Source organism: Macaca fascicularis, chromosome 13 (assembly GCF_037993035.2).
Source record: "Macaca fascicularis isolate 582-1 chromosome 13, T2T-MFA8v1.1".
Classification (NCBI taxonomy): domain Eukaryota; kingdom Metazoa; phylum Chordata; class Mammalia; order Primates; family Cercopithecidae; genus Macaca; species Macaca fascicularis.
The window spans coordinates 12,947,775-13,216,029 of NC_088387.1; the positions used below are offsets into that span (position 1 = coordinate 12,947,775).

General features: G+C 47.9%; 1 protein-coding gene and 1 long non-coding RNA gene across 4 annotated transcripts; both read left to right on the top strand.

The window, feature by feature from the left end:
• The first annotated feature begins 28,486 nt into the window (after positions 1-28,486).
• Positions 28,487-181,192, top strand: LOC135966764 (uncharacterized). Of its 3 annotated transcripts, XR_012421737.1 has the most exons (4): positions 116,849-117,417; positions 154,116-154,185; positions 154,405-155,260; positions 180,989-181,192. It is a non-coding gene; the product is annotated as an uncharacterized lncRNA (long non-coding RNA). The 3 variants fall into 3 exon arrangements; XR_010580356.2 differs by lacking the exons at positions 116,849-117,417; positions 180,989-181,192 and adding an exon at positions 28,487-28,646 and having other exon boundaries at positions 154,405-158,314; XR_010580355.2 differs by lacking the exon at positions 180,989-181,192 and having other exon boundaries at positions 116,853-117,417; positions 154,405-158,314.
• Positions 181,193-191,798: 10,606 nt separating this feature from the next.
• Positions 191,799-196,511, top strand: LOC135966938 (disco-interacting protein 2 homolog C-like). Its single transcript, XM_065527697.2, has 2 exons — positions 191,799-192,164; positions 194,584-196,511. The coding sequence occupies exons 1-2, from the start codon at positions 191,882-191,884 to the stop codon at positions 194,727-194,729; spliced, it is 429 nt and encodes a 142-aa protein (XP_065383769.1). The 5' UTR covers positions 191,799-191,881; the 3' UTR covers positions 194,730-196,511.
• Positions 196,512-268,255: the final 71,744 nt, after the last annotated feature.

Sequence of the window (268,255 nt, forward strand, 5' to 3'; positions counted from 1 at the left end):
TGGTCCCCGCCTCGCGGGGGGTGGCTCACCCCCCTGCGAGGTGGCTCCCAATAGCCAAGGGGGGGAGAGGGGGTGGCTATTGGTCCCCGCCTCGCGGGGGGTGGCTCACCCCCCTGCGAGGTGGCTCCCAATAGCCAAGGGGGGGAGAGGGGGTGGCTATTGGTCCCCGCCTCGCGGGGGGTGGCTCACCCCCCTGCGAGGTGGCTCCCAATAGCCAAGGGGGGGAGAGGGGGTGGCTATTGGTCCCCGCCTCGCGGGGGGTGGCTCACCCCCCTGCGAGGTGGCTCCCAATAGCCAAGGGGGGGAGAGGGGGTGGCTATTGGTCCCCGCCTCGCGGGGGGTGGCTCACCCCCCTGCGAGGTGGCTCCCAATAGCCAAGGGGGGGAGAGGGGGTGGCTATTGGTCCCCGCCTCGCGGGGGGTGGCTCACCCCCCTGCGAGGTGGCTCCCAATAGCCAAGGGGGGGAGAGGGGGTGGCTATTGGTCCCCGCCTCGCGGGGGGTGGCTCACCCCCCTGCGAGGTGGCTCCCAATAGCCAAGGGGGGGAGAGGGGGTGGCTATTGGTCCCCGCCTCGCGGGGGGTGGCTCACCCCCCTGCGAGGTGGCTCCCAATAGCCAAGGGGGGGAGAGGGGGTGGCTATTGGTCCCCGCCTCGCGGGGGGTGGCTCACCCCCCTGCGAGGTGGCTCCCAATAGCCAAGGGGGGGAGAGGGGGTGGCTATTGGTCCCCGCCTCGCGGGGGGTGGCTCACCCCCCTGCGAGGTGGCTCCCAATAGCCAAGGGGGGGAGAGGGGGTGGCTATTGGTCCCCGCCTCGCGGGGGGTGGCTCACCCCCCTGCGAGGTGGCTCCCAATAGCCAAGGGGGGGAGAGGGGGTGGCTATTGGTCCCCGCCTCGCGGGGGGTGGCTCACCCCCCTGCGAGGTGGCTCCCAATAGCCAAGGGGGGGAGAGGGGGTGGCTATTGGTCCCCGCCTCGCGGGGGGTGGCTCACCCCCCTGCGAGGTGGCTCCCAATAGCCAAGGGGGGGAGAGGGGGTGGCTATTGGTCCCCGCCTCGCGGGGGGTGGCTCACCCCCCTGCGAGGTGGCTCCCAATAGCCAAGGGGGGGAGAGGGGGTGGCTATTGGTCCCCGCCTCGCGGGGGGTGGCTCACCCCCCTGCGAGGTGGCTCCCAATAGCCAAGGGGGGGAGAGGGGGTGGCTATTGGTCCCCGCCTCGCGGGGGGTGGCTCACCCCCCTGCGAGGTGGCTCCCAATAGCCAAGGGGGGGAGAGGGGGTGGCTATTGGTCCCCGCCTCGCGGGGGGTGGCTCACCCCCCTGCGAGGTGGCTCCCAATAGCCAAGGGGGGGAGAGGGGGTGGCTATTGGTCCCCGCCTCGCGGGGGGTGGCTCACCCCCCTGCGAGGTGGCTCCCAATAGCCAAGGGGGGGAGAGGGGGTGGCTATTGGTCCCCGCCTCGCGGGGGGTGGCTCACCCCCCTGCGAGGTGGCTCCCAATAGCCAAGGGGGGGAGAGGGGGTGGCTATTGGTCCCCGCCTCGCGGGGGGTGGCTCACCCCCCTGCGAGGTGGCTCCCAATAGCCAAGGGGGGGAGAGGGGGTGGCTATTGGTCCCCGCCTCGCGGGGGGTGGCTCACCCCCCTGCGAGGTGGCTCCCAATAGCCAAGGGGGGGAGAGGGGGTGGCTATTGGTCCCCGCCTCGCGGGGGGTGGCTCACCCCCCTGCGAGGTGGCTCCCAATAGCCAAGGGGGGGAGAGGGGGTGGCTATTGGTCCCCGCCTCGCGGGGGGTGGCTCACCCCCCTGCGAGGTGGCTCCCAATAGCCAAGGGGGGGAGAGGGGGTGGCTATTGGTCCCCGCCTCGCGGGGGGTGGCTCACCCCCCTGCGAGGTGGCTCCCAATAGCCAAGGGGGGGAGAGGGGGTGGCTATTGGTCCCCGCCTCGCGGGGGGTGGCTCACCCCCCTGCGAGGTGGCTCCCAATAGCCAAGGGGGGGAGAGGGGGTGGCTATTGGTCCCCGCCTCGCGGGGGGTGGCTCACCCCCCTGCGAGGTGGCTCCCAATAGCCAAGGGGGGGAGAGGGGGTGGCTATTGGTCCCCGCCTCGCGGGGGGTGGCTCACCCCCCTGCGAGGTGGCTCCCAATAGCCAAGGGGGGGAGAGGGGGTGGCTATTGGTCCCCGCCTCGCGGGGGGTGGCTCACCCCCCTGCGAGGTGGCTCCCAATAGCCAAGGGGGGGAGAGGGGGTGGCTATTGGTCCCCGCCTCGCGGGGGGTGGCTCACCCCCCTGCGAGGTGGCTCCCAATAGCCAAGGGGGGGAGAGGGGGTGGCTATTGGTCCCCGCCTCGCGGGGGGTGGCTCACCCCCCTGCGAGGTGGCTCCCAATAGCCAAGGGGGGGAGAGGGGGTGGCTATTGGTCCCCGCCTCGCGGGGGGTGGCTCACCCCCCTGCGAGGTGGCTCCCAATAGCCAAGGGGGGGAGAGGGGGTGGCTATTGGTCCCCGCCTCGCGGGGGGTGGCTCACCCCCCTGCGAGGTGGCTCCCAATAGCCAAGGGGGGGAGAGGGGGTGGCTATTGGTCCCCGCCTCGCGGGGGGTGGCTCACCCCCCTGCGAGGTGGCTCCCAATAGCCAAGGGGGGGAGAGGGGGTGGCTATTGGTCCCCGCCTCGCGGGGGGTGGCTCACCCCCCTGCGAGGTGGCTCCCAATAGCCAAGGGGGGGAGAGGGGGTGGCTATTGGTCCCCGCCTCGCGGGGGGTGGCTCACCCCCCTGCGAGGTGGCTCCCAATAGCCAAGGGGGGGAGAGGGGGTGGCTATTGGTCCCCGCCTCGCGGGGGGTGGCTCACCCCCCTGCGAGGTGGCTCCCAATAGCCAAGGGGGGGAGAGGGGGTGGCTATTGGTCCCCGCCTCGCGGGGGGTGGCTCACCCCCCTGCGAGGTGGCTCCCAATAGCCAAGGGGGGGAGAGGGGGTGGCTATTGGTCCCCGCCTCGCGGGGGGTGGTTCACCCCCCTGCCATACTTGGAGTAATGTCAGCCTCTCCTCTCCATGAATATTAGGAACACTCCTCCAGGCTGGGTGTACGCCTCCTGGTCTATCCAGGGTCATATCATCCTCTCTCTCCCAGGGTATTAATAACAATATCACAGGTCGGGTGTACACAGTCTGTGACACTGGAATTATTATCATCCTCTCTCCCTCCGGGTACTAGGAACCATTTCACAGAAGAGTTGTACTCTCCCTGGGCTATTTTGAGCAATATCATACGCTTCTTCCGTTATTATTAGGATGAATATCAGGTGGCTGTTGTTCGTTGTTATGTTTGGTGTCATGTCATACTCTTTCCCCATAGATATTTGCATTATTATCACAGCTTTAGTGTACACCTACTGCGATATTAAAACTAATATCATAATCTCCTTCCCTTGATATTGGGAACGACATCACAGGTAGGTGTACACCCCTTGTGGTATTAGGAGTAATAATATGGTTAATTATTAAACATCAATGATCGATTTTAATAATTATCAATGACACTATTAATTAATAAGATACCATTATTAATTTTGGATAACTATTTTATGTATATGATTATACACGCTTAGAATTAATTATTAATATTAATGTCATTTAACAATATTATTAATTGTTAATAAGAATCATTATTTTATTACCAACATCTCTTGGTAATGATTTCAGTGACATTAATTGATGATATCATTATTTTATTAATAATGATATTAGTATTAATTATTATTATTAATAATTAATGTTTGTAACGAGTATTAATTTTTACTATCGTTATTATGATTATTAATATTCATAATTATTATTAATTTTTATATTTATTAATATTAATAATTAATAAACTTGTTCCTGATATACGTCGGGAAGAAGATGATATCACTCCCAACATTGAAGAAAGTGTACACCCCTCTATGATGTTATTCCCAATAGCCAGGAGGTATAGGATAACATTTTTCAAACTATCACAGTGCGTGTCTATCCCCTCAGTGGTCTTGTTTCTTATATTCTGGGTGGGAGAGGATGATATGACTCCCAATATCCCAGTGGGTGTAGACCTCCCCCGTGATCTTCTCCCTAACATCCAAAGGTGGAGAGGATGATATTTCTTCCCATTTCGCAGTGGGTGTACACCACCCCTGTGATATGATTCCTAACATCCAGCGAGAGAAATAGTCTCAATATTGCAGGAGGTGTACACTGCCGGGTGATATTGTTCATAATATTCAGGGATGGAGAGGATATCACCTCCTATAGAGCAGGGGGTGTTCACTCCTTCTGTGACATTGTTCCTGATAGCCAGCGGGGGAGAGGAAGACATTACTCCCAATATTGTAGGGGGTGTACACCACCTTGTGATATTGTTTCCTATATCCTGGGAGGGAGACGATGATGCCAGTGGTAATATCGCAGGGGGTGTACACACCCACTGTGATATTGTTCCGAATATCCAGAGGGAAAGAAATTGATATGACTCCAAATATCACAGGGGGTGTACATCTTCCTGTGATATTGTTTCTTACAATCAGGGGGAGAGGATGATATGACTGCCAATATGGCAGGGGTTGCACACACCTCCTGCGATATTGTTCCTAATATCCCGAAGGGGAGAGCATAATATTTCTCTCAATATCGTAGGGGGTGTACACCTACTTTGTAATATTGTTCTTAATATCCACGATGGGAGAGGATGATATGACTCCCAATATCGCAAGAAGTGTACAGCCACCTGTGATATAGTTCCTAACATCTGGGTGGGGAGAGGATGATATTACTGCTCATACCGCTCGAGTTGTAAAACCCCTTTGATATTTTGCCTGTAATCCTGAGGGGAGAAGATGATATTGCTCCCAATATCGAAGAAGGCATACACCCCCCATGACACTATGCCAAATATCCACTTTGGGAGACGATGGCACTACGCCCAATATCTCAGGGGATGTACACCCACACTGGGATATTGTTCCTTATATAGAGAGGGGGAGAAGATGCTATTGCTCCCAATAGCGCAGAGACTGTGGCTGTACACCCCTCCTGTGATACTGTTCTTAATATGCTAGGGACGAGAGGATGATACTACACCCAATATTGCAGGGGGAGTACACCCACCCAGTGATATTGTTCTTAATGTACTCCACCTCCCACCACCAGGTATATCGTTCCTAATATCCAGAGGAAGAGAGGATAACATTATGCCCAATACCGCGGGGCAGTGTCGCACCCTCTGTGATGTTGTTCCTAGTATCCAAAGGTAGAGACGATGATGTTACTGGCCATATTGCAGGGGGTGAACACCCTTCTGTGATATCGTTTTTGACATTCAGTTGGGGAGAGGATAACCTGAATCCCAATATCACTGAAGGTGTACAGACCCCTGTGATGTAGTTCCTAATGTACAGGAGAAAGAGAAGAATATTGCTCTCAATATCGGAGGGGGTGTAACCACCCTACCCCCTGTATGTTGTTCCTCATATGCAGCGGGGTAGAGGCTGATAGTACTCCCAATATCCCAGAAGGTGCACACACACCTGTGATATAGTTCCTAATATCCAGCGGGAAAGAGGCTGATTTTACTTTCGATATCGCAGTGGGTGTACACCGCCCCCAACCCCGGGGTATCGTTCCTAATATCCAAGCGGGAAGAAGATGACATGGCTGACAATATCGAAGGGGGTGGACACTTCTTCCGTGATATGGTTCCTGATATCCAGGGGGTGAATGGATATTACTCTCAAAAAAGTAGGAACCGTACAACCACCCTGGGATTTTGTCCTTAATAACCACAGGGGAGAGGTGATATTACTACCAACATGGCAAGGGGTGTACACCCCTCCTGTGATATTGTTTTTTATATCCAGGAGAGGAGAAGATGGTATTACTACCAATATTGAAGGGATGGACAGCCCCCAAGGGATATTGTTCTAAAGATACAGGTTGAAGGAGGATGAGATTCCATCCAATATAACAAGGGGTGTACACCCCGCCTGTGATATGAATCGTAAAACCTAGAAGAAGAGAGAATGACATTGCTTCTAAACACTCACGGGGTGTACACCCACCTTGTGATATTGTTCCTGTCATCTAAAGGAAGAGATGATGATACTACTCCCACTACCGGAGGAGGTACATACCCCCCTGTAATATTGTTCCTCATAACCTGTGGAGGAGAGCATGATATTACTTCCAGTATGACAGTGGCTTGACGCCCAGTCTGTGATATTGCTCCTAATTTCCAGTAGGTAAAGTACAATGTTCCTGCCAAGAGAGTAGTGGGTGTACAGCCGCCCTGTGATATGTCTCCGAATATTCAGGGAAACACAGGAGGACATATACCCCAAATCTCCCAAAAAGCGTACACCCATTGTGTGATATGGTTGCTAATATCCGGAGGTGCAGAGGATGGTATTCGTTCTCCTGTCGCAGGCTGTGTACACACAACCTGTGAAATTCTTCCTAATATCCTGAACAAAAGAAACTGCTAGTAATGGACACACATTGCAGGGGGGAGTAATTGGCTATTATGATCCACATCGCAAGGGGTGAGGAACTCCCCACTATATGGGGAGTAATATCAACCCCCTCTCCCCACTGGCTCTTACGATCCACATCGCAGGGCAATTCAGGACACCAGCCCTGCCCCAAACTTGACCCAGACAGTGGGTGTCAGGGGACCACCTCAGGGTGGGTGGCAGCTCAGCTCAAAGGTATCCTTGCTGCCAAAGACCAACTGCTCCTGCTAGTTTGAATCTGGATACAGGGTCTCTGTTGGTGAGACAGATGACCATGAGGCAGACACCCTGAAATCTAGCACGACAGAGCTCAACGCCCCATGAGAGGCACCATAGCACGCAGACTTTGCAGACATACTAGCAAAGGCCACAGCAGGCCCTGAGAGAGGAACAATCTGACCAAGATCCTGGGGTCCTGCCACACAGCCCTTAAACCAGGGACTGGAAACTGTTTCCCTAAAGAGCCAGGAGTCAGTATTTTCAGCTTTGCCAACTGATCTTTGCCTCCAGGATGCAACTCTGCAATAGCTGCACGACAGCTGCCTTCTGCAGGTGGCCTGTGAAGAGATGGGCATGACTGCACCCCCATCAAACTTTACTTATGGACATGGAAATTTCTCAGTGTCATGAAGTGTTAGTTTTTTATTTGTTCAACCATTTGGAAATGTAAAATCTGTTCTTGATTCACGGGCCACAAGAACAGGCAGGGACAGGCTGCCCCTTGCCGACCTCTGGAATGAGCTTAGAGAAGGAACGGACAGGCTGGGCCAGCGCAGCCTCCTCACAGGGGATTCGCTGCAGGAGGGTCCTTCGTAGCAACCACTTCTCATCCTTCGTCTTGGCTTCAAGTGCAGTTCAGGTGGAGAAAGAGAACAGAACCGGCCTCAGCAACAAGAAGGAAGGAGATGCAGGGTCAAGCAGCCGTGTGGATCCATCACACTCAACATTCACACCAAGCGGAGCACAGGCAGGACCAGCCCGGGGGACCGAAGTGGAAGCTCTCTGGTGGGGGACCTCTGGGTGGGCAAGATTCTCTACCTAAAAGTCAAATAGAAGATCTACACAGCAGTAGTTCCAGAAAACGCACGCTAAGAAAAAGGCCAAAATAAAAATAGGACACCAAGTTTGGCCAACCGGGTCTCACAAGCCAGTAGGTAAGAAAGCCCAGGAGGGCCCACCAGAGGCGCTGGGGGTGGGTTCCTGCCTGCAGGGGGCCTGGGACACCCCATTCCCACAGAGGAGGACCCAAGCTTTGGGGAGGAAGCTGTCAGAGTCACCCAGTGAGCTGCTCAGAGCTGGAGCCACAGAGCAGGGGAGGAGCCCTGGCTACGTCCCCGTGTGCGCTGAGAAGCTGGGGTGGGGGCACACCCCCAGGGGCCAATGCAAACAGTGGACCGCTGGCCCTCCTCCTGCCCAGAGGATATTCAGCTCCCAAGGGACCACCAAAGCCTGGAACCCAGGGACACACCACCTGACCCTTATGCCCAGGCCTCCTGGACCAGGCAATGTCCAGTACAGGCAGGCAGTCTGGGCTTGGGGCAAGGATAGGGGTGGGTGGTCCTGCTAGCCAGGCCTCCTTCTCCCTACCAGCTGGGCTGGTGGCACTGTAGTTTTGGTTCTGGCAACATATTGCTGCCCTCTTTGGCCACACCAGTCCCCGGCTCCCTGGATAGACCCAGTGCTGTCCAACCCACCTACACAGGTCCCACACAGCCAGTGCCCAGCAGGCTCCTGTCAGCCAGGAGGACCCGTGCTCATCCCCTGAACTATCTGTGGGAGCCTGCATCCCACAGGGACCCACAGCTCGGGGCCAACCTCCATGGGGTTTTCTTGGTTGTGGTGGCAGGGGTGGGGGGGTGTTGACCTCCAGCCCTCCCATCCTGGCCACTGTGTTTTATGGGAATCATTCAGTCCTGGGAGCCTCCTGGGGACCCCAAAAGGAAGAGAACAGGGTGGCCATGGCAGCCTCAGCCCCAGGCTCTGCGCCCAAGCGCAACAGAAGGAAGAGAGCAGAGTGGTCATGGCAGTCTCAGCCCCAGACTCTGGGCCCAAGTGCAACAGTCTTCCGGTTCTGGTTTGATCTGGGCGGTAAGAACAGGTGAAGTCATTCACACAAGGATTGGCTTCAATATAATGCATCAAGGGACTGTGGAGGACACAGATCAGCCTCCAGACCAGTTATACCTGGTGACTTACCCAGTGCAGGCTGGGGAGTGGAAAAGCTGACCCCCGACCTCCCAACCTATCCTACCCACCAGATGCCAGTAGCGGCCAGGGATCCCTGACGTCAGGCGGAGGCAAACAACACAGTTGCTGCCTTCTTTGATCCCATCCCAGGGCCCACAGGGCCTGGAGAAACCTGGCAGGGGCTGAGTTGGGAGAATCAGGCAGGGAGATGCCAAGTGAAGAATGTGAGGGACTGGCTATGAGGGGCACTAGGGCACAGGGTCTGCTTCCCCTGGGGAGGTGGCAGTGAGACATATAGTAGCCAAACCTCCACAGGCACCACCCTGCTGCCAGGCACACGAGGTTCCCATAACAACCCCAACGGCTGCAGGAAGGTTCTTCATCAACAAAAGGAGAGGAAGCGCCCACATCCACATAGGCATTGGTGCCCACACACATCAGAGAAGAAAATTGCTGCTGTGCCCAAGGTGTGGGGAAAGGGGCAATGTCCCCTTCCTTCCCTTGGTGGGTCCAAAATTACCTGTTCCTGCCAGCACCCCCACCCCCAACTCCACAAGCTGCTGACCTCCACCACAGTGCCATGCCACATGCCAGGAACAGCTCAGCGGTACATCCCAAAGGGTGCTATCCTGGAGTGGCTGTGCTGGGCAAGGGACACATTTCCTAGTCACAGAGGTTTTCTTTCTTTACCGCTCACCGGCCCTGTGTCTCGGTTTCCCCCACTGTGGCACAATGTAAAAATCCCATCTTGAAGGCTAGGAACCCAGAAACGTCACCACACCTGGTGAAATGGGGGGTGAAACTCCCTGTCTTGGACCTCTTGCTCCAGGACTGATGTCCATTGGGACATGGCCAGGCCAGCATCCTGGGGAGGGCTGCATTCCCTGCCTGGGGAACCTTGCTCCCAGTTAGGGATCACTGGAGTTGAGGCCCCTAATGGATTGGGGGAGGCACAGGGGTAGAATGGAGGTAGCCCCATCATACAGGCCTGTGTAGACCCCAGAAAACAAGCATTGAGTTCAGACTCTTCTCTGAAGTTGGCCACCTGAAAGTATTTGGGCTTTGGGGTGTGATGAGGGCCTGGGGTCAGGGAACAAAGTGTTCTGGTTTGGACACGCAGGAGGTTCTCTGTAAGTCTCTCAGGTATAGCGTATGTTGCTAAGTATATGCTTTTAAAAACCCTAGGAGGAGGGGGCACCTAGAAGGGGCCCTGAAGTCAAGGGCATGGTCCAGTCTTTCCACCTCCCCAGCTGAAGACAGGCTGCCGGACAGTTCTCCAGAGTTTCCTAACAAAGAAGAGAAAAAAGAAATCAAAAAGACCTGGAGGATAGGCAAGCTGCTGAGGACTGACTGGGATTACCCTGCCTAATCCTCAAAACAAGCCTTCCCTATCTGTCCTCTGGGCCAGGTGAGGAAAGAGGTCATAGTAGGACATTCAGACCCTGGGCAGACAGCTGGCAGCCTGGAGCCCAAGAGGTGCAAACACATTTTCACTAAGGCACGTCCTGCAGAGCCCTAAATCCATTCAACCTTGAGTCAATACAGCACATGCTTCTGTGAGCACAGGGTTGGGTCTAGGGTTACAGATTAACAGCATCTCAAGGCAGAAGAATTTTTCTCAGTACAGATCAAAATGGACTTTCTTATGTCTTCGTCTTTCTCCATAGACACAATAACAGTCTGATCTCTCTTTCTTTCCCCCACACAGAGAGTGTCACCACTGTATGTCAGCCACCGGGGGACAGGCTTCAGTTTACACCCACCTTCCAAATTCCACCCTCTCACCTTGGCAGAAGCTGGCCAGGAATTGGGGCCAATGGATGGGTGGGGTCTGCAACGACACCGGGTTCAGGTCCCCATGACGGCTTCATACATGGTTGGTGGCCCTGCAGTTCCAGGTGCCACACACACGCCAGCCCCTACTCGGGTCCTGATCTTTGAGGAGGGGGAGCAGCAGAACCCGGGCACTGACCCCACAGTACCACTCACATCCACAGTTGATTCTGCAGACAGGCTTCAGGTCTCGGTCCTGGCCACCACCCCCTGCAGGGCCTCAGCTCTCTCCCAGGACTCACGTGGTCCTTCCTCACATGCAGCTCTGGTAGGATGCATTGATCTGTACACTGGGGCTCTGAGGTGACAATGGCCACGGTCATGCAGAGTGCAAGGGCACAGGCTGGGTGCCCATTGTGGGGACCCTGACTGCAGCACTCCCAGACTATCATTGGGCATGTTGGCCCCCAGGCTTAGCTAGGGCACCAGCAGTAGGAGTGCACTGCTCTGGACTCTGCAGGAGGAGGACAACTGTCACCGCATCTTCATGTTCTCCTGCTGGTGTCACTCTGTGCTTCTCATCTCCTGGTTGTAAGGGCAGACTCTCTGAACACCTTGTGAGGAACAGCAGAGTCCAGCAGAGAAGAGGAGAAAAGCCCCAGTTGCAATGATAAAAAATTGGCATGTGTGACATGGGCCCCCATTCAGATTCTGTATTTAGATGAGGTCTTCCAGAACACCTGCTCTCATTGGATAATACTTCAAATAAGAAAGTATACATAAATATACATATACACATACATATATATATATATATTTTAGACAGAGTCTCACTCTGTATCTCACGTTGGAGTGCAGTGGCATGATCTCAGCTCACTACAACCTCCGCCTGCCGGGTCCTGGTTCAAGCAATTGTCCTTCCTCAGCCTCCCGAATAGCTGAGATTACAGACATGCACCCCCATGCCGGGCTAATTTTGTGTACTTTTAGTAGAGACGGACTTTCACCATGTGGGCGAGGTTGGCCTTGAACTCCTGGCCTCGGGTGATTCACCCACCTTGCCCTCCTAAAGTGCTAAGATTACAGGCATGAGCTACAGTACCCGGCCCATTGTGGCAGCTTAATCACAGAGGAAAAGAAGGCCTGGACCCAGCACGAAGATGACGAAAAGGGGTAAGAGCAGCTCTCTCACCTATGGTGTTGCCAGGTGCTTCCAACTTTCAACATAAGGGACACTAAATAGCTTTCCCAATGAAAACAACTGAGATGTTGGGTAAAACCTACCAAAATGCATCTTTGTAAGTGCATTACTGAGCTGGCATTGAAGGATGGAATCCACAGCAGTCAATAAAGAATTGGCAGGAACCAAAGTGGCATTCTTTTTTCTGTTTAGACAGTTGCACAGAGGATGGGGCATCAGAAACAAAACTGTATGTCTCTCCAAAATGAGGTCAGAAATCTGACATCTTAGACTTAAAATGAAAGCCCACCTCAGAGCAGGAGCAGCGAGGAGAGCAGCTGTCCCTGCATTGGTGCTGGGTGGAGGGAAAACCCTGACCCTGAGAACCGACGAGAAACAGTCCTCCAGGAGTTCATGCTGGAAGACCTGGAGAGCATGGGTCAAATCGACGTGGCACCAGGCGGCTGCTCACTTCACCTCTACCCCATGTGAGTGAACATCTTTGCTGAAACAATGCAACCGTGTCCTCAAAATATCTCCCCACATAAAATTCCAAGGAAGATAAGTCCGCGTGCAAAAAGTTACAAAACTTAAGTCAACAAAGTACTGTGGATACATCCAATAATTCAAGAAACAAATTCAGCAGAGTCACAAAAATCCAAAAGGTGGAAAAGATCAACTGGTGGCAAAGGATCCGCTGCTGTTGCTCCTGTTAAGAGACTGTATTTCATAAAAAGCTAGACACGCCCCTCTGTGGCTTCACACTTGCCTTGTCAGGCATTTCTGCCTCAGAAATGCCCTTGCACTATCTTCTCCAAGAGAAACGTATGGGACAAGAATATTTAGGCAGTGATTGTAGAAATAGAAAACACCTGAAAGCCATCCAAACACACCTCTATCAAGGAAAAAAGCTGGCATAGTCACATTGTGGAATATGATACGGCTGTGAAAATGAACTGCCGTTAGAAGCATCAACAATGAAAAATTACAGGGAACAAAGGAAATTACTGAAAAATACACTGCTATTCCATATACAGTTCACAAACTATAACATATGACATGGCTTCATAATATACAGAGAAATGATAAACCTTATGAAAAGCAAGACAAACATTAACACATTAGTCCTATCTCTGGGTGAAGAAGGGAGACCCAGGTAATCAAGGAAGGGCATATTGTAGCCTTTCAAGACAGTTGATGCTAATGGATGATGGCATCAGTGCAATTATTAATCTTTGGTATTCCGCATTCAGTTTTGTTTGTTGGTTGGTTTTTGAGGCAGAGTTTTGCTCATGTTGCCCAGGCTAGAGTGTAATGGTGTGACCTCAGCTCACTGCAACTCCTCTTTCCCGGGTTCAAACAATTCTCCCACCTCAGCCTCCTGAGTAGCTGGGATCACAGGTGCCTGCCATGATGCTCAGCCAACTTTTTGTATTTTTTTAGTAGAGACGGGTTTCACCATGTTGGCCAGGCTGGTCTTGAACACTTGACCTCAAATGATCCACCTGCCTCAGCCTCCGAAGGTGTTGGGGTTACAGGCATGAGCCACCGTGCCCAGCCAAATTTTATAGACTCTTACGTGTCATATATTTCAAAATTAAACATAAAAAATAAAATATTTACTGTAGTTTGTAAATGAAAGAGCAATAAAAAATGTTGCAAACTTTTAAACATCAAACCTGTCGTATAGCTCATAGTGACCCTCGTATTAAGCTGTGGTAAGTTCCAAGCTGCATTTCACTGTAATTTTCTAAAAACTAGGTGAACAGATGAAAAACAGAATTCAGTTTTAAAACAAGATATTAAGATAATGTTACTGGTTGAAGGTTTCCAGGTTCTTGGTGCCTTGAACCAAGACTCAGACACAACGCAAAAATGGAGCAAGGAAAGAATGAAGCAGCAAAGCAGAGATTGACGGAAAATGAAAGCACACTCCACAGGGTGGGAGCGCCTGAGCACAGGGAGCCCGTTGCTGAAGTTTCTGGAGTTTGAATCCCCTCTAGAGGTGTCCTTTGGTTACTTGGTGTGCACCCTATGTAAATGAAAAGGAGGAAGTACAATTACAATGTCATGTACTCGGTGTATGCCCTGTGTAAATGGAGAGGATATTTCCTGTCATAGCCCAAGAGTTTCCATTTGATTTCGTTCTCCGAAGTCAGGGTGAATCAGCCTTATGTTCCTGCCTGCAGATCCTTTTCTCCTGCCTCCGTGGAATGGATGGCAGCACATGGAAAAGTGTTCTGTCCAAATGACATGCCCCAGAGCACTGGCAGCTGAGGACGAGCGAGAACCAGTTGGCACCACTGAGGAACGCTCGCCCGTGTCTCCACACCGCACAGAACAAAGTGAGTGTCCTTGTCCTGAACCCTCTGAAGTGGGTATTTCGTCTCAGGGCTTTCATGAAACCCTTTTTAGTAGAGGCTCCTTCTCTCTCCTTCTGCAGCCACAAGGCAGCAGGGATAGCCCTTCTCTCGCTGAAGTTCTTCTAAAAAAAACAAAGAGAATAAAAGAATAGAATTAATGTAATGAATAATAAAATAATGAAAATGAAACTTTTTTTACAGAAGCAGCTCTGGAATTTCATGTATTGGTGGCATTAAAAGCAGAAAATGGGCCTATAGGCGTGGTGGAGTGGCTCATGCCTGTAATCCCAGCACTTTGGGAGGCTGAAGCGGGAGGATCACGGGGTCAGGAGATTGAGACCATCCTGGCTAACACGGTGAAACCCCGTCTCTACTAAAAATACAAAAAATTAGCCAGGCATGGTGGCGGACGCCTGTACTTCCAGCTACTCAGGAGGCTGAGGCAGGAGAATGGCGTGAACCGGGGAGGCGGAGCTTGCAGTGAGCTGAGATCGCCTCACTGCCCTCCAGCCTGGGCAACAGAGCAAGACTCTGTCTAAAAAAAAAAAGAAAGAAAAGAGAAGAAAATGGGCCTATTATAGAGCTCAATTTAATGGCAAAATTTAAAGAAAGAATAAAAAGACTCTGCTAATAATGACGACATGAGGTGCTCATATTGTCATTTTCTCTGGGAACCAATATTGGGGAGGAGGTGGGACCACCTGCCACCAGGCTCCAGGTGATTTTCAGGCTGTTCCCCAAAATCACTGCAGCCTCTTCCCTGCTCGTCCCTTGATGCTGCTGCCGTGCCGGGCGTCCTGTGTGGCAGGACACACCTCGGCAGCTTCCAGTGGGATAGGCTTGTGGCATTCTGAACCTGAATGCCGTGATCACTAGGAAGTGAGGAGACACAAGCAGGAAGAGTTCAGGGATGGAGCGGCCGCTTCTCAGGGATCAGTCTCAGGCCTGAGCTGGGAAGAATCCCCTTTCAGGACAATGGCTCCAGGCTGAGGTCAACGCTGTTTCTTTGCATTATGATGACTGACCTGCATCCACAGGGAAGCGTATCTGGGCTCCTTTTTTCCAGGCGATGTTGGGAACACCTTGAAATGGGCACTGGTGGATTTCAATTCCAGCCTTCCAGAAGCCACTCCAAATGGAAATTGAGCTAAGGGATGTAGCTGGAGTAAGTAAACAACTTGAGATCCTGAACAACAATTTTCACATACAATATAGTATGCAGGGAAAAATGAAGCCTCAGGACCCTAATTCACAGCCAAAAAGAAAACAACATTAAGCTGGAAGCTGAATCATGCAAGAAACTGCCTTTCCTTTTGTTCCTAAGCGGATAGCTACAGATAAAGGGTTACATATCTCCACAGGAAGCTGGTCTATGTTCACCTTATCTTATGTAAAGGACTGATTTACCGCATGTGAGATGAAGACATAACTGACCATTCCCCACCTGCTCTCTTTCTCTTGCAACCTGAGGACGACCACAGGCTCCCTCTTTCCCCTCCAGCCCGCCCTTCCCTCCAGCCCACCCTTTTCCTCCAGCCCACCCTTCCCTCCAGCCCACCCTTCCCTCCAGCCCACCTTTCCCTCCAGCCCACCCTTCCCTCCAGCCCACCCTTCCCCTCCAGCCCACCCTTCCCTCCAGCCCACCCTTTTCCTCCAGCCCACCCTTCCCTCCAGCCCACCCTTCCCCTTTAACTGCTAAAGCCCTCAAAATCATCTTGGGAGGAAGGCAGAGACCACAGATTGTTTCTGTGATTCCATGTTTTTTTCTTCCAAGCATGTCCTTAACCTTGGCAGAATTATCTTTTAAATGGATTGAGATTGGTCTCAGGTACCTTTTGGTTTACAATCACATGCCTCAGCCATCACCGAGCTCCCTGGCTTTTGTCCTCTTTTACCAAAGGAGGAGGGTGAATTCCATGATCCTAAAACCCCTTCAGCTCTCCATAGGTTTCTGGGGGGACACAATTACCTAAGAGATTAGAGAGAGCATCCTAAAATATGAGTAGACGGTGTGTGGCACTTAGGGTTAAGTTTGGCTGCATAAAACAGAAGACACAAGCTAACAGAGGCTCACACATAGAAAGGTCTGTCTTTTCACATGAAAGGAATCTGAAGGCAGGCAGTCCTCCCCTGTGCACTGGATCTGTGATGTTATCAGAGAGCCCAGCTTCTCCTATCATTCCCTCAGGCACTTTGACTGAAGGTGGTTGTATCTTCTAGATCACCTCACACTCCAAGAGAGCAGCTTTGTTCCTGCAATCACAGCTGCATTCAAAGCAGCAGGAAAAAGAAAAAATAAAACAATGTCATACTCAGTAGTTTGGCTTCTTTTAAGTCCTTTTGGATGTCCTACTCAACAATTCCACTTATATCACATGGGCCAGAATGCACCAACATGGCCACATGGGTGCACAAAGACAGCTGGGAAACGAAGCATTTAGTGCAGAGCCTTGGTCAGAAGAGGAGGAAGAAATGGATGTTGAACCAACTGTTTCTGTCACATGGCGTTTTAGTTGAGCTTGGAAGGATGAATGGGTTATTCACAGACAGGCTTGGAGAGAGACACAAGCAAGGATCGTGTGTGGAAGAAGCACGCTGGGAATTCGGAGGATAAAAAGAGTCTCCCCCTCACTGCAGATTCTTCTTGCTAAAAACTCAAGGGCTTCTGAATTATTTCCATACTTTTTCTTTCTGAATTTAGAAGATTTACAATTCAATTATATGTAACGCTGAGACGTCGTCTTCTTGGGGATTGTTTAAACACTAGTCCGTTTGGGTTGGGAAAGAGAAACCTAAGACCCAAGTGCAGGGGGAGGGAGTTTCAAGGTTCCTGGAACAAAATGCTGGAAGGAATTCAGGCAAAATATTCCATGGTCTTCTGATTGCTCTCTGGTGCCTGTTGTGAAGTCTAAAAGCTGTGATGCTCCCCAGGAATGGCTGTGTTCTGAAAGCTTTTCCAGGAAACTGTCTTGAGCTGGGCTACATTGTTAGCTCTCTGCTTCACAGAAAGAGCCTTCTGGAAGTCCAGAGGGCACTTAGATAAGACGGATTACATGGCACTCAAGGTTTCCTCAGTGGTTTTCTTCCAGACATAAGGGTCAACAACTCAGTGTCATAGAAATTTTAAAATGAATAAAATATTTGGATGGAAGGAGAAACCTTCAAAATTATGCCTATTATTTAGCATTTTATCTTCCACAAAGCAAAACAAAGCTATAAACTTCTCACTGCAACTGTGAGGGAAGAGAATCCTAAAACATTTTGTCTTAGCCTGTTTTCTGCTTCTCTTAGCAGAGTGCCTGAGACTGGGTAATTTACAAAAACAGAGATTCACTTCTCACAGTCCTGGAAGTAGGAAGTACAAGGTGAAGGGGTGGTGGGCATCTGGCAAGGACCTTTGTGCTGTGTCATCCCACAGGAAGGTGGAAGGGCAAGAGAGCATGAAGGAGTAAGAGGGGTCAAACTCACTTTTGTAGCAGACCAATTCTTGTGATAAGGAACCCGCTCCCCCAATAACAACATTAGTCCACTCACCAGGGCGAAACCCTCATGACCTGATCACCCCTTAAACATCCCTCCCCTCAGCACTACTGCATGGGGGATTCAGTTTCCAACACTTGAAATTTGGGGGACACTTTCAAGCCATAGTAAGAAAGAAATGGCAAAAATAAATTACTTAGACAGCGTTTATCACTAATAATAAGGTATGCACAAAACATCATTTATAGTCTATATTCACTATAATATGTTGTGCTCTATTTTCATGTTACTTTATGCAAAGAAATAAAAAACAAAGAGAAAGATTTTTGAGAGAAGTATTAAGAAATAGCACCATAACTTTAGTTAAACTGAGAAACTGGTGGAAGTAATTGTTTTAAAAACCTTTTTTATTTGTTGGTTGTTTGGAAGTCAGTGGTGACATTTCAAGGAGGAGTTGTCATTGGGAAGGCAGATTTCAGGAGGCTTTCGTAAGAGTGCGTGAGGAAGATGGGCAAGGAAGGAGGACAGGTGACTTAGAAAGATTCTTGATGGCAACTGGAAGTGCAGAAATAGAATGGTGACTTCAGGGAGAAGCAATTCAAGGAATGTTGTGCTTTTGCTTCCCTCTTTCTGTCCCTCTCCCCATCTCTCTTTCCATCTCTCTCTGCCTCTCACTTTGTCTGTCTCTGTTTCTCCCTCTCTGTGCCTCTCTCCTGGTTGCTCTGTCTCTCTTTGTCTCTTTTCAAGAGTCTGTGTGTGTCTCTGTCTCTCTCTTCCCCTCATTTCTTTCTCCATCTTTCCATGTCTCTCTGTGTCTCTGCTTCTCTGACTTTTTCTGTCTCTCTCTCTCTCTGTCTCTCTCACTTTCTTTCTTTCTTTCTTTCTTTCTTTCTTTCTTTCTTTCTTTCTTTCTTTCTTTCTTTCTTTTTCTTTCTTTTTCTTTCTTTCTTTCTTTCTCTCTCTGCGTGTGTGTGTGTCTCACTCTCTTGGTTTCTCACTCTCACTCTCCATCTCGCAGCTCTCTTTGGTTTCACTATGCAAGCTGACTTTCCCCACCTGATGATCCAGTAGTATTAGCAGGAACCGGGTGGACTACCCCCACCACCCGCATCCTGTGCCCATCCATGAACTGGGGCAGAGGAGAGGACTGATCTCGCTACTTGGCCTGGCTGGACATGTTGACCCTCAGGATCACAGGCAGTGGAAGGAGCAGCTCCTGGAAGGTCAGAGTGGGTTCTGTGATGGATGGAAATGACAAGTATGTTGAGCAACAAAAATGACCAGCACTTGGTCTATGGCAGCAGGAGCTCAGAAGTGAGGAATTCTAGGGCCTTAAATGAGTGGCTCATTGTGGCAAAAACTTTTTTAACAAAAAAAAAGCCCCTTGGGCCCCGCGTGGTGGCTCAGGCCTGTAATCCCAGCACTTTGGGAGGCCGAGACGGGCAGATCACGAGGTCAGGAGATCGAGACCATCCTGGCTAACACGGTGAAATCCCGTCTCTACTAAAAAAAATACAAAAAACTAGCCGGGCGAGGTGGCAGGCGCCTGTAGTCCCTGCTACTCGGGAGGCTGAGGCAGGAGAATGGTGTAAACCCAGGAGCGGAGCTTGCAGTGCGCTGAGATCCGGCCACTGCACTCCAGCCTGGGCGACAAAGCGAGACTCCGTCTCAAAAAAAAAAAAAAAAAATAGCCCCTAAGGAGTGTTCCAATGACCACCTCTTAAGCAATACAATTGACCCGTGAACAATGCAGAGATTCGGGCACCAAGCCGCCACACAGTTGAAATTTCTACAATAACTTTTGGCTATACCAAAAGGAATTTACTAATAGCCTATTCTTGGGTGGAAGCCTCAGTGATCACGCAGAGAGTCGGTTAACGCACATTTTGTGTGTTGTATGTATTGTATAGTGTATTCTTACAGTAAAGTAAGCTAGAGGAAATCATAGGAAAAATGTGTTTACTATTCATTAAGTGGCTCATCATAGAGTTTCTTCTCCTCATTTTTGCATTGAGTAGGCTGAGGAGGAGGAGGTGGGAGGAGAGCAGGAAGGATTGGTCTTGCTGTCTAAGGGGTGACAGAAGTGAAAGAAAGTCCAAGTGTAAGTAAGTGACCCACACGGTTTAAACCCTGTTGTTCAAGGGTCAACTGTTTGAACAGGGAAGTTTTGAAGTGACCTCTTTTTTTTTCTTGAGACAGAGTCTCACTCTGTTGCCCAGGTTGGACTGCAGCGGCTTGATCTTGGATCACTGAAATGGAAGTGACTTCTTTTCAAATAGGGCATGGCAGGGAAAGGGGGCGGAAAATGGCAAAAGTCTGCCCCACAAACTCAGGACCAAGATCCCCAATTTCTTCACTTGGTGAGTGGGGCTCTCATCCCCTAGACCACAAAGTCTATTTGGGTTCAAAGATCACCTAGGCTCTGGGCTTGGCCTTCCAAGAGAAGAGGTATCTGGGTCCTCCCAAGAATGCAGAGCTGTCCATTCCTGGATGAGTGACCGCAGCTCTGACCCTGTCCCTGGTCTGGGCTTCACTCCTCCTCCTGTAGGCGGCCGCGGCCACAGGCTCAGGAGTTCTCTAACCCAGGCAACACGTGGTTGTGGGTGGGCGTGCTTGCAGGCAGAGGAAGAGGTCTGGGGCTTACTTGAGAATCTCAATGCTGACACACAAAAAAAGGTAAAAGCTCCTGCAGGATGCTGGCATATACAGCTAACAAGATAACACTGTGGGTGTACATCCTGGCACACAGGAAGAGCATTCTTGTTCATGGCGGTGGTTTCAAATATTTCAGTGAGTTCTCCCTTGAATGCCTCTGTCGGGAGCCACTTCGGTTCAGCGTGGGCAGCAAGGGAGCGTCAAGGACTGGTAGTTACGAATTCAAGCTTGTACACAGCGACAGGTCACAGGTCTCTGGAAGATGCCTGTCAATCAATATTCAGAGGTAGCATTCCATAACTGAAGCATAGGGCATATCTGACCTCATCTGACATGGCTAAAGTCATGATTGTTTTTCTAACTGGGAAATTTATGTAACTGATTTGCCAATAAAGAACCATCTCTCTCCCCCTTTTTCTGACATAATGCTAGTCATTAGGGAAATGTTCTGATGATGTTCGTGAAAGAACAAACCAATGTCTTCCGCTGTAATACCACCCATTTCACACATATGACTCTTGCTGCTTCCATGTGACACTAAAAGTTTCAGGAGTGCCAGGAAGTCTCTTTAATCATCGCTCTCCAAGGTGCTCAGGAGATGAAGTCATTCTGTGAAGTGGACTCCAGTTAACACCACTGAGAAATTGTCCTAGAGAAAGTAAAACTTGTAATGGCCTCATACTTTACAGAAATAATGCAACTTTCTTCTTTCGTTTCTTTCCAGTTTTTAGATATTAATATTAATTGGTTCAGGGCAACCTGTTTCTGCATCAAAGTCTTGGGAAGCTTCCACCTGTTTTTATTTTATTTTATTTTATTTATTTATTTAGAAATAGAGTCTCACTGTCACCCAGGCCAAAGTGTAGTGGTGTGATCACAGCTCACTGCAGTCTCAACCTCCCAGGCTCAAGCCAATCCTCAGGCCTCCACCACCTGAGCACCTGGGACTGCAGATGTGCCACCATGTCCTGCTAATGTTTTATTTTTATTGTTTTATTTTGTGTAGAGTCAGGATCTTGTTATGTGGCCAAAGCCGGTCTCAAACTCCTGGTCTCAAACAATACTTATGTCAGCCTCCTAATGCGCTGAGATTATAGACATGAGCCACGGCACACAGCTGATTTATTTATTTATTTTCTCAGAACTATGCGACCTGATTCTTAATACATAAGGAAATAGAAGCCAGACAAAGGTGGAAGTAGTTACACACGATGTGAGTGTCATTTGGCACTTAGACAAGAGAGGCGGATTATAAAAATAAAAGATCCACATGTCGCAATGTCGCAATTGACTGTGGGCTTGGATATGAACTCCAGCACTTTTTATTTTTATTTTCTAAGAGATAGTGTCTCACTCTCTTACTCAAGCTGGAGTGCAGTGATATAAGCATAACTCCCTGTAATCTCAAACTCCTGAGTTCAAGTGATCCTCCTGCCTCAGCCTCCCAAGTAGCTGGGACTACAGATGTGCCATCGCTCCAGGCTATTTTTTTTTTTTTTTTAATTTTGTAGAGACGAGGTCTCCCTGTGTTGCCCAGGCTAGTCTCAAACATGTGACCTCAAGCAATCGTTCCGCCTTGGCCTCCAAATCGGTGGGATTATAGGTGTGAGCCACTGTACCTGGCCAAGAAATCAGCTCCACCTGTTTTCTGTATAAAGTTTAGCATCTAGATACAAAGCAAAATAACGTTTAAAGATCAAGGAATCTGAAGGGAAGCTTGTGGGAGGGGAATGGGCTGAAGGCAGCGTTTTTTGGTCTACGGTTTTGCTTATTCTTGGACTTTCCAAAGTCCCGAATGAAGCAGAAGGCAAGTGAGAAGGGAGGAAGAGGCGGGAGGAAAGGAGGAGGGCTGCGCCTCTGAGGTTGCAGATTAGCCCAAGGCGGCTCAGTGGCTGGGAAGGAAGGAAGGAAATTCCCAAGCCCGAAGGTAGAGACAGAGTCCTGGGTCCAGCAGAGACTGGAGGGGAGGAGGGTGCCGGGAGCCAAAGACCTTCCTGCTAGCATTGCAGCCTCTTAAACTGCTTAGGCTTTTATCCAAATTTGGTATGTCCGCATTTTGTAGACCTCCAAACCAAGTCACTCAGGGTTACCCAAGCAGGAAGGAGAGGATGATAGGAGAAGGTGCCCCATCTGATGATGCCCTTCTGGCTTTTATCCATTTCTGGGAATGACTCTTTCTCCAACTCGGGGGATGCCCCTCTGGGAGAATACAGTGGCATGGACCAGCAGTGGAGAATTCCAAGTCCAAAAAACGATTGGCATTTTAAGGAAAGTAAGAAATCATCCTGCATATATGAAACATTGGGAAAAAAGGTTATTACTAATAATTCTCAAGAGACCACTCTGGTGAGATTGGGTTTCTTGGGGATGTGTGGAGCAGGGTATATGTACTGAGTGGGCACATCCCACCATTCAGACTCCTCCCTCACCTCCTGTCTACTCTAGCAGTCAGAGGGCAGCTCCGGTCCTCATCTCCGCTGAGCGACCAACTCACTCATTCACTCACTCCTTAACTCATTCACTCACTCACTCACTCATTCACTGCTTCACTCGCTCACTCACTCATTCACTCACTCAGTCCTTTATTCATTCACTCACCGTTTTACTCACTCGCTCATTCATTTACTCATTCAATCACCCATTCACTAACCCATTCACTTACTCACTCACCCATTCACTCACTCACCCATTCACTCACTCACCCATTCACTCACTCACCCATTCACTCGCTCATTAACTAACCCATTCACTCACTCATTCACTTATTCACTAACCCATTCACTCACTCATTCACTCATTCACTAAGCCATTCACTCACTCATTCACTCACCCATTCACTCACTCATTCATTCCCTCATTCACTCACTCAGCCATTCACTCATTCGCTCACTCATTCACTTACTCACTCATTTCCTCATTCATTCACTCAATCATTCACTCACTCAATCATTCACTCACTCATTCACCTCTTCATTCATTCACTCACTCACTCATTCACTCACCCTTTACTCACACACTCACTCACTTATTGACTCATTCACTCACTCATTCGTTCATTCACTCACTCACTTCTTCACTCACTCATTCACTTGTTCACTCACTGACTCATTCACTCACTCTTTCCCTCACCCATTCACTCACTCACCCACTCATTTGTTCACTCACTCATTCACCCACTCACCCATTCACTCACTCATTCATTCACTCACTCACTCATTCATTCACTCACTCACTCTCTCATCACTCATTCCCTCAGTCACTCACTCATTCACTAAGTCGCTCATTCATTCACTTACTTATTCACTCACCCATTCACTCACTCACTCTTTCACTCATTCACTCACTTAGCAATTCACTCACTCACTCACGTTCACTCATTCACTCATTTACCCACTCACTTACTCATTTACTCCTTCCCTCATCCACTCACTCACTCATTCACTGACTGACTCACTCACTCACCCATTCACTCATTTACTCACTCATTTACTCCTTCACTCACTCACTCACTCCTTCATTCATTCATTCATCAGCATCCATGACAGGTTCACTCTGTCGTGGGCTCTGCTGTTGCCCTGGGCCTGCAGCAGGGAATAGTCAAAGATCTCTGAATCCATGGCATTCAGAGTTCAGCAGGGGGACCTCTGGAGAAGCCCAGTAGATAGGTGAAATGCCCCATGTGTGACACTGATGAGGATGTTTTAAGAGAAGCAGGGAGGGAACAGGAGTGTGCATGGAGCCCAGAATTTCTAAGAGGGTGATCTGGGGACGCCTCAGCACTGCAGAAGACCTTGCAGGACAGACTTGAGGAAGGTGGGCAGAGTGGGTAGGGAGAGGAGGGCCTGGGCTGAGGAAAGAGCGGGCTGGGCCTGAGGTTGTCGGGTGCCTGCATCGGCCTCTGGGCATCACCAGGATCTGAAGGGACCAGAGGACAGGCCAGTGTACCATGTGTGGGGCCTGTGACTCCAAGTCAGCAGAGAAGATGCCTGAATTACCTCCTGATAGGTGCACCCTGACTTTGAAGTTGAGCATACTCGAGGCATGGAGGTGGGGTGGATGTGGGGGCAGATCAGGGGATGGGGAGGGAGCCTGTTCCGGTCCAGATCAGAGGAAATGACTTGGCCCCAGTGGCTCCAGATTCAATGAAGAGCCAAGAGGGACTTTCCTGAGGGACTTTCCTGAGGGACTTAGATGCCAGGGCGGAGGAGCACTGCAAGGCTTCAGCCTGAGTCCCTGGGAGGATGGAGTCACCATGAGCTGAGGTGAGGAATACTGAGCGGTGGGGGGTTGTGCGGGGATGCAGAGGCCTGAGCTCGTGTGGCCCCTGCAGATTTGAGATGCCCACTCCATGCACAGGCAGAGACGGCAGGGAAGGGGAAGAGGCTGCAGCTCAGGTAGCCCTGGAACGTGCAGCCCGACATGCTGGGGCACTGGGTCATGGTGCCCTCATGGCTGGGAGCTGCTTCCCTCCTGGGATGCCACAACTCCTTTAGAGCACATCGGCAACTCCTGCGCTCACCACAGAGGGGAAGCGGGAAGGACATCTGTCCCTATGCATGTTCTCCTTCACCTGGTCCTAGGCAGGTCCCAGGCAGCACCTCCCCTCCCAAGTGGCTCACCTTGGCCCCTGCCCCTAGTGTTCACAGCCAGACCCTCGAAGAGGGCTGGACTCAGCGGCTCCCTTCTAATGAATAGAAGCAGGCAAAAGAGATGGCGGTCTCTCCTGAGATTGGATTGGGAGGGCTGCAGGTTCCGTCCATTGGAACTCTCCCCCTGGGTCTTCATAGGTGCTAGTTCTGGCATAGCCAGTCACCTGCCCAGGGCAGAGGGCGGCCTGAAGCTGATGCCACGGAGAGTCTGGGGCCTTCAGTCCAACAGCCTGCAAGCAATAGAATCCTGCCAGCAACACAGAAGCGAGCGTGGAAGCAGCTCCTTCCCTGATGAGCCTGAGCTTTCGGAAGACACAGCAGCCCTGGGCAGACATCTGCTGCAGCCGCGGAGAGCGCCTGGGGCAGAGGGCCCAGTGAAGCCTGAACTCCCGGCCCAAGGAGTAATCATTCCTGGGGTATAACTGTGTGCTGGTGTGGGCCACAGTTTGGAGTAACCTGTCAAGGGACAATGAAGAACAAACACACACCTCAGGTCCTACTGGGTGGAAGCTGTACGGTCAGCATGGCATGTAATATCTGTCAGGCCTCTGAGCCCAAGCCAAGCCATGGCATCCCCTGTGACTTGCAGGTGTAGGCCCAGATGGCCTGAAGTAACTGAAGAATCACAAAAGAAGTGCAAATGGCCTGCCTCGCCTTAACCGATGACATTCCACCACAAAAGAAGTGAAAATGGCTGGTCCTTGCCTTAAGCCATGATATTATCTTGTGAAATTCCTTTTCCTGGCTCATCCTGGTTCAAAAAGCTTCCCCACTGAGCACCTTGTGACCCCCACTCCTGCCCGCCAGAGAACAACCCCCCTTTGACTGTAATTTTCCTTTACTTACCCAAATCCTATAAAACGGTCCCACCCTTATCTCCCTTTGCTGACTCTCTTTTCGGACTCAGCCCACCTGCGCCCTGGTGAAATAAACAGCCATGTTGCTCACACAAAACCTCTTTGGTGGTCTCTTCGCAGGGACACGCATGACAATATCTTCCAGGTGAATTAGAAGATTCATTGCTAAGGCCAAAGATTTAAAAAAAAAGAGAACCTCTAATTGTAGCACCATTAAAATACATGACATGCAAAAAAAAAAAAAAAAAAAGAGCCATAGCCATTCTTTTCCATCTTAGCTACAGGTATATATTAATATATGTTAATTCTCTGACTGACTGAGCAATGCGCCAAACTCATAAGAACAGATGTGTGAGGACCGTCAGTGACCACCCTGACCTCAGCCCTTATATACAGACAAACTTTTGAACATAATCTGTAGCCTTGGGGGTCTTGACACTCTAAATTTTATTATTTTTAATTAACTATTTCTATTCCCTAAGCAATACCTGTTCATCAGAGAGAAAAAATGGCATTACCTATACTAAGCAAAAGAAAGGAAATAAAATGCTCAGAAACATTTACATATATATGCACACACACACACACACTCGCACGCACAGGCTCGCACTGTGTCTAGGCCTGCCTTTTCACTTATTTGTATGTCCTGAACTTATTTCCATGTCAGTAGACACTTATCTTCGTAGCGGTAACAGCAACTAAATATTATTGCAGCGTCTATTTTTACCATCATTTATTTAACTCATCATGTTTGAACTGTTAGGTTGTGTCTATGGTTTTCTGTGTTATAGACAATTTGATGACAAATGACCCATCCCCTAATGTTCAACATAAAAGTATCAATTGTATAAGGAGATAAGGGGTATTTGGCTGAAATAAAATTCAGTTTGCCCTACCTTCTCCACATGTAATATGCTCTAAAAAGGCATGAATAATTAAATTAGCCCTTCTATTCTCCAGCACAGATCCTGAGTCCAGCGGTGGGTGCAGGTGCTCAGAGCCTCGGTCTGCTCTTCTGCCTGCCAGAAGGCAAAGGCCAGTCAACTGCCACCTTAAGACACCCAGGATTCTCCTCTCCTTTTTTATTAATAGAATAATGCTCAGGCTCAGTGCATGAGAGCAGCGCTCTCTGACTTTGCATTCATCAGAGTAACCTAGGTGGTTTGTCTAAAAATATACATTCCCTGGCTGCGCTGGCAGAAACTGGACTTCAGTGGTTTCGTGGGCGTGTGCATAGGACAGGTGATTCTGAGGACCACGAGGGGTTAGGAATTTCCCCGTTCATTCTGGCCAAGGGAGAGATCAGACCATCCAGCATTGTCCGCAGCATATTTTTTTTTTTCCTCTTTTGCAATGAATATTTGATGCTCAGCGGGATGAGCCCCAGGATAAGACACACATCCAAGAAAAATCCATGCCTCTCCATCTTTTCCCCAGGATTGCCCTCCTTTGCGATTGCTTCGTATTCCCCGGTTCATAGAACAAACCTCTTCTTAGTCTCTTTTGTTGTCTCTTATCTGTTCAACAAACACTCACTGCGCAGGACCATCCTCCGGTAAGCCCTCGAGTGGGGCCGTTTGGCAGCCCTACTTCGTGGGGTGAGCACTGAAGGAACCGGGGCCCCATAAGCCCGTGCTTTTGTGGGGGCTGCCCCCTCTCCCGTCGCAGGGTAACCGGCACCAGGCTGTTAAGCTGTGGATGGATTTCAGTACGTGGAGTTGGCCAGTGAAGTCAGCCGAGGTCAGCACAGCGTACAGCAGCGCGCGTGTCCGTGGGGAGGAAGGGTCGTCCCGCCTCCCCTTCAGGCCAGTCCTGTTGCGCCTCCTCCTGCCCCACTCTGACTTCCGCGCCCCCAGGCGTCTCTGAGGGTCGCGCCCCGATACCCTCCTCCACCCCAAGGCATCTTCTCCCAAAGGGCCGGGCTGGTGGCTCAGGAGCGCCACAGCCCCCTTGGGCCCGGGAAATCGTAGCTTCGTCATAGCTAAGCCCGCCGCGCTCAGCTTTTCTCGCCACCTGAATGATCCACTCTCCGTGCGTCCTTCCCGACCTCAGGCTGCAGAGAAAACTTGGGGGCGGGGGTCGAGGAAGCCGCGCCCCGGGGCTCCCAGTGCAGCCCCCAGAGGAATCCTGCGGGCAACAACAAGCTGTGCGAGCGGCGGGGCTAGGCGCCGACAACAGCACGAGCGGCCGGGCCTGCTGCGAGCCTCCGCGTCCAGGTAGGGTCTCCGCGCCCCAATTCCATCCCGCCCCGCCATCGGCGCTCCCAGCAAGTGCGGGGTTTCCACCCGCCCCGGCGTTCGCGCCCACTCACGGTCTCCCTTGCCCCCCGGGAGATGCTCCCCGCGTTCTATTCCGCCCCGCCTTGGCGCGCCCAGCAAACGTTGTGACCTCACCCCCCTGCGGTCTCCCCCTCCCCTGACGCTGCCCCTGCCCCCACCTGTGGCGCTCCGGGCATCTCTAAAGCCCCCAACCAGAGTCCTCCAACCCACCCGCGAGGCTCGCGCACCAGCAACGCGACCCCACCCACAGGGACCCCGCCCACCTGTGGCGGTACCCCCGCATCTGCGACCTCCCCCATCGCTAGCGCGGCCCCTACCTACGACGACCCCCGCGTAGGTGCTCCTGCCTACACACGCCCCCTCCCCGCCAGCCCCTGCCCTTTCCCTGCCCCTTTCCCTGCTCCTGCCCCTAGCCGCGCCCCCGCCCCCGCCCCCGCAGGCCCTCAGGTGCGCTCGGGCCCCGCCCGTCACTGCCCATTTGCGCTGGCGCCAGGCGGGGGCGCGGGCGGGGCAGCAGTTCCGAGTCCGGCGCGCACGGGCAGGGTCCCCATTGCCTGCCGCGCACCCGGACTAGCGACTACCCTCGGCCTCCTCGCCATGGACGCGGACGACTCCCGGTCCCCCAAGGGCTCTTTGCGGAAGTTCCTGGAGCACCTCTCCGGGGCCGGCAAGGCCATCGGCGTGCTGACCAGTGGCGGGGATGCTCAAGGTGCGCGCCCCCCTCCAGGCGGCGAGGTCGGGACGGATGGAGAGAGGGAGAACAGGGCGAAGGGGATGGGGGGATAGGGCAGAAGAGGGGGGGAGCGATGGGAGGACCCGGGGAAAGATGGGGAAGCGATGGGAAGAACCGGGGAGAAGAGCGGGGAAGCGATCGGGAGAACTGGGTCGAAGCCTGTGCCCGGGAGCGGCAGGGCAGGGGTACCTGCGGGGCAGCGTGAACCGTCAAGGCAGCCCCGGGGTCCTTGCCGGGTGGGGCGGAGGAGGAAGGGACATGGCGGTAGGAACCTCCATCCGAAAGAGAGTGAGCTTTCCATCCCGTCCGGTTTATGTTTTAAATTGAACCTGGCAGAGGGGTCGCCTGGAGCGCCCTCGGGGGTCGTTCTGCCTCTGAGCTGTAGGACTGGGCCGGGCTTCCCCTCCGAAGCGAGGGTACAGCGCGATCACTTCCTAAGTGGCCCCCCGACCCCCAACTCCGCCCCACGCCACCACCCAGCTTGTCGAGGAAGAAACGGCCGGGTCCCCGCACACCTCCTGTAGCCTCGTGCCCCGCGCGGTGTGGGCGGGGTCCCGGCTGCTGCAATGCAGGACGCGGCGGGGGTGCTCTGGGTTCCCGCCTGGCGTCTCCGAGGCGGTCCGGCAGCCCCTCGCGTTTCCGCTGGAAGATTTACAAAAAGGGTTTCTTGTGCTCGCATGTGCTGTCGCCTTCCGGCTCGTGACAAAACTGAAAACTAAAGTGGCTCTCAGGCCCTCCCCGCCAGCCTCCGCGGACCGGAAGGACCAGGAAGCGGGGACTCCGGGACGTCAGCGGCGCCGCGGCGCGGGTTCTGGGCTTCCCCTGCCCTGCAATGTGGAAGCGGCTCTCCAGGAGGGGCCCGAGCCTGGGCCCACGACGCGGGCGCGCCGGGAGGACATTTAACATTGAAGAGCGGGAGGTGATGGACAGTGCGCTCCCCAGGCCCCGGGTGCACCTAGGGGCGCCTGTGCCCGGGATCGGGAGGGTGAGGCCTTCTCCGTCAGGTAGACTTGTTAAATCTATCTGAAAGTCACAGATAACTATGTGTCAAGTCGTCACAGATATTTATGTATCCTGAATGAGATGGCTACGGAAAACATGAAAACATCGTTACTGGTTACGTGCATGATGCATCCAAAACATTGTTACCTGCACAGTGGCAGCACTGATATTTGTGGGCTTTTGAACGTGTGGACTGGAGTGTTAAGAGTCCTTCAGAGTCATGACAGTAGTTTGATTTGAATGTTCTTTTCTTGGCGAATAAATGCTGTACATTGAATTTACCCAGGAAACTAGGAAGGTGAACCCACACGAAGGACACAGGCCTGTGGGCTGCTCCAGGCACCATTAGGGCGTTGCGGGGCCTGAGCCATGTGCTTCCCGTTCAGCCTCTTGAGAGCCGTGACGGCGTCTCTGTTCTGCCTCACACTGGACCGGCTAGTTTCATATTCTTGTTATGGTTCCGAAGCTACAAGCGGTTGGATTCTGCGAGTCGCTCTCTGTCTTCCTCCTCCAGCTGCTTTCAAATGGGTCGTCTCTTTTTTTAGAACTGCTTTTTTAAGCAGTGATTGATGGGGTGAGTTGTAGTGCTGTCCTGAACTGCAGAGGGAGCGCACTGAGGAACCTGGGTTTTGATGCTGTGCACATCAGCTGAGTCAGCAGCCCAGGGCCCTGTCAGTCCCATTATTAAGCTTATTTCTTGCTCTTCGACGCCTTAAAAAAAAAAAAAGCAAACTCCTGCTTGCTGTCACTGGCTGTTTGGCAAATGGGTGTTTACCCTGGAAAGAGGGACATTTTGTCCTCTGGACCGTCTAAGGCGCCCTTTAGTGACATGGTCCGTTTCTGACCACTCTATTCTGTGGGCGTCCTTCCTGCTTCCACCTTCCCTTTCCAAACGCCTCCGCCTCCAGGGCTTTAATTTTCCTTCTGTGTGTGTGTCACGCAGAGGTTACGACTATTGCGCCAGTGCCCTTATTTTATTTTATTTTTTTCCTGCGGAGGTCCCAGAATTTGCTACATCTCAAAAGAAGCAATTGCATCCATTTGTTCGCGATGATCATAAACAGTGCCCTCTAAGGGAGACTAATTGGTCAACCCGTCTGCTGTGGGTAGAAAGACAGGAGTGGCCGCGGAACCAGGGCTCTGCCTCTTCAGAGCCTGCACAACCATCCTGCTTTCTTTCTTCAATATCCAGTAGGGGGGTTAATTTGAATAAGCCCTTGAAACCAACAAAGCAGGAAAGTGCAAAGACATTGAGTTGCGAGATTTAAAATGACAACCAGCAGCCTCTCATTCTTCCTTCACTGGGGGTTGCCGCTTCGTTTTGGGGCCGCAGGGTATGTTTGGCAGCGACATCGGACCTTTGTACTGTGCGACTCATGAATTGAGATAGTTCCTTACTAAGTGCTTTGTGCTGTAGGTATGAAAATGGGGAAAGAGGGAGCACTGTCCCGGGTGGAGAGGCGTGGAGAGACGCTGTGATACATAGCAGGTCCTTTTCTTCTGGGCTCCTGGTTATAAATCTTTTTTTTTTTTTTTTTTCTAATAGCCTGACAGATGGTTTTTGTGTCTTTTTTTTTTTTTTTTTAGAGGGAGCTGGCTCTGCCGCCCAGGCTGGAGTGCAGTGGCCAGATCTCAGCTCACTGCAAGCTCCGCCTCCCGGGTTTATGCCTTTCTCTTGCCTCAGTCTCCCGAGTAGCTGGGACTACAGGCGCCCGCCACCTCGCCCGGCTATTTTTTTTGTATTTTTTAGTAGAGACGGGGTTTCACTGTGTTAGCCAGGATGGTCTTGATCTCCTGACCTCGTGATCCGCCCATCTCGGCCTCCCAAAGTGCTGGGATTACAGGCTTGAGCCACCGCACTCGGCCCTGGTTTTTGTGTCTTAATTAAAAGATTGAAGACTGTGGGCCAGACCCAAACTAATTCCATTGGCATCAGAGAGAAGGATTCTGTGCATATTTATCTATAGGCATAATTGATTTTTTTTTTGGTCCAATTATCTGGTTAGTCAAATCATACATTACAGAAGTAATATTTAAAATTAAAAAACTAAAAATAAAAAATGTATCTGTAAACCTATCCCCCTTCCATTCCAGTCTTTGTCTCTGTGTAATTTTAGAACCGTGAACCACGATGTACACAGAGTTTATACTCTTTTAATATCTTGCTACTTCATTGTTTTAATGTTTAATCTTTAGGTTGATGTATCACAGGTTGCTTGATCATTTCTTACAGGTGTTTGGTTTAGTTTTTTTTTTTTTTTTCCCCTTTAACTCTAATGTAAATTTGAGTATTTGGCTGATAGTTTTAGCAGGATTTAAGGCAGAGCCTCAGTTAGGGCCGCGGATCGATTTATGGTCCCTAGTTTGAGGAGGGAGGCGGCAATCTGCCCTTTCTTCTATAATTGATATGTTGAATCACAATGGACATTTACTTGATTTTGAGCACTTGGAACTCCCCTGGGGTTCACTGATATTGCAAGGTCAGGACTGGGGATCTCCTGCTGGAGAGGCCCCCAGCGTGCCCAGCGCAGGGTCCTGAGCGCGTTGCTGCAGGACAGAAGCCCTGGGCTTTGTCCTCCAGCAGCCATCACTCTGGGAAGGACTGGCTGCTCCAGGAATGAGGTCTATGCTCTGAAACCCACAGTCAGCAGACCAGCAAAGGTCAGCACAGACGACCTTCTATGAATCATTCATTTAGCAAGCATTCATGGAATACACACTCCGTGCAGTTGGAACTTAGAGTGGAAGGCCATCAGCTCACTGTTGTCTGAGCAGAGCTTGATCTCTGGCTCCCTGTTGTAGCCTCCGCTCCTAGGAGGTGCACAGTGAGTGTTGGGGAACCCTCCACAGGCACAGTTGCCGAACAAGGACCCCTCCCAAGGGCGTCAGCCCTGGGCCCTGAGCTCTGAAGAGGAGGAAGGCATTCCTAGGGCCGACTTCCCTTCTGGACACTGAGCTCTGCACAGAGAGAAACTCTTCCACATTCACTGCGGTGAAGTTCCTAAAACAAATAACACTTTAGAGACTGGGGCCTGCATTCCCCAGAATTTCATGGCCACAGGTGGTGGCTGTACCGTGCGACTGGAGTCTGCGTTCCCCGGAATTTCTGTGGCTGCAGGTGGTGTCTGCACCATGCAACTGGTGTCCCTGGAATTTCCGTGGCCAAAGGTGGTGACTGTACCATGTGAATGAGGGTCTGTGTTCCCTGGAATTTCCATGGCTATAGATGGTGGCTGTACCATGTGTCTGAGGGTCTGCCTTCCCTGGAATTTCTGTGGCTGCGGATGGTAACTGTACCATGTGACTGAGGGTCTGCATTCCCTGGTATTTCTGTGGTCGCAGATGGTGGCTGTACCATGCAACTGGGGCCTGCATTCCCTGGAATTTCCATGGCCACAGGCGGTGGCTGCACCACCTGTCTCAGGAGTTGGTGTCATTCTCTCTGTTACTCCCTCACCTGACCCAGAGCGGCAGTTCCTGACCTTATCACTCCCAGGAAACACACAGGCATCTGTTTTGGATCCTTGTTTTATTTCCCCATTACCTTTGTCATCAAAGGGAAATTCACATCCCTATGAAGCCGAAAATGGTGTGGGGCCCCCTGGTGGTCTTTCCAAGGCATTATCAGCAGGTAAACTAGACCGTATGGGCCAGTGTACCTGAAATGAAAACAGAAAGGTAAGTCGTGTCACTAAGCTTTGCTGGGAGATTCAGGGTCTTTGTCAGTGACAGAGTCATCCAAAGTAAGTTGTTTGTTCACTGCAGATCGACACAGTTAGCTGTGTCAGGATTAAACCTACCCAGTGTCGACAGAGTGTAGCTTAATCCTCACGGAGGGGTGTCAAGTACATTGAAGAATAGCTGCCGAGCCTGCTATTGTCAGGAGAGGGGCAGGTGCCTCTCTCGCTTAGCCCAATGCTGAAGGAGGCCGGGCTCACGTCAGGCCGTGCGTGTGAGCGAGCTGGATGTTTAGCACGCTGGGACGATAGAGCACAAACATCTATCTTTAACTTGTGGGTGACCTTCTTCTGTGCTGCTTGAGTCTCTGTGGACCTTTCTCTGTTTCCTTCTTGAGGAGTCTATGCCAGGGTCCCAGGCGTTCTCTGCACTGCACCTCGGCGCCTGCCCACTCAGGAGCCTCCTCCTGGTGGCTGTGGGACTGGGCTGGGCCCACACTGTCAGCATCGTCCGGGGTAAGCAAGCCCGTCCCTCCACACCTCAGTGTCCCCAGCTGTTGAACAGGGCTAATCAACTGACCGTCAGGATTAATGGGGATCAGATGCACTCATCTCATAGCCCTGCTTGGTAAACAGCCACTTCCACTCTGTCCTCCAATGTGCTACTCTAGACTTTTTCTTTACCTCCATTTAGCCAGGTGATTCGAGGTGACAGTGACTATCAAGAGGGACGTACAGAGGAAATCAGTGGAAGAGAGCTCGAGGAGCAGACATGGGTGCAGGGAACACAGTGCGAGGAGCACGGGTGCAGGGAACATAGGCATGGGGAGCACAGATAGGTGTGGGGAGGTGAGGATGGGTGCGGGGAGCACGTGTGTGGGCAGCACGGGTGCCGGGAGCACAGGTGTGGGGAGCACGGGTGCGGGGGGCATGGGAGCAGGGAGCACGGGGACCCGGAGCACAGGATATGGAGAGCATGTGTGTACTTGCTCTGCTTTGACAGATGCTGCTGAGCACGTACTCAGTGATCAGATGGGTCAGAGCCTCAGTGCCTCTTTTTTAGAAAAATTACTTCTTTTTTTAAAGATAGGACTTCCCTCTTCCTGGTGGCCCCTTTTAGTCGATACTCTTTTAAGCCTGCTTTTCCAGAGGAAAGCTAGGAAGGATGGCCTGTATAGGTTCCAGTCTGGGCATATCTGGAAGAATGATCTGTTTTAGGTTTGAGTCTAGTGTATCTGCGGACAACTTTGAACCTCCATTCAGAGTCCCCCAGCCACCTGTAGAGGCTCCCCAAATGTCTGCTGGGACTTTCCCCTCTGCTCGGGGATGATGAAGAGCAGAACCTCATCCTGCCACGACCTCTGGGGTCCTCCTTCCTGGAAGGCAGTGCCTTGGTGGCCAGTGTGTGTAGGAGGCTGGGCTGGCACCTTCGGGCTATGCTCTGCAGCGGGGGCTCGTGACATGGGGCATTCTTGTGCTCTGCACCGGGACTGTTGACGTGGGGCATCCTCGTGCACTGTGGACCACAAGCGGTGCACAGGAGCCAGACAGCTCCTGGAATTCGGAGCCTGATTCTACCTCAGGCCATCCACCTGTCTGTGGCACTTCTGGGGGATTGTGGGGACCATATGAGTCTCTGTCCCCACCCTCACTGGCTGGACACCTGTGCCAGGCTGGAGCTTTATGTGTCACCATGCCCTGTTCTGAGTTGTGTGAATATTTATTTTCATTACCTACTCTCATAAGCTTTCCTTTTTTAAAAAAAAATTCAGAGACAGACTTTGAAGTCCCCCGGCCCCACCCTTTGTGGACCTAATGGTATTGCAGAAATTATAGCTTCAATTATGTGTAATAACTGGGGCTACTTTAAAAGTCAGGTAAAGGAACAAAGTGGAGTGGCCATTTCAAGCAGTACATCATGCTGGATTCTTCAGTGAACATTATCAGGCTTTCAACACATTTTCTCTTTTTATTTGCTTTGGAGAATATAATGGGTGCTCGGAAACTGTTGGAATTTAGTAACAGGAAATCATCCTTAAGGAGCTATTTAAGCAAGGGGACAGTTGGAGTAAATGTAAGTTATGAACACACACTTATTCCAAACCAGAGAAATAAAAGCATCAACTGTACTGGGGTTGAAAGTTGGTTGCTAGTGTGTCTTTCCTGCCCACAGTGACTGTGGCAGTGCTGTGGCCAGTAAATTCTGGAAAGAAGACTCGGTGCCAGAGGTAGTTTTTGTGACGATTCATTTGCTTTCAGCTCAAGTGACTATAGTCTAACTTGCAAATGGCTAGGTCTCCACCAATGGACCACGACATTGACATAGGACAAATGAGAAATGGCCCTTGGGTTTTTAACAATTATTATTTTTAATGGACAGATTATGGTACATATCCATGGGATACAGTGTGATATTTCAATACATGTTTATCATGTGTAATTAGCAAATCAGGATAATTAGCATGTCCGTCTTCTCAAACATTTGTCATTTCTTAATGCTGGGAATATTTAAAATCCTCCCTTCTAGCTGCTTGAAAATATACAATAAATTATAAACTACAGTCACCGTACAAGGCTATAGCATGCTAAACCTCATTTTTACTATCTAGATGTAATTTTGTATCCATTAGCCAACCTCTCCCTTTCTGCCTTCCCGCCGCCCTTTCCTGTCTCTAGGTTCCACTGTTCTACCTTCAGAGGGTAGAATATCATTTTCCTCATAGAGATCTTTAACCCTCTTGGTTAGACTTCTTCTGAGGTATTTTTATTTTTATTTTATATTTTTGTAGCTAAATTGGATTGCTTTGTTGATTTCTTTTTCCACTGGCTCATTGTTAGTCTATAGAAATGCTACTGACTTTTATATGTTTATTTTGTATTCTGTAACTTTACTGAATTTATTTATCGGTTCAAAGAGATTTTTGCTGGAGCCTTTTTTTTTTTTTTTTTAATATATAAGAGCATATTGTCTGCAAACAGACAATTAGAGTTTCTCCTTTCCACTTTGGGTGCCCTTGATTTCTTTCTCTTGCCTAACTGCTCTTGACTAGGACGTTCAGTGCTGTGTTGGATAGGAGTGGCACAAGTGGGCGTCCTTGTCTTGTTACAGGTGTCAGAGAAAAAGCTCTTAGTATTTCCCCATTCACCATTATGTTAGCTGTGGGTTTGTCACATATGGCCTTTATCGTGTTGAGATATGTTTCTTTCAGTGCCTCGTTTGTTGAAACTTTTTATCATGAAGCAGCGTTGAATTTTATCAAATGCTTTTTCTGTATCTGTCGAAATGATATGGTTTTTGTCCTTAATTCTGTTGATGTGATGTAGCGTGTTTATTGATCTGTGTTTGTTGAGCAATCCTTGCATCCTGGGATAAATCCCACTTGATCATGGTGTATAATCTTTTTGATTTACTGTTGGATTCAGTTTGTTAGTATTTTGCTGAGGATTTTTGCATCTGTGTTCATCAGGGGTATTGACCTATAGTTTTCTCTTTTTATTGTGTCCTTGTCTTATTTTGGTATCAGGGTAATGCTTGGCTTGAAGAATGAACTTGACAGAATTCCCTCGTCTTCAATATTTTTGGAATAGTTTGCGAAGAATTGAAATAAAAATTTGTAGAATTCAGCTGTGAAGCCGCCTAGTTCTGGGGTTTTCTTTGTTGGGAGACATTTTATTATTATATAGTCATACGTGTTACTCATTATTGGTCTGTTTAGGATTTCCGTTTCTTCTTGGTTCCATCTAGGTAGGTTGTACATGTCCAGGAATTTATCCATTTCCTCTAGGTTTTCCAATCTGTTGACATAACAGTTGTTAAAAATAGTTTCTCATGATCCCTTGTATTTCTGTGGTATCAAATGTAATTCTCCTTTTTGGTTTCTAATTTTATTTATTTGGGATTTCTTTTTCTTTCTTAGTGTAGCGAATGGCTTGTCTATTTTATTTATCTTTTCAAAAAACCAACACTCTTTTCTTCATCTTTTATATTTGTTAGTTTCCATATTATTTACTTCCTCTTTGATCTTTGTTATTTCTTTTCTGCTACCACTTCTGGATTTGATTTGTTCTTGCTCTTTTAGCTCATTGCAGTTCATTGTTAGGTTGTTTATTTTAAATCTGTTTTTTAAATGTAGGAGTTTATTGTTCTAAACTTTCCTCTTAATACTGCTTTTGCTGTATGCCATAGGCTTTGATATGTCGTGTTTCTGTTTTCAATTATTTCAAGAAATTTTTAAATTTCCTTCTTAGTTTCTTCATTGACCCATTGGCTATTCAAGGGCATATTGTTTAATTTCTATGTATTTATACAGTTTTGAAAGTTCTCCTTGTTGTTGATTTGTTTTTTGTTTGATTGTTTATTAAACTTTATGTTCCAGGGTACATGTCCACAATGTGCAGGTTTGTTACATATGTATATATGTGCCAAGCTGGTGTGCTGCCGCCATTAACTTGTCATTTAAATTAGGTATATCTCGTAATGCTATCCTTCCCCCCTTCCCTCACCCCACAACAGGCCCCGGTGTGTGATGTTCCCCTTCCTGTGTCCAAGTGATCTCACTGTTCATTTCCCACCTGTGAGTGAGAACATGCGGTGTTTGGTTTTCTGTCCTCGCGATAGTTTGCTGAGAATGATGGTTTCCAGCTGCATCCGTGTCCCTACAAAGGACATGAACTCATCCTTTTTTATGGCTGCATAGTATGCCATGGTGTAAATGTGCCATATTCTCTTAATCCAGTCTGTCATTGATGGACATTTGGGTTGCTTCCAAGTCTTTGCTATTGTGAATAGGGCCGCAATAAACATACGTGTGCATGTGTCTTTATGGAAGCATGATTTATAATCCTTTGGGTATATACCCAGTAATGGGATTGCTGGGTCAAATGGTATTTCCAGTTCTAGATCCTTGAGGAATCGCCACACTGTTTTCCACAATGATTGAACTAGTTCACAGTCCCACCAACAGTGTAAAAGTGTTCCTATTTCTCCACATCCTCTCCAGCACCTGTTGTTTCCTGACTTTTCTTTCTTTCTTTCTTTCTTTCTTTCTTTCTTTCTTTCTTTCTTTCTTTCTTTCTTTCTTTCTTTCTTTCTTATTATTATTATACTTTAAGTTCTAGGGTACATGTGCATAACGTGCAGGTTTGTTACGTATGTATACTTGTGCCATGTTGCTGTGCTGCACCCATCAACTCGTCAGCACCCATCAACTCGTCATTTACATCAGGTATAACTCCCAGTGCAATCCCTCCCCTCTCCCCGCTCCCCATGATAGGCCCTGGTGTGTGATATTCCCTTTCCCGAGACCAAGTGATCTCATTTTTCAGTTCCCACCTATGAGTGAGAACATGCAGTGTTTGGTTTTCTGTTCTTGTGATAGTTTGCTAAGAATGATGGTTTCCAGCTGCATCCGTGTCCCTACAAAGGACACAAACTCATCCTTTTTGATGGCTGCATAGTATTCCATGGTGTATATGTGCCACATTTTCTTAATCCAGTCTGTCACTGATGGACATTTGGGTTGATTCCAAGTCTTTGCTATTGTGAATAGGGCCGCAATAAACATATGTGTGCATGTGTCTTCATAGCAACATGATTTATAATCCTTTGGGTATATACCCAATAATGGGATGGCTGGGTCATATGGTACATCTAGTTCTAGATCCTTGAGGAATCGCCATACTGTTTTCCATAATGGTTGAACTAGTTTACAATCCCACCAACAGTGTAAAAGTGTTCCTATTTCTCCACATCCTCTCCAGCACCTGTCGTTTCCTGACTTTTTAATGATTGCCATTCTAACTGGTGTGAGATGGTATCTCATTGTGGTTTTGATTTGCATTTCTCTGATGGCGAGTGATTATGAGCATTTTTTCATGTGTCTATTGGCTGCATAAATGTCTTCTTTTGAGAAGTATCTGTTCCTTGTTGTTGATTTATAGCTTTATTCTGTTACAGTCTGAGAATATCCTAGATGTTATTTCAATTTTTAAAAAATGTATTGAGACTTCTTTTGCAGCCTAGCATGTGGTTGATTCTAGTGAATGTTCCATGTGCCGATGAGAAAAATGTGCATTTGTATCTGTTGGATGAAATGTTCTGTAAATGTCTGTTAGGTCCATTTGGTCTACACTGTACTTTCAACTTGATAATTTGTTGTTATTTTCTGTCTAGATGATCTCCAGTGCTGACAGTGGGGTTTTGAGGCCCCTACTATTGATGTGTTGGTGTCTCTCTCTCTCTCTCTCTCTCTCTCTCTCTCTCTCTCTCTCTCTATATATATATATATATATATATATGTGTGTGTGTGTGTGTGTGTGTGTGTGTGTGTATATATATATATATATATATTTGAGACGGAGTTTTGCTCTTGTCGCCTAGACTAGAGTGCAGAGGTGCAATCTCAACTCATTGCAACCTCCACCTCCCGAGTTCAAATGATTCTCCGGCCTCAGCCTCCCAAGTAGCTGGGATTACAGGCGTGTGCCACCATCCTGGGCTAATTTTTTGTATTAGTAGAGACAGGGTTTCACCATGTTGGCCAGGCTGGTCTTGATCTCCTGACCTCAGGTGATCCACCTGCCTCCACCCCCCAAAGTGCTGGGATTACATGCATGAGGCACCGTGCCCAACCTCTCTCTCTAGATCTACTAATATTTGCTTTATGTATCTGGGTGCTTTGTTGTTGGGTGCCCATATACTCGTAATTGTTATATCCTCTTGCTATGTTGATCTCTTTATTATATAATTACCTTTTTACAGTTTTTGACTTAACTTGTGATTGGTCTGAAATAAATATAGCTACTCTTGCTCACTTTTGAGTTCCATTAATGTGGAACATGTTTTTCCATCCCTTCACATTTAGTCTATGTGTGTCTTTACGGCTGAAGTGAGTTTTTTGTAGGCAGCATATAGTTGGTTTTTCTTCTTTAAATCCACTCAGCCCGTCTATATCCTTTAATTGGGAAGCTTGGGGTTATTTTGCTATTGATATCACAGTCCAGACATTAAGATTTCCTCACTTAAGTTATTTGTACACAAATTAATATGAAGAGGAAATAGAGTTTTTCTTTTGTCTTTTAAAGATAGCGATGGATTATTATTTTGATTTCATGCAAGTGAGGGACTCACCATGCCTGTTGGAATTTTAGAATTTCTTTCCTGTTATTAGGAACAGCAATGATCTGTAATGGGTTCCTGGAATCATCCAGTGGTGTTCTGAATATCTTAAAAGTTTGCTTTCGTGTCTCATTTTCTATTTCTCCCCTAGTAGCCATGCACCCTGGGCAGGAGATGACCTTACATTTCCTTGGTTTTTAATGATTTCTTAGGTTTAGTGTTTGACACAGTTCGGATTCTGGATAAAATCAGCCCTTCTGGGAAGTGTGTAAATCAAACAAGGACTTTCTGGTGGTGTTATACAGGTTTCCCATGCCCCCTGAGTACAGGAATAGCTCCCTGGGGAAGGAATATGGGCACATGATGGCAGGGAGCCATTCTTGGATGGTCCCATCGATCTGCAGGAATTCTCATGCAGGGAGAAGAAGCACACGGTGACTGAGCTGGTAGGGATTCTGCTGATACTTTTGATCGTTATGATTTGATCCTGAAAGGTGATGTGGGATGAAGTGCAATATTTAGAATGCTGACATTCTTTGAAACAAAGATATGGAAAAAATCTTATAATTGCAGGGTGCTTTGTAGTTTTCAGCTGCTCTCATGTGGATCCTTTTTCATCCTTCTGAAATGCTTTCTCAGGAGAGAGCATTGTTCTCTTTATATAGATGAGGAGCCTGGGTTTCAAATGGTTAGGAATTCATCACAGGCATTGGAATCTTTGGTTTCCTGGAACATTTTCTATTCAAGTATAGACCACATGGCCTCTAAAGGCTGGCTCACTCTTTTTGTTTGTTTGTTTTGTTTTTTGAGATGGAGTCTCACTCTGTCGCCCAGGCTGGAGTGCGGTGGCCAGATCTCAGCTCACTGCAAGCTCCACCTCCCACGTTTATGCCACTCTCCTGCATCAGCCTCCAGAGTAGCTGGGACTACAGGCGCCTGCCACCTCCCCCAGCTAGTTTTTTGTATTTTTTTTTTTTTAGCAGAGACGGAGTTTCACCGTGTTAGCCAGGATGATCTCGATCTCTTGCCTTCGTAATCCACCCATCTTGGCCTTCCAAAGTGCTGGGATTGTAGGCTTGAGACACCGCGCCCAGCTGGCTCACTCTTAACACCTCGATTGGGGATCCAGCCTCACCTCTGGGATGGATGGCAGGAACTCCACAGCCATCCTGGGTGCTCTGGTGTGGGGTGGCGGAGCTGTGGCAGCCCCTCCCAGCTGAGTAGCAAGGCCGGGGAAAGCTCATTCCATTCCCCTTGGTTCTAACCAGGTAGAGGCTTACACTGCACATTTCCTTAGCTGGGAACCTTTAGAACTTTACATTTAAAATCTAATCTGTGATCCAGGGAGTAGATACATTGGTACTCACTGTACAAATCCTACATTTTTTGTATATTTAAAATTTTTTTCATGTGTGTCATGAACGACAAAAGAAATGCAAGCCCTTTGAGTTAGCTTTTCTGTATAGCATCTTCTAGAATCAGGAGGCTTGCCAGGGTTTTGTTTCATCACAAATCTTAATCTTTCTGCTCAAGAGATGGCATTATTAAACTCTTGGTTGTGTGGTTTCCGGGAAAGAAATATTCTGAGTTCCAGGAATCACCTCTGTGGCGTTTCTACAGGAAAAATGACCACTCTTGAAGCTTCACTGTCACTAGCAAGAATGATTGTGATGGTTTCTAAGCGGTCTCCGGCCAATCTTTAGTCTTTTATGCAGAGTGCTTTTATTCCAAGTGAAGTGCCCTTCTGTTTAATGGTGACCTCCTGTTATTACAGGGATTGCAGCCGCATTTGATGGACGTGAACCTGCTCATCTCTGGCTCCCCAGCTTCACCTCTGGGGTGGGTGGCAGGAGCTCCACAGGCATCCTGAGTGCTCTGGGGTGGGAAGTCCCTAGTGGGAGTGGAAGGTGCATGGCCGGGACGTTCCTGTCCCATGTTCCACACTGGTGTGTGCGCGTCTCTGCCTTGTTTCTTCCGTCCGTGCGTCTGTGGCGTTTTCTCCCTTCGTGCGTCTGTGGCCTGTTTTCTCCATGCGTGCCGCAGTGGCGCGTTTCCTCCATCCATGCGTCTGCAGCATTTCTTCTGTCCGTGCGTCAGTGGCGTTTCTTTCGTCTGTGCGTCTGTGGCGTTTTCTCCATGTGTGCGTCTGTGGCGCTTTTCCTCCCTCCGTGCGTCTGTGGTGCTTTTCTTCGCTCCGTGCGTCTGTGGTCTGTTTCCTCCGTCCATGCATCTGTGGTGTTTTCTGCGTCTGTGGATCTGCGGCGTTTCCTCTGTGAGTCTGTGACCTGTTTACTCCGTCCACGCTGAAGGCCGTCGCTTCTCTCTAGTCACCACTTACTGATCGCTCCCTGTGTGCTGAGCCTGTGTCAGGCGTGTGGCGTGTGTCACCTGTGTGGCAGGGGTTTGCGTGACACACAGGGACACACGCTTGGGGAGCCGCAGTGATGGGGTCATGGCCACGCAGCTCAGCCCTCGGTCTGAGGGGCTTGGTGCCCACCCAGCTCTTCCCGAAGCAGCCTCGGGGCAGATCCCAGCTCTGCTTTCTCTCCTCAAGGCACCTCATGAAGTAAATTAAGCAAATCTAAAGTAGGAAACAGTTGTGAAATGAGACCTGGTTTCAGGTGTGTGTGGTCATTTCTCTTTACATGCTTACTTCATATACCCCAAATGATATACTTTTCCACCTGGTGTAACAATTAATTACCAGCCACTACTGGTACAAAATTCCATGAAGGGTATTTGAGGAGGGCATAGTCTCAAAGCCATGCTTTATTTTCACAGCTGTGATTTGCATGATAAAACTGTCAGGACTGTGACTTTGTTATCTTATTTTTATTTTTAGACCCTTGAAAGGAAGTTATTTAGTGATTACTTATAATTATGAAAATAATCTAATGATTAGAGAACCTCATTAGAACAAGTATTATATTTTCTGTTCCTTATGTAAATGAAATCTTCTTAATCCAGGCTGATGTTGGCAGGAATGGTCACGTTTAAAATGGGTAAGATGTTTATGTGATGTGCAGACCTCCCTCATATCGTCTCTGGAACATTCCAGGACTTCCATCTCAATTCTCACTTGTTGACACCCTACCTTGTTTTGTGATTATTCTTGTTTGCATCAGAATTTTGAATCCACATACCTGAGATGATACTTACGTATGCATGTGCACATGCATGTGTGTGCACGTGTGTATGCATGTGTATGTGCGTGTATGCGTGTCCATGTGCACGTGTATATGCATGCATGTATGTACATGTGTACGTGTGTATATGTATGTGTGTGCGTATATGCGTGTGTATGCATGTATGTGCGTATGTGTGCGTGCATATGTATGTACGCACACATGTGTACATGTGTGTGCACGTGCATACACGTGTACGTGTGTTCGTGTACATGTGTAGGTATGTGTATGCATGTGTATGCATGTGTGTGCACGCAGGTGTAGCTTTCCCTTTCATACATGCTGTGTTGAGTATTGCTGTTAGGCAGTGACAACTTTCCATTTCCTCAGTCAGAAAATGGGTAGCTCATCATTAATAAAGATGAGCATTCAATATCAGGAATCCCTAAAGACAATTGAAATTGTCATATTAAATAAATAAATTCCAAAACAAAGATAGTGTTCTGTACTATGTGTTCACATTGAACTTTCCTTTAAAAATTGGTGTGGATGTTTCCCACTTATTGGAAATCACATGACTAGTTTAAGCCAAAACGTGGAATATTAATTCTGTCTTCAGATCACCTTTGCATATTTATGATTGATCTGTTCTGTTGTTCTGGAAGCTCTGAAAGCCACTCTGTCTTACCCTAGCTGGTGCCACGGTTGTGAGAATTCAGGGAAATGAGGTGTCTGCCAGTTTCAGTATTTTAGATCTCAAGCTGCCTCTTTTCTGCATCATAGACCAGTCTTAAAGAAAGACACAGTGTGACTTGTAGTGGATTATATCAGTTTTATTTTCTGTGGCTGAATTGTCACTCTACCTTGTGAATTAATGTTATTTTTCAGATCGTCTTCATAACACAGGGAGGTTCTCCAGTGTTGAGTGCAGGTTCAGTGAAAGCACTAACACTGTTACTACGGACTTCAACAGACTTGTTTTCCGAGGTGATAACCCTGGAGTCAGGCATTCAGTGTCCGCCCATCACTTCACTTGGTTCCGAGTACTCGGTCCCCTCCTGCTCTCCTTCCCCTGCACCCTTACTTCTGTCTTACCTTCTTTTTGACTCATAGGCCCTCGGCAGATGGTGTGTTGGGGGCAGGTGTCTGCTGTGAATCTTCGATAACCTTGAGAGAGAACTTTTTCTTTGGAGCAAGACCCCTCTCAATAAACTTTCAGTAGCCCGAGTATCATCTGTCGTGTGAACTATTTGTGGAAAATATTCAGCATTTTTCCTTGGATTTTGACCGATCTTTCTCCACCTGCCAGTTTCTTCTCAGTTTGCCGTGTCTGTACCCTCAGCAACCCCGTTCCAGCCCTGGTTACGTGTGAAGTAATTGAAGAAGAGCTCTGCAGATGAGAGAGTGTGTGTCGCCCCCCGAGTTCCCTTCCTGGCCTCTGAGTGTGGGTTGTGTTTTGTTCTGAGGGACGACTCTGAGGCTCCTGGCCCCTGTTTTGGAGCACCCCACGCCAAAGTGGGTGTAAAATGAAAACTGGGTTTATGCTGTATTATTATAATTCATAGAGCGGATGATAAAAATGCTTGAATCTGAGCAGCAGCTGAAAATGAGGCCATGGTACCAGTTTGGATGTTGGACGACCTTCTTGAAAACACTTTCATCATACTTTAGAAACCGTGCGTGTGCTGTTTTCTATTTCATACTTAGAATCTGTACAGTGTGTGTTGTATGAATGTGTTGCATGAGTGTGTTGTGTTGTATGTGAGTTGCATGGGTTGTATGTGTGTTGTATGTGCATATTGTGTTGAGTTGCATTTATTGTATGTTTGAGTGTTGTGTGTTGTATGAGTGTGTTGTACGTGTATTTGTGAGTTGTATGTTTTGTATGTTGTATGTGTGTTGTATGAGTGTGTTGTACGTGTATTTGTGAGTTGTATGTTTTGTATGTTGTATGTGCGTTGTGTGTTATATGAGTGTTGTGCATTGTACGTGTGTATGTGTATGTTGTATATGAGTTGCATGTATTGTGTGTATGTTGTGTGAGTGTTGTGTGTTGTATGAGTGTGTTGTACGTGTGTTTGTGAGTTGCATGTGTTGTGTGTTGTGTAAGTGTTGTGTGTTGTGAGTGCATTGTACATGTATTTGTGTTGAGTTGCATGTATTGTGTATGTTGTATGTGTTGAATGTTGTGTAGTGTGTTGTATGTGCATGTTGTGTTGTGCGTGAGTTACATTTCTTGTATGTGTTGTTTGAGTGTATTGTATGTGTATGTTGTGAGTATGTGAATGTTGCGTTGATTTGCGTGTGTCATGTATGTTGTATGTGCATGTTGTGTTGAACGTGAGTTGCATGTTTTGTACATGAGCTGTATGAGTATGTTGTATGTGTATGTTGTGAGTTGTATGTATTGTGTGCATGTTGTGTGAGTGTTGTGTGTGCATGTTGTGTTGTGAGTTGTGTGTGTTCTGTTATATGAGTGTTGTGTGTCATATGAGTGTGTTGCATGTGCATGTTGTGTGTGAGTTGTGTGTTGTGTGTGCTGTATGAGTGCATTGTACGTGCGTGTTGTGTTGTATGTGAGTTACGTGTGCTGTATGTGTGTATGAGTGTGTTGTACGTACATGTTGTGTTGTGCGTTGCATGTATTGGTTATGTGTTGCCTGAGTGTTAAAAATGCATATTGTGTTGTGAGTTGCATGTATTGGGTATGTGTTGTATAGGTTGTGTGTGTTTGTGTGCATTGTGTGTTGTCAGTGTTGTATAAGCGCATTGTACATGCGTGTTGTGTTGTTTGTTAGTTGCATGTTTTCAGTGTGTGCCGTGTGAGAGGCGGGGCATCCACATGACTGCTCCTCAGCGAGTCCTGCCTTGCAGCCCCTTCCGAGCTTGTATCCTCCGGAGCAGCCTAGAAGCAGCAGCATGTTTGCCTCTGCCCCTCCCCAGGAGGCCTCCGCCAGGTCCTGCGCTCAGCGCGTCGCTAGGCAGCCTCTCTTTTCTCTTTTGTCTCTCTCATCGTCCTCCTGCGTCTCCCCCTTCTCGGGACCTGCATCCTTCCTCTGTGCTCCCAGGCAAGCCACACCTGGGACGTGGGAGTTCAGGCTCTCCCCTAAGCCGTTTGCTCCTCTCTGAAGAGCGCCCCCCTTGACTGGCCGTGAGCAGCTGGAGTGGATTGCAGGGAAGGGAGGTGGGTGTTCCTGTAGAGACGCCAGGGTCTTACCTGGGGAGAATGGAGCCTGTGCTGGGCAGGCCGCCCTCCTGAGGAAGGGGATGGGGTGGGAGGAGCCTCTCGTGGATAAGGGGCCCCCCTCCTGCCCTCCTTCCCTCTACCCCAGTCTGTTGTGAGGGAGGGCGGGGCCCTAGGTGATTTCTATACAGATCTTCAATTATCCAGGCTGTGAATCAAATACTTCTGTTTTTAAGATCAGAGGAAATCTCCTTTTGTTTGTCTGCATTTTATTTTATTTTATTTTATTTTATTTTACTTTTTTTGAGAAAGTGTTGCCCAGGCTGGACTGCGGTGGCGCGATCTCGGCTCACTGCAACCTCCAACTCCCGGGTTCAAGCGATTCTCCTGCCTCAGTCTCCTAAGTAGCTGGGATTACAGGTGCCCGCCACCACATCAGGGTAATTTTTGCATTTTTAGTAGAGATGGAGTTTCACCATGTTGGCCAGGCTGGTCTCGAACTCCTGACCTCAAGTGATCCACCCACCACGGCCTTCCAAGGGGTTGGGATTACAGGCATGAGCCACCGCCCCCGGTCCGTCTGCCTCTTAGTTAGAACCTGTATATTTAATGTTTTAAATTTCACTTTTCCGGGTCAGAACAGTCGTGTTTCTTTTTCGTAGTGTTGCTATGAATGTCCTTTACGATTAGGAGACTGGGCTGGGTGCCCAATGGAGAGTGGTATCACTGGGTCAAGGTCACCATCTGCCCCAGCAGGGTCCAGAGTGTTTAGAGTCTTTCCTGGGCGTAGACACCCTTTTGTCTGACGTTCAGATAAAACCAATCACCATATTCAGTTAATCAAAGAGGTCAGAGCTGGGAACGGTTAGTGCACATCCACCTCTCCCGAGAGTGTTCACGCCCCTTCCACGCGGGGCTAGGCTGCTGCTGAGCGTGGTTCTACTGGCTGTGGGTGTGGCCTCTTTCCTCAACCACAGCCATCGCAGGCCTGTCACAGTTTTGATTCTTCTAGAAGAGAATAGGCAACACAAGAGAAACAAGATATGTTACATTTGAAACCTTTAAAAATTATTTCCTCAAACATTGTGTATATGTTTTGCCCATACCTAATATGATAGCAATGTAGAAAAGATTAAAATGAAAAAAAAATTTCCCCCATATTAAGTCTTTGAAAGGCATCCAACTTAGTTTTCATACAATTATTCTCTCCTTGGAGTCATACTTTATTGGTTTCAGTAATGTGTGACAAGTGCACCGGCATACACAGATTTAGGAGCAAACAGCTGCTTCATGATTATAGTTCAGCTCGCGGGGCCCAGCTGTGGGAGTGCAGCCTGCGCCTGCCTGTGCGCCAATAGGGCTGGTCACCTTGAGCATCTGGGAGTGTCTGGGTAAGTGAGGTCTGGGCAAGGCAGCATCCACACACCTGCGTAGTTCTCACTTTGTCCACGTTATCCAGCAATGCCACAAAATTATCAAGTAAATGTTCTCCAAGCGCATATTCAATTAGTGTTTGGAAAGTGCATAGGTAGCTCATACAGCACCTTCAGGAGGAGCTAGGAGCCCAGGAATGAGAGCAGGTGTGAGGCCTGTACTCTCCTTTCATAGATAAAATATGCATGTGCATATCTGAGGCCAGAAAGTTAGATTGGGGCCAGAATGTGGAAGTCCTTACCTGTCGGATAGGAGGGAGCCACTGAGGGTTTCGGAGAGAATCGCCTCTGATGTGCGGCACGCCGTGGAGCCGGAGGGACAGAGCAGGCTCATGCAGGGCACTCGCCGTGGCGAGAGGAGGACAGAAGGCAGCCAGTGAGCTGAGCGATTCGGTGCCTGGGTCAGGAGGGGAAGAGGGAGTGCAGGAAGGCGGAAGAAGCTGCGAGTCTGCACCCTGAGGTCGGCGTTGCGCTTTGCTGAAAATCAGAAGCAAGTGTGGATCTGACTCGGAGATACTTACAGACACCACTGCAAGCTGCGAGTCTGGAAATACAGGAGGAGGCTTGGGGAAAATCTGGAGCAAGGTGCATTTGGGAGCCTCTTAGGTAGAAGGGCAGGTCAAGTAGCCAGAGTGTGAGGCGTGCATGTCTGGAGAGAGGAGGCCAAAGGAAAGCCCACATTTGGAAATGGAGGCAGGGTTGGAAGACCCAGAAAAAGCCCTGCTTAGAGTCCAGAGAAGAGCTGGATAGCGCAGTTCACTAAAGTCCAGAGCCGAGAGTTTCCAGGAGAAAGTCCCAAGTGTTGTTGAAAACCAGGGGGCAGGACTCCAGTTGGAGCCTGTGAGGGGAGTCTGGCGGCCCTGATCCCTGAGAGCAGCCAGAGCCTGGGAGTCTCGCGGAAGTGGGTGGGAAGTGCAGGGAGCAGGTGGAGATGGTCCTTCAAGGCCTGGTGCTTCACACGGGCAGCCAGCCGTGGACCAAGACACAGCTGGAGAGGGGCCTGAACCCAGAGCGTCGCCAGGTGAAGCAGGGAGCCGGGAAGGGCAAAGGTATCCGGAAGAAAGCGGGCAGGCATGGAGCCAGGTCCCCAGGGAGGCTGCAGTCTTCTTTCTCTGTTCATGGACTGGTTGTTGGTTATTTTGAGTTCTCAAAGTCATCCACTCGGTGCGGTCCAGAGAAAGTTCCCAGGGGTCTCAAGGCCGGAGCAGGCCTTGTGCTTTTCCGAACACGGTGCGTGTTGACTCAGGGTTACCGTCAATGGCTAATTCTAGCGTGTCTTTTGTTGAAGTCTGCAGAAGAGCCTCAACCAGCACCAGCTTTTGAAGAACTTAGAAAACTTGTGTTCTTCTGATTCTGGATTCTTGCCTGAAATGCCTCGTATATTTTTGGCTTAGGTGTTCTTAGCACTTGTGTTACGGCATTTGGAGCTCTGTATTTTTGTGATGTGCTAGCTGTGAGGATGTTTAAAATTAGATTCCTAGAAATCAGGTTATAGGAGCTCTCGGCCACGCTTCATGGGTTATGTTTTGACCCCTCATAGTGGATCCCGTTGCGGTGGCTCTTCTTAGTATTTGTGGAACACCTGACTCGTGATGCTAGGAGAATGTGATTTGTTTTCTTTGTAAGTCTAAAGTCTAATGACCTTGTAGAGTCTTTATACCCATCTCTTATAAATCAGCTTTAATATACTTGAAAATATCCTCATTGTGCCCTTGAAAAGCAGGTGCACATTTTAAAAGTCATCCTTTTAAAATCCTTTTCTGCAGCCTGTGCCCTTTGTCTGTTTTGTTTCCTTCACTGCAACATCATGAAACAGGGACAAGGACTAGAATCTCTGTTTCATACACAGAGCTGAACTGTGCTGAGTGACCTGCTATGCTGACGTCTGTTTCTGTCGTGAGAGGGAACGCAGGCCTCTTGACTTTTCCTTTTGTACATTTTCAAAAAGAATATTTTTTCCTCTCTTGAGTCCATTCCATTGTGGGATTCACTCCTAAGACTGTTTCTTTGCCTTCCATTTTGACAAGTATGATTTAGTTTCTGAGATTGAGGAAAGGGCAGTGAAAAGGCCTGGGAAAGAGAAAGCAGGAAGAGAAGGAATTATCTCATGATTTTAGTCAGAAGGAAATCACTCAGACAGAAACCCTATTACAAGTGGGTCAGATCCCAGCAAGTGGGATTGAATAAGTGACATGGTATCACACAACTCTGTTTTACATTCTTGCTGTTGCCAGGGGTAACGAAAAGAACGAGTATAATCATTCCGAGGTCAAATATATATCTTTGCTGACTCTGACTATAATGAGCAGAATTGGTTCAGTTCAAGTTTGAGAATACCTTTACAGAAGAGGGCCTTCGTGCCCGTGTGCCTATTCCTATTTATATGTTCACACGTATTGGAGTATAAGTGTGTGTGTGCTGTGTGTGAGACCTCATTATTTGAAACAAGAAATGTGCAGTAGAGCTTATTAATTATGAGAAGGTACATTTGGGGGATAAACCACTTTGTTTAGAATTGAATAATGGGGTCTTTGAGGGGTGTATATATGTATGTGTGTTTGCATTTATGTGTATGAAAGTTTGTATTGCATGTATATGTGTTGTGCATGTATGTGTGCCTTTGTGTGTGATGTATATGTGCATGCATGTGTATATGTGTGCATGTGTATTTGTGTTGCATGTATGTGTGTGCATGTGTTACATGTTTAGGCACGACTGCACACATGTGCAAGTAGGCATGCATGGATGCTCGTGTGTGTATAGTTATACATGTATATTTGTGCATGTTATGTCTACGCATTTACATATGTATGTGTGTCAGAATGTGTATGTATATGCATGTGTGTTTGAGTGTTGTGCATATGCTTGTGCCTGTTTGAGTGTTGTGTGTATGTTTGTGCGTGTGTGTTTGAGTGTTGTGTGTATGTGTATGCATGTGTTTTGTGTTGGTATTATGTGATTATGTGAATGTGTGTGCATGTGTGAATGTATGTATTACATGTAGGTGTGCGTTTTCACGTGTATGTGTGTGTGTGATATGTGTCTGTGCATGCATGCATGTGCACATTTGATTTGTGAATCCTCTCTGGGAGGGGCATGTTCCTGGAGACAGTGCATGGGATCCTCCGCTGTCCTCTCAGGGAGAGAGACATTGTGAAATTCGAGCCATTAGGTAAACATGCCTGATGTTCTATAAAATATATATTTATACCCCTGGGGTTAAATATATGTTAAATGGGTGCAAAGGTGTTATATTGCATTAAAAGTCATCTTAGTACTTCCTGGTTAAAGGGTTTGTGAATGATTTCCTGTACATGGGACATAATACACCACACAGAATTACAGCGGGTCAATGGTATTTGCCAGGAGGTCTGGCTTACGATTGGTATTTCTAGTTGCAGACATGCAGGTTGAGCTTTGCTGGACTTAGAGGAGGGTCATTGACTCTGCCCACTGAATGATGCCAGCCTCTCTGCTGCTTCCTTGTTCTGCCGGCTTCATCCAAAGCTGGGAGCGCTGCTCTCAGACGCATTGTACTTTTCTCTCCATAAAAATCTGCAGCATTTGTTAGCAGTCCAGTAGCAGACTGAGTGGCAGGTCCAGGGGCAGGTCCAGCGGCAGGTCCAGGGGCAGGTCCAGCGGCAGGTCCAGTGTCAGGTCCAGTGTCAGGTCCAGCGGCAGGTCCAGCCAACTTTCCACCTGGCCCATGTGAAAATGTACCCTCTCCCTTCCATTTTTTAAAGCAGTAGTTATTAGTAGAGCCTACTGCCATTTCTCCTTGAGCTCCTCATAGTGGATGGTAAGCATTTGCTTTATTAAAGCAAAGTTCCATGCTCTTTGTGCTAAGTCTCCTCTGCCTTTCTGTGAGAGGCTAGAATTGGGATCGACCCTCAGCTGTGCCAGAGCCTTGGTTCCTGTCTCAGTTCTGGAATCTACTCTGTGCTTGTTGCCTTCCATCCACCGACAGCCGTCTGTCTTCCTGTCCCTCCTTCAACACGGAGTCCAGCAGTGTGCACACAAGTGAGCCTGTGTGGATGCTGGTTTTGTAGGATCTTATCGGGACCTTAGTCATCTTTTCACTAGGAAACCAGACACTGCAAAGGACTTACAGAAAAGCCCAAAGAAGCCGTATCAATAGAATCATAGAGACAGAATTCTATAACCATAGGAAATGGCATTGATTATCATGAAATGTGCATTTATGTGAGGCATAGTAAAACATCACATTTCTTACTGGGTAAGAGCTTGGAAAAAAGATTATGAAAGTATAACTGACTCTACTCTTGTATCGTGGAACATGGTAAAATGATGCAAGGTATTGTATAGAATGGAACAAACAGATTAGAATTATATAGAGTAGCGCAGAATAGAACAAATAGTATAATGTTATATAGGGTAGCATAGAATAGAAGAAACATTGTAACATTATGTAGTATAGTATACAATAGGACAAATAGTATGACATGGTCTAGAATAGAACAAGTGGGATAGTATTGTAGAGTATACAGTTGAACTAATGACATAGTATTGCATAGCATAATGCAGTCTAGATTAGAACACACAGCCTAGTATTAATATTAAGTAGTATGGTGTGGAATAGTAGAGTCGCATGGCACAGAACAGAGAGGATAGTGTTCTGTAGCACTGACGCAGGAGTTTTGCTCTTTAGCTCAGCTGGGTCCAGGTTCTTGTCTCATGACCAGGAAGAAACAGGCACGGGGGCATCGAAGAGTGAGTGCAGAGGAACTTATTAAGCTAAAAGTTAAGCTCTCGGCGAAAAGAGGGGTCCTGAGAGCAGGTTGCTGGTTGCCCCCTTCCCAGTTGACTACAAGGGCTTTTATATAGAAGCTGATGGGGCTGGGCTCCCTGTCTAAGGAGCAAATTTCTGGTGGTTCCACCCCATTCCCCCGTGTGCATGGGGACCCTTAGTCTGCTGTGAGCATGTTTAGACGAGACCCCCGTGCAAGTCCCCCTGTCTGCACAAAACATGGGCTGGAGGCTCTCTGGGACCCTTCCCTTACTATCTGCCTAAAGGAAGCTGGCTAACTGCTTTCCGTATAGAAGAAAATAGAATAGAATAGAACAGATAGTACAGTATTTTATAGTATAGAATGAAGCTGTAGTATTCTATCGTAGAGAATGGAATAGTATAGAATAGAACAAACAGATCGTACTAGTGTAGTATAGAATAGTAGCCTCAGGCAGCACGGAGCAGTGTTGTGCTCCCTATGTACAGAGTGTAACCACCAGGAGAGCGTTCTTCAGTGGGGCGCCACTGGCCCTTCATATTTCTTTGGTTCTGCGGAAATGAGGAGAGGGAATTAAGAGAGGGGGAGGAGGTTGGCTTTCTTACTTTTAAGGCGCTCATTACTTCTTGGGGATCATTTGATGCTCCCCTTTGGTAGTATTCTGTGAAGCAGTCTCTGTACTCTGTGTGGGGTGAAATGTGGGGCAGTGTGTGGACTCTGTAGGGTGAAATGTGGAGAAGTCTGTGGACGCTGTAGGGTGAAATGTGGGGCAGTCTGTGGACTCTGTAGGGTGAAATGTGGGGCAGTCTGTGGACTCTGTTGGGTGAAATGTGGGGCAGTCTGTGGACTCTGTAGGGTGAAATGTGGGGCAGTCTGTGGACTCTGTGTAGGGTGAAATGTGGGGCAGTCTGTGGACTCTGTAGGGTGAAATGTGAAGCAGTCTGTGGACTCTGTAGGGTGAAATGTGAAGCAGTCTGTGGACTCTGTAGGGTGAAATGTGGAGCAGTCTGTGGACTCTGTAGGGTGAAATGTGGAGCAGTCTGTGGACTCTGTGTAAGGTGAAACATGAAGCAGTTGAGAAAGGATGAAGTCAGAAGTAGCTCAGCAGAGATGCACCAACTCTTACCTGGGAGACTGTGGAGCAGTCTGTGGACTCTGTGTAGGGTGAAATGAGGTGTTTTATGTAAATAGTTGTCTCATACCTGGCACATGGCAGAGCCTCCGTGGATCTTGCCATCATGAACCCTCTGATAACTTCTCTACAGTGCCCTCCACACTATGAATACCATACATTGTGGGAAGTCCAGGCCTTTTCAAAGGCTGGGTTTCATTTTAACAAAATTGGAATGCCCTGCATATTTGGAATGGCCAGATCATCCTGCACTTTTGACTTCCCCTGTCCAGCTGGGTACACCTCCCTGCGTGCAGCCAACGTTTACGGTGGAATTCCCTGATGCCACTATCCTCACTGCCTGCACCTGAATCTGCTATGGGGTCATTTCCTTATTGGACTTGTCTGGGGACCTCTTGAGGGGTGGATGGGTCAGGACTGGGTTATCTGGGGAAGGTGTTCACAGCATTCCTGTTTGCAGTCTGTGTCCCTGTTGGAAGAGATGCTTTTAGCACATCGGTTAATCCAGACGTGATTAGCAAGGGGTGTCTCTCCCAGGTAAGAGTTGGTGCATCTCTGCTGAGCTACTTCTGACTTCATCCTTTTTCAAGTCTGTTACAAAGAGAACTTTGGTTTCTCAAGGTTTAAGAATTAATGTCAAAGAGCAATTTAGTGTTCTTTTCGAGTCGCCAGCCTTGCTGTGGATGATTCGTGAGTCCTTGGTGGTCAGGGCCACAGCACAATTGGTGGGCCGTCTGTTCCCCACCCTGGTGGATACTTTCTCACCCAAAAAAATGTATTCTGTTAACATGTCTCAATTAGAATATTTTAGTAGGAGACAGACTTATGGCTCTTGTTTTAATTTGTAATAGATGATGACTGTAGCAGGGTCAAGGTTGAGACTTGCAGTGTAGCTCAAGGAAAACATTGATTAGGAACACCCAAAATATATCACCAGCTTTGTTGTTGCAGCTCCAAGGGACTAGGAATGCATATATACATTTTTCTTTTGTTATTATTTATTACTTTTATTTTTGAGACAGAGTCTTGCTCTGTCACCCAGGCTGGATTGCAGTGGCATAATCTCATTTCACTGTAACCTCTGCTTCCAGGGTTCAAGAGAATCTTGTGTCTCAGCCTCCCGAGTAGCTGGGATTACAGGTGCCTGCCACCATGCCCAGCTAATTTTTGTATTTTTAGTAGAGACAGGGGTCTCACCGTGTTGGCCAGGCTGGTCTTGAACTCCTGACCTCAAGTGATCTGCCAACCTTGGCCTCCCAAAGTGCTGGCATTACAGGCATGAGCCACTGTGCCTGGCCGCCATGACCATTTGAAATGTGGCACTGAATATCTGCCTTTTTTTTTTTTTAAGAAGTGCAGATGTTACACCTCACACCTCTATTCTGGGGCTGGCCTGGGCTGGCCAGCAGGGTTCCCAGGCTCGAGGCCATGTCTGAAGTGTTGTTGGACAATGTGGATCTGTGACCCTTGGTCTTTGGGGACGTGGGGCACCCCGAGACACCCACAGTCTTGCGAGGGTTTACGGCTCTGTGTGTGGCTGCTGTGAGGCAGCTTTGGGCGGGGAGGAAGGAGAGCAGAACCCATCTGTCCTGGTGCGGAAAATGCCCAAGAAAGTAAAGAAATGATACAAAAAAGTCATCATCTGCCCTGGTGCCATTTCTGTTAAAAAAAAAAAAAAAGAAAGAAAAATTCACTCTGAATGTGGTTCTGTGCTTGAGGAGGATAGAAAATACCTGGAAAGACGCACAAAGTGTTCTTATGGGGCCAGCGCCGGGAAGTGGGATGGGAGGCTTGGGAGTGTGTGGAAAGGTGGACGCGGCGTATTTTATTCTAGTCTATTTGGTAGAGCGAGTGACGAAAGTGAAGCTTGAGTGATCGGAGCAGCTCGGCCTGGCCATGGGTAGATCCCAGCGTGTCCCGCCTCCCGCCTCCAGCTGCAGCTCTATTTCTCAGTCACAGATGAGACAGGTGGCCTGAGGCTGTGGGCGGAGGAGGGGCAGCGCTGTGTCCCCAGCACGTGACTGTCCAGGCTGCTCTTGGGCCAGCCTGAGAGAAGGGGCGGAGGAGAGCTGGGAGGGTGCAGAGTGCGTCCCCCTTCCCCGCCCTGGGACTGAGGTGAGCCCAGGCTGCTGTCAGGATGGAGGAAGATGCCCTCAGGACGGAGGAAGAGGCCGGTGGAGTTTGGTCAGCAGCCAGTGTGGTCTTTCCCACAGGGGATAGGCAGTGCGCCAACTCGCAGGAAAAAACTCTGCTTTAGTTTTTAAATTTTGCTCATTCTGTTTATCGTGCTGGTCATGGTAAGATTTGGATATTGTTGGTAGGAATCAGTGTCAATTGCATACAGTTGACTCTTGTCCAACACAAGCTCGAGCTTTGCGGGTCAACTTATAGGTGGATTTTTTCAACCAAACTCAGGGAGAAAATACAGTGTTCTGCTACGTGAAACGCATGTCGGAGGGCTGATTCTTTGTACACGCAGAAAATACAGTGTTCCTGCCATGTGAAACGCGTGTCGGAGGGCCGACTCTTTGTACACGCAGGTTCGGCAGGTCCACCTGTGCGGCTTGAATGTGCCTGGATTTGGTGTCCATGGGGTCCTGGAACCCACTTTCTGAGTCCAGCGAGGCTGGCCCCGGGATCAACTCCTTGAGGACAGCGAGGCTGGCCCCGGGACCGGCTCCCTGAGGACAGCGAGGCTGTTTCTAGTAGCAGGTGGTTTATTTTGTGTTTTCCCCCTGGCTCTACACCCCGTTCTCAGAGACACGGCTGTCACAGGGGGACCAGCTGGGGCAGGGGAAGAGTGGAGGGCAACTGGTAGAAGTGGCCATGGACTCTCTTAGGAACGATAACCATGGCACCTACCGTAGATGAAGGTGTTGTTGGTCTGCACTCTTCTCGTGTTGGTCTGGGGCATACAGTGGCCGTGGGTTGGTGTGGTCCACAGCCCCGGTCTGGGGCATGCAGTGGCTTTGGGCTGGTGTGGTCCACAGCCCCGGGCTCTGTGGTCCCTGACCCTGAAATCTCATCCGGTGATGTGTCACCTTGGGCCAGCTGTCTCCTGAGGGGAAGGGAACAGGGAACAGCCCTCCCCGCATGGCCTCCCCAGCACCACCCACCCCCAGGACCTCCAGTGTTGACCCTGCTGGGGGTTCCTCTCTGCTGGGGGGGACCTTGTCCCAACAAGAGGACTCCATGAGCTGCAGGAGGTGTCGAGCTATTTTCTCTCCTGGAACTGGGTTGCTGGCAGCTCCCAGATGCAGGAGGAAAGGCTCAGAAGTGCCTTCATAATAAGGAGTTGTTGACTTGAACTTTGGACAGCAAACACTGCTTACATTTCCTTTTCCGTTTTGATGCGTTAATGGTGTGTGGCAACACTGTGACACACGGGGATGCGGGTGATGGGTGACCCCCCCGCAAGGGGGCCATGCACCTGTTTGAGAATAAGAAGGCATGCTTCTCTTACTGCAAATAAAACTTTTAATGGTTTTCTCTCAGAAAGACCCTGTCCTTTATGTAGGATACATAGAGGGTCATTTGGCAAAGGATTAGGGATTTGGGGTTAAACTAAAAATAAATTAATTTCATTTTATAGCACTCTGAACCCATTTGAGTTAATTATTCATTGAGAAGTTGAATAGCACACACTGTTCTGACTTCCAATTTCCCCCTAATGAACGGCATTTGCTGTAACATGACAAAACCCTGAGTCTTAGAATTACTGGGTAATGTGGAAAAAGTCAAAGTTGGTTCTTTGTTGTTTTGCTTTAAGGAAATTATATTATTTTGCAGCCACTTAGTTTTCTCCTTTCCAATACGAAAAATTGCTTTCTTACTACCTGACAATTCGTGAAGGTCAAGGGGACACAGGCTGCAGTGCATTAAAAGCCACCATCAAATGTGGACGTGGACAGAGTTTTCCCCTGTTCTCTCCCACCATCAAATGTGGATGTGGACTCAGTTTCCCCCGGTCTCACCCATCATCAAATGTGGACGTTGACCCAGTTTCCCCGTGTTCTCGCCCATCATCAAATGTGGACGTGGACCCAGTTTCCCCCGTTCTCTCCCACCATCAAATGTGAATGTGGACCCAGCTTCCCCCTGTTCTTGCTAACCATCAAATGTGGACTTGGACACACTTTCCCTCTGTTCTTGCCCACCATCAAATGTGGACACGGATTCAGTTTCCCTCTGTTCTTGCCCACCATCAAATATAGATGTGGACCTAGTTACCTTCTGTTCTCACCCACCATCAAATGTGGATGTGGACCCAATTTCCTTCTGTTCTCGCCCACCATCAAATGTGGACATGGACTCAGTTTCCCTCTGTTCGTGCCTACCTTGCCACCATGGCTCATTTCATAATCACTCAGGAAAGGAAGAAACATTATTTTTAATAGGCATGAAGGCAGTTTTTTTTTTTTTTTTTTTTTTTTTTTTTGAGACAGAGTCTCGCTTAGTCGCCCAGGCTGGAGTGCAGTGGCGCGATCTCGGCTGACTGCAAGCTCCGCCTCCCGGGTTCACGCCATTCTCCTGCCTCAGCCTCCTGAGTAGCTGGGACTACAGGCGCCCGCCGCCTCGCCCGGCTAATTTTTTGCATTTTTAGTAGAGACGGGGTTTCACAGTGTTAGCCAGGATGGTCTCGATCTCCTGACCTTGTGATCCGCCCGCCTCGGCCTCCCAAAGTGCTGGGATTACAGGCGTGAGCCACCGCGCCCGGCCAGAAGGCAGTTATTTTTAACCTAAGAAACAGGACATAATTCCAGCAATGGAAATTACCAGCTGAGTGGGTCTGTGTGAGGTTTGGAAGAAAAAAAGGATTTTACCTTCCCTCCTCTGTGTGTGCCCACCTGCCCCAGTTGAGAGTCACAGATTTAGTTACTTTAATTTTGAGCTTAAAATTATTTGACAGCCTAACAAAAACTACTACAGTCCTATAAAATTCTGCTGTGTGTTTGGTTTTTCAGTTGCTTGGCTTAATATGGTAAATGAATACATTATGAGTTGTTATTTTAGTAATTCCTGTAAAAATTAATGTATGTTATAACCAAGTGTTATAAAGTTAATTTAGCACCAAAGTAAAGCTAAAGCTGCATTGATTTCCCATTGTACTTGTGCATAACAATGGCTCCATGAGGCAGGCGCTGTGACCCTGTAGTCTGGTGGGAGAAGGTGCCACCTGGCTGGTGCGGTCGCTGCCCGTCCCCTCTTGCTGCCAGGCAGCTTTGTAGTTTCCAGGCTATGCGGGAGTTGAGGCGGGTGGTCAGTAAGTGACGGTGGGGAGTTGGGTGGTGCAGTTTGGAGTGGGGTGGAAGGAGACGTGGAGAGCCTGGGGAAGGCTGGACAGCAGCTCCGGTACCTGCACATGGGGGCAGGGTGCGGCGGCACCGGGAAGTGAGTAGCTCCTGGATACAACCCTTGAGGTTTTTACAGACGAGTCTGTCTTCAGCTCTGCACCCCTTTCCTGCTGAGTCCGGGTGGAGGGTGGAGGCGTCGAGCGCTTGTTTCTCCAGGTGAGGGCCCATCGGACACAACCAGTGTTTCCTGGGGTCCCCTCACCTGGGAACGTGCCCCTGCTCTTTTCAGAACAAAACAAATCTTAGTTAAACTTGACACATAACCTTTCCAGAAGGTGTTTAAGTCTGTATGCCTCTTAAGTCACCTAACTTTAAAGAGTAATGATACAATATGCTTCTTTTTAGGGGAGAAAACCTAGCTGATTTAAAAGATAAAATCAGAGGTTGGGGTCGCAGCATTTTGGAGGAGACTTGGTTTATGTCCTAGTGGGCAGCAGTGTTTCCTCAACTGTTGTGTTTGCTCTATTATTACATTACAGAGGTGACACTTCAAACATGGGGAAATGGAAGACAAAACAGCCCCCCCACCCCATTGAGAGATAAACGTTATCAACGTATTCATGCACTTCCTTCTGCTGTTTTTGCTCTTCACTTTTTATTTTAAGACCGCGTTCATAGGATGGATATATAATTGTTTATGGTGACTTTAAAAGCACCTTTCTTGCTAAAAAGAGTATTTTTTTCAGTCTGGAAAATTTAGACAACATGTTTTGTTTAAAAATTAATTATAATACCACCGTGAAGTCATCAATGTTTTTATACATTTTCTTGGTCTCTTTATGGACTTAATATATACAATTTAACAAATTGGAAATAACGTAATTTTATGCATAAAATGTTTCTTGGCTTTAGAGATGGAGCAGAAAGGAGGCACAGGGCTTCCCGCTGGCTGAGGTCCTCCCAGGGTGTGACCAGCAGCCTCCCAAGTTTAGGGTCTGCACGGAGTAAGATTTCTAAATCGCCTTACACCACAAGCCCTGCAGCCATGCACCCCTTTGATAAGGGAGTGTACTCTGATAGATTTTTCAAGACAAGAGTTTGCTGGATCTGAGGCTGTTTCAGCTGCTTCTGGAGACGGCAGCTCTGGGACGTTTGTGCCAGCTCTCCCTCAAGACCCCACAGATGCCACATCCTCGTCTTTTGGAATCCAGTGTTGTAGAGGAGAAGTCTGAAGCCAGTTTGATTTTTGCTTCCTGGTAGGAAACTGATGTTTTCAGGCTTTTTCCCTTTATTTCCATAATGAAGATGATGTCCCACCTCATCCAGAGGTGTTTTTGTTACCTTGTCGGGAATGTCCAGCCCTTATGTGCCCCTTCAGGTCCTCAGTCCCTTTCTCAACTTCCTCACAATCCTCCCCATCTCATCCATCTTCACTGTAATTCTGTTATTTTTTTCATTTTTGTGCTCACTTTCCCAAGCGACTTTTGTTCTTGTTTCACAGATGCCCGTGCCAAACTTTATGTCTGAGGCTCGGGGGTCGTGTTTTATTCTGTCTGCCTCTGCATGTACTTTTGAGAAGTGGGGTTGGATGTTGCCCCCCAGGTGCTGTTTCAGCAGGACCTGCCCAGACTCTGTGAATTAGGGGCGTCGGGCAGAGCCCATGTGGCTCTATGGTGGGCCGTGTTGCTGAACCGTACCTCTGAGGTTTGGGGGCCATGTTTCATTCTGTCTGCCTCTGCATGTACTTTTGAGAAGTGGAGGTAGGGGTTGCCCCCTGAGTGTTTCAGCTCCACCTGCCCAGACTCCCTGAAGTGGGAACATCGGGTAGAACCCGTGTGGCTCTACGGTGGGCTCTGGTGCTGACAGAGCAAGAAGCCGCACTCCCAGGACGTGCTTGCAGCTGTTGGCAGGTCTGGGATTGTGACAGGATGATTTCCTTCTCTAAAATATATCTCAACTGTTATCCAGAGGGTTGGCTGTAGGCTTTCAACAGCTTCACTCTTCTTAGTGACCAGGAGACAATTCCCTAAACAGAGTTGCGGTCAGGGTTTAATTAGGAATTTCTGCGAGACGCTGGCGGGACAGCTCCCTCTGCAAGCCTCCTGCAGCCTCCCTGTCCCCACTCTTGGGCCCAGCCACCTGCGTTGGTCTGTGGAGGCTGCACATTCCCTGTTCTCCTAAGGGGCTTCTGGACTTCGGGACAGCCTTGGTAAGCTGATGTGTAACTCCCAGTCTCTTCTCTCTTTAAGTAAGTAGGTTCATGGAATCCTGATCTTCTATATTGTTTCATCTTTGTAAAACAGCCACAGTTTCCTAAGCCACCTTGTGTCTGAATGTGAATCACTTGTTATTTTTTCACTGCAGAATGAACAGAACTGGAATCATAAGATTTAGAGGGTGATGAAAAGACAGAGCTTAGCATATTCCATTTTCTCACCTTTTCCTTACACTTTTTCCTTAAATGCACCCCTCGTATGTCTGTGAAGTTCTTCCCAATTCCGTAGCGTCGCTCCATCCTCAAGTGGAACATTTGTGAACAGTAACAAGCATTGATGTGTACACCTCTGCAACCCAGCAGGAATTAATGCTTTTTATTTATGAATGGATGGTCATCGGATGGCCAGAGGGATTACCTGTGAATTGCGGGGGTCCTCATGCCTGCTTGTGAGTGACATGCACATGGCGAGGGCTAGGGAATCTCAGTCTCTCTGATTCGAGTAGTGACATCGTTTACGCAAGGCAGGTGGACGACTGTTTGAGCTTGGCATGCTCCTGGGTGGCACAGCACAGCTGACATGGAGTGGGGCAAGGGCTTGTTCCACGAGTTTCTGTGTTTTTTGTTGTTGTTGTTGTTATTTTTTTTGAGATGGAGTCTTTCTCTGTCACACAGGCTGGAGTGCAGTGGTGCGATCCAGGCTCACTGAAAGCTCCGCCTCCCGGGTTCACGCCATTCTCCTGCCTCAGCCTCCCGAGTAGCTGGGACTACAGGTGCCCGCACCACGCCCTGCTAATTTTTTTGTATTTTTAGTAGAGACGGGGTTTCACAGTGTTAACCAGGATGGTCTCGATCTCCTGACATTGTGATCCACCCGCCTTGGCCTCCTGAAGTGCTGGGATTGCAGGCATGAGCCACCGTGCCTGGCTTGTTTTTATTTTTTTGAGACGGAGTCTTGCTCTGTTGTCCAGATTGAAGTGCAGTGTCATGATCTTGGCTCACTGCAACCTCCACTCACTGCAACCTGTGCCTTTCAGTTCAAGCAATTCTCTTGCCTCAGCCCCCCTAGTAGCTGGGATTACAGGCATGTGCCACCATGCCTGGCTGATTTTTGTATTTTTAGTAGAGACAGGATTTTGCTATGCTGGTCGGCTGGTCTTAAACTGTTGGCCCCATGTGATCCGCCTGCCTTGGCCTCCCAAAGTACTGAGATTACAGGCATGGGCCACTGCACCCGGCCCTGTGTTTGACTCTTAAATCTTCTTTTTCTTTTTAATATTTCTCTTTCTGGAGGGCCACTCAGAGGATATGGAGGAAGAGTTCACAGACGTCCGTATTACATTTGTTTCTTAAATTAGCCTCCCTTGAACACTGCTGTAGGGTACAGACGCATGAAGGGCTGAAAGGGTGGTTGCGTCCCAGTAAGTGTGAGCGTGGAGCTGGTCTGTGAGACCCTGGTGCCGGTGAAGGCACCCGTGTGAGATGGCCTGGGACGGGGGTGTGCAGAGCCCTGACCGTGGCACACACCCTTCAGCTTTGATGTTTCCGGCCATTGCTGTGGTCATCAGTGAGCAGAAGGTCTAACAGCAGTGATATTTATCACTAGCTGTGTTGACCAATGTGTTAGGAGGGTGAACCTGTTTGACTTAAGCTGTTTGATGGGTTTGTATTTAAATAGACAACTGGTGACCTGGTGCCTGGACCCTTGCTCTGTGACCTGCCCCACGTGGCTTCTCCCTCTGCTATGCATTAGATGAGATGGGCGTGTTTAGGGTGGCGTGGCCCTCGACTGGAATGCATTAGAAGTGCAAACCCTGCCTCACCCCAGACCTGCCCCACCCCAGTGTGACTTTTGGAGGTGGAGGCCCAGCATCCCTCACCTGCCCTCCAGGTGGACCTGAGGATGCTGAGGTTTCAGAGCGCTGCTTTGCTGGCGCACCAGCAAGTCCTGCTTAAAGAGACCAGGATCTGAAATGGCAGGTTACCAAATTGTGTAGCAGAAAAATAGAAATGTTTGCTTAGAATGGATGTAGGAAGAAAAATGATTTCTTTCACCGTATCTGGAAAAGATTTTAAGTTAGCAGGCACTATTTTAAATTATTAGTGGTCTCTTGTACTTCTTATCTTTTTTTTTTTTTTTTTTTTTTTTTGATATAGGGTCTCACCCTGTTGCCCAGACTGGAGTGCAGTGGTGCAATCTTGGCTCCCTGCAACCTCCGCCTCCTGGACTCAGGTGATCCTCTCACCTCAGGCCCCTGAGTATCTATCTGGGAATACAGGCATGATACCACACCTGGCTAATTTTTGTATTTTTTTTTTTTTTTTTTGTAGAGATGGGGTCTTGCTATGTTGCCCAGGCTGGTCTCAAATTCAAGCATTTGTCCTGCCTCAGTCTTCCAAAATGCTTCTGTACCCCTGACCCAACGAGGAAGGACAAGAGATGTGAGCCACACTCCCGGCCTCTTGTCTTTCCTTGTTAGAGCAGGAATGGAGAAGCACTTGCCGCAGCTGACTTGAGTATATCCCGTTTTGCTTTGTTTACCTCACGGGTAACCTGGCAGTGCTGTGCACCAGTGCTGCTGGCCAGCTGTTTTTTCGATGGACTGGCAGAAAATCAAACTGAGACCCGGGTTCCTTTCTCCCTGGGTACTGACCAGGTGGGAGAGGAGGGACATTATCTGAGTATCATCTTCATGAGGGCTGGTGGGGAAACGTCAACTTGAAGGTGCCTGGGATCTAAGGCATGAAACCCAGCAGTGCAGCGGAACATAGGGGATGTAGCCTTGGGAGCAGAGACGTGTGGGCCGGTGCCCTCGTTCCTGGTGGGTTCTGAGTGCAGGGAAAGGTTAGTGAACCAGCCGAGGTCACGGAGCAACCTGCCAAGACCTGCCTGGATGTATGGCTAGCTGCCATGCTGGCCCCAAAACTGCCCATTTAGGGATTCCTTGCAGTTGCAGACCCACCTAGGAGTCCGGAGAGCGTCCCAACCATGACCTCAAAGAACGAGGTGTTGCCTTGAGATCCTCCAAGGTGAGGTTAGGATTCTTTTTTTTTTCAATTAACAATAATTTGTTGTGAGTGATCTTGGACCTATTTTCCACTTCTTTGTATAGGAAGAGAGACAGAATAAAAAGTCTCAATGTGCCAGATGCAACATCAATGGATAATGCTGCGATTTGGTTTCCTCCCGTGGTCCAAAACACGTTCTAGAGATGCCGCTGCTTTGTGTGTACTTGAGACAAGGGTCTAAATGTATTAGGGCCTTGATGTAATCTATAAGACAGACACAACATGCCTATTTCAAAGAGGCACTAGACAAGAAAGCATGCTCTACTCAGTACAATAAGAATGCTTCATTGTCATAAGCAAAGTAAAATGCCTTCAAGGCGAGCTTACCATGCGTTTAATGACCTTGGACACGAGCTTCCTAAACCTGCCAGAAAGTGCTTCCAGCGTGGCTTCATGCAGTGGTTTCATGCAGTGGCTTCAGTGGAGAATGTGCATATGCGGCTTATACTGAGAGCTGCGCAGCACCCTCCTGACCTGACGGGTGCCCATGTGTGAACCGTGAGCCGGGCATCCTGACTTGACGGGTCCCCATATGTGGACCGTGAGCCGGGCAGCACCCTCCTGACCTGACGGGTCCCCTTGTGCCCATTGTGGGACCTCCGTCACTCAAGCAAGTGACACGCGTCAAACTGAATGCAGGGAGGAGGGTCCAGGATTGCACGCAGGCTCCGTGTCTCGTCCTTCTGAGGCCTTCTGGGAAGCCAGGAGGGCAGTGGGGTCTTTTGTGTGTTTCCTCCTGGTGGCTGTGAATTTGTAGCAATGGCTTTTTGTCAAAGGGCCCGGAGGCGGAATCAGAGCCTGTCTTGGAACGGATGACATCTTCACGGACACCTCTTTCCGCCACTCCAGTGCTCCTGTGATTTTCAATATGTGCACCCTGCAGACTTCAGCCTGCTAGTGTCTTGGGGGACTAGATACCAGGATTGCTCCAATGCCTGCAAACCTGAAACAGGAATTTCTCTGCATGAAGTTGGTCACCAAAATGGGAGGTAAGGGGAGAGGGGAAGGAACTTCTTGGCCTCGTCAGCCCTTTTCTTGAAACTCACAGTCAAACTTTGTCAAATTCTAGGTGATGGTGCTTCAGGCGATGCACTTGTGTATGTTATGTCTTGTTTTCTGACTATGGTGCTTCGAGAATTTAAATATTAAGGTGAAATTGCCATGCACAGTTGAATTGGCACCATAATTAGACTCTCTGTAAAGCCTTTTGGTTTCCTGTTAGAGTGACTTACCATTTTTTGAGTTAACTGAAGCAAACTCACTCTGCTGTCAGCACGAAGGAACCACTGTATAGTTAGGACATCCAATTTAATAGAATTATCCTAAATAAAGTGTGCTCTTTTCATAAATTTTAAAAATTCATTTATTCATCAAACACATATTGAGTACTTATCACCCTGGTTGCTAGTCACTGTTCATATATATTTTTAAGGAATTACTTCCACCTAGCTCTGAAATAACATTACATTTAGAATTTAGCCCAGAGGTGATTAAGCATGAACTTTTCTCAGCAGTCTTGTTTTCATTTTTACTTGACAACATGTTCTCAGACTCGGTGCCCAGCTGACATTACCGTGTGTTGCCCGAGGCACACACCTGCCCGGGGCTGTGTCTCTGGGGCTTTAGAGCAGGAAGGAAGGGCTGCCAGGTGTCTGGCCCTTCCATGTTTCCCTGGGGTAGGAATTAGGCCTTGGGCAGGAGTCTTGGCTTGTCTTACTGGATTAGCTGGTGTCATTCAGTCAGCTCTGCCTTGGTGTTAAGCTCTGGACTGACACTGACCTCTGAGTGGCAGAGGAGAGGATGGCGATTTAGAATCAGTCATGCAGACCGGGAGACCCAGCGGGTCTCGGATAAAAAGTGGTAGCAATTGATCACTTGCCTTTTTGGGAGAACTGTGTGGATTGACTCAGACCTCTTTCTTTTGATTTTATCTTGAGACTTTGTAGAAGCAAAAATGCCTTTAGAAAAAATTAAATGATGGGCTTTTGTAATGTTTGTGTCTCCCCAAGATTCACAAGTTGGAATCCCCACCCGCGAGGAGATAGTGCTAGGAAGGGGAGCTTTGGGCGGTGAGGAGGTCGTGAGGGTCTCATAAATGGGATCTGTGCCCGCAAAAAGGGACTACAGAGAGCTCCCTCCCTCCTTCCACGGTGTGCGGACCCAGTGAGAAGGCGCCGTCTATGAACCAGGAAGCCCTCACCAGGCAAACCTGTCAGGCCTTGACTATGGATTTATCAGCCTGAGACTGAGACTGGGAGCTGTGAGAAATGAACTTGTGTCGTTCGCCAGCCCCCACCCAGCCTGTGATATGTTGTTAGAGCAGCCTGGGTGAACGAAGGCAGGTTGTGAATTTTCTGTCATACTTTCTGGCTTCAGATACTTGCTAAGGAGATGTCACCATCTTACCCAGGTGGCACTGTCTGGAATCAGACGTTTCGTTATGATTCGAGCCTGTTCTTGCCCCACGCCTGTGCCGTTCACACCTCCAGGTGTCTCGGCTGCCCGCGGCCCCTCCAGACGTTTCTGATTCGGGGTGTGGTGCTTGTCGCGTCCGCACCGTCAGTGACCAGGAGTAGGAGCTCGCGCCCCTCGTGAACCAGCAGCCTCACCCGGAAGCTGCCGAGAAGCGTTTGACAGAAGGTGATCGCGCCTCAAGACTGAAACTTCCTGTTTACAGGGAATGGAGGTGCATAGTAGGGAATTTAATGATGGCCCTAGAAACAGATGCCTCTGGGGTAGGGGATATTCAGCAGGATAACGGCCCCTGACTCTCGAAAATTGAAGATCACAAATAAAAGGGTGCGAGGCTGTCCCTGACGAAGACGGGGAAGGAGAATCAGTCGGCGCAGTGTGTGGCCCGGATAGAAAAGACGTTTTCGGTACGATTGTGCTACCTGAACATAACCTGGACAGCGATGCTCTGAAATCGTTCTTGTCTGCTGATGATGGCACTGCGGCTGCAGAGGGGCCTTTATTCCTAGGGAATGTGTGCCTGAGGACTCGGTGAGGCAGCAGGAGCCTCTCACCTTCAAGTGGCTCCAGAGGAGAAACAAATCTGTCTCTGTGTCTGATCTACAGAGAGAGTGAGAAAGCAAATCTAGCGACACATTAGCAGTTGTTGGAGCTCCACGTGGAGAAAACTTGACCACTCATTGTACTGTTCTTCCACTTTTTAAATATGTTAGAACATTTTCATAATGAAAATGTGGGGAAGTAAAAATAAATCTGGAAATTAGAACGGAAGTGAGCCCAGCCAAGTGCTCTTGGGTTCAGCCGTGAAGAGCCAATGGTCCGCTGGTGTTCTCTTGACTCGTCGTGGGGATTTCCTCCTCCTGGGTTCACCACCTAGTTTTCCTGGTGATCGTTATTTTATACATAGCTATGAACATAGGTGATGCTGAAAACACACGTTTAGTGTGGTTTGTCATTAAGAATTTGGAGAACTGGCTAAAGAAACCACTTGTACAGAGTTGAGATGAGCACTGCCTGCCTCGGCGTCTGTGGTAACAGCTTCATTTGGGTGCAGAGCTTGGCAGAGGTTTGAGTGACTCTGTCTCGATGGTCCTCTGTCAGAGGACAAGGTTAAGCGTCACCACCAAGGGCCCTGTTGAGCCTCTGGGCTGGAAGTAACCTCCCCCGGGCTGGTGAGGCAGCCTCTGGGGGCCTTTCCTGACAAAGCCCTTCACTGAGCTGCAGTCTGGCCACCTCTGCCCTCGCCTCCCCGACTGCAGGGCCTCGAGGTCTCACCACCTCCAGCCTGAGCGCCCAGTGCCCAGGGGCAATTTCCCGCCTTCTCTGGGGGCTCAGGATGCCGGCTCCCGGGGCAGTGCCCGCAGCTGGGCCCCTCCTCCTGGGCTGGGGGTAAGGCTGGGCACGGCCTCCTGCTATGTCCCACTGGCCACTTCACGACAGCTGCAGCCCACACTGCGTGGCCGCTCCTGCTTCTGTTGGATGAGGAGATGCAGGCCTTCACCGAGGCTTCCCAGCCTCGCCCCTGCTGGCCCCAAGGCTGTGCCCCTTCCCCCTGCCCAGCCCCTGGTCTCTGTACTGTGTCTGTCCAGGATGTCTGTCCATCCGTCTTTGACCTTCTATCCAGACGCGGCCACTCTCATCCTAGTCTGTGAGGGGTGAGCAGAGCCCAGGTGCGGTCGATGTGGAGACGTTGATGGACTTCAGTGTGCAGGGAAGTGAGTTCCTTCATATCTACAGCCTCTGCACAGACAGCTGGGAGCTCACCCCATTGACTGGTGGATGTGCCTTGTTTTTTAGCCCAATCGCCTACATTAAGTCAGACAAGTCGCAGTTCCCTGCTTTTCCGGCTTTCGTGACCGTCCGCCTCCCTCCTCTGCCTGGGGCTGAATGGTGGGGTCTGTCGTGGGTTCGTGGGAGCCTCTGTTCTCGTGAGGCCACCAGGGACTGTTATCCAGGCTGATTCCACAGGAGGAGTTTGGGGTGAGATCCTGAGCGAGAGTTGGGAAGACTGACGTCTGCGTAAACCTTGCTTGTTCGTGGTTATTCCTCTCAGTCTTCTTAAATTCTGAAAAACTGGGGCCAGTTTGAAATAAGGATTTAGGTATGGATCGGTGAGGAAAGAACGTTGATCTGATTGAGTTTACGTTGTGTGTGACAATTTTATGCTACCTTCGGGAAGAACTGAAGATGTTGACAGTGCCGTGAGAATCCTTCCTTCCTTTCTTTCTTTCTTTCTTTCTTTCTTTCTTTCTTTCTTTCTTTCTTTCTTTCTTTCTTTCTTTCTTTCTTTCTTTCTTTCTTTCTTTCTTTCTTTTTCTTTCTTTCTTTCTTTCTTTCTTTTTTCTTTCTTTCTTTTCTTTTTTTCTTTTCTCTTCTCTTCTCCCTTCCTTCCTTCCTTCCTTTCTTCCTTCCTTTCTTTCTTTCTTTCTTTCTTTCTTTCTTTCTTTCTTTCTTTCTTTCTTTCTTTCTTTCTTTCTTTCTTTCCTTCTTTCTTTCTTTCTTTCTTTCCTTCTTTCTTTTCTTTCTTTTTTTTTTTGATGGAGTCTCACTCTTGTTGCCCAGGCTGGAGTGCCATGGTGCAATCTCAGCTCACTGCAATCTCTGCCTCCTGGGTTCAAACAATTCTCCTGCCTCAGTCCCCCAGTAGCTGAGATTATAGGCGCTCACCACTATGCCCAGCTACTTTTTTGTGTTTTTGGTAGAGATGGGGTTTCGCTTTTAAGGAGATTGTTCATTAAGTATTAATTGGTGGCCTGCCGTTGAACTAATGTTAGTGTAGTATTGACATCATCAGCCACGGCAGAAACTTACTTGGCACCCCTGGAAAAGAGGGCAGGGAAGCATAGTGCCCTGAAACCACCTAGTTCTCCAGTGCTACTTCCAACTCTGAGCTGATGGTCATTATGAGTGGATCTGCACTGGACAAGTAGTTTAGTGCAGCTGTCTTGGACAGGCAGGTTAAAAATAACAAACCGCCACAAAACTCAGCTAATAAAATGTGAGGAGAGACATGGGGCTCCAGGAAGGGGTGAGGCCTGTCTCCCTGTGTGCCATCTGTGTGGAGCCTTAGTACCTAGGGGACAGCGTTTACGCAGAGCCCCAGGTTTTTATTAGCGTTTCCCTGAATAAAATGTCACTTGTGAGCTGCGGACTGGGAAGCTTTTTCTGATGATTAGGTTTTGTAATGTGGGATCATCAGTAGGCAAGGTGGACCTGAGGGCTGTAGGATCTGGAGACTGTCCAGGGCGGCTTTCTGGGGATGACAGGCTTGTCCTGTCAGCAGTCAAGACACCAAAGAGAGTCTTTCTGAGAATAAAAGACAGAAGCTTTTAAGGAAAAAAGTAGTTTCTCTCTCTGTTTGGGAGTTGAGTGCATTTTCCTACATTTATTCAGAGATGTTCCTTGGTTCCCACCATGTGCTATTGCCCCGCTATGGGGTAGGGTCACCCCACCGCGTACCTAACCCAGGAAAACTCCTCTGCAGTGATTTCAGAGGCTGTGTGCATTTCTCTTGCCTCAATGGGTGGAGTGAGTTTTTCTTCCTACTGTTTTTAGTCAGTTTTCTTAATCTAGCGTACCTTGCGTAGAGAGCAGTCCACCTGTAACCAGTTTGTTCCTGGAGGTGCTGCAGTGACCTTGGTTATGCGAGGGCCCCGTGGCCCAGGATGGGCTGAGGAAGGAGTGTGTGTGTGAGCTGTGGGCACTGGCCAGAGGCAGGGGAGGTGTGGCCACTTGTAGCTTAAACTCCCCCCATGCGCTCTACTGCACCGCTGGGACGTGAACACTCTCACCCTGGACGTTTTTTCTGAATGCTCAGGGCCCAGGCTCTTGGGTACACAGGCGGCCCCGGGGTTTATTTGAAAAAGGTGTCATGAACAGTGAAGTAACCCACGTGCCTAAGCTTTGATTGACATGAAGGAATGTAGAGGCTGCTGAAATCCTGGTCATTTTAGAACAAAGTATTTTATTAACAGTTTTCTGACAGAAAGAAATCGTTAAAAAATTGATCCCTGTTGAGGTAGAAGGATCTCGTCCTCATGCTCCTCAGTTCTTTCCAGAATCAGCTTCCAGTTCAGCTGCACAACAGGTTCTGCTGGTGGCTGGAGCAGCCCAGGCAGGTGCTGTTGGGTCTGAGTTCACACTGGTGCCTGTGTGGTCTCCAGTTATGGTGTGGGCTGTGGGGTCTGAGTTCACAGCATTGCCCATGTGGTCTCCAGTTACGATGCTGGCCGTGGAGTCTGAGTTCACACTGGTGTCTGCGTTTAGAACGTGAGGTTGACGTTACTGTGGTAAGGGGTATCCTACACGTCATAATTCCTAGTCAATATCGGGTATTTAGTTAAAATAGAGTCAAGTATAGAGAGGCATTGGCCCCTCTGGCGAAAGGGCAAGGCACGGTGCTTTAGGTCCAGGTCCCCAATATCAACTATGAAAATAAAACGTTGTCAACTCCAATTGCAGCCCTGTCCTCAGCGGGTCATTGTTTATGCTAACAATTATAAACAGCGTGAACTTGCTGTCCTGAGAGGCAACACACCCTCCATTCTCTCTGCAGTGCAGCTGCCTTGGTGGATGAAACATGCCCCTCCTCCCTCCCTCCACCCTCCTCTCTCCTTCCCTCCCTCCTCCTCTCTCCCTCCCTCCCCCCTCTCCTCTCCCTCCCTCCCCCCTCTCCTCTCCCTCTCTCCTTTCCTCTCCCTCCCTCCTGCCTCCTCTCTCCCTCCCTCGCCCTCCTCTCTCCCTCTCTCCCCCCTCCTCTCTCCCTCCTTCTTCCTGTTTTCTCTCACCATTCTCCCTCCACCTTCTCTCCTGGGTGAAGGGCAGAAGAGAAGAGACCTCCGGAATCTTGTGCTTCATCCAAGCAGCTTGGGGGCAGCATCAACAGCTGCAATTTGGCTGCCCCAGCAGCTGCCTCAGGGCAGCCTTTCTAATGGGAGTCCTGGAATCATGTCTTTCCTTAATGTGCCCTAAAGGCTGGAGGACATGAAGTGAAACAATGCTCCATGCTCAGTCCTGTGATTTTGTGTATTTATTGGACTTACTTTGAAATTAAACTAAATGATACTCAAAGTACAGCATGAGAAAAACGAAAAAACAGGCTATGGTGTTTGAAAAACAAACAAAAGCGTTTGGTTTTATTGGGGTCCGTGAGGGGGGTGGTGGAGAATGAAAGAACACACAAAAGACAAAGACACACAGAGAACATGGCGGACGCGCTCAGAGCCTCCGCCTCACTTTATTTATACTCCATAAACCCCACCTCAGCAGAAAGAATGCAATGCAAAACAAACTTTCTTTTCCCAGATGTAACCTTCTACTCAGTTCTTTGTTTCTATGCTCTTCCTTATCTGCCCGCCTTCTTGGCGCCTACGGGAGTTCATTAAAAGTTCAATTGGAGATACTGTCCTTGAGCCCTATCTATTCTCAGCATACTGTTTTCAAAGGCCCCTGCATTCCCCCCCCCCTTTTTTTTGTTTTGCCTCAATCCTAAAAAGGTAGCCCATATTTGTTCTTGCGTTTTCTTTTGTTTTTGGAGGCGACGGAGGGAGCATCAATCACCAAAAGAAGTAGACCCAATCCAAGTGCCCAAAGCAATATACTTCCAGAGATTGTAGAAATCCATGTCTTCTTCTGGGTCCATGGGTTAAAGGCAGCAAGGCACTGACCCAGCTCCTGAAGGGTTACAGTTCCGGACAACACATGTAATTGTTGTTGAAATGCTTCGGAAATGTTCTGAGTGAGCTCTTGGATGTCCAAACTAATATTTTTATGGCCTATTAATAATTTTTGGATTACGGTCCAATTTTGAGAGATGTTAAAAAGCACAGGCGTTACACAAAATTGAGTGGAGTTCCAATCACATTGTAATGTTATCCGAGTACTGAGGACAGTGAGCTGATCTCCAAGCCATGTCAAGGCTTGTTCTGTTATGCCCAGACTGTTTGTTCCCCAAAGAAGACCACCAGAGTCCAGAGTCAAAGCCAAGCGGCAAGGATCTTTACTACAAGTTCGAACCTGGTCCCTCCTTTACACAGTATACAAGAGGGCCCCGAACAATGCGAGCGTTTGCTTTTTATAGCCCGAAAGTTGTAGGGGAACAAAGAAATTCCTGCGCTTTCAGTAACCTTGAACGGCTGTCTCCTTATCGGAGACTTTCCAGGTGGTGTTTGTACTGAGCTCAGGGAGTTTGAGAGATATATGGTGGTGGGATGGGAGGATGGGATGTGTTTGTGCTAGGCTCAGGGAGTTTTGAGCCCGGGGCTGAGGAATGTGCCCAGCTCCTTTCATTCCCCCCTTCTTTTCAGGTATCTTTAGAGCCAATCTTGGGTCTTATAAGTCTGATTCTGTTTCAGCGTTTATAGGTTGGTATTGGGCTCTGAGGACCATGAGTTGTACGGTGTCAAATCTCTCCCTAACAAATTGTAAAATTCTGTTAACAACACAAGGTCCTACGGTAAGCAGAAATAGTAGACTTAGCAGGGGTCCAAGGAAGGGGGCTAACAGAGAAAACATAGAGGAATTCCACCATTGGTCTGCAGCTGAAGCAAACTGCCGTGTTTTTACTTCAGTGCTTAACTTGCGTAACTGTTGGACCCGGTCCTCTACAAGTCCTGATTCATTTATGTAGAAACAACAGTCTTCTTTTAGAAATATACATGTACCACCTTTTTCTGCAGTGAGTAGGTCTAGGGCCCTCCGGTTTTGCAAGGTTACCTGAGCTAGGGACGTGAGCTGCCGCTGAAGGGAGGCAAGGGACTCAGCCGACTCCTCCATAGCAACGGCAAATTGTTGGTATAACTTGTTACTTTCTATGAGGGTGTGACCTAGGGTTCCCCCCGCCAGTCCGGCCGCAATGAAGGATGCGGTGAGGGAGATTCCTGCAATGAGGGGGAGAAATATGGCTCGTGCAGGTCTTGGTCTAGGGTCTGGGTGAATAACAGCACTAGTCCAGTTACCGGTATACCCTAGGAACTCGCCAGCAGTTAGTAGAGTCAACCGGGGAACTAATGTGACAGGGAGACATAGTAGGTTATTAACAGAAGGACTAGGTAGGTTCTTAGATAAGGTTCCATTACACCAGAAGAATATGCCTGATGGAGCCCTTAAGGTAATATTAGGGGGCGTTGCAGTGATGCTGCAGAGGCTGGAATTGGTTCCTGAGAAACAGTAGGGAAACTTCTCTTGACTGGGGTTTAGGTATAGGGGCACGTTCAGGATAGGAGCATACGAGTGGTTTCGGAGGTTGTTAGCTTGGGCAAAGGTAGAGGGTCCCCATGGCAGAGGGACAGCTGTTAGCGGTGGACGCCCTAGAGTGGCGCACAGGAAGCAGCCAGACAGGCTATGAAGTCCTGTAAGGTTAGCAAGTTCTAGTCCTTCTTGTAATAATTTTAACCAGGAGAAAGGACGTAAGTCTTGTGTTAGTCTGTTTTCCTGTCGTTGGATATTCCCGTGGACCAGGGGCAGTACTTGCACTAGGTCTCGCCACAGATAGAGGTGACTGCTAGGCCATGTGGAGGAGGGGGAGTAGTATACAGCCCCATGTTGAGGTGTGGTCCAGCGGGAGTTCCAGGGGTCTCTAACTATCTATGTATATGGAAAGTCTTTATCCCGTCTACGATAGAAGGGCCATCTAGGGTCTAACTGTTTTCTTTCTCCCCAATAACGGGGCCTGTGGATGTTACAATAGTTATAAGGACAGCCAGCATTTTGGTGCCACCAATAGTGTTTACAATTGTATTTAGTCTGATCAAACTCAAAGCATATTATTGGTGTCATAGGTTTGGCTATTTGAAAACCGGTAAAATTTAGTAGAATTGGGCTGTTGCACCCTGAGGAAGGGCAATCAGCACTGGCCAATAATTTTCCGGGCTTATGAGGTTGCCCAGGGTGGGTTCGGTTTTCATAAAGCCAGAATCTCCAGACAAAGGGATTATGAGCTGGTTTTGTGATTTCTCCGGCGGCCACTAGGGCGACTAACATTAGGGTTAGACTACCTAACTGCATGTTTGCAGTGAGCTATGCTGTCGGCGCAGGGTGAGTTTCAAGGGGTTGTTCTTAGCTCTGTCTACAGTCCACGTGTCCGGTGTTTCAGCCGCCGCCGTGATTGGTCCCAGAAGATCAGAGGTTGGGTCCACTGGCTTGACGTGGGTGTAGTGGATCCACGATGCGATGCCTTCTACCTTCAGGGCGGTGGGTGTGGTTAGGAGTACCTGGAGTGGTCCTTTCCACCTGGGTTCTAGGGTCTCTTGTCGGTGTCGCTTGACCAGGACCCAGTCTCCCGGCTGGTACGGATGGGGTGTCGGCGGGGGACCAGTCTCATATAGTTCTTTCAGCTTGGGCCAGATTTCTTGATGAATTTTCTGCAAGGCTTGTAGGGAAAACAAGAGTTCAGAGACATTTTCTGTTTCGGACTTGAGCAGATCATTTTTTAGGCCGGGAACTAAGGGTGGGGGTCTGCCATACATAATTTCATAAGGAGTAAGGCCTAGTCTGTAAGGGGTGTTACGGGCCCGGAACAGAGCGTAGGGGAGAAGGACCACCCAATTAGCGCCAGTCTCTATAGTCAATTTAGTTAAGGTCTCTTTTAAGGTCCGATTCATTCTCTCTACCTGTCCTGAACTCTGGGGCCTGTAAGCGCAATGTAGTTTCCAATTTGCCCCAAGGATGGAAGCCAAATCCTGACTTACCTTAGCGACGAAGGCCGGCCCATTATCTGACCCTATCTGGACGGGGAAGCCATACCTGGGGAGGATATCTTCCAGGATTTTCTTTGCTACAACCTGAGCAGTCTCTTTCTTGGTGGGGAATGCTTCAGTCCACCCTGAAAAAGTGTCTACAAAGACAAGTAAGTACCGATACCCGTATTTTCCTGGCTTTATTTCAGTAAAATCTACTTCCCAGTAGATACCGGGCCTGGTTCCCCTGAGCCTTGTTCCCGTTGCAGCCTGGGATTGGGGGTAGGCGTTGTTAAGCTGGCAGACTTTGCAACTTGTCACGATGTTGCTGGCCATCTCGGTTGTATGTCTGAATTTGAGCTTAGAGTGTCTGATCAGATCTATTATCCGCCGAGCACCCAGGTGGGTGGTTCGGTGGATGTGTTCTAACACTTGTTGTCCTAATTTTTCTGGTAGGATGGTTTGGTCATTAGTATCAGTCCACCACCCATTCTGGATCTGTTTCAGGGGAAGCTTGTCAATCCACTGGAGATCTTGTTCTGAATAATCAGGGAAATATGGCAAGTCCCGGGGGCCCGGGTCAGGGAGCTGGAGTGCAAGGAGTTGGCTGGGAGCCTTCGCCACCTTTCTTGCAGTTTGGTCCGCTAGAAAGTTGCCTTGAGCAGTTGGAGTAGTTAGTTTCTGATGTCCTGGGCAATGCACAATGGCTAACTTTTCTGGCCTCCATAGGGCTGTTAGCAGGGCTAGGATTTCTTGCTTGTTTTTTATTTCTTTTCCTTCAGCCGTTAGTAACCCCCGCTCCCTGTAAATGGCCCCATGTATATGCGCTGTTGCAAAAGCATATCGGCTGTCTGTATATACCGTCAGCTTTTTCCCCGCCCCTAAGGTAAGAGCTTGGGTGAGCGCTATTAATTCGGCCTTCTGGGCCGATGTCCCCGGGGGCAGGGGTTCCGCCCAGATTACCTTAGTCTCTGAAGTCACTGCCGCTCCAGCGTACCTCTGGCCCTGATGCATGAAGCTGCTCCCATCAGTGAACCAGACGAGGTCGGCGTCAGGAAGTGGGCGATCCTGCAGGTCTTCTCGAACTCCGTGCACCTGAGCTAGTATCTCGGTGCAGTCATGGAGTGGGGCGTCCAGGTCCGGGTTGGGCAGCAGCGAGGCAGGGTTTAAGGTCGTTGGGGGCAGGAAAGTTATCCTGAGAGGATTTAGTAGTAATCCTTGGTAGTGGGTGAGTCGGGCGTTACTTATCCATCGATTGGGTGGCTGTTTGAGTACACCTTCGATGGCATGTGGGGTAACGACCCGCAATTCTTGCCCCATGACAAGCTTATCAGCATCCTGCACCATCAGAGCCGTGGCTGCAATCATTCGGAGACAAGGGGGCCACCCGGCAGCCACTGGGTCTAACTTCTTTGACAGGTAGGCAACTGGCCTCCGCCAGGGGCCTAAGTTTTGAGTTATTACTGCCTTAGCGATACCCTTATTTTCATCTATGTATAAGTGGAAGGGCTTGGTGACGTCAGGTAGTCCCAGTGCAGGCGCGGAGAGTAGGGCAGTTTTAATCTGTTGGAAAGCCGACTCGGCTTCGTCTGTCCACTTAAATGGCTGCTGCCCCCGTGTTGCCTGATATAGGGGTTTAGCCAGTTCTGCGAACCCAAGTATCCATAGTCTGCAAAACCCCGCTGACCCCAGGAATTCCCTCACTTGTCGGGTGGATTGCGGCCTGGGGATCTGCAGAACAGTTTGTTTTCGGGCGTCTGTTAACCAGCGCTGCCCTTCTTTAAGCAGGTATCCTAGGTATGTTACCTCTGATTTACAGATTTGAGCTTTCTTTGCTGAGGCTCGGTATCCTAGATTTCCCAGAGCTTGTAAGAGACCTTTGGTCCCTTGGATGCAAGCTTCTTGGGTCTCAGCAGCAATCAGGAGGTCATCAACATACTGTAGTAAGGTTATTTCAGGGTGTTTGCGTCGGTACTCACCCAGGTCTTCATGGAGGGCCTCATCGAACAGGGTAGGAGAGTTTTTGAATCCTTGCGGCAGTCTGGTCCATGTCAGTTGGCCACTTATGCCTCTATCAGGGTCATTCCACTCGAAGGCGAAGAGCTTTTGGCTCTGAGGGGCTAAAGGCAAACTGAAGAAAGCATCTTTTAAATCTAAAACAGTGTACCATTGATGTTTAGGGTTTAGGGTGCTTAGGAGGGTATATGGGTTAGGCACAGTTGGATGTATGTCCACAACTCTCTTATTGATTTCTCTTAAGTCTTGTACAGGTCTGTATTCTCCACTATTAGGTTTTCGTACCGGCAACAATGGAGTATTCCAGGGTGAGTGACATGAGCAGAGGATTCCTTGGTCAAGGAGCCGGCGGATATGCGGGGCAATTCCTTTCTTGGCCTCTAGGGGCATCGGGTATTGGCGTACCCGCACGGGGTCTGCCCCAGGTTTAAGTTCAACAAATAAAGCAGGACGGTGTTTTGCTAGTCCTAAGCCCCCCGTTTCCGCCCAAGCTTCTGGATATTGCTGGAGCCAGGTTGCTATGTCCTGGTCAGGGGCCGGTTGCTCCTGGTGGAGCCGGTACTCATCTTCTAGGGTTATAGTTAGGACGGACACGGGTTGATTGTGGGAGTTGGTCACGATGGGCCCCTCAGGGAGGAAATGGATCTGTGCTCCCATTTTAGTTAGCAGGTCTCTCCCTAATAGGGGACAGGGGCTCTCAGGGATAACCAGGAAAGAATGGGTTACATTCTTGGCTCCGAGGTTTACTGTTCTTTGTGTTGTCCATGGGTATTTCTTAACTCCTGTGGCCCCTTGTACCCACGAGGACTTGGAGGATAATTTTCCATTAGTTTTAACTAAGACTGAGTGCTGTGCTCCCGTATCGACCAAGAACTGGACTGGGGACCCCTCCACTTGCAAAGTTACCCTAGGTTCGGGGAGGGGATCCGAACCCCGTCTTCCCTAGTCTTCATCTTGAGTGACTAGTACGGGTGTAGACCTAGGGGGTCCCTGTCCTCGTTGTTTTCTTTTGGGGCAGTCTCTTACCCAGTGGCCAGCCTCCTTGCAGTAGGCACATTGGTCTTTTTTCAGATTATCATGCCTGGGGGGCCGCCTGGGTTGGGTGTACTCTGGCTGTAGATGCTCTTTCTGTACTACTGCTGCCAGGACCTTGGTCATTTTTTCAGTGGCCTTAAATTGCCTTTCTTCTGGAGTATCTCTGTTATTGTAAACCCGCTGGGCTATCTGAAGGAGGTCCTGAATCCGCTTTCCTTCCAAGTCTTCTAATTTCTGGAGTTTTCTTTTAATATCTGGGGCTGCCTGATTTACGAATGACATTACAATAGCTGCCTGACTTCCTGGAGCCTCTGGATCTATGGGGGTGTACTGTCTAAAAGCTTCCATTAATCTTTCTAAGTAGGTGGCTGGGCTCTCTGTCTTTTCTTGCAGAATAGAATATACTTTAGCCAAATTAGTGGGCTTGCGAGCAGCTGCCCGGAGACCTGCCATTAGAGTCTGGCGATAAAGGCGTAGCCGTCCCCTACCTTCTGCCGTATTGTAGTCCCATGCCGGCCTGGTCAGAGGAAAGGTCGCGTTTATGAGGTCGGGGTTGGCAGTCGGTTGACCGTCGTCCCCCGGGACCAGCTTTCTAGCTTCTACCTGTATTTTCTCTCGCTCTTCCGTGGTAAACAAGATTCGGAGGAGCTGCTGACAATCGTCCCAAGTGGGCTGGTGGGTGAACATGACACTATCCAGTAAAGACAGTAAATCTTTGGGGTTGTCTGAAAACCGAGCACTCTGAGTCTTCCAGTTATACAGATCACTGGTGGAGAATGGCCAGTACTGGAGCCTGGGGATTCCTGTGTCATCTGGGGGTCCTATTTCCCGGAGGGGTAAAGCCACCGTGGAGTTAGGCGGCTGGGGGGGGCTAGTCCGCAAAGTGCGCCCTCGCGTCCGCCCCGCCGGCCCCTCAAAGTTACTTCCTCTTTCAGCAGGTCTGTGAGTGGCGGCCGCCTCCTCTCCGCCTGCTCTCTCCTGCGACTCAGCCCGAGGGGCCGGAACCTGGGGCCCGGAGGGGTACGGAGGGGGTTCTGTGAACAGTGGGTCCCCGCTATCAGGTAGAACAGGATGGGAGGGGGCAGTTGGTTGCTTGGTTTTTAGTGGTCGAGCAACCAGTGCCTTAGAGGGTTCAGAGGCTAATTGGAAAGGGGACAGCCAAGGAGGCGGGTTTTCAACAAGGTCCTGCCATATGAGGATGTATGGGATTTGGTCTAAGTGGCCCGCATGTCCAGGTAGGAAAATCTTGGATTTTACCCTAGTGATGACAGCAAGTCGGAAGGTCCCTTCGGGTGGCCACCCCACATCAAAGGCAGGCCACTCGGAGCGACACAGAGTAATTAGCTTTCCTTTCCTGATTTCCATACCAAGATCATGGCCCCTTGCTCTAACTTCTTTGAAATTATTTGTAAGAAGAGATAGAGGAGTACTCTGGGTATTGCCCATCCTGTAACGATTTGTAGTCCTTTCCTGTAAAGGAATGTGGGTTAGAATCCCAATAGAGGAAATCTGATCTGACTTATTACTGATAGCTAGCCGGGAGTGCGGCGCCGGAAGCCGGGAGCCCGGGGACCGGGGCCGGAAGTGTGGCGCCGGAAGCCGGGGACCGGAAGTGTGGCACCGGAAGCCGGAAGTGTGGCGCCGGAAGCCGGGAGCCCGGGGACCGGGGCCGGAAGTGTGGCACCGGAAGCCGGGAGCCCGGGGACCGGGCCGGGAGCGCGCCGGAAGCCGGGCACCCGGGGGACCGGGGCCGGGAGCCCGGGGACCGGGCCGGGAGCGCGCCGGAAGCCGGGAACCCGGGGGACCGGGGCCGGGAGCCCGGGGACCAGGCCGGGAGCGCGCCGGAAGCTGGAAGTGTGGCGCCGGAAGCCGGGAGCCCGGGGACCGGGGCCGGAAGTGTGGCACCGGAAGCCGGGAGCCCGGGGACCGGGCCGGGAGCGCGCCGGAAGCCGGGCACCCGGGGGACCGGGGCCGGGAGCCCGGGGACCGGGCCGGGAGCGCGCCGGAAGCCGGGCACCCGGGGGACCGGGGCCGGGAGCCCGGGGACCGGGCCGGGAGCGCGCCGGAAGCCGGGCACCCGGGGGACCGGGGCCGGGAGCCCGGGGACCGGGCCGGGAGCGTGCCGGAAGCCGGGAACCCGGGGGACCGGGGCCGGGAGCCCGGGGACCGGGCCGGGAGCGCGCCGGAAGCCGGGAACCCGGGGGACCGGGGTCGGGAGCCCCGGGACCGGGGTCAGATTCCGACAGCGAGCACGCACCCGGGGACCGGGGTCAGATTCCGACAGCGAGCGCGCACCCGGGGACCGGGGTCAGATTCCGACAGCGAGCGCGCACCCGGGGACCGGGGTCAGATTCCGACAGCGAGCGCGCACCCGGGGACCGGGGTCAGATTCCGACAGCGAGCGCGCACCCGGGGACCGGGGTCAGATTCCGACTGTTGCCCGGATCGCGAACCCGCTCCGGCAACCCAGATCGCAATTTAAATCAGAAGAGAGCCAGGGGACGTCTCCCACCGGTCTCCACTGGCCGTCCTATAGCGCGTCCGCCAGGACTGTGCCAGCCTCAGTTTTAGACCTCGCGAGTCAGAGATTCAGATTCAGAACAGACACACAGATACAGACAGACAAACAGAGACGAGCCAGCTCACCTATCAGTAGATCGATCCTAGCAGATCCGTTGACCAGGGGTCTGGTGGGCTTGGGGAATCCCGGACGAGCCCCCAGATGTTATGCCCAGACTGTTTGTTCCCCAAAGAAGACCACCAGAGTCCAGAGTCAAAGCCAAGCGGCAAGGATCTTTACTACAAGTTCGAACCTGGTCCCTCCTTTACACAGTATACAAGAGGGCCCCGAACAATGCGAGCGTTTGCTTTTTATAGCCCGAAAGTTGTAGGGGAACAAAGAAATTCCTGCGCTTTCAGTAACCTTGAACGGCTGTCTCCTTATCGGAGACTTTCCAGGTGGTGTTTGTACTGAGCTCAGGGAGTTTGAGAGATATATGGTGGTGGGATGGGAGGATGGGATGTGTTTGTGCTAGGCTCAGGGAGTTTTGAGCCCGGGGCTGAGGAATGTGCCCAGCTCCTTTCAGTTCCATGTTGTCCAATCTTTCAGCAAGTTGAGAATCAATGTTTCGTTGTTGAAGCCATAACCAGTGAGATTGTTCATGCCATTGCTGCACAAATTCAGCATTTTGTATGCTTTGATGAAGAGCGAGCCCTGCTATGGCCGCAGTGGAGACAATGGCGACAAGGCTCATCACCGAGGCAATTATAAGTCCAAGGGCATGGAGGGTTCGCTGGAGAGAAGTCCAAATATAAGTCTCAAGAGGTGATGCCCCCCACGGTCACGTAAGGTTAACAGGTAGCCAAATTTCCTTACGATCCCTGAGGATATAAATATCCTCAGTAAAGTTGTGCCACGAGGAATGATTGAGGCAAGACAAAATTGTACACGTATCTGTACAATTAACAATCCCCGTATCATTATCCCATGTCAAATTCCCTGCTAATAATAGGTAGGGCTTACGGACACAAGCAATAATATATCAGGAGGTATTTCAGTATAACTGAATATGAAAGGAGTTATTCGGGTTAGAAAGATTAAGGGGCATATTCCCCACAAAAGTGCTAATGGCATCGCCTGCAGCTAACAACTTCCAAAAATAACTCTGTACTTCAGGCCTCCTTCATGCCATACCAAGGTTTCATTACTGTTAGCAGCAATACTTTTATTTACCCAGTGTCATTTCAAAGGTATGTGACTAAATTTTGTTTGAAAATCACCGTGCACACTTCAATCAGTTATTTGCATCCCATTGTATTCTAATAAAATCCGGGGTTTAGTTCCCCGACATTGTTGTCACTCAAGCACCTCAATATTAGGAGAAACCTCTAGAATAGGACAAAAAAGTAAAGAACTAGGAATAGTTTCATTACTATATACAGTATGATTATATTAAAAACTTCTAGTTACAATAATAACAGTATTAGCAGCCACATGACTATGATTATAACCAACAGCCCAGGCTTCATGCGATCTTCGGAGACAATGAGAACTATTTCCCATACATATTGGAACTCCTTCCACTCCAAATTGATATGTGTTGTTCATAATTCCCGTTTCCCGTTCTATATTGTCTTTGTCTATATAGGGAGACGGCATCCAAGTAGTGTCATTGGTGAAAACCTTAATTTCCGCCTCTCCCCAGGCGACTCCCTGATACAAGGGTGGAAAGGGAATATAAGTCCAATATTCATACAAAGCCTCACTAAGAGAAATAAGTCCCCTGCCGAGGCACATCCAACAAAGGAAGAAATGCTTGCTGAATCCAGTTTTCTTTTCAACAGGATTTCAATCATCTTGTAGGAAACCACTCAGGTCCGCTCCCTGTAAGGACAAGAGCATAGCCCCGTCCCTGTTTTAGAACTTGCCCTTGAACATACTTACCTTCTTCATTAGGATACCAAACCTTTAAACTGTCAGCGGGGACTATCACCGAGGGAGGTGAGGAAAGATGGGTTACGGCAGCAGAATCTTGCAATTGTCTCCATTGATTCAAAAAAATTAAGGTAAAAAGAACCTTCAAAATCTGGTTTCAAAATCTGGTTTCTGGGGGGCTCATTTCCCCCTTTTTGTTTAGTTTTAATAGTTAAGTTTTTAAAGTTAAATTTGCGCGCTCATTGATGGCTTGACCTTGACTGTTGCCCGGGATACCGGTGATATGTTGAATATTGTATTGCTGTAAGAAAACTTGTAATTTATGAGAGACGTAAGCAGGGGCATTATCAGTTTTAAGTATAAGAGGAATGCCCATGATGGCGAAACAAACTAAGAGATGAGTAATAACAGAAATGAGAAAAGGTATCAATGGTATGATGAACATTTTAATCGTCCAAAAGAAGGGACATCTCGTGGATTAACCCCAGGATGGAAGGATGGAATGCTCAAAGGAGCACAGGAAGGACAAGCTCGAATAAGAGAAAGAGCTTGTTTATGAGTTAAATGAAACCATCGTTGAAGGCCAGAACTATTAGTGTGATGTAGAGTATATTTTTGTTCTGCAGCATGTAGGTGGCCGATTAAAAGCAAATCAATCTGAGTATTACCATGAACTAATGGTCCAGAAAGTTGAGAATGAGAACGAAGATGAGTGATGAATAAAGGAGCTCGACGTTGGCTCAAAGTAAAGGATAACATAGAAAAGAATTTCTGAAGAGAAGAAGTAGCACAAAGAGGTAAAGTGGCCTGAGAAATATAAGAAGTAACATAAACGGCGTATTGAGAATCACTAACAATGTTACAACCAGTAGTAGGGAAATCAAGTAAGACCATGAGAATAGCAAACAATTCTCCCTATTGCACCGAGGGATAAGGATAAACTGTAACTCAAGATTGATGAAGCTTCTTGCCAAGAATCAGAAGTTGCAAGAAGATAAGTGATCTGACTATGAGTGAATTGAGAGATAATTAAGGAAGGATCTCCTCCCCAAAGTTGTCGACAGTGATGCCGTCCTTTGATGATCAGTTCAGCTAAACGATCGATATAAGTAGCCAAGCATTTAGATATTTTATTGGACAAAAAGATCCATTTTAGTGGTCGACAAGTTTGATGAATCATTCCTGTGGGAGAAGGTAAAGTATGAAATAAACAAAAGGAAGGGCCTTTTGAAGTTGCTCTTTAACAAGCTGGAGTTCCTGTAAAGCCAAAGGAGTTAAATGGCGTGAGTTGTCCAAGTGACTGTCTCCTTCTAGAATAGAAAAAAGATGTTATAACTGATATGTTGGTATTCCTAAAACAGGACGCATCCAATTAATGTCTCCTAGAAGCTTTTGAAAATCATTTAATGTTTTTAAATGATCACGTCGAATTTGAATTTTTTGGGGTCGAATATTTTGTGCCCCCAAGGTATAACCTAAATATTGAATAAGAAAATCCAGTTAAATTTTTTCTGTGTCAATATTAAGTGAGTAGAAAGAAAGCTGAGTTTGTAATGATACAAAAGCATCTTGCTGCTTTTCTCTGGTTTTAACTTTGTGGGATAAGGGCAGGATTAGGAAGACCAGGCTGTAAACTTTCCCTAGGTTTAATGTAAACATTTATAATTTTAAGACAAGACAAAGACGGGAATTCCATGCAGAAATACGTGGCTTTATATTCCTCTCGGCCATTTGTTTTTTGACTTACTCTTTTAGAGTCCTAAGTATTTCTTTAAATAATGGTCACTGTTTCACCTAAATAGGAGTGGTGGCTATGAGTTTAAAGGATTGTAGCCCATTTTGAACATCATATTTTTGGCAGCTGTGGAAATATGAGGAATGTTTAAAAAAGCAGCAAATTGTTGTGAAAGATCTTGTTCCCAAAAATTAATATTGATAGGAACAATATAAAAATAAAAAAAAACACTTGACCTTGTTGACCTTTAGGACCGACACAGGTTAAAGGTTCTACGTCTTGATAAATCACAGAAGCAGCACCCAAGCCAGTGAGTATAACTGAAATTTGTCTTTTTTCCCATTGTATAGGCCGCTAATTTAAACAAATAATAGACATATTCACCCCCGTATCAATTAACTCTTTTAAAACTATCCCATTAATGTGCAATGAACATAAGGGCTTTTGATTAGAAACTAAAGTTTCCCAAAAAACAGTTTTTTCTGTGCTACCAAACCCTCCCTATTGAGAATACGTTCCCCTGCCTCTAGGCGTATAAATTGTGAAACTTGTACCAAAATAAAAATTTTATTAGTAATATCACGTCCTTTTGGCAAAGGGCCACACACTCTAATAGCTAATTTATATACTCCTCTATTAGGAGACAAAGTATAAGGCTGAGTAATAGCTAAGTCAGCAGCAGCGCTCTGCTTAGTTGCCGCATAAAGCTGAGAAACTGGGGTAAGGTGTGGGATCCTTAAGGAGGACTTGAATTTATTCCTTAATGTTGTAGGCCATTGCTCACTGAATATTGTAGTAGACTTGTATTGTAATTGTTGGGGCCCCAAGCCTGTGGGCCCCGGCTCCCGTTTCCCAGGAGAGGAGATAGTAAATTTCCACTTTTATCAGTTTTGGAATGACATTTATTTGTCCAATGTCGACCTTTACCCCAATATTTGTACACCTCTGAAGGCAGCTTTCTGCCTTGAGGGATAAAAGTGTTCAATTTTTATGACATTCTTTTTTGAAATGTCTAGGTTTACCACACTGAAAGCAAACACCTTGTTTGTTATTTCCTTTTAAGGCTTTAGACAAAGCTCCAGCAAATAATTGAGCATTATAAATAGCCCCTCCAACACTAACACAAGTTTTAATATATTTATCTAAATTGGCCCCTTTGGCCTTTAACGATTTTAACAATTTTTAACAGTCAGCATAAGCATTTTTAAAAGACAATGTTTGTAACAAAATTTTTGAAGCAAGGCCAGCACCCACAATTTTGAAGACAGCATCCTGGAGACGGGCTACGAAATCTGGATATAGTTCATTTGTGCCCTGTAAAATCTTCACAGAGGAAAGGGAACATTTTCCTGTTATCTCTACCTTATTTCAGGCCCTTAAAAACAAAGTCTTGATTTGAGTAAGGGCAACATCATCTAGACCAGCCTGAGCATTAAGAGTAGCATATTGGCCCGTGCCTGTGAGTTGTTCCTCAGCGGGTCCAGGGGGATCACACATAATATTTTTCCTAGCCTGTACATGTGCCTTGTTCATTTACCAGCTGTGCAATTGTAACCACTGAGAACGATCAAGAAAAGCCTTCCCCAAAGTCTTCCAGTCTATAGGAATTATCAAATTTTCTGATGAAAAATATCAAGAAGACCAAGGATAAAAGGAGGTTGAGGTCCATAGTTAGAAATGGCAGCTTTCATTTCTTTTTAAAAATTTAATTTGTAAGGCATTAAATTGGACATTATTGCCACCATTTGAAAACTGAGCATTAGGAGCAAAAGAAGCACAAATAATTGGAAACAGATCCAGCTCCTTAAATTTTTTTTTTAATTAAAAGTATATATAATATATAATAATACTCATATCCCCAAATATAAAGAATCTCAACATGTTAATAAGAAAAGGCAAATAACCCAACCAAAAGTAGCAGAACAAGGAAATGACAATAAACCTATATGTCTAACATCATTACTCACTAGGAAATATGTATATTAATACCAAATTGAGAATCATTACATACACAATACAATGGTTAAAATTTAAAAACACAGAAAATATCAAGAGGTAGTTAATGTGTTAAGCAGCTCGAATACTCAACTTCTGTTTGGAGTGTAAATTGGTGGAACCTATGCACCCCTCTAACATAACAATTTCCTAGCTGGGGTTATTAATACTATATTAATATTAATAGTTAATATTAATGTGCTTATTTATTAACTATTGAAATACTCATAATATTTTAACAAACAACAAGATATACATATACACTGGTTTTGACATATTAAACAGGTGTTTAGTATAAATTTAAAGTATGTCTGATGTGAATAGGGCTTCAACTTTGCCAAACAAAGGTAAAGATAAGGAAGCCGGGGGGTTGGAGGCACTGGAAAATCCTCTTTTAACAGGGCAGAAGGAAAAGAAACAGGGAAAGCTCACAAAGGTGAATTAGAAGAATGTATCTGTAATATTTGTTGAAGCATTTCCATAATACACTGCATGTCAGAATTTCCCTTAGAAAAAGGAAGAGCTGGCTTTTTCTCTTCTCCCCCTTTTGCTACCCCCACCATCCTCTGTTATCCTGGCACAAATGGGCTCCATTTCAGATTTATTTTATTTTATTTTTCCCAAATCCTCAGATACCTTTCCTCCTGTGGCTACATTACCACACTCTGAATCAGTCTCAAGTAACTCTAATGTCTGAGTGATAGAGTCACACAAGGTCCACAATTTTAAAGGCATAATATCCCCTAACTGGAGAGCTCTAAGCAGAGTTTTTACTACCTGTAATCATTCTCTGCGATTCAGCTGCACTTTAGTCTGATACTGAAACCAGTAACAATGTTGTTCTACATGGGCAAACAATCACTTCAAAGTCTTTTTCTTTCACTTCTAATCCTATAGACAGCAATAGTCCTTGAAACAGCCGTAAATATTCTGAGGCCAGAGAGATGGAATTCCCCATAATGAAAGCTTAAGAAGGTTCCCCTTAACAATATCTGGGCCTTACCCGCCCCTAGGGGGTTCCCCTTCTTGTTCTCCCCTACTCACCCGTGCTGACCCTGCTCGCTGCGCCACTTGTTGGGGTCCGTGCCGGGGGTGGTGGAGAATGAAAGAACACACAAAAGACAAAGACACACAGAGAACATGGCGGCCGCGCTCAGAGCCTCCGCCTCACTTTATTTATACTCCATAAACCCCACCTCAGCAGAAAGAATGCAATGCAAAACAAACTTTCTTTTCCCAGATGTAACCTTCTACTCAGTTCTTTGTTTCTATGCTCTTCCTTCTCTGCCCGCCTTCTTGGCGCCTACGGGAGTTCATTAAAAGTTCAATTGGAGATACTGTCCTTGAGCCCTATCTATTCTCAGCATACAGTTTTCAAAGGCCCCTGCAGGTTTGTTGGTTTGTTCTTAGACCTTCACAGGCTCCTAGGTCACACGTTTCAGTTTCTCAGCGAGTGACATTCTCTGCGGAATGTCAGCCTCTTGTTTGTTGATGTCAGCCACAGCAGAAAGAAGCACTCCATAGGCCCTGTGCTCAGCACATTGGCGTGAGCTCTTGCAATCTTCTGTTCATCCTCATCACAGCTCTGTGCAGTGGGCGTCCTCCTGATCCCGGTGGGAGGATGGAGGATGGAGGCGGAACGGTGAGTGACAGCAGGATCACATGAGGGGTCTCTCCCGAGGTAGGGAGGGGAACCGGCCCAGAATCTCAGTGCCCATTACGTCCTTCCTACTCCTCCTCTGCCTCTCTGTGACTGACTCAGGCTGCAGGGACAGACGTGAGTATGTGCAGAGTGTGTGTGCACCCCTGGGGGTGTGTGCTCATATTGGCAGGGAGGGATGTGAGTGTGTACAGAGCGTGTGTGCACACCTGGGCATGTGTGCTGGCATTGGCAGGGACAGATGTGTACAGAGTGTGTGTGCACACCTCGGGGGTGCGTGCTGTTGGCATGGACAGACGTGAGCGTGTACAGAGGAAGTGTACACACCTGGGGGTGTGTGCTGGTGTTAGCATAGACAGATATTAGCGTGTACAGGGCATGTGTACACACCTGGGGGTGTGTGCTTATGTTGTTTTGTAAGCAACAAATACGTGGCCCAATGCTTCTGGCGGCCCTGCGCCCGTGCTGAGTCCGTCAGTGGCTCTCGGGTTGGGGTCTCCATCTCCCCAGACAGCACTAGAGTGTCTTGAGGTTTCAGATTCTTCCTCTCCGGTTACTTGGGCCTCCTCAGACCAAACATCAGAACCAGCCAACTGCAAACTACAAGAACATTCAAATGCATCTTCAGTAGAGAAAACAAAAGCACTTGGAATAATTTTCCAACATGACCCCGTGGTTAAGCCGTTAGATACTCCAGCTAACAGATTGAGTCACTTTAAAATTCACACCAATTAAAATGGTTGTGACAGTTGCAGAGCTTTACCGCTAAACCTTGAAATAATTGAAGAGTTCTGCTCCACTTGCTTACAAACTGGGGTTGGGGATAACTTTCAGTCCAAAGTAGCAACCTTCTAAATCCACCTTAGATGCGAGGCTCCCACTCACACAGGAAGAGACAGAGACCCTTGATTATTCTCCTGTTTCAGATACTTTGTCATTTTTTTTTGTATCCTGATCATCACTTCTGCTTTTCCAATTCAAACTAAAGGGAGTTTAGTTCTGTTTTGGAGAAGCTGTGGTTAGTGGTTTCTTTTCATGGTTTGCTTAATCTCTTAAGTCTGGCACTTACATTTGCCCAAATGGACTTTTCTTTAGTAAGACGGTGCCATAGCCCAGGGCTTCTCCCTCCATATCTGCTCCCCAGGAGGCCCCCTAGGAATGGGCGCTAGAGATCCAGCCCCTCTCCGTGTGCCATTTTCTTTGAGTCCAATGTAGGTTTGGCTCAGAGAAGAAAAGAGGCCTCCGGGTTAGGTGCCTCTGACTGCTTGCTTGTGAAATGTTTAATGATAAGGCGACTTCCAAACTAATTTTACACATTAATAGTTGTAGCTTAAAGTATCACTGCAGTCATAAGAACAAGAAACACTTCCATAAAGTAGATAGGCAGAAAAAAGCCATAAAAGTTTAATAAAGTGCAAATAAAATGGTGTTGTAAGAATGTACAGTGGGAAATGTTCTCAGTCCAGCCAGATCGGCTGTGGCGTCCTCCTGTAAATACATTCAGCCACGTGTGGCCCTGATCGCAATCAGTACTGTGAATTGTGATCCAGAATGTTCTTGGGGGCCGATACCTGGACTGTGCCAGCAGCTGAGTCTGATTGGAGGTCACGGCGGTGATGTGCTAGGCGTGGCCAGCTGGGCCGAGGGGTGGCCACCTGTGCACTAGCCACGTGCAGCCGTTATTCTTGTGATGGAGTTGCACGGAGCGTGGCCTGTCCACCTGGGCTACTTATAGTACCGGGAACGCAACCTCTGGTGGGTGCCTCCCGACATGGGAGCTATCTTTTTTATCCAGGGCCCTCTGGCGCTGCAGACCCTGAGTCCATGGGGAGGCAAAGGAGGGCTGTGCTGGGCCATGGAGGTCCCCGAGCAGGTGGTCACTCTTTGCTTCTGGAGTGGTCCACGGCCTGTGAGTTTATTCCCGGGGTCTGTGTGAGCGAGGTTAACCAGTTCACAGTTGGGCACTTACCTCTTACACAGGTGACACTAGTTAAAGTGGAATCTATATTAGCTCGCACGGGAGTGTGTGAGGAGCTGGGAGGGTGGTGAGGTTTGGCCTTAGCGCTGGAGCCCGGGCTCCTGACGTTCTGCGTCTCCCTGTTGAGGGGCCATCAGGGCCGCTGTGGGTCCTGAAGACAGTAGGTGCCATATGGACCAGGGGATGCGGAAGCCTCTAGAGGCTGCGGGAGGCAAGGAGACAGTCGCTTCCCCAGAGTCAGCCCTGCGGACACCTCGACGTTAGCTGGTGGGACCTGTTTTGGACTCCAGCTTTCAGAAATGGGAGAAAATAAGTCAGTGTTTAGGACGCTAAATTTGGGGTGATTTAGTGGAGAAATAGAAAACCAGCCCACGAAGGTGCACGCATTGAAATGTGCTGTGTCCAGGTGTTCACAGTGGCGTGAGGGGGATGACGTCAGGGTTCTGGGAACTGTGCAGTTTTACTGAAGGAAGGGGGCTTGCCACGCCTTTCCTCATGTAACTGAAGGTATGTATGCCTGCCACACTGCCCAGGAGACAGGGACTAGAATTCTGACTTTATTTCTTATGGGAACCAAGGTCAGAACACGGTAAGGGCTGAAACGAGCTTCCTACAGCCTGAACTGGGCAGAGGAATCGCAAGTAGTTTGTGTTTTTCTACACAGATCTGTCCTTTCAGGTTTTGTTAAGTTCTGGAAAAAGGGAGAAGCCAGGCACACCTCGGCGACGGACAGTGTTTCTGGAGGTGGTGTGGCTTCAGCCTGAATGTGGCCGTGTGACTGGGAGGCTTAGAAACTGCCCTCCAAGAGCACTCATCTGTTCCTTATTGCACTAATACCTCATTTACAGAAATCCACAGAAATTACAGAGCTGTGCGGGAGGCCTCTGGTCTGGATGAGTTTGTGTGGACTGAGGTCACGGGGTGTTGTCCCAAGTACTTATCCTGATCTGGCAGAGGCTCTGTTCCCAAATGATTATGCCACAGTTTCAGAGCCTATATCTGAGTGATAGTCTTTTAACTTTGTTGCATAAAAGCAAACAAAGTATGTCTTGAGAGTCTAAAAATCCGTTTAGTAGTCATGGCTGTAAACTCATACATGGGGCTTTGGGATGGAGTGAAAACCACCGTCACCTGGCGTGGACGCTGTGTGGTATTTTGTGTGGTGGCCTGCTCGTGCCTTGAGCTCCATCTGCAGTGTGAAGAACAGCTGTGCATTTGAGAAATGTGGGCAGGTCAGCTTGCTCCTCCGGGGGCCTGCAGGCATCCGGGCGAGGGGCCTGGGTTGAGGCCACGTCAGTGGGAAGGAGCTTGGTTGTGTCAGCAGATATGTCTGCCTTTACAGGCCCGCAAGCCCGCCAGAACCCAGTTTTCCTTTGGTCATCTAATGCCAGAAAAAACCCCATTTCTTAGAGATTCTCGTAATTTATGTTAATGAACCATTTGACCATACATAAGATGTTATAAATGCATGAGGCTTTACAACTTGGCAGATGTATAACTCGCATGTTATGATTGAATCAAACTGTTGAAGATATTGGTTTCACTTGAAGATTTTTAGCATTTTATGCGCAAATCAAATGCCAGTAGCATTTTGAAGGAGTATTTTGGAATCGTAAATACAGTGGGACAGTGCTGGGTCTCTGGGATGCTGGTGAGGTGTACGTGACCTCAAGCTCTTGGAGCTTACAAATAAGATTCCTAAACTGTCACACCTGCAGTGCTGGAAGTCAAAGTGGATTTCTGTAAAGGAGGTATTAGTGCAATAAGGAACAGATGAGTGCCCTTGGAGGGCAGTTTCTGAGCCTCCCAGACACCCCAGGAGGAAGCGGGAGAGGGAGGCAGTTACCCACCAGAAGCTGGATGGTGGAGCTGGGTTTGCTGGTGGCCCTGCGTGGCAGGTAATTACGTGCAATAAGGAACAGGTGAGCGCCCTTGAGGGCTCTGCTTCGGAACTGCAAGTGGAAGACGCCCCAAAGTGGGGGTGGGGGGTGTGGTTGGTTATCCAATGGGGCCGGATTTGCTGTTGGCCGCTGTGTGGCAGGTCACTGCGGGGAGCGATGGGAGGTGAGTGGAGTGGGAATAGAGGATGCACCCTCACAGCTACTGCTGGGAGTTGGCTCTGGTAGCAGAGGGGGCGTAGAGGGATTCCCATGAGGGGCAACACGGCCGGGGTCCCACGTGTGCTGGACGCTGAGGTGTGGCTATATGTGATCTCAGTCTCCACAGCCGTCCTGGGAACTGGGTTCAGTCACCTTCCTTTCTCACATTTGAGAAATCTCAGGGGCTTACATCACAGCTGGGTGGGTTGGAACTAATGTCTCAGGCAGGACGTTGGCCCGAGAGCCCAGATCTTAACCCCCCCTGCTCTTTTCAGTTCACCAAGCTTGTAGAGAGGGGTGTGTGGTGGTGGGGGGCGGTTGAGAAACCAACACAGTAGAATGGGGGAAGGAAATAAACCAGGCAGGAGACACAGGCAGTGCTTGGGAGGTCTGTGCGGGGTGTGGGTGGCACCTCTGGGCCTGTGAACCCCGTTCTGTGCTCTCGGCTTGCCCAACCTTGGCCCTCAGCCATATGCTGTGCACTTTAGGTGAAATCTCAGTCCCTCGAGTGATGCGGGCATCTTTTCTCCCTGGCTTTGCCTCTCCTTAAATCACAGAGTCTCAGTGGGGATGGCGGGGTGGTTAGTGGTCCATGGAATTTGCCCTCCACTTCCCCATCCTTGTCCTGTCCTGTCCGGCCTGTTACCTGAATCTGTGTCTCTTCAGAGCCTGCAAATGAGTGGAGGCCACGGCAGCCTCTCGCTGATTGGCCTCTCAACTTTTTTATTCATCAGAATCGTGTTAAATGCTGATTCCTAGGTACCCCATTAGACTCTCTACGCCTGCCTGGCATGGGTACTTTGGGGAAGGCACAGAGGGTTGCTGGGCTGTTCCAAGAGGGAATTTGCATTTGTAGAATGTCAGCTGTGGTCTTTCCAGCACTCTACTTTCCACGCACACATGGCATTAAACCTGGAAAACCTCTGGGTGCTGTGCTGGTGAGGAAGCCCGGGCTGGACGAGGGGCTGCTGGGGCTCGGACTTGATTCCTGGGCTGGGGGCTGTGGGCTTCTTCTCTTCAGTGGGTCTGCTGATGGGATGCCCTGGAAAGTCCTGCTGTGCACTCGGGGAAGGTGCAGAGACACGCTCGGGAAATACAGACCATGGATTTAAAAATTCCTACTGGAATATCTTTTATGAGCAAAGTAATTTGCATCTAACTGTAGACAATCATTGCTTGAATAATTGATTTGTTTACCAAATTGGTCCTATGAACAGAATAAGGTTTTCATTCATGCCTTGTCTATAACGTAAATAGGAGCTATTACTGCAACCTAAATTAGCTTTAAATTTTGTATCAGATTGCAGTCCAGATTACAAACGGCTGCTTGATAATGTAATTGATAAAACGGAGGAATTCAGTGCTTGGAACCCAGAGTGAAGGGAACAGAATTGCTTTGGTTTCTCAAAAGCGTGTGACTGAGGGGTGACCTGGGGTGAAGAGAAGTGGCTGGAGTCATTACACTTGAGGAGATGATCTGCCCCAACCTTTCTCAGCTGTCTTCTGGATAAAACAAAAGGGCGATAAACAGAAATATTCAGCACTGAGTTCATCTATGCCCTGAGCTTCTCATATGGTCATTAATGTGACCGGGCTGTAGCTGTGAAGCCTCCATACAGGCAAAAAGGAATTAGGCTAGAGTAAGGTGGCCGGCGACCTCTGGCGTCTGTGCCACGTGTCATTTCCTGAAGCCCTTTTGGGTGAAATGACAGTCGCAATGTCTGTTGTTCAGAGGAGTGTAATCTCACGTATGAGATACAGATTTTAAACGATGGAGATTTTAAACACCAAAGCCAGGAAGCTTGGTGGGAGTGGTTGTCTTCCGAGTGGTTTTCTGTGCTGCCATGGATGAGGTGTGGATGTGTCATCCGTTGGTGAGATCCACTGGTGAAGGGGCTAAGCAAACCCTGGGGGGAGGGGGGTGAAACTACATCTCTTCTGGCATCCCTAGTAAATACATTTTGTAAAACCTGTGAATTTGACCCTAACCCTGAGTGTTGAAGTCTGGTGCAGTGTCTTGAGCCCTCTTCTGCCTTGAGGGTGAGTGACTGTAAATGACCGATTCCTCAGTGATGAAAGTTCAAATTTAGCTTCCCTGAGGAAGCCAGACCTCAGTCACCCGTGTCTCCATTAACACTGCGGTGCCTACTCGGGTGGCTGCAAGTTTCCAGGCCCTCCTTGGAGACAGAGCCGTGCGGTGCTTGATGATTTGATAACATCAGCCACCTTCTGTCTAATCACGGTACAAATGATTCTCCTACAAGGAAACGGATCTAGTTTCTTCCCTGATCGTTGGAAGAAGCAGCCCGCCTAGGGACTGCACCGTCCTCTGCACTTTCACAGCGAAGCCTGTGTCTGTCTCCGAGGAGTGTCATGTGTGTCGTGGGAATCGTGGGAATTGTCTCCTTAATTCTTCCTGCTTTTGAGGGCTCGGACAGCTCTGCCTGTTTCACCCGGGACGAGCAGCGGGTGGTCTCTGGCTGCTGTGGGACTAGGGCTTGGGGTAAATCGTCACATCCGGTGACCTGTCCAGGTGGGCATATTGTCTTGCCTGTTGGCTGAGGCAACTGTGATGCCATGGGGGTCATGCTTGTATCAGGGCCAACCCAGCTCTTCCCATGCACACTTCTGCTGCTGGAGTGCCTTTCCTTATGATGACGTGTTGAATTAGGGCGGAGAATGCAGAGAGGCTCTGGGCCTCTCCTTCCCATTCTTACTCCCTGGAGCTGTGATGCCGGACAAGGGAGCCCATAGCCAGAGGCTCCTTTAAATTTAATTAGAATAAAGATTTGATAACATAGCCAAACACATTTGAAAAGAACTTCACAGATTAAATTCCGGATTCAGCCCTTCAGGCCCAGTGGTCACGTTTCGGGGCTCAGCAGCTGTAGGTGGCTGTTGTCTTTCTGTGTTGGCTCAGCAGATTGGGACGTTTCCGGTTCAGCAGGCAGTTCTCTTGAATGGCTCTGCCTGTGGTGAGGGCACCTTGGCTGGAGAGCCTCGTGGGGATCCCTTAGGCCTCTGGCTACAGCCAGGCTGCACGGTTCCTGTGCCCCGTGTCCTCTGCAGGCCCAGAGCTATCCCACCACAGAGTCAGCACTGCTAGACTTGGGTACTGTGTGCAGACAGCAGAGGGGCATGTCTGGGTCTTGCAGGGGCTGGGGTAACTGGCCTCCTTGGCCAGGAGCCCGTCTCCGAGTCTTCAGGGGAAATGCATCTACCATCCACACCGTGCACCAGAGGAAAACTGTAGGCTTCTCTGTGGATGGTGAATTGAGATCATGCAGAGTGACTAGGCTTGGGCTCCTGACCAGTGTGAAACCTGATACCTTTAGGTGGAACCTGACATGCCTCCATGTGTACATGGCAAAGAGAATGCAGCGTTGTCAGCTTGAATCCAGATGTGCTCCCGTTTTGAGGTGGAAGGTTCTGGGAGTATTGGCCGTTGGTGATTGTCCTGCCATGGAGGATTTTGAATGCAGGCACTGGTTTAGGATAACCCTGGTTTCCTGGTCCTGTATGTGGGCATCCCTGAATATCCCGGGCTGGAGGAAAGCAGGGCAGATGGGAGGGTGACAAGAGGTCAGGTGTTTCCAGCTCTGGGGAGTGATGCCATCAGATGGCTGAGATCAGGTGGCCGGGGAACAAAGCAGGGGTGCATGGAAATGTCATGTTTCCTGGGGCATGGGGAGGACCTGTTGAACTCTATTCCTGGGCAACAGTTCTTCCATTCTCAGGAATCTGTGCCATTGTAACTGAGTAGCAAATTCTAGAATTGCTCTAATTACTTACTGTTGAGTCCCCATCCCAATTACCATGAATTAGCAACAGTGATAACAGTTTGCCTGGTCAAACCTTGCTAAGAAAAACCAGTGGAACTAGTTTTAGTTGCCTCGAGTTCCCTCCAAATCGGATTCCTTAGGGGCTTATGTCCCCACAGCTGCTGCAGTTCCTCCTGGGCCTGGCAGCCACATTCCCGACATTGACATCTCAGCTCAGATGCAGGCGCGCATATTATAGAAAATCACACTGTGCTGTGATTGGCTTGAGCTGACGTTCTCTAGGTGAGAGGCGGAGGGCGAGGACCTGTGAGGGACTGTCTTGAGTGTCCTCTCATTGACTTGGAGCAGATGCACATCTGTTCTTCAAAAGTTCTAATAGAATGAAATTAGAAATAGGAATGTTTAAAATTCACATGTTACGAACTCTGTTCAGTGATTTCCTCTGAAATGAGAGACTATTTGCAGACGAGGCATTCAGACTGCAGCTCTCCTTAGAACTGTCCTAGACCTCGATGCCGTCCTTTGGCCTCTTCCTGGGTGTGGGGTGCTCTGCTTGAAGCAAAACCACTTGGTCTGTGCATCACTACTGCAACCAGCTCAACGTACACACCCACTGGGAGAGGGGCCAGATCACTTAACATTTTAAATGCATTTAACATTAAACCAGCAAGTCAGCCAGTGCTTTCTGTAACCAAGCTGCCTGGCTTATGGGAACCTGACACTTAATTTTTCGGAAGAGAATACTTGCTTCTGTGGAGTGTCAATATTTGTCTCATTTGTTGAGACTCTGCTCAAAGTGATGAAGTGATGGACCCTTTTGTGTAAATTGGGCCACAGAGCTCTCTGGGCACAGTCAGGGGAGTAAACGGCTGTGAAAGATGCCGCCTGATGTGAGCCGTGACCAGGCACTTCGGAACCTGGGATCCCATCTCCAGTCTTTCAAAGGACATAGAGGAATATAAAATGCAGATGGGAGAGTTCATATTTTGGGCATCTCTGTTCTTTTGAAATCAAAGTGCAAAGAAAAAGTTTTGCCTTGAGGTCTTACCCCATCCTTGTTTTTCTCCTGAGGTTTTAACATTTTCTTAACTGCTTTTTTCTCCCCCGATCCTTGGGGAACTTCTATCTTCATATCTTCTTAAAAGATATGGTTAAATTCAACACTGAAATTTAAAAACATACATTCATATTATTTTTCTTTAAACTGATGTATCTGACATTGGTGAAGAACTAACTGGGCGTATTGGTGTATTTTTATTTTTTTGAGATAGTCTTGCTGTGTTGCCCAGGCTGGAATGCAGTGGCGCGATCTTGGCTCACTGCAGCCTCACCTCCTGGTTCACGCCATTCTCCTGCCTCAGCCTCCTGAGTAGCTGAGATTATAAGTGCCTGACACCATGGCTGGTTCATTTTTGTATTAGTAGAGATGGGGTTTCAACATGTTTGCCAGGCTGGTCTTGAACTCCTGACCTCATTTGATTCGCTCACCTTGGCCTCCCAAAGTGCTGGGATTACAGGCATGAGCCACCACACTTGGCCTGGGATATTCTTGATTGTAACTGTAATCGATCCCTTTAATAAAAACAAAACAGAACAACAACAACAACAAACAGCTGTCTGAAAAGTCCCAAAATTAAAGAGCTCACTTGGACAGGGATTTGGACACCAGTTGAATGGCCTAGCACAAACCATAGTTACATGGGCCACTCGGCCTGTTAGATCCTTAGGGTATTTGAAGTCGTGGGGATATTTGCATTTCTGCTTCTGGATATCGTGTCAGTATGAATTCGGCTAGTGTTTGAGGGCCAGGCTCAGATCCAGGAAAGCAAGAGCCCCTGCCCTCACGGTACTTCTCTTCCGTGTGTGTGTGTTAGGAAAATAGAAAGCATAAGATATTTTTTTCAATGAGCTGGGAAGATGGAAAAATAAGCTTAAGATGTTTACTTGTTCAGAAGAAGGGAATTGCAAGGAATACTCAGCTTTTTTGCTGCTGAAGGAGGTCCCTGGCGGAGGATGTTTCAGAGGTGGGGTTTGTCTGAGAAAGGTGGTAAGAGGCAAATAGGATGCCCCATCCGGTTTGCCAGAGATGGGGAAAGTTAGCATCCCCAAAACAGCTTCAGCATTCTGGCAAAGGCCTTGGAAAACCAGCTAGGGTGTGGGACCTTGTTGGCTGCTGGGTAGAAGGAAAACATTGCTGGTCCTGAGGACTGTACTGTTCTTCCACTGCTATAAAGAACTACCTGAGGCTGGGTCATAAGGAAAAAAAAGGTTTAATCGGCATACAGTTCTGTGGGCTGTACAGGTTTCTACATCTGGGGAAACTTAGAGTGGAAGGTGAAGGGGAGACAGGCATGTCTTCACATGGCTGGAAGGGGAGAGAGAGTGAAGGGGAAGGTGCCATGCACCTCCAAACAACCAGATCTCAGAACTATCATGAGGACAGCACTAGGGGGATTGTGCTAAACCATTAGAAACCACCCCCATGAGTCAGTCACCTCCCACCAGGGCTCACTTCCAACAAAGGGTTAGAGTTCAGCATGAGATTTGGGTGGGAACACACAGCCACACCATGTCAGGCTTCCCATTCTTCTCCTGCACATGCTTCGCAAATGGTTCTGTCATTGGTTTTTGTTTTTGTTGATACATAATATGTGTACATATTTTCAGAGTGCATGTGATATCTTGATTCATCCCTATATTGATGAAATCTGTGTACTTGGGATGTCTTTCACTTTAAATATTTTCTTTTCCTTATGCTGGTAATGTTCAAGTTATTCTCTCCTAGCTGTTTTGAAATCCACAGTAGATGACCCACTGCCATCCACCTGCTGATTTATCAATAGTAGGTCTTGTGCTCCCATTAGGCTGTGTGTTTGTGCCCGTTACGAGCCTCTGCCTATCCTGCTTATGAGTGGACTCTGCTGGGCCCTGTTGACCACCTACTCTTGGCCTCCATGAGATCTGCTCTCAGCTGCTGCTTAATGCTCCTTTTCTTTGCTTGGCTCGTTTGCTTAACGTAATGTCCTCCAGCTCCATCCATCCTGTCGCGGATGACAGGGATCTCAGCTGTATGGTGGAGCATTGCTCCTGTGAATGTTCGGGCCACATTCCCTTCATCCCCTGTTGACAGGCACTCAGGTGATTCCAGATCTTAGCTGCTGTGGATGGTGCTGCATTGAAGCTGAGAGCAGTCACTGGCTTTATACTCGGGGGACGTGAGCCACTTTGATGTTCTCAAGCAGCCATTCCCCAAAGTCCTCCGTGGAATGCCGCATTCCTTTGTGCCCATGGTTTCCACTAGGATGAAGAGCTGGGAAGGGGCTTCGAGTGAACCCTTGGGTTTCTGTCTTTAATTGGTACCCAGCTGCACTGACCAAGTGGGGATCCCAGTGACCCTAGACACTGCCTCACATAAGGTCCAAAGATGCAGTTAGGTTCTTTTTTTAACTTAAAAAAAAAAAAAAAAAAACCCTTTTGACCTGGTTAAGCTATAGCGTTATCAGTGTTTTTCATATTGGACAGGTATATATTTTATTTTCTAAGAAGGAAAGAAATCCTGTTAAATACTCTAACTACAGATTAAATCATGTCAAGGAAAGAGGTACTATTTTGGGGGAAAATGACCCCTTCATGTCAAAGATCAAGGAGAGGACTTAGATTGTTTAATTGAGTTAATTATGAAATATTAAGTGGTTTTGAGAAGATGAGCTGTGGATGCTGTAAGACATCATGAGACTGATGGTGATTTAATGTGAGTCAGCCCTGACAGAATGTGGCAAACATTTAAAGTTTACTCCAGTATTGCTTGATAGATTGTAAGTTAATGTAAAGATCTGTTTGATGCTTTTGTTTTACAAACTATTATGGAGAAAAAGTTTGACAGCCAAGGAACCACCTTCAACCAATTTCTTCCTACTTTCTATCACTAGAAAAATTTGTCCTGTTAATTCCAGAATTTACTTTTGGAAAGTTCCTGTAAGGAGAGCAGAGGTATTGGTGATTGAATAGTGACTTGAATTTAGGTGAAGATCGTTAAATATTTCATAGTCATGTTTGTCTTGGTGGTTTTAGCAATTTTATATTAAATTTAGAACTGCGAGTGAAACCAAATGTGTTCTTTTGCTTTTGTGATACTCCTTTGTATGACTATACTGGTAAAGAATGATAAAATGTGTATCGGGTATTTTTTCTGTGTAGATATTAGGATTTTGAGGGGAACCAATTAATCATTCTTCTAATAGACACTGTGCTGTGTGTTGGGTCCTTTGTATATTAGTTGAATCACTATAATGAGGACAACTTGAAAGTTTGTTTCTATACAAGATCTTTTATATGCTGACTTGTGTTATGCAAAATCCTTCATCCTCTAAGAAGACTAAGCAATGGGTTGGAGGAGAGGTTTAATCACCCATTAGGTTTATTCTAAATGCCCAGAATTGAAAGCAAGTACGAATTATGTTTTTGAAGTGTGGTGTGTGTGTGTGGTGGACTCCTTTTTAGGTCATGGGAGGGAGGTAAAGCAAAGATCAGATTTGCTGATAAACATTTGTGCATATGCTAGTGGAGAAGTCATATGACTTGACTGCACCTGCGTACTCTGATTTTGGTTTCGTTAGTGTCTGTAGCTACAAACCACAACCGCCTCTGGGACTCACCCTGAGGGGCTGTGATGAGGGTTATTACAGAGTTGTGTGTCTTAGAGAATGGCACAAACGGTCTTGTGGGCCTACTTTGGCTTTGTTTGAATCTGTAGATTGTTAAACTAAGTTTAACATTTTGAGGATTATAAATTATGATTCTTGTCTAAGAAGAGGTTTCTGTTGTCTCTGAAGACAGGAGCCACAATACAGATGGTCCCTGGCTCACAATGGTTACATTTGTGATTTTTTTTTTCAACCTTGTGATGGTGTGAACTAGTCACACTCAGTGCATTGTTCGGCCCGAGATGGGCTGCCTCTGGATGAACCCATTGTAAGTTGAAAGTATTATGTCAAATGCACTTTCTATTTAGGATATTTTCAGCTTATGCTGGGTTTATTGGAACAGTTTCATCCCACGGTAAGTCAGGGAGCATATATGCTCATAAAAGTAGAGAGAATCTCATAGATACCATGAGATATAATGTCTCTGATGTTACAGAGATACGATGAAAACAATCAAGTGGGACTTGGAAGCCTTGGAGGGACTCACATGGGCGGCTCCTGGAATGCAAACGTGAGCGCCATTGGCTTCTGGATGTGACATCTGTGCCTTCTGCTTAGCCCAGTGGGTTATTGGCTGCTCCCGAGGGCAGAGAGGTCCAGTGTTCCTGTGTTTAGGTGTTTGAGCTGTCTTAAGAGGCTAGGTCAATTCTCACTGGTGTCTTCAGGGCTTTAGGTCTTCTGAACAAGCCAGGAGGAAGGACGACTTTGTAGAGCTTTGGAAATCTCAACGGACTTCAGGGCCATCCCCCTTGGCAGGAGAGAGCCCCACTGGAGGCGAGCAGGGTGCCGTGCGTGCCTGTGCTGGGCCCAGACGTGTACGGACGTTGTGAGGGCCACAGGACGCAGATCGGTCTTGGTTCACAACTGGTGTCAATGGCCACGCAGCATTTCTGCCAGGTACATGACTGCGGGGACTTGGGTTTTGGGGTGTGCGTCCTGGTTGCCTAGTTGCTTGGAAGACCCCTATTCAGACCCCAGCCTGAGTCACCGTGACAGGCCTCCCGCTTCACACGCCACACGGAAGCCGTGGCGTCGGTCACTGACACCCACCAGCTGTCAGATGTGCGTATGTATCTTCCCTGGTCTCGTGATGTGTCTTGTTTTGAGGTTATAGTAAACGTTCTTTAAGAGGGGTTTTGGATTTTTTATGTTGTTTGCAAGGAGGCAACAGGGAGTGCTTGAGCAGTGAGATCCCCTTCCCAACCAATGCAATTTCAGATCCCAGCAGGTAATTAGGGCAGCGGAGCTGTGGGATCACCTACCCAACCAATGAGAATTCAGATCACAGCAGGTAATTACGGCAGCGGGGCGGGTGGCAGAACCCTGAACTGTGGCTGTTTCTGGTGTCTTTCCCCGCGGACAGAGCGTGCTGGGGCCTCCGTGGTCCTCTGTGGGGTGGGTGGAGCACATGAACTGGGTGCTGCTGGGCTGTGGCTGGCTCCCCAGCCCGGGGTTTATGCAGGACTCGTTCTTAAGACAACTTGGAACCCAGAAAGCAACATGAGGAGAACGGGTTTGTGCGTTTCTGGATCCTTGGTGCTTCCCAGTCTCAGACGCTGTGCAGGCTCTGAGGGGTCTCGCCGGGAAAACTTGAACATTCGGCCCCCGGGGTGGAGTGGGGCTGCAGCAGGTCTTGCAGGAGCTGGAAGTGGGGGTGAGTGTCTCGCAAGCGGGACCTTTCAAGTGGGCCCAGCAGGCTGCATCTGTGGAAATGGTGCCACCTAACTCAGGGCTGTGGCCAGCAGGGCCTGAAAGGCTACAGCGGGCTCTGTTTCTGCTCTCTCTCTCGAGAGTCTCTGCACGGTTTTCCTTGGTCTTTGTCTATTTGGAGGACGCTTCCCCCTTTCTTGGGCTTACCAAGCCTTCTGAGCTGCCTTGTTGAGTATGACAAAGCCCTGAGAAGGCATTTTTATCGCATAATTATGTTATCCTGGTGGCTGGATAAATGACCTGCAAATGTGGGTGACTCAGTAGCTCTGAGGGTGCTCAATATTCAAGACAGGTGGGAAGACAATGTTCAGGCAGGTGTCAGAGAATCTGTTCTCTGCTTCACACTGGGGCCCTGGTTTGCTGACAGCCTTCACACTCGATCCAAAATGGGGATAATGAAGTCTCACGGATTCGGCTTCAGCTGAGAGCTGCCTCCAGCACAGTCTTGTGTGAGTAAGAGTTTATAGGTTTGGTGCAAAGGGCGGGCGTCAGTTAATCTTATTTGTGGTGGTGCTTATGGTGGCTTTTCCGTAAGGAATTTAGACTTTATTAGCTTTGGCAAGGGAATCCTGAGTGATAAGTGGAAGAATGCTTCAGGAAATTCTGGAACCTGCAGTGAGTTTGGAATCTGTATGAAATTGAGATTTAGATTCTCACGATTTCCTAATGCTACCCCGAAACCCAGTAGTTGAGACAGTCGTAGAGCTTCAGTTGTGCTGCCCCGGTTCCCCATTTTAAAAGGAACACGTTGCTTTCATCTAGAATGTTCTGAGCTCTGAGTGCTGCCAGCGGAGTTTCCAGCTCTCTGCATCAGAGGGGAAGCCAGGACTGTGCTCACGGTGTCGCGGCAGCTGGGAGCTGAACCTGGACCTCAGGCACGTGTGATGCTGACCATTTTCTATAAACTCCAAGGGTGCAGTGGTCTCCTTGGCAATTTACAGTCTTCTGAAGCTTTTGATGTGTCTGTACTTTATAGATTTTTCAGAAGTAGACGGCCTTTTCCCACACCCTTGGGCTGAGTTTTGTCAGAGGCTGGTGTGTAGGAAGCACCACACCCACATTCTGACGGCGAAGACTGGTGCCCAAACGAGGTCAGAGTGGAAATTTGTTTTTCCTTCCCTCCAGTCTGGTCCAGCTGCTCCCTGCTTGGCCAGAAGAAAATCATGCTTATCCAAGTCATAGGCAAACCCCCGAAGTCAAACATTTGTCTTTTTTCTTTAATATACCCATTTAGTTTTTATGGGACGATAGATGGAGAAGTGTTTTTTAGGGGAAAATTAATTTCTTTAATTACAGAGAACTTTTTGGACAAAAACTGTAATCAAGAAGCTATTGTGTAATAAGATCTAGTTAAATACTACAGTTGAAAGCTCTTTATATTTGATCTTAAACTTGGGCCTGGTATGCATGTCCGCACGCTCATGCTCATGACGCCAGGCTCAGCTGTGAACTACAGGCACGGTACAGACTTTCTGGTTGCTTTTTTGAAAGTCTTACTGCTTGGCCTCTCGGACTCAAATGTTGAGTTAGGTTGATTCTGTTCAGAATGTTCATCCCTCCATCTAGGGTCCAGTCATCTTTCAGGAAGGAACCGTCTTCCTCATCTTTGTCCCCTACAGTATTGTATATTTAATAGTTAAATATTTATAGGTTACATGGGTGACTGATCTGTTCATTAGGAGGAAAACAATGCCAATTTTTACATCATTATAATGGACTTGTTAAATGACTGTTAGTATAATGAAGTTTACATGGCAAAAGAGGCTTTGCAGATGTGACTGTAACGGACAGTGAGATGGGGGAGGACCCTGGGTTGTCCAGGTGGGGTCTAGCGTCCTCATATGTGCATTGATGAGAGGGAGTACGAGGGTCTGCCTCAGAGGAGGAGACCTGAGGATGAGATAGAGGCCAGAGGGCTGTGGGGCTGAGGGCGGGGGTGGGGTAGGGGCCGGAGGGGCATGGGCCAAGGGTGGGGCAGGGGCTGGAGGGGTGCAGGGCTGAGGCTGGGGCAGTGGTCAGAGGGGTGTGGGGCTGTGAACCAAGCTGCATGGTGGCCTCTATGAATTGGGAGACTCCAGGCAGGAACACAACCTACTGACCCCTTGACTTCAGCCCTGGGACTCCTGACTTTCAGGGCTGAGAGGAGGTTTGCGTTTGTGGTAATTTGTTGCAGCAGCAATAGGAAGTTAATGCAGTGTATCTGTTCTTCACCTCCAAACCTTTGAAAAGTAACCCTGTTGTATCGGCCTTTTGTGTGCCCTAAATTCTAATGAGATGGTTTGTAGGAAATAACGGACACAAACGACGGCAGAACACAAAGTTGGACAGAAGCAGTGTCTTCTGTGGTTCTGTAGTTTGGGTCTGGGAAGTTAGATTTCGGTCAGAGAGTGTGTGGTCTTGTTCAGTGTATACCTGGAGTACTTGTTCAGAGCTCCTGGGGGAGTGGTCTTTAACACTGTTAGCATTAAAACTCCAAGCACATCAGGGCCAGAGTTCCTGAGTCAGTGTTAGACGACCTTTGAATAAGAGTTGGCATGTAGAATCTGCCCACTTTACTAGCATGAAGCAGCAAATTTTTTTTTTTTTTTTTTTTTTTTTTTTGAGATCGAGTCTTGTTCTGTCACCCAGACTGGAGTACAGTGGCTCGGCCTCGGCTCACTGCAACCTCCGCCACCTGTACTCAAGTGATTCTCCTGCTTCAACCTCCAAATTGCATGATTTACTTTTCTGTTTTATATACTTAGTATATGACAACTCTGCAAACTTTATCAATACAAATGACATGCCAGAACTTATGAGAATCCAGCATTTTCCCATGCAAATTAGTAGTGATGTGGAATTCCTGGGCTGGTTTGGTTTTATAAGACGTAGGGGCGGATTCTTTGCCTAATTTCTGTGGAGCTAACAATTGTTAATCACCCAGCACTCTTACCTCCCCCAACAGCTCAGGTGAGCGGGTTACCCCCGCTGTCATGATGAGAGGCAGGAGACTGAGGCTCAGATGAGCAGGTGACACATTACTGTCCAGCCCCACCCACCCCGTAGTTTCCTGCCATGGCTCAGCTATCTTCCTACGAGAAAGGACAGACACCCTGGTGCTGGGTAGAATTCCTTGTGAACCCCTTTGCATCCTCCAGGGAGTTCTTGCTTTACAGTGGTGGCTCATGGGAAGGCCTCTGGCCCACTGAGAAAGCGACTCATGTTGTGACATTACTGTCTCTCTGTCCGGCTACTGTCGATTGGGTGATTTGTAAAGAGACATTTATTGCTCACAGCTCTGGAGGCTGAAAAGTCCAAGGTCAAGGCAGTCCAAGGTCAAGGCACCTGCACATCTGGTGTTCCAGGGCCTGTGGCATACAGACGGCAGCACCTCACAGGGTCTTGCGTGGCAGCAGGCGTCTCATCGGGACTCACATGGTGGAGGAGCAGGTGGGCTCCTCCATCTCCCAACAAGGACACCAACCCCAGTCCTGAGAGCAGGACCTCCCAAAGGCCCCACCTCTTAATGTATCCCTCCGGAGATGGTTTCAGCATGAGGTTTTGGGGACATTCAGGCCAGAGCCATTGCTCTGCTGTGGTGTTAGGGCTGCATGGCATCATTACTGCAGCAGAGCCACAGCCTTCTCATCTGCATTTGCTGCAGGAGGAAGACGCAGGTGCCTGTGCAAGTTGGGGTTCGGTGCAAGAAGTGGAGACCCTCTGGGGAATCTTAGCAGGAGGAACTCGAGGCTTTGAGAACTGACACCTTAGGACTGTACTTTTCTTCAGACTGTAAAAACCTTGGTGTGTGATAATACTGAATATTTCCTGAGCCCTGTGATCCTGTAAAACAGTGGTGGTTAAGACATTCCCCCTCCCTACAACTAGGCCCCCACTTTTACTGCAAGAAGCCCCTTCCCATGTGGCTTAGACTGACTGGCGGATGACCATTTACCGAGGACAAGGCCAGACACAGGCCTTCAAACCCCCCATCTCTGCCTTATAAGTGATTAGCTAAACTGCCTGTTCCCACTGATCAATCACCTCCCACCTTGAAATGGTTCTTCGTGGTGCAGTTGCGCCTAGGGGGGTGGACTTGTCTTTGACTGTTGCCTTCCACAGAGGACGGTTAGGATGGGCAGGAAAGAATTCTCTGTTACAGGTCTGCATTCCAGGCTGTTTCCAGAAGTGGGAATTCTTGTGCCCTGGAGTCTGGGAATGGATTTCTAGTGTCCCAGCTTCAGGTGGAGTTGAAATTGAGTGAGGCAACCCACCACACCCATCTGGAGCCAGGAACTAGAGCCATTTTTAAAGTGGCAGTTTCTCCATAAGATTACCCAAAAAATGCGCTCAGCACGTTTCTTTCTTTCTCATATGCATTTGGCCATCTAAAATGGGAATGGTGGTTTTTTGAAGCATGGATGTAGTTTTAAATTTTGAGTATTGTAAACCTTAATGTAGCTTCTTAAAATGTTTGCCTGATTATCTGGAGATTTACTAAACCTTTGGAGTGGTAATTATGAATTGATCTATATGACTTTGCTTTCTATGATGCAATGAAAGTACTCTAATGAAAACCTCTGCAGTTGGGTCAGCAGGCGATTGGCCAAAACAAATTCTGCTTTTTGGGTTTCTTTAACCAAACAAGGGAGTAGAGTGTAGGCCGAAGTGGCAAATTCATTTCAGAGCACGCCAGAGCCCTCAGTGATTGAGCAGCCTTCTCAGGTAAACGTGTAATGTGCCGTGAGTCTTGGCAAGCCTGGCTACTGATGTGTGCACGTGACACCACGGAGCCACACCTAGGAAGATGTGGTTTCTGTAACAAGCTTTGGAAAACCAAAGTTCAACTTAATTATCCAACTTTGTTATAGAAAAAGCTTAGACCAGATGGCCAAAGACCTGATTGTTTCATGGTTGAGACATGGTTATAAAATTGCCCTTACTTGGTGCCAATCAGTGTTGGTCCACAGTGATACGCCTCCAACCTCACTGAATAGTTTGGAGACTGATATGAGACTGTGAAAATCTCCTTAAGGTGAAAAGGGCTCTGGGGCACCCGGGAATATCCGTACACCCGTGGCCATTCCCCTATAAGGTGGAAAGGACGGCTGGGTCACGCGGGAGCATCCGCACACCCATGGCCGTCCTCTTTAAGGTGGAAAGGGCTGCTGGGGTGCCCCGCAATATCTGCTCACCCGCGGCCATTGTTCCTGTCCCCCTTTCTGCTCAGTCACCTCTGTGTTCCCGCATTCAGGCTTTGGGACACTCATGAACAGCTTGTCCCCTGGGCTGGGGAGGAAGGAGTGGGAGGTTGTTCTGAGGCTCTGTCACTGTCTGCCCTGTCATGAGCTGGGCAAGGCAGTGGCAGTGACCCTGGAGGAGTCTGGTCAGTGAAGGCTCCGGCAGGAAATGCTGAGGCTTGAGGTGGCTCTGCCAGTCATAACCAAATGTCTTCCGTCTTATTTCCATGATTCCTTCTAGTTCTGCACCTTGCACTGCAGAGTCTCTGTGTGTCTATAAATATACATAAGTTACGATACAGGTGTCTCTTTCCCCTCTGTCTGGGGCTGGGCCCAGGGAGAGAAGTGCAAGACCCGTTACTGCTGGATGCCCACCAGGACGAGGCACTGCCTACCCTGCTAACGAATGCCTCCAGCGAGTCCTGGAAGCCTCCTTCTGAGCACCTGGCCTGTTGACGGTGTATATGGGAGACAACTGAGCTCCCCTTGCCCCACCCTGAGCAGAGACTGGGGAGGCGGCGGCAGCACTTCCCCCATGGTGCATCCTTGGTGCATGGAGGAAAGTCTGTTCATGCTTAAAACACAGCCCATCCTCTCAAAAGCAGGGTGACAACCACATTTACATCTGGAATCTTAAAAAAGGGCCCATCTCTTTGAGAGAAGAACGTGGCATGTATGTGTGTACCTCCATTGTTTTCTTTGAGACAGTTTCCCTGTCACCCAGGCTGGAGTGCGGTGGTGAGATCTCACTGCAAGCTCCGCCTCCCGGGTTCATGCAATTCTCCAACCTCAGCCTCCCGAGTAGCTGGGACTACAGGCACCCGCCACCACGCCTGGCCAATTGTTTGTATTTTTAGTAGAGACGGGGTTTCACCGTGTTAGCCAGGATGGTCTCGGTTTCCTGACCTCGTGATCTGCCCACCTCGGCCTCCCAAAGTGCTGGGATTATAGGTGTGAGCCACCGCGCCGGGCCGTATGTGTGTACCTCTTTACAAGTCTTGCCCGACGTTTGCATTTAAAAATTATTCAAAAACTTAAGGATGTAACTGACAAGAGGTTTCTCCAAGTAAAAATTTGGAAAAGTTAAGTGAACCCATAATGTGTTTTACTTCTATGAGTCCCACACTTGGATTTTTAAATGTGGGCAAAACATCTGTATGTTCTTCAGCCTGATTTCCGTGGAATCGTGAATGAAACGTGCTGAAGTTGCCGTGCGGATTTTGTTATGTGGCGGTGACATGTGGGGCTGGTCATTAAACAACTGGAGGGACCCCTGTCCTTTCTGTGCTCCTGTTGGACACTAGGCACGTGCTTGGGTGTTTTCTGTGTGTGTGGACAAGATGAGGACAATTTCCAGATTCACACGGTGGTATCTTCTCCCTTTTCTGTTAAAACGTGTCTTCTGCTGCTTCTACGTAGACCAAGTGTTTCTTTCTCTTGCCTGTCTACATAAACGCTGTTTAACAAAAACCGTATTGTAGACATGTGAAGCTGAATTCCACATGATACAGCAGATAGAGATGACTGAGTATACTGTTTTGTGGAAGGAAGGTTTAAAATGATTTTTAGCTTTTTCCGTGAAATAGGGAATAATTTTAACTTTTTCCCTGAGATAGGGAATAATGAAATGGGAAAATAATTAAATTTTCCCATTTAATTGTTAGATTATATTTAATTATTAGATTATTCATGTATTGCAAGGGAAAAAGGAACTAGATCACCCCATGAACCCAAATGAAAATTTAAAGGATATGGGCGAGTTCATTAGAACTCCTTTAATTTGTTTTTGTTTGTTTGTTTTTGACAGTCTCACTCTGTTTCTCAGGCTGGGTGCAGTAGTGCAATGACAGATCACTGCAACCCCAAACTTCTAGGCTGCAGGTTCGGGAGTGGTCAGAGGAGGCCAGAGGAGGCCCTTGTGATGCGAAGCTAAACGTTTAATGATGGCGCTGCTGAGTGCATGAGCCGCGTCAGCCCAAGAGTCTGGGTAGGAGGAAACGGCGGGGTGGAGAGAAGACTGGACAGATGGGTGCTTTCCTCGGCCCCTGGGAGCACGGTCAGGTCCATGCTCAGACTTCCTGGTTTCTTCCACATTGCCATAAATAGCAAGGGAAGGACTCGGGGCACCCAGGGACCTCAGGGGTATAAGCTGTGTCCTCGCGTGGCCCCAGCTGTGGCCAGTGATGTTGTTCTCTTTAACCTCAGGCTTATTTTCTATAAAAACACAAAGGGACAGAAGTAGTTCAAGGGCCTCTAAAGACTTACGTAATTGTTAATAGGCCTACTTTTATGCTTTCTTATGTATTAAGAGCAAATCATGAAACAAACTCATTTCTGTTTGAAGAAATCTTTACGGTTCTGATTGTTGTGGCAAGCAACATTGATTCTTTGCTTAGTGAGCGTTAGTGCCCTCCTGCCCAGTGCTGCTGCCTGGCGGGTCCTCACACACAACTCTGTCCATTGGTCTCCGTTCACCTTTCCGCCTAGAATTGTAGGAGGGGCGCTGGGATCTTAGGGCTAGAAAGAAACTCTGAAGACCACTTTTAGGGGTGGGTTTTAGTCAGGGCTCTCCAGAGAGACAGCCAGCCGGGTGTGCGTGTGTCTCCAGAGGGAGGGCTGCTGCAGGGGCTACAGAGTCCAAGAAGCCCCAGGACACACAGCCTGCAAGCTAGAATCCTGGGAGGGTGTGGCTTGAAGACTTGAGAAGCGGAGGGTGCAGATCCCACCCGGGTCTGAGGAGCTGACACCCAGGAGCACGGGTTGCAGAAGACAAATGTCACTGGCCCATCAGCCAGATAGGTGGAGTGAACCCAGTTTTCCCCGCCTTGCTGTTTTACTCGGGCCCTGGGTGGATAGGGTGGTGCCCCCCACACCGGCGAGGATGGGTGTCCACTCAGTCCAGAGGCAAACATGCATCTCACACAGAAATAATGCAGAACCAGCCATCTGGGCACCCCGGGCACGCTCAGGTTGATGCACAAAACCAACGCCGCGCGTGGCCCTGACGTCTGCGTGTTCGCATCACTCCACGCACATTGCTCGGTCATCGCCTCGGTGAGTTTGTAAGCTCGTTGTGTGGTTCTGGGGCTCTTTGTCCGGGTGGTGGTGGTGGTGATGACAGGCTCCCCACTACCCCAGCTCAGGTATGGAAGGTGTTGGCATCAACGGCTCCTTGTTTCTCAGACACTTGAGCGGGTGCTCTGTGCAGCCAGTTCCACCTGCAGCAGCATCTGTTCCCTATGCCGATTCCATTCGGAGGGTGTGGCTCCCTTCTGTTGAGGGTGCAGCCTTCTTTCAGAGAAGAACTGTGTCCTGTTCGCCTATATCTCCTGTGGTGTATCTCAGGGCTGAATAAGTAGCTATAGTATACCTCGGTGTCTGAATGATAGGTTCATTAGAAGGAAAACTTTATAATTTTTTTTTCTTTTTGGGATGGAGTTTCACACTCAATGCCCAGGCTGAAGTGCAATGGCACGATCTCGGATCATTGCAAACTCTCCCTCCCAGGTTCAAGTGATTCTCTTCCCTCAGCCTCCCAAGTAACTGGAGCTACAGGCGTCTGCCACCATGCCTGGCTAATTTTCATATTTTCTTTAGAGACGGGGTTTCACCATGTTGGCCAGGTTGGTCTTAAACTCTTGACCTCAGGTGATGCACCCACCTCGACCACCAAAACGGCCATGAGCCACCGCACAAAGGAAGTTAATACCTTTTTTTTTTTTTTAAAGTCATAATGGGCTTGTTAAATGCTTACATTAACGTTTATTTTTAAAAATGTTATCTGTGACTTTTCAGCTTTTCGTAGCACTTCTCGTGTGAATGTTTAAAAAAAGGCCCTTTACTCGTGGGGGAGAAGCGGTTATCCCTTTCAGCAGAGGGAGATGGAGGAACAGGCCTTGGTGGGTCTGAGCACAGGCAGTCACCCCAGCCTTGGTGCTTGCTTAGGTCTGTTCTCCGTTCACCGTAGTCGCGTCCACTCTCGTTGTCAGCTTAAAAATAAGCTTTTTCCTCTTTCTAATCAGAACAGTTAGTTTGTTAACCATCACGTTAAGGTATCGAGAATGATGGCTTTCAGGCCTCAGATACGACACAAGTAGTAAATGCAGCTGACCCTGAACAACATGGGTTTTGAGCTTCGAAGGATCACTTATGTTAATTATTTTCCAACCAACCCTTACTGAAAAAACCTGGCTTTGTGGAGGGCTGACATTTCCTACATGCGGTTCCATAGGGTGGCCGCGGGTCCTGTGGTAAACTCGGGGAGTGTTCTGGAATCCATGTCCCTGTGTATACAGAGGGACAACTGCAGCTTTTTAAAAGTTTGTGTCCTGCCTTGTCCTAAAAAGGCTCCAAGGTGGATGCGAAATTATTTCATCCTTTTGGTTTTCTTGGTGGGATATTGATGTTTATTCTTCAGTGTCTAAAATCCTGAGTGAACAGAGTTAGTGTTTCAGGAACAAAGCCAGTCTGGAAACACATATTGAGATACCCACCTTTTCTTCATGGTTTCACTAAAGGCCATGATCATATTTTATTCGGTTGAACTGTAGGAAACTGCCAATATTTGCTGTTTTTGGTCTACAAAATGGCAAGTTCGTACGATATTAAAAACAAAGGCTTCCTGGATGGGGAAAATAGGAATCGGTGAGAACCTGAAGTTGTGTGTCATGGCCTCTGAGTCACAGGTAAATGAACCTGCGTGAGGGGAAGTTGGCTGTACAGTATTTTCCTTCTGTTTTGAGACTGTCAGAAAAAGGACAGTTCCATTGCGTTGGGTCCCTTTTCCTCACCTTTGCTGCAGAGGGGACTTGCCATTATTCCTCTTGTTTCCAGTGCCCAGGAGGCTGATGCCACATAGAAGACCTGCAGGTCGATGGATGTGAAACAGGCATCGGACACGCTGTGCACCTTGGGACCCATCTGAGAAGTACGTGCTTGCAGCAGGTCTGAGGTGAAGGCGTGTTCCATCTCCTCTCCCTTCTCTGGCTTTGCAGGCCTTTGAAGTTGGTCCTGGAAAGTGAAATTAGTTAATGCTGATTAGCTCCAGGTCAAAGCCAGGGGGCCGAAGACACCCGCACTTCACTAGGGGTGTGAAGCGTTGGGCCCTCCCATTAGGAGGCAGCAGGGACTCGAGAAAGCCCCACATGCCCTCCAGTTCCCTTATGTTGAAATGTTTTGTACTCGACCATGCCCGGTCATTTTGGGAGGTAAATGGGGGATTCACATGGGGGTGTCCAGTATTCTTAGGTGTCAGGTGCAAGAGTTGAATTTGTAAAAGCTGTGCGGATAGGAAAGGGCCTCAGGGAGTGCTGTTTACACGGAGCTAATTTAACGCGAGGTCTGTGCTCTGCCTGGGTCCGTGTCTGACCGGTGTCTCCCAGTCTGCAACAGGACGTTGACGTGACTCGGCGCCATCGTCCCACTCTGTGCAGACGTCTGAGGATCTGTGCGCGGCTGCTCTGTGAGAATGAGTTGTGATAATGAACTGAGAAACAGTGAACAAACCCTGAATTGGTTAGCACTGGTTCCACGGCCACTTCTGCCGTGGTTGGGGTCATTCATAATAAAATGTGCTGGACTCCTATGCAGAGCTCTGAATTTCAGAGGCCCTTTAACTCGGCAGCTAACCAGTGGCTTCCTTCAGAAGACATTTGAGTCCCCTTTACCTACCAGGGTGACCCTGGGAGTTTGAAGATGAGTGAGACAAGCCCTCCCTGTCTTGTGGATTTTACTGTCCAGAGGGGAGACAGATGTGGACGGTGAAGGGGGCCCTATCAGAGGTCAGCGCACGTCAGTTTTATTTCTTCAGCACTTGCTGTGTCCAGGCGGTGCCCTGGGCCATGTGCAGAGCATCTGGGGACACTGCCCATGGCATCCCAGGCACAGCTAGCATCTGCGCCATCTTCATACTTGGCCTGAGTTTCGGGGAAATACCGAGGACGGCTTCTGCCCTTGCTGGAGAGACTTGGAAATCAGGGCAGCCCTCCACAAGGAGATGATCGCCAGCTGATTCCTCAAGAAAGAGAGGTGGTCTCCACATGGGCAGAGCAGCGAAGCATGCACAGCATGGGTGTGGGGTCTGGGGCATATGCATCTGAGTGGGGTCTGCTGGGATACAGCAGGGGGTGAGGTGTGAAGGCAGTTGGAATTGACAGGATAAATTATCACTAAGGCGATGCTGGCAAAACATAAAATTGGGACTCTCTGGGGTAAACGTGGACTTAGGGTGACCCTGGGCGTGGGTGTTTTCAGGCTCTGAAGGCAGAGATTTAGGAAATTGGGGCAGAGCTGAGCCCCAGATGAGGATGCAGACCACCCTTGGGATGTTGAATGAGACAGGGGTGGAAACCCAGTGAATGTCGTGGGGTCAGTCCAGGAGGAAGGCAGCAGAGGAGACCGGTGTCCTCAAAGGCCCCGTGGGGCCTGCTTCTCAAAGTACTGGGATTACAGGCATGAGGCACTGCTCCCTATGGACACTTTTAAAGTTTCTAAGCTACTCTCTCTCATACCCACTCCGGTATTTTTTTTTTTTTAGACTAGGTTTATGGCTATATTTTTTCCAAGGGAACCAACAGTTACCTGTTTGAAGTACAAATAACACCGTGTTTAAAAACCGAAAATGCCAATTTGCATAGAAGTTTCCAAATACCCAGTTGGTTTGAGCCTTGCATTGCAGTGTCACTACCTGCTCTTAAATTTCTACATGATGTATAGATAGTGAGGCAGGGACGGCTCGTACATCTTCAGGTTTTGATTCTACTAACTTGGGCTATATTTTCATTTATTTTGGCACATCTGTGGGTGTGGCAAGCAAGGCCAGGGTATTTATTTTGAAGCTTGTCCAATAACAGTTGGGAAGATTTTCACATTTTTAGAATTTTCATGGTAATAGTTATAATTTACAAAGAATTAAAAATTGTGTAGTCATTATTTTGCTTTTTTCTAGATATGCCCTGAAACAGGGTTGCTAACTATCATTCTACATCACAGGATTCAGAACAGTACCCTTTTGGAGATAATAACAGACCCATACCAACGTATGTAATAACATACCCATACCAACGTATGTAATAACATACCCATACCAACGTATGTAATAACATACCCATACCAACGTATGTAATAACATACCCATAGCAAGGTGTTGTGGGGCGTTGCTCAGTCCTCCGAGGGAGGGAATCGGCTCTTACCCGATTCATATTCAACAGGACCAGGGAATGTGTTCTTGTTCCATGTCCTGGTTGCCAGGAAGTCCTTGCCCTGGACCCTGTAATGCCCGGGGTCTTCCTGATAAACGCTGGTGGCCACTGGAGCACAGCCCGGCCCCCTCCAGTTTCTCCGCTTTGTAACTACACTTGTGTTTAGCAGGTCTTCCAGGACTTAGACGCTGCTTGGTGTGAGCCAGGTTTTGTGTGGAAAGAGGACAGATCCGAGCCGGCAACCAACCAGCCCAGAACTATCTTTTATGCTTCCAGATTCTGTGGCCAAAAACTTACCCGTGGACATTGAGGGTGATGCACTTCTGCTCCAAGACGTCTGTGGACTCAGCTAGATGGATGGAAAGGATATGGAGCCTCTTCACTCCTGGCCTGGGCTTGGACCTGCTGTGCAGCCTCTCAGTGGCACTAGGGTCCCCTTGTGTCACAGCGGTCTCGGGTTGGTGGCACTGCCCCAGGATGTCCCAGGCTTCATGATGTCCAGGCTCCTCTGGTATGCGGCCTCAGGTAGGTGGCACTGCTCTGATGGACGTCCCAGGCTTCATGATGGTAGGGGCTCCTTGTGCCATGGAGGCCTCCGGATGGTGGCACTGCCCCAGGGTGTCCCAGGCTCCAAGGCCAGTGTTCTGTCCAGCGATGGGAAGTTGTACTGTAAGGTCTAGTATTGGAAGATGCCTGGGGTCCTATCCTTCAGAGTGGTCCTACACTCACCACAAATCAAGCCAGGGGAGGCCCTGCCAGAATTTGCAGCTGTGTTTCAGGTCGTTCCACAAGACCTCTTTTATTTTGGCCTAGTCAGGTATATAATTCTTTATCTCTGATGTTTTTGAGACAGGCAAAAAATCCCTTTTTGTTGCCCAGACAGTGGTGTGAGCACAGCTTACTACAGCCTCAACCTCCCAGGCTCAAGCGATCCTCCTGCCTCAGTCTCCTGGGTAGCCAGGACCCACAGGCACATGTTCCACGTGTCCCCATGCCTGACTTATTTTTGTATTTTTTGTAGAGATGGAGTTTTGCAATGTTGCCCAGGCTGGACTCGAACTCCTGGACTTAAGCAGTCCAGCTGCCTCAGCCTCCCAAAGTACTGAGATCACAGGCATGAGCCACTGTGCCTGGCCAAGTGTGTTTCTAACTTCAAAATTAAGAGGACCCAGAGTCAGTGAATGGCGTCTCTACTGGAACATGCTGCTTATAGTACATTAGGAAAAATCATCCAGAACTTGGAAAAGGGGCTGGACAGACACAGCCCTTTGAGGTCTGATGAATCCCTGGGGTCTTTGACCATCTGGAGGGATGTACCGTGTCAGACTCACTGTTGGCGACGGGCTGAAGCCCAGGTTTCATGACGTTATGTGTCGGCTTGTAGTACTTTCTCTGGCAGAGATGCGAGTGACTTCTGCTCACTGAGAGGCTCATCTCAGGGACTTCATGGCCTGAGGGACGGCAGCCTGTTTGAGCTAATCGAGCAATCCCGCACTACCCTTATTTTCTGAAACGCCTATGAGTGACTTCTCACACGGTCTTTGAAGCGGCTTCATGCCCGCGCTCCTTGGTAATGATCGAATGCTTTTTTTGACCCCTCGTCCCCTTTCTTTGGGGTGTTCCAGTCTCAATTCTCATGTGTTCTGCTTCTACGGGAATTTCTGAAGCTGCTGAGTGTAGAAATCACTGAGGAGGCTGTGCTCCCACCCCTGTGAGTCTTCCAGGCATCATCCTCTCCGAGGCTTGGCGAGGTGGCGTCCATGGCACACCGAGGAGGCTGTGCTCCTGTCCCCCATGAGCTTTCCAGGCGTCCTCCTCTCCCCTCCGGGGGGACAGGAGGAACCTTTCAAACCCTTCTTAAACTTGTTTTCATGTCTTTATTTTAACAGATTTCTTTGCATCGTCTCCCTTGTCCAGAAGTGAGGGTGAACGCTGAGTTATTCATGGGAGTCAAGAAACCACACGCAGCCCAAAGAGACGTTTGTTTCCCTGGAATGATTTGTGTGTGTTCACCTTAAAATGCAACTCAGTAAAACAGGTGTGTTTTGAGGAATGACTTTAAATTACCCAGGTAAAAATGTGACAGTTAAATTTCATCGTCTGTGCGGGTGTCCACAACCCCCTTCTGTGATTGCGTGTGAGTTTGTGACTTGTGGTTATTTTTGAAGAAAGAAAATCTGCTACTGAGGACTTCAGAGGGTGTGCTGGGATTGTGTAGGGTGGACATCGGGGGCTTCAGTGTGTGGCTTCCTTGAAGAGGTTCAAATTAAGGCTGAGAGTCCCTACTCCAAAATGCTCTGAAACCTGAAACATTCCGAGCTTTCCCATGACACTCGAAGGAAATACTCTTCAGAGCACTTTGGATTTCAGGCTGGGGATGCTCAACTGGAAAGTGAAATATTGCAAGACCCTTCTGGCCCCAGGAGCTTGGATAAGGACATGGAGGGGGCCTGTGCAGGTGTCCCTGGTGTGTGAGGCAGCCTGGGCTCGCTGGACTGGTTTTTGTAGGAGCCACAGAAGGGAAAGAGGGTCAAAGTGGCCACGCCTGACTCCTGAGAAGGCTGAACCAGAAGGAGGTGGGCACGGAGGGCAGCAGTTGAGTCCCCAGTGTCCGGGGCTCCTGTCCCTGGTGGAGTTGAGAGCCTCCTCTAGTTGTGGCCTCTCCCCTGTCAGCAGCCACTGAGGCCTGAAGGGAGAGGGGGCTGAGGAGAGGAGGGAAGGATAGACCTGCTTCTGGAGAGGGCCGGCGTCGGCCTGTGCTAGCCTCGTGTGTTACTCCTGCATCCAGGGTGCACGGCCGTGCCTCGTGGTGTAGTGGTTCCTGGGATGCACAGCACTCTTGTCTGCAGTAACGTCTTTGTCTCCAACCCTTGGAGGCAAGTTACCTTTTTCCCCAGTGAAAAGAAGTAGAAAATCTTATAGAAATGCATTTGCTCTAATGTCTGTTTTCCGATAAGAAGTGGTCGCTTAGGCGAAATCTTTTGGGAGGTCAAGACAGGAGGATCACTTGAGGTGAAGGGGTTGAAGATCAGCCTGGACAACATAGCAAGACCCCATCTGTATAACAGAAAAATTAGCTGAGTGTGGTGGTGCGTGCCTGTGGTCCCTGCTACTCTGGAGGCTGAGGTGGGAAGATCACTTAAGGCTACAGTGAGCTGCGATTGCTCCGCTGTACTCCAATCTTGGCGACAGAGCCAAGACCCTGTCTCAGAAAGAAAAGTTAAAAAAAAAAAAATCCAAAAATGTCATTTTCTTTTTAAATCATCCCAAAAGAAAAACTTTTTTTTCTAAGAATGTGAAGGGTAACTGATACGATTCTTTCCCTGCAATGTTTCTCTTTTTCAAATATTTACAGTAGTCCATCCACATCATCTCTCATCTCTCATCTCATTACAGAGCAGCAGGTTTCTTTGAGGTTAGTGGTGTTTCTCTGTGTTGCACCTTGGAGAACAGCCAGCATGGAACCTCTTACCATGATCATGCGCATTGTTTGTAGTCTCAATTAAAATCCTCTCCAGAGACGCCTGTGCTACTTATTATAGCAGAACTTTGGTTGCGGTGAAATGTGCATTCAGCTAACGGTTTTAAGTTCATATCTGAGATGATGCTGTATAATTCATGAAGCATATGGGATCAGTAATGATTGATGATAATTCTGGCTGATGTCATTTAGAGGATATTTTTCACTTCAAATTAAAACTTCCTTCGCGATAGTCATTTTGGGATTCATTTAACTATGTGCTTTATTTCATAGCTCAAATTTTCATTAGTCATTTCATAACACAGGATTTTGAAAGCAGACTTGGCAAAATCTTTCTAACAAAATGTTTGCTTCTGACGTCCCAAGGAACAGCACTCAGAATTGCTGGTAACTGTGGTACATTTTAAGGCTGATGATAGAAGTCACTTGAACGGGAAGGGCTGCTTTGTGAGGCAGATGGGGTTTGAACCCCGACCCTCCTGATACACCAGGCCTGACTCTGGCCTTCTCCCCTCTCCACTGGGAGATGAGAAGGGTACCAGCATCCACCTCACAGGCCATCCTGAGAACCTGGGACTAAGGGCTTGTGTTCCTCTTGCAGGTGGCGCAGATGTGGGAGCTTGACGATATACACACTGCAGGCTGCCAGTGTCGGGGTAATCCAGTTTTAGTCATAAAGGTGGGATTTGCTTTGCTCCCCTGCAGACCAGGTGCAGTGCTGCTGTTGTAGCAAGTGTGTGGATCCTCTTGGGTGGTCCTCAGGTGGACAAGGAGTCACCGATTCGGATTCCCAGTGTTAGATATGAGGGGACCAAGGACCTCATGTGTTCAGAGGGGAGGAGTAAAAAGCTTCCCTTGTAATTCCAGGACTGTCTATCCCAGGAATGCCAAACCACTGGCTTTCACCTGATGCTGTCGTAGGTGACACTGTATGGAAATGAGGACTCATATTTCGCATACCTGAGCACTCAGTGCCCATCTCCCTCCAGGGCCATGGCCGAGCCCTCTTGATTTCTCTGGGTTGCCAGCCTGGGGATCTGTAAGCCCAGTGTCGTCTCTGGTCTCGGCCCCCGCTCCCCGTAGGGACAGGAGATGGCTTCAGGAGGCTGGTGATGAATGCCTGAATGAAGTCGACTTGTGACTGCAGTTCTGTCTAAGGGCCTCCCGGGGTGTTAGATGTCAGTAAATGACACCTGTGTGTGGATCTCATGTGATGAGAGAAACAGTGGGGGAAACCAAAGCTTGTGGAGTCTGCAGGTTCTGGACTTGGGGTTGTGTGCACCTGTGTACTTGGTGAGGGGTGTGATGTCTGGAATGAGTGTGCAGGTGTGTCACATTTGTGCGTATGTGGTGAGTGTATTTAGCAGGTGTGGGTGGAGTGAGCATGTTCATGTGTGTCGTATGTATTTGAGGGTGTGTGTGGAGTGTGTACACGCATCATATTTGGTGAGTGTATTTGAGGGTGTGTATGGAGTGCATTCATGCATTTGGACGTCTAGTATTGGGTGAAGGGGTGGCATGTGTGGAGTAAGCATGCATATGTGTGTGCTGTGTGTGGGGTTTCTATGTGGTCCTCCCCTGAGCCTGCTCCTGGGCCCTGCTGTCCTGGCAGCTTTCCAGTTTGGTGTGTCTTTGAATCCGGAAGATTCTGGAACCAAATTCTGAAGCTGTGATCACAAACTTGCAGCCCTGGAGGACGCTGGTTCATGGAGCCGGCACGAGAGTCTCTGTGCTGGCCTCACCCTGGGCTCTGTCCACAGAAGAGCATGTCTGATGATTGAGCTGTGTGGGTCTGTGGCTCCCCAGCCTCAAGTCAGCCCTCAGTTCTGTCCCGCCTCTGTTTTTCTTGCTGAGGGGCTCCGGGAAGTGGTGCCTGGGGTGCCATTTTCACGCTGGGGTTGCTTCGCCAGCTGCCCAGGTGCTGGCTGCCTGAGCCCTGCTGCCGTCCTGGGTGGACGGGGCTGTCACGGGGCCATGCCTGAGCACCTGTGGGAAGGCAAGGTTAGGAAGTGCCAGAGGTGAGTGGCTTCATCCCACACTTGATTTTTTGGAAAATTCTGGATCTCATATTTTTCCCTAAGGGAAGTTAGAAACTGAGTTTCTCTTTAGGGGAACGTCTTTGCAGCGTCTGTTGTTTGAATGTTCTCCAGGTGTGGAATACTCGGGGCCGTGTGTGTTTGGGAACATCCGTGTCCTGAGCGAATTCAGTAGGGAATGGAGAGAGGCCTCCTGTCAGCTTGGCCTCTGTTTCCAGCTTGTTGAGAGTTGATGGCTGCTGGTATTCCAGGGAGAGTAAAACACTGGGCCGTGTGGGGTGGGAACGTTCCCTCTGACAAGGTCAGTGGGAAAGCATCTAAACAAACGTCGCTGTTCTCCGGGCTCCTCGGGGTCGAGCTTGTTTTGTGGTGTTGAGGGAAAGCTACCCTTGTTCCTGTTCCTCACCATTTGAAAGGTGTCCAGGGCTCGTTCCTCTGGGGAGGTGATGTGCGTGAGTGGGGGTCAGGTCGCAGGCTCCGAGGTTATTTGGGACCTGTCAACTGATTTCCTGAACACACAGGTGCTTGGTAAAGATGTTCCTGATTAGCTAAAACATGTCAACAGGATGTGATAGCTGGTGGTTGTTTAAAGCCTATCACAATTTTCCTGTTACTTTTTAAATGCCTGTTGAATAAGGGAGGATTCACGTATTTTTGTTTTGCTGTCTGCATACTTGATATTTTGTTTTTTATGTGGATGTGCAGTTAACAGGATTTAGAAGCAGTCTCAGCCCTGGGGAGACTTCAGGGCCACCTCAGTCAGTGCTGAAGGGAAGCAGGGATTTGGGGGCTACCTCCTCCATAGGACAGACACCAAGGGCTAGAGGTCAGCAGTCTCAGTGAGGTCACAAAGACGGGCACACCCAGCACCCTGGCCTATATGCCTCTCCTTCACATTTGTCTCTGCTCAAACTGCTCTCCTGGGTCATCACGGGTGATCTCTAGGCGCATGCTTGCTTCTTGTAGAAGTGGTGTCTGGCTGTGTTCAGTGTGGGCCCTCAGGACTTCCATGTTTTTGGCTCACATCAATATTGGACAGTGGTGTTTGTTTTGAAGTGGTAGATCCGGTGGATTTTGGCTCTACCAATTCATTTCATACCTGTTCTCCTAGATATAATACCTGTTCGTAAGCCGCATGTTTTCCTAGGTGCTGGGGCCCTATCATAATCCGCGTGTTCTCCTAGGCGCTGGGACCCTCTTGTAAGCCGCATGTTCTCCTAGGCGCTGGGACCCTATTGTAAACTGTATGTGAGGGATCTCGGAGGTGCTCCTTATGAGGATCCAATACCTGACCTGAGGTGGAACAGTTGCAATTCAAAACCAGCCCCCAGAAAAATTGTCTTCCATGAAACCCATCCCTGGTGCCAAAAAGGCTGGGGGACAGCTGGTCTAACGCGGGCTAAGATTTCAGTAGATTTTTGGACTTGGGCCTCAGTTGAGGATTAGATTTTGAAAGGTGGGGATTGAAGGCTTCTACAGGGCAGGTTTTCATCTCCAGTGGGGCCTGGGCAGAACTGGGTAGAACTGACCCAGAACATGACTAGTCAGGCTGGCTCACTGCCTGCGTCCTGTGTGTGCAGCCTTGCTGTTTATTCAATTGTCTCGTGGTGTGGATTCCATCCACAGCCTCAGAGTAGTGGAACCCATTACTTCAAGGCTGATCTTATTTAACTTTATCAAAAAAGACATGAAAATCATTTAGTATAGATCTTCCAGATACCTGTATCCTTTCTTTTCCCAGAGGCTTTTAAGTATTGCAACTTAAAAATCTTCAAAAATAACTTTAAAGGAAAACCTCTAAGTACATTTTTGATGAGCACCCTTGACAGCTTTAATATGTGGAGTAAATTCCCTTGACTTTTGTATTGCTAGAAACTCGTTCATGTTTGTAGAAGACTTTGTATTTTGTCAACAGTGGCCACTGTTCGGTGACCATCATACCGGCCGTGGTCTCATTTAGAAAGTTGGATGTGGATGTATTAACTTTTCAGACACAAAAATACATGGGCTGTTCGTTTCTGGTTTTGATTTTTTTGTTTTTTTTTTCCCCCAGCTGAATTCAAGAAAGGGAAACAAGCAGACAGAGTAAGTACCAGAAAGCGTCTAAGTTGTTGGGTGGGGGATCCTACTATGGTGTTGGATTGTGTTCTGCCAGACATCACTCCTCAAAAAGTTGACCCTGAAAGGGCTGGCATTGCCCTCACCCTGCGACATTCTTCTATCTCACCAGAGAATGAAGAATCTGCCAGAGTACTGTGAGTCAAATTCAGTCAGAACTCGATTAAATAAGAGGCTTTGTCTCAAAGGCCAAAACATGAGGACACATTTAAATTTTATTTATTTTTATTTTTTATTTATTTATTTATTTTTTTTTGAGATGGAGTCTCGCTCTGTCGCCCAGGCTGGAGTGCAGTGGCGTGATCTTGGCTCACTGCAAACTCTGCCTCTCAGCTTCACTCCTCTCTTCTGCCTCAGCCTCTCGAGTAGCTGGGACTACAGGTGCCCGCTACCACGCCTGGCTAATTTTTTGCATTTTTGGTAGAGACGGGGGTTTCACCGTGTTAGCCGGGATGGTCTCGATCGCCTGACCTTGTGATCCGCCTGCCTCCTCCTCCCAAAGTGCTGGGATTACAAGTGTGAGCCGCCGCACCCGGCCGAAAACATGTTTCTTTACTGCCTCAGTCCTCAGTTGGGTAGTATGTTCTTTGTCTTGAAAGGCGCGCTCTGCGAGATGGGAATCTTCCGGTTGCTTACTTAGGGAATCCTGCCGGCTGTCATTGACTGGAGAGCGCAGTTTCCTGGCTGCCCTGGTCTTTGAGGGGAGGGAGACTGAGGGGTCATTTTCCTACCTGGACCAACATGTTTATTAAACCTGGCTTGTGGATCCTTTGGATCTTTTTATGAAGGAAAAGCCACATTTGTGACTTTCAGATGAGTGGAAGTCATGTTAACAGAAATAAATAAATAAATAAATAAATAAATAAATAAATAAATAAATAAATTTTGGCTACTATGGAGAAGTTTTGTCCTTGTGACCTGTGAATACAGTCACGGGAGAGCAGAATGTTCACGGTGTGGGTGCTTACAGTGTACGTGTAGAGTCACATTCTTCACTAGTATTACGTTAAAAAGTGACAAATAAGAGAAAAATATTTTGCTCATTACAACCTCGGTAAGAAGCTGGCAGTACTCTTGTTTTTGGAAGGGTGTGAAGGGAATATTGAGAAAGTATCATCAACGTTAGACTCACCCACTCTGCAAATCCTGGGCCGGCTCGCGTGAAGACCCCGTGATGGAAAGATGCACCCTTCTGCCCGGAAGGAGGTGAATCTTTGTAGCACTCAGGACGCATGGTTCATCTCTATATAAAGGCAGAGTGTGAAACGCCATGGAGGCTGGGAGAAGAGATGTAGTTAGCAAGTATGAGTGAGAAGTTTGGGGCTTGTTAGCACCTGGCATGTGTGCAGCAAGCTTTGCTATCTGCACACGTGTGATCCTTAGAACCCTGGCGTGTGGAGCCATGAGGCTGTCGAGGGCCCCAGCTCCCAGCAGGCTGAGGAGTTCCCTGTTACCACCAGGAGAACCGTGATTGAAGGCTGTCACTCAATCCCAAGTCCCGGAAGGGGCTCCTTTCAGAGAGGAAAACACCCCTAGAGCCTCGGACAGAATTCAGTGATTTTTCTTATGATGTTGCTTAGATTTCGCAAACATGAAACCAAGAACATATTTCAGAATGCTTATGGTTCTTTTGTAACCATGGAAACAAAGTAATTTGCAGTCAATGGACAGTTTGCAGAAGCTGAACTGCCTACAGCATGAGCACAGCGCTCTCCCTACCGCCCTGGGCCTTGCTCCGGTTTGCTGGGGAGGCTTTGCAGGACCTTTTGGCTGGGATACCTCTCCTATGTCCCGTGTTGCTACCCCTGGTCACAGCCATACTACTGGGCACCTGTGCCGTGAGGACACTGAGTGGACACGGGGCCGTGGGGCAGCAGTTGGTCATGAGGTGGCATCCACATGGTCCGAAACAGGTTTCTGTTCATTAAGAATGATCGTTGCAATAAAAACATAGAGTGAAAGAAAACCCTCTACTGACCTGAGAATGCATCAGCTGAGTTGGATGAGGAAGTGCAGTGAGGAAGGTGAGGACTGAAAGGAAATGAAGGAGGGAGAGGAAAGGAGAGAAGGGAAGTGAAAGTGGGAGGGAGGATGGGAGTGAAGAGGGAGATGGAGGAGGAGGAAGAAGAGAGAGGGCAGTGGGCAGGAGCCTGGGAAATGAGTCCCAGAGTCGGTTCCTGACCGTCGTGGGTGCGTCAGAGCTGGTCTTCCAGGAGAGGTGGCCTGGGAGGGCTGACCCTTAGGAAGTTAGGGCTGGGGGGAGCTGATTTTTTGGCCCTCAGCGGGGCTGTTGCTGACCTGAGATGCAGTCGATGGTTATCCCGAAGAGGTCGTTTGCACAGCCACCGTTTGCTGCCAGGTTGGAGAGAGAAGTGCTCCCCATGGGTTCTTTCTATTTTGTGGAGTTTTCCCAGTTTAGCTGAGCAGCCTGTCAGTGGAACTGTCAGTGATTACTAACATGTCTGCATTCTATAGAGCAGTCGGCCAGCTTCCGATCCTGTAGTTGTTAGGGACACCACTCCCATCGTGTCAGTGCTGGCCTAGCATGGAAGCCACAGCCGGAGGCACTGGGAAACCTGCGTGGCTCTTGCTGCGGGGGTTCTGATGGGAGTCGTGCGCTGGAAGAATGATGTCCTTTAGGCAGAGCCTGGCGAGGAGGGGGTGCTGCTGTTGCAGCAGTACATGGAATTTCAAACGACGAACGAAACAAGCTTTTAATTATGACCAGAGTTCTATGCCCTGCTTTTCTTCAAATGGAAATGTTGTGCTGAAATGAATTTGCTGTTAATCGGTTGCCTCATGCAAGACGGAATGCTGGGAGCCAAGTAGAATGTGGACTTCTCTACGAAGCTTTCTCCTCTCAGACTATAATCAGCTGGATGGTGCTACACAGGAATATGTGAGAATTCGTGTGAGAAAGGCGATGGGTGCAGACCTGTGTGACCGGCAGGTGTTGGGGGAGGTTTGAGAGAAGCTTTTGGCTGAAGTGGTGTCAGGTGCAGGTGCTGAAGCGTGATGTCTGGCTGGATGGAAGAGCACACGCCTCTGGGCTGGGGGAAACAGATAAAGGAGGAGGTGGGCAGACATGAGTCGTGTCTTAGGAATGGTAGCAATTCAGGCAGATTCAGGATCAGGCTCCCACGGGGGAGGAGTGGACATCAGGACCCAGGGAGCGTGGGGCGGGGGTCATGCCCAGGCCTCTGCGGAGCTTGCTGCTGTGTCAGCAGGGCCCTGTGCTTGCCCTCCTTAAAGCTTTCCCGATCCATAAAACGGGCACAACAAAATCCACCTTGTGACACTGAAGCTTAAATGAGATGATCTACATGGTGTCTTCCTTCCCTTCCTGACACATCCTAGACTCACAGCTATGGTAGCAGCGACAGACTGGATGGAATGCTGGAGCCGCTTTGCGCCTGGTGAAGCCACATGGACTTGTGCAGTGCTGGCGACTGTCTCTGAAAACCTTTAATCATGGCAGTGGCAGCCTCGAGTGGCTCTTGGCATACTTCAGTCTGTGGAGTGCAAGGTTGACTGGATCTCCGTGGCCATTGATACTATTCAGGGGTGAGCTGATGGGGCCCTAAAACATGGGGGAAGGCCGAGAGGACTTGGCGGCCAGAAGCATTGTAGATTTCTGGCTTTGAGAACTTGCTGACTTATGGACATAGGAAGGTAAACCCAGATGGCTCCAAAATTGTAAGTCCAGAAGAAAGGTGGGAGGGTACAATTGCTGAGTAGGTCATGGTTGCCCTGTCCCTTTCTTTCTGGCCATCGTTTCTGCTCCCTCCCCCTGCCTTTGTGGGCTGGAGGGCCTGAGCCTGCACAGTGGTCTATTTCATGGTGACGATGGCTGATTATTACCCTGCACTAAGAAGTCTCTCCACTTTATTTTGCAGCAGTAGGTAAATACATTTAAGGAGTGATGGTTTAGTGGTATTTGTTTTGTTTTTGCTTTTTGTTTTTTAAAGTATCATTTAACTGAATGTTATTGCCAATTTCACTGATCACTTTGAGATGCCAAAACATGCTTTGATTTGTTATTTTTTGTTTCAGCTAGTTTATTGTGTCACAGGAATGCCAATTATTCTGTTGTCACACATCATTAAGTATCTCAAATTGTGTTACTATAATACTTAGCTGAATTACCTCCATTATTTTGACTTTTAAAAAACTAAAATCTGTGTGAAACACACAGGATGGTGCATGTCCATTGAGGGTTGTTGAGAAGTGTGACTTTTCCTGACATGCTTGAGAATCAGTGACATTATTTTATAGAAACACGTTGTAACTGACTCCAAAACTAGAAGCTCCTGTAAAGGGCAGGGTAGGCAACGTGTTATGTTTTGTGTGTCACAGAAGTCTCTGCATATATTTCTTTTGTTAAAACTTCAAAGTGTAAAAACCACTTCTGGTTCCCTGGCCAAGGCTCAGTCGGGGATCATGGTTTGCAGACCCTTGACAGCAGCTGAGCTGAAAGCTGATCTCCCAGGCGGTGAGCAGGAGCCCACCTCATTGCTTCAGCCAGGAAGATGCTGCCCTCATGCTGGAATTTACTTCAAACAAACTTGAAAGCTCTGGCACCGCTGCTCATTTCCATACTGTTGCAGGCTATCCAAAATACGGAGCATGCCTTGGCGTTTTGATTTTGTTACTCCTCTTGAACGGCTCTGAGATGGCTCATCACAAGTTAGACACTTGCAGAAATGATCAAGCAGAGCTGGAGTCATCTTGCAGATCAAGTGAAGATTTTTCTGAAAGCTTGTTACAGGCTTAAATTTCTGATCCCGTTCCATCCACTGATCTTGTATGATTGGTTTCTTTTTGCACCCATTTGGGCTGTGAAGCGTCTCCCCACCGTGGTAGAACTTTAGCTCTGATTTCATGCATAAGCCGGTATCCTCACTCCTCTTCTGCGAGGAGAAAGCGCTGCAGGTCCTGCGTGGTTTCTGTCCCCTCCCTGCACGCGGATGGATTGGGAGGTATTTGTGGTGTGTGAACTTGTTACCCCTAGAGGCTCCTTGTTCACTCCCCTGGATCATACTCCTCCCTACTCCCATAGACTGTACTCCTCCCTCGTGGTTCATTCCCCGGACCTCATTCCTCCCTCCTCCTTCCTGTCTCACTCCCCTGGACCACACACCTCCCTCCTGGTTCACTGCCCTGGGCCCCCACGCCTCCCTCCTGGTTCACTGCCCTGGGCCCCCACGCCTCCCTCCTGGTTCACTGCCCTGGGCCCCCACGCCTCCCTCCTGGTTCACTGCCTTGGGCCCCCACACCTCCCTACTCTCCTGAGCCGCATTCCTCCTTCCTGGTTCACTCCCCTGGGTTCCCACTCCTCCCTCTTTTGGGGGCTTGGTAGTTTCTGCTGTGCTTGTGCCAGCACGATAAGGCTGAGTGGCAGCTCCAGGGCTGTGGCTGCTCACGCAACTGTGGCATTAGTGCAGAGAACTGTGGGGATGCAGCTGCCCTTGCTGTGATGCTTCGAGTGTCATAGTCGATATGGGAAACTGGGTGGGATGTGGATGTCCCAGGAAGGGACAGGAGCCTCCCCTCAGCCTCTGTCAAACACTTCTCAGCCAGGCGTGGTGGCTCATGCCTGTAATCCCAGCGCTTTGGGAGGCCGGGGCGGGCGGATCACCTGAGATCAGGAGTTGGAGACCAGCTTGGCCAATGTGGTAATTTTTGACGCATTAAGGATTAAGGAAAAAGACTCACACTCGTTTGCCTTGCTTTATAATTGACGATTGGTGTAGCCCAGTAGTGTGAACTTGTTAAGCAACCATTCTTACCGAAAGACTAATCTTTAAAACTCTCTTCCTCTGGACACGTCTTTGGCTGCTGTAATCAAATGCAATATAATCAGCACTGGTTAATGGCTTTCCTTGCTGGGCTAACAAATGCTCCTCAGAAACGTTGGTTTCTTGTTATTTTCATTTATAAGTATGTTTTAAGCCCTCTAATTTTTCTAGCTTTCCTGCGAGTTGGGAATAACTGTGATGGGTGCTTGGTTTGGGATGTTGACGTACACTCTATGCCCAGCTACTATGCCATTGTGTGAACACTGATTTGTCACTTTCTCATGAAGACTGATTTCACCTAGTTTGGTAAATTCTATTAATTTTAAGGAAGGGGGTGGAATGCAACTCCTGTTAGGAGGCTTTTTTAAGAATCAAGGAAATGTTGCCATGATTATTACCATTATAGAAGGAACATAAAAACACGTGCTGCCTTCAGTCATGATGAATATGTAAGTCCGCATCTGTGACTGCAGAACACGGCAGCCCTAAATCTTAAAATCGTGTGGATGCACCAAGCCCATCTGCAGGGCACTGTGGAGCAGCCTGCGTTAGCCGAAGTTGGCCCACAAGCCCTGAGGGATGGTGTCTGAGTTATGATAAGGCTCTGACTTGGGATTAAACAGGCCTCCAAATACTGTGATATTCTAAACAAAGACACGATACTGCCCAGGGAGCCCAGTGGACACCTGTAGGCAGTGTAGGTGAGAAAAGGCTCCAAGGAAGATTCCTGCAGCTCAGCTAGGAGGATTCTGTAAGGCAGTAGACACATCAATGTTCACATAGGAGTGTTGAGCTATATTCATTCCTTTTAAGCAGCCAGGCTTGTGTGTGTTTTCAGGGGTACTCACATGGCGCCCCTTCCACCCTCACTGCTGGTCAGGTGAGGTGTTCAAGACTAGCCTGACCAACAAGGTGAAATCCCATCTGTACTTAAAAATATAAAAAATTAGTCGGGCGTGGTGACAGGCGCCTGTAATCCCAGCTACTCAGGAGGCCGAGGCAGAAGAATCACTTGAACTCGAGAGGCAGAGGTTGCAGCAAGCCGAGATTGAGCCACTGCACTTCAACCTGGGTGACAAAGGGAGACTCTGTCATAAGAAAAAAAAGATTTTAAAAAACCCTACATGCCCCTAGTTGCTTCTGTAGGAGACGGCATGTTCCCGAAGGTAGACTTTGTGTTGAGGACTCTGCAGCGTCAGGCTGGAGACAGTCTCCCTTCCTAGCAGCGTGGGCCCCTGGGCTGCTCTTCTACCAGAAGGGATGGTGGCATCTCTGGGAGGTATCTGTGGACTCAGATCTGTGTGGATTAGTGACTTGTGTTACTCGCAGATACATAATTTTATGGGTAAATGAATACCTGGACTGGCTGCAACTTCAGGACGAGATTCGGAAGTAGGGAGTGAAAAGTGACGACGGAACCCTGGGCTTGTCTTGCCGCCCCCAGGACCCGATCGGGGCGCCTTCTCATCTGAAGTCCCAGCACGAGGCCAGGGTGGCCCTCCCCTCTGAAGCCCCCAGCAAGTGATCGGGGCATCACTCCCCTCTGAGGCCCCAGAACCTGGTCGGGGCACCCCTCCCTTCTGAATCCCCCAGTACCTGGTCGGGGCGCCCCTCCCTTCTAAAGCCCCCAGACCCTCCTGGCCTGCGGTGCTGCTTCTCCAAATGCTGCCCTTGGCTGTTTTCCAGGAGTCACCTGCACCCGAGCAGGCTGCCTGTTTCACTTCTCGGATCTGGGGTGTCGGTGAAGCTCATTTATCTTGTCTTCCTCCTCATGTGCCATATCTCACCTATTGTCTGTCAGAGTTCGTGTGAGTACGTGTTGTGCGTTCTCAGGCTGTAATCGGTGCTTAGGTGACAAGAACGTCTTAGAGCAACGGACTGTCTGCTCTAAAGGACGCTGTGGATGAATCGAGACACGGTTTACTTGTGGGGTTTAAATTTCCTGGGTGTTGGAGGCAATTGGGGAAAAAAGGTCTAAAAAAGCCCCTGGGGATGAGGAAGGCAATAATGAAAAGAATTACTCTATACACACTTAGCAGTTGATTTAACTTGTAGGTGAATTTTGCATTTTGGGAACTACTAAAGCTACTGTTTGTAGGGATTCCTTGATGAGCTTCTTGTTTTCTGTCACGTGGAAGGTAAATTGGATCGGTTTTGTCTTTAATTCTGACTGACTAGGATCTACTTTCTTTTTCCCCCCATTCACGTTAGGGTGGGGATTGGACTAGAAGAGCTGTAGGATCTCTTTATTTCTGATCTTAAATAAATTTTTTTTTTACTCACTTTTTTTTTTTTTTTTTTTTTGGTGAGCTGCTATTTTTTCCTTTAATGCACTGTTCTTTGGTTTGGGAAATGTGGTCTATTTGTATCGTGCTTTAAATGTACACAACGGTTCTAAATTGCTATTTTTCGTTAAAGTTAGATATAACATCTTAATTAAAATGTCATCTAAAAATGAGGCACAATCTGAGGCCTGGAGACCCCTCTTGTCACTTCCAGCTGTGTCTCCTTCCCTGGCCACGTTGCCTCTGGCCACATCTCCTCCCCACAGCACGTCACCTCTGGCGACATCAACTCCCTCCTGGCCACATCACTTCTGGCCTCACTGCCTGCCTCCCTCCCTCCTGGTGGCCTCCGTGGCTCCTGCTGTCTACCCTCCCGTGGGTGTGTTCGAGGCTCTTTCCCCATTTTCTGCTCCTGAGTGGGTCTCGGGGCCTGGATGTTTCACAGGATTCAAGTTCTTCCCTTCCAGCCACGGGTCTCTGAGCGACAAGTCCAGAGAGGGCACTAAGCTCTCCTTACCCACCTGGGGGCCCCGAGCCCTGACCGCCGACCACCAGGGCTTTTCTGCAGGGTGTGGGGCAGACTCATGCGTGAATTGGATAAAAAAGGTGCTTCCAGGAATCCTTGTTTTAAGTGCACTGGAGCAGAGCTGGGGAGCGGGGACCACCTGGTTTGCTCAGAATTTGGTCCTGATCACAGCCGATGAGTCAACATAAGTACCTCCTGAATGAAGCATTCCACAGACTGATTTTACACATGACGGTTGTGATGGCTGGAAAAGGCTTCAAACAATGAGAGAGTTTGAGCTGCATTTGAAGGAAGAACAGGTCCCTGTAGGTGGAAATGAAAGATAAGGGTGATCCAAGCCCTCAGCAGCAGCGGGGGTGGGGTGTTGCAGACTCCCCATGGATGGTGGGCATGGCTGAAATGCAGGAGAGGGCAGGGGTGCAAAGCAACAGCAGGGCGGCATTAAAATTCCCCTGCAGAGAGGGGACGTGACTGAGATACTATCACATGTATACAACTGAGAGATGATTTGAGAATGATTTCTGGGAGCCTGTGGGAAGAGCACGTGGTCATCATCAGTTCTCGGGATCTCTTTATGAAGTGAAAGAGCCGTGCCTCTGCCTATCTTGTGAGCTGTTAAGATCAAATCGGATAATCTTCAGTGAGCCTTGTAAATGCTAAAGCTTATGACAGGCTGTTCCATCCCCCTTGTCTTCACCCTCCTTTCCTCCTCGGAAACGTGAACCCTGCTGGGTACCTCATTATCTGCCTGGCTTCCTCATCCATAACGTGAGCCCTGAGTACTTGCTGGGTATCTCGCTGTTCACCTTCCTTCCTCAGTAACATGAACCCTGAGTATTTGCTCGGTACCTCGCTGCCTGCCGTACAGCTGGTTGTATCCGTCTCAAACGCACTTAGCTGGCACATAAGCAGAAGTGCTCGCCGGGCTTTGGGAGGGCTTTCTGACATGTGGGTGCCTGCTTTTCCCTGTTAGGCTGGAGCTGCAGGAGCCCTCCTAGACCAGACAGAGGACCAAGGCTGTGGCCTCGGGGTGGGGGCTGGGGGAGCTCGCTGGGTTTATTGTGTGGGTGAGAGCAAACTTCAGTCCCACTGCGGCATCGGGATTCTGGGTTCCTTCTGGAATGTTCTGAGTGAGAAACAGGAAGTGTGCACAGGTGCGTCTTCTGCGGATTTTATGGTTATCTTGAGAGAGCACTGGTGCCTCTGAGCTATGAACCTGCAGAATCACTTCTTCCACTAACGGCCGCCTTTATAGAAAGAATGACTTGCAAACGATGCCACTTCAGATGGAGGTATTTGCAGGTGTGGCCTGAAAAATGAACAAAATGACTTTCATCTCAAGGAAAGTACCTTACATTATTACCAATGACAGACATTTGAGCTTTCCAATGAGTATTAAAATACAAAAATCTTGTGTCCACCACTTTCTCATGTGATCAATGGTGATATTGATGTGTTTTTGTTTGTTTTTTGATATAGAATGAAATGTGGAAGTTGCTCATAATTCTGAACCAGTGTTTTCTAACCAATGTGTGATTACAAAATCGTGTGCTGGTAGAAACCATTCAAGTGCAGGATGGACCAGTCGACTCAGAAGGAATTGGGGCAGAAAGGCCCGTCGACCAGAGCGCAGTCTCTGCGTTGTAGACGGCCTGTACGGAAGTGCCACTTGTTACATTTGGCAGCAGAGAATACCTAAAATGATCTGAAAACACAATGAAAATACTGCTTCTTACTTGTATATCAGCGTGGGTTCGGACTTCTTTCATAAACTTCAGCCACGGCTCTATAGCCCACTGAATGCAGATGCAGGCATGAGAACCCTGCTGTCTGAGGTGCAGAGATGTTAGGTGTTTTCACAGCAGTACAAACTGTTGCCACGCTGCTACTTATTTTGGAAAATGGTTTCTTCTTGAAGACTGTGTTAAGATGTAATGACTTTATCGTTGTAAAATAAACTAATTTTTTTTTTTGAGACAGATTCTTACTCTGCCACCCAGGCTGGAGTGTAGTGGCGTGACCTTAGCTCACTTCAACCTTTGCCTCCTGAGTTCAAGTGATTCTTGTGCCTCAGCCTCCCTAGTAGCTGGTACTACAGGTGTTCGCCACCATGCCAGGCTAATTTTTGTATTTTAGTAGAGATGGGGTTTCGCCATGTTGGCCAGCCCAGTCTTGAACTCCTGACCTCAAGTGATCCACTTGCCTCTGCCTCCCAAAGTGCTGGGATTACAGGCATGAGCAGCCACCACTCCCGGCCTGATGAGAAAGCTTTTTTGTGATCTTGAATAAAGTGCAAAGGGTTCCTGAGACCCAAAAATTTGAAAACTACTGGCTTAAACTGAGAAAATTGTCCACGATTTTTCAGTGTATCTTCTAATCTGTTGATGGAGAAAGGACGGTAAGGGTTGCTTTACTTTTTTCCTTTCACAACTCAATGGTGCTGGGACAACTAGGGTATCCACATGGAAAAGGATGGACTGGACCCTTCCTCACCCTACACGCAAAGCTCAAAATGGATCCAGCGTAAGGAGTCGACTGTGAGACCCATTCTGTCAGTCTGCTGGGTACCATAACGGACACCACAGACTGTGCGGCTTAAACAACAGCATCTTATTTCCTTTTATCTGGAGACTGGAAGCCTGGGATCAAGGTGTGGGCAGTGTTGGATTCTCTGGGGCCTCACCCCGTGCTGTGTAGACGGCATCCTCTCTGTGTCCTCAGAGGTTTCTCTTATGTGCATGCAGCACTGAGGACTGTGTCTAAATTCTCGCAAAAGAATACCAGTCATACTGGATCAGGGCCTACTCTCAAGATCTTATGTGACCTAAGTTTCCAAGTTAAAGGCCCTGTACACTTAGGTACAGTGACATTTTGAGTTTCCGGGGTTGTGACTTTAACATGGGAATCTTGAGAGGGGGGACAGTTCAGCCCATGACACCTTTAGGGAAGAATCCTGGTGAAACTGCTAACGTTGGATTAGGCAATGTTTCCTTGGCTGAGACGTCTAAAGCTGTAACAAGCAACTGAAGGGAAAAAGACGGGATCAAAATTAAAAATGTTCATTTCAGAGGATACTCTTAAAGAAAAGGCAACCCACAGAACAGGATACATTATCATGATAAGGACCTGATATCATGAATATATTTAAAAGCTCTTAGTAAAAACCCAATTTAAAAATGGACAAGGGATTTGAATAGACATTCTCCAAAGAAAGACATATAAATGCCTTAAAAAGCACATGAGATGTTTAGCAGAATTCATCATCTTAGAAATGGAAATCAAAACTACCGTGAGACACCACTTCACAACCACCGGGATGGGTAAAACCCCAGTATTGGACAGTGACATGGTGGTGAATTTGGGAAAACTGAAATCTTGATATATTGCTAGTGGGAGGGGAAGTAAAATGGTACAGTTGATTTGGAAAAGTCTGGCAGTTTCTCAGAAAAGTGAAGCATGAAATCACCGTACAACCCAGCAATTTCACTCCTAGGCATACGCCCAAGAAAATTGAAAATATTTTTGCCAAAAAAATCTTATGCAAGAGTCTTCATAGCAGCATTATTCGTAGTAGTAGAAAGAGTCCAGGTATCTGTCAACAGGTCACTCACTGTGAGATTCCACTCTCCTTGGACGTGAAAGATGTCAGCACCGAAGGTCACGCACTGTACGATTCTCCTCACAACAGGTGTCCAGAATGGGCAAATCCAGAGAAACGGAAGTGGGCTGGCGATTGCCAGGGGCTGGTGGAAGGAAGGAGCAGGTGCTGACTCTTAATGGGTTCAAGGTTTCTTTGGCCCGTGGTGAAAAAGTCCCGGAATTACATACTAGTGGTTGATGTACAGCTTTGAGAATATTCTAAAAAGACTGAATTGTATCCTTTCGTATTGGGGCTTTTATGGTTTGTAAATTCCTTTCAATTTCAAAAGGAACTCAAGAACTTCTTTGGTGTTGATATTTGGATTGTGAAAGAGACAGTATCCAAAATAAGTTACTATGTAACTCACGTCCCCAGAGTTAAACTTCATTTTCTGAGGATTTTAAAGGAAGTGTTTGAGCCTAGGAGACACAACGATCCTATACTAGAAGTTACACCCCATCTTACTGATTTCTATCTCACATAACCATATTCAGGGAAAAACGACATGTAAACGTGAGCTGAATGCTATGCAGAGACACATTCCTCTTACCCGGATGATCTTTAGTGGTGCAGTAAGAGATGAGGTCATAGCAACGTTAGTTTAGCTAGTTTAATTTCCATGGCAACAGGAATTTGGCACATCTGATGAGTTAGATGTCCCTGCACAGCTCCTAACGGGGTCGCCCATTTCTGTGTGGTGTCTGTGTATATTCTCGCTGTGGAAATAAGTGATAGCACCTGCACAAACACTTGCCCGGAAACGCGCACGAAGCTGGTGAAGGCAGAGGACAGGCGAGAGGGAAGCATGGCTCAGCCCTGGCAAAGAAGATCGTTATTCCGAACGCAGTCAGGTGGAGAGTCTTGCTGCTGGTGTCTAGGAAATGTGTTGTGTTTGCTTCTATCTGAACAGCTGGACATGAGCGTGTCTGTGCTTTGACATTTAATCTGTACAGTATCCTTGGCAGGGTGTGTATCTCTGTGGCAGAGGACACCCCAGCCACAGTGGATGTCAGCGGCGGTGGCTGGACTCAGGGTCCGTGAATGTTGCGTGATCGAACGTGTTTGGTTCATTCTCAGCTCCTGCCCAGGTGCCTCCCGAGCATCGGGTGCTCTGGCTCCCCAAACTCTTCCCATCTGTGTGTAGCATGACCACCACCTTCCTACCATGTGTTTGTCCTACCACGGCTGCCGTGTCTAACGGGCGCTTTGCTTTCCAGCTACTTTCCTATAATCAAAACCCTTGAACGACTTTGCCTGCATTTCAGAGACGACAGGGTATTAGTTTTTCATGATTGCTCTGAGGATTTCCAAAAGCAAATGAAACTTACAGGATGTTAGATATTAGAAGTGACAGTAATTATAGATGGCTTTTCTCAGTTAGTCTTTTGATTGTGATAAAATTACATAGCACTCTGTTTTTAAGTGTATGGTTTGGTGGCATTAAGTGTGTTCACACTGTCGTGCCGCGATCACCGCCATCCATCTCCAGAACTTCCTGGTCTCCTCACGCTTGAAACTCGATCTACCAAACACTAGCTCTCTTTCTGCCCCAGCTCTGGTAAGCACTACAGATTGCTTACATAATAGGCTTTTTCAGTAAGAGAAAGGGCAAGGAAAAGAGCTCTAAAGACTGTCTTGAGATTTGAGGAAGTGTTTTAATTTTTGCTGTCTGGTTCCCAGTGTGAAGGACGTATTGAAGACATGGGAGGGCGAAGGTCTGTGACCTCAGGAAGTGCTGGGCTGGGCAGCTTTCCTGCTGTGACGGGGGCACTTGTCCTCAAACCCGCCTGAGATAATTGCATGAGGATGGTGCTGCCTTGTGACAGCTCTGAACTTGGTCTCCTTGAACGTTGTCAAGTACATAAGCTTTGGCGGTTACCGTCTAGTGTCTGCGGGAGACCTAGAATTTGAACATTGTTGACTTTAGAACACACTTATTTGTATAACACTCTACCTGTTCTCATCAATGTGTTCTCTTTTTTTGCCTTAATATTCTGTGTTGCGGTAGCAGTAGTTGCAGCGGACGCTACTTCTGGTTCATGGTCATTGCCAAAAACAAGCTTCTGGAAACCGTGTGAAAAATGAAGGGGAAAGTGCTTTTCTGCAAAGGCCTTTTTTGAATATCTTGTATTTTTCTGGAATATCTGTTGTGGTGTGAAACGTTTTCATATTGAGGGGTTTGTAACATGTTTTATACTGGTTAGCTTTGAAACCTCATGTTTTTGCATGTCATGGGGCTGCTTTGTCCTATTATTCTATGATATAGCTGGTTTGCAAAACTATTGGTTATTTCCCTTTAAAAACCAAAGCAACTTACAGATTGAGTGTGATTCCTGTAAGAATTTAATTGTAAAATTGATTTGTGTTCAATAAGCTTACTGAAATGACTAGATCAGTGGACAAAAAGATAAGAACATGTCAAGTCTCTGGGCCATGAAGGACTTCCAAATAATACACATGATACACAGTAATTTCTTTATAAAAGATTAGATTTAGTGCATAACTATGTAAAACCTCCACATTTTCTATTATAGGCATTCCACAGTGCCCACGGGGGTGGGCTGCAGGACTGCCTATGGAATCCGAGGTCTGTGGGTGTTGAGGTCCCTGCTCTAAAATGGCATGGTGTTTGCATATGACATACGCACATCCTCCTGCAGACAGTCATGTCAGGGTTGCTCGTAACAGCCATACCATGGACATGCCATGGGAGTAGTTGTTTAATGAATAATAAATTCTGAATGCTTAGTACAAACACATTAAAAAATATTCTTGATCTGTGATTGGTTGAATCCACAGGCCTGGAACCCCGGGAGAGAGTACAAACTCTAGAAGCAAAACGAACAAAGAACTTGAGGTCAGCAGTGACGGGTGTGGGATCACACTGAATCTCATGTGTTTTGCTGTCTGTGTCACTGTGTCCCGTGTAAATGGGAATCATTTGTCGCTTAAGGTAAAATAGGTAACGGGAAACATTACAGAATGGGCACGAAGGCGCGTCCCTCATTACCCCGTGTTACAGCCAAGTGTCTGCCTCCTGGGGAAGGATCTGTTCTGTGGGGAGACTAGACGTTGATGATTTCCGGATGTGTGAAGGGAAATGCCCTCCGAGAAGCGTGGCTTAGGCCGGAGCACGTCAGACGAGAGTTAGTGTGGCATGGAGTTTCCACAGTGCCCCTCAGACCTGCTACTTCTCTCCTCTCCCCACCCCTGGCCCTGACTCTTACCAAGGGAGGAAAGTTCAGCTCCAGTTGAGCCCCGCGCAGGGCTGTGGATCTCTAGGGCAGGTGCCACCTTCGCCTGAATAGGCTGTGTCAGAGGAGGGTCTGGCCGTACTTGAGCTGTGAGAGATGCTCTCAGACATCCAGCATCCTGAAAACCCAGGTGCTGAAGGTTCCTCCTCCACCATCCTGCGGGGAAGGGGGTCTTATCCTGCTTCCCCTCAACCCGAGCTGACTTTTGTCTGTTCTGTACACCTAGTTTTTAAAACCAATTATTGTTAATCATCTAGCAGACAAACACCATAAGGTGAGAGCCTGGGAGGGTAGATGGGGCTGTGGAAGATAGTTTCCTGAATAAGTGTTCAGATTCCTGTTTTGCCGTCATTTGACCCAAGGCCTCCAGATAATTGAAATATTGTCAGGAAGACACCCATTTTGTATCTGAGGTTTTTTTCATGTTTGTTTTTGTTTTTGTTTTTGTTTTGTTTTAAAGGAATGGGTGCAAACTTCTAACCAGGGATCTGACAAAAGAGAAGGATTTCTTTTCAAAGTGAAGGTCGGGGATGGTTGGCATTGGCCATCTGTGACTAGCAGGCACCCAGGCTGCTTCCCTCCTGCTGCCTGACTCCTGCCCCTCCAGCTCCTGCCCCTCCAGCTCCTGCCCCTCCAGTTCTTGCCCGTCCAGCTCCTGCCCCTCCAGCTCCTGCCCCTCCAGTTCTTGCCCCTCCAGCTCCTGCTCCTCCAGCTCTTGCCCGTCCAGCTCCTGCGCCTCCAGCTCTTGCCCCTGTTCCCACCAGCAGGAAGAGGAGTGGGAAGGTGCCTTTTCCCCTTTAAGGGGATGAGGTGAGAGCTGCACCTGCCATTTCGCTAGTCCCTGGGGTGATTCTCCAGCATGGGTGGGAGTTGGGTTTGGAGGCCTGAGCCCCGTGAAGCTGGGGTTGCTTTTCCCTGAGCAGTGGGAACCTAGACTCTGGGAAGTGGGGTCAGAGGGTAGCCTTTGCTGCATCCGCAGGAGGGGCCTCTCGTCCCACTTGACATCTTCACTGCAAAAGGGGGTGTGGCCGTCATGGTCCATTGACAGAACGTTACTTGTTTTTGTTTGATTTTTAAGCACATCGAACCCTAATTCCTTTGGCCTTTACTAAAGTGGCACTTTGTAATTCCACATGATTTCATCGTTATACTCGCAGGAGAGAATGCTTCCTGTAAATCAGAAGGATCTCTGAGACGGTTCTCGGCCCATAGAGAGTTCCTTTTCCCAAGGTTAAAGACACAGCCTCACGAGGGGTTGAGGACACACTGCGACAGCCTCAGGAGGTCCTGGACACGTGCCCAAGGTGTTTGGGGCACAACTTGGTCTTACACATTTTAGGGAGATGTGAGACAACAATATATGTGAGATGTACATTGGTTTGGTCCAGGAAGGGAGGGACGGCTCGAAGCGGGGAGGGGTTTCCAGGTCACAGGTAGATCAGACAAAAGCGTTTCTGGTGAACCTTTCCAGAGGAAGCAGTCAGATCCGCATTTATCTCCGTGTGCAGATGGTGACTTTGGGTTCTCTCCTCTGTCATGAGGAATTTCCTTGTGGATCGGTTGTGAGGGAGGTACACGGCTTTTTTTCGTCTCCCCCAGTAGCTGTCTGTTCGGAAGAGCATGGGAGGTAGGTTTGCCCTAAGCTGTTCCTCACGTTGACGTCCCTTTAGCTTAGTGATTTTGGGGTCTTGAGATGTATTTTCAACCGCATGTTTCTGAACACACTGGCACTCTAAACAGTGTTGTAGGAGGCATCTAACTTACTTAGAAGAAGAATCTATTTGGAAGGACTTGAGCACCTTCATCCTTGAGAGAACCAAGCCTTTGTTTAGTTTGCTTTGCCCCGAGGCTGTTACTCTGCCCTGGGCTGTGCGGCCTTAGAAAGCTGTGCCCCTCTGAGCTCCTGCCTGTGGAATCTGGTGACTTTGGAGTTAATCCAGCAGCTACATGTTTTGGAAAGCAGATTACCTCTTAAAGTGTTGGTGATTATGATTCTAACACTAGAATTTCAGTGTGTATTTTCCACCCTTCTTACTTTGTGTCCTCATACACTGAGATGCTGCTGCATTTGCCCTTGGGCTTCACTGAGGGAGGGTCAGTTCTGACCCTATCTTAGATATTGACCTTTGAACGGACAGAATCGGGATTCAGAAAAACCCTCGAGCTGTGAGAGTGTGCTGATATCTATGTAAGTGGGGTTCATGTGTCAAACTCAGGTTTAAGAAAAACCAATTCTAGGCTGGGCATAGTGGCTCACACCTGTCATCCCAGCACCTTGGGAGGCTGAGGTGGGCAGTTCACTTTTGAGCCCAGGAATTCGAGACCAGCCTGGGCAACATAGCGAGACCCTGACTCTACAAAAAATTAAATAGGAGTGGTGATGTGCACCTGTGGTCCCAGCTACTCGGGAAGCTGAGGCTGGAGGATCAACCAAGCCTGACAGGTTGAGGCTGCAGTGAACCCTGATAGCACCACTGTACTTATGGTGCACTGTGCCTGAGTGACAGAACAAGAACCACCACGTCCCACCCACACACACACACACACAAAGTATCAATACATGCAGAGGCCAGTTCTGCTGGGACCACCTGTTAAGGCTACTCTGGGCCTCACAGTTTTAGAAGGGTCTGTCTGGGGGCGAGAGGGAGTGGCTTGAGGGCCTGGAAGCCAGTTCTTGTGGTTCAGCGTGACTGCGGATGTGGAGCCGGGGGCAGGGCTCTCCAGGGCATGAGTGGGTAAACGGATGGGCTTCCAGGATGAGTCCCTGTGACTTGGCCTGGTTTACATCTGTCCAATACAAATCCACAATTTCTTACTCTAGAAGCTTCTGCCGGGGCTGATGGACTGGCCTGGGGAGAGAGGGTGCCCTCAGAGCCTCAGGGTGCCATCTGGTTTAGGCAGAGCACTTAGTCACCTAGATCTAGGATTTATGGCACTACAGGGGACTCATCACACTCGGAGCAGCAGCCATCTGCATTCTAGACTTGGTTCTAGGCGAAGTACTTTGGAGTCTGTTGGTACCCTGTGTTCTGTTTATCTGTAAAACAAGTTAGAGTTATAACTACTTACAACCTATGATTAAAATTTTGCTACAGAATATGGCAGTTGTGGTGGAGCCTGGCCAGAGACCCCCCTCGTACGCTGCCGCGTGCTGGGGTTGCAGGCGTTGCCTGCATCAGCTGCCCCTCCTGGCGTGTCTATGTTCTTGACACTGGTGCCCATCGAGGCTCGGCCTGTGGGACTCGTGCAGCCATTTGTCTCTGTGTTCCTCTGAGGTTTCGCAGACTTCACGGTCCCGTGGCAGAGCGTACAGTATCTGCTTGCATCCTGATCTCCCCAAACCCCAGGACAGGCCAAGAGTTCCTTACACACAACTGCAGAGGGCTCCGTGGTGTGGATTTGCGGTGACACAGCCTTTCCCCAGTTCGGCCTTCATCTCCAGAGTTGGCTTTAGGGTGATAGAAGCTTCACCTGAACCCTGAAGCTTTGGTGCTAGGAATTCGGTGACCGGCACAGACGATACCTCATTTCTCTGCATTTGTAGCAATAGTTGTTAACATGACCACGAGATGTACAGAGGAAGGAAAAAGGAGGTTTTCTTTTCCGAGTAACACTCTGTGCTTTGGGAAATGTGGTCTCGGGGGAGCTGTAAGCACGTGCCCCTCAGGAGGGGAGGAGGCCGCGGCGTTACACGTTCCGGGGTTTGTTGGCTGTGTGTGTTCATCGGGCTCATGGAAGGTCGGAATGTTTACAGGGAAAGTGGGGTTTGTTCATCCGGTTCGTGCAATGTCTGAACACTTATAGGGAAACTCTAGCACACATGCAGTGAGTTAACCTGTAACATCCATGTTCACCTTGGGGCAAGTGTAACATTTGAAATGAGGTGGACTGGGCGTGTCATGTACAAAGGTGAGCTGTTGGGCGCAGACGTTTATGCGCAGCCTCAGTCACAGCCAGGACTGGCTCAGGGTCTGCAGCTTGTGGCAGGAAGGGACATTCACGAAGCCATTCTGTCCAGTTGGGGCTGCCGGCAGGGTCCCAGGGTGGGGCTTCTGATTATGGAGGAGACTTCATGCTGGTTAACAGACTGTATAGGAGTAGTGCCGTGGAGCTTTGGGGTCCACCTTCCCTATGATGCCAGTTACATTTCTCTCCGGACCTCATCGTAGCCACAGAGAGTGCACCTCGTCTGAAAGCAGGGGGTGCCATGTTGATACAGTAATTTATTGCATTAACCTTTTTATTACTATTTTAATAACTTTTTCTTTTGAAAGAGATAGAGTGTTGCTGTGTTACTCAAGCTAGTCTTGAACTCGTGGCCTCAAGCAATCCTCCCACCTCGGCCTCCCAAAGTGCTGGGCTTATATATATGAGGCAGTGCACCCAGCCTACAGCCATGTTTTTAAAACTCAGCACTTTAAAAATCCTACTCCTTTCACCCCCTCAAGCACGCTGCTTAGCCTTGTGCAAACTGGGGTGTCAAGATCTTGGCTCCCCTTTTATTTTACCCTTCGACCTCAAGTTCTGATGAGAACAGCAGTTACAAAATGGGCATTAGGTGATTCTTCCGGTACTAAAGCCAGAATTCTCACCAGTTAGAGATGTTTGTCCCCAGGATCCCAGAAAGCTGTTTTGAATCAAGCTCGGAGCAAGTAAGTAAGGAACTAAACTCTTGGTCCTCTGCTTAGCACCTGGGGAATGGGTTAGTTGCTGATACCCTTTGATCTGTGCTCACATGCTGCATCTCGTCACGGGAAGCAGAGTCGCCCTGTGGAATAAAGCCCAGCTCACGGTGGCACGTCGAGACGCTCAGGGCTGTCAGTCCCTTATACAGCGGCAGACTTGGAGCCTCAGCATCGCGTGCAGAGCCCGGGCAACCGGAGTGAATCCACCTGAGAGACCACAGGGCCGGTCGGCAAGGTGGATGTCCGGGCATATGGCCCTGACAGGCCCGCTGCAAGGTGAATTAGGAATTCCTTAGCAAAGAAATCAAACTCGCCTGTGGGTCCCAGCTACTTGGAAGGCTGAGGCGGGAGGATTGCTTGAGCCAGAAGGTCAAGGCCGCGATAAGCCATGATTGTAATACTGCACTCTGGCCTGGGTGACACAGGAGACTCCGACTCAAAAAAAAAAAAAAAAAAAAAAAAATGCAAACCTTACTCTTCATATCAGGAGGGATAATTTATCAAAGTAACTGCCACAAAATCTTAGATGATGTAATTTCAGTGGCTAAGTAAGCTGTCCAGGCCACGTGGCTGGCTCACAACTCATGAATGTGAACAGCAGGTGGTCTGCATTCTGGGTGAGTGTGACTGTGCCACTGCAGTTTTGTTCTCATGTCTTGATGAGCATAAACGGTTCCTGACGAGGGTAGGTAAGGATGCTGTGACCTGAGACTCTGTAATATTGTTGCTTGAGGAACCAAGGAGTTTTTCTCTCTTGCAAACCCGTCAGGGAGGATGTTCCAGGCTAGTGACTGCTCCATGAGGTATTTAGGGATCCAGGTTCCTTACCGATCCCTGCTCTGCATTCCCAGGGACACGGCTGTCCTTGTTGTGGTTGGGAATGGGTGATTGCCATGCTGGCGGGGGAGGCTTAAGGTGAGAGTGGCCATGGTTTACCTAATCTACATAATGGCAGGGAGCCTGGGAGTAAAGGGTAAAGGATGTTGGTGAACCACTGGCTGCACTCACCGCAGCTGGCCCAGGGATGGGGAAGCATGGCTGAGTATGCCGTTCAACGGTACCTGGTTCTTTCAGATTTGACTTCCTTATGGATTTTCTGTTGTAAAGAGGAGAGACCCTGTGGTTCTAGGCCAAGCATCTCACTCATCTCATAATATCTTGTATCTCTTAGCCAACACTTATGTCAAGTTTTAGAAGTCCTATCAAACTGGCAAGCATTTCTCAATTTGGTTTAACTATTGGATTTGATATCTGTGTCTGCATGTCTATTTTACATCTATGTGGTTATTTGACGCTCTGTAGTACATTTGGAATAGGTTCTATTTGGTGGAAGTTACTTTCAACAAACCCTTGCTGCTACTTGAATTTTCAAGGTTGCAAGTAGAAAGGAGAGAATAAAAACCACATCTTCTCTAGTTTTAAAATGTGTTGTTCCTCAAATCACACCAGAAGTACAAATATTACAAATTACAAAAGCAGCCAGAATCAAGGTTAAGGGATTTCTGGGTGATTCTGGCTAATCAGCAGTGTTTGCTGAGGTGTGTGCAGCAGAGCTACACGCCAAGAAGCCCGGGAGTGGGGAGAGTTGGGAGGCCAGACTGTGACTTCAGTGGTGCTGTTGCCTCAGGAAGAGAAGCTAGATGCAGGGAGGATAAATGGCCACAGGTGTGACCACCGCCGTCCTTGCGGCGGTACAGAGGCCTTGGTACAGGGGCCTTTGTGAGCTGAGTTCAAAATAGAGATTGAGAGAGTGCAATGCATTCTTAGCTTTTAAAATAAAACGCTAATAGAGAATGTTTTGTTTGTAAGTATGTAAAATGTTACGTCTTTGTTTAGAATTTAAGGATAATAATTTGCTTCTGAGATCTTTGTGACTGAGATTTGAAACATTAACTATGGTTTTTTCATCCATGTTTTATACATATGCACGTGTATACATATACGTAAGGTATATATAAAAAAATAAGCGTGTCTGTATTCACATTTACATACACTTGCATAATGTGTATACTTCTAGTCACACATAGGTCTAAGCGACTATGACTTGACTTGATAACCATGAGAGGGTAATTAAATAAGTTACCTGCCCTTAGCCTTGCTTTTGTATGTGAGCGGGGACCCTGCGAAATGAGCCTCCCGCGTTCCAGGCCTCACACAGCCCGTGCCACCTTTTGGAAGCAGGAGTTTGTCTGCAGCCACTTCGGGAAGCACGTGGTTGCCAGGATTGCCTAGAGCTCCAGGTTATCTCCAGTCCCAGCCTCCCTGGGGTAGAAGCTGCCCTACCAGGGGCCTGGACATGGACGTTAGGGCCTGGAGCCAGGGACTGCTCCTGAAGCAGGGGGCTCCCCTCACGGCTGGGCATTAGAACCGAGGATAGGAGGCGGAACCAGCCTCGGGCCAGTGCGTGACCTCCCGGAAGTGCTTGCGGGAAGCCCCAGTCGCCCTTTGCTGATCCCACAGCCAGCACCAAACTCTGTGAGATCCCCTTGGCCCACCCCTCAGGTTCCTAAAATGATTAGGGTTTCCTGAGCTGCGAATTTTTAGGTGTAGGCTAAAAAGCCCTGGGACAGACTCACAGGGTTCTTTATGTAGAAATGATGAGTGTGCTGGTGACTCAGAGCAGGCACTACACCCTCACTCCAGGGTCCTTTGTGCCAGGTGGAAATGAGCGTGTGGGTCACCCAGAGTCCCTGCATCCTCACTCCAGGCACTGCTCTTTGGTTTCTTAATTAAAAGCCTAAAAGCCTTGATAATGAAAATGCATTCTCCCCAGAGAATAGAGTTTCTGGTTACAGAGGCTCACCTGTAAATGCCGTGCCAGGTCAAATATGCTGAGATCTGGGCCAGGTCCTGCTTCCTGCCCACGGCCAAAGCAGGTACTTCATTTGGGAGGTGACCCAGGGGGACATCTGAGAGGCCTGCCAGTCCCCGAGGGATGAATCTACTGGCCTTCACACTCGTCTCCGGCCTCCATCAGCTCCTTCCTACCTGCAAACTGCCTGCTTGGACGTTGCCATCATTGGAGATATGTTAGGGACTTAGTATGGATTGACACCCATAGGACCAGCAGATCGTGGAAAGGTGGGAACCAGGGCTGGGAGGGTGGTGACCATGGCCAAAATAAGAACCGTGGTGGGCTGGGAGGTCCATCTTCTGTCTAAAGTGTTTTTAATAATAAAAAACATAGTGTCTCAGGAGCATGAGAGGGCAGGCCACAGACGCGGAGAACATATCTGTAAAACACTCATCTGATAAAGGCTGTTATCCAAACCGTGCGAGGAACTCTCAAAACTCAACAAGAAAATGAATAACCTGATTAAAAACGGACCAAAGACCTGGACAGATACCCCAACAAAGAAGATACACAGATGGCAAATCTACACGTGAACAGATGGCCCACGTCTTATGTCATAGGGTGAGGCGTCAGAGTACACCCATCAGCCTGACCAAAATGCAAACTCCGACACCACCACGTGCTGGTGGGTGTGTGAGCATCAGGACCCTCACTCATCACTGGGGGAAGTGGGGCAGCGGCTGTGGGAGGCAGCGTGGTGGTTTTCCTTGGAACTAAGCTCTCCGACCACAGGAGCAATCACAGTCCTGGACGTTTACTCAGAGGAGCTGAAAGTTTACTTCCATGCGGAAATATGCACACAGATGTTGACAGCAGCTTTGTAATTGCCAAAACTAGAAAGCAACCAAGATGCCCTTCAGTAGGTGAATGGATAAACTGTGGTATGTCAGATACTGGGATATTACTCAGCACTAAAAAGAACTGGACCCCTAAGCCATGAAAAGACACGGAAGGATCTTACACACATGTTGCTAAGTGAGTCTCCAATCTGGACAGGCTGCCTGCTGTCTGAGTCCAACCACAGGACAGTCTGTAAAAGGTAAAGCTGTGGAGACAAACAGTCAGCGGCTGCCAGGGGTTGGGGAAGGGAGAGATGAATGGGAGGAGCATAGGGGATGTGTAGGGTGGGAAACAACTCCAGGTGGGGCTTTCATGGGGGATCCATGCCGTTCCACATCTGTGAAACCCACAGAGTGAGCAGCAGCAGGCCGAGTCCTCGTGTGAGCTGTGGACTGTGGGTGGTGGTACCATGTTGATGCGGGTCTGTCGGTCATACAGACATGCTGGTCCGGCGAGGGCAGGAGAATGATGGAGGCTGTGCCTGTGCTGGGAAAGGAGATACGTGAGGGCTCTCTGTACTTTCCTCTTGATTTTGCTATGAACCGAAAATTGCTTTTAAAAACGTCTATTGAAAAGGCAAACAAAAGAGTACTGGCCAGACAGTATCTGTGTGAGGGTGTGGCCTGTGTTCTATGTTCAGAATTTCCCTGTTAGAATACACATATCTAAATTATTCAAAGTTAAACCTTTGCATTAAGCAACTCACTACAAAGTGACAGTATCAGCTTGAGCGCTGCCAGGATGGCCAGGATCCTGTATCCTGACCAGCTTCTCCCCTTACAGGTGCAGTTGACATCCATGGCCACATCCCAGAAGGCAGTAGGGCTTGGAATCTCAGGAGTCAGGCTTTGCGGGACAGAGAGGAAGTGAGATCTTGTAAGCACGTGGCTGAGGGCAGGCAAGGAGGAGCCCATGGCAGGGAGCCGGCAGGGATGACTTTTTGATCAGTTGTCCTTATCGCTGAGGCCTTCTTAGACTTGGGGAGTTGGGAGTCCCCACTCTTGGGCACCTCAGAAACCAAAGGCTGCTCGTAATCCTCAAGTTCCAGATGCCTCAGGGGAGGTACCTGGGTTGTTGGGTGCAGTTCCGTTATTTGCTGCTCGGTGGGATTTGCCCGCAGCATTTCTGGTTGTTTTTAAGAGCTGATGTTTGAGCTGCTTAAAATCACATATGGATGTCGATTTACCAATAAAAGTTAAGAATAGAATTTGAGTTCAGAGAGTTGTGAAAATGCTCAAAGTCGTGTACTAATGTATACATTACATTTGTGGAAATATCTAAAAGTCCAGGATTTATATTAAACACTTCTTGATTTTTGTAGTATCTACCTGTCATTTTTCCATTTGATTAATAGATGTCAGAGGGCTTAAATTTTGAGTGCCTGAATTCACTGAAATTAAATCTTCTTACGTCAAATATAATTAAACTGAATGTAGCCAACATTGCATGCTTTTATAAATATTGAGTAAAATATATATAAAAACACATATCCATCGACATGCAGATGGCGGCAACACATTAAACCATAAAAGTAGAATTAGTATTCTTTGTTTTCTGAGAAGACAAATTTTTAAAAAGCCAAGGGGTCTTATAACTTTCTAGTCTCCAACTTATTTGCCCTAAAATGGAAGATTGACAGCAGTAGAAGAGGAGATCCTGGGCCAGTGCAGGCTCTGGGAGCAGCAGGGTGAGTGCTGGAAGGAGCTGGCTGGAGGCAGAGCCAGGGAGGTGCTCAGGCAGGTCAGGACGGCCTCAGGGCACGCGGCTCAGTGAGTGAGAAAAGGTTCACATTTCTTGGAGAGCCCTTGTCTCTGCCCACGGAAAACCCAAACTCCTTCCAACTGGGATGTGCATCTCATGTAAAAGTTGTTACTCCCAGAAAGAAAGCCAGTCGATGTAGAAATTTTTTGTATGCAGAAATTACTTCAAATTTGTTTCTAACCTTATCCTTTTCTTCCCCCGTCTTAATGTGTAGTGACTTTCTGCAGGTAACGCACACATCTTAGGAGAGCGCTGTATTTCAGTTGCTGTTGGCTCTGTTGTGACTTTGTGGTGTCCGACGTTCTGGTTCTGAGGTTCTGCGCAGAACGTGGCTCCTCCCTGCTGAGCGTTGGTTGTTGAAGGCCCATGTGGAAACTTTCCCTGTAAGCTTGTTGACCACAGCAGTGTTGGTTCAGAAATCTTTGGACCTCCTGAGACTTCACACAGACTTCTAACCTTTCTAGCGTGACCTTTTCATTTTAGTGTTCCCCATTCATTCAGATGTTTTCCAGAATGTAAGTAATCTGCTGAATGCAGGGTGGGGGGTGCCCTCCGTTGGCTCTGGGGAGAAGTATCGCTGTTTCTCCGGGTGGAGCTTCCCGTCCACCATGGTGTGCTCCAAGACGCAGCAGGGTTCTTTGGCAGAAGTAACCGTCGAAGGCCCGCGTCTCCGTGGCAGGGTGACTGTGGGTGTGTGGCCTCGCGGCCATACCGGCCCCTCCCCATCAATGGCACCACGGAGAGGAGCCTGGGATCTGTCTCCAGAATCATAACTGTGCTTCCGAGACTGTGTCATCCATGTGTAAGTAGACATGCAGAGAAAGTGTTGGAGATAAGCAAGAGACGGTGTCTGTCCCTAATGAGCTCAGGCGTGCCCTTGAGAGGGTCAGGTTTCTGTGCGGCTGATCCGGACTCAGCCTGGCTGTGGCAGTGCAGGTGACTGCTGGGCTTTGGCAAGGCTGCACCCACTGTCCGTCTGAATCGGCCCCCTTCCCAGGCTCACGGTGCCAGCTGGGCGCCCAGGCCTGATTTCCCATAAGGACGGAGGCCCTGTGTATGTGTCAGGGAAGGGGGAAGTGGGGGTCCTACTTTATTGCCATATCCAATGCCATGCGGGGTCAGCACTCAGGAAACACGTGCTGTGTGGGTCAGTGATTGAGTTCAGAAACCTAGAAAATTCAGCATTGCAGGCTTTGGGCATGACCCATCCAGCCTTGGGGCTCTTTCTCTGAATTTCCTTCCATGGCATCCTCCTCATCCCAGGGGCCCCTGTTCCCGTATGACTGTTGGAAGTTTCACAGCTTCCTCTGCTTCCCCTCCCGGGCCCTGATGTGGCTGGGGCAGCTAGTGACTGTGCAGACCCCACAGCCAGTAGATCGTTGGTGCCAACGCCTTTGTCCTGGGTTACCTGAGTCAAGGACTCCAGTACATGGCTGAGCTCACCCCGAATGCCAGGATCGGAAGGCCTTGGGTTGCAGAAAGGTTGGGGGTTGCATATCGAAGGACAACCTGCAAAGGAGAAGGGGAAATGGCTGTGCTAGATGGCAGCTAGAGGAGTCTGTGTAGAGCCTGTTACACAGTGCAGACACAGAGCTGGCATGGGGAATGCGGTGACATAGCCGCCATGGAAGTGGGCAAAGTTACAGGCTTCGGACCGACATGAATGGTCTGGTCTAAAACGATCCTCTGTTTCCTTTAATCCTAGCAACTGCTGGCTTACGGGGTGGGGGAGTGAGATCTGTGGTGGCCGCGAGGAGAGACAGGGATTTTAATTAAGCCCCTCTTTCTGGGAGAGGGGAGTAGCCGTTTCTGTAGGACGGTGAGCATCGTCATCTCAGGTAGCTCAAGCTGCTGAAACGAAACACCATTGCCTGAGTGGCTTGTTCTATCATAGCGGGGGTGTCATGTTAACTAGAAGTGTGCTTTTCTACTGGGCAGTAAGTAAATTAATGGTACATTTGCCAAGGACAGTGAGGTGTGATTTGATGAATCCAATGGGGAAAAGGAGAAGGGGCTTGGCTGGGTGGGGACGTGTGTGTGGGAGCAGAATGGAGCAGCCAGGCGTGCTGTTGGGATGGAGGGGCTGCGCCCGCATTTCCATGGGATCCGTCGATGTTTGTGGCATTAGACCTGAACCTCTGTCTCTACTTCTAACACCCGCATAGTGAGGAAGCCCCTGATGGGCCTGAGTTGTTACTTCCCATTGCCATCGCTGGGAAGTGACCCGGACGCCTCTCCTGGCTGGTGACGGCCCCAGGCCTGGACACTGGGTTCGTCCTGAGCTCTGGGAGGGGCTTGGGCTCCACGCGCAGCAGGCACCTGCGCATCCCTTTGGACGTGAGATGTTGGCGCTCCGCTTGGAGGCCAGCGCGATCTAGGTGTGGTCAGGATCCGGCTCATCCTTTGGAGAGAGAGAACCTGCCCGGGGGCCCCTCTGAGGTGCATAGTCGTGCAGTGCCCTCACAGGATGCCCGGTCCTCCGAGAACTTCCTGCCATTCCCCTGGACCCTCAGGTAAGGGAGTCAAGTGTGGTGTGTGTGTCATGGGCGGGGTTGCTGAGGACACCACGTGCCGACTTGTGTGAAGACCCGAGGCGCTGCGTGAGCTCGTTCCCAGGGGGCCGTTGGCATCTGGGGGCCTGTGGGTGTCTTTCCACTGGCAGGAAATAATGGGTATCCCATGTTACCTTTTGTGTCTTTTTTTTTTTTTTTTTTGTCAAAAAGCCCTAATGCCAACGTCAATGTCCCGCTATTGGAACCACCCACCTCAGGCTCACTGGTCCTCTTGTTTCTGGGCTTCTGCAGCGTTGTGTTGGGATAACTGTGTTAACTTCGTTTGAATTTTCTTCCTATTCTTTTGGAATAAGTGTTGATAGTTTGTGCTGCTTGTTCACCCGAGGCGAGGGTGTCCTTTAGGCCTGGAGGAGCACAGCCCGTGCAGGGAGGTGCCGGGCCTCTGCCTCTCATGTCGTCCATAGCCCTTACCACACGTCTGCTCTTCTCTCCTCGTGCCCACGGCCGGGGTCACGGGCTGCTCGCTCTGCCGTTTGAGATCCTCGGAAAAGGTGGTGTTTACACTGAAGGGAGATTGGGGGTGTGCAGCTGATTTTAAATAGGAGGAAATGATGGTAACAGAATGAGCAATTCCTAGCACTTAGTCTCAGGCTTGAGAAATTGTGTTTTAGAAGCAAGGTATCCCCAACTCCGGTTTTCTTCAAATTAAATCTTTTAAAGAGTCCACAAATATAAAGCCTAAAACTATGCAACAGCGGGCCTAGAGCCCAAGCCACTGCCAACTCTGACTCCAAGACACCTCAGAAACTTGGTCCTCCTCCTCAGAGAACCCCCCTTCTACTCCTCCCTGCACACTGCTCCCTCCACACTCCTCTTCCGCCCCCTCCCCTTCCGCCCCTTCCACTTCCGCCCCTTCCACTTCTTCCTTCCCCTTCCCTTCTTCCTTCCCCTTCCCTTCTTCCTTCCTCCCCTTCCTCTCTTCCTTCGTCCCCTTCCTCCTCCCTCTTCTTCCTCTTCCCTTCTCTTCCTCTTCCCTTCTCTTCGTCTTCTTCCCTTCTCTTCATCTTCTTCCCCCTCCTCTTCCTCCTCTTCCCCCTCCTCTTCCTCCTCTTCCTCCTCTTCCCCCTCCCTCCTCTTCCTCCTCTTCCCCCTCCCTCCTCTTCCTCCTCTTCCCCCTCCCTCCTCTTCCTCCTCTTCCCCCTCCCTCCTCTTCCCCCTCCCTCCTCTTCCTCCTCTTCCCCTTCCCTCCTCTTCCTCCTCTTCCCCCTCCCTCCTCTTCCTCCTCTTCCCCCTCCCTCCTCTTCCTCCTCTTCCCCCTCCCTCCTCTTCCTCCTCTTCCCCCTCCCTCCTCTTCCTCCTCTTCCCCCTCCCTCCTCTTCCTCCTCTTCCCCCTCCCTCCACTTCCTCCTCTTCCCCCTCCCTCCACTTCCTCCTCTTCCCCCTCCCTCCACTTCCTCCTCTTCCCCCTCCCTCCACTTCCTCCTCTTCCCCCTCTTCCCCCTCTTCCCCCACCTCCCTCCTCTTCCCCCTCTCTGTCCTTGGGCAACCTCCATGGAACTCTGGTTGAAAGTCACTGGGTCTGTGGGGCCGCGCATTTGATAGACGAGCACGCTGAGGATCAGACACAAGTGACTGACTCAGAACAGCACAGAGGCTGACCCAGCTTGCATGCTGTCTCCTGCCTCCCGTAACACCGGGTTGTCCCTAATGGAAGAGAATCAATGATGCTGCTTCACTGATCTCCAGGAAAAACAGGTTGATAACAGGTTATAAACATGAGAATGTTTTGGAAAAGCCATCGTCCACTTGTCAGCTCCATCTCTCCTGCCCGGAAGATGTAGGGAGAACCTGCCTTCAGCCCACCCTCATCCCATAATAGGACAGAGGACAAAGGGGCAGAGACCCAAGTCCTGTCAGTGCCCTCAGGAAACCCCCTGTTTCCTCCTCTCGGTGGAAGTGGAAACCATCCCGCTGGACTAGATCTTCCTGGGAAGCCCCTCCACCCTGAAAGCAAGGAATCTGGTTTGAGCACACACCATTCTTGGTGTCTTCACTTTCTGCAGCTGAACCCTGCATACGTGGCCCATTAATCTTGCTAGTCCAGTGTTACTGGGTCCTGGCAGTTTCTGTGGACTGATGGCAGGTGTTTACCATTGTGTTTAAAGAGGAGAATGGAACTTTATTGTGTCAAAATCAGATGATAACGATTGCCATGTGTTTCCTTGGGTTGGTTGGGGTGGGTGGTGCTCAACGCTTTTCCTGAGGGCTAAGTTCTTGTTTGAGACCGTCTCACTTTGTCGCCCAAGCTGGAGTGCAGTGGTGCGATCTTGGCTCACTTGCAACCTCCGCCTCCTGAGTTCAAGCTGTTCTCCCTGCCTCAGCCTCCCAAGTAGCTGGGATTATAGGTGTGTGCCACCACACTTGGCTAATTACAAAAATGTTTAATACAGGCTGGGTTTTGCCATATTGTCCAGGGTGGTCTCAAACTCCTTGCCTCAAGTGATCGGCCCACCTTGGCCTCCTAAAATGCTGGGATTACAGGCTTGAGCCACTGTGCCCGGCCTGATCCTGACATCTTTTAAAGCTGCCTTCATGTACCAAAAGCCAGTCTATGTTTGAAAATCAGTCTTGAAGAGCCTAGGAGGAGAGGGATAAGCTTCAGCTAGGTAAATCACTATGCATATGTTAAAAATATGGGCCAAAATCTACCCCAAAATTTTAACCCTTCTGCTTTGTGTTTTATATCCGTTTATGGTTATTCTTTCAGTATTAAGATTTTAAAAGATTCTTTTGATAATTATGGACAAATTACTATTAAAACTCAGCTGTAGTTGTAACACTTCAAAGAACTAATTGGATGACATTATTTTTCCCGGAGACATTCTGGATTATGACATAATTAGTGTTTATCTCTTTGCCAGAAATCTTTTTTTTTTCTTTTCCAGAACAGAAACCTGAAAAGAAAATTCCTTTGCATTAAGTGCTATTTCACTGTGTGACAATCAATTTTTGAAGGTGAGAACAAGATCTTCGTGTATTTTTGGGATAATTCTTGTTTAATAGTGAAAATGCTAAGTGTTAAATTTATGGAACAATTTGTTTCTTTGAAAATTACTATTTGCCTGCTCACCAGGTGGGAGCTGATGAGAACGTGGATGTAAAAATTAAATTGTATTTAGCTTACATAAAAGAATTTTTTAAAAAAGCCTTTTTTTTGTTTGTTTTGTGCTACAGAAGTGGCTTCGTTGTGGAAATGATGTTATTGCAGGCACCTAGAATTTTATCTCCTTCACTTCTACAATGGGAAGCAATTCTCCAACAAGCACAGGAATCTGACTTTCTGATATTGAGACTCCTAGGCATCAAGCCCCGTGGAAGGGTTGGTGATTACGTGAGCGTTGGCGTTGGCGTTGATGTGGGCACCCTCCAAGCCGGACGCAGGGAGCAGGGAAGAGCAGAACAGGCCCCTCAGGAGCCATGAGACAATCAAGTGTTGGCAGCAGTGGTGAGGGTTGATGTCAGGGGCCAGGAGGAGGTGGCGAAGGGAGCATGTGCCTCAAGGCAGCCCTGGAACCCGCAGTCCCTGTAGTGAGGTCTGGTCTGCAGGGGATGTGGACGGCCACGTGGCGAGGCCCACAGACAGCCTGGACTTGGCTGCCTTAGAACTCTGGTGGACGTTGCAAACGGCCCCACAGGGTTGCAGTGCATATTCCTCGGACAGAGAAAAGACGCTTGAAACTGTTCCCGGCACGAAGCCAGCGCCCTGTGAACAGTGGCTCCTGCTGTCGTGACTGAGTGCCGTCCAACTGGGGGCAGTTGCTCTGCTCAGTTCACTTAATTGGGCCAGGAACGGGGTTGCCCTGCCTTCTACAAGCTTGACGCATTGAACGAGGACTCAGTTGATAAAGTACTCTGTAAATATGCTCTCCCGGCTAGAGTGAGCATAAGCCCAGGGAGCGAGTGGTTCTTCAGTATTAGCCAGGTGTTTGTGGTGGGGCCAGCTGTGCGGCTGCCAGAGCGAATGTGACCAGGAAGCCTCTGTCCCCCCGGAGGTGGCCAGCGTTCCTGTTACACGTGCCGTAGGCAGAAGGTGGACACTGCTGGGAAACTTGTTCATATTGTTGTTTTCTGATTGAAAATTCAAGGTTTCTGAGCATCCTACATCGAATCTGTACATTGCTGAGACTGTACACATTTCAACACTTGTTTTTCTCTGCTTTTCAGATCCATAGAACCTGGCATTTGGCCGTGGCTTCCAGGACAGGCTGGATGCAGAGTGAAGTCCTCTCCTCACTGTCAATGTTTGCAGATGTCTTTTTGTATAAACTGTATTTATTGAGAGTCTCAATTAGGTTTTTATTTAACTAGACTTTTCAAATTGCCACGTACATAACTCTCCCAGTTACAATCGTGAGCTAACGTGGGTTTTTGGTTTTACTTTGATGAACTTTTAATATTTGCATGCTAAATGTGGGGGTGGAGGTCATTTATCTGCTTTTCATTTCCTTCTTGGTTATACTTAGTGACTTTCAGGTAAGGTGTGGAAAGCGTGGTACAGGGTGAATTGCAGGCTGCAGTGTGGCGCAGTGGAGGAGAGGCGGGGCTGCAGTGTGCACAGTGGATGAGAGTAAAGAGATTTCCATCCTCGAGGGAAACACACAACAAACAATTTAAAAAACTGATCGTCTAGCTTGCATGAAGTCCAACAAATTCAGTTTGCAAAGTTTAACTTCCAAGTTAACTTAGTAACTTTTCCCCTAAGTCATTAATTTAGTAGCTTATGTTTAAACATATTTTTCGCCTAAAGCAAGTCATAAATTCTAAAATGAATGACTAAACATGTAATAATTTAGGCATACAGCACCTGAAGGGAAAACTGCCAGTATGCTAAAATATTGGATACAGATGCTTAAAAAATATAATGTAGCATTCTTACAATGCATGTGCTTTTAGCATGTAACTTGGTGAGTAGTTTTGAGCTATATTTGTAGGAGTGTGTATATTGAATACTTTAGGACACCACTGCAGATGTGTACGTGAGAGGTATAAATACTGAATGTTCTTTTCCCTTCCCTTAAATGAAAAACATTAGCTCCCTTCATTTTTATTTTTATTTCTTGAAGTGGACTCTCGCTCTTGTTGCCCATGCTGGAGTGCAGTGGCGCAATCTCGGCCCACTGCAAGTTCCGCCTCCTGGGTTGAAGTGATTCTCCTGCCTCAGCCTCCCCAGTAGCTGGGATTACAGGCACCCACCACCATGCCCCGCTAATTTTTGTATTTTTATTAGAGATGGGGTTTTCCCATATTGGCCAGGCTGGTCTCAAACTCCTGACCTGAGGTGATCTGCCCACCTCGACCTCCCAAAGTGTTGGGATTACAGGCGTGAGCCACCTCGCCCGGCCAGCTCCCTTCTATAATGATTTATACAGTTGTTCTTGCTTTTTGTTTTTTCGAGACGGTGTCTTACTCTGTCGCCCAAGCTGCAGTGCAGTGATGGAAATCTTGGCTGACTGCAGCCTTCACCTCCTGGGCTCAGGTGATCCTCCCACCTCAGCTTCCTGAGTAGCTGGGACTAGACACATGTCACCACGCCCAGCTATTTTTTTTTTTTTTTGATATTTTTAGTAGAGACAAGGTTTTGCCATGTTTTCCAGGCTGGTCTCGAGCTCCTGGGCTCAAGCAATCTCCTGGCCTCAACCTACAAAACTGCTGGGATTACAGGCGTGAGCACCACATCTGGCCCATTATTTTTCCTTCCAGGAGTCGACTTTCAGAAAACCCTTCAACTTTGCAAGCTTAATTTTCGATAAAAATATTCCTCTACGATAAAAGCAAGACACAAAGAAGTATGTGTGGACTGCGGTTAAAAATTTTCAACACAACATAGCTTAGGAAGGTTGACATTGACAAAGAGCAGGAGGCCCGTTCAGTGCCTTCTAGGCAGTGGGAATGGCGGTCTGTGGGCGACCCTAACGTGTGCGGCGTCCTGAGACGTGATCGTGGTGGTCACGCTTTTACGGAGGGCTTCCTGGGAGTACCAGAGGCTGTTCTTCTGCAGTCGGCCAGCCAGGCAGCAGCTGCCGGAGAAGGAACAAGCAGTAAAAGACAGATGTACACGGTGTTATTGTGGCTGAGACGTTAAAACCAGGCTCACTTTGTTCTTACCGTTTTAAAAAACTTATAATGAAGTCCTTAAATATGTTCAGGATTTCAAAGCAGTTGTGGGTGTGTCTGTGTCTCTAGCTCGTGTTTGGGTGCTTCCTGCGAAGAGAGCTCAGAGACGCTACCTTTCCTTCATGAGGTGACAGGGCCTGGAGAGGTGTGAACCCCATGGTGGGGGGATGACTGACCTGGGGTGAGGCTGGGTCAGCGTGGGGATCCACCCTCACTCCGTGTTCCTGTAGGCAATCCACAGTTCTAAGTCTTTATGATATGGGTAAAATGAACCTGGAAGAGGGGTTATTTTTTAAGAAGTAAGTGCCATGTTCTTTTTTCCTCATACTTTTCCGTGTTTAAGCAGCATTGAAGGATAAGACACTAGTAGCATGTTGTTTTGGAAGCAACGTTGTTGGTTATATTTCGTTGAATCTGACCCTAAGGTTGCCTGGTAACACAAGTTTTCCTTTAACAACATGGAACTCTGTTGAATCTGTTGCCCCATTGGCTGAGCCGCCTGAAATCAGTGCGGTGGCAGCTGAAGAGGCCTCTTCCCCTTGGAGGAAGCCGCTGGATTGGCAGGAGGCACCGCCCTCGATTGAGGGAGTGAGGGGTTTGCAGAGACCCCACGTGGCCCCTGTGGCTCTCTCCTGCCCCCTGCTGGTTGGCCAAGCAGCCTTGCGACAGTGTGCTCATTGTGAATGTTCACTGGGGCAGGCCAAGGCTTTTGTTCCAGAAACACTGACTTCAGAAACAGCCGGCTGTGTGTGTTGAGCATGGCAAGAAAGACTTATGTGTGTCTTAAACCTCTTGAAGAACGCAAGTTGATGTTTCAAATGCATCTCGAAGGCTAATGACTTTGCTATGGTCAAATACCGGGTCAATTTAGATATGCCTGATCTCTGCAGAGGTTTGATCAGGTAGCCCAGGAGCAGTTAAACACAAACGCTGACTGGAAACCCTGGCACAGGGAGGCACTGGAAACAGCAAGCTGCTATTAACATCATAGTGAGACGCAGTCGCCTGATCTCTTAGGGGTGTCAGCTTCTTTTGCTTCTAGACCTACATCTGCGTTACAATACAGTTTTGTTCAGTTTATCCCCATTACTCCGCTGTCTTCGCTGTTAAAGTCTCAGCCAGCACTTAGCTCTGACACTGCAGGAATTTGACTGTGCAGCTGACCAGGGCTACCTGGCATGGCTGTAAAGCAGGCGAGAGCTTTCCGGAAGGCAGTGACGAGAACCCGAAGCAGAAAAGAGCGTTGCTGGTCCACATACGACAGTGCACCTGCAGCAGAGCATGTACCTGCGCGTACAGGCTAAACAAGTGTAGAAGAGAAGAAAACCACCTATGATTAGTCACTTAAAATGCCGCACACCCAACCTTGAGACCCTAGGACATACAGTAGTAGGGGGCTTGGAGATGGCAGGTGTGCTGAAGTCTGATTTTCTCACTTAACTTTTCCAGCAGCGTTTTTCTCATCTCTAAGCTGGGGCTAACAACTGCCCCACATAGATTTGTGAATGGAACCGTGCATGTAAAGTGGGGTAGCCCCCAGGATCTAGGAAGTACTTGTGGTCAGTGTTGGTGGTCATGCATGCTGTACGGGTCCCCCAGGAGGATCATTGCTACAGATAACTCGCTCCGTTCAATGTCACTGAATGTAAAAGGTGGGAGTTTCGCTTCTGATGTGTCTGGTTTGCTGCAGGCCGCGCTGCACCCCGTGGTTCCTGAGCCCTGGGCTGAAGTACGCCCTGCTGCATCGCCTGTGCCGCGTTTGCTGTGCAACGAGAGCTCCTGCCCTGGGAAACTTCCTCGCGCCTGACGAGAACCACAGTCTGCAGCAAGACCTGTCCAAAGCGTGGGCAGCGACTTTGTGGGGTTTGTCGGCCCTTCTCTCAGGTGTCTTGTGTCTCATGGATCAGCCGACGAGCCCTGTCAGATGCCTCTCTCCTGTCTAGAGGCGCACTCTCCAAAACGCTGCCTGCCACCTGGATCTCCTGGCGCAGAGTGAGGCCACATCTGCAGACCTTAGCGCATAGAGTCCCCAGGCATTCGGCAAGAAGGGGAGTGGGCTGCATGTGAGTTCCCCCTGCGGAAGCCGACTCTGCTCCCTACTCTGCTTTTGGGGTGCCGGATGTTCAGACCTGCTGTGTCTATCGGGGGCTATGGCGGGGTGGTGGGAGTAGGGGCCGGGAGCAGCATGGATGGATCCAGGGAAGGACTTAGTTGAATGCCAGCTGTCCACATACTTTTTGCAGGTCTTGGACAAGCTCCCTCGTTTCTGTGGGCTTCGATTTGATTGTAAGACTAGGACGCCGCCCGAGTCTGAAGATGTCGTTGTGTGCAGGAATGCCTGGCGCAGTCACAGTGGGTTTTCCATCAGCCTCCTTGCCCATCCCTGGGTCAATCAGAAGCCATGCGTGCCACAAGTAAATTCCAGTCTGTCCGAAAAACCAGTTGACCCTGAGTTTTACGGTCAAGCATCGTGAGTGTCCTTGCCAGGAAATGCCACTAGATGTCTTGGGCCTGCTCCTCTATGTCCACAGCAATCCCCGGGACAGGCTGGTTCAGGACGTGGCAGGTGGGAGTCGGTATTGTACCTAGGACAGGCTGAAGTCAAAGGCTCATTTGCTCTGTGAGGGGTGATCAGGATGACACATCAAGAGGAGCCCCGTGGCTGACCCTGGAGGTGGACGGTCGGGTCGGATTGGCTGCCCTCCAGCAGGTATTTCGAGTGATGCCTTCCCTGGGTCACGCAGCCCTGATCTGTAGCGCACAACTTCCCAGCTCCAGCCAATCTGGTCTTGCCGTCTCCTTCCAAGAAGGTAGGTGTGGCGCAGTTGCCTTTACGCGTCTCCTACTGGATACCGCAGGGCGACAGCAAGCAAGCACGGGCGGCGTTTTCCTTACGTTGACCAAAATACGCGGGGCCAGCTTTGAACGATCCCATTCAGCATCACACGTGTGCATCGGCCACTCGCCTGTCCATCTGCCACAGACAGGCTTGGACAGGACCATTGAGTGGTCTTTACGGCAAAGAGCCTAAAGGGCTCACAGGAAAACCGGAAGCAGTGCAGTGGTAACAGCGCAGCAATACCTGTCATTGATCAAAGGGTGTTCTGGGCCGGACGTGGTGTTAAGTGATCCAATTCGGTTAGCACTCTTAAAATTAACCCCCTTTTGCCTATCAGGAAATTGAGGATGGAGGGCATTAATGCCAGGGAGCAGGGAGTAAGGGGACTCACAGAGGGGCTGAGGGGCTGGGCACTCTGAACCCACGGATCTGCCCCCAGGCCCCGGCTGCACGGGCACCAGAGTTGCTGCTCTGCAGAGGGGGAGCAGCTCTAGGGAAAAGATGGAGCCTGACGTGGGTAAGATTTGGATATTTTCAGAAGAGACCTTCAGCCTGGAATGAGGGTGTAAGTGATTGAATTGGAGTGATGAGCCAGAAAGCCCGGCTGCAACAGCTCCCCTGTGAGGTGAGGGAGGAAGGCCTTGGGGGCGCCTGGCTGAGCAGAGGCCCTGGGTCGCCAGGAGCTGCCGCGGGCTTGGAAAGGGGGAGAAACGCAGCGCCCTGCACTGCAAGGGCACCGAGACGTGGTTGTGGTTCTTCCTGACAGTGACAGGCACAAATGGTGCTGATAGTGGAATGCATGGAGTCTGCCTTCAGAGAACTCCTTGTGTCTTTTAAAACCTGGGCCTCTCATTTAAACTTGGTGGCCTCAGGTGAATGGTCAGAAACAGTTTCTGATGAGGTTGCAGAGATTGTGCGTGGCCTGTGATTATGCACAGCCTCTGATTGTGTTGTCTGTGCAGCCTCTGATTTTGTGTGGTCTCTGATTGTGGCCTCTGGCCTCTGCGTGGCCTCTGTGTGTGGTCTCTGATTGTGTGTGGTCTCTGTGCAGCCTCTGATTGTGTGTGATCTCCAATTGTACTCAGTCTCTGATTGCGGCCTCTGATTGTGCACGGCCTCTGTGGGTTGTGTGAGTTTCTCGGGAATAAGTAGATGAGCCTCGTGCTGGGGCAGGTGTGCCTTTTGTTGGGCATGTGGAGGAGGAAGAAGTTTAACCCACTCCCTCTTTGGGAATGGCAGGGCAGTAACAAAGGCGGTTGATTTATACATGGCCATCCTCGTGAGGTGAGGACCTGAAAGGTTTACTGCTTTCCTGGGAAGCTGCTCTGGGTGTCACCATCACTGGTCATGGACAGCAGCTCAGAAGCCCACTTAAGGTGCAGGGATGGACCGGAGCTGGTCCTGTCTGTGCCCAGGCTGCTGGTCACACCGACGGCCAGGTGATGGCTGTCTTTGCACGAAGCTGGGGTCAGAGTTAATTTGGGCAGTGTCGGCTTTGATTTAGATCAAGACTGGTCCGTCTTCCTAAAATACTAGCCATGAAAGCTTTCATAGATTGTAGTTCTGTGGGAGGTTTCTATGTGGTTTTTAGACGTTTAAAGCATAGGGCACATGGCCAGTGTTGAATTACATTTTGTTCAGTGTAACTGACAGGACACTGGACCTGAGTCCCAGGCCTGCCATGGGATTCAGGGAGCTTCAGAGAGGGGGATGTTTATGCTCAAGTTTTCGCAGATGGAATGGGACATGGGCAGAGGGTTGGAATGCTCTAACCTTCAATCTTCAGTCATCGGTATCACCTGTGCACACGCATATCATTTTCAAAGATGGATGAGCTTTTGGGAAATATCTAAAGACTTTTCAAGTTTTGAAGGAAGCCGGGATGACCCTGGAAATGTCAAGTGTTTTGGCTGGTGACCAGGTCCATCACCACGCACATGGACCCTAACCTCGCACACCTCTGTTCCCGCACAGTGGGTGACCAGGTTCGGAACCTCGAAAACTTCTGATTGGGCGCCGCTGGTGACTAGGTCTGTAACCTTGCCTGGCTCTGATTGGACACAGCAGGTGACAAGGTCCCTAACCTCAAAAGCTTCTGATTGGGTGTAGCTGGTGACCAGGTCTGTAACCTCGCATGGCTCTGATTGTGTAGAGCTGGTGACCAGGTCGCTAATCACACACACCTCTATTCGTACACAGTGGGTGGCCAGGTCCATCACCTCACACCTCTGATTGTGCATAGCGGGTGACCAGGTCTGGAACCTTACACACCTCTGATCGTGCACAGCGGGTGACCAGGTCCATGACCTCACACCTCTGATCATGCACAGCTGGCGGGTACAGGACCCACTTCAGTGAGGGGCTGACTTCCCAGGTGTGAAGGGGGAATGTTGTGTGGCTCGCTAAACACCTCCATGCTTTGGGGGCTCCAGGCTGTGGCCGGCAAGTAGGATGTTGTCCCAGGAGGCTGCTGTGTGTGGGGGCGGGAGGAGGCAGCTGCAGGGTGGTGAGGGCGTGTGTATTGCTGGGAGTGGTCTGATCCATGCCTTCTGCACGTGAGTTCTGGCGATTCTCTTCCGGTATGTTGGTGGATCATTCAGCACCCCCATCATATTTGAGATGAACTGTGCTCTGTGAGTGGCCCTGCCCTGGGTCATGACCACACGCTGGACTTGAGCTGTGGGAGCCACATGGACAGTTGGAGGCCTCAGACCCCAGGGCTACACACACCGAGATTTCCTGGCTGCGTCTCCCCAGTACTCATGCTGATCTCCTTTGCTGCTGCTGTCTCAACCCCTGACATGGCACAGCTTCCCTCTCAGAAGATGTCATGGAGCTTGTCTGCTGTTCGTAAATCTTACGCATATTTGGAGGCGTTAGCTTCATGCAGAAGTGCTGCAAGCAGGAGATAATGGAGGCTTGGCTCCACCTGGTGGTCTCCAGGAGTCTCTCTCCACCTGCAACCTAGCAAGTCAAGGTTACCTGAATGTGTCGTCCGAAGGTAACAAGCATGGGAAACATGTCAATGCCATGCAGTGTGAGGTGGTTCTGGGAATACCAGTAAACTCTCGTGTTGCCAAATGTCATGTCGTGTAGATGTCACAGCCTCCTTTTCTTTGTCACTTGTGTTGCTAATCCCCTGGATTTCTCAAATCTCTGGATTTCTCAGGTTCTTTACTTCTCCAGGAAAAAAACCTGCCCCATTGTCCTGTTACCTCTGAAAGGGGGCTTTTACAGCAGGAGGTGATGCAGCAGCTGTCAGTATAGGCACATGCTGCAGGATCCTACTAGTCTCAGGTGCACCCAGAGGCAATATAGCTGGGCAGGTGGTCCCCATCTCCTGTGTCGTCAGGGGCACCCACAGGAAGCACAGCTGGGCAGGTGGCTCCATCTCCACTGGTGCCAGGTGCACACAGGAATCACAGTTGGGCAGGTTGTTTATTGCCAGGAAGTGCAGCTGGGGTTCAGCCCAGAGCCTCAGGCAGGGGGTTAATAGATTGGAAAGGTTGAGAACCTTGGCTTGATCACTGAAACACAAATTGTGGCAGTAGAAGGTGGACGTTCCCCCCACCGTTCCTCAAACGTTTTGCTTTCTCCTGTTTCCCTGAACAGTGTCTTTTTAACTCCTAAGATAGCTCCTGCATATATATCTGTATATCCTTGTAGAGGGACTAGAGACACTGCTGGAAAGTTAGTAACTCTGTATTGATGAGGTGCCAGTTATCAGTCTGTTGCCTTAAAACATCAGCGATTGAAATTGCTCCTCCGAGCATGACTGGACGTGTTGCCGTTCTCTGTACAGTTTTCTTTTGGGGAGGTGTGCACGGTTCCGGGAAGGGTGCTGGGCTGCAATTATGTGGGTGTGGACACAGGTCCCAGCAGAACAGTATCCCTCGGAGGGCAGGGTGGGGATCCCGCGGGTTCACAGCAGTTTTGCTAAATGAATGAATGAACCAACGAACCTAGCACTGAGAGTCACAGGAGCTCATACAGAAAAGGCTTTGAGTGTTGAGAAATGGAGATTGAAGAGCTCACCTGTTCTCTTTGAGTCCAATTTGGGGTCAGTGCCGCTTGGAGCTGAGGGGTTTGACATGCAATAAAAACTGTGATGTAGCCATAAAGTGTGATGTTCTAGTGATTTGGTTTATGCAGCTGTTGCCTTCTGTTGAGGCTAAAAAGAACCAGATTAATGGTCACTTGTTACTCAGGCCTTGTGCTTTCTTAGGAAAAAGGAAGGGGCACTAAATTTTTAGTGATAAAGTGACACAACATGGGAACACAGGAAGCGTCTCATCTTTTTACTTGTGACTTGGTCACGGAGCCCGTGGGTACTTCTCAACACGGTCACCCTGCAGCTTCCGAGTCCCGTCCTCACTCTCCCAGGCTAATGTGGCCATGCCAGGGATCCTACTCACAGGTCTGATGGCAACATTGCATGCTGGCTTTGTCCCCCAGGACTTGCAGGTGGTTCGTGCCTGGAATAGTTCCGTGGTAGCCAGGGTATCAGCGGGTGGCCGGCCTCAGCTTCCAGCATGGCCTTTATTCTCCATGGGGCGTTGGAACTGATTTTTGCACAATAGTGATTTGACAGTGATTGATATGCTGTGGGTCTCCGGCCCAAGGAGATGGGGATAAATATTCTTTGCTGCTCTTTCATGCTCTGGGTGGCAGGGAGTTGGATTGAAGACTGCAAGTGACACCCGCACGTGTCGTGAGATGAAGAGAGAGTATTTCCATGAAATCCTGTGTTTACAGAATTAGATCAGTTGTATTTCTAACCCAGAAGTTGAAAGCAGTTGATTTTAAGTGTGACGAGGAAGCTGGAATTTAATTTCTGAGTCAAATAATTACTGTGGAAATGAGTCTTTGGACTTGGAATTGAAATGAACGGTTGTAAATTTAGGGTAAGTCACAGTAACGTGGTTAGACAAAACATCTGATGTAGGTGGCAGAGTTTTTCAGGTATGTATAGAAATGTGATGAAAACGGTAGGGGATAAAGGAGGATTGATTGTCCTGTCCTGAAAGATTTAAAAAGTGGATTATAAATGCGGACCTCGGTGTTCGTATAGAGGCCATCAAACTTAACTCGGTAGTTCGCACAGCAGAATGGTAAGAGCCGAAGGAATGTTTCTGGATGTTCTTCAAATGACTCCTTCCTCTCAGCGTGGAAGCTGTGGTTAGTGTCCACCGGTTCTGGGTCTGCCAGCGATGTCTCCTGGGTGGTCAGGTGGCGCTCTCAGAGAAAGATGCAAGGAATGCTTCCATGGTTTTCTGCCAACTATAAGATAATCTTTGTAGCCCCTGGTTCCATTTGTTTCTCCCTTGCAGTTTTATTTTGTTTTTTAAATTTATGTATAGTAGCACTGCCACTCTTTTGTGGGCAGTTCTGTTAGTTTCCTAGTGCTTACGTCCATCCACTTCGTTGAAGTGTCTGACCTTTGACAATTTTTTTAATTGGAATGTTTATTGTCCTCTGTTTCTTTCCCTTTCATGTAACTTTTAGCTTGCCTTATCTACAGAAAGTCCTGGCGGGATTTATGTTGGAATTTTACGTCTGCAGGTCAGTGTCCTGCCGGGATTTATGCTGGAATTACGTTAAGTTTATTGGTCAATGTGGAGAGAATTGGCGTCTTGACCATGTTGCCGATTCTCCTTGGACTTGTGGCTCAGGTGATGTAGCTCTTTTCTTTCTTTAGCGTTTTGTGGTTTTCTTCATACACATCCTCTGTGTGCTTTGTTAGATTTATACCTACGCGATTTTTATATAGCTACTGTGAGTGTGTGGTTTTTAAAATTTAGGTCCCAAATACTAATTTGCCCGTATGTAGAGTAAGATTTGATTGTGTGCTGTGACTTGGCTGAACTCAGTTATTAGATCTAGGACTGACTGTTGTAGATTCCTTGGGAATTTTTATACGTAGGCTTTTGGTGTGACTAGAGTTTTCTCCTTTCTGTTTTCAGTTTCTTTTATTTGTGCTCATTGTGATGTACTTTTACTGGTTTTGAGTTGAAGATGGCAGCTTAGATTATGGACCTGAGACCTTACTTTTTTCAAATATGAGCCTTTCGTGCTATAAGCTTAGTTCCCATCATGATTTTGGCTGCAATTCATAAATTTTAATTTTTGTGTCAGTTCAGTTGACAATTACTTTCCTTTGAACACTCATGGTGGTTTTATTTAGTTCACTCAAATCTCATTTTAGCAAAAGATAAAAATTCATGCAGGTTTAGTTCCTGCGTGTGCCTCATAATATCTTCACATTTTGTGCCTTGACCAGTAAATAATTGAGCTTATCAGGGAGATGGTTGCATGGTATATTGGTGTTGTAAAAATTATGTGGGAATTTGAAAGTTTCTGAGACAGGGTCTCCATCGCCCAGGCTGGAGTATAGTGGTACAATCAGAGCTCAGTGCAACCTCGAACTCCCAGGCTCAAGCAATCCTCCCACCTCAGCCTCCTGAGTCGCTAAGACTACAGGTGCATGCTGTCACACCCAATTAATTAATTTTGTTTTTTGTAGAAATGGAGTTTCACTCTGTTGCCCAGGCTGGTCTTAAACTCCCGGCCTCAAGTGGTCCTCCCACCTCCGCCTCCCAAAGTGCTGGGATTACAGGCGTGAGCCAGCGTACCTGGCTGGGAATTGAAGTGCCACGAGGGTACAGAGGTTTTATGTTTTGTGTTCTGATATTGCCACATACCTGACATTGCCTGGCCGGCAGTCGGTGCATAACGCATATTCCTGAGTGAAAGGATACTGCGGTGCCTATGTATTGAATTAAATTTAATTTCACTCACTCGTGTTTCTCTTTGTCAGTCCTTTTGCCTCTCTGGACTGCTTTGTTCTACAAGTTACCTTGTAATAGGATCACGTTCTTCAAGTGGTTTTGCACTTTGATTATTGACCTTTTTTTTTTTTTTTTTCATTTTAAATGAAAGAAATCCCCCTTCCCCCCCATTCGCTCTAAGATATTCTCATGTTCCCTCAGTCATTGGGATGTATGGTACCAACACATGTCTCTTCATAAACATGTTATAATAAAAATCCTTGAATACGCAGGTGCTTACATAGACAGACGTTTCTTTTATTAAGAGTTGGTGTTGCAAAGCAGAGATCTTGACAAGTTCTACTTCTCGTAATATATCAGTGAGTATAGGATTGCATACATTCTACTTTATTTGACTTCTAAATAAAGAATATTCTTAATCACTGCCACTTAATAAACGTTGGGCAAGATCTTTTAGAAAGGATGTTTCCACAAATCAAAGTTTGTACTATCAACATTGTTATTTAAATAGCTAGTGAAACCTTCAAAATCTTATCACATTTACATGTTGCACCAGGAATCATCTCTGCTTTCCTCCCTGCAACTCGGTATTTTTGACGCGATCTGAGTTAGTGCACAGGAAGCCTCAGTGTTTCCTGGAGGGATGCCCGCAGCACACTGGCCTCAGAGAAAGTCGTAACGTGTGCACGAACTTCTCTGGAATAACTGAAGCTTATTACATACATCTTCTGGTAGGTCGTTTGCCCCCTCCACTCTCCAAAAGAAAACCTCAGACGTCTTAAATTAACCGTAAGTCTTTTCGAGACTGAGCCATTATTTCAGAAAGCAAGATTGTCAGAGAAAAAATACAGCTTTAAGGATGATAGAAAGATCTTAGCATCTTCTGAAGCCTGAAATCTGTGGCAGGAGACAGCGCAATCATTCCTGTCCTGAAGGTACCTAGCCTGTCCCGTTTTGTTTTCCATTGCTTACCCAGATGTGGTGATTAAAGAAAATCACTGGAGTCATTGAATTAAGCATCCCTTTATTTCCAGCTTTTAAAAGGTTTTAAGTTAAAATATAACTTTGTAAATCTTTTATGCAGCAAACGTTTGGCGATATTATGTCTGTGTTCTCTGTGCGCTTTCTCTGTTTTGTGTAGGATTTCTGTTTTATGTACTCTGTGCGTTGCATGGCACACAGTAGGTATTAAATATTTGGGGGATGAATGAATGAACTGGGAAACAAAGTTCAGGATAATTTCTACGGCATTTGGAGATTCTCACGTACAGCCTAGGCACATACGGTGTTACCAAACAAGGCCCAAGTGAAAGCTACAGTATTTATGTGATTGCTAAGCAGCAGTCACTTTCTCTTCATCCATCCTGGATTTGTGGGGTCACGGGACCTGCTGTGAAGTAGTACCGTATAATGTCTGACGGAGCAGCCAAGGGCTGGTGGCCACAGGTCTCAGGACGAGAACACAGAAGCAGTCGTGGGCCCTGCTCCTGAGATGGGCAGGTGTTGGCTGTGAGCCCACCTTTGCCCCAGATGTTCATGAGCAGGGAGGCGGTTGTCAGGGAAGCAGGTGCATGTTGCCTGCAGGGGTCCCCGGCATGTACAGATGGAGGGAGTGCCTGGCTGAACCCACATCTCCTGTGAAGGCTAGCAGGAGTCCGCACTTGCTTGAGGGGTCCCTAGTTTTATTCCCTGAGTCTGAACTTGCTCTCAATGGCCCTGCCTGCCTTCGGAATCCACCTGAGTGAGAGCTGGGTGGCTTAGGGTTGGGGCCACTTCCCCGGTCCCAGTGTGGCAGGGCCAGGTTACTGGAGATAAGTCCTAGTCAGCACCTCGACTACTCACAGGTTCGAGGGGCTTAGTATATCCATGCTCGCTCTATGATAAAGTCAGCAATTTGGCAGATGATAACTGGACATTTCAGAGTTCCTTTAAAAGGTGTCAGTAAAGCCCATGATATGGTTTGGCTCTGTGTCCCCACCACAATCTCATCTCGAATTGTAATTTCCATAACCCCACATGCCAAGGGCAAAACCTTGGGAGGTGATTGGATCCTGGGAGCGGATTTCCCTTTGCCGTCCTCGCGATTGTGAGGAGTTCTCACGAGATCTGGTTTTTCGTTAAGTGTAGGACTCCTCCCCCTTGCACACTTCCCTCTCGCCTGCCACCGTGTAAGACGTGCCTTTGCTTCCCCTTCACCTTCTGCCATGATCATAAGTTTCCTGAGGTCTCCCCAGCCATGTGGAACTGTGACTGAAACCTCTGCCTTTATAAATTACAGAGTCTTGGGCAGTTCTTTATATCAGCGTGAAAACACTGACACAGCCCAGCAATCCACAGAGAGAGGAGGTGACAGTGTGAATGCTGCTGTCAGGCCTGCGATGCCAACACGTGCCACGTGTGGCGAACCTCAGCCATGCGGCCATCGAGGGGTCGCACCTGCGATGCTGACAGGGAGTCAATCAGCATCGTGTGCGGTGAACCTCAGCCGTGTGGCCGTCGAGGGGTTTAGCCGTGCTGTTCTCATTAAGCAGCCCATTTTCAAAGTCTGAAAAAGGGTAAAAAATATTAACAGGGCTAAAGTTTTCAGAGTCAGTGCCTTGCATGAAAACTGGTGGTTGAGAATTCCTCAAGGAAAGCAGAAGTTGTTCGCAGAAGTCAGCAGTGCTCTGCGGCACAGAGGGACATTGGTGAGAAATGCCAGCATTGCAGATAAGTAACATTCACAACTCTCAAAAAGCGTGTTTTATCTATAATTAGCTGGCAGGACTCAACAAATGCACATTGCCTCCTTAATTTGCCCACACTGCAGATGCTTTTTTCAGGCCGGGGGTGTTACTGGGGAGCAGTGAGTGGGGTCCTGGCTCTTCCCAAGGTACCCTGGAGGTGAGAGGAGATTTTGTACTCAGGGATGGAGGTCGGGACACGCTTGAGCCCAGAGTCTTGGGGTGAGCTGACTTCTTCATAGAAAAATTGTATTTGCTGAGAAGGAATGGGCAGAAACTTCATTTCAGACAAATGAAAGGGAAGTCAGTCATCCCTTGACAGAGGTGCATCTCTGACGTGCCCTCTGAGAGAGACCCTAGGGCAGCAGGGAGAAAGAAGAAAGCGTGACTCTCCGCTGTTCTACACGTCCTGGTGTGGGGTCTCTCGGCCGGGACCCCAGAGGAGAGGCAAGCTTCTCTACTGGCGCCTGCTTCTGTGGCACGAACTGCTGACTGTGAGTGAGATCGGTTCTCTCAGGTGTGGAGATTCGAGGGGCTCTGAGGACTTCCTTCAGCTGAGGCATCTCCTGTTGGAGCCGAGTCGTTCCCTGGGTACGGCGTGTGCCTGTCATCTGCTGCCCCGCCCTTCGTGAAGACACAACAGCAGTAACATCACCCTCGCCACAGTCGGGGAAGCTGGCTGGATAGCAAGAGGTTGGAAAAAATTCAAGTACTGTGTTTATAACTCTCATGACAGGGGCTGGATTTGGTGGCTCATGCCTGTAATCCCAGCACTTTGGGAAGCCCGGGAGGGAGGATCACTTGGGCCCAGGAGGTTGAGGCCAGCCTGGGCAACACAGCGAGACCCCATGTCTGCAAAAACTACATAGTCGGCCGGGTGCCATAGTGCCTGCCTGTGTTCCCAGCTACCTAGAAGGCTGAGGTGGGAGGATCACTTGGCCCCAGGGAGGTCAAGGCTGCGGTGAGCTATGATCACACCACTGCACTCCAGCACAGGTGACAGAGGCAGGCTTGTCTCAAGAAAAATTTGTTTTCAATCTCATGACAGATGTTTTCCCTGTCCCAACCTATTCCAAAATAGCTAGTGTTTTTGGCGCTTGCGTTTCAACTCCAAACGTATGAATGTTGCTTCAAGAAATTCTTGCTCTGCGTCCCATCTTTATGGTGGAACCAGCCAGGTGCCGTAACGTTACCGGACGCTTCTCCACATGGCCTCGTGTGCGTCAGAGGAGACCTGGCCACTTGTTCAGCTTCACTGCATCCAAGAGATTGCTGTGTGTGGCAGGACTGATCCTCACTACATACGGTTCGGATTCCTCGGGTGAGTGTCTGGAAGAAGACACGGTCTTGAGCTCACTGGCACGGCAAACACAGTTTGCAAGTGAAGGATGTCTGCTTCTCCGTGTCCAGAGCTGCCCCGTTGCTGATGAAGATTGTGAAGTTGGTCAAAAGAGAAGCAGCTGAGACAGCAGAAGGACCAGGAAGTACTGAGGGATGTGGGAGGGGAGAGCCTGTATTCCTTCCCCCACCTGCTGAATGTTAAAAATTTCCGAGATGCAGAGTTGGCCTTCCATGTTCATGGATTCTATAGCCCTGGATTCAGCCAAACTCAAAGTGAAAATATTCAGAAGGAAAAGAATGGCCTAACCTGTTCTGAACATATGTAGAGTTTGCAATTTTCATTATTTTCTAAACAAGATAGTACAACACAGCACTCACGTTGTTTGCGTTATTACGAGTAATGTAGAGATTGTAAGTACACGGGAGAGCACACGTGGATTCTATGCAAATGCTACGCCATTTTCTATCGCGGACTTGAGCATCGCAGACTTTGGGATTCTGACCCTTGGAACCCGCTCCCACAGACACTGAGGGTGACTGTACTTTAACACGCTTTATTTATTTTTCTTTAAGAGACTCACTGGAAGAAAAACAGAATTTTTTCCACACAGACCAATGTTCAAAATCTTCAAATAGTTTTTAGGAAGAGGGAAAGGGTTTCAGGGTTTTTTTTTTCATCTCCCAGTTCAAGCTATTGATAACACATTCCCTCACCTTGTAGTTAATTTGTGTGTGTGGTGAGAATACAGAAGATCCACTCTCTTACCCAGTTTCAGGCAGATGATACATTGTTAACTGAATTTCAGGCAGATGATACGTTGTGACTAATTGTAGTTACCACGCTGTACATTCGGTCTCCAGAATTGACTAGCATTTCCCCATTTCCCCAATCCCAGTTCCTGCTAATCCCTATTCCACTCTTTCTACAAATGCTACTTTTTAAAGGAAAAGTTTGGCACATATAAGTGGATCATGCAGTATTTGTATTTCTGTGCCTGGTTTATTTCACTTAGCAAAATATCTTCCAGGTTGATCCATGTTTTTGCAAATGACAGAATTTCATTCTTTAAGGTGAATTGTACGCCTTGTGTCCATACACCACAATGTCTCTATCTGTTCATCCACTGACAGGTGTGTAGGTCAATTTCACGTCTAAGTGACTGTCAATAGCGCTGTGGTGGACGTGAGCATGCAGGCATCTCTCCATTAATGGTTCAATATTCCTTTGGATATTTACCCAGACGTGGGATTGATGGATCACAGAGTCCTGTTTCTAGTTTTGGAAGATGCTCCATACTATTTCACAGCTGTGCTGCTTTGCACTCCCACCAACGGCGTGCAAGGGTTTCCTTTGCACCACATCTGCCAACACTGCAGAATTTACATTCCTGTATCCCTTGGGTTTCCTGGCGTGGGCACAGGTGGCCTGACCGCTCACTGCCACCTCTGAGTTTTGCTTTCTCACGCTGCAGACAGACTGGCTGAGGAGCCTCTTGGATTACTTTGACTCTTGGGAGTTTTGACGTAAAAAGGCAACTGAGCAGAAAGCTGTAGCTACTACGCAGCTGCTTAAATGATTCTGTAAAGACTTAAAGTCAGACTCTGGGTGAGGGAGTGTGTGCTTCTAAAACAGGAAGACAATGCTTGATGTGTTGTGGAAAGTGGAGGCTCTGTTGGCCCCCGTTCACTGCACTCCTCTGGCTCTGGCATGAACACGCAGTGACCGTGAAGCTCTGATTACAGAGATGGGCTCCTCCTGGGGTTTAGGACTCTGGACTGCATGAGCTTTTGTGTTGACTGAGATTAGCCCACTTCTTTCTGCTGTCAAAGCGATTCCATCTTCAATGCCTTAGCAGTTTTGTTTCCTTTCTGATGCCGAAGGGCATGTGGCACGTGGTACGTGGTTGTAACCACTCCCTGTGGCCTGGCATCCGAGATAGACCGTCCACTTCTCACCTAGGGGTGGTCCAGTGTGACTGTTCAGATCCTGGAAGTGACGTGGACGTTGGTTTCTTCTAGTTGTCGTCCTCCCCCTTCAGCAGGGCTGTGACATTCTCCCTGCTGGGGAGTCTGAAGCGTCTCCCGTAGTCAGGGGTGGGCTGGCACCGCTGGGCCAGGTGGTTATGCATTATGACTTTGTTGCCAGCAGTCTAGCCCTTTGGCAGGCGTCTGGGACTTGCTGAGGCTGTCATCTGTGAAACGAGGATGACAGTGCTTGTGGAATGCTTAAATGACATGGTTGTCTATAAAGTTTGCAGTAAGACCCCGACTTTGTAGGTGGATGATCGTCCTCCATCCTTTCCCCTGTCCCTCTGTCCTCATGCTCGTGTTCCTTCCCAATCTGAAGAAAAATCTCCGAGGGGACCTCTCCCTCTGTCTGTCAGGGAGCAGGGGGTGGAGAGTGAGAGGCTTGCTCTCAAGCCATGAGGCCCACAGCAGGCGCCAGGCCATACCAGGTCCTCTTCTACATGTCAATCTCAATGTCTAGCTGGGAATAACGGTAGCTGGGTTTCATTGTCCCTACCTTGCCCCTTCTCCCTCCCCACAACACCAAAAAATGTAAATACAGCATCCAGTAAAACCAACTTACTGCTGAGGCCTGAGATCTGCAACATTGAGAATGTCATGAGAAAGGAAAGTAGCTGTGTTTAATAAGGCATAGTCTTCTCAGAGCTGTCTTTTTACAGGGTGGGACTTCTTTCCTTTTTGTGTGAAGGAGTAATTTCTAGCTCCCAGGACACACTGGAGAAATTATGCTTGCCCAAAGAGATTTTAGCAAGTTATGACAGCAGTTTTGTGTGAAATGGGTGTGTTTAAATCCCAGGCGGCTGCAGGACATGTGTGCTCCGTGGTCCTGCCGCTCTAGGAATCTGTGTCGTCCGCACCGGAGGATGAGGTGGGATGTGTCAACAGTCTAATCCTTTCGGGCTTTTTAGGTTTGGAAATTGGCAACAAATCCGTTGCTTCAAGGTATTTATAAAAGCAGCCATCACTGAGTATGGCTGTGTGCCCAGGACCTAGTAGTTTGCTTTGTATATTTCGTCATATGTGACTCTCAGGGCAGCTCTCCAGTATTGCTCCCATTTTACGGACGATGCAAGGGGGAGGCTTCGAGGGATTTGAGAACTTACTCAGTGTGAGTAAGTGGCAGAGCTGGGATTCTGATGCCAAAGCCTGGACTCTTAATCCAGTTATTCTTCTGTTTCCCTGGAATGCAGGAACGTGGGGTGTTGCCAGTCCCTCGAAGCCTCCTGTCAGCGAGACGGAATCGCAGCTTGCAGAATTAAACGGAAAGAAAAACGAATGTTTCATTTTCATTATTTTAGGAAGGGGTGCTTGCAGAAGATGGAAACATATGGAATGGCTACGTAATGTGTGTACTGTGATGTTGAACTTTTAATAAACTCTTTCCAGAGACGGTATTTTTTATTTCTCCAACATCATGTGACATACTACGTAGTTTATTGCCATTTTTAGTACTTTAAGAAATGTCGTTAAATAAATGTATTTTAGTTAACCAATTTACCTAACGCTATAAATGTAAGAAGTACCAACAAATTCTTTACTCACAATAGTGATCTATTCAATGCTGCATGAAGCTGATCCTGAATAATCCCTTCTCTTAATAGATGGATGCTTTTGGGTTCTTAAAGGCCTAAAGGAAATGAGCCATAAACAGCCACAGCAGAGAGAAAAGAGGAGAAAGATCTGCCTCTTTTGGGGTCACCAAATGCGCCTCTATCAACTTATTGCCTCTCAGCTCCACATTCACCCTTTATTACCTTCTTCAGAAACCATGGATCTGAGTCCTGCAAATTCTGTTCAGTTGTGTTGGTGAAGTGTGGCAGAGGCATGTCGGGACAGTGGTTTCACTTCTTAGTCCCAGGGCCGTGCACACACGCTCTAGCAGGTCTTGCTTCTGCTGGAGTTTCTGGCCCCTGTGTTGCATGGCAGCAGCAGCTCACCCCCAGCCCTGACTGCTTTGTAGGAGCTTCTCCAGCAAGAGCCCTCCCTGCCTGAGACAGCTGCAGGCCACTGGTCTCCATGGAGCCCCCTTGCTGTGTCTGCCCCAAAAGCCCCGAGTCCAGCAGTACCCATTTCGTTCCCTCATCCCCTTCTCACTCAGTATTTATGCACCTGCTTTTTGTCTCTGTTGTGATAAGACATTATTGCTGCTTTAGGATCCCAAGCTAAAATCAGTATCTTTATTTTTTTGAGGTGGAGTCTGGCTGTGTCACCCAGGCTGGAGTGCAGTGGCCTGATCTCGGCTCACTACAAGCTCCGCCTCCTGGGTTGACACCATTCTCCTGCCTCAGCCTCCTGAGTAGCTGGGACTACAGACACCCGCCACCATGCCTGACTAATTTTTGGCATTTTTAGTAGAGACCGGGTTTCACCATGTTAGCCAGGTTGGTCTCGATCTCCTGACCTTGTGATCCGCCTCCCTCAGCCTCCCAAAGTGCTGGGATTACAGGCTTGAGGCACCGCACCAGGGCTAAAATCATTTTCTCTTTACGTGAAATTGCAGGCCTTTACTTCTCGGCCTCTCCGTAGCTAGAAACATCCTTGACCATTTTCGATGCTTATCCTCAAAGATACTTAGAAATACTAGAAAGTCACTGCTCTCTGTCTTAACTGCTGAGCTTCCAGATGATTTTCTCTTATCTTTTTAAGCATTTGCATTTCAGGCATTTGCTGGAGTCCGTGACACTGTCTGTGTGTCCAGCATGACCAGCGAATCTTGTCACTCTCGTGCTGTCCGCGTACATGTCTGTTGACTCCTCTGCAATCCTGCTTGGTACCTTTACCCCGGATGTTTCCGTTTCTCATGGTTTCCAGTCCATGACCTCTCATCTGATGTCTCGTTGACGTGGCTGGGTAAAACTGTATTCAGGGCATTTGTAATTAAGGCTTTGGAGGGCACTTGGTCAGATGCTTTCATGGATTTCTGATGCTGCACAGGTGCTGGCTTTCATCTATTGGCTCATTTTGTGAAAAGGATGTTGTGTTTTCAAGGGAATATTTGTTTTATAGCAACCTGTTTACCCATGTTATATTTTCCTAAAAGTTCTTCATCTTCTGAGCTCTTCTCAGAATGATCTGGATTTTATGCAGAGCTTTGTAAACGTCTTTGTTCTCAGCTCATACCCTTTCCAGCACTGTGTGCTCATCCAACACTGCCCCCTTCCTCGCAGCCAGGCCTCAGACTGGCCAGGACTCCCTGTGACCCGCTGGCATTGGCTCTCATGGGAGATGGGTCCATCCTGCTCCCTGTGTCCGGTGTTCAGATCTCTCCCCTCACGTGTGGGATTTGGGCCACTGGCCAGTGGACATGCTGCCTTTTAAGCTTTTAAGCTGGATGACATAAGAGAAGCCCTCCCCAGTAGCTGCATTGGGGTGTTTTCTCTGCAGCAGGGCACTAGCAAAGCACCTGGCTGTGCTGAGGATGCAGGAGGAGCAGCGAGTGGAACAGGGGGGCCATCGTGGCATGCGTTGCCTCCTTGTCCCCTCTAGGTGTCACGTTGGGAAAAGTCTGTCCACAAAGTGCTGCCCACTTAATCGCTCTTTTAGGTGTTCGTGGTTGGATGCTGCTTTCTGCCTTGGATATTTTGAGTTGGACGGGAATTATTAAACACAGCAACAACTTAGCACATGGAGGGGTTAGCATGCTCTAAGGGTCTGTGCTGAGAAGACTCCACCATACAATGTGGGGAGGCTATCCTGTTATTGTTCCTCGTCTTAACATTGTTCAGTGTAGAGTCTGACAGAATCTTCAGGGGTGCTGTTTATAGATGTTTTGAAGTGTCACCGTGCCACCGATTTCAGGTTAAAATAGAATGTGGACATCTTTTCACAATAGTTTTTAATTACTCTGCTAGTCTGTGTTGCTGTCTTTTGCTGTGCAGTCCACAGTCTGACGTCTTTGTGGTCCCCACGTTTCCCTCCTGCTCGTATTACCTGATCCTACGGGTCAGCTGTGAGGAAACCACTCTCCGTCCTCATCTGGAGTGGCTTCGAGCTGGGTGTGCTGGTCTCCTTCTGGGCTAAAGTGTTCTTCTGTTACTGTTTTCTCTGTTTTTTGACCAAATTTAGCAGACTTGTGTATGGTGCAAAGACTTTTAAAAATGTCTTTTGCCTTTATGAAAAAACCACCTGCATTGCTTTAAGATGAACCTTCCCTGTGTCTCCAACCTTCCCCATAGATTGCTCTGTGTCAGAAACTCGGTGGTGTGTGTGCTTCCTGGCCTCATTCCATCAAGCACTGTAACCTCTGCTTGCAAAAGTGACTACATTCAAGGCAAAAAACTTTGCAAATGTTGAAAAGAATGAATAAAAACAATATATTGTTCTCTTGTCATCCTGAAATGGCTACTCCTAATATTTTGATGTAGTTCTTTCAATTCTTTTTAAGTAAAGTTACTTCTAACACAAGCACTTTAATTGTATTGATCAAATTATATTCAGGAAATAAGGAGAAATTAAAAAGAATATTCAGTTTGGGGCAAAAAGGAAGACGACATAGAAAGAGGCTGTAAAACCCCCTGCAACGTGAAAAGCTGGGTTGTGGTGGATGTGGTTTTGCTTTTACCGCGAGAGACCACATGATTCTACTTGGCACTGAAGGGCAATAAGATAATACCCTGTGTGTGTTCCGGTGGCCGTATAAACCGAGCCGCATGTCCTCTTTCCAAGCAGAGAAAGCATGAGGTTTGAGGTAGTGGTTTGGTAACTTTTTGAAAGTCTGTTTGTAGGACTGCACTGCAGAGATTAGGTCAGTCTGAAGTAGATTTGAATGATGTTCAGGCCTTGGGAGCTTTCTACACCGGGTGTACGCCTGTTCTGGATGTGGTGTAGAAGGAACAGGACTGGGAGGGTTTCTTGCTTCCCAGTCATAGAAATGCCTGCAATTATCACTGTTTGTTGTCTCTCAGGAAGCTATTTCGGGAAGGAAGTGTCCATTCCAAGGCTGCTGGTTGGCCTGTCGTCACCCTGGGGGTCTTTGTGTGGGTCACGGGAGCTGTGACTGCTCACGCGTGGAGCTCTATCTCTCTCGCTGCTGCGCCGGTGGACAGCTGATCAGCAACAAAGTGTCTGTCCCAGTGGCCTTTGAGAAGAATTCTTTGCATTATTCTTATACAAGGTCCTTTTTCCTTTCAATGTCAACATCGTGTCTTCTAGCCAAGCGATATGTTCTTGCAGAAACAGGAAGTGTGGCCCAAGTGAGAAATGAGGGAATTGATCCATTACTGCTATCAGTTTTCATATAGTTGAGCCATTGTAATTTATACATAAACATGTTAAATCTGTAGAAGTGAGTCACGGTGCCAGATCCTCACAAATGCCGAATGTCTATGTGGGACCTTATACCAGTATAAGCTGGCGGCTCCTGACAGATGTAGACAGGGACAGAAGTGCCTGTGGATGGGTGTGGGTGTACATGCGTGTACATGCGTGTTGTGTGTTCTGCTTGCCGGCAACGTCCAGCGGCACCCGGTGCCCGGTCTTAGCTTCCAAACACCGTTCTTCACTAGAAGGAGCCCTGGTCCAAGGGCTGGGGAATCAGGTATCAGATCTGGAACCAGTTGAGCAACAAAACAAACCATTTTAACTGTGAATTATAACCTACCAAGCCAGACTCCATGAGTACATATGAACATATATAAATGAATGCTGAAAGATGAAATAATTATTTTTCAGTGAATATGGAAGATCTAATGATTTAGAAGGAATGACAGGAAATCAGTGGATGATAAAACTAGTAGTGAAGAATTCATGGAAAAGAGAATATATATGCACATAAGGTCGTGGTGCCTCCTCCCAAATCTTAATTTCAACGTGAGAAGTAGCGTCTTTGCTTTAAAGGAACTTAAGCACCACCTTCACTGAGTTGCTGATGTTAACATTGTCACACAGGACAGACTTGCGGTGTCCCTGCTAAAATGCATACTCTTGAGTCTAGTCTGGAAGATACATAACTGACCTGTATTCTTTCACATTTCCAATTTCAAGAAACACAAAACCTGAGAAACTTGGATGCTGGACGGGTAAAAATCACATGACAAATCAATTCATGATCCTGGATTGGATCGAAAAAGAGGAAGACAAAGTAAGAAAATTATGGAGACAGTTGACAGCATTTGAAAGTGAACTTTGTATATGACATTTAAATTTCCCGATCTTGAGGAAAATGAATGTGAGAGCATATCCTTGTGTTTAGGAAATACATTGTAACATTTAGATATGGAGGGACATAGTATCTGAAATTTATTTTCATTTGACTTAGAAAATTCATGGGGGAGGGAGGAAAGCAGTGTGATGTAAGATAGGAGCAGCTGGGCCTAAGTTGAGCCTGGTAAGTTATGTGGGAATTCACTACGCTGGTCTTGCAGATTTTCTGTGTCTTTGAAATTACATTCAAAAAGTTTAAAACGGAGAATATGCAAAACAAAAAGCGATTTGTGCAAGTGAGTGGACTGTCACCTCATTGATCCCTTTAGTTTTTGGCCATGAGCCAAGTCAGTCACACAGTGGTTTATGACCTGGGAATTAGAAATAGTGGCCAGATGACCAGGCTCTATATCTAGTTAGGGAGAGTAGTGTGTACAAAGGCTGACCAAGACCAAGCAGTGCGATGAGCTGCCTGTGGGTGTGATGTTGTGGGTCTGGGTCCTGTCTCAGGTGGCAGCGTCTGGGGGGTTTAAGCCAGAAAGCCACGTCCGATCCCCTTTCAGTGGGATCATTCTCACAGCTTCAGAGAAAACTGCCCCAACCCGTCTTCACTCACGCTGGCCATTTTTGGTGGTGATGGTGTTTTTATTCTGCTAACACCGTTCTCACTGACAGTTTAGGGCCTTTGAGCGGGCTTTTCCCTGTGTCTCAAAGATTCTCATCTTGACAGCCAAGTATGGTTCATTCCTGTTGTTCTGATTTTGTGTTAAGAAGGTTCTTCCCTAGCTTCACAGTTTGGAGTTGCCACTGCATCTCTCTCTGCTTTAATTCCCTACCCCATCTATCACCTGTCTCCTCCCTTAAGAAGTGGCCAGCGTGAGATGCCATGAGACTGTCTGCCTTATCACCGCTGCGACCCCAGCCCGTAGGGACTTACAGAGAAGGCATTCAGTGAATGTGTGGAATTAATGTAATGGGTTAATAGCCACAAAATGTCTTAATGGTTGTTTTAGTCCAATTCCATGATGCTGATAAAGACATACCCGAAACTGGGAAGAAAAAGATTTAGTTGGCCTTGCAGTTCCGCATGTCTGCGGAGGCCTCAGAATCATGGTGGGAGGCGAAAGGCACTTCTTACATGTCAGCAGCAAGAGAAAACGAGGTAGAAGCAAAAGCGGAAACCCCTGATAAACCATCAGATCTCATGAGACTTATTCACTATCACAAGAATAGCACAGGAAAGATGGGCCCCAGTGATTCAATTACCTCTTCCTAGGTCCCTCCCACAATACATGGGGATTCTGGGATGTAGAATTCAAGTTGAGATTTGGGTGGGAACACAGCCAAACCATATCCATAGCCAACACAGTCCTGGCCCATGGCTGGTGTCGAGCTGAGCTGCGACCGTGGCTGTGTGAGTTTTGGGTGCGAGGCGTGCACATGCCTCTCAGCGGTACAGTGAAAGGATTTGGAGGCTCAAACGTGTGACCTAAAAGAATCTCCAAAGATCAAGGTCCATTCACCCTAAAAAGAAAAATCTCAGCGCAGTTTAGAGCCAGTGTTTGCTTTTGGATATGGATTCTACAGTCATAAAATGAATAAATAAAAGTCTGTAAATAAATTTTAATGTCTTTACTGGAATTGTAAACACTGATTTTCTTTCCTCACCCACCCATCTGTTGGTGAGTATCAGATGGATGAACCATGCTGCGGGGACAGAGAGGAGGGTGCAGCTTGGCCTCTGGGACCTCAGCTGAGCACTGAGTGAGCTGTCTCCGTTTCAGACATCCACACGGAAGTTGTCCAGGCGGCTCTGGCCAAACCCAAAGAGCAGAAGATGGCCGGTGCCTATGCCTTCCAAACGCAGGTCCCTGGTCGTGCAGACCTCCATGGACGCCTACACCCCTCCAGGTAAGGGACACGCTCCCCGACGCTGCCTCCTGAACATGCTGGGTGCCTCAGAATTGACCACTAGCCCAGTAGTCGAGTTTTTGCCTTCAAAAGTGGGTGCAGGATGGGAGCTCTCCACAGATCCACACCAGCAGCAAATCAATCCAAGCCTGCCCATGTAACGATGACCCAGCAGTGCCTGTGCTACTTGCTAAAACAAGAGCTGGAAAGCTTCAGAGGAAGGTTAGGGATCCTGAGTGTGCTCAACATGTTACCTACAATGTGTAATACTCAGCAAATAATCAATGCATACACAGACAAACAGGAGGTAGAATCTGTGGTCAAGAAAAAGGCAGTAAAAAGTGCGCACACATGCAGGGTGGTCTCTGTCACTCACCACATGAGGCGGCTGAGCACATAAAGTGCGCCCGGTCTGAAGTGGACTTGCTGCGTGAAAGACATGCCAGTTAATACAAAAAACAGAAAATATTGTATTTTTTTTTTTTTTTTTTTGAGATGGAGTTTCGTTCTGTTGCCCAGGCTAGAGTGCAGTGGCGCGATCTCGGCTCACTGCAATCTCCGCCTCCCAGGTTCATGCCGTTCTCCTCCCTCAGCCTCCCAAGTAGCTGCCCTCTGCCACGCCTGGCTAATTTTTTGTATTTTTAGTAGAGACGGGGTTTCACCGTGTTAGCCACGATGGTCTCGATCTCCTGATCTCGTGATCCACCCGCCTCGGCCTCCCAAAGTGCTGGGATTACAGATGTGAGCCACCTCACCTGGCCTATTTGCATTTCTTATTGAAAGTATAGTATGAGCATTTCAAGTTAAAAATATACTAGTAAAATTAATTGTACCTGTTTATATGAGGCTACAAGGAAGGTTTCAAGTTCTATAACAGGACTCTCATAATTCTGTTGGAAAGTGCCCGTCTAGATGTCTGATACAACAGAAGACCGAGTTTTTAAATCTATAATTATAAATATTTAGGGAATCAAATTACAACGTGTCAAAGAATGAAAATATTTTAATTCTTGAGCCAGAGGAAGGGAAGACACTTTTTACTATAATGGAGTTGGGGAATTTCAGGTTCCATACTTGATAATCTTGAGAATTGTCACTCCCTCCTCACAGGTAAAAAGCTGAGCAAACTGAAAAATCAGCAGTTCTTCTTAAACCTGCACGAGACCTGAGGTCACAGGCAAGCCACTGTCTGTAGATTGGCTGGACAGGTAAAGCAGATGAATCACCATACACTGGAGCACAATGCTCCAAGGAACCCACACTGGGATTGGAAAACCTGAACTGGAATTGACAAATTGCTGCAGTGAGGTGCGGCCACGTCTGAGAGTTAAAACCTCCAGGAGGCCTGTGCATATGGGTCTCATGCTTTTGTGAGTTGTATCATCAGAAGCTCAACCAGGTTCGTGAAGTAAACATCACAGAAAAATCCCTTCATACTTACTACAGGGGAAAGAGAATAGGAATCATTTTTCAATATGCAGGTGCACTCTTCACTAGGTCTACCTTCCAGAGAAGCTAGTTAACTAGAGACTCACCTGGTGGGATTTTATCAGAGCCTTCTGACCTGGGGGAAAGGGAAATACCCAATTCCAACCTGTAGAACTGAAAAGCAAAAAAGAACAGAGTATCCAAGCACTATGGGACTTCCACAGAGGCAGAAAATATGCATAACGGTAATACAAGGGGGAAGAAAGAGGAACAGAAGAAATATTTGTAACAGTAATAGCTGAATTTCCTCAGATTAATGCCAGACACCAAACCATAGATCCAGGGAGCTCAAGAAACACCAAGAAGGATAAATGTAAAAACGAGGACCACAAAAACAAAACAAAAATAAACTCTACTTGGGCATAAAATATTCAAACTATGGTGAATCAAAGATTAAAAAGCAAAGAAACTAGAGTAATCTCCTTCCCTATGGAGGATCAAAGATAAGAATTATATTCAACTTCCCCTCAAAAACCATGAAAGCAAGAAATGGAGTGAAGTATTTAAACTATTGAGAGGAAAAAAATTCCATTAACCTAGAAGTCTATACTCTGTGAAATTATCTTTCAAAAGTGAAGAAAAAGTAAAGACCTTCTCCGGCAAAAATTGCAAAATTTGTTGCCGGTAGACCTGCCGTGCAAAAAATGTTCAAAGTTCTTTCGAGAAAATAGTAGAGGTCAGTAACTCAGCTGTACATAAAGAAAGGAAGAGCACAGTCTGTTTACAGGGGCTCACACCTGTCATCCTAACACTCTGGGAGGCAAAGATGGGAGAACAGCTGGAGGCCGCTTAGTTTAGACCAGCCTGGGCATCGTAGTGAGACTCTGTCTCATTTAAAAAAAAAAAGCCAAACGTAGTGGCCGGCACCTATAGTGCCCGCTACTTTTGAGAGGCTGAGACGGGTCACTTCTTGAACCCAGGATCCCGTTCAAGGCTGCGGTGAGTTATAATGATGCTACTCCACTCCAGTCTGGGCAACAGCAAGACCTTGTCTGTTTAAAAAAATAAATAGAAAAACAAAAAGCATCAAAGAAGAAATAGTGAAGGTAGTAGAAAATCTTTCATTTTTATTAATAGATCTAACATAACAGTTCATTCATAATAGCGACAGTATATTACATGCTTATGTATATGTCATATACACACACTTAAATATAAGTGAAATGAAGGAGAGCAGTGATGCCCAAGGGATGGAGGGATGGGAGAGAGCAATTAGGAATTAGGATTATTTTGTTATTATAGTGTGCTTGCATTATCAAGAAACCAGTGTAGTGTCGTTTGAAAGTGGACTTGGGTTACTTGTAAATTTATATTGCAAATTCCAAGGCAGCCACTTTAAAAAAAAAAAAAAAAAAAAAAGAGTAACTGATATGCTAAAAAAGGAAAGAAAATAAATCATAGAAAATGCCCAATTAAGACCACAAGGAAAAAAAAAAGAGTGAAAGACAAAAACAAAAAACAAGGGCAACAAATAGAAAATAGTAACAAATATGGTAGATGTTAATTCAACTGTATATCATTACTTTCAGTGTCAGTCCAAATGCACCAAACTATATATTGTCTATAAGAAATCCACTTTAGATATAAAGACATACATATAGATCAACAGTAAAGGGATGGAAAAAGATACAAATGTTAACGCTAATTTTTTTGTGTGCAATGGCCTGATCTCATCTCACTGCAACCTCTGCCTCCTAGGTTCAAGTGATTCTCCCTCAGCCTCCTGAGTAGCTGGGATTACAGGCATTTGTCATCATGCCTGGGTAATTGGGTTTTTTTTTTTTTTCCTATTTTTGTACAGATGGGATTTCACCACGTTGGCCAGGCCGGTGTTGAACTCCTGACCTCAGGTGATCATCCCGCCTTGGCCTCCTAAAGTGCTGAGATTACAGGCATGAGCCACCGCACCCGGCCAACACTCATTTTGGATAATGGAAGTGGTGATATTAATTTCAGACAGAGTCGGCTTTACATCAAGGAAAGTTACCAGAGATGACTATTATGAAATAAAGGGATCAATTCTCCAAGAAGATATAACAATCCTGAAATGTATTTTTGCCAACAAAGCATCAGAATGCCAAAACAAAAACTGATACACTTCCAGGAGAAGTAATTAACCCACTATTATAGTTGGAGACGTTAACACCCCTTTATCAGAAATGGACCAATTCGGTAGCCAGAAAATCAGTAAGGACAAAATTGAAATCGGCATCCTCAGTCAAATGTATATAACTGACGTTTATAGACTATTTCCTCCAACAACAACAGAATACACAACATTCACCAAGACAATACCATGTTGTGGTCCATAAAACACACCTTAACAAATTAAAAAAAATAGGAATCAAACAAGTATGTTCTCAACCACAGTAAAGTAGAAATCAATAATAGATGACGAGAAAATATATTAGGATATTAAAAAATACACTTATACATAATACATTGCTCAAGGAAGAAATCTGAAGATTTCTTCGAATTTTTGAAGTAAATGAAAATGAAAACTTGTTAAAAATTTGTGAGCTGCAATGACAGTAATGTTTTTAGGGAAATTTATAGATTTTAAATGCATACGTTAAAAAAAACAAGATCTAAAATCAATCAGCTTCCACCTTCGAAAACTAGAAAAAGAACATCCAATTAAATTCTGAGCAGGAGACAAATAATGAAAGAGCAGAAATCAATACATTGAAAACAGAATATCAGTAGAGAAAAATCAATGAAACCAAAAGCTGGTTCTTTGAGAGAAAATCTGTAAGCCTCTAACAAGGAAAAAAAAAAAAAATTACAGCAGATAAATTACCAATATCAGAAATGAAATAAGGGACATAACTACAGATCCCATGGACATTAAAAGGATAATAAAAATTATGAACAACTCTATGGCCACAAATTTGATAACGTGGATGAAATGAACCAATTTCTTTAAAGACAGAATCTGCCAAAATTTGAACAGGAAGAAACGATCTGTATAGGCCTTTATCTGTTAAATTGAATCAGTGGTTAATAACCTTTCAAAACAGGAAGTGCCAGGCCCAGATGGGTTCACTGGTGAATTCTACCAAATATCTAAGAAGAAATTATACCAATTATCTACAATCTCTTTCAGAACATAGAAGCTGAGGAATGCTTCTTAACTCATTCTATAGAGCCAGCATCATTTTAATATCAAATACCATTTTAATAACAAAATATTACAAGAAAACTACAGAACATCTCTCATGAACATAGATGCAGTAATCTTCAATAAAATATTAGCAAATTAAATCTAACAAAAATTGTGCACTAAAACCACATGGAATGTCACATATCCAAAGCTGGTTTAACATTGAAAAGCCAATTAACGTAATTCATCACATTAATGGGTCAAAGACTAACAGATGCCTCATCTAAGAAGATATAGAGATGGCAAATCGACGTATGAAATCATGCTTCACATCATGTGTCATAGAGAAATGCAGATTAAAGCAACAGTAAGATATCACTACGCCAGAATCCAGAACACTATCAACACCAAAGCCTGTGAAGACGTGGAGCTGTGGGAATTGTCTCTCAATCATTGCTGGTCTTAATGCAAAATAGAACGGCCTTTAGGAAGACAGATTGGTGGTTTCTTACAAAACTAAATATACTCTCACCATATGATAAAGCAATTAGATTCCTTGGCATTTGCTCAAAGCAGTTGAAAACTTATGTCTACACACAAAGCCTGCACGTAGATATTTAGAGCAGCCTTATTCATAGTTGCCAAAACTTGGAAGCAACCAAAATGCCCCTCAGTAGGTGAATGTATAAGTGAGCTGTGGTACATCCAGACAATGGGATATTATTTGAGGCTGAAAATAAATGAGCTATCCATAAAAAGACACGGAGGAAACTTAAAGGGCATATTGCTAAGTGAAAGAAGCAATCTGAAAAGGTTGTTGTATGATTCCAGCTTTACAACATCCTGGAAAAGGCAAGACTATGGAGACTGTAAGAAGATCAGTGGTTGCCAGGGGGAGGCAGGGATGAATAGGCAGAGCAGGAGAATTTTTAATATCATGTGATCTCTGTATGATACTGTAATGGTGGATACATATTATGCATTTGTCCAGACCCATATATTGTACAACACGAAGAATGAACCCTGATGTGAATGATGGAGTTGGAGTGGTAATGATGTTTCGCCATAGAAGTATCAGTTGTGACAAATGTACCAGTCTGGTAGGCAATGTCGATGATAGGAGATGGTGTACATAGATAGGGTATACATGAGACATCACTGTAAAGCTGGAAAATATGACACTGAGATGAAATGGCGCTGATGGGCTTAACAGGTTGGAGAAGGAAGATGAAAAGGAATTAACCAAAGTGAAGCCCAGAGAAACAAAATGAAAGAAAAGCCAACAGAACCTCAAGCTCCTGTGATACGTCAATATACTTGTAATACAAGAAGGAAAAGAGAGAGAAGAGCAGGAACCTTTGAAAAAAGGAGTCCAAATTTTCTCAGATTGATGTCAAACCACCTGTGTCCGGCCCTGAGAAGTTCAGTGAATTCCAAGCATAACAAGTATAACAAGAATCACATCCACGTTCATGATAGCCAAAGTACTGAAATCCCAAGATGAAGAGGAGATCCCGAAAGGACTCAGAAGAAAAAGACACGTGACACACCAGAGAAGCATTTGAACAACGCGTGACTTCTGTGAAGACACAGTGGAGACCAGAAGACCATGGAAAGACATTTTTTAAAGCACTAAAAGTAGGAGAAAGGCCTGTCAACTCATATCCAGGGAAAATCTCCTTTATAAACGGGTGAAACAACACATTCCCAAACATGAAAGCTGAGAGAATGTGTTTTCAGCAGAACTACACTATAAACGTGCTAAAGAATGTACTTGGCTGATTGCAAACGATATCAGATGAAAGGTTAGCTCTATGAAAAAGAACCCTAGAAATCATAACAGTGTGCTCTAAATTTTGTAGAATATAAAATCATAGAATATTTTACTCTATGATTTTATGGCTTTTGTTTTTTAATGATCTTACAATTTTATGATATAAAATCATAAATTGTACATGCTTCTCTATGCCTCCTTTACCTGTTTTGAAGTCCTTGCTGTACCATGCATCGGTAGTTTATTCCTTAATATTTATTCATATTCTCTTTGATAGATATGATACATTCTGTTTATTCATTTACCAGTTGGTTATTCATTGTTTCCAGTATTCAGCTGCTGTCGACATTTAGGTACATATCTTTGTGTATGCATATAATTTCCTTTATCTGAAGTGGATGCCAAGTAGCATGATTGAGTCTTATTGTAAGTTTAGGTTTAGCTTTTTAAGAACTGCCAAATTATTTACAAAATAACTGCACCATTTCACACTTCCACCAGCAGCATATGCGCATCCCAGTTTCTCCACATCATCACCACCGATAGTTATTGTTGATGTTTTGATTTTTACCATTCTAATTGATGTGAAATGGTATATCATTGTGTATTTACTTTGCAACAATGAATGATGCTAAGCATTTTTAATGTGCTTATTAGCTTTTAATGTGCTAATTCCTATCCATAGCCATTTGTATATATTGGTAAAATGTTCAGGTTTTTTGCTCACGTTTTAAATGGGTTGGTTGTCGTCTTATGGGTTATAGGTGCCTTATACAATCTGAATATAAGACTTTTACAGATGTAACGTTTCTCAGTGAAAGAACAAACTATTATGTAGCAGACAGAACAAAGCCTTTCCCCCAAGATACCCAGGTCCTATTCCACGGAACTTATGAACCTGTTGCCTGAAGTGGCAAAAGGGATTTTGCAGCTGATTAATTTAAGATCTTGAGATGGGACCATTATCCTGGTTTAAGTCGGTAGACCCACTGTAATAAAGAAGGTTCTGACAAGAGAAAAGAACTGAAGACTGGAGTGATGCCCTTTAAAGATGAAGAGGGGCCAGGAGTCAGGGACACAGGTGGCCTCTAGAAGTTGGGAAAGGTAAAGAAATGGATTTTCCTTTGATGCCTCCAGAAGGAATGTAGTTCTGCTGACACTTAGATTTTACACTTCTGACTTCTCCATCAGTAGGATGATAGATTCGTGTCTTGTTATAAGCCCCTAAGATCAAGGTAATTTGTTACATTAGCTATAGGGAGATAATCATCTTTTAAAACTTTAGTTTTCTATTTTAATGAAGTCCATTTTACTAATTTTTATGGATTGTGTTATTGGAAGTTTTAGAAGTCTCATGGTCTTACTGTTCTTTCCTTTAGGTCTGTGATCCATTTGGAGTTAATTTTTGTGTGTGCAGTAGGGATCTAAGTGGGATTTTTATTTGTTTTGGTTTGGTTTGGGGGATTTTTTTTCCCACGCTTTTTCTTTTTGATGTGTGGGTACCCAGTTGCCCCTGCAACATTTGTTGAAAAAACAAACTACCTTTCTCTTACTGAATTGTCTTGAGACCTTTGTCAAAAATAAATTAACCATAAATATAAGGCTTTATTTCTGAGTTTAATTCTGTTCCTTTGATGTACGTGTCTATTTTTGTGCTAATACCACTGCCTTGATAACCATGACTTTATGTTAAGTTTTGCAATCAGATAGTGAAGTCCTCCAACTTTGTTTTCCTTTTTCAAAATGATTTTGGCTATTGTAGGTCCTTTGTATTTCCAGATAAAATTGAGAATAAGTTTTCCATTTCACACACAGCCTTCTGGGATTTTATTAGGCAGTGCCTTGAATTAATGGAACAGTTTGGGAAGAATTGTCTTGATAATGCTGAGTTTTCCAATTCACGATCATGAATCTGCCTCCATTTATTTAGTTTCCATTTATTTGGATCTTTAATTTCTCTCAGTAATGTTTTATAGTTGTCATTGTGCACCTTTTTGTTAGAAGCTCAGCTGAGTATTTCATGCTTTTGATGCTATTGTGAATGGAACGATTTTCTTAATTTTATTTTCAGGTTGTTTATTGCTAGTGTATGTATATCTTTATCTTCTGTGACCTCATCAAACTTTGTTTTAGTAATGCAAACATTTTTGGTGTATTTCTTGCCATTTTCTACATCTCAAGGTCTTGTCATCTATGAATAAAGACACTTTTATTCCTTTCTAATCGGAATGTCTTTACTACTAAATGTGTTAAATTGTTTCTCCAGCTAGAACCTACCAGATAATGTTGAATAATAGTGGCAAGAGGGGACATCTTTGTCTTGTTCTCCATCTTAGGGAACATGCATTCTATTGTTTACCATTGAATACAAGGTTAGCTGTGGCTTCTCACGAATGTCCTTTAACAGGTTGAGGAAATTGCCTTCTATTCCTGGTTTGTTGAGTTTCATTCTCTTGAATTTGTCAGTACTTTTCTATGTCTCTTAAGGCCAACTTGCGGTTCTACTCCGTAATTCTATATTGTGTATGACATTAATTCACTTTTGAATGTTAAATCAACTTGACTTCCTGTCCCCATGCTGTGTAATTCTAGTCATCACTGGTCATGCTGCTTGCATTTCATATGCTGCTTGCTTGGTTTGCTGCTATTCTGTCGAGTGTCTATATCACATTATTCTGCAGGTTTCTTGGAAAAGGTAGGTGGGAGTGAGGAATGAAAGATTGGAAAGGGTTGTGAGAAGACGTTCTGGGGAGATGGTTGTGCGCCATATGGACGCCTGGTTGTGTACCTTTCTCAAAAGTCTCAAGGCTGTGTCAGTTTTACTTTTACTTTGATATAAATTGTGTAAGTTTTCTTAAAAGGCAGGGTGGGCCAGGCGCAGTGGCTCACGCCTGTAATCCCAGCGGTTTGGGAGGCCGAGGCAGGCGGGTCACGAGGTCAGGAGATTGAGACCAGCCTGGCCAACATGGTGAAACCCTGTTTCTGCTACAAATACAAAAATGAGCCAGGCATGGTGGCACGTGCCTGTAATCTCAGTTACTTGGGAGGCTGAGGCAGGAGAATCGCTTGAGCCTGGGAGTGAGAGGTTACTGTGAGCTGAGATCATGCCACTGCACTCCACCCTGGGCAACAGAGCAAGACTCTGCCTCAAAAGAAAAAAAAGCAAGGTGATAGAGAATTTTCAGGCTCCTAATATCATTGCTTGTCTAACAAGTAAACTTTAAAAAAAAATTCCCAGACAGCATAAGTCATGTGACAGTGGTAATAAGTGTGAATATTGTTTGCTCTTAGTGTCTTTTAAGAAGCAAACCTGTGTTTTAAGCTTATTTGCTGTGACTCCTCCTCTCACCCAATGATCTGGAGCTGCTCACGTGAGCCAGCACCTCCCATCACTCACCTGTAAGTAGGATTCTGAGTGTCATTCTTAGGTTGAAGTTTAACAAATACACCAGCAATTTATTCCCAAAAACCTTGGTACTGCATGAAAAGTTATTAAATGAAAAATGTTCTCCTGAATTAGAGTGAAAAAATGGATGTATTTTATCATAATCCAAGATACTCAATTTGTAGATAGAAAAATCAATAATGAGAATGTATAAGAGACGAATTCTGTAAAAGTGAGTAGATGAGAGTGTAAAATGTGACATGAGGGTTTGTCGTGTGCCCCGGAGGAAAATGGGGAGGTGGAGGGGCCGCTCCATGTGAGGCATATTCTGCTTTCTCTCCTGTTACCATCATCAGCGTCTTGATCCTTAGAGAGCTGCATTCGTATTGAACACACAGACGTAGAAAATCCATCACCCTCATGGGTATCGAACACAGTGACGCAGAAATCACTTGCATGGGTATCTAACACACTGATGTAGAAATAAATCAGCTGCATGGGCATCTAACACACCGATGTGGAAATAAATCAGCTGCATGGGCATCTAACACACGGACATACAAATAAATCAGCTGTATGGTAACTAACACACAGACGGAGAAATCACCTGCATGAGTGTGTAACACATACACCAATGTAGAAATAAATCAGAGCCCAGAAGAGCATCTCAGGACTAACAAGGGGTAAACATAGTCACACTGAGACTCCTGAGAGCCACACAGGCCCTCCGCCTCCCCTTGCCCTCTCACTTTCTGACTGACACAAGAAAACACTTGGTTTCTTCCCAAACTACTGTGTAGAGGAAATGTGTCAGTGCACCTTTGAGATGACAGTATCATCTTATAGCATGTTTGTTTAAGGTGTTTTGGAAGCAAAATTCATCATGCTAAAGTTAAATGGTTCATTGTCTGAAAAGTGGTTTAAATTCTCAACAGTGTCTACAGCAAAAAGTCATTGAACAACTGTTCAGACTTGCGTGAAGTAAATCTGTGTTTGAGGGACTGAGATTGTGGTGCATGTTTCTGCTGCAATACATAGCAAATCGTTTTTCTTCTTACACAGATACCTCTCCTGGCTCAGAAGACGAACACTCAGTGCAGGGGGACTCCCAAGGTACCCCGACCTCCAGCCAGGGTTGCATCAACATGGAGCACTGGATCAGTCAGGCCATCCATGGCTCCACCACGTCCTCCACCTCCTCCACCTCCTCCACCTCCTCGACCTCCTCGTCCTCCATGCAGAGCAGGGGCAGCGGGGCTGCCCACAGGCTGGCGGAGGTCATGGCCCAAACCCACATAGGTGAGCACGCTTCACAGTGTCTTTCTGTGCCTGTTGTCTAAATGCCTTTGTGGGTGCAGGTTTTCCTCTGTTTGCATCATGGCTGTGGAATCCCTTGGTGGAAAGAGCGCAGAGCCCCTCTGGCCCCTGGGGTGCTTTGGTTGGATTGTTTCTGGAAGCTCCTTTACTGCTTCTCATGCCCAGGTCCCTCCCACAGCTGGAATTCCAGGGGCCTTTCTACTGGGGAATCCTGCAGCCATATCCACTCCCATCTTTTCTTCTCACTTATGCTCCTTTGTGAAACCTTAACAGTCCCAGTCAATAGGACAGGGTTTTAAAGTGTGCTCCTCCTGACCACGGGAGTCATTGATGGAAACGAGGGCTTTAACCACGGCTGCTTTACGCTGCTGTCTGCCACAGGTGTTCAGATTTCTTGGGCGTGGCGCACTGTTTTGTGTAGGTTCTATGACAAGGGAGATCCTCTGTGTTAGAAAAAGAACGAAGTTAGGATCACTGCCCTACAACGTTTGAAGATGCCGTGGAAAAGGAGTGAAGTGAGAATTACTAGAGGTAGAGCCCACGCGTAGGGGAGCCATGATGAGCCTCGCGTCGCTCTGCCTTTGAATGGTTCAGGAGAAAATGTTTTCCATCAAGTATGGGACTTGGGTTGAATAGGATTTGGTGTGTGTCTCTATTAAAGCAGTAACCGGAGACGACTGTGAACCAAGTCGCCGATAACAGAGCACGAGCCACAGGCTCAGACCCTCCCGGCACCGGCTACCACAGGAAAGCCTGATCTCTGCAAAACCGTCAGTGGGAAGCAGGTGGACGTCACGTGTGATCAGACAGCCGACAGACACCCCAGAACCCCAGAATGTTCACTTCTAGATCACTGACTCCTTGACACCCAGAGGCGTTTCGGATTGACTTGGGTCCCAGCCCCTTCGGTGCTCACTGACACTGAAAGCGTCAGCTGTTTTCTGTCTGGAACAGGAGTTTGCTGTCAGGAGAGCTGGGTCTGTCTCACTTTTCCCAATAACTGCTGCTGGGATCTTGAAGTCCCTGGTCCTGCTTTAGGCTTTGAGTGAGGGAAAAAAAAATTGAAAAAAATAATTTTTCTCTCAACTGTTGTGAGTATAAAGGAGAAAACAGAAATACTCTCTAAAAGTTTGCAAAGTAGTACTCAAATGCACAGCAGTATTAAACTTCAGTTTGACAGTTTCAGGAACATATACACTCGTTTATGTGAATTAATAACCCTACCTGAAATCACAGTAGGCTAAACATTGAACAGAAATGTGTGACTGCTACATATTTTTCCATAATAAAATTCCATGTGTATATTGGATCGCAGGATAGTGGCTCTGCCAGACGTGAACGGGGAGGCCAGACACCACCTCTGTCTCTTGGTGGAAGCATTTGTATCCTCGGATTTCATTCAATTTTAAGAAAATACACAGAATCTTACCAAGGAAAACACGTACTTTTGAATAAATGAATCACTGCACTTGGGCCTCCCTTTGTGGGTTTACCCTTTCAATACTGGAGGAAGTTTTAGTACAAAGAATTAATTTATCCAAACTATGAGGGGCTCCTAACTCATGTACCTCAGGGCTCAGTGTGACCCAAATGTAACTCTCGGGTGATCGCGTTCCGGTAATTTCTAAATGGGCACAAAGATAATCCTCCTAGACTATCTGGAAATTTTCTATAAGTTTGGGAGTCTTTTGGAAAAGCCATGACAAAATAATGAAACTTGAAGAGGAGAAATATTTTGTGTGGCAAAACAAGAGAATTAAAAAGTCAGATATGCATTTGACCTTCTGAGATAATCAGAAGCCTGTGAACGAGAACTTAGCATCTGTGATCGTGCGTGTGCGTGAGTGTTCTAAGGAGTCCAGTCACAACATAGTCACACTGGCCAACCCCCACCCCGGACCCTACATGGTCATAGCCATTACTGTTCCCATTTGATGAAGAAACTGAGGCACGGAGAGCTTAAGGGACATCCCCAAATCCCCAGAAGTTTCCAGAGCTGGGTTTCCAATTCCAGGCCCTGGTCTCCAAAGCGCGAGTAAAGCCCTGGGCTGTGTGGACGGTGGCCGACAGGAAACGGGACCCTTCCATGAACACACACACGCTTCCTGGCGCCCTGCCATTGCCGGTCTAACGTTATTCTAGTTAAAATGCCGCTGACGTGGCTCCTGTTAGGAAATTGAGGTTTCACCGAACTCTGCTCCATTTTCGGCAACATGAGTTATGCTGGGGTCCCCCTTTGTGCCGGATGTGTGTGGCAGACATGGCTGAGATCGGCTTTCGCTTCTCACGGCACCCCCAGGGTGAGCGCCCGCGCTCCGGTCTCTTCCTAAGTTATGGCTTGCTCAACCTGCAGAGCAAATGCCACAACCACCAGAAACACTCATGATGTGCTTCTTTACAGAAAATCATTCTGCACCTCCTGACGTAACCACGTACACCTCAGAGCACTCCATACAGATGGAGCGACCACAGGGTTCCACGGGGTCCCGGACAGCGCACAAGTATGGCAACGCCGAGCTCATGGAGACCGGGGATGGTACGTCCTAAAGCAGAGATGCGTTTTTTTCTGGGAAACGGTTTGTGTTGATGTCCCGTTCTGCGCCCATGACTGGGTGTGTTTCTTCCTGGGGTACAATCTGCTGCCATTTTATCTGCTGAATAACTAACAGTGGTTCAGCAACGGAGAAATTCTTGTACAGGTGTTAAGACCCTGAACAGTCACTTAGAAGAGCAAGATGAAGTTAAATGTACAACAGAATTACTGTCAGATGGGGGGATATGTTGCTTTAGACTTCGGAGGAAAGAAGGTCTTTTTATCCATGTTGGACAGAGATGTCAGCGACTTGTGTAACAGGCTGTGGCCGAGGGCTGCTTCTTCCTTCCTGTGGCCTGGTCTTGTTATGTGCTGATTACAGCGGCGGTTTGTATCACCTAGCCCCTGTTCTATTTAAGTCTTAGTCCTTCCCTGGGGTCATAAAAGTCAGTGTAGAACCTAGCAGTGAATGAAATACAATGTCCCTGTGTGAAGCCTCATCGAGCAGCCTTGGAATGGTGTAATCTTGCAGTGCACGGGCCTCGCAGGCGGACAAGGAGGCCTATCCGAGCCCCAACAGGTAGACAGGGAGGACTATTGGAGCCGCGATAAGCACAGAGGACAGGGAGGCCTGTGTGGACACAGTGGAGAGGCACAGTGGCCAGGGAGGACAGCGCGGTTGTGTGGATCCACAGGACACTGTGGCGTCTAAGCACGTTCTCCCAGAGGAGAGGACTCTGCGGGCACTGATAGTGGGAGCTGGCTGAGAGTCCAGCGAGTGAGACTCCCTGTGACGTGCACAGCTGCCATCTGCGCAGCAGCTCCTGATGCCAAGATGGTCATGCGATAAATGCACAAAGCGCATCTCCAGCAAAAAGCCGCCGAGTGTCCACATCCAGGATATCCACCACGGTGGCTTTTTGGTGTTAATACGATGAATGTGAGCAGCAGGTAGTCTGCGTTCTGGGTGTGTGTGACTGTGCCACTCCAGTTTTGTTCTCATATCTTGATGAGCATGAACGGTTCCTGACAAGGGTAGGTAAGGATGCTGTGACCTGAGACTCTGCAGTATTGTAGCTTGAGGAACCAAGGAGTTTTTCTCTCTTGCAAACCTGTCAGGGAGGATGTTCCAGGCTGGTGACTGCTCCATGAGGTATTCAGAGATTCAGGTTCCTTTCAGACCCCTGCTCTGTGTTCCCACGGACACGGCTGTCCTTGCTGTGGTTGGGACTGAGTGATTGCCACGCTGGCGGGGGTAGGATTAAGGCGAGAGTGGCCATGATTTACCTAATCTACATAATGGCAGGGAGCCTGGGAGTAAAGTGTAGCCATGGCCTGGAGGATAGATGATGGATGTTGGTGAACGACTGGCTGTACTCACCGCAGCTGGCCCAGGGATGGGAAGGACGACTGATTATGCCGTTCAATGGTACCTGGTTCTTTTAGATTTGACTTCCTTATGGATTTTCTGCTGTAAAGAGGAGAGAGCCTGTGGTTCTAGGCCAAACATTTCACTCATCTCATAGCATCTTGTATCCCTTAGCCAACATTTTTGTCAAGTTTCAGAAGTCCTATCAAACTGGCAAGCATTTCTCAGTTTGGTTTAACCATTGGATTTGATATCTGTGTCTGCATGTCTATTTTACATCTATGTGGTTATTTGACACTCTGTAGTACATTTGTAATAGGTTCTATTTGGTAGAAGTTACTTTCAACAAACCCTTGCTGCTACTTGAATTTTCAAGGTTGCAAGTAGAAAGGAGAGAATAAAAACCACATCTTCTCTAATTTTAAAATGTGTTGTTCCTCAAATCACACCAGAAGTACAAATATTACAAATTATAAAAGCAGTCAGAATCGAGGTTAAGAGATTTCTGGGTGATTCTGGCAAATCAGCAGTATTTGCTGAGGTGTGTGCAGCAGAGCAACATGCCAAGAAGTCCTGGACGGGGGAGAGTTGGGAGGCCAGACTGTGACTTCAGAGGTGCTGTTGCCTCAGGAAGAGGAGCTAGATGCAGAGAGGATAAACGGCCACAGGCGTGACTACCGCCATCCTTGCCGCGGTACGGGGGCCTTTGTATGGGGCCCTTTGTGAGCTGAGTTATGAACCAGATGAAGGCTGTACAGGCGTGTGAGAATCCAGGCCAGACTCGATGGGTGGAGGCTTGGCAGAGGTGAGGGGCCAGACAGCCTCGCTAAGTGTACAGTGGCTCACTGCCGACAGTGCCCATCAGTCGCCAGACAGACCGGCTTGATCTTCAGCCCCCATGGCAGCTGCCTTTACCTGTCTGCCTCCACCTTCTGAGGCCTATAGGCGTCACAAATGTGTGGTTTTTAAACAGATTTGGATGAGTTGTTTTCTGCACAACACACTTTGACAGACGGAGACTGGTTCTCCACAATGGCACCAGGGACTTGGCAGGGCTGGTGGGACAGAGACTCAGAGCACAGCCCCAGCTCCCTGGGAGAAGACGGTGCCTGTGGGACGGAAGAAAGAGGAGGCACACAGTGCTGAGGCGTGAACTCTAGTTTGCTCTTAGACATGACACACATGCCTTCTGGAAGTTTGCATGAAGCACTGCTAAAGCCACCAGTGTGGACAGGTCCTTAGATCAGGAGACCCAGAACATAGTTGTATTTGAAATTCTTCACATGCTGCAATCTCTTCAAAGACGACCACAAGTCATCTCTAATAATGTTGTAAAATTAGTTTTTAATTACGTGCCATGGCTTTTTTTTTCCTTTTTTTTTGTGGGGTAGGGCCGGTGTGTGACAGTAAAACAACAGATGCAGTGACACAGCTGGTGGGTGTTGGTTCTGGGCCCCAGTTGGGCAGTTGTATGAAAAGAAACCGAAAAGCCTCTACAGTGGTATGAACCGAAACACCTGGATTATGTGTTCTCGTGTATTTGACATAAATGCACACTTTTGTACGCTAAACACACATTTTTCTATATGTAATAAAATTCACACCTTTAAATAGTTAACATGTATTTTATTTTAGGAGCGCCCCCACGATGTGAGGACTAACAGCCACCCCCTCTCCCCCCCGGATATTAAGAGCCACATCACAGGGCAGTGAGGCACCCCCCGCGAGATGGGGACTAATCACCACCCCCTCTCCCCCTCTGGCTAATAGGAGTCACCTCGCAGGGGGGTGAGGCACCCCCCACAAGGTGGGGACTAATAGCCACCCCTTCTCCTCCCGCTGGCTATTAGGGGCCATGGTGGACTCACAGCGTGTTTATGATATTGTGAGTAATATCATCTCCCCCTCTGGAAATTATGAACTCTTTCACAGATGGTTGTATACCCTCAGTGTGTACACCGTCAGAGGGTGTACACCCATCTGTATTGGGAGTAATATCATCCTCTTCCTCCCTGAACGTTAAGAAGAATATCCCAGGATTGTTTCTACTCCCTGCATTATTGGGTGTCATATCTTCCTCTCCCACGTGGAAATTAGAAACAATATCACTGGGGGCGTGTACACCTTCTGTAATATTTAAAGTAATATCATCCCCTTCCCTCCAGGATCATGGGAACAATATCCCTGGGGAGTGTACGCTTTCTGCCATATATGTCATAATATCATCCCTCCCGCCTTGAAACATGAAGGACCGTCTCACATGGGGTGTATAACCCTTGGTGCGATATTGAGAATGCAATTATCCTCTTTCCCCCCGGCATATTTGGAAAAATATCAGAGTGAGTGTACCCCTCCTGCCATATGAGGATTACTATCCTCTTCTTCCTTTCTGGATATTAGAAAGAATATCATACGTGGGTTTGCACTTTCTTCGATATCTGGGGTCATGTCATCCTCTCTCGTTTTGAATGGCAAGAACAATGCCTTGGGGGGGATGTACACACCCTGCCATATTGGGAGTAATATTACACTCTCCCCTCCTTGATAATTAGGAACAACATCCCATGCTCTCTGTCCCTGGATATTAGGAACAACATCACAGGTAGTTGTACGCCCCCTGCGGTATTAGGAGTAATATGATTAATTATTAAACATCTATGATCGATATTAACAATTATCAATGATACTATTGATAGGATACCATTATTATGGATAATTATTTTAAATATACGATTATGCATGCTTAAAATAATTGTTAATGTTAATTCTTATTACCAGCATCACTTAGTACTGATTTAAGTAACATTAATTGCTGATATCATTATTATATTAATAGTGATATTACTATTGATTAATGCTAATCATTAATATTTTTAACTAGTATTTTACTATCTTTACTGTGATTATTAATATCGATGATTACTCTTAATTTTTCTTATATTTATTAATATTAATAATTAATAGACTTGTTCCTGATATCCTGCGGGGAGAGGATGATATCACTCCCAATATTGAAGAAAGTGTACACCCCTCTATGATGTGATTCCTAACAGCCAGGGGGTAGAGGATGACATTATTGAAACTATGGCAGTGGCTGTACATCACTTCGGTCGTCTTGTTCCTTATATCCTGGGTGGGAGAGGATGATACGACTCCCAATATCACAGGGGGCATAGACCTCCCCCGTGATATTGTCCCTAACATCCAAAGGTGGAGAGGATGATATTTCTTCTGATTTCACAGGGGGTGTACACCACCCCTATGATATCGTTCCTAATATCCAGGGAGTGAGAGGATGATATTAGTCTCCATATTGCAGGAGGTGTACACTCCCTAGTGATATTGTTCCTAATATCCAGGGAGGGAGAGGACGATATCACTCCCAATATCGCAGGGGGTGTACACCTCCTTGTGATATGGTTCCCTATATCCTGGGAGGGAGACGATGATACTAGTGGTAAAATCGCAGAGGGTGTACACACCCACTGTGATATTGTTCCGAATATCCAGAGGGAGAGAAAATGATATGACTCCCAATATCACAGGGGTTGTACATCCTCCTGTGATATTGTTTCTTATATTCAGGGGGAGAGGATGATATTACTCTCAATATCGCAGGGGTTGTACACACCTCCTGCGATATTGTTCCTAATATCCCGAAGGGGAGAGCATAATACTCTCAATATGGCCATGGGTGTACACCTCCATTGTAATATTGTTCTTAATATCCATGATGGGAGAGGATGATATGACTCCCAATATCGCAAGAAATGTACGGCCGCCTGTGATAGAGTTCCTAACATCTAGGTGGGGAGAGGATGATATTGCTGCCCATATCGCACGAGTTGTAAAACCCCTTCGATATTTTGCATACAGTCCTGAGGGGAGAGGATATTATTCCCGATAGCGAAGAAGGTATACACCCCCTGTGACACTATACTTAATATCCGCATTGAGAGACGATGACATTACGCCCAATATCACAGGGGATGTACCCCCACCTCAATATATTGTTCCTTATATTGAGAGGGGGAGAAGATGCTATTGCTCCCAGTAACGCAGGGGCTGTGGCTGTACACCCCTCTTGTGATATTGTTCTTAATATCCTAGGGAAGAGAGGATGATACTACACCCAATATCTCATGGGCTGTACGGTGTCCGCTCAGAGATCTGTGGGGCTCTCTTACACAGGTAACTCCTTCTCTAACTTTAGCCACATGCTGGTCATCCAGGGGCCTCCTAAAATCCAGGAGTATAAAAACAAGTGGAATTTCTGAGAACCAAAGATGGCGCATGGCTCTGGTTGGGCTGCCACAGGCAGTTTTGTGAAAAGACAGAGATGTATTTCTCATAGTCCTGGAGTCTGGAGGTCCAAGGTCAAGGTGAGTTCAGGACTGGCTCCTCCTAAGGCATCTCTCCTTGACTGTCAGATGGCATCTTCTCTTGTGTCCTCGTGCGGTTGTCCCTCTATAGATGTCTGTGTCCTGATCTCTTCTTCTTACAAGGGCATCAGTTCTAATGACTTCGTTACCTTAATCACCTCTTTAAAAGGCCTATCTCCACATACAGACACATTCTGAGGTCCTTGGTTAGGACTACAACCTGGGAATCTTGGGGTATGCAATTAAACCTGAAGCAGATGGGGTCTTATAACCTGTGTCACCCAAGCTCATGCCAGAGCCCCATGAGGGGGCCCCCCCCTTTGATATGGTTAAGCTGTGTCCCCACCAAAATCCTGTCTTAAATTCTCATGTGTTGTGGGAGGATGGAAGTGGTAATTTGACAGCAGAGAAGACAATTGCTGCCAGGGAGGGGAGAGGGGACTCCAGACCTCTGAAGGTTGGAGGGTCCCGAGCCCTGGGCAGAGCAGGCAGCCCCACCCCTGTGACATCCCTGCAGATGGCTCAGGAGTTGGAAAAGGTGGAATCATATGTAGAGGCTGGTTGGGGAGATAGGAAGTTGTTGAATGAGTTTTTAAATATTTCCATCAAAATTCTTACTGCATCCTTGGTGTTGGTGGGGACCAGTGGCTTCTCTATGTGCCTGGCTTCTTCCTGGCTCTGACTCTGGGAGCCTGGCCTGGCCTAGGGCTGCTGGTTGGATTCATTGCTGGCAGCAGGTAGAAGGTGGAGGAGGGAGAGGAACTGTCCTCAGTCCTCTCTTACTCATGCCTGTCCACGTTAGCAGCCCCTCCCCAGGCATCCCTTGCCCATGATCTGGGGAGAGCTATTCTCACTTCCCTTAGGCCCTGCCCACCGATCTCCAAAGAACCCCGTCAGTGACTCCTTTTAATCACCTCTTTGCCTGTGACAAAGTCTTCTGGGACCTCCTGACTGATACAAGGGGAAGCCTGGCTATCTGTGCAACTTGTAAAAGTGAAGTGAGTCATTCGCACTGGCATGTATCTACAAGTCACACAGCTTTGCAACTGGAGTGACTTTAAGCTCATTTAACCAAACCTTCCATGACAGATGAGGGCACCCAGAATCATAGGATAGAAGTGAGTTGCTCCCATCTGGGTCGGCCAAGCTGAGACTCAAGTGTAGAGTCTAGCAAAGCACACTTCATCCTCCCTTAGAAGGAAGATCCTACCCGCACGGCTCACCTCCACCTACCCTAGGTCTCCCCCACCCTCCCTTAGAGGGAAGCTCCTGCCAGCATGGCTCACCTCCACCTATTCTAGGTCTCCCCCACCCTCCCTTAGAAGGAAGGTCCTGCCAGTATGGCTCACCTCCACCTACCCTAGGTCTCCCCACCTTCCCTTAGCAGGAAGGTCTTGCTGGCATGGCTCACCTCCACGTACCCTAGGTCTCCCCACCCTCCCTTAGAAGGAAGGTCCTGCCAGCATGGCTCACCTCCACCTACCCTAGGTCTCCCCCACCCTCCCTTAGAGGGAAGCTCCTGCCAGTATGGCTCACCTCCACGTACCCTAGGTCTCCCCACCCTCCCTTAGAAGGAAGGTCCTGCCAGCATGGCTCACCTCCACCTATTCTGGGTTTCCCCCACCCTCCCTTAGAAGGAAGGTCTTAGAAGGCAGCACGGTTCACCCTCCCCTAACCTAGGTCTCCCCCACCCTCAGAGGGGAGTCTTTGGGTCAGTCACAAGACTACTCCGGACATCTGTAAGAACAAATGGTTTCCAGCACAGTCCTTTCCTGGGGTCTGCATTTTCCCTCTGGGATGCTTGGAAGTTGAAGGGGTCAGGCAATTCAAGTTCTCCCTGGTACCTCAGGGGCCACTGACACACAGGAAAATGTGCTGCTCTGCTCGCTGTTTGACTTTGATGGATGCAAATTTGTTCTAAATGAGCCTGACAATCATTAGCATGTAAACATATGTTACTGGTGGCAGCTCGCAGGGCCACATGCTGATGGATTTTGTGGGCTGCCCCCGCCAGACATTACCAGGCTGCCTGGGTCTGTGCTGCTTCTGGCTAAGGCTCTAGATGTTTTCGTGCACTGTGAAGTAGACATTTTAGCTACAGGGTTATGTTTTTTTCCACAAAAGAAACACAGACAAATCTGTGAAAAGAACTTGAGTTTCTGTGCCGATCTACTGGAAGGAGACTCTTAGAATGTCAGCTGTTCAGTGTCTGCTTTGACTCCCGGGCAGTTCACTCTGTCCTGTGGCTCAGAGACTCTGTGGGGCTGAATTATACATTTGGTTCCAGTTCTGCTCAATATTTCCCCACAAGTAGTGCTGTGGATGCGACTGATGCCTTTGGAGATATCTGCAGCAGGAACAGTGCAGAGAATACAACACGCCATGCTAAAATATTTTGAGCTGAAGGCAATTAAGAAGCACTCTGGCCTTCCCTCTATTTTCTGAAAAGCATACAACATAATCATATTATACAAAGACAAAGGTGCCCTTTCTCCCCTCTCTGCCAGAAAGGACGCAGGTCAATCTCTGTACACAACTTCAGACTCTTATCATTCAGGAAACAGCACCAGAGGAGTTTACACAAAAATCTATCATTTATTGGCCTTCCCACAATTTGTTGCCCCCAATGACCCAAAGTCCTTTTACTTTGTCTTGGCACTTCTATAAGCATTATTATCCTTTTTGAAGATGTTATATAAAAGAAAGGTCTGAGCTGTCTCTTTGAGATTCCCTCATTCCCTGTGTATCTCCCATGTATATATGAAATACACATGCTAATAAGCCTCCGTTTGCTTTTTTGGGGGTTCATCTGTCTTTTGTTATAGGAACCCCAGCCAATGAAGCTAAGATGGGTGGAAGAAAAGATTACATTTTTCTCCCCTGTAGTAGCATTATTCTAGCAATAGCATTCTTTTTTTTTTTTTTTTTTTTTTTTTTTTGTAGATTTCTGTTGAATACACACACACACACACAGAGAGCAATGTAAAAAAAAAAGAAGTGTGGGGAGTCCTGATGACATTTTAGGTCCCAGAGATACCTAAATATGTTGAGAAGTTGTCTTTCAACATTGATTTTGTTTTCCCACATTTATTCTCATATTTTTTATATTTTTTTCTTCTGAGATATCATTTCTACATTGTTTTCTCTACATTTTCTTGCAAGTCCGAGAGAGTATGCTGGTTAGTAGTGTGTCCAATGCACCACCTCTGTCCCTGTCAGTAAAGAAATGTAGAAATTGACAGGGATATGAGAGTCACGCTACACAGAGATGGAAACACAGATAGGAGGTAAATAAAAACACGTGAAAACCCAGCATTTCTGGAACTCTTACCTACTCCTGTGCCGATATTCATCCTTCAGCTCTGCCTCCATTCTTCCCTTCTTCCCTTCTTTTCTCATGCTATGGGGTCTGCTTTGGAGATGTTATCTACTTTCATTCTTCCAAAGTCAAGCTTCTAGCTTTGGTTGGAACTGCAGACCCATTTACTCATTCAGCAAATACTTTCTAAGCACATGGATAGTCACTGAGAATACCGTGGTTCACCAACATGACCGTGGCCCCTGCCCTCACGAACCTGCGGCCTGATGGGGAGAATGGGCACTAATGTGACAATCACTCTAATGGGTTTCTGATGAAGAATTGAGAGAAGCGCACCAAAGAAAGGGAAGCGGGATTCTCTAAATTTATGCTGTAAAAGAATCTGGTGTATCTTGGGATGAGAGGTAGAAAACCGATGCATTCTGAAAGGTATGATCTCCTTGCAGTCTGGAAAGAAGTAGAGGTTGATTGCTGAGGGGGGTGGAGTGTAGGGACAGCACGGTCTAAACAGAGATGGGGGTGCGTGCAGAATGCCTCTTGCAGCAGGAAACAGGCACGTTCAAGGAAGTAAACACCGGAGAAAGTGGCACAAGACAAGAATGAAGGAAGGCAGGCAGGGGCTGGGAGATGATGGTAGATGCTTTATTCTCTTAATAACAGCAATAGGATGCTGTTGAAAGCACTTGAGGGAGGTGGGGAAGTGGGTATGACATGTTTTGTGTTTGTAAAATTATCACATTGTCTTACCAAACTCTACTCCCTATTTTTTATTTTTAAATTTTACTTTAAGTTCTTGGATACATGTGCAGGTCTGTTACATAGGTATACATGTGCCATGGTGGTTTTCTGCACCTGTCAACCCATCATCTAGGGTTTAAGCCCTGCTTGCATGAAGTATTTGTCCTAATGCTCTCCCTCCTCTTGTCCCCACCCCCCAACACGCCCCCGTGTGTGTCGTTCCCCTCCCCGTGTCCATGTGATCTCATTGTTCAACTCCCACTTATGAGTGAGAACATGTGGTGTTTGGTTTTCTGTTCCTCTTTTAGTTTGCTGAGAATGATGGCTTCCAGCTTCATCCATGTCCCTGTAAAGGACAGGAACCCATTCTTCTTTATGGTTGCATAGTATTCCGTGGTATATACATGCCACATTTTGTGTATCCAGTGTATCATTGATGGGCACGAGATATCCTCTTAATATGTGATCCAGCAATTGCACTCTTCGGTATTTATCCAAAGGAGTTGAAAACTTGTGTTCACAGAAAAACCTGCACATGAACATTTATAGAAGCTTTAATCATAATTGCTCATTTTATTCCAGCTTTATTCATAATTGCTCAAACTTGGAGGCAACGAAGAAACCAAAATGTTCTTCACTAGGTGAGTGGATAAATAAACTGTGATACATCCAAACAATGGAATATTCTTTAGCACTGAAAGGAAGTGAGCTGTCAAGCCATGAAAAGACACGTAGGAACTTAAAAAATGCACGGCTACACAAAAGAGGCCCATCGGAAAAGACTAAATACTGTAAGCTTCCAACTAAAGGACATTCGGAAATACTGTAAGCTTCCAACTAAAGGACGTTCCGAAAAAGGCCAGACTAGGGAGTGAAAATATCCGTGGTTCCCAGGTGTTGGGAAGAGGGAGAGATGATGAGGTGAAACACGGAGATTTTTAGGATTTTAGTGCAACTGCTCTGTACGATGCTATCACGGTGGATACATGTCATGACATATTTGTTCAAACCCATAGAACCAGCACCAAGACGGAGCCCTCATGTAACCTGTGGACTCTGGGTGACAATATGTCAACGTAGGTTCTTCAATTATTGCAAATACTCCTTCTGGGTAGGAGTGTTGTTAGTGGGGGAGGCTGTGCACGTGGGGGAAGGGAAGGCGGCGTATAGAAGGACTCTCTGCACCTTTCCCTCAATTTTTCTGTGAACCTGAAACTGCCTAAAAGATAAAGTATATTTTTAAAAAATAAAGTAAAAAAATGAAACAAAAAGTCCTCACAAAAATCAAATGAGAAAATGCTCACACTGGGTGCTTCAGGTCAAAATGGAAGAACAAGGGCTGTATTTACCATACCACCTGATGACTTTTTTCTCACTGCTTTTCAGCATTTTTTTGGAGTCTCGTCAGTGCAATAAGGCAAGTTGAAATATATAAAATGCACGCTTATTAGAAAATAAGATTTAAAACTATCTGTATCTGCAGGTGACGTGATCACCTGTGTGGAAAATCTCCTGAAATCACAAAAAGCCACTAAAACTAATAATAATAAATTACGTACTAATAAGTGAGTTTGGAAAGTTTGCAAGACACAAGCTAAACACATAAGCAATATTTATTTCTTTACACACTGGCAAAGAAATAATTGGAAATGGAAATTTACCAAGAAATATTTTTTATAGCACATCAAAACATGAAATCCTTCAGACTAAATCTGAGAAAAGATGTGTAAGATCTATACACTGAAAAGCAGGCCGTGATGCTGAGATAAATTAAAGAGCTAAATAAATGAAGTGATATACTGTGTTCATGGATCAGCAGGCTCAATACTGTTAAGATATTGGTTCTGCCCTTGAGGATCAGAGGTTTAATGCAATTCCAATCAAAATCCCAGCATGATTTTATTTATTTATTTTTTTCAGTAGAAATGAACTAGCGGATTCCAAAATGTGTCCGGAAATTTAAAGAACCCAAAAGAGCTAAGACAACTTGGAGAAAAACGGTGGAGGACTTACCTGAACTATCAAGATAGTGTGGTATTGCTATAATAAGAGAAAACCGGGTTAATGAAACCTCCTAGAGGGTCTAGTAATAATCTCACAAACATGTTACACATACATAGTGGATTTTTGAATAAAGGTTCAGAGACATTAAATTAGAGAAGGACGATAATGATGATAGAAGGATTAAATACCATAGGCCAAAAAGAGAAAAAAGAGCTCCTGCTAAAGATCTTCACATTGTTGGTGTCACTCATGCAATTCAATTCACATTTTGTGTGTCTAAAAGTTGAACAGACCTCTTCATTCTCTTTCCCCAATTCACTCCACAGAGATGCTGATGTCTTTCAGTGGAACTTGGAAGTTTGCTCTTCTTTTTAAAATGACTCTCTTAGATCCTGTTTATGCGAGAAGTTGTGGGACTATAACTTACAAATACTGTTCTAAACCTTGGAATCACACGTTCCCCTTTTTCTCTACTTATCGTTTCTAATCAGTTTCCCATTTCCTCTTTCTTCTTCATGTTTACACTGCATTCCTTTTAGTTCAGGCTCTTGTTACCCCACTCGATCTCTTGATGTGGTCACCTGAATGTCCTTCGTGTTCCAGCCTCCTGGAATCCTTCCTTCATGACCCTGCAGAACTTCCCTCCAGACCCGCAGGTGTGACCCGGAATCAAGGATCTCAAAGCCGAGTGGGATCCGAGAGGCTATCTAGACCAATCCTCCATTACAGACGTAAACCTTTTGATGATTTCACTTCAGAGCCCAAAATATTTGCACTGCAGGCAGAATCACCTAAATCACTTAATATGATGTTCAGTCTTCCCGTGGTATTTTCCTCTCTGCATCTCCCTACTTTCGGTCAGCCATTTCTCACTCATGACACCGAACCCTTCATTCACATCACATTATTGTTCTTCTCCACACACACTTATTTGTTTTCTGCCTGAGTTTTTTGTTACATTATTCCCTCTACTGGAAATATCATTTTCCAAGATCTGACTACAGAATTTTAACGTATTCCTCAGAATGACTCACATATCACATATTCTACCAAATGGCTACAGATTCTGTCACCTCCTCTCTTATCCTACGGCAACCTGGAGAACGTTCTTCTCTTAGCCAATAGGATTTATCATGGTTCTTCTTTATCTCAACAATAGTTTAGCAGGACTGAGAACTGGGAAGTAGATTTTTCTCCCAGGGGTGACAACTGTCTTAGTTTAGCAGCTCTCCCTGGGTCTCCATTCTGGTTGTAGAAAAGCAGCCCATAGGGCACGGTGGGGAGGAGAAGAAGGGGAACTAAGCTGTGTTACATGAAGATGGACAGTTGTGACCCTTACCTCCGGGGTTGGGAGTTGAGGCCCCTAGGAAGGAGAAGCTGTAAGGATGAAGACGAGGCATAAAAAGTGATGCAGGCCGGGTGCGGTGACTCACGCCTGTAATCCCAGCACATTGGGAAGCCAACGTGGATGAATCACGAGGTCAAGAGTTCAAGACCAGTCTGACCAATATTGTGAAACCCTGTCTCTACCAAAAATACAAAAATTAGCTGGGTGTGGTGGCACATACCTGTAGTCCAGCTACTCGGGAGGCTGAGGCAGGAGAATCACTTGAACCTGGGAGATGGAGGTTGCAGTGAGCCAAGATCATGACACTGCACTCCAGCCTGAGTGACAGAGCGAGACTTCATCTCAAAAAAAAAAAAAAAAAAAAAAAAGTGATGAATAGTAACAAGACTGCCTGAGGAGAAGAGACAATCAGCAACCTTCTCCAGGGTGGGATGGCTGCAGACCCTTTAAGAACAAAGGTGTCCACTTTCCTTCTTTAGGATGCTCTATCGTGATTTAATGAACCCTCCCAATCTACTGTATTCAGTATTTGGCATGAGTCAATTTAGGGGAATTCTAGAAAACATAGCTGGCTGTTACCATCAGGTTAATGTAGATTGGGAGGTAGGGAAAAACCCCAGGAGACACGTAGGAAGGACAATACGTGAAAACAGAAGAAACTTGGAGTCAGTTCACCCTTCAAACAAAATCCAGTTTCCAGAAGACATTGTGAGGGCTGCTAGGTCTTCCTCACCTGAAGATGGGGGATTCCAGATAATTATACTTGAATCTCACAGGATGGGGTGATCACCACCAGCTCTTAAATGGGATGAGTTACAATATCTTCTATCGGGAGGTGGTAAATAAGAGGTTAGCTACATGTCTGTAGTCATCACAATTTTGTCAAGATTGCTCTTTTTACTTCCATGTCATAGATGGAGTGCCTGATGCTTGTGGCAGTGATTGGCTCAGGGTCTCACCATCAAAAGTGGCAGAGGAAAGATTCCAACATGTTTTAAAAGCTGCAAACTGACCTGACTCCCATCCATGCTGTCATACCGACTTTGAGATTTCAATCCTCCTGAAGGCAGGAAACTTATTCCATTTGCTTTTATACCCTCCATAACACTAGTGAGCAAGTTTTGCTCAAAGTAACATGGAATATTTTGCTGACTCAAGGTGAAAAAGAAGTAAGAGACTTAAATGACACCATCACAAGTCAACATTCAAGGAACAGAGACATATGTAGCATTAGCTGTCTCAGTCAAATCAACATAAACATGCACGTTTATCCTTTACATGGGGGTAAGACAGCAAACACAATTGAAAAAATAAGCCAAGTGTAAAAAATTTGTCAGAAAGGGATGGATTTAGACAGGAGAGCAGTGAAGTAGGTTATAAAATGGTCAGCATAATCCATTTTAATGAATTATTAGCTGAAACATGCAAAGCATTTAGGATTTCTGGGAGAAGTGTACAAACACACCAAATGTTTGTCCGACATTTTCTTCACTGCTTCTGTCTTTCCACAGGGCTGGAGATGTTGACCAACAGCCTTGGGAGGAGAGGTTGCAGCTGAGCCCACACCCTCTCAAACTCCTTCAGACTGTTTCTGTTTTTGTAGACTACTTTACCATTAACAACAAATCCTAAGATTTACTCAATCAGTACAGCAGTCGTTGGCCAGAGTTCAAATTTCTGATTCGAAGGAATCTGCCCTCTGCCTGCCAGGATCGACTATTAATGGCTTCGTCCGTAGAGGAGCTGTGTCTTTGCTCACTACGGAACAGTATTGAGGCTTCGAAAGGGGTATTTTGCTGGTCACCTCCTGGTCATCCTTCTGCTCACCAAGAACAGATACTGTTCTCAGCCCCTTACATTTACAAGCTCGTTTAATTCTCACATAGCCCTTTTAGATAGATGCGACTATTACCCCCATTTTACAGAGGAGGAAATCGAGAGGCGGAGGACATAGGTGAATTGCCCCAGATCACAGAGCTGGCCATGGAGCTGGGACTTGCACCCAGCCAGCCTGGCTCCAGAGTTCACTGCCCTCCTCCTGTACAGCATCTGTGACCTGCAGTAATCACCACCCAAACAGGCAGGCACTGCGGATAGCCAAGTACACCTCTTCCGACTTCAGCACGGAGGACGGTTCGTTTTCATTCTGGTGTTCAGCTCAGGACTGTGTTTATCACCACAAGGACGCACAACCCAGAAAGCTCAGTCACGTGCCATTGCCTTCTACGGTCATGGTTTTCTACTTTTTGGCCCCATTTTCCTGCGCACTTGGCCTGCTGGGACGTGAATGATGCGCTACTACTTCTACAGAATGCAGGTGAGCAGGTAGCATGGCAAGGTGGGTGATTGGATAAGATTTCCCGACAGCTGGAAGCTTGGGGGAGACCCACGGTGGCCCCTTGTTATTCTTCCTGGACGAGCCTCTGGGGTCGAGCGTGAGTCCCTCATCGCTGGTGCCAGGCAGTGTCACAGTTTTCAGCACCCAACAGCCAGGGCAGCTTCTCTCTGTCCAGCTCGCCCCGCCCCGCCCCTCTCCTTTAGTGAGAGAAGTTCTCTGACTCTTGGGATTTTGCAGTCAGAAGAGTGATCATTACAATTTTCATTCTGAATATTGTGGCCCTGCTGGACTGCGGTGCAACAGGCTCTTTCATGAAGATTGGCAGAGATGCTGACGGCTAGGGCATCGGGACCGAGGGGAGCGAGCAGGACTCATGGGATACAGCTCATAGAGGGAGCCATAGAAATGTGAGGCTGCTCTTCACATGGCCGCACTCTCTCCTGTGTCCTCCGTGGAACCTGTGGAGGCGGCGTTAGGCGCTGGCGCTCTCCGGGGTGTGAGCTCAGTCAGCAAGAGAACATCTGCCTTCCCACCCCCATCGCTGCAGCTGGTTCCTCTTGCAGTTTTGATTTTTAGAATGAACGCAGTAACCTGCCCCATTCTGCTGATGCTGCAAAAAGGAGCTGGAAAAGAACGTGCACAGCTTCTCCAGTCTTAGCATTTGTTACCTTGTAGTTTGGGAAACTTTGCTGCCCCAGTACAAGAGTGTGCTGAGGATTCTATTATCCTGCTAGATTCTCCCAGGAGGTCGAGTTGAAAACGAGCTAGGTGCGCTCTCTCTCTCTGTTTCTCTTTCTCTTGTCTGTCTCGTCTGCCTGTTTCTCTGTTCCCCTTTTCCTCTCTTCTCTCTCCCTCCCTTCCTCCCTGGCTATTGCTGCAAAGAATATTCTTGTTGAATTTGTTTCTCCATATCTTCTGCCTTTCCTTAGAATACATTCCTAAGAGTCTACTCATTGTGAAAAGCAAACGGCCTTTAGATGTTTTCCAAATCTAACAGATGGGGGTCCTTTCAGACAGAGTTTCATTTTACACTTTTATCAAGAAGCCCGTGGCTCCCTGCTCGCCATGCTGCAGTCGCCCTCAGGAGGTTCATGGAGAGCAGAGGACTTGGGGCTACATCGAGGGCTTTTTTCCAATGTCCGGAAGGTATACTTTGGGGGGGGCAGTTGAAGTACGAAAGTGACATCAGCACTTCATGTATAGGATGGATCGATCAAGTACAGTGTGCACCAGACTCCCAGACTGGCGATGGGTGGGGACAAAGGACTCCAGTTATTACAGGGTGGGTTGGGCAGGCGGCTGCCCAGCTCTGGGGACAGATGCGTCGGCTCTCAAAGCCCAGGTATCACCTGTCAGACTGCAAAGCCTTCCTCACCCCTTCAGTTCCTGAAGGGAAAGGCCCCAGGAGACTCTGAGGTGAAGAATGCTCTCCCATTTTCAACTCACCCACCGTTAGGGTTCTGCCCCCTCTACCCTCCAGCCCCCCAACTGTGAAGTTCCCGGGGTCCCTGGCCAGTGACTTGCTGAAGCCTCACTCTCCAGGACCTCTGTAGAGAGGCACCCTACTCGAATGCATGCTTCTCCAGGAATATTTGCTTTGGTAACAGCTGAGAAGAAAAACCCATCTCTAACAGTTTGATTGCAGATGGGTGGCCCCGGGGCAAGTGATTTTGGGAGGGCTGGCTGGCGCCCTGTGTCCTGACTTTTCTTCTGAGCCTTTGCAAAACCACTTTTGAGAAAATTAATCGGGGTGGGTACTCCTGGGTGGCATTTTCTTCTAAGTGAAAATCTGTAGAATTCCTGTCGTTGCGGGAGCTGTGGTTTTCTGTCAAGACCCTGTGGGGTCCTGGCAGTGTGGGGCCTGTTTCTTATCCAGACTCTTCTTATCCAGAAGAGTCAGGTGCCTGGCAAGTGAACTGGCCAACTCAAATTTGTATGTCACTCGTATCGACCTAAAATGAAATACAAATAAAACGTCTCATTTCTGGCATGAAAGAGACCTAGGAAGGGCAGGCTTAGGGCTGGCTGCTTCACAATCCAACTGGAAGTAGGGTAGCCGGATCCTGGCATCCATCTCTCCTGCTGGGTGAGGGCCACAGGATCTCAGCACCCAGGTGAGGCAACGATGTTGAAAGAGGCTTCAGAAGAACTGGGCCAGAACAGTGGAATCAAACGGAAAAGACTGTAAATTCAGCCAGCTTGGGGAATGACCAGAAAGCGTCTGTTGCCCCAGCAAGGATTGAAAACAAAGATTCCCAGCAACAGGGCCACAGCAAAGCTCTCTCAGCACACCTGTCCCGGACCGTCAGCTGATGAGAGCTTGTGATTGTACCATCCAAGGAGACGTAGCTATTTGGTCTTCGGCTGGTTCTGGGCACAGAGAGTCTAAGACCCTTGGAATCTTTAGAGTGTCAGTGCGCCTTTGTTTACTCAGGACTGGCCTGGGAGCTGGGGACCCTTAGGCAGCCTCAGGGTGGGTCTGGGGTTCAGAAAGACCAAGGCGGGACTAGAGGGCTGGAGCTGTCAGTCTCCAACCCAATCTCTCACCTGGAGGGAGAGGGCTGGAGCTGAGTCAATCCCCAATAGCCAAAGATGTCATCAACCATGTCTATAGTGACCCCTCTAGAAAACCCTAAATGGTGGGGGTTGGAGAGCTTGCAGGTTGGGGAAAACCTTGATGTTCTGGGAGGGCAGCATTCCCACTCCCCAGGGACAGAAGCACTTGCACTTGGAACCCGCCCCCGCCCCCCAGGCCTGGAGCAATGCACCTCTTCATCTGGCTGTTCACAGGTCCTTCATAGTGAACTGGTGACAGTAGGTAAAGGTGTTGCCCTGGGTGCCATGAGCCAGTCTGGCAAGTTATTGACCTTAAGTAGGAGGACATGGCAAGCCTGATTTTTAGGTGGTCGGTCAGAAGCAAGGGAGACCTGAAACTTGCCATTGGTGAAGCGGGGGCCGTCTCATGGGTCTGAGACCTTGAGCTGTGCGGTCTGCCCTAATTTCAGACCTGAATTCAGCTGTAGAATACACAGTTGGTGTCCAGAGAGGGTGAGAGAAACCGTACACTTGGTGTTACAAGAGGTGGAATAGGTCATAGGGCCTTCTGTGTCACAGAGGGCGGCCTCATTTGTATTTGTTTCGCCTGCTGTAGTTTATTAATGTGTGAGTACTTTATTCTTTGAAAGGCTTAGAATTAAGAATAGAGAGAATAAAAGAAATCAGCTTCCTAGAATCCACACGTCTTGGTTTTTAGAAACCATTTGTTTCTAGTTTGCATTTTAAGTAATTGTAATATTTAATATCACAAATGTACTATTACATTGTAATTATAACTATTTTAAATATTACATATTACAATTACAATATTAATATTTTAGAGAATCTAGGTGTTTGAGCTTCCTGGATCTATGGTTTGGTGTCTGGCATTAATCTGAGGAAATTCAGCTATTACTGTTACAAATATTTCTTCTGTTCCTCTTTCTTCCCCCTTGTATTACCGTTATGCATATTTTCTGCCTCTGTGGAAGTCCCATAGTGCTTGGATACTCTGTTCTTTTTTGCTTTTCAGTTCTGGAGGTTGGAGTTGGGTATTTCCCTTTCCCCCAGGTCAGAAGGCTCTGATAAAATCCCACCAGGTGAGTCTCTCTGGACGGTACACCTAGTGAAGAGTGCACCCACCTATTGAAAAATGATTCTTCTCTTTCCCCTGTAGTAAGTATGAGGGGATTTTTCTCTGATATTTACACTTCGAGAACCTGGTTGAGCTTCTGATGATACAATTCACAAAAAGCATGAGACCCATAGGCACAGGCCTCCTGGAGGTTTTAACTCTCAGACGTGGCCACAGCTCACTGCAGCAATTTGTCAATTCCAGTTCAGGCTTTCCAATCCCAGCGTTGGTTCCTTGGAGCATTGTGCTCCAGTGTATGGTGATTCATCTGCTTTACCTGTCCAGCCAATCTGGGGACAGTGGCTTGCCGGTGACTTCACGTCTCTTGCAGGTTTAAGAACTGCTGATTTTTCAGTTTGCTCAGATTTTTACCTGTGAGGAAGGAGTGACAATTCTCAAGATTATCGTGTACGGAACCTGAAATTCCCCAACTCCATTATAGTGAAAAGTGTTTGCCCTTCCTCTGGCTCAAGAATTAAAACGTTTTCATTCTCTGACACGTTGTACTTTGATTCCCTAAATATTTATAATTATAGATTTAAAAACTCAGTTTTCTGCTGTATCAGCCATGTAGACTGGCACTTTCCAACAGAATTGAGAGTCCTGTTATAGAACTTGAAACCTTCCTTGTAGCCTCATATAAATATATAAACTAGTATATTTTTAACTCAAAATGCTCATACTATACTTTCGATAAGAAATACAAATAGGCCGGATGCGGTGGCTCAAGTCTGTAATCCCAGCACTTTGGGAGGCCGAGGCGGGTGGATCACGAGATCAGGAGATCGAGACCATCCTGGCTAACACGGTGAAACCCCATCTCTACTAAAAATACAAAAAGTTAGCCAGGCGTTGTGGCGGGTGCATGTAATCCCAGCTACTTGGGAAGCTGAGGCAGGAGAATGACATGAACGCGGGAGGCAGAGCTTGAAGTGAGCCAAGATCACGCCACTGCACTCCAGCCTGGGCGAAAGAGCAAGACTCCGTCTCAAAAAAAAAAAAAATTTATCTATCTATATATAATATATATACACAAATACAGTATTTTCTATTTTTTATAGTAACTGGCATGTCTTTCCACTTCATGTGCTCAGCCGCCGCATGTGGTGAGTGACAGAGACCACCCTGCATGTGTGTGCACTATTTTACTGCCTTTTTCTTGACCACAGATTCTACCTCCTGTTTCTCTGTGTATGCAGTGATGATTTGCTGAATATTACACATTGTGGGTAACTTGTTGAGCACACTCAGGATCCCTAACCTTCCTCTGAAGCTTTGCAGCTCCTGTTCTAGCAGCTAGCACAGGCACTGCTGGGTCATCGTGACATGGGCAGGCTTGGTTGGATTCGCTGTTGGTGTGAATCTGTGGAGAGCTCCAATCCTGCACCCATTCCAATCTCCCCCTCCTGGACCTGGTAGGATGGCCATGCTCCGCCCACACCTGAGCTCTCGGTGCCACGATCTGCAGGTGTACTCCAGAGGACAAGTGTACTGTGGGTGCGTCTCATTCATTCTCCTGCCCTTGCCCTCAGGTTCTGGCTGGCACAGCTGTGGTCACAGACTAAAAACAGCCACCTCATTCGTTTTATGCAGCTTTACAGTTGTTTATGGCAGATGTGTGACTTCGGTCCCTGTTCCCTCATCATGGCTAGAACAAGTTTTGGCAAATTATTCCTATATCTTTACATTTGAAAACTAAAGGAAAGTTTCACCCATAGAATATTAGTGTTGCCGCAATCCTAATGAGTGTTTCTCCAGAAACTACGAGCCAGGTCAGCAGCCAGTCATTTCATAGAAGATAAACTTCAAGAACATTCTCTGAAGGGCAATGAAACTGAGTAAGATCTAACCACTGTTACCAGCAACCAAGAAAACTAGGTAAGAAAATGCAGCTAAGATTTGGACCTAGTAACTACGGTAATAAACATGCAAACTATCGCTAAGCACAAAATAGGCTGGGAGTAAAAAAATTTTATGATATTGACATTTATGATTTTACAAAACTGCCCCATGTGATATCAAGAGGACTCCTGATGAAAATTTACAAAGGATGCTTTATGGTTTATATTAAAATGTTAGTCAAATAAATCCAAACATTTCACAAAAATAACAATTCAAATATTCTTTTATATTTTGCAGACAATTAAGTTATTCATCATGCATGACCCAGTAACATTTCTCAGCGGTTGGATTCAATACGAGAAATAAGCAAATAACCGCAATGCTTCTTCCATTTCAAAGTCATTTCTCTTATAAAAAGTGGTCAAGAAAAATGCCTGTTGCCTTACATACTGGTTAGTGCCAAAAATTTGGTTTAAAATATTTCAAGTGGGTTATCCTTTTACGTCCATGTTGTTAGTTACACAAAGAACACATACAAATGCAATTTTTTTTCCATAAGTTTTTGCAAATTATAAACTAAAGAAACAGGATTAAGCATTTTATTTTTTGAGATAGGGTCTAGCTCTGTTGCCCAGGCTGGAGTGCAGTGGCACGATCATGGCTCCCTGCAGCCTCAACCTCCCCCAGCCCAGGTGATTCTCCCATCCCAGCCTCCCGAGCAGCTGGGACCACAGGCACACACCACCATGCCTGGCTGATTTCTGTACGTTTTGTAGGGATGGGCTTTGGAATGTTGCCCAGGCTAGTCTCAAATGCTGGGACACAAGCAATCTGCCTGCCTTGGCTTCCCAAACTGCTGAGGTTAGAGGCATGAGCCACCATGCCTGGCCTAATCATTTCTAAAGAGTCTGTATTTATTATCGTTATTTTTTTTCTAATCGAGATGGGGGTCTTGCTCTGTTGCCCCAGCTGGAGTGCAGTGGTGCCATCTCAGCTGACAGCAACCTCTGCCTCCCGGGCTCAAGTGATTCTCCCACCTCAGCCTCCCAAGTAGCTGAGACTACAGGTGCACACCACCAGGCTCAGCTGATTTTTTTGTACTTTTGGTGAAGACAAGATGTACAAAAGGCATTTCTGTACAGTTTGCCATGTTGTCCAGGTTGGCCTTGAACCCTTGGGCTCAAGCCATACACTTGCCCTGGACTCCCAAATTACTGGAGCTATAGGCATGAGCTATCGTGCCCAGCCCTTAATTATGTGCTGTGGCTTCATATTAAAATAAGGAAATGGAGGAGCCCAAGGGAGCACGTTGGCAGAAAGGGCTCCCTTGTCAACAACTTGCTAGCACAGCATTCACTCCCTTGCCTGGCTGGCACTGCGTTCTTTAGATGAAGAACACGTCACGTGTCAATGAAAAACAAAAACAACATAGGAACACCCTGTCTCTACCAACACTTAAAAATTAGTTGGGTGTGGTGGCGAGCACCTGTGATCCCAGCTGCCTGAGGTTGAAGTGGAAGGACCGCATGAGCCCAGGTGGCCGCAGCTGCAGTGAGCCAAGAGCTGCCATCATGATGCTGAATTCCAACCTTGGTGACAGAGCAAGACCTTGTCTCAAAACAAAAAGCAACGAAAACCCAAAGTGATGCACTCTAAGTTCTGTCCTTTACATTCCAGTACCTTCATTTGTAAAGGTATGTAAAGGTGAAACTCAGGAACTGCTTGCAGTCATGTGGACATACACTTGACCTAAGCTCTGATCTGAAGCACGTCCTTCTGTCTCACTGCTTGCCGAGACTAAGCTAAACTTCAGAAGTAAAAATACTCCCCCAAATATTGTATATGTAGCTTCAACGTGGGATGTAAGGTGATTCAGGTCCTTTGAAAGACAAGCTTGCAACAACGGCATGAATAATGTTGGAATCAAAATCACAGAAACTAAACACCAAATAGCATAGGTTCAATCCGTGTCTCTAACAAGTATCTGGATAACTAAACTTTCTGCTTTACTTGGGTGTGAAGATCATGAAATGTAGTTTATAATTATTTGGGCAGAGAAAAGAGAGAATTGGGGTAGTTACATAAAATTCAAGATTAAAGAAAAGCAGTATTATATAGCAGAAATATAAATTGGCTATTACCTTCAGTAATTTAGATCAGGGGTTGGCAGGTCCGTGCACCAAATCTGGTCCGTTGTTCTTGTAAATAAAGTTTTCTGGGTACACAGCCATACGCATTTGCTATCACCCATGGCTGAGGGCACAGTTGAGTGGTTGTGAGAGACTTTATGGCCTGCAGGAACTAAAATACTAGCTGGCACCTTGCAGGCAAAGCTTATGACCTGATTCGGGTAGCTGCCGAAACTGTCCAATTCACTTGTTCTAAAACAATCCAACAGTATAGCACACTTATCTGAAGATATGAGAACACGCATGCACCAGCCTAATCAGAAGAAAAGTCCAATTCCACCCAGAGGGTTACGAACTCTTCCCTTTTCCCTACAAGGAATTAAATGAATAAAACTGTGTGAGATTTTACTGGTATGTATCGTATGTATGAATCTTGAGGAAAACTTAAAAATGTGTATTTATACAGATACATAATGTTACTTTTCATACACTGTTTTCGGACTTCTGGTTCACAAAATCTGCATTTCTGCACCATGACTTTGAAGGCAGAAACCCAACTACTGGGCTAGTGGTCAATTCTGAGGCACCCAGCATGTTCAGGAGGCAGCGTCGGGGAGCATGTCCCTTACCTGGAGGGGTTTAGGCGTCCATGGAGGTCTGCACGACCAGGGACCTGCGTTTGGAAGGCATAGGCACCGCCCTCTTCTGCTCTTTGTGTCTGGAGCCGCCTGGACAGCTTCCGTGTGGACGTCTGAAACGGAGAGAGCTCAGTCAGTGCTCAGCTGAGGTCCCAGAGGCCAAGCTGCACCCTCCTCTCTGTCCCCGCAGCACGGTTCATCCACCTTCTGAAACTCACCAACAGATGGGTGGGTGAGGAAAGAAAATCAGTGGTTACAGTTCCAGTAAAGACATTAAAATTTATTCACAGACTTTTTCATTTTAATACTTTAGAATCCATATCCGCAAGCAAACACTGGGTGTAAACTGTACTGAGATTTTTCTTTTTAGGGTGAATGAACCTTGATCTTTGGAGATTCTTTGTAGGTCACACGTTTGAGCCTCCAAATGCTTTCACTGTACCGCTGAGAGGCGTGTGCACGCCTTGCACCCCAACTCACACAGCCACGGTCGCAGCTCAGCTCAACACCAGCCATGGGCCAGGACTGTTGGCTATGGATATGGCTTGGCTGTGTCCCCACCCAAATCTCAACTTGAATTCTACATCCCAGAATCCCCATGTGTTGTGGGAGGGACTTAGGGAGAGGTAACTGAATCATTGGGTCCCATCTTTCCTGTGCTATTCTCGTGATAGTGAATAAGTCTCATGAGATCTGATGGCTTATCGGGGTTTCCGCTTTTGCTTCTACCTCGTTTTCTCTTGCTGCTGACATGTAAGAAGTGCCTTTCGCCTCCCACCATGATTCTGAGGCCTCCCCAGCCATGCGGAACTGCAAGGCCAACTAAATCTTTTTCTTCCCAGTTTCGGGTATGTCTTTATCAGCAGCATGGAAAGGGACTAAAACAACCATTAAGACATTTTGTGGCTATTAACCCATTACATTAATTCCACACATTCACTGAATGCCTTCTCTGTAAGTCCCTATGGGCTGGGGTCGCAGTGGTGATAAGGCAGACAGTCTCATGGCATCTCACGCAGGCCACTTGTTAAGGGATGAGACAAGTGATAGATGGGGTAGAGAATTAAAGCAGAGACAGATGCAGCAGCAACTCCAAACTGTGAAGCCAGGGAAGAACCCTCTTAACACAGAATCAGAACAACAGGAATGAAACATACCGGCTGTCAAGACGAGAATCTTCGAGACACAGGCAAAAATCCGCTCAAAGGCCCTAAACTGTCAGTGAGAACGGTGTTAGCAGAATAAAACCACCACCACCAAAAATGGCCAGCGTGAGTGAAGACGGGTTGGGGCAGTTTTCTCTGAAGCTGCGAGAATGATCCCACTGAAAGGGAATCGGACGTGGCTTTCTGGCTTAAACCCCCCAAGCTGCCACCTGAGACAGGACCCAGACCCTCAGCATCACGCCCACAAGCAGCTCATCACACTGCTTGGTCTTGGTCAGCCTTTGTGCACACTTCTTTCCCTAACTAGATAAAGAGCCTGGTCATCTGGCCACTATTTCTAATTCCCAGGTCAAAAACCACTGTGTGACTGATTTGGCTCATGGCCGAAAACTGAAGAGATCAATGAGGTGACAGTCCACTCACTTGCACAAATCGCTTTTTGTTTTGCGTATTCTCCGTTTTAAACTTTTTGAATGTAATTTCAAAGACACAGAAAATCTGCAAGACCAGCGTAGTGAATTCCCACATAACTTACCAGGGTCAACTTAGGCCCAACTGCTCCTATCTTACATCACTGCTTTCCCCCCTCCCCCATGAATTTTCTAAGTCAAACGAAAATAAATATCAGATACTATGTCCCCTCCATACCTAAATGTTTCAATGTATTTCCTAAACACAAGGATAGGCTCTCACATTCATTTTCCTCAAGATCGGGAAATTTAACTGTCATATACGAAGTTCACTTTCAAATGCTGTCAACTGTCTCCATAATTTTCTTACTTTGTCTTCCTCTTTTACGATCCAATCCAGGATCATGAATTGTCATGTGATTTTTACCAGTCCAGCATCCAAGTTTCTCAGCTTTTGTGTTTCTTGAAATTGGAAATGTGAAAGAATACAGGTCAGTTATTTTACAGTTTGTCCTTTATTTTGCTATCTTCCGGACTAGACTCAAGAGTATGCATTTTACCCGGGACACCGCAGAAGTCTGTCCTGTGTGACAATGTTAACATCGGCAACTCAGTGAAGGTGGTGCTTAAGTGCCTCCAAAGCAAAGATGCTACTTCTCGCGTTGAAATTAAGATTTGGGAGGAGACACCCTGACACTATGTGCATATTCTGTTGTCCATGAATTCTTCACTACTAGTTTTAGCAACCACTGATTTCCTGTCATTCCTTCTAAATCATTAGATCTTCCATATTCACTGAAAAATATTTTATCTTTCAGCATTCATTTACATATGTCCATATGTACTCACGGAGTCTGGCTTGGTGGGTTATGATTCATAGTTACAATGGTTTGTTCTGTTGCTCAACTGGTCCCAGATTTGACACCAGATTCCCCAGCCCTTAGGCCAGGGCTCCTTCTAGTGAAGAACGGTGTTTGGAAGCTAAGAGTGGGCACCGGGTGCTGCTGGGCATTGCCGGCAAGTAGAACACACACACGCATGTACACGCATGTGCACCCACACCCATCCACAGGCACTTCTATCCCTGTCTACATCTGTCGGGAGCCACCAGCTTATACTTGTACCTCCTGCTGCAACCTAATCCCACGTGATCCATTCCAGGCTTTGGCCTTTTCTTATTTCTACCTCTTACCAAGAAAGAAACCTGGCACCTGTAGCACTCAATATATTCACTGATTTATTAAGCTTATTTGCTTAAGCCTGGAGATAAAGAAATGCTTTCAGAATTGCTATCTAATACCACTGTGAAAAATCGATCGACTTCAGTGCTCATTTGTAATTATTTTTTTCATTGTTTTTTTGGAAGGTAGAGAGTACAAAGTATACACAGTGAAATGTTCAGATCTTGAGTACACTTGGCACATTTTGATAAATGGAAATCTATTACCCTAATCAAATCTTTTGCATCCAAGTTCCCACAAGTCCCCTCCCAGTCAATCCCAGCCCTCAAGAGACAGCCACTGTTCATTCTCGAGGAGTGTTCTTGGCGCTCTTCCGTCACCCGAGACTCGCATAGATTCTCCATTGTCACATGGACTCCACGGCGTGGTGTTCACTCTCTGCTCAGTTCAAGGCACCTGGAACTCATCCCCGTTGTCTGTTTTGGTTTCAGTATTTTGTACGTTTTTCCTGCTGGGAACTAGGACAATGTATGAACATATCAGAATTTGCTCATGTTTCTCCAGATGAGAGAGAATTATGTTGTTTCCAGTTCTTGGCTATGACAATTTACTCTGGAGATAATGTGCATTCTTTTACAAGGACACACATTTTCAGCTCTCCTTGGTGAACGTCTACAGCATACCTGCTGGGCCATATGGTAAGTGTACACATTTTAAAGAAACTGCCATAGTTTGCTGAAGTGGCTGTGCCATTTTAAGTCTCCTTCAGTCTGAGATCCAGTCTGTCATATCTTCACCAACACCTGCTACTGTCCTCCCTTCTCCACTCTTGTGAAGGGGAACCTCGTGGGTTTAAGTTGTACTTACTCAATGACTCCCTGGTGAGCACCTCTCATGGGCCACCGGGCATCTGTATACATCTCTTGCGAAGAGTCCATCTTGCATGCTTGCAAAATTCACATCATTTCTGGTTGTTTGTACATTTCCTAAAATGTTCTAAATAAGGCCCTGTGTCTTCTGTACATCAAGCATCTCCCTGCTTCCAAGTCTTTATGCCTCTTAGTTCTCCTGACTCACTTCACAGACGAGGGCCCCAGTGCGCACCATGCGAACCTGAAGCACGGAGAATGGCCATGCTCCCGACACCCCTGACTGTGGGCAGAGCTCCCCGGCTGCCACCACCGAGGAGGGGGGTCAGCTCTTGTTTCTCAAGAGTGGCCTTTATCAAACGGAGAAAGTTCCCTTCTGTTCCTGATGTGATAGGAAATTCGTATAAGGACTATTAAATTTCAACAGATGTTTTCCAGTGTCTACCGAGAGGATAAAATAAATGGGTTTTCTGCTTTATTGTTTGTTAATGTGGTGAATTACATTGATTTTTGAATGATGAGCCAAATGTGCAATGCAAAACTACACATCATGAGAACAAACTCTAAGTGTTCATGGTATTCTTATCCCTTTTACATATTTCTGGGTTTGATTTAGTAAGAATTTGTTCAAAGCTTTGGCATCTGTATGTCAACAAGAGTGAAAGGCGTGAGATTTTGCCTCGCATGCAAACTAACAAAGGGAGCCAACACCAGCCCAATGCACTGACGGAGCCGGCACATTTCCGGGCCAGAAACAAAGGGCTTGTCACACACAGTGGGGGCAGCAGGACCCACTCACCCCTGTCGATATTCAGGATCACACAGTGGGGCAGCGGGACCCACTCGCCCCCGTCAATACTCAGCAACGTCCTGTATCCCTGTACAAAGACAAGATGTTATTTAGGCAAAACAAAATTAACGATCATGTAAAGAACTGCTTACATTTTTCCTTTCTGAGAAAATTTGTTTTTAGCAACCACGGCTCTCAAGGCACTCACTTGCACATTATACATAATACTGCTCGTGGCCAAAGTCATGGTACCTTCCTATTCTTAAATAATTTACCAAGAGTTCTGAAAGGTGAGTATTTTAAAGAGAAAAGCGGTATGTGGCTTACCCCAGGCTAAGGAGTGAGTTAGTTGGACAATTCTTGTGAAATATGTGCTTTTTCTAATTAGAAAATCTGAGAACAAGGTATCAGTGTGAGTCTGTTATCTCCATGAAGGAGTGAAATGGATGCTGGGAAATTGAAGGAGCTTCAGAAGGAGAATCTCACAACCTCAAATGGGGAGACCGGCAATTGGGAAAGCAGTCGCTCTGATTCATGGAGTTTTCGGAGATTCACGTCCACTCCGTGCTGCATTTGAGCGACTTTTCTTCTTGTGATGTGGACCCGATAGAAGAGAGGTCCCATGTAGACATTCGGCATTTGTGAGGGTCTGGCACCGTGACTCACTTCTACAGATTTAACATGTTTATGTATAAATTACAATGGCTCAACTATATAAAAACTGATAGCAGTTATGGATCAATTCCCTCATTTCTCACTTGGGCCACACTTCCTGTTTCTGCAAGAACATATCCCTTGGCTAGAAGACACGATGTTGACATTGAAAGGAAAAAGGACCTTCTATACAAATGATGCAGAGAATTCTTCTCAAAGGCCACTGGGACACACACTGTGTTGGTGACTAGCTGTCTACCAGCGCGGCAGCGAGAGAGACAGAGCTCCACTCGTGAGCAGTCACGGCTCCCGTGACCCACACCAAGACCCCCAGGGTGATGACAGGCCAACCAGCAGCCTTGGAACGGACACCTCCTTCCTGAAATAGCTTCCCAAAACACAACAAACAGTGATAATTGCAGGCATTTCTATGACTGGGAAGCAAGAAACCCTCCCAGTCCTGTTCCTTCTACACCACATCCAGAACAGGCGTACACCCGGTGTAGAAAGCTCCTAAGGCCTGAACAGATCATTTGAATCTACCTCAGACTGACCTAATCTCTGCAGTGCAGTCCTACAAACAGACTTTCAAAAAGTTACCGAACCACTACCTCAGACCTCATGCTTTCTCTGCTTGGAAAGAGGACATGTGGCTCGGTTTATACGGCCACCAGAACACACACAGGGTATTATGTTATTGTCCTTCAGTGCCAAGAAGAATCCTGTGGTCTCTCACGGTAAAAACAAAACCACAACCACCACAACCCAGCTTTTCAAGTTGCAGGGAGTTTTACAGCCTCTTTCTATGTCGACTTCCTTTTTGCCCCAAACTGGATATTCTTTTTACTTTCTCCTTATTTCCTGAATATAATTTGATCAATATAATCAAAGTGCTTGTGTTAGAAGCAACTTTACTTAAAAAGAATGGAAAGAACTACATGAAAATATTAAGAGTAGCCATTTCAGGATGACAAGAGAACAATATATTGTTTTTGCTCATTCTTTTCAACATTTGCAAAGTTTTTTGCCTTGAGTGCAGTCACTTTTGCAATCAGAGGTTACAGTGCTTGATGGAATGAGGCCATGAAGCACACACACCACCGAGTTTCTAACACAGAGCAATCTATGAGGAAGGATAGAGACACAGGAAAGGTTCATTTTAAAGCAATGCAGGTGTTTTTTCCATAAAGGCAAAAGACATTCTTAAAAATGTTTGCACCATACACAAGTCTGCTAAATTTAGTCAAAAAACAGAGAAAACAGTAACAGAAGAACACTTTAGCCCACAAGGAGACCAGCACACCCAGCACGAGGCCACTCCAGATGAGTAGAGAGTGGTTTCCTCACAGCTGACCCACAGGATTGGGTAACACGAGCAGGAGGGAAACATGGGGACCACAGAGATGTCAGACTGTGGACTGCACAGCAAGAGACAGCAACACAAACTAGCGGAGTAATTAACAATTATTGTAAAAAGAGGTCCACCTTCTATTTTAACCTGAAATCAGTGGCACGGTGACCACCACACCACCCTGCAGTTGCCTCCTCCCTCCCCCACACACAGCAGCCTCCTGGGACAACATCCTACTTCCAACTTGCAGTTGCCTCCCGTCCCACCCCCCCACAGTGGCCCCCTACAACATCATCCTACTTCCACCCTGCAGCTGCCTCCCATCCCCAACACACAGCATCCTCCTGGGACAACCTCCTACTTGCTGCCCACAGCCTGGAGCCCCCAAAGCATGGAGGGGCTTAGCGAGCCACACAGCATTCCCGCTTCACACCTGGGAAGTCAGCCCCTCACTGAAGTGGGTCCTGCGCCCGCCAGCTGTGCACGATCAGAGGTGTGAGGTTATGGACCTGGTCACCCACTGTGCAGAGAGGCGTCAGGTCATGGACCTGGTCACCCATTGTGCACGATCAGAGGTGTGCAAGGTTCCAGACCTGGTCACCCGCTATGCACCATCACAGGTGTGAGGTGATGGACCCGGTCACCCGCTGTGTACGAATAGAGGTATGTGTGGTTAGTGACCTGGTCACCAGCTCTGCACAATCAGAGCCACGCGAGGTTGCAGACCTAGTCACCAGCTGCACCCAATCAGCAGCTTTTGAGGTTAGGGACCTGTTCACCTGCTGTGCACAGAAGTGTGAGGTTATGGACCTGGTCACCCCGCTGTGCATGATCAGAGGTGTGCGAGGGTTAGGGACCTGGTTACCTGCTGTGTCCAATCAGAGCCAGGCAAGGTTACAGACCTAGTCACCAGCTGCGCCCAATCAGAAGCTTTTGAGGTTACGGACCTGGTCACCCACTGTGTGGGATCAGAGGTGTGCCAGGTTAGGGACCATGTGCGTAGTGATGGACCTGATCAGCAGCCAAGACACCTGACGTTTCCAGTGTCATCCCGGCTTCTTTCAAAACTTGAAAAGTCTTCAGATATTTCCCAAAAGCTCGTCCATCTTTGAAAACGATATGCGTGTGCACAGGTGATACCGATGACTGAAGATTGAAGGTTAGATCATTCCAGCCCCATGCCCATGTCCCATCCCATCGGTGAAAACTTGAGCACAAACATCTCCCTCTCTGAAGCTCCCTGAACCCGGTGGCAGGCCTGGGACTCAAGGTCCGGTGTCCTGTCAGTTACACTGAACAAAATGTAATTCAACACTGGCCATGTGCCCTATGCTTTAAACGTCTAAAAACCACATAGAAACCTCCCAAAGAACTACAATCTATGAAAGCTTTCATGGCTAGTATTTTAGGAAGACGGACCAGTCTTGACCTAAATCAAAGCCGACACTGCCCAAATTAACTCTGACCCCAGCTTCGTGCAAAGGCAGCCATCCCCTGGCCGTCGGTGTGACCAGCAGCCTGGGCACAGACAGGACCAGCGCCGGTCCCTCCCTGCACCTTAAACGGGCTTCTGAGCTGCTGTTCATGATCAGTGATGGTGATGCCCAGAGCAGCTTTCCAGGAAAGCAGTAAACCTTTCAGGTCCTCACCTCACAAGGATGGCCATGTATAAATCAACCACCTTTGTTACTGTCCTGCCATTCTCAAAGAGGGGATGGGTTAAACTTCTTCCTCCTCCACATGCCCAACACAAGGCACACCTGCCCCAGCGCGAGGCTCATCTACTTAATCCCGGGAAACACACAACCCACAATCAGAGGCTGTGCACAATCAGAGGTCGCGCACAATCAGAGACCACATACAATAAGAGGCTGCACAGAGACCACACACAATCAGAGACCACACACAGAGACCCACACAATCAGAGGCCACAAAGAGGCCAGAGGCCACAATCAGAGACTATACACAGTCAGAGGCTGTGCACAAGCAGACGCCACGCACAATCTCTGCAACCTCAACAGAAACTGTTTCTGATCATTCACCTGAGGCCACCAAGTTTAAATGAGAGGCCCAGGTTTTAAAAGACACAAGGAGTTCTCTGAAGGCAGACTCCGTGCATTCCACTATCAGCACCATTTGTGCCTGTCACTGTCAGGAAGAACCACAACCAAGTGTCGGTGCCCTTGCAGTGCAGGGCGCTGCGTTTCTCCCCCTTTCCAAACCCGCGGCGGCTCCTGGCGACCCAGCGTCTCTGCTCAGCCAGGCGCCCCCAAGACCTTCCTCCCTCACCTCACAGGGGAGCTTCTGCAGCCGGGCTATCTGGCTCATCACTCTGATTCAGTCACTTACACCCTCATTCCAGGCTGAAAATCTCTCCTGAAAATATCCAAATCTTACCCACGTCAGGCTCCATCTTTTCCCCAGAGCTCCTCACCCCCTCCAGAGCAGCAGCTCTGGTGCCCGTGCAGCCGGGGCCTGGGGGCGGATCCGTGGGCTCAGAGCACCCAGCCCCTCAGCCCCTCTATGTGTCCCCTTACTCCCTGCTCCCTGGCGTTAATGCCCTCCATCCTCTATTTCCTGATAGGCAAAAGAGGGTTAATTCTAAGAGTGCTAACCGAATTGGATCTCTTAACACAGCGACTGGCCCAGAATACCCCTTGATCAATGACAGGTATTGCTGCGCTGTTACCATTGCGCTGGGTCCAGGTTTCCTGTGAGCCCTTTAGGCTCTTTGCCGTAAAGGCCACTCAATGGTCCTATCCAAGCCTGTCTGTGGCAGATGGACAGGTGAGTGGCCGATGCACACGTGTGATGCTGAATGGGATCGTGCAAAGCTGGCCCCGCGTATTTTGGTCAACCTAATAAAAGGCGCCCATGCTTGCTTGTTGCCGCCCTGCGGTGTCCAGAAGGAGCCGCTTAAAGGCAACTGCGCCACACCTACCTTCTTGGAAGGAGACGGCAAGACCAGATTGGCTGGAGCTGGGAAGTTGTGCGCTACAGATCAGGCCTGCGTGACCCAGGGAAGGCATCACTCGAAATACCTGCTGGAGGGCGGCCAATCCGACCCGACCGTCCACCTCCAGGGTCAGCCACGGGGCTCCTCTTGATGTGTCATCCTGATCACCCCTCACAGAGCAAATGAGCCTTTGACTTCAGCCTGTCCTAGGTGCAACACCGACTCCCACCTCCCACGTCCTGAACCAGCCTGTCCCGGGGATTGCTGTGGACATAGAGGAGCAGGCCAGAGGCATCTAGTGGCATTTCCTGGCAAGGACACGCACCATGCTTGACTATAAAACTCGGGTCAACTGGTTTTTCGGAGGGGCTGTAATTTACTTGTGGCACGCATGGATACTGATTGACCCAGGGAGGGGCACGGAGGAGGCTGAAGGAAAACCCATCGTGACTGCGCCAGGCATTCCCGCACACACCGACATCTTCAGACTTGGGCGGCGTCCTAGTCTTACAATCAAACGGAAGCCCAGAGTAACGAGGGAGCTTGTCCAAGACCAGCAAGAAGTATGTGAGCAGCTGGCATTCAACTAAGTCCTTCCCTGGATCCATCCGCGCTTCTCCCCGCCCCCACTCCCACCACCCTGCCATGGTGCCCGATAGACACAGCAGGTCTGAACATCTGGCACCCCAAAAGCAGAGTAGGGAACAGAGCTGGTTTCTCCAGTGAGAACTCACATGCAGCCCACTCCCCTTCTTGCCGAATGCCTTCGGACTCTGTGCGGTAAGGTCTGCAGATGTGGCCTCACTCTGCGCCAGGAGATCCGGGTGGCAGGCAGCGTTTTGGAGAGTGCACCTCCAGACAGGAGAGAAGCATCTGACAGGGCTCGCCAGCTAATCCATGAGATACAGGACACCTGAGAGAAGGGCCGACAAACCCCACAAAGTCGCTCCTAGCCTGGAGAGGACAGGGCCATGGCGGGCTCCTCCCAGCCCACGCTTCCCACAGGTCTTGCTGCAGCCTGTGGTGCTTGTCAGGAGCGAGGAAGTTTCCCAGGGCAGGAGCTCTCGTTGCACAGCAAAAGCGGCATAGGCCATGCAGCAGGGCGTACTTCAGCCCAGGGCTCAGGAACCACGGGGTGCAGCGCGGCCTGCAGCAAACCAGACACATCAGAAGCCAAGCTCCCACCTTTTACATTCAGTGACATTAAACGGAGGGAGTTATCTGTAGCAATGGTCCTCCTGGGGGACCCGTACAGCACGCATGACCACCGACACTGACCACGAGTCCTTCCTAGGTCCTGGGGGCTACCCCATTTTACACGCACGGTTCCATGCACAAATCTATGCAGGGCAGTTGTTAGCCCCAGCTTAGAGATGAGGAAAACGCTGCTGGAAAAGTTAAGTGAGAAAATCAGACTTAAGCACACCTCAAGTCTCCAATACCACTACTACTCTATGTGCTAGGGTCTCAAGGGTTGGGTGTGTGGCATTTTAAGTGACTAATCGTAGGTGGTTTTCTTTTCTCCTACACTTGTTTAGCCTGAACGTGCACGTACATGCTCTGCTGCAGGTGCACTGCCGTATGTGGACCAGCAACGCTCTTTCCTGCCTCGGGTTCTCGTCACTGCCTTCCGGAAAGCTCTCGCCTGCTTTACAGCCAAGCCAGGTAGGCCTGGTCAGCCGCACAGTCAAATTCCTGCAGTGTCAGAGCTAAGTGCTGGCTGAGTCTTTAACAGCGAAGACAGCGGAGTAATGGGGATAAACTGAGCAAAACTGTATTGTAACGCAGATGAACGTCTAGAAGCAAAAGAAGCTGACACCCCTAAGAGAGCAGGCGATTGCCTCTCACTATGATGTTCATAGCAGCTTGCTGTTTCCAGTGCCTCCGTGTGCCAGGGTTTCCAGTCAGCGTTTGTGTCTATCTGCTCCTGGGCTACCTGATCAAAGCTCTGCAGAGATCAGGGATATCTAAATTGACCCACTATCTGCAGGCTGGCTGCTCAGAGGCCGTGGTGTGGAACGACCAGGACATCGCTTAGTCATACGGGGCACAAGCACGTCACTTGCCACTCCTGTCTTTCTATTTCATCAAACCCTCTCTTCTCCTGAATATTGACCATAGCAAAGTCATTAGCCTTCGAGATGCATTTGAAACATCAACTTGCTTTGTTCAAGAGGTTTAAGCCACACTTAAGTCTTTCTTGCCATACTCAACACACATGGCCGGCCGTTTCTGAAGTCAGTGTTTCTGGAACAAAAGCCTTGGCCTGCCCCAGTGAACATTCACAACGAGCACACTGTCGCGAGGCTGCTTGGCCAGCCAGCAGGGGGCAGGAGAGAGCCGCAGGGGCCGCGTGGGGTCCCTGCAAACCCGCCTCACTCCCTCAATCGAGGGCGGTGCCTCCTGCCAATCCAGCGGCTTCCTCCAAGGGAAAGAGGCCTCTTCAGCTGCCACCGCACTGATTTCAGGCGGCTCAGCCAATGGGGCAACAGATTCAACAGAGTTCCATGTTGTTAAAGAAAAACTTCTGTTACCAGGCAACCTTAATGTCAGATTCAACGTCAAATAACCAACAACATTGTTTCCAAAACAACATGCTACTAGTGCCTTATCCTTAAATGCTGCTTAAACACAGAAAAGTATGAGGAAAAAAGAGCATGGCACTCACTCCTTAAAAAATAACCCCTCTTCCAGGTTCATTTTACCCATATCATAAAAACTTAGAACTGTGGATTTCTTACAGGAACGTGGAGTGGGGGTGGATCCCCACGCTGACCCAGCCTCCCCCCTGGTCAGTCACCCCCCCCCCACCACAGGGTTCACACCTCTCCAGGCCCTGTCACCTCATTAAGAAAGGTGGTGTCTCTGAGCTCTCTTCGCAGGAAGCACCGGAACAGGAGCTACAGACACAGACACACCCACAGCTGCTTTGAAATCTTGAATATATTTAAGGATTTCATTATTAGTTTTTTAAAACTGTAAGAACAAACTGAGCCTGGTTTTAACCTCTCTGCCACAATAACTCCGTGTACATCTGTCTTTTACTGTTTGTTCCTTCTCCAGCAGCTGCTGCCTGGCTGGCCGACTGCAGAACAAGAGCCTCTGGTACTCCCGGGACGCCCTTGTAAAAGCGTGACCACCACGATCACGTCTCAGGACGCGGCACATGTTAGGGTCGCCCACAGACCACCATTCCCACTGCCTAGAAGGCACTGAACGGGCCTCCTGCTCTTTGTCAATGTCAACCTTCCTAAGCTATGTTGTGTTGAAAATTTTTAACTGCAGTCCACACATACTTCTTTGTTTGTGTCTTGCTTTTATCGTAGAGGAATATTTTTATGGAAAATTAAGCTTGCAAAGTTGAAGGGTTTTCTGAAAGTCGACTCCTAATCCTGGAAGGAAAAAAAAAATGGGCCAGATGTGGTGCTCACGCCTGTAATCCCAGCAGTTTAGGAGGCTGAGGCGGGCAGATTGCTTGAGCCCAGGAGGTCGAGACCAACCTGGAAAACATGGCAAGACCCTGTCTCTACTAAAAATACCAAAAAAAAAAAAAAAAAAAAAAGATGGGCTTGGTGACATGTGTCTAGTCCCAGCTACTCAGGAAGCTGAGGTGGGAGGATCACCTGAGCCCAGGAGGTGAAGGCTGCAGTCAGCCAAGATTTGCATCACTGCACTCCATCTTGGACGACAGAGTGAGACACCGTCTCAAAAAAACAAAAAGCAAAAACAACTGTATAAATAATCATAGAAGGGAGCTGGCCGGGTGCGGTGGCTCACACCTGTAATCCCAGCACTTTGAGAGGTCGGGGTGGGCAGATCACCTGAGGTCAGGAGTTTGAGGCCAGCCTGGCCAATATGGCAAAACCTCATCTCTAATAAAAATACAAAAATTAGCAGGGCATGGTGGTGGGTGCTTGTGATCCCAGCTACTGGGGAGGCTGAGGCAGGAGAATCACTTCAACCCGGGAGGCGGAAGTTGCAGTGGGCTGAGATTGCACCACTGCACTCCAGCCTGGGCAACAATAGCGAGAGTCCACTTCAAAAATAAAAATAGGCTAGGCGTGATGGCTCAAGCCTGAAATCCCAGCACTTTGGGAGGCCGAGAAGGGCGGATCACGAGGTCAGGAGCTCAAGACCATCCTGGCTAACATGGTGAAACCCCATCTCTACCAAAAAATATAAAAAACTAGCTGGGCGAGATGGTGGGCACCTGTAGTCCCAGCTACCGGTAGGTTGAGGCAGGAGAATGGCATAAATCCGGGAGGCAGAGCTTGTAGTGAGCTGAGATCCGGCCACTGTACTCCAGCCTGGGCAACAGAGCCAGACTCCGTCTCAAAAATAAATTAATAAATAAATAAAAAATAAAAATGAAAGTAAAAATGAAGGGAGCTAATGTTTTTCATTTATGGGAAGGGAGAAGAACATTCAGTATCTGTACCTCTCACGCACACATCTGCAGTGGTGCCCTAAAGTATTCAAGACACACATTCCTACAAATATAGCTCAAAACTACTCACCAAGTTACATGCTAAAAGCACATGCATTGTAAGAATGCTACATTATATTTTTTAAGCATCTGTATCCAATACTTTAGCATACTGGCAGTTTTCCCTTCAGGTGCTGTATGCCTAAATTATTACATGTTTAGTCATTCATTTTAGAATTTATGACTTGCTTTAGACAAAACATATTTTTTAACATAAGCTACTAAATTAATGACTTAGGGGAAAAGTTACTAAGTTAACTTGGAAGTTAAACTTTGCAAACTGAATTTGTTGGACCTCATGCAAGCTAGACGATCAGTTTTTTAAATTGTTTGTTGTGTGTTTCCCTCGAGGATGGAAATCTCTTTACTCTCATCCACTGTGCACACTGCAGCCCCGCCTCTCCTCCACCGCGCCACACTGCAACCTGGAATTCACCCTGTACCACGCTTTCCACACCTTACCTGAAAGTCACTAAGTATAACCAAGAAGGAAATGAAAAGCAGATAAATGATCTCCACCCACACTTCCAGCTTGCAAATGTTAAACATTCATCAAAGTAAAACCAAAAACCCATGTTAGCTCACGATTGTAACTGGTAGAGTTATGTTCATGGCAATTTGAAAAGTCTAGTTAAGTAAAAGCCTAATTGAGAGTCTCAAGAAATACCAAGTTTATACAAAAAGACATCTGCAAACATTGACAGTGAGGACTTCACTCTGCATCCAGCCTGTCCTGGAAGCCACGGCCAAATGCCAGGTTGTATGGATCCGAAAAGCTGGAAAAAACAAGTGTTGAAATGTGTACAGTCTCAGCAATGTACAAATTTGATGTAGGATGCTCAGAAACCTTGAATTTCCAATCAGAAAACAGCAACATGGGCAAGTTTCCCAGCAGTGTCCCCCTTCTGCCTACGGCACGTGTAACAAGAACGCTGGCCACCTCCGGGGGAACAGAGGCTTCCTGGTCACATTCGCTCTGGCAGCCCCACAGCTGGCCCCACCACAAACACCTGTCCAATACTGAAGAACCACTCGCTCCCTGGGTTTTGCTCACTCTAGCCGGGAGAGTGTATTTACAGAGTACTTTATTGACTGAGTCCTCGTTCAATGCGTCAAGCTTGTTGAAGGCAGGGCAACCCTATTCCTGGCCCAATTAAGTGAACTGAGCAGTGCAAATGCCCCGACTTGGACAGCACTCAGTCACAACAGCAGTGGCCACTGTTCACAGGACTGTGGCTTCGTGCCGGGAACAGTTACAAGCATCTTCTCTCTGTCCGAGGAATGTGCACTGCAACCCTGTGGGGCCGTTTGCAACGTCCACCAGAGTTCTGAGGCAGCCAAGTCCAGGCTGTCTGTGGGCCTCGCCACGTGGCCGTCCACGTCCCCTGTAGACCAGACCTCACTGCAGGGACCGGGGTTTCCAGGTTTGCCTTGAGGCACATGCTCCCTTCGCCACCTCCTCCTGGCCCCCCTGACATCAACCCTCACCACTGCTGCCAACACTTGATTTTCTCATGGCTCCTGAGGGGCCTGCTCTACCCTTCCCTGCTGCCTGCATCCGGCTTGGAGGGTGCCCACATCAATGCCAACGCTCACGTAATCACCAACCCTTCCACGGGGCTTGATACCTAGGAGTCTCAATGTCAGAAAGTCAGATTCCTGTGCTTGTTTGATAATTGCTTCCCATTGTAGAAGTGAAGGAGATAAAATTCCAGGTGCCTGCAATAACCTCATTTTCACAGCTAAGCAACTTCAGTAGTAGCACAAACCAAAAAAAAGCTTTATTTTTTTTTAACTTCTTTTATACAAGCTAAATACAATTTAATTTTTACACCCATGTTCTCATCAGCTCCCACCTGGTGAGCAGGCAAATAGTAATTTTCAAAGAAACGAATTTTTCCATAATTTTAACATTTAGCATTATCACTATTAAGCAAGAATTATCCCAAAAATACACGATGATCTTGTTCTCACCTTCAAAAATCGATTGTCACACAGTGAAATAGCACTTAATGCAAAGAAAAATCTTTTCAGGTTACTGTTCTGGAAAAAAAAAAAAGATTTCTGACAAAGAGATAAACATTAATTATGTAACAATCCAAAATGCCTCTGGGAAAAATAATGTCATCCAATTAGTTCTTTAAAGTGTTACAACTACAGCTGAGTTTTAATAGTAATTTGTCCATAATTATCAAAAGAATCTTTTAAAATCTTAATACTGAAAGAATAACCATAAATGGATATAAAACGCAAAGCAGAAGAGTTAACATTTGGGGCAGATTTTGGCCCATATTTTTAACATATGCATAGTTATTTACCTAGCTGAAGCTTATCCGTCTCCTCCTAGGCTCTGCAAGACTGATTTTCAAACATAGACTGGCTTTTGGCACATGAAGGCAGCTTTAAAAGATGTCAGGATCGGGCCGGGAACAGGGGTTCAAGCCTGTAATCCCAGCATTTTAGGAGGCCAAGGTGGGCCGATCACTTGAAGCAAGGAGTTCGAGACCAGCCTGGCCAATATGGCAAAACCCAGCCTGTATTAAACATTTTTGTAATTAGCCAAGCGTGGTGACTCACACCTATAATCCCAGCTACTTGGGAGGCTGAGGCAGGGAGAACTGCTTGAACCCAGGAGGCGGAGGTTGCAGTGAGCCAAGATCGCACCACTGTACTCCAGCTTGGGGAACAAAGTGAGACGGTCTCAAACTAGAACTTAGCCCTCAGGAAAAGCATTGAGCACCCCCCACCCCAACCAACCCAAGGAATCACATGGCAATGGTTATCATCTGATTTTGACACAATAAAGTTCTATTCTCCTCTCTAAACACAATGGTAAACACCTGCCATCAGTCCACAGAAACTGCCAGGACCCAGTAACACCGGACTAGCAAGATCAAAGGGCCACGTATGCAGGATTCAGCTGCAGAAAGTGATGGCACTAAGAATGGTGTGTGCTCAAACCAGATTCCTTGCTTTCGGGGTGGAGGGGCTTCCCGGGAAGATCTAGTCCAGCGGGATGGTTTCCACTTCCACCATGAGGAGGAAACGGGGGGTTTCCTGAGGGCACTGACAGGACTTGGGTCTCTGCCTCTTTGTCCTCTTGTCCTGTTATAAGATGAGGGTGGGCTCAAGGCAGGTTTTCCCTACATCTTCCGGGCAGGAGAGATGGAGCTGACAAGTGGACGATGGCTTTTCCAAAACGTTCCCATGTTTATAACCTGTTATCAACCTGTTTTCCCTGGAGATCAGTGAAGCAGCATCATTGATACTCCTCCGTTATGGACAACCCGGTGTTACGGGAGGCAGGAGACGGCGTGCGAGCTGGGTCAGTCTCTGTGCGGGTCTGAGTCAGTCACTTGTGTCTGGTCCTCAGCGTGCTCGTCTATCAAATGCGCGGCCCCACAGACCCAGTGACTTTCAACCAGAGTTCCATGGAGGATGCCCAAGGACACGGAGGGGGAAGAGGAGGAAGGGGAGGAAGGAAGAAGGGAAGAGGAGGAAGGAAGAAGGGAAGAGGAGGAAGGAAGAAGGGAAGAGGAGGAAGTAAGAAGGGAAGAGGAGGAAGGAAGAAGGGAAGAGGGGGAAGGAAGAAGGGAAGGGGAAGGAAGAAGGAAGAAGGAAGAAGGGGAGGCGGCGGAAGAGGAGTGTGGTGGGGGGAATGTGGAAGGGGGAGGGGGGAGTGTGGAGGGAGGAGCAGAATAATGGGGGTTCTCTGAGGAGGAAGACCAAGTTTCTGAGGTGTCTTGGAGTCAGAGTTGGCAGTGGCTTGGGCTCTAGGCCCGCTGTTGCATAGTTTTAGGCTTTATATTTGTGGACTCTTTAAAAGATTTAATTTGAAGAAAACCGGAGTTGGGGATACCTTACTTCTAAAACACAATTTCTCAAGCCTGAGACTAAGTACTAGGCATTGCTCATTCTGTTACCGTCATTTCCTCCTATTTAAAATCAGCCGTACACCCCCAATCTCCCTTCAGTGTAAACACCACCTTTTCCGAGAATCTCAAACAGCAGAGCGAGCGGCCCGTGACCCCGGCCGTGGGCACGAGGAGTGAAGAGCAGACGTGCCATGAGGGCTGCGGATGACACGAGAGGCAGAGGCCCAGCACCTCCCTGCAGGGGCTGTGCTCCTCCAGGCCTAAAGGACATCCTCGCCTCTGGGGTGAACAAGCAACACAAGTTATCAACACTTATTCCAAAAGAACAGGAAGAAAATTCAAACGAAGTTAACACAGTTATCCCAACACAACCCTGCAGCAGCCCAGAAACAGGAGGGCCAGTGAGCCTGAGGCGGGCGGTTCCAATAGCTAGACAGCCATGCTGGCATCAAGGCTTTTTGGCAAAAAAAAGACACAAAAGGTAACGTGGGCCACCCATTATTTCCTGCCAGTGGAAAGACACCCACAGGCCCCCATGTTAACGGCCCCCTGGAAACGAGCCCACGCAGCACCTCAGGTTTTCGCACGAGCAGGCACGTGGTGTCCTCAGCAACCCCGTCCATGACACACACAACACACTTGACTCCCACACTTGAGGGTCCAGGAGAATGGCGGGAAGTCCTCCGAGGACAGGGCATCCTGTGAGGGCACTGCACGAATACGCACCTCAGAGGGGCCCCTGGGCCGGTGCTCTCTCCGCAAAGGATGAGCTGGGTCCTGACCACACCCAGATCGCGCTGGCCTCCAAGCCGAACGCCAACATCTCACGTCCAAAGGGATCCGCAGGTGCCTGCTGCGCGAGGAGCCCAAGCCCCTCCCAGTGCTCAGGACGAACCCAGTGTCCAGGCCCGGGACTGTCACCAGCCAGGAGAGGAGTCTGGGGCACTTCCCAGCGATGGCCACAAGAAGAAACAACTCAGGACAAAGGCAGTGTCCAGCCCCAGGGCCTTCACCAGCCAGGAGAGGCGTCCGGGACACTTCCCAGCCATGGCCATGGGAAGTAACAACTCAGGCCCATCACGGGCTTCCTCACTATGCGGGTGTTAAAAGTAGAGACAGAGGTTCAGGTCTAGTGGCACAAACAGCGATGGACCCCATGAAAATGTGGGTGCGGCCCCTCCATCTCAACAGCCTGCATGGCTACTCCATTCTGCTCCCATCACACACATCCCCACCCAGCCAAGCCCCTTCTACTTTTCCCCACTGGATTCATCAAATCAAACCTCACTGTCCTTGACAAATGTACCATTAATTTACTTGCTGCGCAGTAAAAAAGCACACTTCCAGTTAACATGACACCCCCGCTACGATACAACAACCTTAATTCAGACATGACGCAGAGGAACAGGGGGAGGAGGGGTCGAGGGCCATCCAGGAATCAGCAGCTGTTTTCTAGGAAAAGCCTCCATCCCACCCGAGCCCGACACTCGTGCCACACTGTCCCGATGGTATCTGAAAACTCCATGAAGACAGGGTCACTCTGACCCCTTCACACCCACAAAGCCAAAGAGGAGCAGGTGTTCAGGAAAAGTCTCCTGCTAGTGCTGAAGACAGGAATAATTCCTCGTGGTGCCCAGAATGTCAGGAGAAAACAAGGCACCACGTGGACACCTTCCAGGTGAATTTTGGAATGACTCTACCGAATGCCAGTCATCCTTTTTCAGAACAAAAGAAAATACCAGAAAACATGTGTCGCCAGCAGAGAGATTGTCCCTTTGATGGCTTACAAACACACCTACGTTACACTGAATTTGTCTCAAGCCACCCTCTCTGTGCTAATGTAAAAAGTCTCCTTTATTAACCAATAGCCTTTTTCATATGGTGCTTTTTAACAAGCAAGACGGTCCTGTAACACTCAGGCATTGTTGAAAACGTCAAATGGAAGCCTAGAATCCTCTTCCGTGCAGCTTCACTGCAAAGTATTTTGACATGAGCCAAATCGTGCTATTCCTACATCTCCATAGGAAACTCAAGGCTTCATCAAGGAAACGCAGCATGATTTCTGCTAGGCACAGAAATTGGTGGGGTGAGCATGGGGTTGAGGGAACACTACATAGAAAGAACAGCCCGATAATCACCTGCATGAGAGCCACAGTGGCCGGCAAGCCCCGGTCGGCTCGGTCTCTGCACAATCACAGGCGTGAGGCCTGGAGGGCAGACACCTGGCACTGCTGACCACCCCAAGGTCGTGGCCTCTGCCCCTTCTCTGCTGCCCATCAGTTCCAAGCTTCTGGCAACACCGCCTGCTGCCCCCACTGCCTCATCGACTCTTCGTGGAAAGCAAATGTTGCCAGGATAGCTTATGAGTACATTTGCCAAGAAAGCAGCTCCGATTGACGCTGAAACCCCGTTCTCACACCCCTGGCAGCTCCCTTGCCCCCGATGTGTAGATGCTTGCAGCTCTGACCTTGTTCAGTGTCCACACAGGCTCTGTCTCCTGGAGAGCCGAATACAGACTCAATGTTGAGTCAGAAATACACAAAGAGGATGACGGTTACGAACTGCCTGCCTGCCCCCCAAAACACAGGTTTAAATCCTCACCCTCAATGTGATGCTGTCAGGTGGTCTTTGGGAGGTGATGAGTTCACGAGGCTGGAGACCCTTGAATGGGATTTGTGCCTCAGAAAGGGGCCCAGCAAATCCCTCACCCTCCCATTGTGTCAGGGCCAGAGAGAAGGTGTGTGCCAACCAGGAAGGAGCCCACACCAGAACCCACCCGTGTGGCACCCTGATCCTGCCTTCCAGCCGCTAGAACTGTGAGAAACAAATTCCTGTTGTTCATAAGCCTCTCAGTCAATGGTGTTTCGTTACAGCAGCCTGAGCTGCCTGAGATGACGATGCTTACCACCCTACAGAAACGGCTACTCCCCTCTCCCAGAAAGAGGGGTTTAATTAAAATCCCTGTCTCTCCTTGCGGCCACCACAGTTCTCACTCTCCCCCACCCTGTAAGCCAGCAATTGTTAGGATTAAAGGAAAATGAGGATCGTTTTAGACCAGCCCCTCCATATCGGTCTGAAACCTGTAACTTTGCCCACTTCCACGGTGGCCGTGTCACTGCATTGCCCATGTCAGCTCTGTATCTGCACTGGGTCACAGGCTCTGCACAGACTCCTCTAGCTGCCCACCCATCACAGCCAGTTCCCCTTCTGCTTTGCAAGTTGTCCTTCAATATCCAACCCCCACCCCTCTGCAACCCAAGGCCTTCCGATCCAGGCATTCGGGGTGGACTCAGCCATGTACTGGAGTCCTTGACTCAAGTAAACCAGGCCCAAGGCGTTGGCACCAACGATCTACTGGCTGTGGGGTCTGCACAGCCACTAGCTGCCCCAGCCACACCAGGGCCCCGGAGGGGAGGCAGAGGAACCTGTGAAGCTGCCAACAGCCATATGGGAACAGGGGCCCCTGGGTTGAGGAGGATGCCATGGAAGGAAATTCAGAGAAAGAAAGAGCCCCAAGGCTGGACGGGTCATGCCCAAAGCCTGCACTGCTGAATTTTCCAGGTTTCTGAACTCAATCCCTGACCCACACAGCACATGTTTCCTGAGTGCTGACCCCGCGTGGCATTGGATAGGGCAATAAAGCAAGACTCCCATCTCCCCCTTCCCCGACACATACACAGGGCCTCCGTCCTGGCGGGAAATCAGGCCTGGGGGCCCAGTTGGCACCGCGAGCCAGGGAAGGGGGCCATTTCAGACGGACAGTGGGTGCAGCCTTGCCAAAGCCCAGCAGTCACCTGCACTGCCACGGCCAGGCTGAGTCCAGATCAGCCGCACAGAAACCTGACCCTCTCAAGGGCACGCCTGAGCTCATTAGGGACAGACACCGTCTCCTGCTTATCTCCAACACTTTCTCTGCATGTCTAGTTACAAACGGACGACGCAGTCTCGGAAGCACAGCTGTGACTCTGGAGACAGATCCCAGGCCTCCCCATGCTCCTCTCCGTGGTGCCATTGATGGGGAGGGGCCGCTATGGCCGCGAGGCCGCATACCCACAGCCACCCTGCCACAGAGACACGGGCTTTCGATGGTTACCTTCTGCCAAAGAACCCTGCTGCGTCTTGGAGCACACCATGGTGGGCGGGAAGCCCCACCCGGAGAAAGAGCGATGCTTCTCCCCAGAGCCAACGGAGGGCACCCCCCACCCTGCATTCAGCAGATTACTTACATTCTGGAAAACATCTGAATGAATGGGGAACACTAAAATGAAAAGGTCACGCTAGAAAGTTTAGAAGGTTGTGTGGAGTCTCAGGAGGTCCAAAGATTTGTGAACCAAGACTGCTGCGGTCAACGAGCTTACAGGGAAAGTTTCCACAGGGGCCTTCAACTTGCAACGCTCAGCAGGGAGGAGCCACGTTCTGGGCAGAACCTCAGAACCAGAACATCGGACACCACAAAGTCACAACAGAGCCAACAGCAACTGAAATACAGCGCTCTCCTAAGATGTGTGCGTCACCTGCAGAAAGTCACCACACCTTAAGATGGGGGAAGAAAAGGATAAGGTTAGAAACAAATTTGAAGTAATTTCTGCATACGTAAAATTTCTACATCCACTGGTTTTCTTTCTGGGAGTAACAACTTTTACATGAGATGCACATCCCAGTTGGAAGGAGTTTGGGTTTTCCGTGGGCAGAGACAAGGGCTCTCCAAGAAATGTGAACCTTTTCTCACTCACTGAGCCGCGTGCCCTGAGGCCGTCCTGACCTGCCTGAGCACCTCCCTGGCTCTGCCTCCAGCCAGCTCCTTCCAGCACTCACCCCACTGCTCCCAGAGCCTGCACTGGACCAGGATCTCCTCTTCTGCTGCTGTCAATCTTCCACTTTAGGGCAAATAAGTTGGAGACTAGAAAGTTATAAGACCCCTTGGCTTTTTAAAAATTTGTCTTCTCAGAAAACAAAGAATATTAATTCTACTTCCATGGTTTAATATGTTGCCCCCATCTGAATGTTCATGGATATGTATTTTTATATATATTCTAATCAGTACTTATAAAAGCATGCACTGTTGGCTACATTCAGTTCAATTATATTTGATGTAAGAAGATTTAATTTCAGTGAATTCAGGCACTCAAAATTTAAGCCCTCTGACATCTATTAATCAAATGGAAAAATGACAGGTAGATACTACAAAAATCAAGAGAAGTGTTTAATATAAATCCTGGACTTTTAGATATTTCCACAAATGTAATGTATACATTAGTACACGACCTTGAGCATTTTCACAACTCTCTGAACTCAAATTCTATTCTTAACTTTTATAGGTAAATCGACATCCATATGTGATTTTAAGCAGCTCAAACATCAGCTCTTAAAAACCACCAGAAATCCTGCGGGCAAATACCACCAAGCAGCAAATAACGGAACTGCACCCAACAACCCAGGTACCTCCCCTGAGGCATCTGGAACTTGAGGATTACGAGCAGCCTTTGGTTTCTGAGGCACCCGAGAGTGGTGACTCCAACTCCCCAAGTCTAAGAAGGCCTCAGCGATAAGGACAACTGATCAAAAAGTCATCCCTGCCGGCCCCCTGCCATGGGCTCCCCCCTGCTGGCCCTCAGCCACGTGCTTACAGATCTCACTTCCTCTCTGTCCCGCAAAGCCTGACTCCTGATTCCACCCCTACTGCTTTCTGGGATGTGGCCATGGACGTCAACTGCACCTGTAAGGGGAGAAGCTGGTCAGGATACAGGATCCTGGCCATCCTGGCAGCGCTCAAGCTGATACTGTCACTTTGTAGTGAGTTACTTAATGCAAAGGTTTAACTTTGAATAATTTAGATATGTGTATTCTAACAGGGAAATTCTGAACGTAGAACACAGGCCACACCCTCACACAGATACTGTCTGGCCAGTACTCTTTTGTTTGCCTTTTCAATAGACGTTTTTAAAAGCAAATTTCGGTTCATAGCAAAATCAAGAGGAAAGTACAGAGAGTCCTCACGTATCTCCTTTCCTAGCACAGGCACAGCCTCCATCATTCTCCTGCCCTCGCCGGACCAGCATGTCTGTACGACCGACAGACCCGCATCAACATGGTACCACCACCCACAGTCCACAGCTCACACGAGGACTCGGCCTGCTGCTGCTCACTCTGTGGGTTTCACAGATGTGGAACGGCATGGATCCCCCATGAAAGCCCCACCTGGAGTTGTTTCCCACCCTACACATCCCCTATGCTCCTCCCATTCATCTCTCCCTTCCTCAACCTCTGGCAGCTGCTGACTGTTTTACTGTCTCCACAGCTTTGCCTTTTACAGACTGTGCTGTGGTTGGACTCAGATAGCAGGCAGCCTGTCCAGATTGGAGACTCACTTAGCAACATGTGTTTAAGATCCTTCCGTGTCTTTTCATGGCTTAGGGGTTCAGTTCTTTTCAGTGCTGAATAATATCCCAGTATCTGACATACCACAGTTTATCCATTCACCTACTGAAGGGTATCTTGGTTGCTTTCTAGTTTTGGCAATTACAAAGCTGCTGTCAACATCTGTGTGCACATTTCCGCATGGAAGTAAACTTTCAGCTCCTCCGAGTAAACGTCCAGGACTGTGATTGCTCCTGTGGTCGGAGAGCTTAGTTCCAAGGAAAACCACCACGCTGCCTCCCACAGCCGCTGTCCCACTTCCCCCAGTGATGAGTGAGGGTCCTGATGCTCACACACCCACCAGCACGTGGTGGTGTCGGAGTTCGCATTTTGGTCAGGCTGATGGGTGTACTCTGACGCCTCACCCTATGACATAAGACGTGGGCCATCTGTTCACGTGTAGATTTGCCATCTGTATATCTTCCTTGTCGGGGTATCTGTCCAGGTCTTTGGTCCATTTTTAATCAGGTTATTCATTTTCTTGTTGAGTTTTGAGAGTTCCTTGCACGGTTTGGATAACAGCCTTTATCAGATGAGTGTTTTACAGATATGTTCTCCGCGTCTGTGGCCTGCCCTCTCATGCTCCTGGGACACTATGTTTTTTATTATTAAAAACACTTTAGACAGAAGATGGACCTCCCAGCCCACCACGGTTCTTATTTTGGCCGTGGTCACCACCCTCCCAGCCCTGGTTCCCACCTTTCCACGATCTGCTGGTCCTATGGGTGTCAATCCATACTAAGTCCCTAACATATCTCCAATGATGACAACGTCAAAGCAGGCAGTTTGCAGGTAGGAAGGAGCTGATGGAGGCCGGAGACGAGTGTGAAGGCCAGTGGATTCATCCCTCGGGGACTGGCAGGCCTCTCAGATGTCCCCCTGGGTCACCTCCCAAATGAAGTACCTGCTTTGGCCGTGGGCAGGAAGCAGGACCTGGCCCAGATCTCAGCATATTTGACCTGGCACGGCATTTATAGGTGAGCCTCTGTAACCAGAAACTCTATTCTCTGGGGAGAATGCATTTTCATTATCAAGGCTTTTAGGCTTTTAATTAAGAAACCAAAGAGCAGTGCCTGGAGTGAGGATGCAGGGACTCTGGGTGACCCACACGCTCATTTCCACCTGGCACAAAGGACCCTGGAGTGAGGGTGCAGTGCCTGCTCTGAGTCACCAGCACACTCATCATTTCTACATAAAGAACCCTGTGAGTCTGTCCCAGGGCTTTTTAGCCTACACCTAAAAATTCACAGCTCAGGAAACCCTAATCACTTTAGGAACCTGAGGGGTGGGCCAAGGGGATCTCACAGAGTTTGGTGCTGGCTGTGGGATCAGCAAAGGGCGACTGGGGCTTCCCGCAAGCACTTCCGGGAGGCCACGCACTGGCCCAAGGCTGGTTCCGCCTGCTATCCTCGGTTCTCATGCCCAGTCGTGAGGGGAGCCCCCTGCTTCAGGAGCAGTCCCTGGCTCCAGGCCCTAACGTCCATGTCCAGGCCCCTGGTAGGGCAGCTTCTACCCCAGGGAGGCTGGGACTGGAGATAACCTGGAGCTCTAGGCAATCCTGGCAACCACGTGCTTCCCGAAGTGACTGCAGACAAACTCCTGCTTCCAAAACGTGGCACGGGCTGTGTGAGGCCTGGAACGCGGGAGGCGCGTTTCTCAGGGTCCCCGCTCACATACAAAAGCAAGACTAAGAGCAGGTAACTTATTTAATTACCCTCTCATGGTTATCAAGTCAAGTCATAGTCGCTTAGACCTATGTGTGACTAGAAGTATACACATTATGCAAGTGTTTATAAATGTGAATACAGACACGCTTATTTTTTTATATATACCTTACGTATATGTATACACGTGCATATGTATAAAACATGGATGAAAAAACCATAGTTAATATTTCAAATCTCAGTCACAAAGATCTCAGAAGCAAATTATTATCCTTAAATTCTAAACAAAGACGTAACATTTTACATTCTTACAAACAAAACATTCTCTATTAGCATTTTATTTTAAAAACTAAGAATTCATTGCACTCTCTCAATCTCTATTTTTAACTCAGCTCACAAAGGTCCCTGTACAAAGGCCTCTGTACAGCGGCAAGGATGGCGGTGGTCACACCTGTGGCCATTTATCCTCCCTGCATCTAGCTTCTCTTCCTGAGGCAACAGCACCTCTGAAGTCACAGTCTGGCCTCCCAACTCTCCCCGCTCCCGGGCTTCTTGGCGTGTAGCTCTGCTGCACACACCTCAGCAAACACTGCTGATTAGCCAGCATCACCCAAAAATCTTTTAACCTTGATTCTGGCTGCTTTTGTAATTTGTAATATTTGTTCTTCTGGTGTGATTTGAGGAACAACACATTATAAAACTAGAGAAGATGTGGTTTTTATTCTCTCCTTTCTACTTGCAACCTTGAAAATTCAAGTAGCAGCAAGGGTTTGTTGAAAGCAACTTCCACCAAATAGAACCTATTCCAAATGTACTACAGTGCGTCAAATAACCACATAGATGTAAAATAGACATGCAGACACAGATAACAAATCCAATAGTTAAACTAAATTGAGAAATGCTTGCCAGTTTGATAGGACTTCTAAAACTTGACATAAGTGTTGGCTAAGAGATACAAGATATTATGAGATGAGTGAGATGCTTGGCCTAGAACCACAGGCTCTCTCTTCTTTACAACAGAAAATCCATAAGGAAGTCAAATCTGAAAGAACCAGGTACCGTTGAACGGCACACTCAGCCATGCTTCCCCATCCCTGGGCCAGCTGCGGTGAGTGCAGCCAGTGCTTCACCAACATCCTTTACCCTTTACTCCCAGGCTCCCTGCCATTATGTAGATTAGGTAAATCATGGCCACTCTCACCTTAAGCCTCCCCCGCCAGCATGGCAATCACCCATTCCCAACCACAACAAGGACAGCCGTGTCCCTGGGAATGCAGAGCAGGGGTCGGTAAGGAACCTGGATCCCTAAATACCTCATGGAGCAGTCACTAGCCTGGAACATCCTCCCTGATGGGTTTGCAAGAGAGAAAAACTCCTTGGTTCCTCAAGCAACAATATTACAGAGTCTCAGGTCACAGCATCCTTACCTACCCTCGTCAGGAACCGTTTATGCTCATCAAGACATGAGAACAAAACTGCAGTGGCACAGTCACACTCACCCAGAATGCAGACCACCTGCTGTTCACATTCATGAGTTGTGAGCCAGCCACGTGGCCTGGACAGCTCACTTAGCCACTGAAATTACATCATCTAAGATTTTGTGGCAGTTACTTTGATAAATTATCCCTCCTGCTATGAAGAGTAAGATTTGGCTTTTTTTTTTTTTTTTTTTTTTTTTTTTTTTTTTTTTTTTTGAGTCAGAGTCTCCTGTGTCACCCAGGCCAGAGTGCAGTATTACAATCATGGCTTATCGCGGCCTTGACCTTCTGGCTCAAGCAATCCTCCCGCCTCAGCCTTCCAAGTAGCTGGGACCCACAGGCGAGTTTGATTTCTTTGCTAAGGAATTCCTAACTCACCTTGCAGCGGGCCTGTCAGGGCCATATGCCCGGACATCCACCTTGCCGACCGGCCGTGTGGTCTCTAAGGTGGATGCACTCCGGTTGCCCGGGCTCTGCACGCGATGCTGAGTCTCCAAGTCTGCCGCTTTATAAGGGACTGACAGCCCTGAGCGTCTCGACGTGCCACCGTGAGCTGGGCTTTATTCCACAGGGCGACTCTGCTTCCCGTGATGAGATGCAGCATGTGAGCACAGATCAAAGGGTATCAGCAACTAACCCATTCCCCAGGTGCTAAGCAGAGGACCAAGAGTTTAGTTCCTTACTTACTTGCTCCGAGCTTGATTCAAAACAGCTTTCTGGGATCCTGGGGACAAACACTCTAACTGGTGAGAATTCTGGCTTTAGTAACGGAAGAATCACCTAAAGCCCATTTTGTAACTGCTGTTCTCATCAGAACTTGAGGTCGAAGAGTAAAATAAAAGGGGAGCCAAGATCTTGACACCCCAGTTTGCACAAGACTAACCAGCGTGCTTGAGGGGGTGAAAGGAGTAGGATTTTTAAAGTGCTGAGTTTTAAAAACATGGCTGTAGGCTGGGTGCACTGCCTCATATATATAAGCCCAGCACTTTGGGAGGCCGAGGTGGGAGGATTGCTTGAGGCCACGAGTTCAAGACTAGCTTGAGTAACACAGCAACACTCTATCTCTTTAAAAAGAAAAAAAAGTTATTAAAATAGTAATAAAAAGGTTAATACAATAAATTACTGTATCAACATGGCACCCCCTGCTTTCAGACGAGGTGCACTCTCTGTGGCTACGATGAGGTCCGGAGAGAAATGTAACCGGCATCATAGGGAAGGTGGACCCCAACGCTCCACGGCACTACTCCTATACAGTCTGTTAACCAGCATGAAGTCTCCTCCATAATCAGAAGCCCCACCCTGGGACCCTGCCGGCAGCCCCAACTGGACAGAATGGCCTCGTGAATGTCCCCTCCTGCCACAAGCTGCAGACCCTGAGCCAGTCCTGGCTGTGACTGAGGCTGCGCATAAACGTCTGTGCCCAACAGCTCACCTTTGTACATGACATGTCCAGTCCACCTCATTTCAAATGTTACACTTGCCCCAAGGTGAACATGGATGTTACAGGTTAACTCACTGCATGTGTGCTAGACTTTCCCTATAAGTGTTCAGACATTGCACGAACCAGATGAACAAACCCCACTTTCCCTGTAAACATTCCGACATTCCATGAGCCCGATGAACACACACAGCCAACAAACCACGGAACGTGTAACGCCGCGGCCTCCTCCCCTCCTGAGGGGCACGTGCTTACAGCTCCCCCGAGACCACATTTCCCAAAGCACAGAGTGTTACTCGGAAAAGAAAACCTCCTTTTTCCTTCCTCTGTACATCTCGTGGTCATGTTAACAACTATTGCTACAAATGCAGAGAAACGAGGTATCATCCGTGCCGGTCACCGAATTCCTAGCACCAAAGCTTCAGGGTTCAGGTGAAGCTTCTATCACCCTAAAGCCAACTCTGGAGATGAAGGCCGAACTGGGGAAAGGCTGTGTCACCGCAAATCCACACCACGGGGCCCTCTGCAGTTGTGTGTAAGGAACTCTTGGCCTGTCCTGGGGTTTGGGGAGATCAGGATGCAAGCAGATACTGTACGCTCTGCCACGGGACCGTGAAGTCTGCGAAACCTCAGAGGAACACAGAGACAAATGGCTGCACGAGTCCCACAGGCCGAGTCTCGATGGGCACCAGTGTCAAGAACATAGACACGCCAGGAGGGGCAGCTGATGCAGGCAACGCCTGCAACCCCAGCACGCGGCAGCACACGAGAGGGGGGTCTCTGGCCAGGCTCCAACACAACTGCCATATTCTGTAGCAAAATTTTAATCATAGGTTGTAAGTAGTTATAACTCTAACTTGTTTTACAGATAAACAGAACACAGGGTACCAACAGACTCCAAAGTACTTCGCCTAGAACCAAGTCTAGAATGCAGATGGCTGCTGCTCCGAGTGTGATGAGTCCCCTGTAGTGCCATAAATCCTAGATCTAGGTGACTAAGTGCTCTGCCTAAACCAGATGGCACCCTGAGGCTCTGAGGGCACCCTCTCTCCCCAGGCCAGTCCATCAGCCCCGGCAGAAGCTTCTAGAGTAAGAAATTGTTGATTTGTATTGGACAGATGTAAACCAGGCCAAGTCACAGGGACTCATCCTGGAAGCCCATCCGTTTACCCACTCATGCCCTGGAGAGCCCTGCCCCCGGCTCCACATCCGCAGTCACGCTGAACCACAAGAACTGGCTTCTAGGCCCTCAAGCCACTCCCTCTCGCCCCCGGACAGACCCTTCTAAAACCGTGAGGCCCAGAGTAGACTTAACAGGTGGTCCCAGCAGAACTGGCCTCTGCATGTATTGATACTTTGTGTGTGTGTGTGTGGGGGGGGGAGGTGGTGGTTCTTGTTCTGTCACTCAGGCACAGTGCACCATAAGTACAGTGGTGCTATCAGGGTTCACTGCAGCCTCAACCTGCCAGGCTTGGGTGATCCTCCAGCCTGAGCTTCCCGAGTAGCTGGGACCACAGGTGCACATCACCACTCCTATTTAATTTTTTGTAGAGTCAGGGTCTCGCTATGTTGCCCAGGCTGGTCTCGAATTCCTGGGCTCAAAAGTGAACTGCCCACCTCAGCCTCCCAAGGTGCTGGGATGACAGGTGTGAGCCACTATGCCCAGCCTAGAATTGGTTTTTCTTAAACCTGAGTTTGACACATGAACCCCACTTACATAGATATCAGCACACTCTCACAGCTCGAGGGTTTTTCTGAATCCGGATTCTGTCCGTTCAAAGGTCAATATCTAAGATAGGGTCAGAACTGACCCTCCCTCAGTGAAGCCTAAGGGCAAATGCAGCAGCATCTCAGTGTATGAGGACACAAAGTAAGAAGGGTGGAAAATACACACTGAAATTCTAGTGTTAGAATCATAATCACCAACACTTTAAGAAGCAATCTGCTTTCCAAAACATGCAGCTGCTGGATTAACTCCAAAGTCACCAGATTCCACAGGCAGGAGCTCAGAGGGGCACAGCTTTCTAAGGCCGCACAGCCCAGGGCAGAGTAACAGCCTCGGGGCAAAGCAAACTAAACAAAGGCTTGGTTCTCTCAAGGATGAAGGTGCTCAAGTCCTTCCAAATAGATTCTTCTTCTAAGTAAGTTAGATGCCTCCTACAACACTGTTTAGAGTGCCAGTGTGTTCAGAAACATGCCGTTGAAAATACATCTCAAGACCCCAAAATCACTAAGCTAAAGGGACATCAACGTGAGAAACAGCTTAGGGCAAACCTACCTCCCATGCTCTTCCGAACAGAGACAGCTACTGGGGGAGAAGAAAAAAAGCCATGTACCTCCCTCACAACCGATACACAAGGAAATTCCTCATGACAGAGGAGAGAACCCAAAGTCCCCATCTGCACACGGAGATAAATGCGGATCTGACTGCTTCCTCTGGAAAGGTTCACCAGAACGCTTTTGTCTGATCTACCTGTGACCTGGAAACCCCTCCCCGCTTCGAGCCGTCCCTCCCTTCCTGGACCAAACCAACGTACATCTCACATATATTGTTGTCTCACATCTCCCTAAAATGTGTAAGACCAAGTTGTGCCCCAAACACCTTGGGCACGTGTCCAGGACCTCCTGAGGCTGTCGCAGTGTGTCCTCAACCCCTCGTGAGGCTGTGTCTTTAACCTTGGGAAAAGGAACTCTCTATGGGCCGAGAACCGTCTCAGAGATCCTTCTGGTTTACAGGAAGCATTCTCTTCTGCGAGTATAACGATGAAATCATGTGGAATTACAAAGTGCCACTTTAGTAAAGGCCAAAGGAATTAGGGTTCGATGTGCTTAAAAAACAAACAAAAACAAGTAACATTCTGTCAATGGACCATGACGGCCACACCCCCTTTTGCAGTGAAGATGTCAACTGGAACGAGAGGCCGCTCCTGCGGATGCAGCAAAGGCTACCCTCTGACCCCACTTCCCAGAGTCTAGGTTCCCACTGCTCAGGGAAAAGCAACCCCAGCTTCACGGGGCTCAGGCCTCCAAACCCAACCCCCACCCATGCTGGAGAATCACCCCAGAGACTAGCGAAATGGCAGGTGCAACTCTCACCTCATCCCCTTAAAGGGGAAAAGGCACCTTCCCGCTCCTCTTCCTGCTGGTGGGAACAGGGGCAAGAGCTGGAGGCGCAGGAGCTGGACGGACAAGAGCTGGAGGGGCAGGAGCTGGACAGGCAAGAACTGGAGGGGCAGGAGCTGGAGGGGCAGGAGCTGGAGGGGCAGGAGTCGGGCAGCAGGAGGGAAGCAGCCTGGGTCCCTGCTAGTCACAGATGGCAAATGCCAACCATCCCCGACCTTCACTTTGAAAAGAAATCCTTCTCTTTTGTCAGGTCCCTGGTTAGAAGTTTGCACCCATTCCTTTAAAACAAAACAAAAACAAAAACAAAAACAAACATGAAAAAAACCTCAGATACAAAATTGGTGTCTTCCTGACAATATTTCAATTATCTGGAGGCCTTGGAAATGACGGCAAAACAGGAATCTGAACACTTATTCAGGAAACTATCTTCCACAGCCCCATCTACCCTCCCAGGCTCTCACCTTATGGTGTTTGTCTGCTAGATGATTAACAATAATTGGTTTTAAAAACTAGGTGTACAGAACAGACAAAAGTCAGCTCGGGTTGAGGGGAAGCAGGATAAGACCCCCTTCCCCGCAGGACGGTGGAGGAGGAACCTTCAGCACCTGGGTTTTCAGGATGCTGGATGTCTGAGAGCATCTCTCACAGCTCAAGTACGGCCAGACCCTCCTCTGACACAGCCTATTCAGGCGAAGGTGGCACCTGCCCTAGAGATCCACAGCCCTGCGCGGGGCTCAACTGGAGCTGAACTTTCCTCCCTTGGTAAGAGTCAGGGCCAGGGGTGGGGAGAGGAGAGAAGTAGCAGGTCTGAGGGGCACTGTGGAAACTCCATGCCACGCTAACTCTCGTCTGACGTGCTCCGGCCTAAGCCACGCTTCTCGGAGGGCATTTCCCTTCACACATCCGGAAATCATCAACGTCTAGTCTCCCCACAGAACAGATCCTTCCCCAGGAGGCAGACACTTGGCTGTAACACGGGGTAATGAGGGACGCGCCTTCGTGCCCATTCTGTAATGTTTCCCGTTACCTATTTTACCTTAAGCGACCAATGATTCCCATTTACACTGGACGCAGTGACACAGACAGCAAAACACATGAGATTCAGTGTGATCCCACACCCATCACTGCTGACCTCAAGTTCTTTGTTCGTTTTGCTTCTAGAGTTTGTACTCTCTCCCGGGGTTCCAGGCCTGTGGATTCAACCAATCATAGATCAAGAATATTTTTTAATGTGTTTGTACTAAGCATTCAGAATTTATTATTCATTAAACAACTACTCCCATGGCATGTCCATGGTAAGGCTGTTACGAGCAACCCTGACATGACTGTCTGCAGGAGGATGTGCGTATGTCATATGCAAACACCATGCCATTTTAGAGCAGGGACCTCAACACCCACAGACCTCGGATTCCATAGGCAGTCCTGCAGCCCACCCCCATGGGCACTGTGGAATGCCTATAATAGAAAATGTGGAGGTTTTAAATAGTTATGCACTAAATCTAATCTTTTATAAAGAAATTACTGTGTATCATGTGTATTATTTGGAAGTCCTTCATGGCCCAGAGACTTGACATGTTCTTATCTTTTTGTCCACTGATCTAGTCATTTCAGTAAGCTTATTGAACACAAATCAATTTTACAATTAAATTCTTACAGGAATCACACTCAATCTGTAAGTTGCTTTGGTTTTTAAAGGGAAATAACCAATAGTTTTGCAAACCAGCTATATCATAGAATAATAGGACAAAGCAGCCCCATGACATGCAAAAACATGAGGTTTCAAAGCTAACCAGTATAAAACACGTTACAAACCCCTCAATATGAAAACGTTTCACACCACAACAGATATTCCAGAAAAATACAAGATATTCAAAAAAGGCCTTTGCAGAAAAGCACTTTCCCCTTCATTTTTCACACGGTTTCCAGAAGCTTGTTTTTGGCAATGACCATGAACCAGAAGTAGCGTCCGCTGCAACTACTGCTACCGCAACACAGAATATTAAGGCAAAAAAAGAGAACACATTGATGAGAACAGGTAGAGTGTTATACAAATAAGTGTGTTCTAAAGTCAACAATGTTCAAATTCTAGGTCTCCCGCAGACACTAGACGGTAACCGCCAAAGCTTATGTACTTGACAACGTTCAAGGAGACCAAGTTCAGAGCTGTCACAAGGCAGCACCATCCTCATGCAATTATCTCAGGCGGGTTTGAGGACAAGTGCCCCCGTCACAGCAGGAAAGCTGCCCAGCCCAGCACTTCCTGAGGTCACAGACCTTCGCCTTCCCATGTCTTCAATACGTCCTTCACACTGGGAACCAGACAGCAAAAATTAAAACACTTCCTCAAATCTCAAGACAGTCTTTAGAGCTCTTTTCCTTGCCCTTTTTCTTACTGAAGCAGCTTATTTTGTAAGCAATCTGTAGTGCTTACCAGAGCTGGGGCAGAAAGAGAGCTAGTGTTTGGTAGATCGAGTTTCAAGCGTGAGGAGACCAGGAAGTTCTGGAGATGGATGGCGGTGATCGCGGCACGACAGTGTGAACACACTTAATGCCACCAAACCATACACTTAAAAATAGAGTGCTATGTAATTTTCTCACAATCAAAAGACTAACTGAGAAAAGCCATCTATAATTACTGTCACTTCTAATATCTAACATCCTGTAAGTTTCATTTGCTTTTGGAAATCCTCAGAGCAATCATGAAAAACTAATACCCTGTCGTCTCTGAAATGCAGGCAAAGTCGTTCAAGGGTTTTGATTATAGGAAAGTAGCTGGAAAGCAAAGCGCCCGTTAGACACGGCAGCCGTGGTAGGACAAACACATGGTAGGAAGGTGGTGGTCATGCTACACACAGATGGGAAGGGTTTGGGGAGCCAGAGCACCCGATGCTCGGGAGGCACCTGGGCAGGAGCTGAGAATGAACCAAACACGTTCGATCACGCAACATTCACGGACCCTGAGTCCAGCCACCGCCGCTGACATCCACTGTGGCTGGGGTGTCCTCTGCCACAGAGATACACACCCTGCCAAGGATACTGTACAGATTAAATGTCAAAGCACAGACACGCTCAGGTCCAGCTGTTCAGATAGAAGCAAACACAACACATTTCCCAGACACCAGCAGCAAGACTCTCCACCTGACTGCGTTCGGAATAACGATCTTCTTTGCCAGGGCTGAGCCATGCTTCCCTCTCGCCTGTCCTCTGCCTTCACCAGCTTCGTGCGCGTTTCCGGGCAAGTGTTTGTGCAGGTGCTATCACTTATTTCCACAGCGAGAACACACACACACACCACACAGAAATGGGCAACCCCATTAGGAGCTGTGCAGGGACATCTAACTCATCAGATGTGCCAAATTCCTGTTGCCATGGAAATTAAACTAGCTAAACTAACGTTGCTATGACCTCATCTCTTACTGCACCACTAAAGATCATCCGGGTAAGAGGAATGTGTCTCTGCATAGCATTCAGCTCACGTTTACATGTCGTTTTTCCCTGAATATGGTTATGTGAGATAGAAATCAGTAAGATGGGGTGTAACATCTAGTATAGGATCGTTGTGTCTCCTAGGCTCAAACACTTCCTTTAAGATCCTCAGAAAATGAAGTTTAACTCTGGGGACGTGAGTTACATAGTAACTTGTTTTGGATACTGTCTCTTTCACAATCCAAATATCAACACCAAAGAAGTTCTTGAGTTCCTTTTGAAATTGAAAGGAATTTACAAACCATAAGAGCCCCAATATTAAAGGATACAAATCAGTCTTTTTAGCATATTCTCAAAGCTGTACATCAACCACTAGTATGTAATTCAGGGACTTTTTCACCACGGGCCGAAGAAACCTTGAACCCATTAAGAGTCAGCACCTGCTCCTTCCTTCCACCAGCCCCTGGCAATCGCCAGCCCACTTCCGTTTCTCTGGATTTGCCCATTCTGGACACCTGTTGTGAGGAGAATCGTACAGTGCGTGACCTTCGGTGCTGACATCTTTCACGTCCAAGGAGAGTGGAATCTCACAGTGTGTGACCTGTTGACAGATACGTGGACTCTTTCTACTACTACGAATAATGCTGCTATGAAGACTCTTGCATAAGATTTTTTTGGCAAAAATATTTTCAATTTTCTTGGGTGTATGCCTAGGAGTGAAATTGCTGGGTTGTACGGTGATTTCATGCTTCACTTTTCTGAGAAACTGCCAGACTTTTCCAAATCAACTGTACCATTTTACTTCCCCTCCCACTAGCAATATATCAAGATTTCAGTTTTCCCAAATTCACCACCATGTCACTGTCCAATACTGGGGTTTTACCCATCCCGGTGGTTGTGAAGTGGTGTCTCACCGTAGTTTTGATTTCCATTTCTAAGATGATGAATTCTGCTAAACATCTCATGTGCTTTTTAAGGCATTTATATGTCTTTCTTTGGAGAATGTCTATTCAAATCCCTTGTCCATTTTTAAATTGGATTTTTACTAAGAGCTTTTAAATATATTCATGATATCAGGTCCTTATCATGATAATGTATCCTGTTCTGTGGGTTGTCTTTTTACTTTAAGAGTATCCTCTGAAATGAACATTTTTAATTTTGATCCCGTCTTTTTCCCTTCAGTTGCTTGTTACAGCTTTAGACGTCTCAGCCAAGGAAACATTGCCTAATCCAACGTAGCAGTTTCACCAGGATTCTTCCCTAAAGGTGTCATGGGCTGAACTGTCCCCCCTTCTCAAGATTCCCATGTTAAAGTCACAACCCCGGAAACTCAAAATGTCACTGTACCTAAGTGTACAGGGCCTTTAACTTGGAAACTTAGGTCACATAAGATCTTGAGAGTAGGCCCTGATCCAGTATGACTGGTATTCTTTTGCGAGAATTTAGACACAGTCCTCAGTGCTGCATGCACATAAGAGAAACCTCTGAGGACACAGAGAGGATGCCGTCTACACAGCACGGGGTGAGGCCCCAGAGAATCCAAACACTGCCCACACCTTGATCCCAGGCTTCCAGTCTCCAGAAAAAAGGAAATAAGATGCTGTTGTTTAAGCCGCACAGTCTGTGGTGTCCGTTATGGTACCCAGGCGACTGACAGAATGGGTCTCACAGTCGACTCCTTACGCTGGATCCATTTTGAGCTTTGCGTGTAGGGTGAGGAAGGGTCCAGTCCATCCTTTTCCATGTGGATACCCTAGTTGTCCCAGCACCATTGAGTTGTGAAAGGAAAAAAGTAAAGCAACCCTTACCGTCCTTTCTCCATCAACAGATTAGAAGATACACTGAAAAATCGTGGACAATTTTCTCAGTTTAAGCCAGTAGTTTTCAAGTTTTTGGGTCTCAGGAACCCTTTGCACTTTATTCAAGATCACAAAAAAGCTTTCTCATCAGGCCAGGAGTGGTGGCTGCTCATGCCTGTAATCCCAGCACTTTGGGAGGCAGAGGCAGGTGGATCACTTGAGGTCAGGAGTTCAAGACTGGGCTGGCCAACATGGCGAAACCCCATCTGTACTAAAATACAAAAATTAGCCTGGCATGGTGGCGAACACCTGTAGTACCAGCTACTAGGGAGGCTGAGGCACAAGAATCACTTGACCTCAGGAGGCAAAGGTTGAAGTGAGCTAAGGTCACACCACTACACTCCAGCCTGGGTGGCAGAGTAAGAATCTGTCTCAAAAAAAAAAAAAAAAAAAAAAAAAAAAAAAAGTTTATTTTACAACGATAAAGTCATTACATCTTAACACAGTCTTCAAGAAGAAACCATTTTCCAAAATAAGTAGCAGCGTGGCAACAGTTTGTACTGCTGTGAAAACACCTAACATCTCTGCACCTCAGACAGCAGGGTTCTCATGCCTGCATCTGCATTCAGTGGGCTGCAGAGCCGTGGCTGAAGTTTATGAAAGAAGTCCGAACCCACGCTGATATACAAGTAAGAAGCAATATTTTCATTGTGTTTTCAGATCATTTTAGGTATTCTCTGCTGCCAAATGTAACAAGTGGCACTTCTGTACAGGCCGTCTACAACGCAGAGACTGCGCTCTGGTCGACGGGCCTTTCTGCCCCAATTCCTTCTGAGTCGACTGGTCCGTCCTGCACTTGAATGGTTTCTACCAGCACACGATTTTGTAATCACACATTGGTTAGAAAACACTGGTTCAGAATTATGAGCAACTTCCACATTTCGTTCTATATCAAAAAACAAACAAAAACACATCAATATCACCATTGATCACATGAGAAAGTGGTGGACACAAGATTTTTGTATTTTAATACTCATTGGAAAGCTCAAATGTCTGTCATTGGTAATAATGTAAGGTACTTTCCTTGAGATGAAAGTCATTTTGTTCATTTTTCAGGCCACACCTGCAAATACCTCCATCTGAAGTGGCATCGTTTGCAAGTCATTCTTTCTATAAAGGCGGCCGTTAGTGGAAGAAGTGGTTCTGCAGGTTCATAGCTCAGAGGCACCAGTGCTCTCTCAAGATAACCATAAAATCCGCAGAAGACGCACCTGTGCACACTTCCTGTTTCTCACTCAGAACATTCCAGAAGGAACCCAGAATCCCGATGCCGCAGTGGGACTGAAGTTTGCTCTCACCCACACAATAAACCCAGCGAGCTCCCCCAGCCCCCACCCGAGACCACAGCCTTGGTCCTCTGTCTGGTCTAGGAGGGCTCCTGCAGCTCCAGCCTAACAGGGAAAAGCAGGCACCCACATGTCAGAAAGCCCTCCCAAAGCCCGGCGAGCACTTCTGCTTATGTGCCAGCTAAGTGCGTTTGAGACGGATACAACCAGCTGTACGGCAGGCAGCGAGGTACCGAGCAAATACTCAGGGTTCATGTTACTGAGGAAGGAAGGTGAACAGCGAGATACCCAGCAAGTACTCAGGGCTCACGTTATGGATGAGGAAGCCAGGCAGATAATGAGGTACCCAGCAGGGTTCACGTTTCCGAGGAGGAAAGGAGGGTGAAGACAAGGGGGATGGAACAGCCTGTCATAAGCTTTAGCATTTACAAGGCTCACTGAAGATTATCCGATTTGATCTTAACAGCTCACAAGATAGGCAGAGGCACGGCTCTTTCACTTCATAAAGAGATCCCAAGAACTGATGATGACCACGTGCTCTTCCCACAGGCTCCCAGAAATCATTCTCAAATCATCTCTCAGTTGTATACATGTGATAGTATCTCAGTCACGTCCCCTCTCTGCAGGGGAATTTTAATGCCGCCCTGCTGTTGCTTCGCACCCCTGCCCTCTCCTGCATTTCAGCCATGCCCACCATCCATGGGGAGTTTGCACCACCCCACCCCCGCTGCTGCTGAGGGCTTGGATCACCCTTATCTTTCATTTCCACCTACAGGGACCTGTTCTTCCTTCAAATGCAGCTCAAACTCTCTCATTGTGTGAGAAGCCTTTTCCAGCCATCACAGCCGTCATGTGTAAAATCAGTCTGTGGAATGCTTCATTCAGGAGGTACTTATGTTGACTCATCGGCTGTGATCAGGACCAAATTCTGAGCAAACCAGGTGGTCCCCGCTCCCCAGCTCTGCTCCAGTGCACTTAAAACAAGGATTCCTGGAAGCACCTTTTTAGCCCAATTCACGCATGAGTCTGCCCCACACCCTACAGAAAAGCCCTGGTGGTCGGCGGTCAGGGCTCGGGGCCCCCAGGTGGGTAAGGAGAGCTTAGTGCCCTCTCTGGACTTGTCGCTCAGAGACCCGTGGCTGGAAGGGAAGAAACTTGCATCCTGTGAAACATCCAGGCCCCGAGACCCACTCAGGAGCAGAAAATGGGGAAAGAGCCTCGAACACACCCACGGGAGGGCAGACAGCAGGAGCCACGGAGGCCACCAGGAGGGAGGGAGGCAGGCAGTGAGGCCAGAGGTGATGTGGCCAGGAGGGAGTTGATGTCGCCAGAGGTGACGTGCTGTGGGGATAACACGGTGTGGTGTGGGGAGGAGATGTGGCCAGAGGCAACGTGGCCAGGGAAGGAGACACGGCTGGAAGTGATAAGAGGGGTCTCCAGGCCTCAGATTGTGCCTGATTTTTAGATGACATTTTAATTAAGATGTTATATCTAACTTTAATGAAAAATAGCAATTTAGAACCATTGTGTATATTTAAAGCACGATACAAATAGACCACATTTCCCAAACCAAAGAACAGTGCATTAAAGGAAAAAATAGCAGCTCACCAAAAAAAAAAAAAAAAAAAAAAAAGGTGAGTAATGAAAAAATTCATTTAAGATCAGAAATAAAGAGATCCTACAGCTCTTCTAGTCCAATCCCCACCCTAACGTGAATGGGGGGAAAAAGAAAGTAGATCCTAGTCAGTCAGAATTAAAGACAAAACTGATCCAATTTACCTTCCACTTGACAGAAAACAAGAAGCTCATCAAGGAATCCCTACAAACAGTAGCTTTAGTAGTTCCCAAAATGCAAAATTCACCTACAAATTAAATCAACTGCTAAGTGTGTATAGAGTAATTTTTTTCATTATTGCCTTCCTCATCCCCAGGGGCTTTTTTAGACCTTTTTTCCCCAATTGCCTCCAACACCCAGGAAATTTAAACCCCACAAGTAAACCGTGTCTCGATTCATCCACAGCGTCCTTTAGAGCAGACAGTCCGTTGCTCTAAGACGCTCTTGTCACCTAAGCACCGATTACAGCCTGAGAACGCACAACACGCACAACACCTACTCACACGAACTCTGACAGACAATAGGTGAGATATGGCACATGAGGAGGAAGACAAGATAAATGAGCTTCACCGACACCCCAGATCCGAGAAGTGAAACAGGCAGCCTGCTCGGGTGCAGGTGACTCCTGGAAAACAGCCAAGGGCAGCATTTGGAGAAGCAGCACCGCAGGCCAGGAGGGTCTGGGGGCTTTAGAAGGGAGGGGCGCCCCAACCAGGTACTGGGGGATTCAGAAGGGAGGGGTGCCCCGACCAGGTTCTGGGGCCTCAGAGGGGAGTGATGCCCCGATCACTTGCTGGGGGCTTCAGAGGGGAGGGCCACCGTGACCTCGTGCTGGGACTTCAGATGAGAAGGTGCCCCGATCGGGTCCTGGGGGCGGCAAGACAAGCCCAGGGTTCCGTCCTCACTTTTCACTCCCTACTTCCGAATCTCGTCCTGAAGTTGCAGCCAGTCCAGGTATTCATTTACCCATAAAATTATGTATCTGCGAGTAACACAAGTCACTAATCCACACAGATCTGAGTCCACAGATACCTCCCAGAGATGCCACCATCCCTTCTGGTAGAAGAGCAGCCCAGGGGCCCACGCTGCTAGGAAGGGAGACTGTCTCCAGCCTGACGCTGCAGAGTCCTCAACACAAAGTCTACCTTCGGGAACATGCCGTCTCCTACAGAAGCAACTAGGGGCATGTAGGGTTTTTTAAAATCTTTTTTTTCTTATCACAGAGTCTCCCTTTGTCACCCAGGCTGAAGTGCAGTGGCTCGATCTCGGCTTGCTGCAACCTCTGCCTCTCGAGTTCAAGTGATTCTTCTGCCTCGGCCTCCCGAGTAGCTGGGATTACAGGCGCCTGTCACCACGCCCGACTAATTTTTTATATTTTTAAGTACAGATGGGATTTCACCTTGTTGGTCAGGCTAGTCTTGAACACCTCACCTGACCAGCAGTGAGGGTGGAAGGGGCGCCATGTGAGTGCCCCTGAAAACACACACAAGCCTGGCTGCTTAAAAGGAATGAATATAGCTCAACACTCCTATGTGAACATTGATGTGTCTACTGCCTTACAGAATCCTCCTAGCTGAGCTGCAGGAATCTTCCTTGGAGCCTTTTCTCACCTACACTGCCTACAGGTGTCCACTGGGCTCCCTGGGCAGTATCGTGTCTTTGTTTAGAATATCACAGTATTTGGAGGCCTGTTTAATCCCAAGTCAGAGCCTTATCATAACTCAGACACCATCCCTCAGGGCTTGTGGGCCAACTTCGGCTAACGCAGGCTGCTCCACAGTGCCCTGCAGATGGGCTTGGTGCATCCACACGATTTTAAGATTTAGGGCTGCCGTGTTCTGCAGTCACAGATGCGGACTTACATATTCATCATGACTGAAGGCAGCACGTGGTTTTATGTTCCTTCTGTAATGGTAATAATCATGGCAACATTTCCTTGATCCTTAAAAAAGCCTCCTAACAGCAGTTGCATTCCACCCCCTTCCTTAAAATTAATAGAATTTACCAAACTAGGTGAAATCAGTCTTCATGAGAAAGTGACAAATCAGTGTTCACTCAATGGCATAGTAGCTGGGCATAGAGTGTACGTCAACATCCCAAACTAAGCACCCATCACAGTTATTCCCAACTCGCAGGAAAGCTAGAAAAATTAGAGGGCTTAAAACATACTTATAAATGAAAATAACAAGAAACCAACGTTTCTGAGGAGCATTTGTTAGCCCAGCAAGGAAAGCCATTAACCAGTGCTGATTATATTGCATTTGATTACAGCAGCCAAAGACGTGTCCAGAGGAAGAGAGTTTTAAAGATTAGTCTTTCGGTAAGAATGGTTGCTTAACAAGTTCACACTACTGGGCTACACCAATCGTCAATTATAAAGCAAGGCAAACGAGTGTGAGTCTTTTTCCTTAATCCTTAATGCGTCAAAAATTACCACATTGGCCAAGCTGGTCTCCAACTCCTGATCTCAGGTGATCCGCCCGCCCCGGCCTCCCAAAGCGCTGGGATTACAGGCATGAGCCACCACGCCTGGCTGAGAAGTGTTTGACAGAGGCTGAGGGGAGGCTCCTGTCCCTTCCTGGGACATCCACATCCCACCCAGTTTCCCATATCGACTATGACACTCGAAGCATCACAGCAAGGGCAGCTGCATCCCCGCAGTTCTCTGCACTAATGCCACAGTTGCGTGAGCAGCCACAGCCCTGGAGCTGCCACTAAGCCTTATCGTGCTGGCACAAGCACAGCAGAAACTACCAAGCCCCCAAAAGAGGGAGGAGTGGGGACCCAGGGGAGTCAACCAGGAAGGAGGAATGCGGCTCAGGAGAGTAGGGAGGTGTGGGGGCCCAAGGCAGTGAACCAGGAGGGAGGCGTGGGGGCCCAGGGCAGTGAACCAGGAGGGAGGCGTGGGGACCCAGGGCAGTGAACCAGGAGGGAGGTGTGTGGTCCAGGGGAGTGAGCCAGGAAGGAGGAGGGAGGAATGAGGTCCAGGGAATGAACCACGAGGGAGGAGTACAGTCTATGGGAGTAGGGAGGAGTATGATCCAGGGGAGTGAACAAGGAGCCTCTAGGGGTAGCAAGTTCACACACCACAAATACCTCCCAATCCATCCGCGTGCAGGGAGGGGACGGAAACCACGCAGGACCTGCAGCGCTTTCTCCTCGCAGAAGAGGAGTGAGGATACCGGCTTATGCATGAAATCAGAGCTAAAGTTCTACCACGGTGGGGAGACGCTTCACAGCCCAAATGGGTGCAAAAAGAAACCAATCATACAAGATCAGTGGATGGAACGGGATCAGAAATTTAAGCCTGTAACAAGCTTTCAGAAAAAACTTCACTTGATCTGCAAGATGACTCCAGCTCTGCTTGATCATTTCTGCAAGTTTCTAACTTGTGATGAGCCATCTCAGAGCCGTTCAAGAGGAGTAACAAAATCAAAACGCCAAGGCATGCTCCGTATTTTAGATAGCCTGCAACAGTATGGAAATGAGCAGCGGTGCCAGAGCTTTCAAGTTTGTTTGAAGTAAATTCCAGCATGAGGGGCAGCATCTTCCTGGCTGAAGCAATGAGGTGGGCTCCTGCTCACCGCATGGGAGATCAGCTTTCAGCTCAGCTGTTGTCAAGGGTCTGCAAACCATGATCCCCGACTGAGCCTTGGCCAGGGAACCAGAAGTGGTTTTTACACTTTGAAGTTTTAACAAAAGAAATATATGCAGAGACTTCTGTGACACACAAAACATAACACGTTGCCTACCCTGCCCTTTACAGGAGCTTCTAGTTTTGGAGTCAGTTACAAAGTGTTTCTATAAAATAATGTCACTGATTCTCAAGCATGTCAGGAAAAGTCACACTTCTTAACAACCCTCAATGGACATGCACCATCCTGTGTGTTTCACACAGATTTTAGTTTTTTAAAAGTCAAAATAAGGGAGGTAATTCAGCTAAGTATTATAGTAACACAATTTGAGATACTTAATGATGTGTGACAACAGAATAATTGGCATTCCTGTGAGGCAATAAACTAGCTGAAACAAAAAATAACAAATCAAAGCATGTTTTGGCATCTCAAAGTGATCAGTGAAATTGGCAATAACATTCAGTTAAATGATACTTTAAAAAACAAAAAGCAAAAACAAAACAAATACCACTAAACCATCACTCCTTAAATGTATTTACCTACTGCTGCAAAATAAAGTGGAGAGACTTCTTAGTGCAGGGTAATAATCAGCCATCGTCACCATGAAAGAGACCACTGTGCAGGCTCAGGCCCTCCAGCCCACAAAGGCAGGGGGAGGGAGCAGAAACGATGGCCAGAAAGAAAGGGACAGGGCAACCATGACCTACTCAGCAATTGTACCCTCCCACCTTTCTTGTGGACTTACAATTTTGGAGCCATCTGGGTTTACCTTCCTATGTCCATAAGTCAGCAAGTTCTCGAAGCCAGAAATCTACAATGCTTCTGGCCGCCAAGTCCTCTCGGCCTTCCCCCATGTTTTAGGGCCCCATCAGCTCACCCCTGAATAGTATCAATGGCCACGGAGATCCAGTCAACCTTGCACTCCACAGACTGAAGTATGCCAAGAGCCACTCGAGGCTGCCACTGCCATGATTAAAGGTTTTCAGAGACAGTCGCCAGCACTGCACAAGTCCATGTGGCTTCACCAGGCGCAAAGCGGCTCCAGCATTCCATCCAGTCTGTCGCTGCTACCATAGCTGTGAGTCTAGGATGTGTCAGGAAGGGAAGGAAGACACCATGTAGATCATCTCATTTAAGCTTCAATGTCACAAGGTGGATTTTGTTGTGCCCGTTTTATGGATCGGGAAAGCTTTAAGGAGGGCAAGCACAGGGCCCTGCTGACACAGCAGCAAGCTCCGCAGAGGCCTGGGCATGACCCCCGCCCCACGCTCCCTGGATCCTGATGTCCACTCCTCCCCCGTGGGAGCCTGATCCTGAATCTGCCTGAATTGCTACCATTCCTAAGACACGACTCATGTCTGCCCACCTCCTCCTTTATCTGTTTCCCCCAGCCCAGAGGCGTGTGCTCTTCCATCCAGCCAGACATCACGCTTCAGCACCTGCACCTGACACCACTTCAGCCAAAAGCTTCTCTCAAACCTCCCCCAACACCTGCCGGTCACACAGGTCTGCACCCATCGCCTTTCTCACACGAATTCTCACATATTCCTGTGTAGCACCATCCAGCTGATTATAGTCTGAGAGGAGGAAGCTTCGTAGAGAAGTCCACATTCTACTTTGCTCCCAGCATTCCGTCTTGCATGAGGCAACCGATTAACAGCAAATTCATTTCAGCACAACATTTCCATTTGAAGAAAAGCAGGGCATAGAACTCTGGTCATAATTAAAAGCTTGTTTCGTTCGTCGTTTGAAATTCCATGTACTGCTGCAACAGCAGCACCCCCTCCTCGCCAGGCTCTGCCTAAAGGACATCATTCTTCCAGCGCACGACTCCCATCAGAACCCCCGCAGCAAGAGCCACGCAGGTTTCCCAGTGCCTCCGGCTGTGGCTTCCATGCTAGGCCAGCACTGACACGATGGGAGTGGTGTCCCTAACAACTACAGGATCGGAAGCTGGCCGACTGCTCTATAGAATGCAGACATGTTAGTAATCACTGACAGTTCCACTGACAGGCTCCTCAGCTAAACTGGGAAAACTCCACAAAATAGAAAGAACCCATGGGGAGCACTTCTCTCTCCAACCTGGCAGCAAACGGTGGCTGTGCAGACGACCTCTTCGGGATAACCATCGACTGCATCTCAGGTCAGCAACAGCCCCGCTGAGGGCCAAAAAATCAGCTCCCCCCAGCCCTAACTTCCTAAGGGTCAGCCCTCCCAGGCCACCTCTCCTGGAAGACCAGCTCTGACGCACCCATGACGGTCAGGAACCGACTCTGGGACTCATTTCCCAGGCTCCTGCCCACCGCCCTCTCTCTTCTTCCTCCTCCTCCATCTCCCTCTTCACTCCCATCCTCCCTCCCACTTTCACTTCCCTTCTCTCCTTTCCTCTCCCTCCTTCATTTCCTTTCAGTCCTCACCTTCCTCACTGCACTTCCCCATCCAACTCAGCTGACGCATTCTCAGGTCAGTAGAGGGTTTTCTTTCACTCTATGTTTTTATTGCAACGATCATTCTTAATGAACAGAAACCTGTTTCGGACCATGTGGATGCCACCTCATGACCAACTGCTGCCCCGCGGCCCCGTGTCCACTCAGTGTCCTCACGGCACAGGTGCCCAGTAGTATGGCTGTGACCAGGGGTAGCAACATGGGACATGGGAGAGGTATCCCAGCCAAAAGGCTCTGCAAAGCCTCCCCAGCAAACCGGAGCAAGGCCCAGGGCGGTAGGGAGAGCGCTGTGCTCATGCTGTAGGCAGTTCAGCTTCTGCAAACTGTCCATTGACTGCAAATTACTGTTTCCATGGTTACAAAAGAACCATAAGCATTCTGAAATATGTTCTTGGTTTCATGTTTGCGAAATCTAAGCAACATCATAAGAAAAATCACTGAATTCTGTCCGAGGCTCTAGGGGTGTTTTCCTCTCTGAAAGGAGCCCCTTCCGGGACTTGGGATTGAGTGACAGCCTTCAATCACGGTTCTCCTGGTGGTAACAGGGAACTCCTCAGCCTGCCGGGAGCTGGGGCCCTCGACAGCCTCATGGCTCCACACGCCAGGGTTCTAAGGATCACACGTGTGCAGATAGCAAAGCTTGCTGCACACACGCCAGGTGCTAACAAGCCCCAAACTTCTCACTCATACTTGCTAACTACATCTCTTCTCCCAGCCTCCATGGCGTTTCACACTCTGCCTTTATATAGAGATGAACCATGCATCCTGAGTGCTACAAAGATTCACCTCCTTCCGGCCAGAAGGGTGCATCTTTCCATCATGGGGTCTTCACGCGAGCCGGCCCAGGATTTGCAGAGTGGGTGAGTCTAACGTTGATGATACTTTCTCAATATTCCCTTCACACCCTTCCAAAAACAAGAGTACTGCCAGCTTCTTACCGAGGTTGTAATGAGCAAAATATTTTTCTCTTCTTTGTCACTTTTTAACGTAATACTAGTGAAGAATGTGACTCTACATGTACACTGTAAGCACCCACACCGTGAACATTCTGCTCTCCCGTGACTGTATTCACAGGTCACAAGGACAAAACTTCTCCATAGTAGCCAAAATATATACATTTATTTATTTATTTATTTATTTATTTATTTATTTATTTATTTATTTATTTTAACATGACTTCCACTCATCTGAAAGTCACAGATGTGGCTTTTCCTTCATAAAAAGATCCAAAGGATCCACAAGCCAGGTTTAATAAACACGTTGGTCCAGGTAGGAAAATGATCCTTCAGTCTCCCTCCCCTCAAAGACTAGGGCAGCCAGGATACTGCGCTCTCCAGTCAATGACAGCTGGCAGGATTCCCTAAGTAAGCAACCGGAAGATTCCCATCTCGCAGAGCATGCCTTTGAAGACAAAGAACATACTACCCAACTGAGGACTGAGGCAGTAAAGAAACATGTTTTCGGCCGGGTGCGGCGGCTCACGCTTGTAATCCCAGCACTTTGGGAGGAGGATGCAGGCGGATCACAAGGTCAGGCGATCGAGACCATCCCGGCTAAGACGGTGAAGTCCCCGTCTCTACCAAAAATACAAAAAATTAGCCAGGCGTGGTAGCGGGCACCTGTAGTCCCAGCTACTCGGGAGGCTGAGGCAGAAGAGAGGAGTGAAGCTGGGAGGCAGAGTTTGCAGTGAGCCAAGATCACGCCACTGCACTCCAGCCTGGGCGACAGAGCAAGACTCTGTCTCAAAATAAATAAATAAATAAATAAAAATAAAAATAAATAAAAGTAAAAATAAAAATAAATAAAATTAAAAATGTGTCCTCATGTTTTGGCCTTTGAGACAAAGCCTCTTATTTAAGCGAGTTCTGACTGAATTTGACTCACAGTACTCTGGCAGATTCTTCATTTTCTGGTGAGATAGACGAATGTCGCAGGGTGAGGGCAATGCCAGCCCTTTCAGGGTCAACTTTTTGAGGAGTGATGTCTGGCAGAACACAATCCAACACCATAGTAGGATCCCTCACCCAAGAACTTAGACGCTTTCTGGTACTTACTCTGTCTGCTTGTTTCCCTTTCTTGAATTCAGCTGAGGGGAAAAAAAAACAAAAAAATCAAAACCAGAAACGAACAGCCCATGTGTTTTTGTGTCTGAAAAGTTAATACATCCACATCCAACTTTCTAAATGAGACACGGCAGGTATGATGGTCACCGAACAGTGGCCACTGTTGACAAAATGCAAAGTCTTCTGCAAACATGAACGAGTTTCTAGGAATACAAAAGTCAAGGGAATTTACTCCACATATTAAAGCTGTCAAGGGTGCTCATCAAAAATGTACTTAGAGGTTTTCCTTTAAAGTTATTTTTGAAGATTTTTAACTTGCAATAGTTAAAAGCCTCTGGGAAAAGAAAGGATACAGCTATCTGGAAGATTTATACTAAATGATTTTCATGTCTTTTTGATAAAGTTAAATAAGATCAGCCTTGAAGTAATGGGTTCCACTACTCTGAGGCTGTGGATGGAATCCACACCACGAGACAATTGAATAAACAGCAAGGCTGCACACACAGGATGCAGGCAGTGAGCCAGCCTGACTATAGTCATGTTCTGGGTCAGTTCTACCCAGTTCTGCCCAGGCCCCACTGGAGATGAAAACCTGCCCTGTAGAAGTCTTCAATCCCCACCTTTCAAAATCTAATCCTCTTCAACTGAGGCCCGAGTCCAAAAATCTACTGACATCTTAGCCCGCGTTAGACCAGCTGTCCCCCAGCCTTTTTGGCACCAGGGATGGGTTTCTTGGAAGACAATTTTTCTGGGGGCTGGTTTTGAATTGCAACTGTTCCACCTCAGGTCAGGTATTGGATCCTCATAAGGAGCACCTCCGAGATCCCTCACATACAGTTTACAATAGGGTCCCAGCGCCTAGGAGAACATGCGGCTTACAAGAGGGTCCCAGCGCCTAGGAGAACACGCGGCTTATGATAGGGCCCCAGCACCTAGGAAAACATGCGGCTTACGAACAGGTATTATATCTACGAGAACAGGTATGAAATGAATTGGTAAAGCCAAAATCCACCGGATCTACCACTCCAAAACAAACACCACTGTCCAATATTGATGTGAGCCAAAAACATGGAAGTCCTGAGGGCCCACACTGACCACAGCCAGACACCACTTCTGCAAGAAGCAAGCAAGCGCCTAGGGATCACCCGTGATGACCCAGGAGAACAGTTTGAGCAGAGACAAATGTGAAGGAGAGGCATATAGGCCAGGGTGCTGGGTGTGCCCGTCTTTGTGACCTCACTGAGATTGCTGACCTCTAGCCCTTGGTGTCTGTCCTATGGAGGAGGTAGCCCCCAAATCCCTGCCTCCCTTCAGCACTGACTGAGCTGGCCCTGAAGTCTCCCCAGGGCTGAGACTGCTTCTAAATCCTGTTAACTGCACATCCACATAAAAAACAAAAAACAAAATATCAAGTATGCAGACGGGAAAACAAAAATACGTGAATCCTCCCTTATTCAACAGGCATTTAAAAAGTAACAGGAAAATTGTGATAGGCTTTAAACAACCACCAGCTATCACGTCCTGTTGACATGTTTTAGCTAATCAGGAACATCTTTACCAAGCACCTGTGTGTT

Bases quoted from the DNA above. Each gene is read 5' to 3' on its own strand.
- LOC135966938 (XM_065527697.2), top strand. From the start codon at position 191,882: ATGTTTCTGCTGCAATACATAGCAAATCGTTTTTCTTCTTACACAGAT. The intron at 192,165-194,583 runs GTGAGCACGCTT...GCTTCTTTACAG, and splicing joins CATGGCCCAAACCCACATAG to AAAATCATTCTGCACCTCCT.